This window comes from Vidua macroura, chromosome 2 (genome assembly GCF_024509145.1).
Source record: "Vidua macroura isolate BioBank_ID:100142 chromosome 2, ASM2450914v1, whole genome shotgun sequence".
Classification (NCBI taxonomy): domain Eukaryota; kingdom Metazoa; phylum Chordata; class Aves; order Passeriformes; family Viduidae; genus Vidua; species Vidua macroura.
The window spans coordinates 88381002-88627939 of record NC_071572.1 but is presented as its reverse complement, the minus strand read 5'-3'; the positions used below and the strand labels follow the sequence as shown (position 1 = coordinate 88627939).

Sequence of the window (246938 nt, the reverse complement as noted above, 5' to 3'; positions counted from 1 at the left end):
TTTATATTACGCTATCTTTACATTCACCGATTTTTAACCCCTCCCAACGGGAAGGTTTGCATTGCTCTGCACTTGTTCAGTGGTCAGAAAAAATTCGCTGAGTGAGTTTTACCACTTCATCAGCACACAGAATTAAAAACAAAAACAGGCTGTGGAATTATTGTGCCACATCAGGAAGAGAAAATTACAAACATATTTATGCAATGGCATAAGACGGAAGTAAACACCTTGATGAGGGGAACAGTGAAAGACTCCCAAAATAATTGCTGTCTCTGATGAGGGTTTGGAATTACAGAAAGCCAAGGGAAAAGGGAGTGTCTCTTAATTAGCTCCACTTTTGCCATACATATGTTGAGTGTATCACTGAAAGATGTTTTCCATCCTCCTTGACATCAGGGAAACCTATGATCATATAAATGTTTGGTTTCCCTTTAAAATCCATGAAGTTACTAATTTCAGGAGGGAATGGAAAAATCTCTCTTAAATATGCCCCAGGGAGATCTCTCCTCCCAGGTACAGCTTTGAATGCAATGTTTTTTTCTAGGGGCTTATTGCTGTGCAGATGAATAAGTAAGTATACTAAAGGTTTTATTCTTGAAACAAAAATAATTTTGTCCAAAATTACCTGATAAAATCTGTTTGCAGGAGATGCTGATCCACCCCAAAGGATGTGCTTTGGGGGATGGCTCACGTTTCCCACAGTTCAGCACATTACTATGGCATACAAAACTAAGTCCCAGTCTAGCACAGTCAGACTGTCACAGGGCTCAGCTGCCAGTTTAAACATTTTATGTCTGCCTGTAACAGAAAAACATACAAGCAAAAACCCTCCAGTGTAGAGTTCCTGCTGTTGCAGCACTGGAGTAAGTTTACTCTTTTCCTGAGTAAATGTACAGTAAAAGTGTTGTGTTTGAACATGCTGTTTTTGCTCACCTGGTCTGTGTTTTGCCTGCAGGGCTCATCTCTTTCATAACAGAACAGCAGCAATGGTCTGTGAGTCATGACAGACATAAATCCCCAATGAAGAAAAAAAAAAAAAGTAAAATCATATCTTGCCATCCTGTTTCTAAAACAACTTTTGATGCTACTGTCATGAATGCTTTGGAAAGCATGAAAGCATGCTGATGCTTTTTAATAATTAATTTGTTCATTAGCCAAGAGGTTCATATACTAGGAAAAGAAAATGGAAAGTCAAAAGGGCCTTGTCCTGTGTCCCACAGTACAAGGTAAAATGCTGGATGGAGCTCCAGGCTGGAGGTCTGGGAGCCTGCAAGGGCTCTGGAACCACCCTTCTAATTTCTCTAATTTCTTTGGTGGCAAGACCCCCCTGAGGGTCTTGCCTGAGAAACAGTCAGCGGTTTGTAAGTTTCCCTTTTATACAGGAACACACTCTACAAAGTCTCTATTAGAAATTGTGACATTTCTAATAAGACATTTAAAAGTTCAGTTGTCTTGTAATAGTACTATCCCTAAAACTGTGGCAAAACCAAAGGTCCTTCTGAGGGAGATTAAGAGAGAGAAATGATAAATGATGGAAATAAATTATTCAAGCACAGTTGTTTTCTTGTAATTTGAAGAAATGGAGTATAGCTGTAACAATAAAAGTAGTGAGGCCTTATACATGACCATAGAGAAGAAGGCAGCAATTTTTCACTTTAAACAAGACCTATTTTAGGAACAGTCATTCTCCATAGATTTCACTTTCGTGCATACTCCATCTTTCCTACTCATAAGTACAATCTGTGTGTTTCAAAAGAGTTCTTTATGGTGAGGAGGACAAGGGGCACCAGTATCAAGGTCAAGGCCCTAAGGGCACTCATAGACCTTAATTGCCCTGACCAGCCTCACCTCAGTCCTCCTCCTACACCCTGGCACAGCTCCACCCTGCAGCTTCAGGCTCTCTCTGAGTTATGTCACGTGTCATGCTGGTCCCCAGCCCAGCCACAGCCTTGCCTGTCCTTGGCCCCACTGGCTGCAGAATGACTTCCTGGCTTGACCTCGGTCCTGCTTTGTCACTGTGGACATATCCAGTCATCAGTGACTTTATCTGACCCTGTGTGGCCACCAGACCTCATCCTGATCCTCATCCTTATCCTGTCCCTGACCAGGAATTGATTTTTCCAGCTTGACCTTGGACCTGCTTCAGATGTGTTTGATGAGTTGGACTCCTGGTTGACCACAGCTGCCACCTGTGAGCATGCCCTGCTCTGTCACTCAGGGGCTGTGTTACCAGGCTGAGATCCTGGCTCTTAGGGAGTAGCCAGTCCTGGCCGTGCCCTGACAATCAAGTCCTCATCACTTTGTCTGGGTTCATCCTGAATGGTGACAATGGTGCATAATCTCTGGTATCCTTCATATTCTCTCTTAAGAAAACCTCAGGGCCAAGCTGAGTTGTACCACATGGCTATAGCTCTGTGTTTCATGGGGCTTTCTTCACGCCAAGGATTTAGAACAGTTGGTCCAACACCAGATGTTGCCAATTCTCCATTCTTACCTATATTCTTTCTTGCATTTTGTGGTTGGTTATAATCCATTGATTTGTTGCAAGTGCATCACTCCCTGCACTCCTGCTCTACCATTTCTCCTGGTGCCTCATGCAGCCACATAGACTCTCATCCACATACCACATACCCCAGTTAAATATTTCCTCTGCAAATCTCTAGAGGAATTTAAGATAAGTAAAGGTTGGTATTATTTGATAATAATATTTTCAATTATCACTGAATGTGTTTAAGTTAAACTTTGGCGTTCACATTCAGTCCTTGATTGTTTTATACTAACCTGCTTACTTTCCATTTTCCCACACAATTTTGATCATATACTTAAAGAAGAAGTCAACAAACCAGAGGAAGTGACCCCAGAAGGACCATTTGTTAGTGAAATACCACTAAAGCCCTTCTCAATAGAACAACCACGTGCTAGGAGAATTTCCTCAATGGCTCTCAATACCCTTATTTTGCTGTGCTTCAGGGGATTTGAAAGAATGTGAGAATATTCTGCCTGAGTGTCTCTGAATGAGACACCCACAGTGAAAGGATGGATCTTCAATGTAATATTTGCACTACTATGATGTAGCTTCAGAGCAGTTTGGAAAAAGTATAGAAATGGCAGTCAGATTTGTAAGTTATTTTTAACAGAGGTAATGTTCCTATCAGACATTATTACGAAATTGTATCTGTCCAAAGGATGTACAATATGACATAGAAAAATTATAATCTCACTTGGAAAAAGAAAAATCACTTTAAAATGAGCATTATTAGGTGTGGTGGATAAAATTGTTCAGAGAAGAAATGGGTGTTAGAGTAGATGTCAGGGCCCTGAGGGCACTATTGGACCTTATTATTCCTACTAAGCCTCCCCCAGGGTCTCTCCCAACTCCTGCCCATGGTCTCAGGACACCATTTCAGCTTAGCCAAGAGGTATTAGTCCACTACTGCAGGCTACGAAAAAAATCAATGATCTCAGTTTAAAACAGAAATTTCAGTACTCTCATGCAAACCCAAGGTAAGCAACTCTAAAAACGAGTCACAGTAAGTGTTTGAGATGGAGAGCAATGAATAAAAGAGACAGGGTAGAGGAAAAAAATAATTTAAGAAAATCCATAGAATTGGTTTTTCCTGTATTGGGTAGCCCTATAATAAAAGGCTACCAAGAAATTATATTTTTGAAATTGAAGGTTGCACTGGATTTTCAAAAACACAGTAGAAACACTGTTTCAATAATTCCTGGTCTGAGCAAATGGGTTAGTTGTGATGGATAAACAGTCAATTATTACCAAGAATATTGTGTGGTGTACTTGAGAGCTTGTATTTTCCTCTTAGTAATGAACAGCTGTTTCCCAACAGTGAAACAAATACAAATTTGCAGATTAATTTCTTCTTGAGGAACTAATAAAACAAAAATGCTTTTACCAAGCATATAAATTACAAAAATTTGGGTTTAGGTAGACACTCCAAAAGCTAAAGATGCCGTAACTAGAATGGCATAAACACATTTTCCTGGAATGCCAGAGGACTTTTTGTTTTTTGGAGGACTGCTAATATTCATGATTTAGTTTGCAAGGCCCATAGAATGAACTTTTTGCCAATGAAAGCCCAACTGAACATTGGGAAAGCTGTGATGCAAACTCTAGCCAACAAGAACAATTCCATGGACAAGAAGAAAAGCTTTCACTCAGATTGTCAGACAAGATAACCTACAAAACAGAAAGTAATTTTTGAAATTTATTATTTACTGCGTCATACTTTCAGTCTTTAAATGAAATCATCTGCCTCTTCAAAACGCTATGATACATAGATTTCTTTTAATAAAGACACAAGATGAATGTTTAAACAAATACAAAATCAAAACATTTTTCCTTTAAGTCAACAAAAATGTTTTTTATTGAAAATTATAACCATGACCAATCTTGCAAGAAATACATGATGGGATTTGCTGGAACTTGTTTTGGCTCACAGAGCTGTTGAACACACCCAGGCTTCCCAGGCCCCATCACTTCACCCCTTCCCACAGTTTGCCCTGCAGCACTTCACCCTTCTCAGGGCTGATGATGCCCACAGTGTCTCTGGGTGTCTCTGAGCCACTAGGGGCCGTGACAGACCTGGAGAAATAAAAATTAGTAATAAACTGGGATCATAATAGACACACCACTCTGAGAAGGACCATTAAGTCATCAAGTGTGCCTTTTTGTGACTGCTGGGATCTCTGTACAGTCCCAGGGCACAGGCAGTTACTCCAATGCAGGAAACTCCATAAATACTTAATAAATACTAAATAAATTAATACTCCATAAATACTCCATAAATAAAAACTTTCATCTTGAACATGCCTGACAGCTCTTTCACAACTGAGCTGATTTCCTGACTGAGATGCAGACTTGACAAATGAAATCACAAAAGATGAGTTAACCTTTCAGATGATCACACATTTTGGAAGAATGCCATCCCCCAAACAGAATAGTACACACTGTGGTGCTACTGAAGCTTAATATAAAAATGACATGCTTAAATGTTGTCCTTTAATTATAAAGGCACTCTGTAGAAAAAAAAAAAAAAATGTTATTTAGCACAGTTCTTAACCTTTCTGTATTTCAGAATAATTTCAGGAGACAATTACTGTGTTGTTTTCCCCAGGTCATTAGCATAGTGTAATATATTTGGTTTGTCAGATACGTAAAAAAAGGCACAGCACCTTTATGCAACAGGCACTTATGCCTTATTATCCTTGTTTTTATGTGCTTGATTATTCTTGCATTTGGAGAAAGAGTCATAGTTTATTATTTTGATCCTCTAGTTTATTTACCAGGTGTATTGCTCAACTCTGAAATGTATGTTTCCTTCCTATTTATGATGATTTAATGACACTTCTTTTTGTGGCTGGGAAGTGTAAGCCACCCAGGCTGCCCTATCTGTCGGCACGTTTCTGACTGTAGAAGTTAAATTTGTTTCAAAAGTTTAGACTCATTAGACTAATTTTTCACGGGTCATGCGACAAATTTGAGAGAAGAGACATAGGCTGGGAGTCAATGACAGAGAGGCAATGTGGGAAGGCAAAGGAAACTGAAGATAAACTACCCTGGTAGTGCCTATTTATGCTGCCAGAGGTGAGACTGGACCCATGCCCATGTCCCTACCATTCAACCATTCCTGCTGACAATCCCAGGAGTCCTGTGTGGACCTGTATAGGGAACAGCTGCATGAACTGTAAAGTTGTCAAACCAAATTCACCCCTTAAATAACTGCAAAGTCTCATAAAAAATAAATTTATCTTCATGCTTTATTATTTCAGCTGCATTAGATTTCTCAAGTAGAAGGTGCTGACAAGGCTCAGGTGAAAAGGATACTGTCACTATAGCATGAGTAGCCACATGACCTCCAAACTCCAGAGTGATCGCAGCATTCTAAAAACTGGAGACAGAAAAGCTGCTGTGCTAAATCTCCTCATCTTCACAATCACAAATGAAAGGAAAGGGCAGAAAGGTTTCTTTCAGGATGTGGTAATGAAGTTGTGCAGATTTGTCTACAATTCCCTACTAAAGTCCTGTAAAGACATGTGCCTGAATAGCTGGATTTCTAAATCTTACAATAACATTTCTGTACTTCCTCTGGTTGTAAGAACACGGGAAAAAGAAAAACCAGAAACTATGTTAAGAAAAATAATGTTTTTCATGGGAGATTCTGGCTACTTTAGTTTGGTAAACTAACATAATGATTTAAAATTTCTTAACAATCAAATCTCAGGTGTGGGATTGAGCTCCAGATCATAGGCATCTAAATGGAGGGGCTTAGTTGCCATCTGAGGTGCTGTAAGGCATCCTGCCTGAGCCTCAGCTGCTTCTCCAGAAGGGCACAGATCTCCCATATACCCCACATTATATCTGCCAGCCTTTTGCTTCTGTATCCTAGAACATTGAATGCTTATGTTCACTGAAAACTGTACAGCTATTTGACTCATTTTGAAAGAGACATCTGAATCCCCCTCCAGAGTCCATTAGCTGAATTGACTGGATTTCCACTCACTATAATGGGAACATGACACGTAGACAGGAAATTAAAGTGCCTACAAGCTAGAACTGACTGCCCCCTATCCCTCCCCAAAGAGTTTAATGTTCACCAAATGTAAAGACTCAATAAGAGGCATGTGAAGACATGGACATAAGAAGCTTCACTGAGCTTCTCATCAGTTTAGTGTTCCAGTTTCACTCCATTTAGCAATCCTTTAAATCACCGTCAATAATAACACTCAGGAAACACGTTTCAGCAAATGTGGTTGATTCACAGGCAAACTTAAAGCCTAAACAAATCTAACAGATCTTTCAGTGGCCACTTTTTGCATCCAGTTCAGAAAATATTTGGTATTCTTTAATGAAATTAGCATCTCTGTTTCAGACTTAAATTAGACAGGTTCAACAACTCTTAAAAACAAACACAGAACCCATAAAAGCTCAACATAGCTTTGCAGAGGATTGGCTCCTGCCACATTCAGGAGCTTGACAGTCACAGCCATCCAATCTAAACTAACAGGCTCTGCCACTCAATGGGGTTTGGCAGAAAAAACTTCCTACCACAGAGCTCAGATTCATGGCTTCCAGAGGGGACATGGCTTGGCCTTGGACCTTGGATCACCTCAAACTTGTGTGTCTGGTGGTCACCGGCATTTGGCTATGCTAGGTGATCACCACAGGACCTGCTCTGCTTGCTCTGCCCTGGCACTGTGGGATTGTGCCTTGCCAGGGCAGAGGACACTGTCCTCGTCTGCCTCACTCTCACTCTGCACTCTTGGCTCACTGTTCCACAGTATGTTCTATTGTGTCAAAGGATTTTCTGTGAAGACTGTAGAATAACTAGCTAGGTAATAAAACAACAATTAAAATTCAGTGTAATTAAACATGAAATTATACATGAGGAAAACTGTTCCAACCTTATACGTACCAATGATGGCTGCCTAGTTGATTTTTTACTACTCATAAAATTTGGGTGTTACAATGAAACTGTTTCTATCATAAGATTCTTATTTAGGCATTTTTATTTGTCTAGCTAGAATCTATCCTGTGAGGCACAAACAGGAGTGACTGAAAGCAAAAGCAGCAAAAGCCCCAGTGCTGTTGCTGTGTACCATTCTGTCCTGTGTATGAGTGTTGTCCAGCTGGATGGCTACATGGAGGGGTTTAATGGTAACACTGCTCAACTTTCTGCCCCAGAATGTGAGAAATTTATACTGCTGTGTAACCCAGTAAATTTCAAAGGGAGTATACTGTGCTCTGGCTTTCCTTATCTGACACAGAGGAAAACTACATGCATTCATTCACATCAGCCTCTCTCAGTCAGTTTGGAGTTTCCAAAGCATCCAGCCTTGTGACATCAGGGAAACAGTAGCACTGCACAGAAAGGGTAAATGAAGCAGAGAACATCTCAGTGACTTAGCCTCTCTGAGAAGAAGTCCCAGAACACTTGCTTCCTTTTAAATACAGCAATGCAAATACTGTGAAAACTTGAAATCTAGTGCTTGTTGGAGTTTGTCTGTAGATGTACACGAGGTTTAGGATTTATTCTGATTGCAATGTTCCAGACAAGGGAAGAAGTATCTCCTTTTAGGGATAAATAAAACTGTAGTGAGCACATCTAATCACGTTGAGTGTTCACAGAAGCATGGCCTGGCAAGAATGTTTACTTTTACCTGGCATTGCCTCTCTGCTTGGGATAGTATGGACAGGTTCAGAAGAAAACAATATTAATTCAAATTTGGATTCACAAAAAACTTCTGTTTTTTTTCCTACCATTTATTATTGTTATTCTGTTTCATTGTAAATCTGTGCTTACTGCCTGTTGGGCCACAAAAATTGGCATAATATATATCAGCATAATATGGCATGATATTGAATGAGATGCAAAGATAACAAGAGACATGCTTGAAAAGAAACCAGAGATCAGAGGAGAAAAGCCAGGATACCCAGTGAGGGATTCCAGTTTAAATTTAAGAAAAAAGAAGAGGCATTTGAGTTACTATTTATGTTTTTACAGAAAAGAATAAAAAGGTTTATTTTCCTTAATGTTGAACTGTTTTAAACACTGCAGAGTGAGTGAACTTGGTGTACTAAGAATCCAGACCAATACCTTTAACTTAGTGACAACAATTTATGTGTGTGTTTTGCTTTGTTTTCCCTTCAGCCACCTCTCAAAAGCAATAACAACCGAAACCGCCCATTCATCACCTTCTCTTTGATCTTCACTCTTGATAACAGCTATTTTGCATCTTCATTCAAATCACTCCACCCCATTCCTTGCAGTAATATTAAAGAAAAACTTCCTGTTTCTGGATGCCTTTCTGCAATAAATCCAATTACTGCAGCTCCAGGGAGGGGTTCAGTTGGCAACAAATGCAGCAGAAAAAGCAGTTTGGTGTTACAGATGGATTTTTAAAAGCTGTTCTGAGTCCTCGAGATTCTGAGGCAGGCAAGGTAACTGCTATATGTTGGAATATGCAGGTAACTGCATTTTCAAAGGTCCCCCAATATCCTTCTACAGGATGAAAACAATCAGTGTCAGTTCTTAGACAGTATGGATTGGAAAAATATGCTTTGCAAAATAAAGACCTTGGAGATATATTGTAATTCATGAAGGACATGAACATCAGTTCAAATCTTGAAAATTGTAGTGAAAAATAAGCCACTGAAAAAAATGCTCTTTCTAGACAGCCAGGAAGCCATTTGTAAATCACACAATCACACAATCACAGCATAAGCTGAGCTGGAAGGGACCCAAAGCACTGAGTCCAACTCTAGCCCTGCACAGCACTATTCCCAAGAGTCACACCACATATCTCAGTGCTGTCCAAATATTTCTTGAACTCTGACAGGTTGGTGCTGTGACCTCTTCCCTGGGGAGCCTGTTCCAGTGCCCAACCATCCTCTGGGTGAGGAACCTTTTACTAATATCAAATCCAAACCTCCCCTGACACAACCTGAGGCCATTCCCTCAGGTCCTGTCACCAGTCACCACAGAGAAGAGATCAGTGCCTGCCCCTCCTCTTCCCCTCACAAGGAAGCTGCAGACTGCAATGACATCTCCCCTCAGTCTCCTCCAAGCTGAACACATCCAGTGACCTCAGCCACTCTTCATATGTTTTCTCCTCAAGGCCCTTCACCATTTTCGTTGCCCTCCTTTGGACACTCTCTAATACTTTAATGTCTTTTTTATATGGTGGCACCCAGAACTGCCCCCAGCACTGGAGGTGAGGTCGCCCCAGTGCAGAGCAGAGCAGGACAATCCCCTCCCTTGCCCGGCCATGCTGTGCCTGATGCCCCCCAGGACAGGGTTGGCCCTCCTGGCTGCCAGGGCACTGCTGGCTCATGTCCAACCTGCCACAGACCAGGACCCCCAGGTCTCTTTGTGTGGCACTGCTCTCCAGCATCTCATTTCCCAGTCTGTCTGTACATCCAGGGTTGCCCCATCCCAGGTGCAGAATCCAGAACTTTCCCATGTTGAACTTCATCTGGTTGGTGATTGCCCAGCCCTCTCATTTGTCCAGGTCTCTGCACAGCCTCCCTGCCTTGGAGGGAGTCAACAGCTCCTCCCAGCTAATCCTGTGATAAACACAGTAAATTGCATCTTTAAAAGAAATTACAAGCTTGCCATATCTCTACTGTATAAGGAGTGCAAATGATTTCTTGCAGTACCTGGTCTCAAACCCTGCTTGCACACAAAACAATGGGATTCAATGTATTTCCCTGATTTTTGGCAGCTGGGCATCATACTACAAGGGAGTGTGGAGGAACATGGGTTCATAGAGACTCTTCTACACTTCTGCCAGGAAGCAGCTGTACTCAGAATATAAAAACTCTTGTGAACAGCTAAGTTTACTATGAGCTCAGATTTTTTAAAGTCACCACTGTATATTTATGACCATTTCTATTGTCTTTAGCATCTTAAATGTGCAAGTAGCATTCACAGCGTATTACTTTTGAAGGATCTCAACAGTCTCATTTGGCATTCCTGTGTTGGGTTAACTTCTTCCTGGTAAAGAGAGAGAAGCTGCCCTAGCAGCCTTGAAGCTTGCTCTCCTTGCACATTCTGAGGTCTAGGATTAACCTTAACAAAGTTTAAATTTTGCTGCAATAATGGTTTAGATTTACATCTGCCGCCGTTGAGGCAGGATGGGAATGATGAAGACTCCAAGTCAGAAGGCGAGAAAAGAACTGAACTGATTTATTTCAAATTCGCTCATTTTATAGAGCACATCATGCAGACCAATTTTATTGGTCTTAAAGTAAAAACATCTCACACCATTGGTGCGCTGTGAACGGCGCACGGTGGCAGAACATATCTATAAACAATGTGAACAACAAGAGAGATAATGAATTGTTTACATTCCTTTTTGAACTCTTTCCCAGGCTCAGCCTGGTAGAAATCTCTCCTTTTCTCTCTGACTGAACTGAGAATATCCACATACATCAAAATAAATTTTTTAGGTTTACTTCATGATTTTCTTCAGAAGCAGGAGACCATTATCTGAACATAATGTTATCATGTTTTATTATCCTGTTCATTCAGCCACATCATTTTGCCCCTGCAGGATGTAAATACAGAAAGAAAAAAGAAAATTAAAAAGTAAAAAGAAAAAAGAAAGAAAAACGAAAAGAGGCAGAACAGATTATGACAGGAGTTTCTCAGTGCACAGTAAAGACATAAAAGTTGTGTTTGTCATATACATCTGCATGCCTTTACAGACCATCCTTCTGACTCAAGGTCTAATCTTGGGACTTACCAAGAGATGAGAATTGGTAATATATACATTCCTCTCTTCTCCTGAGTTTCAAAATAAACAAAAACACTTTTTTCTTTCTTAGGTAACGGACCCTTCAAAGGCAGTGGCATATGCTGGTTTGCTTTTAAACAATTTTACATTTATTTATGCACTTATTTAGTAATTTGTCATTTTGGTATTCCAAGAGCTTCAGATTAGAGAAATAAAGTTGCTCTGTGTTTTCTAAGATACCACAGTAGTTTTTTATCTCATTTGCCACTTATAATATCCATAGTACAGCTACATACTAGGATATATAGATTGATATATTGAAGCTCTACATCTGTTGCAGTGTCATCATTCACGAATGTTTAAATGGATACCTGCCTTGATGTCCCATTTAGTGAGATAAATTTATTTCATTAGTATTCTGCAAAGGCTTCTATGTGTAATGGCGACAGAGAAACAATCTCTTCCTGTAGATACATATAAACATTATGGAAAAAAACTCACTAGCAATTTGACTCGAAGAACACTGAATAAAGAGATTCAAGTCCTCTAGAAACTCAGTAAACATATGCAGTTGCACTGGAAATACGGGGTTTATCTCTTTATCAGGAAGACAGTTAGGAGGAGTGGGCAAAGCAGTCATATTCAGGGGACTGAGGACTAGACAGAAGATAAGAAAAATCCTCAATGGCTCCATTGCCTTCTACTTTGAAGAGTAGTTTAGGTTATCACCACATGAATACAATACACTGGTATTGTTACCAACAATGCTTGTAATTGACAGTCACTTTGCACCAAAACAACATCTTCTTTCATGAAGTTACTAATAAATTATTGAGAGTAAGCATATGGTTAAGTAGATCTCCATTTAACAAGCTACTCAGCCAGCTTGCAAATATCTCAGTATACATAAACTGCTTTTACCCTTAACTCAGGCAGTTAGAGAGTGTTAGGATTACTTTGTTGGATCATTTTCACGGGAAGTAAAACACCTGCTTTATCACTGCATAGCCTGGTCGTGCAAATTATCTACCCAAAGTTGTGTTTCTTAAATACAATAATAACACACAATAGCAGGAGGGTAACCCCCATATTCAGAAGCCTAAGCTCTTTTTCCAGATAGGTCTGAGTTCAAAATTTTTGATCCATGTTGAATTACAAGTATAGATTTTACTGGTGTAATCTTGTAGTGGAATATAGGCATGAAAACAATTTGATGTTTACTATTTTTTGTTAAATGAGAAGTATGCCATTCTAAGAGAGCAATGACAGAGAATTATGTCATTAAGTAATATGAGTTAAAAATCCAGTAAAAGATTTGAAGTGGGCTGTAAGCCAGTGACAAAGACTTGCTCTTTCTTTTGGGTTTTCCTTCAGGTCACAGTTCTAGAGGTCTCTAAAGCTCTTTCTAATCTCCTGGTTGCATTCTCATGCAACCAAATCAGCTCCCTATTCTAAGAGTCACTCTGGTCTGATCATCCGCTAGAGTGGAGCTGAAGCCTTGCACATCTAGGTCAATACCTTACCTTCATGACACAAATCAATGACCTAGTCAAAAGTATTTTCCCAGTTCAAAGATACTTCCAGTATGTTGCTGGGTCAACTAGTAGGCTTTGTAGGCATTGCTTCTATGTGCAAGTGATATTTGCAGCTGTCTCATCCTTTTCATTAGTTTCTCTGACTCTCCCTCCTAATCACTGATGCCGGTGATTATTGGGTCTGGATGCTCAAAGTTCCAATTTAAAATTTTGCTTTAACATCAGACTACGCTTAGTTGGCACCTTCCTAATCTCTTACTCAATCTCTCCACACATTTGCCTTCCTCATAGCCTGTTTTGTTCCACCCTCAGCCCTCACTGTTGCTTCCACCTCACCTTGCACCAGCAAGTTATCACCACAGCCCACGCTGGAGCCATAATTAGGTTTCCCATGTAAGAAGGTCATTTGGTAGGTCCTTTCCTGGTTCCCTCTTTTGTCATTTTCTGGGCATGGAGCCAGGACCTGGGCGTTTTGCCAGCACACATACTGCTCTTCCACCCCACCCTGGACCTCATGTGTTTTTGCCTGCCTCACCTCTGGAGCCATGCCGGGGGCCACACCCCTCTCTACACTCCTGCTGTGGAGCCACTCCTGGTCCTGACCACAACACCTCTGTCGGCCCTGCCTGGACTGGGATCCTCCACACACCCTTGGCCCTGCCAGCTTCCTCCATGCATTTCCCCAGCAGTGGAACACAACTCGGGCCCATCAAGGTATAGTGCTTGATTTTGAATTGCAATATAGTGCAATACAGTGCATTGAATTTTGAATGCAAATAAAACAGATGCGCAGATACATTCATAATTCGGTCTGCTTGCGACAAGGAGGGAACATGGGCTACATCAATCAGACATCCACAAGTTATGGATTTTTAATTGATTTGTAGTTTACAGTGATTCACCATCCCCAGACATATCAGGCTCCTCCATAGGTATGTCTGCTGGTACAGGGGCTCCTCTCCTCTCACAACAGCCACTCTTGCAGGAGCAAAACATGATCAGCCCTCACACTGGGTCGGGCTGGGATGGAGTTAACTTTCTTCATAGCCTACTGTGTTTACTGTTTGGGACTGAGACAGTGTTAGTAACACACCAGATTTTTGGAAGTTGCTGCTCAGTGTTTGTAAAGCCCCGGGGTCGTTTTTTTTCTTTTTTTCTTTTTTTTTTTTTTTTTTTTTGCCTCTATTCTGCCCCACCAGCAAATAATCTGGGGGTACACAGGAAGCTAGGAGGGGACACAACCAGGACAGATGACCCAGATTGACTGAAGGGATTTTCCATGCCATACAACATTGTACTCAACTATGAAATCAATGGGAAACAGAGATGTTTGTGGTTAAAGCATTCGTCATTACAAGTAACTGTTACAATGTGGTGAGGTCCTTCTTCCCAGGAAGTAGCTGGACACCTTCTGCCAATGGGAAGTAGTGAATTAATTCTCTATTCTGCTTTGCTTCCACACATAGCTTTTCTTCATCTATTAACTCTTTATCTCAATCCAAGCTTTCAGCTTTTGCACTTCCAAGTCTCACCCCCATTCCTCTTGGGAGAAGTAAGCAAGGGACTAGGTCTAGGCTCAAGGTCAGCCACTACAGCACACAAGCTACTTTTGCCTTGGCTGACAAAGTATTTTTGTTGTTCTGAATGAATACAGATCTGTTCTTTGCCATCAGGGCTGATGGAAAACAGGGACACGTGTCCCCGTCAGGACATGGAGGAAGAACTGGTTTTGCCTCTCACCTTGAATGAGGAGGTATTTGAATGAAAAAGTATTTCTGGTACTCTGACTTAATCATGCGTGGCAAGGGTTAATTGCAAAGGCAAATAATTATTTTTTCCTCCTTTTTGGGCATCTTCTACCAAGCATCAGAGTGCCAAGGAAATTAAGGAGAGAGGAAATTTTTTTGCTGTTCTGGGTTGCAGGACTCAGCTGCTCCTTAGAAACTGTCTGCTCTTACATTACCAACCTTCTCATCCCCATCCCCTGGACAGCATATCCAGCATCTAACAAGATCATGAAATTTAAGGTCACACAAAATGTGGATACTATTACCAGAGGCTGTCCATACAAGGGAGAGAAGTTAAGGGTGATAGGCAGCTCCTAACTGCCTGCATATTAATTATTTATCCAGCACAATAATGATTTGTGCTGGCAGCTGCTGATGTTGTTGAGTAATAGTGTGTCACCCAGGTGATGCAACATGCCACTTTTCAATGTGCTACAACACTTGGGTAGTCCATTCTGCCAGATTACAGTAGTCAATTCTGTAAGTGCCATTTTCTACTTCCTGGGGCAGCAACTGTTCCCCAAAACAAGCTGTCAGGAGTCCCAGTGTTGCAAAATGTGACATATATAAAATTTTCTTAAGAAAGTATGTTCTTTGATGTTTGATCTTTGTGTAATTTTAGGCCTAATCAACAAGAAAGGAAATTTAATCCATGAAACAGATAGCAGCTAACAAGCTCTAAGGGATGTCTGGGTGTTAGAAGGACAAATTAGTTGTTGGTAGGATTGCATTGTTAGGGTTTAGGGCTTGACAAGCTTCAATGACATCAGATCAGGGGGGAGTTTACTAAAACATGGGAAGAAGAGTGTACCACTGATAGTGGACACAAGGAATGCAGAATCTGTGGGCCACCAGGAAATTTGGCAGAACAGACAAGATAAGGAAAAAATTAATAAAGCCAACTCAGCAACTGTGCTGAATCAGCATCAGCTGGGGAAAGGTAATTCTGGTAGTGGGAGACTGACCATGACTCAGGGCCCACAGCTCAAGAGAAGAGAATGACTGAGAATCATTAACCAATAGAAGATTAGCACCACTATATAAGGATCTCTATACTGCAATGGGTCTGGTATTCAAGGGCCTGCAGGGTAAGCAAGTCATTGCAAAATTAGCCCATGAGAGCAGATAGAATTTCCATTCTGTGTATGGCACAAAATCATTATTGTGCAATTCCATTGATTTGGTAATGTCTGTTGCCATGCCGACCCTGTGGCAAAATTTCCACCATCAAACCCAGACAAGTACATAAATGTGATTGTTTACTGAACATGTACATCTCATAAATCCCTTTGCCTTTAAAGCCAAGCCATTACTAAGGCTGTGCCATCTTGGTTCTGTATTTTTCTCTTGCTCTTACGAAAGAAGCTTTTATGTAGATCTTGTATGCTTGTAAATAAAATAAGAAGTTCAAACTGATTAAGTTGCTTTGACATCTCTTGTGCCATCAAAATTACTTTTACTAACATTTCTGGGCTAGTAATTAAAGAAATCAGACTCATCCTATCTTTATAGTGCTATAAAACTTGTGTGTGATTCTTTCATCTGGTGAAATAGACCAGTGTAAGGCAAAATTTATTAATGGTATTACAGGAAAATGAGAACATATATACATTTTTCAGCATGTCACTGGTCGCTGTACCAAAAAATACCAGAAAATGCTGCAGTTATATCAGCATAACTTGACTATACACTAATTTGTGTGTGTGTGTGTGTGTGTGTGTGTGTGTGCCCTCTAATGCCTTCCCTGTGGAGTATTGATACAATTTCTCAGTTTTTCATTATTCCTCATGAAAAAAATAGTAATGGATTTCATAGCACAGTCACTTTTTAATGCACAGAAACTTCACATTCTTTTCAGTATGGAATACAAAGTCTGTATGGTCCATTTAAAAAGTGGTAAATTGCAAGAAAACTACCAATGTAGTTGCTTCAATTGGAACGGGAAAAACTTCTTAATTCTGCATCCCTTCAGGACCCAGGGTTTTACTAGTCTGCACCAAATGTTTTTAAATACAGGTTGACACAATTAGAACAATTCAAGCACAGATTTACCCAGAAGGAGAGTACCAAAGGGGCTGAAGTTACCCTGCTAACATTACAAGCTAACATCTCCAGTGCTCCCCATTGAAAAGCTCTGCAGAGCACACAGTTCTTCCTTACAGGCTTACACAGACCCACTATTCATAAATGGCTGGATTAGGTACCACAATAAAGGTAACCAGGATGATGTGTGGATGAAAGCTAGGAATGGAACAGCAGAGCTAGTTTACAGAAGAGCTGCTTGTTTAGCAGAAAATCTCATACCACAAGAATGGGGTAGGCTAAATAAAAGAAAAAGCATTCAATTTTGCATCATTGTTTCTAATGTATTGAAGTTGGTTCTATTTCCCCACCTACTTAAATCCTCTTCATTTACTGCCAGGTGCACTGGAGAGAGTCCTTTGCTTTCAGCCCCTCTATACTGATCCATTTCTTTTAATTTAATCCTGTTATTAATACACAGAGTTGCTACTTCAGTTTTTAATATGTTTAAAGTCCTTCCAAGGTGACCCCTTTTGCCTTTCCATCAGGGTTGCCAAACAAGGAGAACTTGTAACACACAGTTCTCAGCAAATAGCCAAAGCAAGGCAGCCTCGTCTCCCTCATGCAGCTCCTGGTAACGTTCTGACTTCTCAAACGTGTGTTACTCTGAAGTAGATTTACAGGTAGAAATAGAAACTGGATTAGATAATAGATGTGTAGTGTTTACCTCCAGGGTCTGTAAATCTCACTCAGGTGCTAGCTCCTTCCTTCCACAGAGTTCCCTCTCTCTCCTCCTTCAAGACCTCTGTACCACTTGCACATCAAATCAATGAACTATGAAGCCGGTTAGGTATTTAGCATGAATTCATCAAGGAGAAAAGAGAACACAAATCTTCTGGCTTCATCTCTCCCAGCAAAGGCCCCGTGTTACACATCATTGTCACAGTCATGAAGTGCACGTCCTCTGTTTCAGCTCCCCACATGAAGACCAGGACTGGAACCACACCCTGGCTACGCAGTAAATTTTCAATGGTTTTATTTGGATAGCCATTCATTTCCATCTCTGGTAGTAGGGCCCAAAAGTTTCTATCAGATTTTCCAACTACAACTCCATTGCACTCTGTGTTATAAATACTACAACAAGTGTATTGTTACCTGGGGTCCAGCACTGAGGAGCTCTGTAAAAGTGACAGTGCAAAACAAGTTTCAAATGTGTCACTTAAACAGAGCAATAATATCCTGTTGGACTTTATTTAATATATTCCAGGTATTAATTAAAGAGCTAATAATCCTGTGGAAGGTAAAAACATACATATTTCCTGACATTGCTTGAATTAGAATTGCTAAAGACAGTTATCACTAAGGATTTATCTATACTGCTTACATATTTAATTTATAAGATGGAAGGGAAAAAACTAATTTACAAAAATATCCTGTTCAAAACATAACCTGTGTTTATAAAATATCGTTTCTCATTAAGCATTGGGTATCCATTTCTCCTTGAATTTAATTAAGTATACTTGATTACAGAGTGAACAGCAGTAATTGACAAGACTCATTAAATTCCCCTTAAAACATACAGCTATGGACTTCAGTGGGAGTTAAATCAAACCCTAAATTAAGAGCCAGATTGCTTAAAGATTAAAACAACTTGTTTCAAAGCCTGGGGACAGTTTGTTCAATTTTATACGGTATTGGTATTCTTCTTTTATTAAGTGCACAAACAGGTGGGATGAGATTCCTCTCACCTAACTTTAGATGTATACAGTTTACAATTTGGAGCTAGTCATGCCAGACTCCCTTTATACTCAATGGAGAGAAACAGCCTCTCTTAAGGCATGATTCATCTGACCTATTTCAATGTCTACTTTAGAATGAGATAAATTGTGTACTATAACCATTTAGTGTTCTTCATTGAAAATAAAAGTAATTAGGCTAATTCATTTAAAGGGAGCTGTCTGCAGCACTAGTGTTTATATTTAGTAAAATGATTACTTTCTTTGGCAGATGAAGGTATTTAGAGTCATCATGAATGTGTGTAGAGATGAGGATAAGTTATGCAGTGGTACTGAAGCACAAATGTATATTTTACCCGATCTTTCAGGTGGAACTTGATTGCTATACACAAAGCACAGGTAAAATATTTTTTACTCAATAATGCTCTTTATTATTCTGATCTGCTATATTTGTAGCTGACCAACATCAAAAGTAACTGATATTTAAAAGAAGGATGTGAATGGACTACTCCTTCCCCACCACTGTTAGGGGTATTTATGCAAACACAGTAAAGGAAGGATTTTGACTTATTCTTGTGATTCTCTTGCAATAAAAGTACTCTTGGAGTTAAGTGCCAAAAATGACACAGAATTATCTGTGATATAATTAAGTTCAAGATAATCTGCTCCTTTGCTGGAATGAAAGGTATTTTCATGTCACAATTTATATTCATTTCCCCTGGCATATTCACCAAGGCATTCTGATTTAGCTGTATCATAGCTGCTGTACCTTGTTCTCTGAGACAGAGCATGTAAATAAAGCCAGAGTTTTCTCTGGGGCATTAATTATTGTATTTGTGTCAGGGTTTAAACAGAATATGATATGATTTTAGCTCAAAACCAATTTTACTAAAGATACCATTAAGATTTTTTTCTTATGCAACTTTATTATATATTTTGAGACTTTTAAATTGTGCTTCATTTATTTTAATTTTCTTAATTAAATGAAAATTGAAGTAATATTTTTTTGTAAAATTTATTACCTTTCTTTTCCACCCAGCACTGGCAATCATTAAATTCTAAGGACACTAGTCACGGTTGCTGGTGGTGACTCTCTCTGATAATCTGATTATTAGTGCCTAGTAAAAGATGACCTGATATATACGATGAAACAAACTTCCTCATGCTGGATTACATTTACATCTTGCAGTCAGTACACAGAAGCATTTTCTGTCTCTGATAAGTTTTGTTTTGAGGAGTTAAATGTGACATAGATGCTATAAACCACTTGCAATCACAGAAGCATAAAGTAATCTAGATGGACTCTGGGACCTTGTCAGGTTGAACGTCCTCTCAGAGCAGGGCTAAGTCTGATGTTAGATGCTCAGTGCCTTCCCCCAGTTTTACACATCTACAACTTTCCTAGGCAACCTGGATCAGCCATGATTCTATCATTGGAAGTGTTCAAGGTCAGGCAGGGTAAGGTTTTGAGCAACTTGAATTAGTGAATAATAATGTCCTTGCCCATTTCTGGGGGAGATGGACCAGATGAGCTTTAGAAGTCCCTTTCAACCCAAATAAATCCAGGATTTTTTTTTTTTTAATAATGGTGAATTAGAACTTTTTCAGGGAATTTATATCCATTATTACTTGTCATTTTGTGTTGGACCTCCAAGGAGATATGTAACCATCCACTAAAAAGTTGTACACAAGTAAATTTTCCTAACCTTTTCTTCAGACAGAACAAACCCATTTACCTCACCTCTACTCACATGTCACAGACTACAGCCCTCTGGTCAGTCTTATGCTCCTCTACTGGACTTGTCCCCATATGCTAATGTTTCTTGTATTTGGGAGTCCAAAACTAGACACAACATTCCAGATGCAGCCTCTCGAGTTCACAAAAAAGTCACTTTCCCTGGCCTGCTGGTACACTCTTAATAAAGCAGCCCAGCATGCAGTTAGGCTTTGTTGCTGCAAGGGCACATTGCTGGCTCATGTTTGGGTTGTTCACCATGACCCCCAGGTCCTTTCCCGAAAGACTCTATTCTAGCCTGTCAAATTGTATAGTGGCATTGTATCATAGAGCTTTAGATGAGGCTTTATTTGCCTTTTTTAACTGGCTTTTTTGTTTGGTTGGTTGTTTTTGTTTTTTTTTTTTAATTTGCCTCTTTGAACTTCAAGAAGTTTCTGTCAGGCTATTTCTCTAGCCTGTTGAGATCCCCCTGAATAATTGCCCTGCCCTCCAGCATGCCATCTTTTCCCCACTATTTAATGTCACCTGCTAATGAGGATGCATTCCATTTCATCATTCAGGTCATTAGTGAAGAAGTTAAATACCACCCGGGTCACAATGTAAAGCAGAAGAATATCACCCTTAATTGGCTAGCAGTTAGACTTTCAGCTACTAACCAGAACTCTTCAAACCTGAAGGTCCAGTTATTTGTTTCATCAACCTCGTAGACAATCCATCCTGTCTGTATCTCTCAAACATGGTTAAAAAGTACAACCAAACATGATCTTGATAGTCTTGATAAAGTCAAAATAGCCAGTATCAATTGCTTGCCTTTCATCCTCAAAGCAGTCGTCATTGAGGGCAGCCAGGTATCTGTGATAAAGCTATGCTGGCTGCTCTAAAATTGTATTAGGATTTTGGGTTTTTTTGTGAAAAAACAAATATATCACCCTTCACAACTATAACAGTTCCAGGGACTATAGATGGCATGATGCTGTCCTGCTTTAACTCCATCCAGCAAGTAAATTGACTCCCAGAGGCACAGAATCAGAAGAGTAAATGTGAGAAAACTTGTGGGTTGAGATAAAAACAGTTTAATGGAACAGAAAAGGAAGTAAATAATAATAGTGTTAATTACCATAATAATAGGAATTAGAATATACAAAACAAGTGATGCACAATGCAGCTGCTCACCACTTACCAGGTGATGCTCAGCCATTTCCCAAGAGCAGCCCCTGGCCAGTTTTTGCCCTAATTTATATACAACATGATTTTATGTGATACTGAATGTCCGTTTGGTCTTTAGGGTCTAGAACCAGCTGCCCTGGTTCTGTCTCCTCCCAACTTCTTTTCCCCCTCCAGCCTTCTTGCTGGTAGGGCATGAGAAGCTGAAAAGTCCTTTACTTAATAGAAACACTACTTAGAAACCTAAATACATCAATGTGTTATCATACTAAATCCAAAGCACAACAAGATACCAGCTACAAAGAAGAAAATTATCTATCATCCATCTATCTATCTATCTATCTATCTATCTATCTATCTATCTATCCCAGCCAAAACCAGGCCAGATGCAGCAGTCAGATTTGGGCTAGCTTTTATGTAACAGCACATGCAGAGGGAAGCACAGGGACATTTGCGTATGTCTTCACGGTCATATGAGATTTCACTTGAATTTGCATGCCTTGCCTATGTTTCTTATGTGCTGGTTCACATAGACCTGAATCTGGCATAAGCATGAAAACTGGCTTGATAAGAAATTAAGGTACAACTAGAGAAATTTTGAGTTTGAATTTAATTCCTGAAAGCAGTTTGGATGCAAAAGGGCATAGGTTGTTTGAATTTGTCTATTCCCAATCCTATAAAGTTGTCTCATCATACAGAGCAGCCTCATCTTATCCATATCTATGCCCTCATATCTTGACACCACTCTGCTTCAACTCTGACACCCCTCTTTCAGCTACTGCTGGTAAATGCAAAATTTTTAAGACTCTGATGATGAACAGTTTGGTATCAAGAGGAGATCAACTTCTAGTAGTAACTATCCAAAAACCATTTGAGGACAGCCACTCCAACAAAATCTCATGTCAGCTGGTCATGATCACATTAGCAGAACAGCTAGGCATAAAAGAAGAGGAATCCTCAGGAACTTCTTATCTAACACAAGGAGTCCTCCACAGCCACATGCAACACATACTCCTGATTACAGGCATGGATCTAGAATCCAGAATGATGGCCCCTCGTTCTTACACTTGAAGGAACACCAAAGTGAATTCCTTTCCACATAGAAATATTACAGAACTCCATATTCTAATTCCCTCATTTATATGGAATAGATATATAAATTTATAGTCAGAATATATATGCAGAAATCTATGTTCATATGGTATAGGAATATGTAATATAACCTATGTTCCATACAGAATTCCATATTCATATACAAGCTGCAAGGAAACTATGGGATTTTTCTCCTTTTCTAATAAATTCCAATATTTGAGTTCCTTTTCTGATGTTTTCAGAAGTTATGCATATCATAAAGATGTTGAATCCAAATGGTAATAGCCAGCTCAGAGTCCATTGCTTTCTCATGAAAGCTGCTTTTATGTGAAGCCAGGATTTTTTCCCCGATATTTCCTAGTCATTCTGTCTTACAAAAGCCTCTTATGGTCCCTCGCAGTATGCCTTTGTCCGTATTACCCTGAATGTCTTCATATCACAAACTTTCCCACCACACCAGCAAACTTGCTCACCTCACTGCTCATTTCTTTTCCAGGTCACCTAAGAGTGACAGAGTGCACAGAGCTTTGGGAAAATCAGTGGTTACCAGTGGTTGTGACCAGTTGTTACCACTGACCTTCCACTGTAATAAGTAACCTGTCCTCTTACCCTGTATTTCCCAAGTTGTTACCTGCTATTGACCCATAAAATGACTTTTTATTTAATCTCTTAACTACTAAGTTTCCTTGGAAGCTGTTGATGATGATACTATATAATATCTTCAAAAGTACAAGCAGATTACATCAACTTGACTTTGTCCAAATATTTGCTGCCATCCTTCAAAAAGAGCACTGTCAAGTAGGAGTTTTGTTTTAAGAAGTCATACTGAGTCTTCCATAGTGCTTCTTTTATACAGCATTCATTGATCAGCCTTACAGACTCTCTGATGAGCTTCTTGATGTGCTGAAGGATTTAGTCCTCATTTAGAGATCTTCAGCAAGTTGTTCCTCCCAGCTATTTTTTCCTTTTTTTTTTCCTTTTTTTTTAATGTTATCAGCCAGGATTTATGAATTTTTCTATTTTCCTCATTTGGATATGACTACAGTGTTTTAAAGGTTGCCTTCTTGCTTCTGATGACATCTCTTCCTTATTGTTTAGTCATGCCTGGTTCTTTGTAGCTTTACTCAAGCCTGTCTTAATAGGTTGCATGCACTGGCATATGACCTAAATATATTAAATGTATAATTCTGCTGTATCCCAGGTATTGGCCTCTGGTGATTATGTTTATGCACGTATTAATTAAGGCAGAAGAGAAGGTTGTCTAGTTTCTGCCAAGAGAGCAGATGTTATATGCAGTACTAGCCAACCTATGGCTCTGACAGTCAAGACATCAGACCTCTAATAAAGCAGAAACCCTGCATAATTTCAACCAAACATGTTCACCATCCCATTCCAAGCAGTGGTTTTATACTCCAGACTGTAAAGGTAACAATCTGCTTCATATGCCTCTCTGGGCTGCAGCCCTCTGCAGCAACACCCTACAAGCCCAATCTGTCTCGCCCTGATAGAGATCCTATTCACAATATTCTCTTCTCTCCAGTCCAAAGAAAGTGCAGTCCCAGGGAGTATTACAAACAAAATTAGTGATTAACTGAATCCTAAAAATAAGTGAAGAAGAAGGACAGTCAATCATAAGGACACAGCAAAACAAAGGGGTGTCATGGATTCATTTTCCAAAGCAGCAGCAAATACACAGAGGGTAGTGTCATGAAGTGCCAGGGTCAGACTGCAGCCACCATTGCAGAGAGCTCTCTCATGACCACCTTTCTTTGCTGCTATGCAATGCTAATATGCTTTTGGGACATTGCTCTTACCTTTCTTCTGGTAGGCAAAAACCAGGTCTTATTTTGCTATGATGTCCTTATGTCATTCTAAGGGATCAAAAAGTCTATTTCAGCAGAAACAACCCTGCACAGGAAACCAATTGAGGAGTCCATATTGACAACGTATGGGGCGGGAAGGCCTTGGAGCAAGAGGCAGCAGCAGCAAGCACTACTTGTAAGGTGAGGAAATGTGCTGTGTGGGCAGAGCAGAGTCTAAAAGTGGGGGAAGGGAGCAGCCCACACTCCAGGGTTGGGGAGGAAAAAAGAAGCAAGTGAATGACAGACTCAGCAAGAGGAAGTGCTTGAGGAGATTGTGAAAAGGAGCAGTCTGCAGCCACACAGGCTGCAAGATGTGATTTGGGAACACAGTGTACCTTGAAAACTTGCTGTCCCTGTGGGAGCAGATCTGCTGCCCGTGGCATTTACAGGGTGGTCAGTGATGGTCTGCACCCCGCAGCCTGCTCAGACTGGTCTTGGCTCCCTCCTTGCCTCACAAGAGGCCGTGTAGCACACAAACAGCTACAAAAACAAAAACAGCATTCGGATGCTGATGTCCAGACAATCTTCAAAGTGCACCACTTCACAGCTGAAATGCCTAAATGAAAGGCCAAAGCTCTTTTGAAGGGGGTGTTGAGGGTCCAGTGAAAGATCCTGAAGGACACCCATTGCTCAGTGAAGATGCTGACCTGTGGCAGTGGGAACCATACACCGCAGGCCTCCATGTCCCCTGAAACTCAGATGGGTCTCCAGATGTTAACACACAGCAATAAACAATGACTATTAGAATAAATGGAGGTATAAACAATGGGCTTGTTAAACAGAGGAGTGGCACTGCTTTTATTCTTACGAGTAGTATGATCCAAGTATTTTTCACCTAGCTTAGTGTTAGAAATATTTATTTCAAAAACAATAAGCAGATTTAGTACATTTTAAATGGAAGACACTTCATATTTATTCTTTGCCTTGTCATGAAGCCATTCTCACTTAACACAGGGAGTTAATTAAACCAGCCTTCACTAATCTGGCTGACAATTTAGACAGTAATTAGTGCAACAGGAACAGACGAGACCTTACAGTTCTTTCAAGCCTCAAGGCTGATACGAGCCTCAAGGCCAATTGCTACAAGAATTAACCAACCCTTCTGCACGTTCCTCTCAATTCCCTAGGTACAGACCAACTTTTAGAATCAATGCTTCTGGCTTTTTCCACCCTACACTTTTAATTCTTCCACTGAGAATAAGTGGAGTTAGCAACACCCATCAGTACAGCAGTATTTGTGAAACACAATTTTTGAAGAATTTGCCCTATAATTAAAGTATGTGTGTCAGCATCCTCTTTAGTGGCACTGGCAATTAACATTACTAATGATGTCTCATGTCTGCAGCCTCTCATATGCTACTCTGGCCCTCTGTTTCAGGTTTTTAAACCAGAAAACACTACTTATTCACAAGAAACTTCTGTATCTTCCTGGAGCAGCTGTTAGCTAAAAACCATGGAAAAAATTTAAAGCGTGTATCTTATCTTTGGTTTATATACCAGAAATTAAAGCACATAAGGTGCTAGGAACTCTAAATACTGGAATACAGACAGTGTTTTCTTGTCATCATGACCCCTGTATGGAAAAGACATAAATTGTAAGAGAGTTGGAGTAATGACTAGACATTTGGAAAAGTGGTTATTTTTCACAAAAGAAATTTCTGCTAAAAGACACCATAGATAGGAGCTGTTTCTAGTCCTGATCCAACACACATTTTGTAATGGTTATGTGATGTACAAAGATGCTGTGTAAAATTAAGGTTCTATTATTATACAAATGGCTATGCCCAAATCTCGAAATATTCTGGATAAAAGCCATTGAAATAATTATCATTTTGAAGTCTTGCAGCATCCTTGTAAAGCCATTAGTGTATGTACTTGTCACTCTTCTAAACAATTTCATTGTTTTGTACACAACAAAAAAATGTTTCTTATTACCTGAAAGACTATACATTGCTTATAGATTAAATTAACATCTTGTCCCTGTTTCCCTCTGCACTAAAAATATGCCAACAAATATTTTAATGACGGGAAGAAAAATGCACCAATTAATCAAATTTGTAGAAATGAAGAAAAAGAATGACAGAAACTTAGAAATACAAGTCCATTCTTGACTTACATGCAGGATAGACACAATTATAGATAGTCACCAAATCTGTGGAGAAATGCCACCCTTTATTTGTAAGAACTGTAATACCTAACTTCCTTTGCAAAACTAAAAAAAATGCACAGCCTTCCTATTTATTCTGTATGTATGTATTTATTTTTCACCATAGAATCACAGAATGGTTTGGTTTGGAAGGGACTTTTAAAGGTCATCTAGTCCAATCTCCTTGCAATGAGCAGGGACAACTTGTAAGTTTGCACAAATTAAAAGACCACAACTCACCAATAAGATGCACCATTGTTTTTAAGACAAGTGTGGGCACTGATGAGCTTCATTGCAACAGATGTACAGAAAAAAATGTTACCATGTTCTGCCCCAGCTCTGAATGATGCAGAAGCAGAAGCATGATGCATGATGCAGAAGCACAGTGAGCAACTGCTTCCCATATCCTGCAGGTCCCAGTCAGAAAGAGAAAGGGATGTCTAATTCACTGCCTGGGAGAGACCCAGGGAACTCCATACACTCAACTTCATCTGGTGAAACAGTCACTCTGTTATGCTCAGTGCAACAGAATGGGAAGGACAGGACATTTACTCTTAGAGGGAAGTTCTCTGACTGCACCAGGGACAGCTGTGGCTCTTGCACCTTTAGAAACAACTTAGAAATGCTTGGACTTTACCCAGAAGCATCTCCCATACACTATTAAAAATTCACTGTCTTTTCTCTGCTGGAGACACACCCTCTCCCCATCATAATTCTTCATAGTTTGCTTTTTTACATTTTCATCAATTGACTCACATCCTTGCTTTTGTTTGGTTACCAGGAATCAGGTAAGTTTCTCTTTGGTCAGACAAATGATGCCAGAAGCTGTCAAAATAAGGAACCTCCTGCGACCTATTATTCCCGCTGTGCTCTAAGGCCCTTATTTCCACTTGCACCACTCAACTCCCTAGTGGGGAAACATTCTCCCGCAGCCCTACGTCAGCCTGCTGCAGGGTGGAACAGTGGCTGCATGCATCACAGCCCAGCTCCTGCTGCACACTGCCTTCTTCCATTGACTTGCTCTGCCATAATAAAAATTGTGTTTTCTTTCATAGAATCAGAGAATATTAGGGGTTTTGAAGGGGCCTTAAAGATTGTCTAGTCTCAACCCCCCCTGCCCCGGCCATGGGCAGGGACACCTCCCACTAGACAAAGTTGTTGAACACTGCCAGAACTGGGGCATCCACGACCACCCTGAGCAATCTGTTCCAGTGTCTCACCACTCTCTCAATAAAAAATTTTTCTCCCTAATATCTAACCTAAATTTCACCTCTTTCAGTTTGTACCCATTATTCCTTGTCCTACCACTATAGTTCCTAATGAAGAGTCTTCCCTCTCTGGCTTCCCTGTAGGCCCCCTTCGTATATTGAAAGGTTGTTAAAAGATCGGCACAACAAATCTTTTCCAGGCTGAAGAGCCCCAACTTTCTCAGCCTGAAATAATTCACCATAATTTTCCTTCTCCATCTGCAGTTCAGCCCTGAATAAAGCTCTTCTCTGATGGAAAAATTTCAAAGGACATTTTACAAAGTTTTCAACTAATATAGCGAACTAGTCAGACACATACGTTGGAGAGATACAGCAATTCATGATGCTCTCACCAACACAGAGCTGAGTTGCATTACAGCTGTTAGAATGGAGTCAGGATGATACTACTTCCGAGATGTGATTATAACTCCCAGATCAAGAATAGTTCCCTATTATTTCTTCAGGAAAACCTTAAAGGAGAGTAAATAGGAAACATTGTCCCGTTGTTCCCTCGTGGAAAAGTTGCCGCTTTGCCTCCACTCCGCAAGACTACGGGCATTTTCTCCTGCAGCAGCGGGACGCGGCGTGCTCCGCGGAGGGGCTGCCGGGGGCCGAGTGGCGCCCGGGCGGAGCGGCGGGGCCGCACTCGGGTGCCGCGGGGAACCGGGTAGAGACGTGGCGGGGCTTGCCGGCGGGAACGGCGTCGTCAGCGCCATGGGGGAACCGCAGCGGCCCCCCTGTGCGGGCGTGTGCTCCCCGGCAGCGCCACAGCGAACACCGCGCCGAGCACTCAGCGACTCAACCGCGGGACACGAGCACGGGGCGAGCGCCCACTCAGCACCGATGCCGACTCCGGTTCCGACTCCGGTTCCGGCTCCGGCTCCGGCCCCGACGGCACTGGCTCCTCCCTGCTCCTCCCATCCCTGCCCTGCCCTGCCCTGCCCTGCCCTGCCCCGTCCCGCCCCGCCCCGCCCTGCCCTGCCGGGCTGCGCTGCGATCGCTGCCGAGGGTGTTGCCCAGCCCGGGCCAGGGCGGTTCCGAGCGGTCGCCGCTCCGGCTGTCGCCGTTCAGGGACACGCGCGTCCTGCGGTGCCGGCGTGCGCGGTCCGCCCGGCGCTCGGCCATGCTGGTGTGGCTGCACGCTCCGCGGCGGTCAGCGCTGCCCGCCCGCCTCCGCCCGCTCGCCCGCCGATAAGCCAAGCCATGACCGCAGCGCCCCAGGGGCCAGATCTCAGTTTTCTGAACGAGGAGGAAGCCAGGGCGATTTTCCAGGTGCTGCAGAGGGACGCGGAGCTCCGGCGGGCAGAGAAGGACAGAGTCAGGTACCGGCTTTCACCCCGTCCTGTCGGTGCCCATGGCGCCCGCGCGGAGGTGGAGGGCGCGGAACGGGGTTTGCGGAGGGCGCACGGCCCCAGCCCGGCGACGCGTGGAGGCTCTCTCCCGACGGGGAGAGCGGGAAACGGGTTGGCGGGGGGGCGCCCCGCAGGGAAGGGTCTGCGCCGGCCAAGGCGGCGTGGGGCTGCGGTGCTGCGCGGCAGGGAGAGCTGAGCTCCCCGCGGTCCTGCTGGGGCAGCGGGGAGCGCCAGTGCCTCCCGCCAGCGCTGGCTGCCGCCGGAGACGTCCGGCCGGGCACCTGAAGCATCGGGACCTTTGGGAAATGCATGTTGTGACAGAGACGGCTCTGAGTCACGGCTCCGGCTCCCCGTGGCACCTCTCCTTCCCCGGGGAGGAGGAGGAGGCCGCTTCTGTGCTTCACCGTGCCGCTGGCATGGGGTGTGGGCTAAACACCGGTACCCGGGAGACCACGGCGACGGGGAAGTTGTGCTGGACCTTGCAGGGAAACGCAGCAACTCTGCGTCTTTTGAGTCGCTCCTAGAAGTTTTTGGAAACAAAGCCAGGCACTCACCTGCCTGAAAAGTAGTTCACGAGACTCTTGAAAATTACTTAATTGAATTCTCTCTGCCTTATCAAGATACAGGACACCTCGACCTTGTTTCTAGATCATATTTCCCCTTTGTGCAATCATCAAAGCTATTTGTGTTGATAGTGAAAGCAAAGGTCGAGGAATTAATAGAAATTATGCTGGAAAATGAGCCGTTCATTGTTAAAGGTCCTCATTTCTTCCCGCAGGTATGAATTTTGGCACATTGTGAAGTGAGAGGCAGTGTCCTCTCAGATTTGCAAGTGGGCACTTTTCACAAGTAATACTTTCGTGTAAGATACAGAGGGAATGTTAATGAGTAACAGTTGCGTCAAGTGGATTTTTGTACTGTGTATTTTTTATTTCAGTAAAGTGGATTTTATGATGAGCATGGTTAAATATTATGTGTCAACAATGACTTACATCTAAAACTTGCCTTGGTTTTCTGTGGCATGTGTACCTGGACTGAGTTAAGTTTGGCAATTTCTTTCTTCCATGATTTGGTATTACTTTTCTTTTTCTGATTAATTTCTGTTCCATGTGTCTCATTATTACCTTCCCAAAAATGAGAAATATTTTGCTGGATATAGGGAATTGCATAGCTGGAGGACTGTAAGTTTAAAACTCTGAAGTTTTTGGGACTAAAGCTGAAACAAATGCATTGAAACTTCCAATGATGTAGAGAGTCTTGTGAAGCAGTGGCCTGCTTTTGAGCTCGAGGCTTTCACCTGCCCCCAAATTTGTATGTGTTTCTTTGTCTGTGCACTTAGGATTTTCTCAATAGAAAATGTTATTTATGTGAAAGCTGTCAAAATAAACTTGGTATAACAGGATGTTTCTGGTGATGCTTTACTGAGATGTAGTCTGTTTAAATCTCAGCTGAAGAGGCATTCGCAAGTTGAGCAGAAGGTAGATGAAGTATTTATGACCAAGGTGCCATACTGAAAATCTAGGTTAAACCCTGGATCTGTCAAAGGTATGTGTCCTTGGGCAAATTTCCTAATCTCTCCTGGACCTAATAAAAGTACTTTCTTTCTCACTCCACTTGTCTACCTGGTCTTATTTAGACTGTAAGCTCTTCAGGCCAGAAGACTCTCATCAAGAGCAGACAGAATCCAGTCTGTGTGGTATTGCCCTGTGCTACTATAATCAAAGTAATAACAGTGATCACCCTGGAGGGCCAAATCTTGCAGTTCCTATATGACCACAGTGAGCTTCAGAGGCTCTAAACAAAATTGCATTTTTTCCCCTTTGTCCCATATGCCTTCCTCCTTGTCATTCTTATTACTATTTATTTTGATAATTAACTTCATAGACATTTTTTCGGTGTAAAAGTTTTAAAAGAATGCCTGAGAACTGTGGCAGCCCACTCCTGGGATATTTTCAAAGTGTGATTTTTGAAGCTATCTGATTGATGCTGTCAATCAAACAAGGCATATAGGAGATGCTGTGGAATGGAGGGAACAATTTCATTAAGACTACTCTTTTTTCACAAAGTGAAGTGAGTTGCCCTTCAAACTGCTCTTGAGCATGGTTTTGGAAAGAGCTAGTTGGAGCTGGGCAGGGCCAGGGAGCCAATCAGTAACAACCAGTGGTCAGTAACAAATTGGTAAAGTGTTTTCAGTGACCATCTGTATTTACAATATAGCATGTTCCTGTATAGACCAATCTAGACTGGACTGACAGAGGGAATGAAGCATTTGCTGGCAGACCAAAGTCAGGTTCTAATGACTGTGCTGATCTTGTCCATACTGTTTGATGTCATACAAGCAAGCACATAGCTGTCTGTCAGTCTCTTAAAAGATCAATGAAAAATTGAAATTCATTCCAACTTATAACTCTAGAATCCAAAAAGTAGGAACAAGCTACATTTGTTATATTGAAAAATGTTAGCACCAGTTAATTTTGAAAGATGAAATAAGAAATAAAATTAAAATATTAATTCTGACATTCTCTGTGGTTTATTGTGACTTCATCAAATGTATTAAGCTTGCAATTATTTCCTGACAAGTACATTTCTTTTCTTGTTGCTTACTTGCACTGGGTAGAACTGGATCTCTCTTCACCCAGTCAGCCCATGCTTTTGTGAAATTAAGTGTATAATGGGGAGATTTTCTGGGGAAAGGTTGCTTTATACAGCCTCTCTCATTTTCCTTTCTGTTTGTAGCCTTTGTGTAGAGCAGGAACGTGTAAGTTAGCTTGTCAGTTGTGCACATTTGTGTAGCTCTCAGCTCTGCTTGGTGCTTCCCCTCCTGTTGCTCCTGATGCCCCAGCACATTCTCTGAGTACCATTGGCCCTTTCTTGGCTCCCTTGGAAACCTTCAGACTTCTAAGCCTGACCTGGGACACCTCTCAGTATAGCTTTGTCTTTTATGTAGAAATGAACTGTATGTCCTATTGGACCTTAATTTATTCTTGCTATGGGCAGGGAGCAGAGCTCTGGCTGTGTCCTGGCCTGCTGGTTCCCAGGACCTCATTTTTTGGCCGGTTTTCTCCTTCCAGTGCCCTCTCGTGGCTCCTGTCAGCAGTACCTTTGAGCAGCCAACACAAACCAGCCTATTTGCCTCCTTCTCCTTGAAACAAGTTCAGAGAAGCAGCAACAGTCAGCTTTGGTATGACTCCTAAGGCTGCTTACTCCTATATACACCGAAAATAATTCAGAAACTTACTAATCACATATTTAATAATTTAAAAGAAAAAATACGTATTAGTTTTGAACTTGGGTAACACTTGCCTTCAGATATCTTTGCTCATCCAATCCAGTTTCATTCATAATACCAATTCAAAGAAAATTTCATTTATCATATGTATTAGCATGGAAGACAGATGGAATTTAGGGTTTTTATATCAATATACCTGCGTTGTTCTATAATAGTATTTGCAGTATTAAGGCAGAAGTCCAACTCAAGTCATGAAATGCTATTTAATAATGGTTAATGAAACTGATGATTTTACAGGTGCTTGTGGAAGGGGGTTCCTTGTCACAAATACTTCAGTTACAATTAGATGCCCAGACAGGAGAAGACAGGGTGGAATGCAGCATGTTCACAGTGCAGTATCATGTTCTGATGGCTCCCCAACAATTCAGTTTCCATAAGATCACAATGAATGCTTGCACAGTTATTAATACCACAGATCAACTTTCTGTATGTAATGAAATAGGCCTGAAAATCACAACATAAAAACATTTAAGATACTATTTGACTAATGGTTTTCAAGACTTGAGAGTGCACCCAGCTCATCTTCTTCAGCTTTGTTCTGCAGCTGCTGGGGACAGAAATGAAAAAAGAACTGACAGCTAATATTTGCACAGAGAGCTCCAGGTCCCAAAGGCTAAACAAACCTGAAGGTGCTTCTCTTTTCTGTCCTTTATTGATGAAGCAAATGGGCAGGGTGAGGAGAGGCTGACTGCCTTCCATCTCTTCAGGACAGCACTTCAAAGCCTGGCAGGCAGCAGAGGAGCTGGCAGTCCCTGTAGGAAGTCTCAGCAGCATTAGGGCATGAAGCTATGGGATACAGAGGTGGAGCTAATGCCTTTTATCTCCAAGGCAGCTCCTCCCTCTGCAGAGTGTGGAGAGGCAGACAGTGCCCAAGCAGGTGTCATTCCAGTCAGCTTTGCATCTCTGATGTCTCATAGTGTCTGAACACTGAGTGTTGAGATGCACCTCCACCCCTGGAACTGCATCAAGGCCCAGAGAAAGCAGCTGAGATGAGAAGAGCCAGGAGACATGGAGCCAGCTACTTAGAAGAGGCAGCAGGTAGGGGGATGTGGCATGGGAACAGGTAGCAGGTGCAGTTGCAGGTTGTCCAAAAAGTGAACAGTTGGAAGATAGAGTAGAAGAGTTATGGATGAATAGAAAATGCATGTAAAAGGGCACAAAAGCTCTGTATTCTTTAATAATTTTATTTAGGAGACTTGGCTGTTTTAGGTAATGCTCCCATTACAACTGCATGCAATAGTCTTGTGCTGATTTTGTTCATTAATCCTTGAGAAAAAGGGAAATACTGTTATCTTCACTTACAAATGAGATATTGGAAATAATTGAGAGACTGAGACACAGAATAGGGAAATGAACCTACCTCCCCTAACAGCAATTTACTTTCTAGATTGTGCTTTGAGAACTAAATATGCATGTATTATTTAAGGATTTTTTTCTTTTTTTTTTTTCAGTAGGAAGAATGGCAAAAAATAATTGCCAGTTTTAGAACAATTCTGGCACATCAGCCACTGTCTATGAATAGGAACTGAAAAAAAGAGGAAAGGGAAATGGAGCTTGTGGGAGAGGAGAGCACTCATTCCATTTGGTTTAATTTGTTTTGCTCTTTTTCAGGTTGCTTTATGCTTTTGGGGGGGATTTTACTAGATTTATTTTGCAGAAGACTATGAGAATAGACAGCAGCAAAAAAAAAAAAAAAAAAAAAAAAGGTTTGTTTTAATTTACCCTCAAATTTGAAGATGAAAAGCATATGAAATTAATTGGGAGGTACAGTCAGCACCACTCAGTGCTCCACTCTTGCTGACCCATTAACAACATTTGAGTGTTGTGGGAAAGATGAATCCTCTCTATAGACTGTTCTAGGCAGTCTCTAAATTAAATCATTTGGACATCGTTACTTGTTACAGGCACACAGCTATTCTTACTGCCTCATGCAGGTCATTTACGGAGTTCATTTGTTGCAAGTAATTCCTTACTGTATTCTCTTGACCGACATTTACTCTCACAGGTCTGGCAATAGAAGGTGGGAATACAATCCTGTGTTGGAAATGTATTTTTTCACTTTCTTTTCTTGGGAATACATTTGTTGCAGACGTGCAGACATACGCAGTTTTGTATGTATTTGACCCTATTTGTACTTGGTGCTTCAATTATTTTATCTTGCTTACAGTTTGATGGGTCTGCTGTTGCAGGCTTTATTATGTCATTCACAAAAGTAGTCCTCTTCACCTTCTTGGAGACCAAGAATAGCTTCTTGGGTGTTAGAGATATAGATTTGGGGCTCAACTTCTCATAATTACAAAGAATTTTAAAAATTAGCTCCAAAGTACATGATCTGCATGGGTGAGGAGAGCAGACAGGATACCAGGACAACATTACTTGGGTATATTGTTGTTCCAGTGGAGCTCCCTTCCTGAACAAAGCATTAATAAAGAAATTCTTTCATAAGAGATACTCCACCCAGGAATGTTTCAGGGCGCAAATGTTCTATTGTGTCTTGATGTGGAGGAGATACTATTATTACTTACCACTGATACTGTGCCACCGGTGTGTTTAGTGGTTTGTAAACACTAATGAAAATAGGTCTTTGAAGCCCTAAGGGCTAATATGCTAAAGAAGTGCCAGTAGAAGCAAAAATGGCAGGGAAGACCGGGATTTAAAAACCTTTACTTGCTTTGGTAAGCAATTACTATCATAAGAATCCCATTTTGAGACAGTGGGGGTATTGTAGCCAAGTGCAATTGGTAAGTTGCATACCAAGTTTTTTCCTCAGTGTGCTTTTTGATAGTCCTATCTTGTGGTGGGGTCTAGACTCACAGACTGGGGCTTCACATAGGGTGAGAAAGAGAAGTAGAAATGGCCAGAGGCAGGTAGGCACTGTGTGTGCTATTTTGTCTGTTGGTTTTTACTCTGTCCATCTGGGCTAACTAGACCAAAATCTGTGATGTAACTCCACTTTTATGCCTACAGAGCAGAGTCTGGACCAGCTTTGCTGCCAGCTCATTGGTCTTGTCCTTTCACAGTGAACTAATTTCAGTGTCAGTCCTTTCCTCTGAGGATTTGCACTTGGTGTTTGAGGGCAGGGGATTTCCTGTGGTGTGTATGGTGTCAGAAGGAAGAACCTTTTGAGATGTGTAATGTTTGAAAGAGCCTGCCTATAGGGCACGGAATGTATTTCTTCTTTTTTCAGGTTACTGGGTCCATGGTGGCTCCCCACAGGGCAGGCGCTCAGCGCTTGGCCACCAGGGCGTGTCCCCGGTGACACAGACGGGCACCGCAGCGATGGCTGTGGTGGCGCGGCAGGGCCGGGGCCAGGCTGTGCGGCTGAGTCACGCTCAGGGTTGGGGTCAGGCCTGCTCACCACAGGCTGCTGCTCACGGGGCAGGGCCACAATGATGGTGCAGGGCCAGAAATCATGTCAGCATCAGACCTGGTGACAGTGACCGGAGTCAGCCATGGCCCCGTGATGGCCAGGCAGGCCAGGGGTGAGGTGGCCAGGCTTGAGGCCGAGTTGGATGTCAGCCTAGGGGTCGAGGCAGGGGCTGTGCACAGACAGAGCTGGGGATGCAGCTGGGGCTGTAAGTGGAGCATGGCCCAGCGGCACAGCCTGCGCTGAAACACAGCTCCCTGGGGAAGGAGGGCTCACCCCTGCTGAGGCCTGGGGCTGTTCTCTTCACAACACCTTTGTCTAAAGACACCCAGGTCTGCTCTTCCCAAGCTGGTCCAGGGCCCAGGCAGCCAAATCCACAGGAGTGGGAAGGACATTCTCAAGGCACTTTCACCCGTGTCCATTCAAACGCAGGCCTTGTGCCAGGTCTTTCAGACTGTTGAGACTAATGTTTATATTTTCAAGTGACCAAACAGCGTAAAAGTGAAAATCACAAAGATTATTATTATTACTGAGCTCACTTTCTGATGGCAGCAGGGCTGCCAAAAGTAAGATGTTGTTGAAACTGATGAGATTTAAGCAAAGGCTTACTGTTAAGTCATAGGCAGACATTTTCCAAGTCCAAGCTTAATGGTAAAAGTAGAATTTGTTGAACTCTGTCTATATAGATAAATTGACCAGCCTTCAAGAATAAATAGGTTGGACACAGCAGAGCAAGCAAGCACTAGCTATTGAGTAGACAGTCAATATGGGGAGTTATTCTGGAATAGCTAATGCAGAAAGATCCAATCTTTTTAGTTTTTCCATGGACTTGTGACCCAATTACAGTCTTGTGCACCTTGTAGGAATTCTGCACACTGTCCAGGTTTGACCTTTCCAACAGTAATGTCTCTATATTCTCAACATCCTCTGTCTGCTCTGCAATTCAAGTGCAGAAGTTAAATTAATAATTGACATTAGTTGGAATTGGAAATTGCCATTAGGTGGAAGAAGACAGGTTTCCATACTAAGCAAGCAGAGAGTCATTGAGGTGCCTGTATGAGGAGAAGAGAATGATTTTCTCATGCTGACAGCCTCTACACACTGTGTCCCAACACCTTCAAGTCCTTGCATGTATTTCAGAAATAATAAATTGGTTATGCCAGTAATTCAAAAAAGTGTTTTGCAGAAACACATCTGATTCATGTTCAGAGCAGCTGCCTATCTCCCCATGCGTACTGGCACAGCACAGCTGTGCTCCAGTGGTGTGCTCAGGTTACGTGTGTCACATAGGCCTGTCAAAGACTGCAGCACCTGCTTTCTGTAGTGAAGCCCAAGACTCTGGAGTTTTGCTGGATTTAGTCCCTGATGTACTTCAAACTCCTGCATCCATCCAGCATTTGCACCTCCTGCACACATGGCTGTCGGCCTGGCTAACAGCTGGGAGCAAAGCTACTTGGGCTGTGTGTCAGGACTCCAGCTGATGTTCACTGGTTTCTGTCAGATACTGACAGAAACAGTGATGGCAATACAGATGGCATTTGAAAATGGTTGTGAGTATCCGTCTCCTTTTCTTCTTTTAAATTTAGGTTTTGCCAGTGGTTTGTGTATACTGAATTTAATTATCCCTTCAGGTTTGTTTTTTTTTTTTCAATCTAGTTTTCAAATCAAGTGGATTCTGGCCCACTGGAATCTTAAATTTTGGGCACGGAGACCCCATTTTCTTTTCTGTTCCAGAAATTTAACACAGGACTATCTAAACTAAGGCTTGACCTCTGTTTGGTCTTTCCTGTACTTATTTTAAATTGACAAATTACGTATTTCCTTGGAGCTTACAGTCTGAAAAAATTCACTACTTAAGTATTTAATGCAAGAAATTCATTAAAGCAGGTAGGGAAAAATGGGATTTGTTCTGAGGACATGTGCATCTAAAAGTTCACAGGAAATGTATTTCTAAACCTTATTTGCAGCTAAATGATTATGTTTGCAGCTAAATTATTATTAAATTATTACTGTTAGCTATAATAAACTGTATTTAAATATCTGCATTTTAAACTCTTAGCTGAAATTACCTTCTTTTTCTCAGTCTTACCTCAGAAATAAATAAATCCATATACTAGTACCATATTAACTGTGAACAAACACATCAAAATCACAAAAGCCAAGAGTAAATGATGAAAAGTACGGTATGTTTACACTTTATAGCACATAAATTACATCAAATTTACTTTGTTGTTGGAATAATCAAGGAATTGTAACACTTCTCCTGGCCATATCTTTGGATTTTTAGATCAGTGGGGATCTGAGTGCAGAAAGCAGCAGTCAGGAAAAGCTGCAGCACTGTGGCTGGGGTGGTCTGCAGTCTCTTTCTCCATTAGAGACTTGTGTGCTCTTAAATACATATTTATATGTGTATATTTGTGTGTTTTTTAATATATGCAAAATTATACACATGTAAATATAATATTTTAAAGTATTATTATACTATAATATTTCCATTTCCAGTGGAAGAGTTGTGATAAATTATGAGTCTAAGGTACTATAGCAGAGGATCTCTGTGTAAGTATATATTACATACATGTATATAAGCATTACATTTCCAGACGAAAAACACCCACTGTGTCAACTTCTAAAGCTTTCATTAATTCTTATGACCTATTTCCTTAGTTTAAAGCAATGTAAATGAGGCTTTTGTAGTGTTACAGTAACACATAAACTGTGTGCAGGTACACTGGCCTGTCTTACTTCTTTTGTCCAGAACTGTGAACTCTGCTCGATGTGGGACTCCGCACAATTATCTGAGATTGCAAAGGTGTATTTTGAGAGCCCTAGGCTTCAGGCTTAGCTCTGTACAATCAAATGTCTAAGTCTGTTTGGAGCCTCTCAATTTCAAAACTCTGTCCAGACCCATGGGCCATCATACACAAACCTGCTTGTAGAGGTGAGGATTTGCTCTTAATTTGAAACCAGTTCCTCTCTTACAGAGCTCTCACCTAGCCTGCGTTTTGTTTTTTGTTTGTGGGGGTTTTTTTCTTGTTTGTTAGGAAGAGTTTTTCATAAAGAAATTCAAACAATAACATGAGGAATAGTGTCTGCATTGTATGTCTTTGTAAGGTAACTTTATAATACATGACTGAGCTGTAAATTACTTGCAATAGACGACTGTCTCTTTGCATGCTATCAATATTTATAAAAGATGATTGTAATCAACTAGCAGCTCTACCCTGGCAGAGTAAATATGTCTGCTGTTAATCATTAGCTTCAGATTTATTGAGAGACCTGATCCTCAGCCTTTCAACCCATCATGTGGTACACATGGTATACATCTTACAGTTCCGTATAAGATTTCTGGGACAGAAATTCAGGAGCTCACAACTTATTCCTGGCATGCAGTGTTTTTGGACTGAGACTACACCTATGACTGCAAATAAATCAGAACCTTTACATGGAGAATTATATCCATTGCCTCTGTTAGCATGTATTAATATTAATAGAAATTCCTATTAATGAAGTAATCTCATTAGAGGCATTAATTACTACCATTCAGAAGCTATGTGACACACTTTAAAGATGATAAGTGGCTTTTCTTTCCGTTGCATCATGGGTTTGTTTTGTTATTATCATATAATATTGGTAGGTAGCTTGCAAGTATTAACAGCACAGTAAAGTAAGACCCTTTTTTCTAGATTGTCATTTGTAGCCTACAGAAACATTGTAACTAATCGATAAAACATTCACAGAATAGAGCTTTCCCCTGTATTGCATGCATTGTGAAAGGAACTGCAGAGAGTCAGCCCAAGCTGGAGAGTCACCAACAGCTCTGACATTCCTAGTGGTATTCCACCTCATTCACTCTTAGTGACCAGCTGCCCAAAGGACTAAAAGCTTTCATTTTCTAAGTATGTGTAACTGCTAAAAGATCTGTACTTACAGACTTTTCTGTTTGTTCCAGCAGGGCTGAAATGATGTTTTCACTGTAAACCTGGGTAAAAGTAATGTCTTGAGGCATTGTTACACTTTGAGATGCATGATTAATCACCCTCAGGTCCCATGATCTCACTTTTCAATGCTCTGTCTTGAAAACTTAAATTTTTGAAGGCAGTCATTGAGCTTCTCATTTCAGAGCTTTAACTGAGAGCTTCTGATTCCTGAGCTGCCAGAACAGAAAGGAGTTATGTAGTCAGCATGAGAATTAAGCTTCGTTCTTGCCCTTATAACATTTCCCAGTTTTCTATTTCAAAGGCAAGTGTCATTCTGTGCTCTTGCTCAGGAAAACAGACAAAAGCTTCAAGGGGAAAGGAGTGTTGGACTTGATGAAGGAAAATAGCAGCTAGTGTATGTATATTAATTTCATATAGTCTAATATGAGAAGTTAAAAACAGAGGTAACTTTTGGTCACTGTACAGAGGGTGCTGAAATTGAATTGTAGACACAAAAGTCATTGTGATTTATAGAGTCAAAGTATTCGATGTCCACTGGGAGTCCAATGTTTGGTGTATGCTCATAGTCTCACTGTCTTTGTGGATTGTGTGTAATGAATGCACACAATGCCACTGGATTAGGCTATCTCGAAGCAGGTGATAAGCTTTAATTTAAAAGAATAAATTTGTTGAATAGAGATAGTGTAATAATGTCAGATTTTGTGATTTATTCTACTTTTTAATGAAGAAGGGGAGAGGTGGAAATGGGAGGGTTTTCCCCATAAGCAGACAAGGTAGAACTTTAGTAAGGACAGAAAAGATGTTCTACCTTTAACTCACATATTCCCTGACTGTATCCCTGACACACACAGCAGGCATTAATGTGTGAATCTGATACCTGTGCTCAAAAAAGTGTTCTAAGGACAAAAGTATATTTCTGTTTGCAGCTATCTGTTTATGCAGCCCTACTTGCTGTTTGAAAGGATACTTCTGACTGCATATCAAATTCATGTGCAGAAGTGGTATCTTTGTGGTTTAAGTACTTCTGCCTATTAAATGTACAGTCTGGGAGGAAAAACTAGAGAAGATTAATTACCTTTTCACTTCCTTCTGCCTTCTGTCTCTTGGTTTTGTACATTACTGGAATCTAAAAATTTAGGGATAATTATGAGCTGGCAATGTTATGCGACTACTAAAGTGGAATTGAAAACATATGCCATACGGTTCAGTGCTGGGCAGCCCTGGCCTTCAGGTGATTATTTCTTGGCTCTTCCAGTTGCTCCTTTCCATGCAGGGATGTCACCACTAGGGGACTCTCCCTGGTGCCTGTTCAGGAGAGTTAAAGTCCTTCCATTACATTTATTGGTGTTTGCGTCCTGGTCAGTCACAGACACTGAACCCGCACACTCTTTATTCTGCATTGTTGTGCTACATCCTCTTTGCTCATGCACATCTTTAGTTCTGTTGGTCACATACTCAGATAAATACATCTGAGGGCAACTTAGTGGGTTAATGGACATTATAAAATGAATACATAATAATAAAAATGATAAAGGACGAAAAGGATGAACACTCAGAAAACTATTATTTCAGTGGAAGAGAAAATTAAATTTGAGCATCAACGACCTAGCAGGTTAGATTCAAGCATTACTGATTGGCAACACATTTTGTTCATCAAAATAGAGGAGACCTTGACTTTTCAGAGAATTACTGCAGAAATGCTTAATTTTACAAATATCAAATAAAAAAATAAGTGAATTTTCAGTTAGATCTTTTCACATTGTCTTGCATGGGAGTCTTTTTTCCTCTGTGATTCATCTACTTGTGCATAATGTCTTGCATGTAATAATGAGGCTGACTTGGATCATTTTTATTAGCCAAACAGACAACAGTAAGAAAGAAAATAAACAAAACATGTTTTAACGTGAGTAAAAGTATACCAGCTATTAAGAATAAAGACTGCTTTAGAAAACAGACCTGTTGTGTGTCTGACGCGCTAGGAAAGAGTGTGTTGACTCATTGTTTTTCTTCCTGGTAGGATTAACCTGCCACAGGAGCTTCTCTGGCACCTTGGAAACCAAAATGTTGTTATTATTGCTATTATACGATTCTAGGAAATGACAGATAATATTTTTTTTCAAATTATTTCAGCTGTGGAAGCCTTTGCCTTTGTCAGTAATACTTTTCACCTTTTTTCTAAATAAGGTGATAACTTGGAAGTATGTCTTTAAATTGTTTTCATAAAATTAAAAGGAACTATAAGTAAGAAAATATACTTGCATATGCATTTGCCCTGGTTTGGGACACATTTGGAAGGGAACGTCCAAAGGGATATTCCCTAAAGGGCAAAATTCAGCGGCTCTTCCTCCCACCTGTTCGGGTGTTAAACCTCCTTCGAGAAAAGTAGAAAAGTCTGTTTATTTAACAAGCGAAGTATCCACAAACACGAGAAAATGGAAAATATTAAACAATGGAACCTCTCGTTGTTCTGAAGAGATGGTGCATTCAGAGAGTCCTTTGTCAGTTCAGAGTCCTTTTCGTGGGTGTGTCCTCGGCTTTCTCTCAGTCTCTCCGGGGCTCGGGTCCGGTGTCCCGGCCGCAGTGCAGCTTGGGGGCCTTCAGACAATAGTCCGGGTGTTCTCGGACCGAAGAATGGCTTAACAGTTCCAAAAAAACCCCTTCTGGCTTCAGCTAACGAGAGGAAAAACCAGCGAAAATAGCGAGGAAAAACTCCCCGTCTGTCTGCAGAGCGGAGAACTCCGAGAGCACTGCTTGCCTCTGTGTTTTGAATACAGCCGCGAAAAGAATTCCACCGCTTTTCCTTCTCCCCCCCGCTTCGCTGTCAGATCTAGTTTTAAAGGTGCAGAACTTATTTCTGGGCTAAACAGACGAATGGGGATGCAATTCAGCATCATAAAGTCGTCCCAGGATAGCGTTTTAGAACTACTTGTGGCTGTGACAACAGCCAGAGTTTTCTAGAAAAATAGCTGGTCATAGAAATGATGGAATTGTACAGTTCACCAGTGCAGCATAATGTACAAAGTGGTGGGAAGGGGATAAGTTGAACTAAAAAATATTTAGGAAAGAACAGGTTCTTCAGATATTGATTTTTAACATCAGGTTACTGCAAGGTTATCTGCCCTGCTGTGTTTTTTATCTAATGCTTTCAACACTTATTTTTTTCTGCAATCCTTTCAGTCTTGTATTTTCAGACACTGAGAGCTTTGATCCAATGAGCAAATTTGATCTGCTTATTCTTCACCTGGTGCAATTCCTCATTCTTTGTAGTTGCTGCTTATCTGTTCTCTTATGAGGTGTGTGGTAAGAGTCCTTTAGGGCCAAATCCTGCTCTGCTAAATTCAATAGGAATAATAATTTCTGCTTTAACAAAAATGGGATTGAATCCTCTGTCCTCTGCAAACAAGTGCTGTCCCCAAATGCCCTATTTGGCAACCCAGTTTCTACTACCTTGGACACGTGTTCCTCTTTATATTCAGAGAGAAGATGGTAAGGAAAATGCCTTTCCTCTTACAGTAGCAATTAAAGCTCCTTAGTATCCTAAAAGGAAGTGGCAGGGGAGGCTACACATCTATTGACAGTATTTATGATAACCCACATGAAAGTCTAGAGCATACAAATATTTAGGGTAACTTTTCCCTGGAGATGTCTGTAAGAAATACTGGGACATCCTTGTGCCCATAAGGAAGAGAGATGTTTTTAAAAACAGTGCAAAGAAGTTGCTCCTGACTGATTCATTGGTTTAGATGCTGTGTAGAATAATAGATGGGAAAAGATAATGAGCCTGTGAGGTCATTTAGGGTTGCTGCCTGCACTGGTTTGTGGAGCAGTCTCCTTTAAGTAATCCTGGGAATGGATTTGCCTTCAGTCCCGCAATAGTTTATAGCTACTTTTCCCAGTCACAATGATGTTGTCTCCTCTCAAAAGGTAGTGGCTCCAAGTGTACTGAATAGCTGTAGGCAAATGAGGAGTAAGGATAGATGGGGCAGACTGGGAAGCAGGATTAGTACATTTGGTTTAGAGGGCAATAGTTGTTTTGACACTTCTAGGGTGCAGTGTCTCAACACATAACGTGTAATCCGAGTAACAATAGTGCTGCCTCAGAGGCAGGTTCATTGCAATACTGAGTGCAGATACCATCTCCTGCTGTAATTGTTTCTTGAGATGGGCTTTCCTTCTGGCTCACAACTGGCGTTCATTAGTATCGTGAGGGGGCACGTAAACCTGACAGAGCAGATATGTAGGGAAATGATGTGGTTTGGCTGGAAGTCATCGCAAGGAGAAATACTTAATAGTCGTGCAGTATTGCAACTATGTATCGTGTATCATATTCATTAACTATTATTCATTACTCAAATAGCTACATATATAGGGTTCCATATATGCCTCTGTGTGTGTATAAATATAAATATGCACAAGCAGTTTAAAGGATTTATCTGATGAGTTGGGCATGACAGCACAATTCAAAAGCAGCATATTCACAGATAACGACTAGATATGATGCCAAGCATGTACAACTAAAGACTTTACAGTGTTTAAGCACTGAAGTCAGTGTTTGTGCAAGACTTTAACTCCGTTTCTCAGTGCAAGGCGTGTTCGTGCAGTGCCTGGTCTGGTCGATGTTAGAGTGATTGTGGGGTTTTTACATTTCCCTTTGCTCTGGAATGCGTAAATGTGCAGCAAACAGCTGTTTCTCTGTCCGTCCTGTCGCTTCCCGGCCGCGGGCGCTCGGGTGGCGGCGCTGCCCCGGGACACGCCGGGAGCGGGCGCTGGGCGGTGCTGCCGGCGGCCGCCGCCAGGGGGCGCCAGGGCCCCGCCCGCCGGCTGCTCGGGGAGCGGCGATCCCAGCGCCTCTTCCCGCGGGAGGACGATTCGGCCCGGTGGGTTCTAAACGCCCGCGGGGATGGATCGTAAGAGATGCTCTCCACTTTCGGGACTTTAGCAGAACTGCCCAGGGCTTGTTTCCCGGGCAGTCGCTGAGGCGGCAGCCACTTCTTAAGCAGATCCTGCCTTCCTCTCTCTGCTTTTACTCCTCCCAATATCTTGGATCCCCTTTGGTAAGGTCACAGGAGTGAGGTCATGGAGTTGGCTCTTGAGAGCACATTGTTCATCCCCTCCTGTTTCACATCAGTGCTAGGCTGCGTTCCAGGCTGCACAATGTATTTACGGTGTTGAGTCACTCCCATGGTGTGGTAATATCTGCAATGATTAACATTTTTGCCTTTGTAATAAGTTTATTTAGAATGGCTAGTACTTGTGCATGTGGCTGTGTAATCTTCTTCAAGGGAAATACTCATTTCCCAAAAATGTCTCCCTCTAGCCTTCCTGTCCATCAGATGCCACAAGATGCACAGTAGGGGCTAGTATGGACAATGAATTCTATAAATTCCAGATCAAAATATATCAATTTCCAGACTAGATGTTTAATTTTAAGTTTGTTCTGTGAAGTAGTATTGTCTCAGATGAGTTTTTATTTGAATTGATAACTGAAGCAACTTATGTTCTCTGAGAGCATCTGTATTCCTGGGCACAGATTTTTACCACTGATTAAGGAGGCAGATTTACATGAAAGCCTTGCTCAAACATTGGTATTACATCTCCAGGCTGTGCACGAAGTCTTGTTTTGTTGCCATCAGAATCAGTTGGGGGTGTGGATTTGCTGTATTTGCATCTATACTTTCAACACTAGTGTAATGTAATTTGAAAATAAGTAACTTTGCACGTCCCTTGCACTATTCCCACTCCTTTGCAATTGTACCTTGTTCTTTTCTGTCCAGCTACACAATTCATTCCTATGACCTCTTGGTCTAAAATCTGAACTTGCTACTAAGTATCTTCTTCAGTTGCAGCCACATGTGTGTAGCTTGCTCGGGCGGCACCTCAGTGTGGCAGAACATTCATATTCATTATTAGTTGCCTCCATCCATATTGAACACAAGCAGAATCACTATGCATCAAGGAAAGAGGAAAATGTGATAAACTTGTTGAACATGTTTCATGAATATCTATTAGCTGAATTCTCAATTTACTGTTCTCTTTTGCATGGAAAATGTGCAGTGGACACCTCATTGTCAGGGTGTCAGTGATCTACCCTTAGAAAATAAAAATAATCTTGTTATTACTTCTATTTAAATGAGTGAATAAATATCTCAAAAATTGATTTATTTAGAGTGTTATTTATTGTAATTTGATTATTGGATCAACTTAATCTTACTTCCAGTTAGTTTTAGAATGCGTATGGATCGCCTTATTTTTGCAAGGAAAAAAGATGCATTTCCTCAAGGAAGAGAATAATCCAAGCATAGGAGTCATCCACCTAACCTGGTCCCATAATCTCATCTGTTAAACAGTAGAATGTTGCTGTCACTAAAACTTTTATGTGATTGCTGTGAATGTATCATGTCTCACTGACTTTGTAAAAGTCATTATATGTAGAGATATACTGTAAATACTTTAATGAAAAACAGGGAGAGTTCCTAATGATGGCCCTGTAATATCTAAAATGGTTTAATTTCTTTTCCTTTTTAGCAAACTTCTGAAGAGAAAGAAGTCTGAAAAGGGGCTGCAGGGAGTGACTGGAGAATGGTTTGAAGAAATAAAAAGAAGAAAATTTCAGAATTACATTGATGTCAATAGAATGTTAAAACCACCATTAGAGCATCAGCTAAGGAAGAGCAAAAACACCAGTGAGTTGCATTTGTCCATTTCCTCATCTATATAATAGTGGTCACCAAACCAATGTCTTATGGCATGTCAGAGTGTAATAGCTAAGAAGTTTCTGAAATTGCACTGAGCTTCTTCTCATATCATAGCTTTACTAAAGATGTATTTTCAAAATGGGTATGTTTCTTTGAGCAGGTTCTGTTAAAAGCAGAGATGAGATTCACAACAGAAAATCCCTAATATTTTTATGCTGTAGCAAGAATCATAGTATGGCCCAGGTTGGAAGGACAGCAGAAGATCTTCAGGTCCAGTTTTTCATCGGAAAGGGAACCTGGATGAGATTATTTGGCACTGTTTGCAGTCACATCTTGTAAACCTCTAGTGATGGGGACTCTACCATGGCCCTGAGGAGGTTGTTCCAGCGATTAATTGTTCTCACTGTAAAAAATGTCTTTATTAATCAAAATGAAATTGCTATAATTATAGCAAATACAGTGGTAGTTTCCCAATGAAAGCAGTGATGTCTGCATTGTACAAAAAGGTTGTGGTTTAACCCCAGCTGGCAGCAAAGCACTACACAGCCACTCACTCCCTCACTGTGGAAGGGGGTGAGAACTGGAGGGCTAAAAGTGAATTGAGGTAAAGGCAGTTGATAGATAAAGCAAAAGCCATGCACACAAGCAAAGCAAAGCAAGGCCTTCATTCACCACTCCCCATGGTCAGGTCAGGCAGGTGTTCAGCATCTCCAGAGCTCCACCACATGTAACGGTGACTTGAAGAGACAAATGCTGTCACTGTGAATGTCCCCCCTTCCCTCTTCTTCACCCACGTACTCAGATTTTATATGCTGAGTATTGTGCTGTATGGTATGGGATATCCACCAGGTCAGCTGGGGCCAGCTGTCCCAGCTGTGTCCCTCCAGCCTCCTTGTGCACCCCCTATCCACTCGTTGATGAGGTGGGGTGAGAATCAGAAAAGCCTTGGGTCTATGTAAGCCCTGCTCAGCAGTAAGGAAAACATCCCTGAATTATCAACACTGTTCTCAGCACAAGTCCAGAACATTAGCCCCATATTAGCTACTATGGAAATAAGTAATTGTAACAGCCAAATCCAGCACATTCTTCACTCCTTATTCCATGCCATTTACATCATGTTCAGGTCCCACACTATCCAGTATATCCCCATTAACCACCCCACTGCCTTCACCTTGTGTGTGCTCCAGCTTAGACTTACCCATATACTGCAGTGTCTTAGGGGTATACCTACTCCAAGTAGAGCCACAGTCTCTTCAGGGATATACTTGCTGCAGCATGGACTTATCCACAGCCTCAGTTCATCTGAGGCGCACCTTTTCTGGCATGGCCTCCTCCATGGGCCACAATGCCTTCAGAAATGCACCTACTCCAGCGTGGCTTTACCCATGGCTGCAGTCCCTGCAGAGGAGTACTTGCTCTGTCGTGGGCTTATCCATGGCCACACACTTTGAGGTTCTCCAGCATGACCACATGCACAACCACAGATTCTTCGAGGTGTACCTTCTACAAACTTATTCCTGGTCACAATCCCTTCAGAGGTACACCATAACCATGGTACATAACCATTCCACCAAGGAGCACTAGGTTCTAATTTACAGCCTGGCAAGCAAGCCCCATGGCAAGCACTGGAGCCTGTCAATTAATAGCTAACAGCAAGAACAGTGATAAATTCAGTCTAGCACATCCCACTAAGATCTGTCGTTATCTCAAACACTTCGAGCCTTACACTGGGCATCCTAAAGAACTCTTGTGCTTTAACCCCAGCCATCTACTAAGCACCACCCAGTGGCTAATTCATTTGACCCCCATCAGGATGGGCAGGAGGCTAAAAGGGAGAGAACTCATGAGTTGAGATAAAGACATTTTCATACGTAAAGGATAAGCCTTACACATGAGGAAGCAAACCAAAGAATTAAGTCATCACTTCCTGCAGGCAGGCAGGTGTTCAGCTGTCCCCAGGAAAGCTGGGCTCCATCACACACAATGGTTGCTTGGGAACACAAACACTATCACTCTGAACATCCTCTCTTCCTTCTTTTCCCCTCAGCTTTCTAAGCTGAGCACAGTGCTGTGTGGTCTGGAATGTCCCTTGGGTCAGCTGGGGTCAGCTGTCCCAGCTGTGTCCCCTCCCAGCTCCTTGTGCACACTGAGCACACTTGCTTGTAGGGTGGGGTGAGAGGCAGGAAAGGCCTTAACTGTGTAAGGCCTTAACTGCTCAGCAGTGACTAAAACATCCCTATGTTACCGACACTGCTTCCAGCACAAATCCAGAACATAGCCCATGCAAGTGTCTATGGACACATACGGACCAAAACCAACACAAAAAAATTTGGCTTTGCCTAGTTTTCTAAAAAAACTAAAAGTACCTAAATGACATTTGGAATAAGTAGATGAGTTTGGGTGAGAAAGGTTTGACTATACCAGTGGAAAACTTTTTCTGGTAACACTGGGCTAAAGGAATGCTAGTGCTTATTATCAGGGTGAGTGTCAAAGCCTGAAAAGTTGGCCTGACCAGGAAGCAATTTCTTGGGATCTCATTTCTCAGGTTCTGATGCCCATCCAAAATGAACATGCACAAGAAACATGGTGTCTCTACAAAAAGCATGGTATTTGGTATTGTCTTTCATCTTCTATCCAGATAATTCTCATGCATAATATATGCTTTTATTCCATTCACACTTCTGCATGCTTTTCATTGAGCTCCTCCTATTTGTGCTTCATAACAACTTGAAGCAGAGTCATGCATTTCAAAAGAAAAGTGAAACCTTAAACATTCTCCTTATACTACATACCTGCACAGAACAGATCTCAGTCTTTCCTGAACTTTCATCCCCAACATCCCCTCTAGTTCTCAGCTACCTATGATTTTTCTCTTTCAAAGATGGTCTAATTGACTAAACTCTGTGTAACTGTTCTCTGGTATTTAACTTTGAAAGCACCTATTTCAGATCCAAAGAAGGGCTTGTTGCCTCACTTGTCTGATATTTCCAACTGTGTAAGCTGGCTAAATAAAAGATAGTACTTCTACCTGCAAGCCTTGCAGAAGTCTACATCCGTAGACCATCCTGGCTATGGCAGTGCTATTAGGACTCTCTTGATGTCACCTGCATTGTCAAGTTAATGCCACCAAGAGATTAGGCTCTGAAAGGGGTAAAGAAATGAGGCATTTTGAAGTACACAGAGATTGCCACTGAAGGGAAGGCCATGTATTATTACACACAAGATTTAAATCACATGACCTTAATTATTCACTTCATTTTGGACAATGTCCAAAATGTTGCCCCTTGCTATTGTTATAAAGGACACTTTGCACTAATTTCTGGGTTTGCTTTCTCCTACACTCATTGGATAAGCCATTTTCAGCCTCTTGTATTGTTTCAGGCATGGGTTGCTTTAAATGGAAAAAAAATGTAATGCCTTGTTCCTGAGTGGCATCTTGTTTCCTTATATCCTCCAGTTTGCTGTGGTGTGGTGCAGATCCTGCCGCTTCTTTCCCATATCTATAAGCGATACTTATCATCATCATCGTCTCACTAAATGCCAGCTGCTTTTACAGGCAGACTGAGTTTATGTTCTATTTGAAGAAAACAAGTCATAACCTTCCCAAAGGAATCATTCACGATATCTTGCATTGAAAATACAGGTGTGATATGCAGTTTGTAGCAGAAAAAAAGGGACTCCAGTGGCCACAAGAGTTCCATTGTAAGGAAATCTATGATACAGAGGACACATTAGTCTGCATTAGTGTTATGTAATTACATTACAGTCAATTAGGTCATTGTATATTTTGGGTTGTCACATTTATATTTCTTACAAACATAAAAAGAAGGTGAGTAAAGATTGTGGGTGCCTCAATTTTCAAATGTTTGATTTGCCTGTATTTTAAAACAAGTATGATTTTCAAGTAATTGATTCTGATTACTTTGTGAAAATCAGCCTTATGTATCTCACATGCATCACCCAAACAAATAATACATTTTGAAACTTTAGACCTGTTTATCTTTCTCTGTCTTCTAGTTAGTCATTATAAACCAGTATGTCACATAGTCTGTCCAAAAATGTCAAAACTGGCTTTACCTGCTATAAAAGGTAAGCAAAATAAAATTGTTTATTAAAATATAACATTTATGTATATTTTAATACTGTATTTATTAAGAACTTGAAACAAATCTACTTTTCATCACATTTTTAGATCACCAAGAAATAAAAATGTCATCCCGCACAAATCCTCAAGCACAAAAGAACACTTCAGCTTCCTTTCTGGGGTTCAGATCACCTTTTGCTTGGCTTTCCTCCTTTAGAAGATCAAGGAAAACCCAGACTCAGAAGCAACCACGGTAAGCTGTAATCAGAACATATATTATTTCCAGCTTGAAAAAAGTATATGAATTGTTCTGTGGTTTAGAACAAAGTTCTAAAGTTTTAGAAAATTTTGCTAAATTATTTTTTCAGCCTTTTGCTTTTTACCTCATTGGGAAGATTGGGATTTTACTTGGTCCTGTAATAAGAGATTATCTGAATTTTGTCAGAATAAAGAGGACTAAGTCACAAGTAGTAGGTAGTATCTCTTGGCTAAACCTATTTTGCTCAGGTTTTGCATAAAGACTTAAAGTATATGAAAGACTGTAGACTTTGGAGCAGTGCATCCTGTTTCATTCCCTCTCAAGAGGACGTGGTGTAAGGTGCATGGGGATCTGGTGCCCTATGGCTGTGATAAAATAGGAAAGCATAGCTTTCCCAAGTCATGGCAGAGAGTACCGGCCCCAGGCAGCTCTGCTGCATCAGTTCCCACCATTTCTAGCCCAGAGGCAGCTTAGAGGCAGCCCTGCAGCTTTAGCTCCAGCCAGGCAGACCAGACAGCTTTCGGCCCTTTTGCCTTCTGTGCTTTTTTTGTTGTGCTTTGGTTTCAGTATTGGGGTTTATTTTGGTTTACTTTGGTTTTTGAATCTGAACCAAAGTTGGTCTCATACGCAGCTCTGGAGCTGCTGTTTGAAGAGCATCATTCTCCTTTGCCATTCTCAGGGTTGAAGCTGCTGTTCAGAGGAAAAGGGGTGAGGGGAAGCTACAGTCAGGCTGGTTAGGCTGCCTGATCTCTCTTAACTTTTGTCCTGTGTGGCCGTAGGTGACGTGAATGAAGGCTTACTATTCTTACTATTCTTGTGTGCACCTCAGAGTAATGCTTGGGACTGGCAATCACAGGTAGAGCTGCATTGTGCAGTGCTGTGAAATCTAAGTATAAAGGTGCAAGATCTTTGGTACAAAAAGCTGATTTTCGCTCAGTGAATCTCAGATTAGTATTCTGGTCTGTGCCTGGGGCTCCCTGCTGGCATGATGGCAAGACAAGGAACAGCTGTTATAAACAATGACAGGGAATGCAAGCCTCTAAAGAAATTATGATTAGTCTGATACGTAGGTTTTGTAACAGAGCAGCTTGCTATTGTGGAGTGTTTGTATCAAAGCAGGAGATTTAAGGAGAAGTTTAAGTAGAGGCTGTGAGGTTAGCTTTGTGGATTTTCACTGGTAATAATTCTCTTACATAACAACACAACATAGAAAAAGAAGATGCAATGTTAACACTGCTCCATACCTGTCATCTTCTCCTTCCTCTTTCTTGTGACCTGGCAATGCCTCTCATCCTGGAACACAGAAATGCTGGGCCACAGTCTTCGCTGAAGAATAAAGGGACACTTGTGTAACTGAGAGTCAAATTTCAAGGGTGCTTTATCCTGGTGCACAGCAAGGTAGCCAATGCACACACAAAGGTCGAGGCTTTGCTGTAGAATCTAAGCACTGAAATGATTTCTTAATTTAAGAAGGCAAAAAAACCAAACCGTGCCTACTTGTTACATCAGCTTTTCTTGTGTGTTTATCTGGCTTTTCCATGGAAAATCTATCGTATCTCAGGCTCAGATGCCTTTGATTTCCGACCGAGCATAACTTGAAAAATAAACAAGTCAATCCTGACGTGTAACTGAGCTGATTGCTACATTTTCTAGTCACGCCTCTCTGTTGAAAACTTCCCCCACCCTCTTCTAGGTGTTGCCGTGGCATGTGGTTTGGTTTATGCATAGGCAAAGCACTGAAATAATCTGCCTCTCACCAGGTAGAGTTATTTTGGAGAGCTAGTGAAACACTATAGGACGCAGCACTGTAAATCCTGTAAGTAAGCCTAACTGGCAGAAGCTTTTCAATGGCTAAACATTAATGGCTGGTTAGAGGCTCCTTTCAGTTCTGGAGAGACAGTTTCGGCAGCTGTGGTGGTGTTCTACTGTGAGAATAAATTATGGATGCTGCAGGAAGGAGTGCACTTACATGGAGATACAGAAGATGCTAATAAAAGGTTTGTAACTGTAGTCTGAAGGCAGTTTGATCACTTTTGGTTCAAAGGTGTCAGTTCTTGAAATCATCCTTACTATTTTCTATATATGTAAGTGTGATTCATCCTGGACAAAAATGCTGTTTAATTGTGTTTTCAGCATATGTGAGTTATGTGTTTGGTTTTTAGTTGGCTTCTTATGTAGTACTGATAAGAATAGTATTGAAGAAAATAGATTTTACTGACATTAGATAGCTTGGTGGTAGCCTGGAGAAGACAGGTGCTTTGCCTCTGTGGAAATACTAATTCACAGCAGATTTTAATTCATGGATTTTTATTATTGTTACCAGTCGTGATAGTCATCTTTTACTTTTAATCTTACATTTGATTGTAATTTAAAAGATACATATGTATGTAAATGGAAAAGTAGAAAATAGAATTTCTCATTTTCCATACTGAGGAGTATTTTGCAGATGGCAAATCTTTCTGAACTTGAACATAAATTTAGCTTCTTTCCTGTTTATGAATAATAGACAATATTTACAAGTATATGTGTATGCATTGTATACAAAATAATGTAAACATTGCTCAGTGTCATTAACCAAAAAAGAAACTGAATTACTGTTTCCTAAAATTAAGCAATATTTCTCTGAAAGTAAGAAAAGCTTTAATTTTGAAATGCTGGGAAATTTTAAAACAGTTCATAGAAAATAATAAGGCAGTTTGGGAAATGGAGAGATTGGCATAGGGAAAATATTAAAATAACCTCGTCAGTATAAGTTAGCAGGGAGAAAAATAAAGCAGGATGCAATGACCAGTTATTTCTGAGAGAACAGTGACAATAAAGACACAGATGAATTTAGAATAGTGCCAGAGGTGCAAATGAAAATTTAAATTTTGCCTAGACTACCAGAAGACATTTCTAACTGACATTTCTACTAACGTGTCTACTTCACATAGGCTCATTGCAAGGAGCAATTAATACAACATCAAGTGGGGAGAGCTCTCTTGGGCTTTGCACAGTAAAGCTGAAGAAGAAAGCTTCTAACAAAGCTTTTGCATTTTTGTTATGCATATAAGTAAAACTAAGGTAACTTGCTAAGCCACAGGATTTTACTGAACTTAATTTGCAGGAAATCATTGTAAAAACTCTGAAATGTAAGTTTTGTTCTTAATTTGTTTTAAAAGCATTAAAACACAACTTTATTTAAGTTTAAAGGAAAAATGGCATAGATTTCTGAGTTTTGGTTCTGTAAACTTCATTCAAAGGGAGAGGTAACCCCTGATTTAATGGCTGCTTTTATTCAGAGCTACAAGGAAAAATTAGGAATTTCAGATTCAGACTGTCTAGCCAAATCCTAAGCCTGCTGAAGTCAACAGGCTTGTTTGGTTTCAGTTGGACCCCATGTCAGAGAGGAATCCTGGTTTTACACTTCACAATTACAGAAGCAAAAACAAATTGCACCTTTCAACTGTTCTTCCCTGCCTGCAAGCACATTGCAAACAAATGACAAAGCACTTCGGGAGGAAAGGCTGGGCCACAAAGAACTTGCCAACAAGCCGGTTTATACTTGCTGTTGAAGCACAATAAAGTAGTCTACCTGAGCACAGGGAAGCTTTCAGAGCCTAAGAACAAGGTCATTCAAAAAGACTGAGACAAACAGGACTGAGCAGAACCGTCTTTCCCTACTTCATTTTCTCCCAAGAATTAATTTCCTGGGAAAAAACAGTTTCTGAGACAAGGAAGAATTGGCAATCAGCACAGGCTGAACAACATTTCCTTCAGGGCTTTTGAAGGGACTGAGTTTGCTTAGTTGTAAAACAAGGATCTGCAGAATTCGAATAGACTCAGTGAAGTCTAGTCCTGTTCTTGTTTCTTTCGTTTATTTTGTATTTGTCTGCAAGTCACCCCATCAAACAGAGTACTTTTTATGTTCAGGGCTTCTCGGCATGTTCTAACCACTGCATTACTCATGGACGCTTGAGCCAGTTCTCTGGCAAGCCCTTGCAGCCTTAAATAGCTTAGGAAAGCAGATGAGCCCTCTACCATGTCTTAAAAATTGATAAATAAAGGCTGTTTTGGGTGAGTAGCAGCAAGTTCCAAAGTTCACACCAAAACCAATCTGCTGTCTGTCTCTCCTCCTTTGCAGGGACAGAGCACAGCTCTGCATCTGAGTAGGGTAAAATGGAAGAGAAAAACAATAAAATGCAGATGCAAACCAGTCAGAACTTAACAAGTATATAACTTAGGCTATGAGTAGTACCTACTAAATTATTGTTGTTTGGAAAAAGAATGAATACCAGCTTACCATAATGCTGGATTGAAACAACTACTTTTGGGCTGTTGCAGACACTGAGATGTCAGTAGGTTGAGTTCATTTTTGGCTGTGCAGTTATGAAGTTTGCAAGCTGACAAAGCCAAACTGAATAGTACATTTTCCCAGCAGTTTATTTTTGCAGGATTTTGGCAGGGGGGAGGTAAGGATGAATTCTTCATAGAGCAAGTTTTCTTCAGATGCTTCTCAATAGTTGTTAAAATGAGAAGCTGCTGGATATTTGCTACCTGATGAAATTACAGCAAGTTCCTTTTCCAAGCCAACGTTTAAATCCCTCTGCCTACAGATATGACAGTTCTGCTAGCCCAACCTCAAAAGTGGAAGAAATGGCAACGGTAAGTAGTTTATCAATTTCTTGTCTGCAATGTTTGTGCCATTTTTCAAAAAGTAGTCCCCTTGGTATGGGCTGTTGCTTTAACATCTGTTTAAATAGTATTCTTGAAGTTCTTGTTTTAAATGCTGAGTAAAATGTCTGTATTATGAACTTGTTGCATGTAGTAGACTGAGCTTGTCTGTTAAAATCCAAAGCTTTCCTAGCTAGGCCCTACATAAAGCTCTGCCGGATTTCACTTCTCTCATAATGACAGAATAATTGCATGGATCTTTTCCTAGGTCAGGACCTTCACGTATCTTGGCTACTGTAACCAACCTGTAAATAGATCAAAGCTCACGCTAAACAATAATCTAGGATATTTACTTTGTTTCATTTAATTTGTACAAGGATGAAAAACAGGGCAGGCAGTAAGCTAGAACCTCTTGTGCAGCATTTCTATGCACTGAGTTACCACGTAAATGTAAATTCTGAAGGAGGAATTTTTTTTTTTATGGATGGATGGATGGATGGATGGATGGATGGATGGATGTTCCATTTTATAAGCACAAGCTCATTTTAAGGATAAAACAACAGATTTATTTCTGATGTAATTTAAGTGCATGCTGTTGAAATAACAGGTTTTCTTCCAAGGAATATATTTTCTATCTTAATTATTTTATAACCCTTTATTATTAACATGTTTTTCCTCATCTTCAGTTGGGTGGCATAACCACAGAGGGGACTAAGAAGGTATACAGTGTATAATCAAAGGCACAGAGGATGTAAACTGGCCACCTCCCTTCTCTCATATTTCAAAAACAAAGGGATAATCTGTATTAATACATGACTGAGCAAAGATCTTATCAGAGAATCCTGTCTGTTATAGAAACATATTATATGAAGTTATATTATAGCTAGACAAGTAAAATATTATGAATATGGCAAATAAAAAAAGTAGTAGGGTGGGTTTTTTTGAAAAAAGGAGGAAGAGTTTCAGCTAAAATAATTCAGCAGTTAAACAGTTGTCTGCACTTCCACCATCTGAGACTGTGAGCTTAGAAAAATATGGGTGGGATAGAACCTCTCAGTTTAACATGTAATCCAAACACAGATGAGGAATAGGATGACATTTTCCCCACTTTAACCACTAAGTGCTGTCTTCCTATAAGAAAATGGACTGTAGTGTTAAACTATTAAATCTCTGTTACAAGGGTCAGTGGGTGAATTTTAAAATACACTGGTCAAGGAAGAAGTAATCGTGGAAAACTAAATTGAGAGATACAATGCAATAAAGGATGCATTTGGATAAAATAAGTAAACAATGCCCTTATCCAAAATGTGCTACGGGATGGGGACAAGATGAGTAATTCTCCTTATTATATGTGTGGAAGTCTATAAAATGCATGCAATTTTACAACCCTCAGTTGTGTATTTTAATAATACATTATTTAATGGACTGACAGAGTTTGCTCACCTCCGGGATATGTGACACAGTTTGTGATGTGATATGTGAAACGTGATTTGAATCCACATGTAGAACTGAAACCAGGTTACCTTACCATTTTTAACAGGCTGAAATGTGTAATTCCCCAATGTCACCTGAAACAAGCGGTCATTCTTTTGATACAAACCAAAATGAAACAATGGAGAAAAGTACACTGGAATGGAATGAACAGCTAGAGAAGGAGATTTTCAGTGGTAAGTGTGTGTCCGTATTTTGGTTTTGTTTGATAGTTGTTTGGTATTGTTTGATTGTTACCAGAAGTGACTGTGGTTTGAGAGAATTTTCTGCAAAAACACAGGCTGTAAAGCATGGCTCATTTCTAGCTGAGTGGCTACTTTTTGTTGCCTTTGTCTGACAGCAGAATGTGTATTCCAACATTGATTTCAGGAGATGTCAGTGATCAATCACTATTAGAATGTGTTTCATCTCATACTGATACAGTTCAGAAGAATCCCATGTAACTGTGCACAGTTCTCTCTGCTGTTTCTGCCGGGAGCCCATTCTGCACCCTTTAGATACAGACATATGGTTATGTGAGAATTCTATCCCAGTTTCCTGCATGCATAATTTTGATAATAATGAATTACTGGGCCTGGTTTTATAAACTGTAAAGCCACAAACCACAGAAGCAAGAGGCATTATGGCATTCAGTTAGTTTTATGGGATCCTTTTTATATCCCCAGTCAAGAGTTGCATGTTCTTTTTTAGCTTGGCTCATGTCTTCCCAGTGGAAGACTCAGAAACAACTCACCTTTTTCTTGTTCTAAGCTGACTTTCTCAACAGTCTTCTATCTTGTGTGCTGAAGAGAAACTTAGGAAAAATAGAGAATTTTAGTACCTTTGGATCACATTTTATTCCAACTATACATATTTATCAATGCTTTCTTAATGCTTTTGTAGTGTTAGCACAGGTCTGCAATGACTGATCGCTCAGTCTTATGTATTTAAGTGGATTAGGAAATTCTGTAACAAAACAATCATATCCATTGTATATTATGTGTAGTGTTTTGAAAATGGCAGAATACAATTAGCAAAGGCATCATTGCTTTTGACAATAAAAATATTTTTAATATGTTGCTGTCAGTCTTCTGACTGAATATCTTGGTTAATTGAGCTACTTAGTATTTAATTCCAGTTCATGAGGTTGCCTATATATATTTATATAAATACATATTTGTTGCTAGATTGAATCACAGCTTCCTAACTATTTAATTACCCTTTCATATCCAGAAAATGCCATTTTCAGTGCTCATACAATTCAGAAGAGAACTTATTTTATGAATGAAATAAACAGTGGACATGCCAGACTACTGAATATGCTTGTTTGATGGTTTGCAGGATTCTGTTTTCTTATAGTTATGTCATAACTGTGCTTTGTGAACACACAGAAAGGTCCGTGTTTGCCTAGTGAATTCTTTTCAGGGATTTTTTTGCTTACAGACTATATTTGGAAGGTGTGCGCGCACACGCGCACACACACATACATACAGTGAGCGAGAACTCAGGCTTCAAATTGTTTTGTTCTTCTTTTAAATAGCATAAAGACTAACATTTACATAAAGAGCAGTCATGGAGGAGAGCATTTTTTTTCTTGTAGTCATAATGGGTGACAGCTGAAAGGTCCTATGGAAGAAGAATGTGTGGTTTGGGAAGGGTTTTGAATGCTGAGAAGCTGACTGAGAAGCCAGTTCTGATTATTAATGTAGTACATGAAACTTTCTAACATAAGCAGTCTGAAGATTATTAAAGAAAACAAAACCAAGTATCTTTTTTTTTTTCCCTGTGCAGTTCTAAGTGATCTGGATGACCAGCTGGCCCAGGAACAAACCCAAGACCCTTTGGACGGGATTGTTTCTACAAGCAGTGCATCAAATGTCCAAAGTAGTAGTGCATTCCCGACTGCAAAGAGGCAGACTGCTAGTAGAGGGCAACAGAGAAATGACTGGAGTGACATGCCTAGCACATTTTTCCCAGATGGAATGAGAACACTGAGAGCCAAAGATGAACACAAGATTTTCATCAGACCAAGGAAGTTACACAGTGCATATATAAACTGGCACCAAAGAGCCTTTCAAGAAGATTGCAGTTATGGTGATGCAATCGATGGAAATCCTCGTCTGCACCGTAGGAGGCTGTCTGCAGTTTCTTTTGGACGGTCTTCGGAAGGGAGCTTATATCCTCCTTCCGTAACACACAACAGCGGATTTAGGCACAAGGGTTGTATGAACAGGGATACAGCTGGCAGAAGTTACTCTGTGTGTTCCCTTCGGAGATGTCCATCATCCATATCTTCTGATCAGCTCTCAGCATCTAGTTTACAGCATCCATTGGCAAGGGAGAGCAAGAATGGTTTTGTACCAAGGTTTGGTCGACAGAACCCAAAGAGAATTCCTCTGTCTTCCATTATATGGAACAACACACCAGACTCTTCAGAACAAACTCCAGAAACAATGTTTAGAACTCAATCACTGATGGAGTTTCATGCTACAGACCATGGTAGATATCCCAGCTCTTTACAAGAAACTAAGAAATGCCCAAGTTACCACTCAAAGCACCACTATAGAAGATCTATTTCAAGCAGTAATTGCTTTAGTAGAGTTAGTTGCCCTGACAAAGCTACTTCTACGTTGCCCTTTGATAACTGGGAAAACTATCCTTTATACAAATCAGAAAATAATCTCTCTAGATCCTACTATAGAGACACCTCTTCTCATGGGAAGTTGTATGCAAACCAAAAAAATTCTTATGGAAGAAAAGACAGCTATCCTTCTTGGGCTGATATTCCTCAGTGTTACAGTGATGATGTGTTTATTTCCCCTGATGCCAGCTTTGAAGCATTTATGGCTAATTTAAATGACCACCAGTGGGCACATGCAAAGAATTCCAAGTTTGGTTCACAGCGCCTGCAGAATGATTTTCACATGTACTGTCAAGAAAATACAAGTATCAAAAGGATGACAAGAAGTGCAAACAGAAAATTTTCAGAATTCACTGAGGGCTGTCAGCCTTGGCTAAGTTGTACCTCTTCTGTAACTTCATCTGGTATCAGAACTGATGAGTCAGTCTTTCCCAATTCAAAGAACCAACCAGAACCTACAAGACTGAACAGGAATTCAGTTGTCTTTACCCAAAGGGGTACTAAGGCAGACTTTACACACCTGGAAAAGGCTGAAGGTGTGAAACAGCCAGATGAAGACACACTGTTACTGTCAGTTCCTCAACAAGCAGATACAAGCTACATCAACGCAGGGAGTTTTTCCTCTAACAGCCCTGCTTCTGCCATGCGGCAAAGAGATCTATCTCTCTTTAACACAATGACATCAAAGAGACAAGCCCAAACCACTGCCAGAGGAGATACTGCAAAAATTTGTACATCAAATGGTGATACAAGAAACGTAGAAATTAAGGAAAATGATTGCCCACCCAATAGTGTGTTCAGTCAGCCTCCCTGCATTTTGCCAGCTGATGGGAGGAGGAAGGAGCCTTTTCTTCCAAGTCAGAAAGAATGGGAACATAATCTGCATTGTGCGGCACAAAGAGAGAGCATCAAACAGGATAGTTGGAGTGCAGAAGCCCTTAACAAAACTACTCAAAAGAGACAGTCCTCACTACTGAATGTTACTTCTGCTCTATCCACGGAAGAATTAGCAAACTGTCAAGGCATGTTGTCCTGTCCTCCTGAGCTCTCATCTAGTTTCTCACAAAACTCTCCACAAGCACTTTCTCATGAAGACAATGCTAAATGCTTAGGAACACTAACTAGCTCTTCGGTAAATTGCACTGCTACTGAATCTCAAGCAGAAGTGGGGAAAACAGCTGAAGTGAGTAGAACAAGTGTTAGCAAAGAGATTTCACAGAAAACACTGCAAAATGCAAACACTTTAGTTACTAAGGACTGTAATGGACAATTCACTACTAGTTCTCCACGAAATGGAAATTCTAGAAATATTTATATGCGTAGCTTTGATGGAGACCCCAATACCTCTGAAAATAGTTTAAGCTATTTTTGCCTTGAAAAAGGAACTGAAAAAATGAGGAGTACTTCACCTTGTATCAGAAGGTTTCACAAGCAAGACAGCTCACCAAGACATACCAGTAGCTGTAGCATTATTGGCTCCCCTGGCAGAAACAGCTCGAAATCTTCTGACCCCCTTGTTATTTATTACACTTTGCCTAGAAAATCAGCTAGCATTGCTGGCAGTATTATGGCAGAGACACCAATCTCTTTACCTAGAGAAAGCAGAACAACATCCGATTGTTTAAGGTCTGAAACTCTGCATGGAGCTGACGCCTTTTATTCTAATCAAAGAGATGTGTCTTGTTTAGACCCAAAATGTTCCGTTTTAACACCAGCATCATTAAATGCTGCCACAAGTAACAAAGATTATCACAGTCCTTTAACCAAAAATGGTAATGATTCAGTAAGTAGCAGTACCTCAGTTGATCTGACAGACAGATGTAAACATCTAAGTAGAAGAGAATCCTCTGTGTTTTCAGATTATAAAGAAGGGGGAAATTTTTTGCAGAAATATAAAACCACAAGCACATTTACAGTCTGTGTTGATGAAGATCATGTCAAGTATCATGAATTAGTTTCAATTTATTACACACTACCACGGAGGCATTCAAAAACATTTTGTAGCCTCTTTAGAGAAAATTCAGAGGATGCAGATTTACCCTGTCCCAAAGAAACTGCTCAGTCACCAAGAACACAAAACAAGAAAAATGAAGGTCATGTGAGTTTAGCAAATGTTTTTTTCCCTACTACTTCAGAAAAAGAGGTGCCTTCATATTCTTCTAACCAAGTATCTTCAGTTCTGGTCACACCTCAGAATTTAAGAACTGCTGTTGACAGTGAAGAGAATTGTCACTTAATCCCTAACTCTGAGAAGTCAGCGAATGTGGTACTTAACAAGAAAGATAATTCAGCATATCTTCCATTAGCAGAAAATGTACTTTCTGATGTGGTGACAAAAGAAATTTCTTTTGGTGCCCCACAATCCACTGCAATAGTGGCTAAGTCAGGTAAGGCCATTTCTGATGCTTCAAGCAGCCAAAAGGTAGAAATACATGTAGAAGAAAAGAAGGAAATTTTACAAAGAGCCACACCACTAATGTCCACTTTATCAACCCCTCCCAAGCCAGGCAGACATTTAGAGAAGCCCTTATATTCTAATTCAACAAATAAAAATATTGTACAGAAGGGAAGCTCGGAAAGTTGCTCTCAGCCCCCAAAAGTGAACAAGAGAAATCTGAACAGTTTATTCCTCCGCTCCAGAGAGAAGAGTTCCCTTGGAAGGAGTGGTAACACAGAGCATGCTGATGCGCCACTTACTCCCGTGGAAGATATGTACAGGGATAGTGCCCAAGTTAAACAGAGAGTAGATGTCCTACACCGAAGCACCCCTCTGTGTAATAATAAATTTACTGGACTGCAATTAAGGGCTGACAGTTCAAGAAAAAAAGAGAATGGTTTAAACTTTTGTAGCAAAGTGCTTCCAGAGTCTCCAAGCAAAGCATCTGAGGTAAGCACAGCTTCCAGTGCTGATTCGTTTCTTCAGCGAGACAGAGTGGCTAGCACAGATACAGATAAACTAAAGAATTCAAAAATTAAAAAAGAGCAAAACTCACAGAGTTCTCATATGGGTAAAGTTTACTGTGGTTTTCAGGAATCAGAGAGGCATAATGAGGGCAACCTGAACATTAAAGATAAAGTCCCCAGGGTTACACAAGATCAGAGCATAACACAGAGTGCAGAAGAGAACAAGCTTCTCTCTGACTGCACGAGAGACAAAGTGAAAGATATAGAGAAAAGGAAAAACAGACCTTCAATTAAAAATAAATTGGCAGCTGTTTACAAAACAAGTCGTAAATTTTCAAGTAAAAATTTACCCCCCAAACCACACATAAGTAACATTTTTTCACAGAATGATGGAAGTGCTACTTCTTTAGAGGTCAACATGTCCCTTGACTCATTGATTTCAATGGATTCCCACCAGCCATTCCTGGAGCTGGACAATGAAAATCAGAATCACAGTCTGAACTCTGACAAGAATAATCCAAGACCAATAACAGCTGATAATAAGAAGACTGAAAATCAGAATGATCCTTCTTTGCTTGTTAACAGCAAAAGGAGGCCTTTTACAAGTTCATATAACCAGAAGGAAGCCATCAGTCCTCAAAAAACTGCAGTGAAAGTGGAAAATAGGCCAAGACTCACCACCCTATTTCCAGATAAACCAGTAACTACAAGAAATAAGAATTCCCAAACACTTGATCTCAGGTTAGAAAGCAAAAGCCAGCCCATCGCTCCTAGTGCTACTACCTCATACCCACTGAATGAAGAGAAAGGAAGAGCTAGCAGTCATACCTGTGCTCCTCCCCCACCACTTTTAACTGACAAAAACTCCAACACCTATGTAAATAGCTGCTTGCAGGCAGACACATGTCCAGAGCAAAACGTGACTTCCCAGACAGTGCTTGGTCAGCATCAAAATACCTCTCAGCCTGCCGGCTTAGAAAACGCTAACCTCAATAGCTATCAGTTGTGCAAGAGCCGTGTGAAAAGTCAGCGTGAGCGTCACCTCTCTGAGGGCATTTGTGCTCGAGATTCCCTTGAGACCTCTGCCTCAGGAAGCAATATTCTACCCAAAGATGGCATACATGGGAAGAGATTTAAGTCGTACTCAGAGCTGTTGTCTTGTGATGAGAATGAAAACTGGGCGTCAGACGATGAAAAATGCTACAGCACTAGAAATTTAATGTATCCGTCTGTGGAATTTGGTATATTTGGCAAAGAGCAACAACTGGCTTTCCTGGAAAATATCAAGAGGTCACTCACAGAAGGGCGATTATGGAGACCATGTCTACTTAACAACCCTGGTGCTTTCAGAGATACAGAGAGCTCTTTTATAAACAGGGCTGAGCTTCTGAGCTCGAGTTCTGCTGGGAGCAAAATGTCGTCAGCTGCTTCGTCCCCCCGAGAGCTGACTGATGCCTACGTGGAAGACTCAGCTGCTTACTCAGACTCAGACAGCGATACCACCACTGATGATGAATATTACCTAGATGAGATAGATAAAGAATCAGAGCTATGAAGGGACTGTGGTACTGAGAGGGCACAATAGTGTGGTAGTTTCTGGGCAGGCAAAAACGTGTCAAATACGCTGGGCCCATTCTTGTGCTGCTATAAATTGGTACAGCTTCCTTAGTTTCAAGGGAGTTAGTATGGTATATTAGCTGAGCATTTGACTTTTGTATTAAATGTGTGGCTTCACCTTTCACCTTTCCTGTTTCTCTTAGCAGGGAAAAACAATGTTAAAAAATCCCTTCCCAAATAATAGAAGGTAAACAGCTGTGGAGTTTTGGGCAGTGTAAGTCCGAGGATGGCTTTCTTCTGAGTCAGCAAGCAGTAGTTAGGTCCCTGCCAGCTATGCAGTGCTGGGATGGATAAATTCTAGCTTGAGCTGCTTTTTCTTACAGAACTTTAGAGAAAACCAAGAAGTCATTTTGCTGATAATTTGTTGTTTCTCCGATCTTCCTCATTATCAAGCATGATAATGCTAATCCTTCCCACTGAACAAATATCCTCACAAAATGAAACCTCTTAAATCTTTACAGCATGTTCTGCATGAATGTTCTTTATCTGCATTCCTGGGAAGCATAGCAACAATGTCCCTGGTGGCATTTGTTCTGTACTGTTGAGGCAGATTCCACACTAGAACTTAACAGCACTACAAGAGCAGTGAGCAATGTGAGTTGCAGAAGTACTTCTAGTGTAGGAGAAAAAGCTCAACACAGCGCATAGCACTGAGAAACTGACCAAAAGAAAGTCAGCTGAGCATGGAAATCTGCTTTCCAGACATGGAAGATTCATAACCAGCACAGCTTTGGTTACAGTTGGTATGACTGGCCAGATTTCTGGTCTTAGAAACAGGTTAATCTGGATTAAAAGTCAGACACTTCTAACAATTCAAAATATAAAAAGATTTAGCTTGTTGATTTCCTGTGTTAACTTCATAGGTTGAATCTTTAGTTGTCCTAGCAGCGAGAAAATAACCAAAACAGTTTGTGAGGTCCCAGAGTTCTGCAGCTGCCTCTTCTTGGCTGGTCTCAGGATGAGGCACCTGTAGCCACTGGGCTCCTTCAGGGCAGCAGCACCTGGGGCAGCCTGAGAGGGCACTTGGCTGGGACACCTCTGCACCATACAGACTGGTGACTTTTTACATGCAAAGTAAATGAAACCAGTAAGAAAGGCTCTTTGCCCTTTGTCGAATTGCCATCCCCTTTTGGTATTTTTCAACTGTTCCTGCTGTGACCACAGTACTCTTTATCCTCTAAACTGAATGAGTGTAAACATGATCCATTGGCTCTTCTTCAGCCACAACAATAACGAAATATTAATACTCAGTAGCCAAAACTTGTCCCTGGCCATTAAATTTCTAACTAAGCTTTATTCTCTTTTTATGAAAAATCAGAAGTGGCTCACTGAGCCAGAAGATATATTTTAAAATAATTATACCTTTTCTTCTACTTTATTTCTAATTTCATATATGGTCTGAAATGATGGTCCATATTTTATATGCTTTTTAATTCCATAAAATTTCTGTAGGACATAATTATATTTTTCTAACTTGAAGGACAGCATATGGGTATTTTAAAATAATATATTTTACACAAAACAAGCAATGCTTGTATCACTGACTATTCCACAAGAAACTAAAAGATGAAAATTTTACAGTAGGTAAGAGGTATCCTTATTTTTTCATACTGTAAGCTTCGTTAAAGAAGTGGGTCTGTAGTTCAAATCTGTATTGATATATAAGTATCATTACTTTTTGCTGGGGTAATTTGTCTTTTGTTGTACATAGAAGGACTAACATAAACTGTATATTTATAGACAGAACTGGTCTTTACCACATGCCTCTTTAACAAGGATAAAAGAATATGCTGACATAAGGCAATGCTGGAAGGAAATCAGTAGTGTATAATTGCAGTCTTGTAAAAAGTGGTGTTCTAAAGAGAAATTACATTTTTCTGTAAATGTCTCTATTCTCTGTGTGTACAGGATTCTGTAGAGTAAGATAATAAAACCAGCTGAGTATTTGCGTGGAATTTCTGCTGTTGTACATTTCTGCAAAATAAATTAATCCAAAAATTTGTGATACCAGCCTACATAAGGTAAAGAATAATAAAAGAACTGTGTACAAAGGAAGTAAATGGTCATGCAGTTTTTCTTGACTAGATATGGATGGTTTAGAACATTTTTATTTGTAAATATTTTTTAACCATTCAACAGTAGTTGGATTAAGTGCTCACCTTGTGGGCATAATTTTTTTTCATTTGCTGTGCTGTGTATGACAGGAAATCAGGTGGCTTGATTTAATGTAAGCAAGTAAAAACTGCTTTTGATTGTAAATCAGTTGTGGAAGACTGCAGCCTGTTGAGGATCTGTAAACTAAAATTTACACTGAATAACAGTATTATAACAGTCAACTGCATGAAAACATAAGGAGAAATACCTTTTGAATAGCAATCAGCTCCATTCAGTTTAGCAGAGCCAAATTTTACTCTTCCAAGATTTTCTTTGGCAAAAATACATTCTGTAAATATTGATAATTTACAGGATTTTCACATTTAAAACAATTTGTTTGAAATAAATTCTGCATTTACATAAAAAATGTATTGGTACTGTATTTGTTTTTCACATGCTGTGAATGCAGCAGATTATTAAAAAAAAAATCCAGCATCCATATGGTTGCCAACATCATCAGGGTGCTATTGGCCAACAAAGCCATGGATTGAGCAGGGCAGGCAGCCTTGGTCCATCTCACAGCTGTAGCCAGCGGTCACATCAGCTGCTGGGCTCAGGCAGGATGTGCTGTCTTCTCTTGTCCTGCCAGCTGACAAGTCTCCAGCATACAAAATAGTTTTCCATCTGTGGTAGAATCTTTACAGTAAATATATTAAGCCCCTAGAGAGCTGTACGCCTGCAACTTGCCTTGAGGTGCCAATACTCCACGAAGGGGCCAAGGGTAGTGTTTGATGAGTAGTTTTACAAGGTGATGAGCTCCACGTGAAGATCCCTTCAGCTGCAGTTAGGCCTGAGTGAAACCTGGCTGCCACGTGCCATGTAATAGTCTAAGACTAATCACAGTCTTGCAGCCTTAATTACTACAGCCAGTATTTGTGGTACCTGAGCAGTCCTTCAGCCTGGCTTCAGGAGGAACACATGGTTTGTGAACAAAGGTGGTTTTTCTGTCTAGACCTCTGTCCACCCAGTAGGTCATGCATGTACACAGGTGATCTTTGAGCATTCTACCATCTTGATGACATTTGCAAGAAGGGACAGAAATTTCATAGTTTCATCAAAGGATAAGTCAGAGTGGATGTGGCTTCAGAAGGTCTATGGTCCAGCCTCCTGCTCACAGCAGATTGGCTTTGAGGTCAAGGCTGGCTTTTTAAGGCTTCATCCATTTGAGGCTTGAAAATCTCTGAAGATGGAGACTGGACAGTCTCTCTGGGCAACCTGTGCCTCAGCCTACAACATGGAGATGTTACAGGGTGACCATCTCTTCTTTCAACTCATGCCAGTTGTCTTTCATCCTTCTGCCCTGCACCATCTCATGATCTTCCTGGGGGGTCCTGTGAGGTCCACCCCCTCATCGAAGGTATCTTAACAGGCTTAACAAGTCCAGCTGCCCCAGTTTCTCCTCACAGGGCCGGTGCTCCAGCTCTGCCATCTCAGTGGCTTCCCCTGGATTTGATCCAATTTATTGATGTCTTGTACTGGGGAGCGCAAGGCTGGATGCAGGATCTAGATGTGGTCTAACAAGTACTGAGTGGAGGTGGATAATGACTCCCCTCGACCTCTGCCTCTGCCCTTGTTCCTTCAGCCCAGGCTGCTGCTGGCCACTGTTACTGCCATTGATGGCCCATGTCCCTCCATGCCCACCAGGACTCCCAGGGCCGTTCCCTCAGGGCCGTTCCCTCAGAGCTGCTCCCAACAGCTGCTCCCAGCCCATACCAGAACAGGGGTGGCTCCTTCCCAGGGACAGGGCTGCAAGAGGACCATCAGGCCCTGATCCCCCTCCCACTCTCCCTGCCCATGGACACCATTTTAGCCCAGCCTGGGGCCATCAGTCCCTGCCCCACTGATGGCATAGGTCATTGGTCTCCATCTCTCCTCTGCCCTCCCTGGCCAGCCCTCCCTGCTGGGTCTGGCCCTATCTGCAGGCTGACAACCCCAGGACAGGCAGCTATCCCAGAGTGGTGTCTGACCCTGATTCCCCTCACAGGGACTAATCCTGATCTGCAGATTGATGTCTCCACCTGACCTCAGCCCTGCATCCTGCAACACTACACAAGTTTTCTCTCACCCGTTGGGAGTATCAAACATGGTATGTCAGTGGAGATGTGTCGCTATCTGAAGTGAGGGAATTGAAGAGACTAAAGACAAAAGCAAGGAGGAAACCAGACTTGATAATTCCCCCTTCAAGGAACCTGTTTTTCATGGTCTGTATGCACAGAGTCTTGACGTTCATGTTATTCAAAGCCAGGCAGAATTCATTTGTGCTCTCATTGCTTTGCATGTGAAAATCCAGGCTTGCCCAGAAGCTTGATTTAATTCTCCTACAGCCTTGTAAGCCCCCATATCTACTCATACCTTGAAATACTTCCTAGTAGCAGCAAATGGTAAAAATTATAAAACAACCTTAGGAGACAAATCACTGGAGTTTTACCCTTTTTACTTGTAACCCAACATTTTAAATCCATGAAATGATTTTGTTGTTACATTTTCTAGAGGATAATATTGTGATCCCTTTTTCCTCCTCATCAAGCATTACAGCACTGATGAGGACCACCAGCAGCATCTCACCCACAGACCTCAGGAGCACCTGGGCATGGGTGTGTGTCTGAGCCTCCTCTCTGGGACAGGGAGCTGAGCCCAGTGACAGGGAACCATGTGTCAGTGCATCCTAACAGGGTCCCTGCTCTGTCCTTCGCTTTAAATGTAATTGTTATGGGAAATCTTAAAAACAGTGAGGAATTTTTAATTATGTCAGGGTTTTGGGCTTTTTTTCCTTTTACAGCAATCTCTGTACATCAGCTGACACAAGGCAATAACAATAAGCAATAGAGAAAGACTATTTTTTCCTCTCTAAATTCCAGGCCAACTGTTCAGCTGCAGGCTGAGTTGTATCCTAAACCACAGGTAACGTGCTCTTTGAGGGGGGGCGACACAGCCCCCGATCATCTACTCAGCGCGTCCGGCAAAGCGCCCACAGTCAGGGAAGAAAAACCTCTCGGGACAGGCAACCGCAGACGCGGGTCCGAGCCCGCTCCCCGCTCTCAGAGCGGCTGTGCCGTATTTCCCGCGGCTCCGGGGAAGTGCACGGCTCCGAACCCGCTCCCGTGCCTGAGCCCCGCGGGCAGGGCGCGCTCCCGCCGCCGGCGCGGTCCGGCGCACACGGGCTGGGCTGGGCTGGGCTGGCCTCTCACCCCACGACCTCCCTGGGGACATCGCGGGACAGCCCGGAGGAGGACCAGCAAAGGCGGCGACGGAAGCCCGACCCTCTCCTCACCTCCCTCCGGCTCTACCCGGCCCCGGCGCCGTCGGGCCGCCCCGCGGGGCGGGGAGCGGGCGGGGTCCGCGCAGGGCCCGAGGAGGCCCCGGACCCCGCTCCGAGCGGGTGCGGAGGGGGCCGGCGGGGCGATGGGGGGCCGCGGGCTGCTGCCGGTGCTGCTGCTGCTGCTGGGCGCCGCGGGGCCGCTGCTGCGGCAAGCGGAGCCGGCGGAGCCCGCGGACCCCGTGAGCGCCGAGCGGAGCCTGGCGTGGGGCCCCGGGCTGGACGCGAGGCTCACCGTGCCCGTGCGGTACTTCTACATCCAGGCGGTCAGCGCGGCCGGACGCAACTTCTCCCGCTCCCCGCCAGGTACCGTTCGTGTGCTCCGGCGCGGGCAGGGGCGCGGAATGGAGACCCTAACCCTGGCCGCGGCTTTTTGCCACAGAACCTGGCTGGAGATGCCCACCACTTCCCCTCTTCCGCTCCTCCTTGCTTCCTTCCTTTCCTCCTCCCGTGCGGTGGCTGTGCCATCGCTGCTCCCGGGCTGCCCCCCGCGCCCTGTCCCGCAGCGCCCGGGACACGCAGGATGGCAAGTGAAGCACATGATCAGAGCCTCCTTTCTTCTGGTGCTGCCCGGTGCCTCCTCTGCTCTCACCAGTAGCCTGCTCTAAACAGTATGGAATTTACAGCAAAGAACCGTAAGCTCAGAAAGAACCAGTGTTTCTGGAGCTAGTAAAATCCCAGTACACAGCTGGGAAGTGGTAACGTAATTATTTTTAATGCCGCACTTACACCAGTTGCTTAAAATTTCTATCTCAGTCAGCAGAGCCCTCTGGGCTCTGTTATCCTACTGCTGCTCCGTTAAGGAGTAATTTTCATTTGTTGTTTACTCAGCACAAGCACAAACCATCCCATGACACTTCTCCTAAGGGTGGGAATTGGTTTTGTTCTTGCAGGCCAGTGGTATGATGCAAGTCAGCTGTTTGCTGCTGCAAGTTAACTCCACACACTCTATATTAATAGTTTAAATTTGGAATAAAAATTACTTTTGTGTCACAGATTCCATAATAAAGATAAGCCTGAGGTAGCCCCAGAGGAAATCTTATGTTGCTAATTTACACAGCTAATTAAGTAGAACCTACTTAATTTGCTGTGTATTGTTTACTGTTCACAGAGATGGTACTGAGAGGGCAGCTACCAAGTATGCACGGCCTCTTCATGTCTTGTCAGTTAGAAAGCTGCTGCTTGCAGAATTAAGGAGTAGCCATATATCATACAGGGTATGTCTTCAGTCTGACAGGAGTGTGGATACTTCAGATATTTCAGGTCTGGGCTTCCTCCATCTGGTGTTGCAGCTTGGTGCTGGATGTCAGCACAGTTTTGTAATTGCAGTCCAAAATATGACTGCATGCTCACTGCCTGTGCGGTGGAGGCTGGTAGCAGCTGCACAGGGAGAGCCGTGGGTTCAAACAACAGATTGCTGAGGGTGAAAAGGTGTGAAGTTCAGTTGGATTCTCATGCTAGTGTACGTCCTCCAAGATAAACTGGGAGGACATGGGTACTGAGAACCTAGTTTTGATTGCAGTGTGTTCGTATTTATGTTAATAAATTCAGTGTCCCAGGAAAGTTTCCAAGTCCCAGTAGTGCCACCTGGCATGGAGTGATCTCCATTCATCCCATGACCTGCTGTGGCCTCCAGTCAAAGACAGAGCATACGTGCTGCTGGCAGGGAAGAGCTGTTGCCTCGGCCTGTGCTAACTGCTGTCCCGTGCCAGGAATTGTTTAGGAGGGTGCCTAGTATCCTTAAAAAAATTAGTGGTAGAGTTCATCATATTCCAGTGTATGAGCACTGTTTAAAGTATTCACAGAGACCCTGGCTATAAACTTCTGTTCTCAAATGATTTAAAATGTTCACATCTGTAAAATGTCATTAAGAATTACAATTAGCAATATTTATTTAGGCACCACTCTCCAATATAAACTAAATATGTCTCAAAATATACCTGTTGAGATAGCAAAAAATTGACATTATCACCCCCATTGCTAAACAGGAACATTGTGTGAATACAGTGAATACTGTGTGAATACTGTGATCAGAGCAGCAGAGCTACGGTGAAGGCATCACAGTTGTGAAATGTGTCCAAATCTATTAAATTATTTTTGTGTACATTGGAATTTCAGTCAAGTGGGTCAGGACTTACTGGGATCCATTATAAAACTTGTATAGCATAATTAGTAGATTTTAAATCCAGATTTGTTTTCTAAATATCTAGTCTGTTCACCAGAGTTAATATGCACTATTGCACATTACACTGGAATTTCAACCCGGAGGCTGTAACTGTTTGACCTGCTTTTCTGGGAAGATGTCGAATGATGCAGAATTCATTCTTTCCCTAGAAAAATTATTTCAAAGATTAAGAAAATCCCTGTTGAAAATACAGAACTTTCTTTTAGTGTAAACTGCATATATTTTTTTTCCCTCTGGCTACTTAGATAAGCCTTATCCTTCTTTTCTGCTAGGTTTTATCCTAGGCTTAACAACTACTGACCATGATAAAATCAGCTGTTAACTGTTGTTCAGATGATCAACACAGTCTGCTAACAAATATTTTTCGAGGCTTCCCAAGTATTCTTGCAGGTTTCACCAGATGCTTTCAAAGAGCAGGGCATGCTTCTTCCAGCTCTCATTCCAGTGCTGCCAAACAGAGTTGTACATCTCAGTTCACTTACCTTCATACCTGGGCACTGCAGGACTTCCCTTGGGGTCTTTGGTTGCCATGATCCCTGGGCTTTTGTGATGATCACACACAAGACCTGTATTTGTTTGTTACTGAATATATGCTCTTGCATCCGACTCTCTGAAAATATAGGCTAATAATTTGTGTGTCTCTGTAGTGAGTCTGTCGATTTTGTGATTTCCATCTGTGAAAGTAACCAGCAACAACTCCAGTAAAATCAAAAAATTCTAGTTGAATCAAAAAAATCTACTTTTAAGAACTTTTAATTTCTCTTCAGCATACATGTCAGAAATAGGGTGACTAGATTTTTTTGTTCTTCTCTAACAATTTGCCTAAATTCAGTATCTTGTTACTTTTTCCCTCTTTCCCTCTATTCTGTCACTTGTTCCTCCATGTGTGGCGTACCTCTTTTGCAAGCTGAACAGAAGAAAAAAAAATGCGTAAAGCAGGTGTCATTATCTGGATTTCATAAAGTATCCCATTTTGACTGTGTCTATATTTTAGTCTCTCTTTAGTACTGGGAAATTATTTTGTACTTAAAATGCTGTCCCAGACATGTTTTCAGGGTAACAGAGAAGTACTAGCAGTGCTGATTCAACAAGGACACATTTTTCTTTTGTAATTCCTTTGGATTGAGAGAAACAAAAAAAAAAAAAAAAAAACCATGAGTGAAAGTACCATGGTAACTTTCTCCAAATAAAAAATAAAAATCACCAAAAAGCTGTTATGATTAAGTATACAGTGGAGACCTTGGCCCCATTACACAATGAATGTTGTAAATTACAAACAAGAAGTCTATTTCCTCCAGTGAATTATTTGTACTTACATGAGATACTCAGTCTCATTTTCCTTCCCCTTCACTTTCAGTGGAGTTAGCTTTTTCCCAGAAAGCTTTGTTATCAGTCACTTCTCTTATCAAATTATTCCTATGTTTAAAGTGCCACCAACTAAACCTAACAAATCCTTTGGGTAGATCAAGGGCTCATCGTGTCTAGAGCAGGACGTACATAACCAGCAGGGGAAAAGACCCACTTAGTTACTTCCTGTAGGTGAGGGCAAGGATATAAACTTCAGTAATATTTGACTTCTGATTTCACAATATTCACTCATTTTTATGACAGCTGAAAACTTACTTTTCTTTAGTGGGAAATCACTATACCCAGTAAAAATGCTGTTTAATAAAATGGGTACAAGGAGACAATGACGTGTTACCAACAGGAAACTGTTTTCTTGGTGAACCTCATGACATACTCTGGATGTGAATACTTCTTCATCCAAATAATACTAGGTGATAGTCATAGGGACTGGGTACTTGGTTAAAGTCAGTTACTTTGAAGCAAGTTTAAAATGGTGGTTGTGACTTGCAGTGACTCTCTTTCGGGAGTCATTTAATCTGAATATTCTTGCACAGTATTTGACTTAAATCCAATTTCATGACCCAGTGATCTAAGGAAGACATCATTAACCATTAAAAGACTGGTACTTACTACATCAGTGCATTTATCTGTGGGTGCAAAGTGTGGAGTTAACTTTGACATCTCAACCATTTAGTGCTGTCGCAACATATTCAGATTTTAGTAACATCTTGATTCTATCTGGATTTTTTCAGTTTCATTTATTTCTGTATACTACTTGGTGGTAGCATTTATTGTATTTGTTTGGTTCACAATGCTTAGACCGTCCTGCTCCTTTTTTTTATTAATAAAGTTGACAATGACCACTTGTGATAGAACTAAAGACTATAACAGATTTATGTTTATGCATACTCATATTGTCCATAAATTATTCCATGTCTTACTGCATTAATGATGAAATGCTGGTGATCTTTAAGCACAGGTCAGACAGATGTCCAGGGAACATCTCTACTATCATTCTCTTATCCCTGCTTTTCAGTAGCTGGGACTTTAAATGTGCAAGACAGTCAGCAGCAGCTCAAAGCTGAACAATTTGTATGTGACTCCTGCATGCTGCAACTGCCTTTCCGCAAGCTGGCAAGTATTCTTTTCTGCTGTTACTTTAACTTTGTTCCCTGTCTTTCTTACTCTAGAGGAAATTATTGTTCCTCAGAGCACTAACTTGAAAACTTAGAATAAAACCTAATCTTATTTTTAAAATACTGTTAGCCTTTCCTTCTGTCTTGTCATCAAATATTTAACTTCTTATCTACACCTGCAGGTTTTCCATTTAGAGGTGTGCAATGACTAAGAATATTTGGTAGGATGGTATTTCATCACTGGAAACTAGTTTTAACAACTTGGTATAATTAAAAAATTGTAGTGAAAAATAAATTAAATCCAGTGGTCTTAATTTAGTGGAATTTGCTCCTTACCTTTATTTACTAGATGTAATTCTAATAGCTTAAAGTGATTTTGTCTGGTTTTATTTTCCTCTTGCCAGGAAGAACACAGTTTAAAGTGGTAATTAAAGCACTTTCTCCAAAAGAAGTCACCAGAATTTACACCCCTCGGCCTTTGGATAGAAATGATGGTACATTCCTTATGCGGTATCGGATGTATGGAAGTGTCACAAAAGGATTAAAAATTGAGATACTTTATGGTGATCAGCATGTGGCTCAATCACCTTATATTTTGAAAGGTAAGAGTATTTTTTGATATAATGTAATGTGTCAAAGTTCTGAATTTGGATATATTTGAAACTGCAATACCTGGGCTGTGGTAGCTGTGGGCAGCTCAAACAGCTCTGAATCTCCACGTGCTTGGCAGGTTCACAGAAATGGAGCTTCATTTAGCAGAATAATTTCACCCTGATAACACAAAGTCTTGTATTTCTGAAAAGAGAAGAATGTTGCTGTTTTCTCAGTTACACTGCAGAATTCCAGAAATTATAGGAAGGATTATTTCCCAGGAAAACTGTAGAAAACATGGTATAAAAATGCCAAGCCACTGCAATGCATAAGTTATGTGTGCTGTAGAATCACAAATACAGACTCTGGGTGCTTTGTTTTCCACAGAACCAGTTTATCATGAATACTGTGACTGTCCTGAAGAAGACCCTGAGGTCTGGCAGGACATGATGTCCTGTCCATCCCAAGAGCCTCAGATTACAGAAGACTTCATTTCGTTTCCCACCATTGACCTGCAGCGAATGCTTAAGGAAATCCCAGCAAAGTTCAGCCAAGCAAGAGGTGCTATTGTTCATTACACAATTCTGGATAATCACATCTACCGGCGCTCCTTAGGGAAGTACACAGACTTCAAAATGTTCTCTGATGAAATGTTCCTGTCCCTGGCCAGGAAGGTACCAGATTGGATCATGTCAGACTATTAAGGCAATATCACAGAACCACAGAGTGGTTGGGGTGGGAAGGGAGCTCTGGAGAACATCTAGTCAAACTCCCCTGCCAAAGCAGGTTCACCCAGAACTGGTTGCACAGGATCACCTTTGGGGTGGGTTTTGAATATCCACAGCCTGTCTGGGCAGCTTGTTCCATGGCCTCATCACCCTCACAATAAGTAAGTTTTCCTTCATATTCAGATGACACTTCCTGTGTTTAAGTATATGGCTGTCTCCCCTTGTCCTGTCGCTGAGCACCATTGGAAAGAGTCTGGCCCCATCCTCTTGACAGCTGCCCTTAAGATATTTGTAAGCGTTGACAAGATCCCCTCTCAGTTGTCTCTTGTCCAGGCTAAACGTAATTAAATATGGCAGTACCGCAATTGTTCTTGTATCTTCACATGTATAATTCCTGAAGTAAGATTTGACATTCCATCAAGACAACACTGGGTGTTAGGAGTAATGTGTGGGGGCTGGTCTGTTGGAGTCCAGAACATCCCTTTGGCTGCTCTGGATGCCTCGAGACCCTGGCAGGGGGCTCAGGGATCTTGGCAACAAGTCAAAAACACCTGTGGCTTTGATTTTAGCCCATGGGAGAGGCTGCCAACCTTATATGAGGAATTACAAGCCAAAAGGGATCAAGTAGTGTAATAAGGGAATTGGCACAGGGTGAAAAAGTAGAATTTTGGGGTTTTTAGAATGTAATTCAGGGATACAATATGGAGGAATCTGGGCGTGCCCTAGCCTTTTCTTCCTTCTTCTTGTCCTCCATGACTCTGTGTGATAGTGACACTTTTCTATTGGTCTAGGATAGGGACACTCTGTCCAACATAGATTTTAGGTATTGGTACAGGAACTGTAAACATGGTATACGTAATTTTGGGTATATAGTGTGGGAGATGCCCGGGGCTCGGGGCAGACTGCCATGGCTTCTGTACTAGGTGGACCTCAGCAGGTCAAAGAGAAAATCTTTTAGATAAGAAGAAATAAACAACCTTGAAAACTCAGCTTCACACCTTCCAGACCTCTTCTTTGGCTGCCGGGCTAGGGAAAAAGGACTTTCACACTGTTGGGGTCTTGCCAACCTGACCCCGACACTGGTCCTGGCAGTAATGAAAATGCTTGGAAAGCTCCAGGGGCTAAGGCCCAACTGGGAGCGTTTCATGGCCTCTGGGTGTTCCTTTCAAACTTGCTTGCAGGGCAGAAGCTTGGAATTCATGCATTAAGCACAGTTAAATCTATGGACTATCCAGTAGGTGCCCTGAGTCTGCATGACTTGAGAGAACTGAGGAGTAGATGTAAGAGTGACAGACAGCTTCTCTGTGTTATTATCCTTTCTTTGGTACACGTTTAGGTTCGTCTTCCTGACGTGGAGTTTTATCTCAATGTTGGAGACTGGCCAGTTGAGCACCGGAAAGCTAATGATACACCTGGGCCTGTACCTGTCATCTCCTGGTGTGGCTCTGTGGATTCCAGAGATATCGTCCTGCCGACGTATGATGTAACCCACTCAACTCTGGAAACCCTGCGTGGAGTCACCAATGATCTCCTTTCCATTCAAGGAAACACAGGTGAATTAGAGACTGTGGGTTTAAAAAGAATTTATGATTTCCGTCAAAGAAGCAAGTTGCATTCAAATAATGTGTTGAATCTTCAGTTAAAAGTGCCCTGGGACATCTCTGAATACAAGTAGCTTAGTCTTTACAGATTGCAAACACTTCTCAACACTGCCACTAAGCAGGTGTATCATTTAGAACCAAAATTTAAGAAGTCCAGTTTGCAATAAACATGAATTTTACGTTAAAGATATCCGGAAGATGCCTACTGTGACCTGGCAAAGTAAAAGTAAGTGTAATTAAAAGGCCTTTCTCCTCAGTAAAGGGCTCAAATATGTTTATTCTAATCCAAACATCACCCTTTCCTGACTCTGTTATGGACCAATGTTCTGTGTACAAAAAATTAATTTGAATCCTGAAAGAAGTCAGCTGATACTGTGCTGCAGCCTCTTTCAAATGAGAAAACATTGTATATATGAAAAAAATACCTCAGAGTGAGATCTCTTGAATTGCTTTTCTGGCTTTGAAAGAGGAGTCAGCTTTACTGACAGGTGTCTTCCTCCCCCTCAAGAAATTAAAGAATACTTCGGGATCAAACAAATGGCATAAGCAATACCTAAGGAGTAAAACTAGAGTGGAAAGTTATTTCTTTTTATTTAATTAGTTCTCAGTGCCTCTTTTCTTTATTAGTTTTTAAATTAATATTTCACTTAAATGGTCAGTGAGAGGCAATTGTGTGTTTACTGATTTAGTACAGCTGCTTTTCCAATTAGGAGACAGTAAGAGACTACTCCATTTGATAGGTCCTTTAGGGAAATTTTCAGCAGAAAGGTGAGGAAGGGCATAGTTAATGCAGTAAGGAGAGATTAAGTCTTTCAGACTCTTGCTAAGTGTTTAGAGGACACAACATAGCCATTTATTTTCTTTTTGAAGGCATCATTAAGTGGTTCTTCAAGGACCTAACTAAATTGCTGGGTAACAGAGGTGGATTTTACTAAAGAAATTAGGTTATTGTGGCAGGCTTTATGGATGGAGAATTGCTTTAATTATTAGTATTTTCCTTACATATTTTATTATAATCCCTTAGGTAGCTTTCAAGATAGTTGAAGTTATTGAAATACAAAATTGTTGAGTGGAAAAGCAATTATCTGATTTTCATTGTATGAGTTTCTCATCCCAAAACTCAAACCAGAATTGAAAGTTTAACCCTGTGATTAATAAGGGGTTATGGGAAACCCTGCCTGTCCTACCATGTCTCCAAGTGTAATGCCACTGTCAGACCAAGCTCCTTATTTGCCTTGAGCAGACCCTGCACATTTCACTGCTGTTTGCTTTTGCCTTATCACTTACTGCTCATAGGCCCCTTCTGGGAAAACAAAACTGAGCGGGCTTTATTCAGAGGTCGAGACAGCAGAGAAGAACGTCTCCATCTTGTCAAGTTATCCAAGGAAAATCCAGAACTACTAGATGCTGGAATAACTGGATATTTCTTCTTCAGAGAAAAAGAAAAAGAGCTGGGGAAGGCTCAGCTGATGGGCTTCTTTGACTTCTTTAAGGTAGCAATCAAATTATGGTTTTGGATTAATTTTACTGTCACGTTCTTACCAACTGAAAAGACAAAGCTTACTTTTGTTAATTCTTTTCAGTAAACAAAACAATTATGCTGCTGTGGGAGCACAAGTCCATGCAGCGTAGATAAACCATCTGTAATCAATGTCCTAGTGTGACACACTTGTAGAGAAAGCCAAGAAAGACCTTTAGAGACATCTTGGCTTATTTTTATGTTATAGCAGATTGAGAAATTGGATTTCTCACCATCTGGGTTTCTTTGATTTGGGGTAAATATGAAAACAATGAACACAACTTACAGCCATTTCAAGTACACTATGGATGTCAGAAAGAGTCTGTGTAGTAACAAATTAGAAAAATAGATGAGTGTTTTTGTTGTATTTTAACATACAAATTCTACTGCAAGAGAGATATAAGAAATAAAGGGGACAGAGTCCTGTATAAAGCCATTATAATATATAGCAATTGAAATTCTATTCTGAAGATCAATATTTCAGAAATGCTGTAACAGCCAAGAACATCTGCCAAAGCACTACATTCATGGTTATTTCTAGTATAATATTTCAGCTTATTTTATAAATAATATGTTTCAGGTTATTCTATATAATAATGTTAAGTCAGAATAAGTTTACTTTGTTTGAATTGAAGTATAGATTAGTTTTCTTTCCTTCCCTGCTGTAGCCCTTGCTCTGTCCCAGGATACTTCAGTAGGACACCCATCAGGCAGTTCATGTGACACAAAGGTTCTTGACTGTCAGCCTCATGTTGAAAACAAATCCTTTTTCCATTTTGTTATCCAGAAGACCATGAAACTACACGTGCTTAACACTAAAACAAGTTTGTAGATGAAAATGAATAAACATGATTACTTCTCGCCTGTTAAAATAATATTTTATACAGTCATTGTTCCCATTCTGATACAAAACATTTCACCTTTTTTTTTCCTCTCTCTTCACGCTGTAGTACAAATACCAAGTGAATGTAGATGGCACTGTAGCAGCTTACAGGTTTCCATACCTCTTGCTGGGTGACAGCCTGGTATTGAAGCAAGATTCCCAGTACTATGAACACTTTTATATTGGATTAAAACCTTGGAAACATTATGTTCCAGTTAAGAGAAACTTAGAGGATTTGCTAGAGAAAATAGAATGGGCTAAGGTAAGCTCCATTATTGATTCAAGTTCAGAGTGATGAACAAACATGTAAACAATTTATCTTAATAGTCTTTTCTTTTGTATTTACACATATATATATATTTTGCATGAACTCTGTTGAGATCCTGGAATAAAGGAAGTACATTTTGTTATTAGTATAAAATGGGAAGGCCTTGTTTGAAGTAACCATCTCTATTTAGGGCAATACTTACTTAAGTGTTCATTTTAGGTATGAGCAGAAGAGTTCATGAGTCAGAGCCTTAGTATACTGACTAAGGTAATTGTGAAAGAAACAACCAGATTCCTAGATACTACTTAATTAATGCCATAGGTTTTTTAGGCCCTGACTAGAGCAGAAGTTACTGCATGTTCTGTTTGAATGTACAAAAAAAATGCTGCTGCTCTCTGTAACATGCTCTGTGTGAGAGGCTGGGATCCTTTAAGCAAACAGATACAATTCTGTAATTGAAAATACTATTTGTAATTTAAGTCAAAGTGCTGTTAAGGTTAAAAAAACACAGGAAGAGTTTCTTTTCTGAGTACTGTAGTTCTGCCTAAAGAATCAGAGGAGAGTGCTAAAAGCTTTGCAATATAGACCTAAAAAGCTTGAGAGTAAGTACATGAATTCATGCAGTTATTTTTAAAAAGAAGACATTGAATTCTGTTGCATTGGACAGGACAAGAGCTGTGGTTTTGTCCTCTGTAAAACTATGTAGGTCTGGGAGATACTAGAACTGATTTTGAAGAGGCTTGTGGCTTGGACAAAATGGTAGAGCAGTAATCAACTGAGTTTTCAAAATTGTACAGTTAGTCATGAAAGTTGTTATTGATAGCCCTAAAGTAGCAGTAGTGGCAATAAAAGCAATTCAGTATTTTTAAACAAATCTGCAATTTTAATCATGCCTTTGCAATCTACCAGTAATTGCAGTTAATTTTGCAGATTTGAATAGGCCATTTAATAAAACTTCTAATGCTAGTCAGGCTTTGAGTAACTCACTGATTGCTCTGTTATTCCTTTGTTTCATCTGAATTTTCCAGGAAAATGATGAGGAAGCAAGAAAAATTGCTAAAGAAGGACAACTAGTAGCAAGAGAATTACTTCAGCCTCACAGGTTTTACTGCTACTATTATAAAGTGCTCCAGGTAAGTACAATAGATCAGTTTATTGTTCTCCTTCCAGCTGCTACTGATGCTACAAATTTCATATTCAGTCCTTAGATCAGTAGCAGACAGGGTACATGTTAATCATAGGAGATCAGTGTGAAGAGCTTTGCTAAACCCTGCTTCTTCATTAAAGAAGCTACCTGACATCATAGTTATTTTACAGAATCAGGAATTTGTTTGCCCCCATCTCCAGTCAGCCCTGTTTTCATTGTCACTTGGTATTTGGTTTCCAGTAGGTCTCTGTAAGAGATAATCTGTATATCCAGTTTTCTTCCTTTTTCCCTTCATACTTCTCACGCTTGCATTGTGAGCTACTCTACTACAAAATGATGAATACATGGAAAAGAAGTTCCAGAAGTGTGACTAGTAGAGTGTAGGGGATGAAGCAGGCCCAGTAGTCATTTCTTCCTTAGAAAATGCAAATCTCTAGTGAAAGAAGTTTCTCCTCTCTGAAAATATCTTTTTCCTGTACTGCTGTGCAGTTAGATGGCAGCTTCACCAGCCACAGGTTAACACAAAGGTTGGAACTGTTCAGTGTACAAAAATGACATTTTTATGCATTATCTGCATAAAGTAGTTAGGCACAAATGATGACAATATTCAAGTTACCATAATAATAGGCAGAAACATGAAAGGAGGTGTTCAGAGGCAATGTAGCCATTAGTAGGTGTGTTACAAAGACACCTTGTGCAGAGGTTGTGAACAATGGCATAAGGAGTCTGGATAAAGGTAGGCTTCTGAGTGGAAGGGAGGAGGAAAATTCTGCTTCATGAATTATATGTTGGTGCTTATAGCATTCTTAAATGTTGTTTATGTATTTCAGAAATATGCCGAACGCCAAGCCAGCAAACCTGAAATACGGGATGGAATGGAACTTGTACCTCAGCCTGATGACAGGGACTCAGTGTGCAGTTGCCACAGGAAAAAGCCTTTAAGGGAAGATCTATAACTGTACTGGATGGAGAAAATTACCCACTTAAAATGCGAGAATAGGAATTAAGCTGTGAAATCTAAGACTCTTATGCTGTAGCAGGCATTCTTAGTTATGTATTCTTCTTGTATTTTCATACCCTTTTCCTGCTCATTCTGATCTACAATGTTGGTTCTCACAGTTTTGGCTCCATGACCACCACCAGACAGACACTGAGCCTGCAGTGGGGAGTGTCTGGGGGATTTGTTTGATGTACTGCATCATCAGGAAGCAGGGCACAGAGCTGCTCATGTTCCAGATGGGACCTTTTTACTGAAGTTTTGTGAGGAACTAGTCGCCACAAAGATCTTGCCATGAGTCAGTGAAAGTTTTCTAAAGGAGCATTTGTGATACATTGAAACAGTGTTATGATTTCTTCATAAAGTTTACCTCAGTGTTAGATTGTTTCTTGTATACAAAACAATTTTCAAACTAGACAAAGAAAATGAATATTTGAGATGTAATAATATCAGATCTGGTCATGCTTTCAGATTATTCTGTGGTTTATGACAGGTGACAGACAACATGATATAATACTCATCAATTTTAGAGGGAAATGGAGAGCAGGGGGAGAGATAGGAAAAATAAGTTTATAATCATCATGGCTGTCAATCGCCAGAATTAAATACTGCTTTAAAACAGACTCTGTAGCTATCACAATCACAGTGCTTTGGGTGCCAAATCACCACTCTGAAAACCTGTTCCCTGCCAGTGACTGTAAATGTAGGCACAGATCCACAAAAGGACTTGGGAATTTCAGGCCATGGGAAACACTGGTGTCTTCGTTCAACAATACTGTCTGCAGTATTCTGGACTATGTGAAATCTGAAATTTAGACCACCTAGGTTTAATTCTTGTGCAATAGTCTAGGGGTTAGAGTCCATGTAAAGCAATTGGGAAGCTGGTTGTCCTCCTTGGTTTAATTCAAAGCCATTTTTTCCAGAGGGTGTTTTAGCTCCAGACTGGTCAAGAGGTTTTCAGGTCTTCTGCTGAAGTTCATCTGCAGCCATGAAGCTAGCGATGAAAAATTCACAAGGGCAGAAGGATCTGGTCATACCTTTGTGATAAAGTCTGCCTTTGGATGGGGCAGAAGAATCATCCTAGTCATGGATGCAACTCCAAATACCTCTGTTGATTTTTGCCCAAGTTTGTCTACTTCAAAATGCATAAATAGTCCTGGAAGGAGACACCAATACCAAGACCAGTGCCCACAAGCACCCATTTCTGTGTTTTCATCTTGGCTAATGCAGCCTGCCTGAGCAGCTCCTGACTCACTACAGTCAGATAAAAGCTGTCATGGGTACCAAATTCTCCCTACACTAAAAAGAATGGAGATGTCTTCAAGACAGTGGACTTGTCTGATTGATTTGGTGCGCAAAATTTAGTGCTTTACATGTCATGCAGGCTTCATTCTTGGTTCTACACTGCAAATTACATAAAATTTCTGCATTAGAACAGGAAGAAAGGCAGTATGCTAAATATGGAAAGAACTTTGGCTTTCTAAAGAGGATGATGCAACTGTCCATCATTCATTTATTACATTATGCCAGTTAAGAAAAAAACCTGTATCATGTTGCTCTACCCATAATTCTCTTTGTTCTGGTTCTAACATTCATATTTATAGTGGTTGTATTTTTATTTAACATGAAAACCAGTCCTAGAACTTCAGGCTATAAATACATGTTCCACTCATCTGACATAAAATTTTCTACATCGAAGTTCAGGAACAGGGTTCCATTGCTGAAGTTGACACTTAAGACTGAGTATGTGCTCTCCTTTCGTTCTATGTGTACAGTCATTTTTACTGTATTACGTGATCTTCTTTTGAGAAACTACCCATTATGCCATGTGCTTTTTATATTCACCAGTGTTTATGGAGGTGGTGCGCTCAGCAAAGGCAAATAAGCATAAAAGATGGTTGAACAACAATGTTTTCCACATATTTCAAATCAAGAGTCCAAAAGTGATTAATTTGTATTTTTTAAAATGGGAGAGAATAGGGGGAGCCATGACACATACTTCATGGTTCTTTGGAAATACCTGTGGAGGAAAACTTGCCTAGCTTGAAATGGAAGTCTTTCAAACTGGAAGAAGAATCAGATAAAATTTAAATTATGACTATAAATAAATGTGAATATTTTATCCCTCCTTTCTTCCCTCATAAAAAGGGAAAGAAACTATTCTTAATTCTTTTCTGCCAAAAAAAGTCCTTGCTTTTGTAATAAGTATCACTTCAAAGCAAAGACTAGTTTGTCAACAGAGTGCCTAACACATGCTTTTATAGCTCACAGGCGAGAAATATCCTGAAAAATATTGAGTGCACTCATCTTCTTCCTGTAATTTAAAAAATAGTAGAGAGATGGTGGAACTTTTACTACAAGTCCATAGTATTTTGAGAGATTCTGGTTCAGTTTATAACTATAGCTCTTCCAAAGGTAAAAGAAGGTAAGGCAAAGTCTCTCTTCCTGCCATTAGTGCTAGAATATGCAATTTAGATTGTAATGAAGAACAATCCTAACAATTGTTCCACCAGGCTAGAAAAGATGTCAAATCTGTTTGAGTTTGCCAAGAGGATGATACCCATCAGCCTGGTGTGTTACAGGAAATGCTAAATATTGAGTAAAACTTGTTTTTGCATGTGAAGTGTAATACATACATTAAATAGAATTTTTAAGTGGCATACATAGACTGGACTTTGTATTATTCTGTGGTAGTTCTTGAACAGTGACTGTTCAAAAGTGTAAAAATCTCTTGTTGGTGGTAATTTTGGAAAACTGTTACCATACCACAGTACTAAATTTTGCTATAATTTAACTTTTTAAACAGAGAGTAAAACCTGTCCTGTTTTTGTCAGGGATTTACCACTGATGATAGAGGCAGGTTTATTTGTTTGAAATAGTATGTCCTAAAACCCAGGGCCAGTGTTTTCAAACACAAGAATCTGCAGAGAAGGGGTTTGACATCCAGAAATGTTGGGAAGGCAGAGTCTTTACCTAAGAGTCTTTATTTTCAGATTTCTTCAACCTTAACAGTAGCTTCATGTAGTGAACACTGCTTTTATGTCATATGGATGTCCTAATATATTTAGGCACCCACATTTGGAAATACCCAACCTCAATTTTGTCTTGAAATGAGAGCTAGTAAATCCTGATCTGTTGAACATAAAGGAGATACAGTTTCATATATATTTTAGACTGTATTTTTTTACCTTTACCTCAAGATCACAAATATACTGGTTTCGTGACAGAATTGTGCCAGGCCTGCCTTGTAGATTCATAATTTTAAAAACCCTATAATCAAAGCTTGTCTGATGGAATGTTAGATTCAAGCATCCATGTTGGGAAGCATACGCCCGACATTTATTACATTACAAAGTAAATTATTTAGTTAGGGAGGAGAGCTGACAGGGAAAACATACATCACCTGTTGGAGCACGTCTGAGAAGCTTGCAAAGAAACTATAATAAGGAAAAGAAGCATTATATAAACTTACGATACTATCAGCTCCTTTAGCACTGCAGTTTTGCAAAAATTTTGTCTGTAAGGGTGGTGAAGAAGTGCAAGATTTTATATTAATATATTATTGCTTAAGTTCACAGGATTTAACAGCTAGAATCTTGTCTGTGAGAAGTTTTATAGCATTTTATTGAGGCTATATGAGTACTAACTCTTGACTTTTGAGTACAATGTGTTGTTAATAGGAAAATCTATACTGCAGACAGTTACGGCACTAATTTTGGATTTTGCTGTGAGAATAAGGGAAAAAGGATTATTTGCATGTTTGTTTGAAGTAATTTTAAACATCTGTAGCACATTCCTTAATTGAGTCTCATCATGTGAGCAGTGATAAGCAGGAGATGTACTAGCAGGAGTGTGGCCAGCAGGTCAAAGCAGGTGTTTCTTCCCACCTGCTTGGCAGTTGTGAGACTGCAGCTGGAGTCCCATATTCAGTTTTGGATTCCTCTGTACAAGAAATACATTGACACCCAACATGGACCACCAAGGTGATAAAGGCAATGGGGCACATGGTGTGTGAGGACAAGCTGAGTGAGTGGGGTTAGGTCAGCCTTAGAGAGAGAAGACTTCTCAGAGGGACACAGCAGAAATCTTAACAGACACAAGTTGCATCATGGGAAGTTCCAGTTAGGTAAGGGAAAAAGAATCCTAAACTGCCCGCAAGGAGATGAAGCTTGGTCTATTTGACCTCCAGATGTTCATTATTCTATGAACTGGTTTTCAGTCACACAACAAGCATTTATCTAGTCACATAGCAGCAGGATGAACCCAGCTCTTGAGTGTCTGTGCTGACACTTTTGACACTATTTGTGGTTATGTCTCCCTTGATAATACTGACAAAGTTTTGCACATATTTTTATGTTGGCTTGTAAGGCTATAAAGTTATATATTGATATTAATTATACTTTTATACTATTAATATGTATAATAATTTACCTTACTAATATACATTATCACAACATATCCTAGTCATGCAGTACACAGAAGATTTGACAGAAGTGAGATGCATTGATTTGGCATTACAGACTTGGACTGAAAGTGCAAGACCTGCTCTTTCAAGAAGTTGTGTATATATACTTCACAGGTATGAGACAATTGTAAAATATTGTGAATACAGTTATGAACCATCAAAGGAATTGATTTTAAGCAGCCAATGAAAATATTAATGTATTTATAAGATATGCTTAAATGCCAGCATACTCTGTAGGCCACTGGTGAATGAGCATGATATATTCCCATCTCAGCTCCCAACACTAAAAAAATCAGTCAGGATCCATCTGTACCACAGGTGCAATATAGTGTGGAGAGACTCAAGACAGCTCAGCAGAATGCCAGAAGGGCCTACCCATACAGGACATGTGAAACATGATAACCTGCCTGCTGAAAACCCACAAAGTACATTATCCAGGATGGAACCTGTCTGAAAGACGATCGGTTCAAGTTGTACGTGTCAGACTTAACTTCCCCTGTAGCTTACGTAGCTCAGAGGTCATTTACCATTAGCAGATGATTTTGCCTATCTTTGGGTCAACGGCAGCCACACTTTCAGTTATTCTTTGTGTCCCAAAATGCCAAGCCAAGCTGTTTCACCACTCCAGCTACAGAGATCTGCCATCCCATGGCTGATACCCACGATAAACCGAAACGATTACTACCACATTAATATCCTGCAGGTCCAACGCCTGATTTCATCTTGTGTGTTACTCTTACCAAATTTTTCACTGTTGCAACAGAAAGATATTTGAGTATCTTATTAACTTTAACATGGAAATCTGCTCTCAGAGTGAATATAGGTTAGAATGAAAACTCAGTTTGCTTCCAAATTATGATTTTGTTTTTGCTCAGGACCATCAGGTTTTACCTCAGGAAGAAGGTAGTTTCGTCAGCACAGTTCATTTCATTTAATGAATGAAAAAAAGCAACATTATTATCCCAAACCAAACAAAAACCACTCTACAGGTTAAAGTTGTTACTCTTTTTAAAAAATATACCAGTTACAGATACACTGGTATGTCCTTTCTTTGTAGTGAAGGGAAAGCGTGAACTGAACTTAATAAGTAAAATAAGTTTGGAGGGATATTTCAGGAACAGGCTATCCTGTGTTACTGTACACTGATAGTGATCTCCAAGATTAGATAATTCAAAACAGTGAAGCTTAGAGCCTGGATTATACAGTAAGATTTTATTTGCTAAAACATAAGAAACAGAAGAATCAAGAAGACATTATACCTCTGACATAAGCACTCAAAATCCTGTAGTGAAGAGATTCAACTCACTCTGCCAAATGTCCTTAAGTTTATTTAGGCTTTTTGGCAAGGTGAGTTATTTAGAAAACGTCAGGAATGTATGTTACTGATAGAAGCTGCATCTCTGCCAATAAATTCTGCTTTCTTCTGCCTTAGGAACAAAGGAACTTTAAATGTGGACTAACCCTCACTGACAAACTCCAGCATACCTTTTCACACTACAGGTGTTCCATATTATTTAGACCTTGGTATTTCCTCTATTCCCTGAAAGATTTATTTGTGTCCGTAAATAAACCAACAGTCAGACTGATCCCAAATTTCCCGTAACTGAACCTGAAATGTAGGTGTGAATTTGAAATACCTGATTTGTACTAAATTAACTTTTGACTCTTTAAAAACACCAAGCATTTAAAGATCACTTAGATTATGACTCTTCGGTAGCGATCACTTAGATTATGACTTTCTAAGAATTGTAAATATTTGGCAATACTTAAATACAGGTAGTACATAGATAAGATGCAGAATAATTCTCAGTACTTCTTGTGAAATACTTTCCAAATTCTGATTACCTGTGGGATGGCAAATCTCCCTGTGATAAAATGTTGTCTCAAATCAAAATATTCCCAAAGATCCAGAAAAACTGTGACTTTTTCCTGAATATTAAAACTACTATATGTATAGTGAATTGTTCACTGGAGCTGTTAATAGCTATTGCTATTTACTCTTTTGCAAGACATACATATTATATATATATATATATATATAATATATTTCTTTCATTGCAGTTCCATTCTAGTCACAGAAACACACACTGTCAATTGGATCTTTTATTTCAAAATGGAGAGAAACATGAGAAAATGGGCTTTTCCCTGTAAAACTTGAACTGATCAACTCAGAACAGGCAGCATGTTCACTTAAGATGCCAATTTGAATGAGGTCTCCTCTACCATCATATGCCTATCCTATGAATCTAATGAAATAAAATCTTCAGGAAGTCCTTCATGAATACACAGCTCTGAGTACCATCCACAAACTCAAGCATTTACTTGAATCTGGTGATGATTGAACTACCCTCATATGCAGTAGATGTTTTCTCCATTCCAGTCCCAAGTCAGTATTACCCCAAAGCCAAACAATTCTTCTGCTCAGAAGTCACGACCTTCAACCTTCTCAAGCAGCTATGGTCCACTGTCAAATGTGTTTGCTGTATTTAATATCAAGTTACACCCTGCCTTGATGACATGCAGTAATGTGTAATTGTTGTCAAACTGGATCTGTTAAGTAGGTTACTGGGTGCAGTTGTCACCAGGTCCTTGATGGATTATCTTGTTAACGAAGCCATTAAAAAAATCACTTTTGATGGGGAATAACAATTACGTTCACATAGAAATGCCAAGCTCTGCTCCCATTAGAGTAAACAGCATGGGATTTTTGCTGAGTGCATTCAGATTTGTAACAATAGATAAGGTCTTGAAGGTTACCTGATCCAATGAAAAAATTAAGGAAAAAGCACCTACTGTTTGTAGACAAATGAAAAATTAGCTTGCTTATCTTTAGGGTTAAGACACAGGACATCTAAATTCAGCTAAGCAGTTTCCTATTTCTAAGAAACAAATTGTTGATAGCCTAACAATTTGTCCCCTCAATCAATTCCCTTGAACCACTCCATCGTTTGTCAAGATTAGCTAAAACCCTAAAGTAAATAAGAAATTATATGCATAACTGGCTAAGCTATGGAGATGAAATTTAGTTCCTTGTCAGCTGGATTTATTTCTCATGGTTACACCATCAAGTAAAATTTTAACAACCTCTGCCCAGATGTGAAGAGCCCAATAAATGTGGATGATGAACTGTCATTTTCAGGGCAACAGAGGCAACATCAACACCCACTGAACTCAAATTGGCCCTTGAAAATTGCATTTTATCAGATTGTAGTCTCCAACTTGTTTCTGAGAACAAAATGGTCTGTTCCTGAAAAATTCTTAATTCTATAGAAAAAGAGAAAATATGATACTGGTCACTTAAGTAACCCAATTTAATAAGAAAAAAATCAGACATTTTCTAGGGCTTCTCACTTAAAATGGTCTGGCTTTTACTGCAAAACTGTGTTAATTAACCATATTATTAATTTTGGACTTCTTGAAGTGGATCACTATACTACATTATGCCAAGTTAATAAATGGTTAAAATTTTCCATACTCACCAATTGCATGGGAAATAAGCATTTTCTGATTAAATACATATATTCTGACAGTGCTCAAAGACTTAAAAGAGGTTGCCTGAAAAGAAGACAGAATGAAACTAAGCTAAGGCTCTCTTTCACACAAAATATTGTATATTGAGTTGAATCTAAACCTATAAAGTTTCTCCTCTTCCCCTTCTTGAAAAAAAATCATCAATTAATGAAGGATCAATAGTTCACTAATTGCTGAGACAGATTTTCCTTTGGGAGAGAAAGCAAGCAAAGAAAACAAATCATGAGTTACAAAATTAGTGTTTCACTTCACAGGAACACTGGCTCCCATCATGGAGCCAGCAGGTGTTCCCTTGGCTGATATCTCAAGGTCTGAGAGCCGTGACAGCTTTCCTGGCACTTCCCCAGCATCAAGCATTCACTCATAGTAGGGAAATCAGGCCCTGTATTTTCAGTTAAACCAATGCTTATTACAGGGTCCTCTGTTTTTCCATGGAACAATGCCGTGTATCTATAGTTACAGCTGCCTTATTTGTATAATATTGCATCTACATTTGTATTCTCCCTATATTGTCAGACTAATACTTGTCTGGATTTAGCTTTGCATTTTAATTTAATGTTAAATTACATGTAATTGCTTTCTGTAATAAATTTTAATTTGGAGTACTGATGAGGATGAAGGCCTCTGGCAAGAGTTGTCTCTCACAACTGGCCTGAGTAGTTTCAAAAGCTATCTTGTGAGTATAGCTGGGCCTGCTTTCAAACAGACTTTCTATTACTTTCACAGCTTTTTGATCACTGTTTCAAAGTCTTTGTCTTTGACATCAAGTTGCAATTTCATCAGCAAATCTAGGGCGTGTTTTCTCTTGTGCTTTATGTCCTCTTCTTCAATCAAGGATTTCGAAACTCTTTGTTATATAAAAGGCAACAGGTTTTGTGGAACAGTATCTCCTGGCTTAATCAGTACAGGCATTCTCCTCTTTTATTTACCTGATTTTATCCATCTATCTGATCTAACAGCACTAACCATATATATGAGGTTTATTTTAAAATAAAAAAACGTTAGGGTTTAGTTTGTTTGAGGTTTTTTTTGCCTGTGATAAATTAAGTAATACAGGATAATATGCTACATGATAAGAAGGATTAATAAATTGAAATTAAATAAACTTTCTTCTTTCTCTGATACCTTTAAAAATTCTTGTTACCTGGGGCTGGATCAGCAGTGAGAATATGATAGTTATTGCTCAGGACTTCGTATTATTGACAGGGGAAGTCAAAGTAGTACACATGCTGCTACCATATCTAACTGGTCACAGGCTATCCAGAAATCAACCTATCTGGTAATATCTGATTTAAGAAACAGAGATTCTGCTTATTTACCAAACTGATGGATATTACATAAAAATGCAAATGGACATACACATCCATTTTTAAATGGATCTATTGGGATTTTCAATTGCATGTCTACAACTGTCATTGAAATCAGTGACAAAATCTACTTTGTTGGCAGTAGGTATTATTTTCTTCTCTTATTCTTTAAGTAATTGAATATTCTGACAGGGAGGATACTCACCAATGCTCTCCTTCCTGAATGTTCTTGATGCAACTTTAATTTAAACTCTAGAACTATTCAGTAAGAGAAGTATCATAATAAGCAAATATAAAAAAATTTTTTAAATGACCGAGTCACTCCCTGGCAGCCACCAGACACCCCAAGCCTGGAGCAGACAGAGCTTGCTGTGGGAGTGCCAGCTCCCTATGAGTCACCCCCTCCTCCTGGCTTGATCCTCAAAGAAAAAGGTGGATTTCTGTGCTCATTCCCAGGTGGTGGGAAGCACATTTGTCAAGCCATGACACGAGTTTCAGTTTGTGTTGTAGCTTACACCCAAGTGTAGGTTCAGGGAGAGGGGAAAACAAGCACTGTGGAAAGATACATGGACTCAGAAATCTAAAATGGGGGTAATTTCATTGTTCAGGGATGGCTTTCCCTGATCTGCTTGAAAGCTGCCAGTTGGAAGGAACCCACAAGGATCATCGAGTCCAGCTCCTGGCCCTGCACAGGACACCCCACGAGTCACACCATGTGCCTGAGAGCCCAAAATCGTGTGTATCCCAACCTCAAGGATGATCACAGAACTATTCCAAACTTTCACTGGTATCCTGTTCACCTCTCATCTCCTTTCTGCTCTCTCATGGTACCCAAGTCTGTTTTCTGGACCAGCTCTTGTGAAAGGCCATTCACAAACCTGCTCCTGCCTGCTTTCCTTTTCGTTATTCCTGCTTTGCCTTTTGTTATTTCTGCTTTTTTTTTTTTTCCTTCTGTGCATGTCTTTTGTTTTTAATTCAGGGTCATGTACTTACAGAGGTCACTCTTCCAGAAGTGAGGACCTGTCCTACATGATTGCTTGTCCATCAGATGACTCTAATTCATCAATCATATGCATATTCTCTCTTATTACTTAAAAAGGAGGAGGAAAAGAATTCTTCAAGGGTCACAAGTAGTTACTTAGAGCTAGAAAAGAATTAGCTTAGAAAAGGATGTGGATATGATGAGCTAATTTTATTAAAAAAGAAAGTTGTGTAGGACTAAAACATTACTTTCAGAGTATCTCTGTAAATTCTAAGCTGGAGAAAAAGAGCTAAAAGAGCTGAGTTTCACCCAGTGGTTGTTTTCAGGCAAAATAAATTTAGGGATCTAGATGCTCTATTTCAACCTGCTTTCAATGTAGTGAATGTGGGACTGTACTTTATACTGATACATACTTCTCTGTAAAAGCTTTTTCACTATTAGTTTATTCTAATATAAGCTATTTCTTCTAAAAATGTGTTCAATTTCTCTTGCATTAATATGATTTGTTAGACCATTTCAAATTCTAAAATTATCTAAGGTTGGAATGGGAAAAATCTGTTCACAGCTTTTTTCTACAATGATAAGTTAGAAATGCCTTTTTTTTTTTGTATATTTGCACTTCTCTGCAGGATGCCCATATATTCCTTTACAACAAAGAACCTGCAGGTGTTAGAGGAACAGATCTTCCTCTTCTGGTGAGGAGCATTTACCCTCAGGAGATGAGGGCTGTACAAGTCAGGGAGTGCATTGCAAAGTAGGATACATTCTACTAGTGGCTTGTTGGGTTCCACTACTGGCTGTCTCACTGCTTTATAGCTGTGGCATAGGGTTGTCAAATAAGGCTCGTTACAGTAATTTAAATCACACAGTTATTTTTGATTGCCCCCAGTCTTTTCTGGGTTCCACAGTTACGGATGCACTGTGAGGTTGAAAACAACTGAAACTGTGATCCAAGGGAAAACAAAGCTGAACATCAAAGTAAAGACAAACAAAACTAAAGGGAAGGAAGAACAGAAGAAACTAAGCACACAGAAGGCAGCTGTCTTTTAGAGTTAATTATGATGGACTGGAATTCATTTCTTACAAGCCACTTGAAAGCTGCTTGATAATTATAAAAATATTTATAGGCCAAGTTGACTTCCTTTGCTTATTCTTGGGAGACTGTAGATGTATTCTTTAGGCAGCTTTGTCTGCCTGCTAGAAACCTCACTATGCTTTGCAAGTTTTCTAGTTTCTCTACTAAAGGGCCTAAACCTGATCAAGAGCCTGTTTCTGCAAGTACTGCCAAGTAATTGAAGCAGAATATTCACAGTAAAATACTTTCTGACCTAATTTCTCTGTAGGATGCAAGCATTACAGATCATTATCTTTCCACTTGCAGACAGTGTTGCTAGGTGTTGCAGCAGACACTGTCATCAAAATCAGGCTAGGTACTGTAAGCATCACTTTACTGTATGGGGAATTCTCTGTATTCATTCTGGATGCACAAAATTGCCACTGCATGAAAGCATTAAGAACATTTGCATTCTCTAAATGAGTTTAGCAAAGCAAGTGGATAAAACTAGATTCCTAAATCCACAATCTCTGCAGTGCTAACCACTTGTTGATGCTATTGACTTAGATTGCTGGGGGTTCTGCTCTTACTAAACCACAGTTTTTTTGTTTTGTTTGTTTGTTTTTTTTTTTTTTTGGTTTTTTTTTTTGGTTTTTTTTTTTTTGTTTTTTTTTGTGTTCCCCAGCTCAATCTTAGTTTCTCTGTTGATTTCAACCACACCTGATTCTTATGGCAGACTCTTAGTGGCCAGATTTATTCCACCTGTCTTTGGTCTTTTGGCAGAACTACATCAGGAAGGAGCAAGAGTTGTTCAAGGTTCTTCTGTAGTCAGCAGGCAGAAACTGGGATCTCTGCAGGGCAATTAACATCTTAGCTGTTGTAAAATTGCTCTGGGGAAGAATCTTTCCAGCTCTGGTAGTTACAGAGGGAGCCTGTGGAGTGTAGGCTTCTAATGTAGGTGCTACAGGGAGACTTGAAAAATGGTATGAAGGGCTTAAATGTTCTTTTGCTTGAAATATCTTTAGTACATGTGTCTGCTTTGGTTTAGGTTTAAAATGCTTTTCTCTTGATTTTTGGTGTTTAAATAACTTGAAAAATCATAGTCCTATGTAAATATCTAGTGCTTTTGGGGTATTTAACTATTATGGCTGCCTCACATGAGATTGCTGGAAGGAAGCTAGATTATTGTCCAGATGTCTGGCATTTTTACAAAATTTCTGCTTTTCTTCTATAATGATTTGATTTCTGTCTCAAACCTCTTCCTCCGTATTTAACTTTGCCTTATGCACACAGTATCATTAGTATACCTCAATTCAATTATACACAAGGAAAATGAAGCATTAGACACAGCTATACTTTTGAATTACTCTAAGGATTTAACTGGTTTTATTGTGTTTTATTGTTGGCATAGGTTTTTGTTAAGCAAGATTGTAACACCACTGTATGTGCACTTAATTATTTTATAATAAAGTTTATTTTGGTTCTGACTGTACTTTTTCAAGAGAAAGCATTCATCAGTGGCTGCAAATGAAGAAATGAAGTCCTTTGCAGCACTTTCTTTCTATTTAACTCTTCCAATATTAGGAAATAATGTCTTCTTGTAAAAAAAAAAAAAAACAAACCCTGACAAAGGCCACACCTCAATACATGGGAGTGGTATCATGACTCTTTAATACAAACCAGCTGTTTTTCTTGAATCTGTAATGATAAATCACTTTCAGATCATTAAAAATTGAGCAACTCTACAACAAGGAAGTGGTTTCTAACTGGATGATAATGCATTTTCAGTAAATTCTAATTACCTCATAGAGAGACTTGGAAGACCAATATCAAAATAATGAGTTATTCATAAATTGGATATGTTAAATGCATTGTGACAGGCAGCAATAAAAGTAAATTACTTATTTTATATAGAGAACATGGTGTAACAGCCTCCTCCTCTAGTTAAGAAATCCATTCAGCTCCTTGGTGTATCATCAATTGGATCACTCCTGTACTGAGATACTCATATTTCTAATAAAGACTAACTGGCAAATGCAACAGAAATGTAAAAATATTTTTAATACAATCATATTCATTCCTTAAAATGGTTTTATAGACATGCAATATCTTAAAGCATTATTTAACTTTAAAAGCTTCAAGCATGCCTATAATTAAGAGATAAGTAGTTCTTTCATAGCAACAAACTATAAAAAGACCCCTCAGCTACAACTGTAATGCAGATGCTGTAAGGAAGCCAGAAAACAATGAGTGAAGCAGGGGAGGGACAGGCTGAGAGCCACATTCGGTAAGGGCCTTTGAAATGGAAACAAAAAAAAAAGTGTACTTTATAACCATGAGAACAAAGACTCAAGAAATAGCGTAGGAGTGAGAAGGAAAGTGACTGAGAAGAACACTGAGAAACAGGTAGCCCACAAGGTGACTTCCATGTTTTACATAAAGTGAAACTGGTAATTTGGAACTGAATGATGACAGGACACTTTTGCTTTAAGTAATTGTTGCATATCCTGAGGAGAAGCAGAGGCTCAAAGGTTTGTGTTTATCTTTCTGTACATAATGTCTGCATTAACACAATACCTCGTGTATTGTCAGTGCTTTACGAGACCTTGTGTGTAAATGACAGAATTAAGGTGAACAGATAAGAGATAATTATAATGAGATGTGTGTCACATGGCGGTTTGCACCCACAGTGGTTTTCACAGACCTAAATAAATTGATTTAAAACTGGTTTTAATTACACTGGTAGGACAGCTGTGTGCTGATAGGGCATCAGTTTCTGTGTTTTGACATAGCCAAGGGGCTCTTAGTGTGTATTATCTACTTATGCATTATGCAATGCATAGGTGTGTTAACATAATAAACTGATTAAGGTAGTGAGGCAGGTCTAAAAACCAAAACAAAATCATATAAAGACCCAGATTCTCCTTTCCTTTACACTGAGATGATTGAAATGGTTTGATGTAATTTAGGACTCACACCGCTGTCTAGAAAACATTTCCACCAACAAACTTATTTTGTGAGAAATAATTTTGGATTTTATACTATGGAACAATAAGAAGTGGAAAATATTAAGTAAAAAATAAAGACTCAAACCCCAGAGCATTGATATCAGATATGTCTCATAATTACAGAAAGATGTGCCATCTTAGGGAAATTTATTTTGCTTATATCTCCATTTCTGCAGCACAAATAGAGGTGTCTCTAGCTTTGATTTTATTTGATTGTTTTAAGTTAGTGTTTATAAGGATTTGTAGCAGGTGTAAGTATGGTGTGATTTTAAAGATGAAAAGTATATATTTACTTGCGTTTCCACTCTTGTTTAGACTTCCAGTTTATTAAGTCACAATATGATCCATATCCACACTGTAACTTCAGTGGAACAGAGGCTTTTACTCCCTTCCAAGCAGAAAGAGATTTCATATCAGGACCAGATGTGATACCAGTTAAGTTCACTTTTTCTCTGAGAAAGACATTTTTCCAATGGATACAAATGCTAAGTGGTCATTTTTCTAGTATTTGTTCATATCTTCTCTACTCCGTTGTGGTATAGACTTGTAATGTCAGCAGAAAAGCTGAAACAAGCACTGCCTAACTGAAAAAGCAAATGTCAGCTGCTTTTATAGTGGATTCTGCTGTTTACAAACACCAATGTCAATGTTCTGCCCAAAACGCATTTGCAATAATGTAGTTTTTCAGAATGCGTTACTTCAGAAAACAGCACAAGGCTTCTACACAGTAGATTGCTGAATTAATGCTCAAACTTTATACTAAAAGCTGAAAAAGTTGGTACAAACTGATCCTTTATTTTTCACTCTTATTACCAGGATTTTTTAATCGTTAACCTGTTTCAGTAACATTTACTTAAATACATTTTTCCTGTAAAGTAATCCCCTCTAAACTGTGACTGTTCTCTCTCTCTGTCCCAGGCTGTTTGCTTTACTTCTGGCAGTGCACAAAACAGAAGTTCCTCAAGACAGGATGTTGCGAGGGGATGTTTTGTCACAGTCAGTATTGCTTTTAGGAAAGATGAAGCCAAACCACAGGGCTTGTCTGCAGCATCAGCCCTAAGCCCTAAAGAACTATGGAATTCACCTCGGATTTTGCTTAACTAGTCCTTGCCTTTATTGTTAAATAGTAAAGGGGTGAGGGGGCACGAGGGCCATGGGTCAAGCGAGCTGGATCCCTGATGCCCCACACTGCTCGGTCATCACCTACTTTATGGGCTCAGCTTCAGGCAGCACCACTTGGCTTTTTCTCGGCTTTGTCAGAGAGCTCATTTCAGAAATGATGCAAAAGGGACAGTAGATAGCACTGCCTGGGGCTTGGCTCAACAGTATTTATACATTGGTCTGTGGGTGCAGTCAGAGAGGAAAAGGAAATGCAAACCAATGTGAAGACAGAGTAAGAGATAATCAACAAGATTGGTTAGACATTGCTTCCTTTTTTATGTCTGATTAGGGTAACTGACTTAACTTTTATTTTTGAGTAAGGTGATGTTACTTTCCAATTTAAGACTTAGATAATGTGTGAGCTATTTCAGGTATCTTGGCAAACTTCGTGGAATGAAAATCTTCACCGTACTGGTCTAGTTCTGACGTGCCAGCTGTCTGAACACAGGTCAGGACACTCCAAGTCTCTCCTCCATGAAAGCATTTGTTTTGGGAGCTGCCCATGAGAGGTACTCATTTAAGCAAAACATCTTGATTATTGATAAGTGTTATCCAGAACTTCCATGGCATGTTTAAGGGCTTGGAAGCAGGGCTGGAGACCTGAAGAAAAAATGTAACTCTAACAATGACTGATTGCATTGATAAAATTCATGATGCGTGACCTTGCTAGTAAGATGTTAAATTCCCTTAAAAGAACAGGACAGTGGGTTGGGAAGGAATGCTGAGGAATGTGTACACCACAAACTTCAGCTACTGTACAACTATGTAATTTCAGGTTTTCCTTTGGCTTGATGGGCCCGAATCCAACAGTAGTGTCCAGGCAAAGGTAAGCTCAGGGATATGATGACTGGAAGGTGTCTGGAAATTCCAGGTGAGTCATGAGAAGCACAAGTGCCTTGTTAGTTGTTTATTTTATATAGTCTGAACTCTGTATGGAGCACTTTTTGGATAGAGTTTCCAAGCCACTATATTCTCTGCAGTGGCTTGAGAGACACCGAAACATTTGGTCTTCTAGAAATGAGAATCTATCTCTATGGGAAATCTCAAGGAGACTCTACTACAGACAGAAGTAGTTTGGGGAAAGCTTATGTGGAGGCAAAGCTGGGTTTGTATGGAAGAATTAACAACTGATGAGAATTTGACAGATCTGTATCTTGATGGAAAGAAATCACATAAAAGCAGGATCTGCTCTCCCTTTACTGAGGATATAATGTATAAAAGTACTCCAATGATTAATATGAGACAGTAACAATTTTTGGGTGCAGATAGATATGGAATACAGTAACATTACAGATCACCCCAGGACAGTCTCTGGTGAAGAAAAATACTTAAATGACTTTTTGTTTAATCCTTTCCTACCTGCCATTGCTTGATAAGACATTTCTCCCTTTCCTAATATCCTTTAAATGTCACATAAAGAGAACGGGCTCTGTCAGTTACTTTAATTTTCAGAGAACAAACAGATCATTGGACAGTATTTCCTCCCCACAAAAAAAGCCGATGCGCTTTTGGTTGCAAGGATCAACATAAATTTATGTCATGAAAACACACTACAAAAGACTCATTTTGCTGTGTAGACAGTATCTTATAGCATAAAAGTTGTGAGAACACCATACAAATAAAAACCCATTAAATGCTGATTGGAACAGGAGTTCTTCATTTATATTGCTGTAAAAACGCATGAAATGTAAACTAAGGGTACACCAACCTTAATTCCTATTTTGAAATATAAAGATGGTTTGGGAATATTTATTAACTATGCAAGTTAGACCATTATTTGAATGGATTCTCTGATTATCCATATTCACTGACTACCTGATTTTTTACTTTTAAGAAGGAGCGATGTCTTTTGTAAAACCATGTGCACTCAGAATGAGGCTTTTGTGCTTGGACTACAACTTCAGTGTTTCTGAGAGGTGTTTACTGCAGATACAGTGACTGTTTGCTTTACAGGTATTTCCAGTACACTAAGTTTCATTGTATAGTCAATGTGTCTTGTCAAGGAAGTCAGTGCAACAAAAGCTAAGTATTTTTTATTGTTCTATACTATTAGAGTAATATAAAAATAAAGTACCAGCATAATTTAATTTACAACAGGAAAAAAAAGCAGCCATATTTTATTTGACCTAAAGTTGTCATTTATATACAGAAGTGTCCATTTAACTAAGCTTAAAAAACCCCAACCCCAAAACCCCTTGATTGATTACACATGAGGTTCTCTGGTTTTCTTTTCTTTCACTGTGAAATTAAGGTATAACCCCCTTTTGGAAATGTAGTTTAGCTGGTTATAGCATGAATCCTGGTTTTTGGATCATCCATTCTACACAGTCGTGTTACCACTACCAGATATAAGAGTCCTGCATTTTAGCAGATACACAACAGTGATGAATCTCATGTTTTAAGCACACAGCACATCCATTCTGCCCAAGCAAAGTTCTTGTGGGTCACAAGGAACATCAAAGCACTGCTTGGTGGTTTAGACTGTAGGATGAACCTAAGCAGAATAAAAAATGTTTCTCAGTAACAGGTTATTGAAAAAAAAACCCAAACCATCCACCAAATGGTAATATGGATAAGGTGTCATGGTTGCTCTTGGTGTAAATTTTGTGAAATACCACTTTGAAATGTTAAAACACTTAGTGCAAAAAAAAAAAAAAAAAAAAAAAAAAGGTTTCTTCTAAAAGCATGCTGGATCCTTCTAAGTCACACCCAGGGTTTCCATCCGTGAAAGAGACAGCTCAGATTTTTAGGGTCCATGGCCTGTTGTATGAGGAGGTTCACCTGCCCTCCCACACTGAGCACTGTTCCCTCCTCAACACCTTTCAGCTTCTCCTGAAGTCTCATCAGAACACGCTCAGCCACCTTGTTAAAACTCTGGTCATCACTGTTGGCAGAATAAAAAAAGAAAAACAGGTGTTCTAGGTATGGATCCTGAACAACATGCAGTGAGAAAACCATAAAGCAAGGCAACAGTGCAGCAAGAGGAGGGTAAGAAAAAAATCTCGCACCTGGCTTTTCTTTTAGGCTCTTGTGGATCAGTACCAAGTGTAGAGCTCATGTCAGCCTCATCCTCTGGCCTCTGCTGCAAATACAAAGCTTTCAAGGGGTTCATGGTCCAGTCGAAAAGAGGATCATAAAGCAGCACCTACACAGTAAATAAAGCTCTTTTTAATTTCAATTGCTAATTACAGCTAGTTCAGTGCCCTAGCACTGTTGGAAATGCTTACACTAACCACAATATTAGAAGGGTGAGTGTTCTGTTTTGGTTTTCTTTTTTTTTTTTTTTTTAATCAATAGAATTGGGCTAAATTGGTTAGTAAATAATCCAACAACAAAACTGCCTCTGAGCACTTGCAGGTATTTGTGTTGTTCATACTTGACAAACTTTTGCCATCAGTCCCATCTCAGCAGTGAATAGGTAATTTTTTAATACACTGCTAGGCACTAAAGAGAATCATTAGCTCTTTAATGCACAGCATAACTTGCTTTCAAAAATCAGTTTCATTCTCTTCTTTGTGGCTTATGCAAAGAGGATTTAATTCAATCATTATTACTCCTGCCAGGAATATTGCACTATGGCTAGAAGCATGTTGCTGTTGAAGAGGGAGAACTGCCTGAAGGAAACAGTTCCTACAGAAAATGCAAACTGGTTACAACTTTATCAAAGATTACATGAATTAACAAATCTGACCAAGACCACTATGTTCTAATTCAGTACAAAACACCCTAAATTAGTATTTGGTGCAGTGATGCATATGAAGACAAAGACTGAAGACATTCTGGCAGGTTATTACCCAAAAGCATGAAAAAAAAGCTTACCTCTACAATAGTCAACAAAGCTTCTTGAGAATTTCTCATAACAGCCATTGTTTTCTCACAGCATCTAGGAAATATTTTACAGCATTTTAGGTTATTTTTGGCAAAATAAAATGGTATTTTTGTAATTTAAAGAATGTATATTGGTACTCAAAGTTTAATTTCTAACACAAGAGTAACCTCTCTGATATTTTCACCTGGGGAAAAAAAAAGAAATTTAGACATGTAAAACCACGAGAAGACTGTGTGTTTCACTGATTATTATTTCTCTGTGGAAAGAGATGACCTGTTTCACTGCCTGAAATATTTTGATATGCAGAATTAACCACTAAGTTAACACTGCCACAATGGTAGCATTGCTTGGCTGCATGAAAACACGTGCTGGGGTGCTCTGGAACACATTGGAGAATCTTGGTAGGGCTGTTTTCCATGAAAGGAGCAGATCCAGTAGCCAGACTATAAGCAATTTCTGAAATCCCCCCAACGAGTTTGAATACAGAAATGGTTACCTACATTCACTCCCAAGCAAACTAAGCTCCTGAAAGGAATCTAGCCTGGAAATTTCCCATAGGAAACTATCCTGTGGGACAGGTACTCCTGTGAAAGAGGGATTGGGCCTCCTGTCTACCTCAGAATGAGAACAACACACCCCAAAGTTAACTGAACACATTCACAGCCAAGGGCCTATTTACCACTTACACCTGTACTGTTAAGTACAAATCAGGCTGGCTGAGGCAGAAACAGCATCTGCAAGTGCCTTTGATACTCTTACTTACTTCAGCTAGAGCCCAACAAGTGAAGTTTTTCTGTATCATGGTTTCAGAAGTAATACCAAACAGTGAGTTTGACAGCATCATCTTTAGACTAGGAGTGGCAGTGACTGCTCCTTCATGGGACAAAGGTGTACTAGGAGCTACTTATTAACCTTAATTGCTGCCTTAGACAACACCTACACTATGTGTTTTTTTAAAGACATGAAATTTGGGGGTTGTAAGCATTACTTCCTGAACATCATCAAAGTCTGGAATGAGAAATGTCCTGCTATTTAGGAATCCCTTGGGTCATTCACAGAAGGTAGGATGGAGGTTGACTGAAACTCAACGCGTTTGGGATTCTTCTGTTTTGCAATCCAGATCTATTACGGAATTTAGATTTTGCACTTGCAAAGTAATATAAAATATATGATCCAAAAGGGAAAAAATACTCCAAATTACATACATAAAACTAAAGAAAAATTAGAGTCAAAACAAATTGGTTCAAAGACATTTAACAGCTTCAAAAATATAGTATAGCTCTGAAAGAAATACATAGTTCTGAAGGGGAAAAAAAAAAATTCTGAATCAACACTTAGCTGTGGAGCCTTTGGAAACACTCCCTGAATTCCACAAGAGGGTGATAATAACCCACTGGCAAGTGAACAGTATGAAACACTAAGCAACAAAAATGAACTTGCAGCTGGTTATATAAATACAAGCATAGGAGTTAAAGGTCAGTATTTAGGTTTGGGTGTTACCAGCAGAGATCTGAGTCCCCTCTGAAGCATCAGAACTATTTAACATGTAACAATCACAAAGCTGGAAGTACTCTGCTGCCTCCTTATCCCTATGCAATTCAGGAGCACTTACCTTCTGAAGACCCCTTCCACGCCGGTGATGCCCATTCCGTCCACAATGTCTCTGGTTAACCTAAATGGAACAGTCTCTGGTGTGGGAAGGATTTTGCCTTGCTCAAAAGCAACCCCTAAATGAAAGGATGATAAAAGTTAAAAAAAAAAAAAAAAAAAAAAAAAAAAAAAAAAAAAAAAAATTAAGGTTCTCTTGCTGTCCTACTTACCCAGATCTATATGCACCAGTTCTGCTGTTTGTTCATCTATCAAGATATTCTGAACATGTCTGTCTCCAAGTCCAAGAATGTAGCCAACTGAAACAAAATGTAAGTGCTGAAACTATGTCATAAAAAACACAGAAAGCCTAAGAAAGATTACTGGTGTAATTGTAACAGGTGAAAAAAAAAATTATAGGGAGACTATTTCTTCCCCCATATACAGATTTGCCCAAGGAAAGAACAAATACCATTCCACAAATCCAAAAAGAAAATGTTGACTGAATAAAATTGCAATAAGTTTATTCTCATACAGATGTGCATTGTTATATCTGCTACACAGATTTCTCCCCCATTTCTACTTGAAATCTACAAAGATTATCAAATAATATTGCAGCTTTCAAAAAAAAAAAATTAAAAGCATGTGGATAATAAAATCAGGTTTTGTTATTATTACTATCATTAGCAAACCCCCCCAACAAAACAACTGTTGTCTAAGTCAGTTTTAAAAATCTCCAGTGATCCAAATTATAAGATCTTTCATGTAAGCCTATTTCACTGCTTTACTGTCCTTAAATGTAGAAAAACTCCAAACTACATTTCCCTTGCTGCAATTTACACCTTTTACTGTTTTTATTGGCTGATGGACATGGAGAGCAGTAACATTTCCTCCCAAAATCTTTCATCTGACTTGTACTAAACTGCAGATTTTTTTTCCAGTAAAAAGGGAGTGCACAAACATGTTACTTTCTAAAATGAGACCTACTGCAATGTCTAAAATCTACTAAAAAATGTCTTCCAGAGACTCAGTACAGAACTGAGTCATCCAGAAAAAAATCCACAGTACTTACATTTAAGTACTTATTTTTCTTTATTATGACAGGAAAATCAAAGGAAATATCCCTGAGCTTAAATACATTTCAGCCATGGATAATAATGCCAGCACAAAGGCAATAGATTGAGCTTTTCAATTCAGCTAAAGCATGAGAGGCTACACATGAAATGAATAAATGTTAAACCAAAACAACAGAAATAAAGTCAGGTAAAAAAAAAAACCAAACTACCAGAATCTAAGAAAACAAACTACTATTTAAACAAAGAAACACAGAATTTCATTCTTCCTTCTGCAGCAAAAATGGGGGTGTGGAGGAACAAATCAGAAATCTTAATTACAAAAATAATGCTGATGTTCTTGCTGGCCTTTTTTGCCCCCTACTATGCCTTTTTTGACATGTGACAAAAGCAGGACAGCCACTATGTCTGAAATGGTATAAAATCTTTGGTTGTGTAACCTAAAAAGCCACTGTAAATAATCCAATACCTATAGAAGATGTAGCCACACTGCGAGTGTATGCCAATCGTTTTTCAAACCACACAGCTGGGTCCAGGAATTTCTCCATGCAGAAATACCGGAACACAGGTTGAAAATTCTCACAGACTTCCATGAAGATTCTGTATTTCTCTTCAGAATGTTTCTTTTGGGCATCCTTTAAACACGTAAGAAACGTTTTACCCATGACTAACTGCTTCAGAAGAAAATGACCTCTTCCTTCCTTTCTACCTACCTCCCCTCCATCAAATGCTGTTATCACTTCTTTCTCTTTCTGAGCTAAGAACTATTGTCTGTTTTTTGCAGCAATTATTAATGCCCCTAACTTGCTGTCTTACTAAACAATTCTATTTTTATACACAACTCAGAGGCTAAAAAACATTTCCTTGATGCAGCAGGTGCATGTGTTTTATAGGCATGTGCAGGTAAAAGGATCTTGTTGGGAGACACTTCCTTTCTCTGCACTCTGTTCTGGTACCTCTGCTTATCTGAAGGCCTCATGTCACTGTGAGAAAGTCATTCTCACTCATTCCCATGCAAAAACTCCACCAAGCCAAAATTAAATATACTTTTATCCCATTATTACTATAGCAATTTGAAAGGAAATAGATTCTTGCACAATCATGGATATTTAAAGTAACAGGTATACTTGTCTGCAATTTTGTAAACTTATGGGGAGGTGATCTGTAGAACTGAACTGAAAGTCTGAATATCTATTCATTTGATGCCACTGGCCATAGTCATTATTAGATATACCAAAAGTATAGTACGTAGTTCTCTGTAAATTCCACCTCCCTCCCCCCAGTAAATATTATGAATTGGCTATTTTGTGGTGTTCTTTTAAGTTATTTGGACTCACCAGCATTATTTTTTGACACTGATAACCAGAGTAATCCTTTGGCCTGTATCTCTTGTGAGCTCCTTCTTCAGCATTCACAAGGAACTCCCCGATGGGAGTTGTTCCTGAGCACCACTCCAGAACTCCACTTCTCTGGGAAAGGGGAACCACCTGGAAAAGCAAAACCACGGAGGGGAGGTTATACATGGGGGAAGGCTATACACAGTAAACTACAAATACACACCCTGCAGAGCATGGGTGCACATTTCTGTTTGTTTAAAAAGACAAAGAAGGCCAAACCATGCAGCTGGCAGCTGACACCACAATATCTCTTCTAAATACACACGTATACATATATAAAAATCCACACATATTTTTTCCACCTAATAACTGCAATTTTTTCCTTGCCCAGTGAACCTTCCACTAGACATGTAAGCACAACCTAATGATTAGCTACTGCCTGTTTCTTTCAATTTTCTTTCCTTATGGAAATCTTTTTATCTCATAATGCAACACCCATTCTATTTTTCCCTGCTGTTGCTCATTTTTACACACATAGAAACCTGAGTCTTACTTGAAAATTATGCAAAAAATGTGACTTGAACTCCATCTGAGAATTCTTAAAACCACGCTAGCAATTCACATAAGGACCTTTAGAGATTCCAGAATGCACATTTCTCATTTGTCAAAGAGAAGAGCTTATACTTTGAGCGTACTTACTCAGAGGTCACCTTCACAGCTATTATTATAATGCCAAGCACATAAAAGGAGGAAGGAAAAGTTCCTGTTTAAATACATTTTCTGCATTCACAATAAGAATTTATTGCATTTCTTATTTCCAGTTCCAATTCTTATTCCCAATTCTGATTCCAATATGATTTGGAATCATATTCCCAATTAAGAAAAAAAAAAAAAACCAGTTCAAATTCTGCATTAAAGACCCTAGATAGGACTTCTGAATTCAATTGCAGGGAATATTGCAAGACTAGAATTAATTATTAATTAAGGAATATCACAAGGCAAATTAATGAGAATTCATAAACAAACTTGTATGTTCAAGTTTAATGACTAGCAACTTACAATTTAATGACAGAGCATTACCTAATTTCTTTTCAATTACAAGTTCATATAAAGAAATCTTTGAAGAGTATTTAAATATATATTAGGCATCAATAAATTTAGTTTAATGACTTGAAAAAAATTAAATTGTAATAAATATATTGTTTATTCCATACTTTAAGACACAGTGACTATTTTAATAGCCCATAAATAGAAATCCTTTTATATTGCATTTGGGTTATAAAGAGGAGAAGGGGGAAATATGCTTTATTTCTCTCTGCTGTGAAAAATTAGGGTTCAGGGTTACCTTGTATCTTCGGATATTTAATTTCCTCTTTCGTGTTTCAGTGTTTTGCTGGAGCAATGTATTGCACATCTGGAAAACCTGTTGCATGACAGCATCTTGTCTCAGGTCATCACGCCCCTTTAGCATAAACAGAAAAAGCAGTTGAAAAACACTTCTCAGCATCCATTTCTTGCTCAGCAAGTAAAATAATTATTTTTAAAATTGCACAAAACAAATTATGTTTAAAATTGCACAAAAAGTTACTTTTCCACAATAATCACTTGGAATAAAATGTAATTAACAGTTGTTTTTTTCCTCTGTATTTGGTTTTCTGTTAGTGCTCAGCTGCTTAAACAGAACCATCATTAACTTAAATCCTTAAATCATCACCTTTCTCTTTTTTTTTGACAGATGTTATTTGTCTTTAGTTTTTTTTTTTTTTTGACAGATGTGATTCAGATTTCAATCAACCTACATGTCTTATGGTTCTCGTTTTAAAAACAGATATTTGATTCACCATTACTGAACAAGCCAGCACACAGGTGAAGCAGCATCATTTGGTACTGCAGTTCTGATTGCTGGATGCAGATCTAGTGATTCATGCTTCTCTTTAAAGCTTTCAAAACTAACCCATACTTAGCAGCAAAACAGAATTCTCCCAGCAACTGCCCAATGTTTGCATTCAAAGAGAGAATGAAGTCAGCTGAGAAATAAAGTTTTTTAGAGCTCTTTACTTCTACGTGCACGCTTTTGATTGTCTCTGAATTGCAAATACTTTGTTTATATGGGGAAGAAGAAAGGAGGTATTTAACACAATATGTTGATGGTTTTTATTTACAGAACACTTCAGGTCACCAGCTGAGACATCACTAGGCAAGTCTGGTAGTTGTCAGGTAAGCTACTGTATATTAATTACATGCACTGCTGAAAAAAATAATTACAAACGTATTTAATATAATTACTTATTATTTATATTATATTACTTACTAATACTTCACAATTTCGTTTATTAAAGCATTCATCAGCTGAGAAAACTGACAGTGAAGTGTGAAAAGTCTTCTCATGGTACAGAAATGATACATGAGAAAACTGACAGGAGAACTTAAAAAAAAATGTCCAGCATGCTAAGTCTCTGAGATGTCATTACAACTGAGAGAACCCACCTTAACCAGCTGCCTCCTTTCTTTACCATCTGATCCTACACAATCTATTATTTTAGGCAGATTCATGCCTCCTGCTAAACGAAATTCTCGCTTGAAAGAACTTATTGTCACCAAATTTTCATACTGTCCTGTGGGATCCACCTGAAATTAAAAATACATTAAAATGAATGTAAATATTACCTCCATTTCACTCAGACAAAGCAGTAATAAGTTGTTTGCAAACCTCATTAGCAGAACATATGCTAAATACTAATATGAGCACTCCATCACCTACAAGGATAATACCACAAAGGCTATGAAAATATGCTGAACAAAGGATTTTTTTTTTTATTCCTCCTTGTTCACCTCATTGGTAGAGGGGATGTGGTACTGCAGACTTCCACTAAACAAGCTGTGACACGATGTTAGCCTGCCCCAGCTAGCACTGTCCCAAGGAACTGCTCTCATATAGCTGGGGAGCATTAGGCTTAGACTAGGCTACAAATGTCCCCAATCTACAGTCCCAAACCTGCTGCAGGGTACGGGATCTATACCTCAGCCACCCCCTGTATCCTCATGCCCTGGAGCAATACTGCCCCAGGAGGCTACATCACAGACCTGCAGCCATTTCAGTCAGTCTGTACTGGAGGAGAAGAATGGCAAAGAAAAGAATGATCCAGCTGTACAGAGGAGCAACACCTGGGGCCAACTGGAGCCCTACAAACAGATGTTATTTAGCATGGGTGCCAACTTCTGGTTTCTGAAATCAAATACCTTAAAGTATAAGGTACTTACAATAAGTCTCTTGACTTATTCAGCTTTATAGACATAGCCCGAGGGATTTCAACAAGGAAGGGATTGCAACATTTAAACTTAGATGCTGGTCAAAAAAGCAACTCTACGCTCCTGAAACGGCACAGTTTCCCAGGTGGAGTGTGTGGTATCAAAAGGTGACTGCCTGTGTACCCATCCAGTCAACTGCTTATGCCAATGGGAATGGATCATTCCCCATTACTAAATGGTAAAAGCATAGGAACAGCAGAAGAGGCACACCTATGAATTCTCACACCTTTTGTGACATTCAGTTGCCTCCCTGAAACTCTGAGCTAGCACCTAAAACACAGGAGATTCACACTCCCAAATCCCCTGTGTGAATTCGGTAGCTCACTATAATATCACCTTTTGATAATGAGAGACTACTCAGAGGTAACAGTGGCAAACTGTCTTTCTACAATAAACCACTATCCAGCACATAATGCCTGGGATCAAGGTCTTCTAAGGAAACCATCTCACCCTGCACCTCCCGCCTGACAAGGAAGTATCTCCATAAGATGGACCTGTAAAAACCCTGGGAATTGGATGAAGAGATGACTGCCATTACAAAAGCTTGAAGATGATTCTATGATGATGATGGTATTATAGTGCATATTATTTCAACTTCAGTCACCTTAATTTCCATGGTAGGAACAGCAACATCCTCCAAGTTCTTCAGTTTAATGATTGGCTGGTCAGCTGGAATACTTATTCCTTCTGTAATTAAGAGGAATTAATATTTTTAAATTCAGAGCTATAAAATACACCTGAATTGACAAAAACCATTACATTGCTTTTGGGACCCAAAACCTCACTGCATACTTTTACTGAGCTGATTAAGATTATCACAGCACAACTGGTGATTTTTGGAGTTTCATACTAAGGGTCTGAGTCCTACAGTGCAAGGAATTACTATGACTTTTAATCCAGACTACATTCTATATCTATCAAAAATAGGACACAACGCTAGTACCTCTTTTAACTAAACATTTAGAAACACACTTTTTAATCTGAAAAAATAAAACCTATCTTCATTATTATTAAAATAAAAAATAGTTCCCCCAAGACTTACTTCTTTGAGATTTCCACGGAGTAGCATCTAGATTTGCTAATGTGATGTAAGCATCACAAAGTGCTTCAATGTCTCTAACCATAGGAGCTCTTCTTTTCCTTACAATATTCATTATTGTGCTGGCAGCTTCCATTCTGTCCTAAAAAAAAACCCAAGGAAAACAAACATCAGATCTTGTAAACTACATTTTTTAATGTTAAAGATGTATCATAACATGCAGTCAATTAAGTACAATTGAGATCTGTCCTATGAAAACAGAGCAAACTGCAGCAATGGATAGCCCTTTGTGAGATGACCCGAAATAAATGTAAGGAAATATTCTGTGCTGTCTAATCTGAGATAATGAGTAATGTAAAATATTATTGGCAATGGAGAGGGAGCAAACCTGTTCAGGCAAAACACAAAAGACATGCAAAAGTTCTTCAGAAAAAAAGGACAGACAGGTTTTTAGATGTTCTGCCTGCTTGTGTTATTTCCTCCCAGCTGAAGAAAAAAATCTTGTATGCAAAAGACAGAAACCCGTCCATGCATTCCTTCTGTGCCTGGCTCTGAGAGACTAACTTTAGCATAATCCCAATCCAAATGGGAGGAATCAAAAAAAAAAAAAAAAAAAAAAAAAAAACAACAAAAAACAAACAAAACAAAAAAACAAACAAACAAACAAACAAAAAAAACCTACAAACGTGAGAGAAAGGAAAAAAAAAAAAGGCACATAAAAATGTAGTGAAAAAATGTATCAGTGTGGGGGGTAAGAGGACAATGACAACCAACCATGTGAGGGCTACAATGATATGGGAAAGAAGGGGTAATGCTTTAGATGTGGGATGACTCCAAAGACAGGTTGAACAAAAATTAAGGAAAAACATTAACATGAAACCACAATTCAGTTCAGTATTACTTGTCAGCATGGCTTTTAACATATCAAGGACCAAAAGATATACTGCACAAGGCAAATGGCTTAGATGGAACATGTTACCACTCAAAGCAGAAAAAATACCCAATTCAGTATGTACTTTCAACAATAAAGCCACTCAGGTCTTGCATCTAAAATGCCTTTTACAGAATGACACATCAGGGACTTTTATCACAAGAGTCTGCAATAATCAGGGCTATTAGTGGCACAAAACGTTAACCGTATTTTGCTCAACCCTGTAATGATTTCTTTCAATAATAATTACCTATGTATGCACAAAAGGGGTTTTTTAATTATTAAAAGTACTGTTTCCCTCCTACTGCTTCTTAACAAAAGTCTGCTAATGAGCTCTATACTAAAATACCCCTCTACATGTTTTGTGTTTTTCCATTTTTTAACAAAATTAAAGGATTGAAGTGATTAATAGAATAGAAGTTTTCATAGTCACCACATCAAGCTGGGAGATCTCTTTTGGTGCATTTTTAATTAACTTATTTCTTCTTATTGTATCTGGTTTTGTGAGGAGTTCATCTTTGTTAGCATTAGCCAAAGCTAATATTATAAACAAAGTATGATGTGGATGATCCAGTGAAATTTGAGACATTAGCTGCCAACAAAAAAAAAAAAAAAATCCCATTATTGAAAACAGTATAGAAGGAAAAAAAACCCCAATTCTTAATTAACATTATTATTTCTTTTGAACTTCTAAGGTTCCTAAGATGAAATAAAAGGTAATACTTAGACAGTATTTCCACAACTGAAAAAACATTCAAAGTAGATTTCTATAACTGCATAAAACTACTCTTATACTACAAGAAAATCAATAAAGTTGATTTTTAAAGTTAAGAAATGAAAGAAGTCCCCAGTCCTCTTCCCCCATCATACTGATTTGGCATAATTAATTTTTAATACACCCTTATCACCAATGTAAATAGTTTAGCTGTAATAGCTCAGAGGAAGGTGGATATTGTTTAGAAGTAGGTACTACCAAGCCAATCAAAGTATCTTTAGATAAGAAAAGCAAAAATTACATTATTCAGAACTTCATGAAATCCTAAACCACCCATCATCTTAGTTCCCATTCGAGCAGCCAGCTGGTACATCAGAGGCAAGAACTTGTAAGAAGGGATCTTCTGTGCATTTTTCTGTAGGAGAGAAAACTCAGTTAGAGAGCTGTACTAAACTAAACTAGCTGTACTAAACCTAACAAAACTGCAATAATAATAATAACAATAATATTTTAAAATTAAGAATTGTCATGGCTGTGTGATCAAGCAGCAATTCAGTGAGTTGAATCTTGGCCCAATTCAGTTCAGTGAATCTTGGCCCACATCTCCTAAATGTTGCAAATCCTTCATAGGAGTACTGTTTTCTATTCTACCTTTCACAGCTTTTTACCTGAAAGTATATTTAATGTAAACAAGAATAATGTACCTAAGGATGTTGAAGATGGGTAGATTCCAAGGTATGTGAAGAACAAGGGGACCACAGTAAACGATCCTGAGATATATTTAATCATACAGACTTGTCAAATTAAAATGCTAATTAAAGTTAAATTAAAATGCATTGAGAACTACAGGTCTCATTGATGAAAAACTAATTGATAAGCAATGACAACTGAAAAAGCAAGTTTTCAAGAAAAGTTAAGGAGCTACATAATTAATCTTCTAGAAATACAGGAGAAGGAGAAGATGGATATTTATTTGCCAAAGCATTAGGAAAAAATGGAGCAAATATATACCTTCATCATTTCATTGACTCTGTCAACTCCAGAATTTTCAAGCCAGAGGGAACAGAGTCGGAATATCCACATATCATGCTCTTCTCCACTTAGTAAACAGTTGATGTAGTTCTCCACTGCTTTACACAAGAAGCGTTTACGATCCTCGGTCAGGGCTTGTATTGCCCCTTCATCCAGCTCAAGTTCTCGCTGAACCTTCACTGTGTATCTACATGAACAGATATCATGTTTAAACAACAAACTATTTCTTAATGAGCTTACAGCAAGGCATTCCCTAGGTCTCTCACTTACTAATTTAACATTTTTTAAGGTACAAGCACAGTAAAATAAACAACTAAGAAACTGTATTGTGGGAGCTACTCCTTTGCTGCATGTGCACACAGACCCACTGCTGTAAGTAAATTCCTGTCTTCTGTCGTCTTGATTTAATCTCAATATTGGTATAAATGTGAATATCCAGTACAGATCATTTGTGTAACAACTTCAGTTTAAAGCAGCTGAAGTTCATCCTTTTCTGCTCACTTGCAGTTGCTCTTACAAAATCCTGAAGAATTCTGTATAAAATTTAATTCTACTCTCTCACTACATGTGAAATAGAGAAAAATACCAACTCATTTATTTACACTATGCAACATTTTTGTCAAATAAACTGAACATATCCCTGGAATACACATGAATTCCAGGTCATGATCATCCACACTGTGTCCCTGGGTTAGTTTTGGCCCACACTATCCAGCACACACCTAGACTATGTCCAGGCACAGTTCAGAAACCATTCACAACAAGCACTGTGGATTGGCCACTGCTTTGTGCAGAAGGGAAAATGCAGCTGTAGAGACGTGACCCACGCTGCACCTGTTGCCCAGAGAGTAGAGCTGGAGCCTGTGACAGCTCCATAGTATCCAGTCTCCATTTAATGCTCACCTGTTGGTCTGAACTCTACGCTCCCTGATCAGACCGACCTCCTCCTTGGCCTTCTTCAGCAATGCCTGTTTATTTTCAAACTCTGAGGATTTCATGTAATTCTCAATTCGCTGGTACTGATTATCAGAGAAACGAGCCAAGGAGAGGAAAGCCTTCATCTTTCCTTTCTTCAGCTCATCACTGCTGTCTCCACTGTGGCTTGCAGCAATTTCCACAGCCTAAAGGAGAAGTTACAATAATGGTAAGATCAATAATCAGATAAACAGTGCTGCATAACACCTGATGAAACTCTATTCTCACAGAAAAACAGAATGGTTGAGGCTGGAAGAGACTTCTGGAGCTCATCTTGTTCAACTCTCTCCCTGTTCAGACAGGGTCATCTGCTTGAATAGATTATTTAATATTGCCTGTGATGGAGTAAATATGCATACAACATGAATCTAACAGGCTGAATATTTTTATCCTAAGTGAATTTAATCTTTGAGAAGTGTCTCAGTGTAAACAGTCAAAAAAAGATTATCCTGTATGAAACAGCTTTAATAGCCATACAGGAACTTTCCATGCTTATCTATCTTTTACAGTAATGAGCCATGAAGTTTTAAAATAGTCTTACAGCCTTGTATCACAAGATGGTGAGAAAAAAAAAAAAGAAGACAGTCCAAAAAGTGCCAAAAGTAAAGGAAATTATATATGAAAGTCATGGATTCAAATCATCAAGAGTGAGAAAGCATATAGATAGCAACAGAGAAAGGCAACTATGTTGATTTTCACAAATTCACATGAAATAAAGAAATGCGGAGTGAGCAAATTTCTATTATTGGTTAAAAGTTTAAAATAAAAAAAATTACAGCACTTTGAAACACTAGACCAAGACTTTGCAGCATCTCAGGGTGACCTTATCACTGTCTACAACTGCCTGAAAGGAGGGTGTAGCCAGGTGGGAGGTTAGGCTCTTCTCGCAGGTAACAAGCAGTAGGACAAGAGGACATAACCTTAACCTTAAGCTGCACCAGGGGAGGCTCAGGTTGGACATTAGGAATAATTTCTTCCCAGAAAGAGTGATCAGACACTGGAGTGGGCTGCCCAGGGAGGTGTTGGAGTCACCACCCAAGGATGAGTTTAAGGAAAGACTGGATGTGGCACTCAGTGCCATGGTCTGGTTGATGTGGTGGTGTTGGGTCACAGGTTGGACTCCATGATCTCAGAGATGTTTTCCAACCTGATTGATTCTGTGATTCTCTGAAATACAATGGCTGTACTGAAAAGCTGGTGAGTGAATAATCTGTCCTGAGAAGAAAGAGGCAGGGATAGGGAACAGGAAAGGGAAACTAGACTAGTAGTTGTAATCACTGCACTTCTAAGCCAATAAAAGACATTTCACTGTGATTCTGAACATTTAACAAGATTACAGTGTTACACAATACAACGCGAAACCATAATATTTATATAAGAAACCATATTTTCAATACAGAAAAATTAAGACCGCACTGAAAAATCTACTTGACATTTTAACACTATATTTTAACACAGCATTCTCACAGATTGTACATTTCAAAGACTGGATGCACCTTTTCTAAGTATTTCTGCATGATGACTGTAGGGTTTTCCAAGCATGTTTCTGCTAACCAGGTTCCGCAGAGCCTCAGGCACTCTGTATACATCAATTTCAGGCGAGGATCATTCTTGACCTTTGAAAAAGCAAGTTTTGGGAAAAAAAATTAAAGAGAAGGAGGCATCAAACAAAAACATCTTTTACACATGAGGTAGGAAATTTCTAAAGCCTTTAAACCCTGAATAGAATTCAATCATTGAGGCCTATTACACATAATGCATCTACAGGGTCATTTTCCATCCACATCTACAGTAGTTAATAACCTTCAATCACATTCACACTCTACATAAGGCAAAAAGGAGAGTGTTCATTTTAAAATACCTGATAGTTTGAACAATCAAGAGCAGAATAAACCAATGAGAAAATGTAATAAAAATTTTAAAAATATTTTATAAATATCCCCATTTAGTCTAAAGTACCATAGACAACTCCATAGGTAACAGTCAGGAACCACAAAAACCATGTGTGATCATCAAAGTCTTCAGACAGACTTCTACATGGAAACTTGATTAAAAGTGTTTTGAGAAGATGATGGAGCACGTTTCCAAAGGACTCTTCTCCAGACTGGATGTTCAGCTTTAGCTGTAGAGTAGGATAAGTTTGCAAAATACTTCTAATATAGGGCATATATTGAAGACCAAGATGGCAACACTGACTGTGAAATACGTATGTGAACATCACAGGCTGTGAAAACACAAATTCTCTTTACATGGACAGGGTAAATGTAAGGAAGGCCAAACTTTTTGGAGGGCCTCATCAACTGATTCATGAAGAGCTTACAAAACTCAAAAAAGCAGCAACTCTTGATTTTGCCCTGGTATGTATAGAGAACTTGGCCCAAAATAATCCAGCATTTCTGAAGTATGATATTCCTTAAGAACATACATGGATTCAAAGCAATTGGTTTATCCTTCAGCAACTCTCAAAGAATGCCATCACAAGTGAACATAAAGGTGTGGACATAAAGGCTTTTTTACTGCAGTGGTATGCACAATTAAGTTCTAGTCAAGTATTTGTAGACCATATGTTAACAAACATCATCCTGAGGGATCCGTAAAGGCTGGATTGATGGGCCGAGGCCAACTGTATGAAGTTCAACAAGGTAAGTGCCAGGTCACAACAGCCCCAGGCAGTGGCTGGAAAGCTGCCCAGCTGAAGAGGAGCTGGGGGTGCTGATCAACAGCAGCTGAACATGCTCCAGTGTGTGCCCACTTACTGCTCTCTACAGCTGCCTGAAGGGAGGGTGCAGCCAGGTGGCGGCTGATCTGTTCTCTCACATAAAAAGCAGTAGGACAAGAGGAAATGGCCTCGAAATGCACCAGGGGAGGTTTAGATTGGATATTAATCACTAAAAGGATTGTCAAGCATTGAAACAGGCTGCCCAAGGAAGTGGTGGAGTCACCATCCCTGTTTAAAAGGGATTTGAAAGACATGTACATGTGGTGCTTAGGGACATGGTTTAGTGCTGGACTATGAATAATGAATTCTTACATTTGCCAATCTTACAGACTCACTTTGAAAACCCCTACCAAGATTTACTAACACAGGTTTTTTTTTTCTTTCAGACATTTTGAGAGTACAAACCAAATTTAGTATTTAATACTGCAGACAGGCTTTTAATTTTCTTCTATCGGAAAACTTCTGAAAGTGGAATTAGGATCTTAAATAATTTCATTCCCATAAGTTTATACATTATGTAGCACATACCTGAAACCAATCTGCATCTAATTTTTTTATCATTGTTTTAAGTATATTCAGTGCAAGACTCTCTTCCTTTTTAGCCCAGAAAACCTGAGCTTCTTCAAGTTGCCATTCAGAAACTCCATTTCCATTTGGATTGTGTTGTTTGATTTGAAACATAGCTCTTTCTGGAAGCTGAAATTGAAAAACAGAATAATGAACAATTCTTTAAGTAAAATATCTGTATCTCACGGCAAGTTTTGTTTCTAGACTCTCTCCATTTTCTCTATTTGTGCAGCATAGTCTGCCCATCCAAATAAAAAATTTATTTGCAGCAAAGATGTGAAATTATTTTTCTATATACTTGCAGAAATCCTGATTTGCAACAAAAATAGACTGGAATCAAACCTTACAAACTAAAATAAAGTACCTATATTTAACATTTTAAATTGGAGTTAGAGAGTTTTTATAATCAGTACCTACTGAAGAATGGATTTATAGTTTAGCAATTATTATTACATACATTATTACAGATTACAGAAAAATAATTTTAAAAATGGCACCACCATATACTAATTCTTCAGCATGCCTACATCTTCACATTTATCACTGGTAAAGTACCATCCTCACTACTTAGTCTGACTCAGTCATCACTCTGACAGAACAAGGAGCAAGCTGTGCTTTTAACAAAATTGAGGCTCTTACAGGACACTCACTGCCACAGTGTTGGTGACTGGGCAGGCACGAGACAAAAACATCTGAAATCATTCTCCCAAACAGCTTCAGGGGCACTGAGTAAAGTGTTTCTGCAAATTCATGAAATCAAAGATAGCACTGTTCTACTGATTTCATCCCTATTCATAAAAAGAGTTAGAACCTTCCTGAATTCAAAGTTTAATTTAGTTTTGCATATGTGAAGTGTTAAACACCTTTCCAGGTTCTGTATTTAGCTGGCACTATTTTGTGTAGAGATCCTTGGAGGATACTGTTGCTCTGTAAATTCTTGTGGAGTAACTCATCCAGATGCATCACCTAGAACAAGCCAAGGCTGACTCTGGACCATAAATGCATCAGCAATTGAAAAAACCACAGATAGTGCAAATCCCAGAAAGTAATTCACAGAAAGAGATTTACGGCAGTGCAACGGTGTTTTGAGAGTATGAAACTTTGAAGACAACACTAAATATAGAGATGCAATGAAGTTATCTTTGCAGTTTTACTCTGGAACACTACAACATATGATGCAAGTGAAAGTTGGATATGTAAAACTGCACCAAAATGAGAAACAGAGCTAGAAGAGCATTTTTCACTAGAAATGTGATTTTTGAATTATCTACCTCATTCAGTGGCTTACACTTACGAACAAAATTAAAAAAAAACATTCCCATAAATACAATTTATTAATAAATTCTACATCATTTAAGTCTCAGATTAATTGATTTATTGAATAAACATAGAATACAGTTAATCATTAGTACTGTTAAAAAATGAAGTTCTTTTATAAACTAAAAAAACCTAAACATCTTTCCTGAAATTTGTTACCTGAGTATTTTTAGCAGTTCTTGCCAATCTAGAGAGCTCCACTAGATGTTTGGTTAGGAGGTCTTTAATACATTCTCTTTTGGTATTTTCACTCTCCTTTTCAAGCAAGATTTCCAAAATTACAGTGCGCAGAGCCATGACAGGTTCCTGGAACTGGAAGTCGCTATCTTTGAGAAGCTGGGACTGTCTCTGCCATTTCAAATAAACGTCATTCAGTTGTTGAGCAGTAACAGATCTGCAATTGTTCCCAAAAGAAAAAAAGACTTGTTATTAATCCCAACTAACTATCAGTGAAATGCAAGATGAGCAAAAAGTAAACTGCTGAGAAAGTTCAAAATCTACACTTCAAGAAACAGACATAAAACCCTACAATGGTTACCATATGCAGACTAAACTGGAAACCTACCAGTTTTAACAAACATGAAGTACAACCACACTGAGGTGAACTACTCCTCTGTAAATATTCTTGATTAAGCATCAAAAACTTCCGTTTAAAGGTCCATCAGCAAAGGGAATCACACTCAAACAAAGGGCTGCTGAAAAGACTGTAGGGTGACTATTAGCTACCAAACTGACAGAATTATAGCAGAGAAAATTCACTGTTAATAGCACTACAGACATAAATACCTTCTTGTGATTAAAAAGCAACCTTAAGAATTTAGGAAGAATACTGATGGTAATAGAGGTCCATGAAGAAAATTATTCAAACTGAAACAGCTTTCAGTAAAGCTATGGATGTCACTAGGGAAATGGCAAACAGTTTTAGAAAAGAAACTAGAAGAGGAGGGCTCAGCTACTTGAGTAAACCAGAAGCTAGGAGAGATGACTGCTGCCTTGGAGTATGAGGTGACTCAATATAAAGGAAAGAAAACAATTATTTAAAACACTATATTGGCATGATATCAAATAACTCAAACTAGACTGCAAATTAAGCCAGTCTGGAAATAAAGAGAATCTAAAATTGTCTTCATGTAGTGAAGCTAAAATCTTTGTCATTTTCAATATGAAGTTTGAGATGTTGATGAATAAAATTTGTTGAGGTCATTTCAAGTTTTGTGCTATACTTGATTATTAAAAATCCTGAAAACTGAGGAAGTGATGTGAAACAATCTTAAGAAATCACCTGGAGAACAGCAGACCTGCATTTTCCAACTCTCCAATCAGCTGTAGTCTGCAAAGGGTTGGGTATAATGAATAAACAGACTCAAGACTGCCCTTGCACAGCTCTTCTACTTCATTCACTCTATGGATTTAACAGAAAAATTGTAGATTATTTTTATTTAATATCAGCAAGTAATTCCAAATACTCATAACATAGTTTCCATACAGTGAACAGAATTTAAACAACAAAACTCTTCAGTCTAGAGTTACTTTGTACTACCATTCGAATTCAAAAAAATTAAGTTAGCCAATAAATGAAAACACAGTAAGGACACAGAAACTCCAAAATCGATGTGATAGCTCAGCTAAAGAAAGAGCACTCAGCACTGGAATCCACTTAAGAGGTCCACAAAGTAAGGGATGTGCACAGGAAATGTATCTTCAATTAGCACACAAATCACATATGTACAGATGACAAATTGAAGTTAAAAAATGTAGACCTGTAGTCTGGAAGTAGTTTTTATCCTATGCATGAGTCTTTATTTGAACCCATAAAAACCCCTGATAGTCTTTCATACGTAACCTGTGACTACAAACAACACATTGTGTACATCTCACTTTGTAACATCAGAGTATCTGCATACAATTTGTTACCTGGCATTTTTAAGACTGTCATGGAAAGCAGAGAATTCCTTATCTCGTAAAGACTGAAGAGCATCATACAACAATTCATGGTACCCTGGACTTCCTGCTTCATCTCTAAAAAATAAACCGAAAGTTAACCTAGAATAAAATAAAAACCATATTTCTCTATAAAGAAGTAGATTTTTTTCTTTATGACAAATATTTTTAGTTGTACATTTTCTGCAGTTAGATAGGTTGCTGTTTTGCATGATAAAAACAATCACATGACGCTTTACAGTTAAATTAATTTAGTGTTTTATAAATTCTAGCTGTTCTTAAATCTTGTTATAGCTCACCTATACAAAGTTTGTTCTGATCATGGCATAGCATATGCCCTTCAACAGGCCATTTGTGAAGTTCTCCAGGTGTGTCTAAACAATGACCTTAAGATCATGCAGGAGATGAGAACGAGCACGCAAAGAGTTTGTTCCCCATCCTGCTGTCTTAGGAGAAAAATTCTCCTGACTACTAAAAATGGATGTAGGAGTTACTGAAGATCCCATCATGTGACTTTTTTTTGCTTTTGCCAAAACATAGTGAGTCTATTCTGTATTCCTCCTAAACTTGCAATGATGCAGCTGTACTAAAAAAGGACAGAGTTCACACTAGATCCTGGTCAGTCATAACAAATAACTGCTGTCAGGCATCCATTAGTATCCTCTCTCCAAGACATTATTATTTGTGGGAGAGTAGCTATGAATCAATACTGGTGTTTGCTTACCCAGGACTTACCCAGTGTTTACTGGTGTTTGCTTACCCAGCCACTTACTCAAGGCTTGCTGAGTAATATTTTCCCTATTATCTTATAAATTAGATACTAAAAGCTCTCTCTATCCCTCTCTCGTACTTAAGATACAACTACTATATGAGTCAAAAACGGAAATTTTCAGTTTAGCATTACGAACAATCAAAAAGAAGAATCCCCTGTGTACAGTTTCCCAGGAAGACAAAAAGTGATATGCATTCAAACCAGACAAGTCTAAGTGAAAAACACTGCTTTCAATTCAGTGATTAAGACGAATGGGTGATGAATAGGTGACCTGCTTCACAGAAACTATATTCTAATCTTGTCTTTTCTTGCTTGAATCTGACCCTATTGTCTTTTGCTTAAAGAACTAGCAAAAAGATAAGGTGGTTTACTTGACAGAAGAGATATGGCTCCACTGCATATTCCTCCATGCTGCCTGGTAGCGTATTTCCTGGAGTTCTGCACACCACTCATTGTTTTCATGTTCCAGCCCTTTTAAGTACATGGAAAGAGTGTGGCAAAGCCCAAAATTCTGCAAAGCCTGGAATTAAGAAAATTACTCAAAATTGATTTTCCTCCTTTATTAAACTGAATTGGTATTTTTTAAGGGCTTTGTTTACTATTGGAAGCAAAGAACCCTTTGCAGTAAGGACAGGACCATAACTATTTCTAAATTCTACACGTAAAATGAAAACTTTTTAATAGGACTACCAATCACACTATTAACATCTGCAACTCCAGGAAAATGGTTTTAGCCACTACTGTGGCTGGCATTCTTTGAAATAAATTTTAGCATTGTGCTTCAAATTAACTATCAGCACACATTTCTCCAGGCCATCATTCCTGGGTGGTAAGTAAAAATGAATTTTACTTCTTAATGAACCATTTCTCCTGATAGGGATTTGAAAAGATTTCCTGTAATTTCTATCTGTTTGAAGGCCATAATGTCTTTATGATTGTGACAAATTAATCACGGTACATGTCAAGCCAACATGAATAAAAAACACAATGGAATTTTAACAGTGATACTAAATAATTTGTGGTAAGAAATTAAAAGTACCATAGGAAAATTAAATGAGAGGAAACATATACATCAGTGCTATATTATTATAGAACTGGTATTAATATTTTTAGGCTAAAAAAAGCAATGCATTTTAGGGGTTCAAAATAACATCAATTCTTTCTATCTACTGTATCAGAAAAACAATGGCTTCATAATGGAGAGGTTTAAAGAATGATATAGCAAAAATAACCAGTTGCATTACTTTCTATATCCTGTCATTTTAGGAGCTGGCCAAAATCTGGAATAATATTGAAGATACTTATTTTTAAGTATTTCACAAAATTCATTACCCATGATGGGTATTATGGGTGAGTGACAAGAGGACTAAGAACCTTAATGTTTTCAGAACAAATACTGAGTTGTCTTACATTACACAGTTTGGATGCCTATGAAAATGGGCTAGACTTAATGAACAAAGAGATCACTTTCCTAAAACTATTTTAGACTCACTATGATGAATATCACTTCTTACAGTCATTTCCTCTTACAAAATAATATTACCTCTATTATTCCTGCCTGGCGAGTAGATGGAGAGAGGCTTGTCTCAAGGTCATATGTTACAAGGGCTTTCTCCCATACTGCTTCATGCTCATATGTTCTTATCCTATTGTAAGTGAAAAAGAAGTTTTCAATTTAAGTTCCTTATTAGTAAATGAAAGCAATACCTTTAAAGAACATAAGAACATGAATAAATTATACCGTGCCAATGGCTGCAACATTCTTCCTCCACCACAGCCATAAAGACTGTCAGGTTCTCCAATGCTTCTATAGATGTCCATGAGAAGGTCCTAGAACATGCACCACAAAACAAAGAACTATTTTTCTGGAACCTGCTCAAGTTAGTTTTACATAAATCATATCAGTTTATAAATGTTTCTACAGGTAATGTCATTGCTTAATTTTCCTTTTTGTAGTATGTGAGCCTGCTATCATGACAGGGAAAAAAAATTACGCAGTCTAGCCAAACTCTTCAGGCCTACTTTCAATGCTAATTTATTTTTTAAAGATCTAGAGCTGGGCCTTAGGTGGGCTAGTTGAAAAGCAAAAGGCAATAGTAGTAAATGAGCATCAGATATACCAACTAAGCAATGCATTTTGAAAGTCATACAAGCATAGTTCTGGAATAACAAACTATGGAAAGAAGTAACTTAGAAAAGGCTACTGGATCTGTTTTCATATATCAAATAAACCTGAAGGAGATAATACTACTTTAGTTTTGATAATTACAACTTCTACATCACTTGCTGATTTTTAGTGAATATGTATCTGTGACAAAACAAACTGAAAAATATTTGGCTGGCTACCACCCTGAAGTCAGTTCTTTTGGGAAACAAAGCCTGCTTTGCTGTGATTTCAGACTTGCCAGTTAGTGTTTCAGGTGAACAAATACTCCATTTAATTTGTCTGGAAAGCAACCGAGTTCACTTTGAATTAAAGTATGAGGAGAACTTTAAAACACATTTTTTGAATTCCATTAGATCTACCCTCAGCTAAGATGAAACCTATTGTGAATTGTAGTTATACGAGATGGTTTGCATTCAGATTAGGAAGCACACACAAGTACCTGCAAACTTAGGCCAGTTTCTTCTTTACTTTTTTCATTCAAAGTAGTAATAGGCGTTCTTTGACTTTCCTCTTCAAATGTTAAACTCTTAGCTGCTTTAAAAGAAGATCTAAAAGAAATGTTTCAATATGAAATTTCATATAGAGAACTAAAGAAATTCTGAGACAACACTCAAGAAAAAAGGGGCACAAACAATAAATGCAAGACTGCCATAATCCCAGGTTATTCAGTATGGCTCTCCATCTGAATGAGGAAGTGATCAGTTGAGCTGGGAATATCAACATCAAGGAGTTTAACACTGAGGTGTTTTTTCGGAGAACCCCCCTACACACACCTTGTAATTTCTAATATTTTATTAAATCAAATTGCTTTTGTGAATGCCTGAAGTGCTCTTTCCTCTGTGAAAGAATAAAAGCAATTAGTTAATATATGTGCATACAACCAAATTTTTGTTGTATTTTCACTTCCTGACAGTGGTCTGTCACAAAACCTAAACTAGTTCCATATTTTGATCTTGCCAGACCAGAAAACAAAGACAATTGTCTCTTATGGAAGAAAGCTCCTATAAGGATCATTTAGCTCTATTCACAGAATTCTGGTCATCATTCTGGAGTTTACTTTCTCCCCTTGATTAACTTCTGGCTGCAATTTAGCCAACACCACTAAGAAAAGTCTCAGATGACAAGTCAACATGACACTGTTTTGAGGCTTGGATCGCATTCAGGAGTGGAAATATTTTCCATGTCCATATACACAGCTATGGAATATTTTTACAGCTCCCTTGACATTTCATATTACTAAAACCAAAACACTGCTGGGACACCCAAAAAAATGATTCATTTTACCAGAAATGTCAAGAAACCTCAAGAAAGGTAGCCTCCTCCTACCTTTCTTGCTGCTTGTCCCTATTTATCTTGTCTGCGTAGATTTCTGCATAGAGCAAGGCTGTGAAGTGAGCAGCACAAGACTGTGCTGCTATAGCAACCTCCAGATAATTCAGATCTAGCCAGAAGCTGTCATCAAAAACTGTACCTGAAACAGATCTGATTAAATAAAGACTTTAATACTGCTGTAACAGACCTTTTCTCTAGCATTAAACAAAATAAATCCAGTATTAACTATAAAGTTTCCAAAGGCTAACTTTATCTTAACCCCTGGAAAACCCATACTACAAGAAGTTAATCAGACAAAAAGGTTTTAGAAAACTCCTTCAGCATAGTTAGAACCCTTTAAGGGTAGCCATATCACTCTGTAACAAATGCAAGATCACTACTATATCTTTTCTTTTAACCAACATGTTATCTACCATGTTCTTTTTCTTTAATCTAGAGCACCAACAGATCTTTGAACAGTCACAATTAAAATAAGGCAATGTTTTCCAAAGCTTGGATTCACCTCTTTTGTCTTCTCAAGTAATCAACAACAGCAAGCATGGCTCGTCGAGATACTTTATCCAAACTTCTAAAATTATGGGTTTCTTGATCTGGGATGTATATTTCAAAGGAAAGAATAAAATGAACTTTTGTCATGTCATATTCATTTACAAAATAAAAAGGTCTATTTTGCAGTCAAGAAAATAACTAAAAACTTCCTTGAATTGCACTTCCAAAATTAAATTAACAGTTTGTCACAAAAAGTATTTCTTCTCCTTACATGATGTTAGTGAGATTATAGTAATTTGTACTACAATTTGATGGAATTATCTTTGTATTATTAGTTTATGGATTCTATTTCTTCTTACAGAATTCAGAGATGAACTAACATCATTGCAAAAAGCTCTGTAACAGACTTCTGCCATTAGGCTTCATATATGTTATTCCAAAGTCACAGAAATAGTTATTAAATTACTCTATTGCAGATATTTGTGTATGGCTACACAAAACCCCCTACTTTCCACATACAGGTACATACTTGCAAAGAATCTATGTTTCCATGTGTTGCTTCTGGATTAAAAAAAAAATTCATACAGCTACAGGTTGTGTTCTCGTATTGGGGTTAATATTTTCTTCATTCCTCTGGTCATTTCTGAATTACCAATTGTAAGAAGGAAGAAACAGGGAGCACACAAAAAAAGGTTTGATTACTACTACATTACAGTAAGGTGCAGTAGTAGCAATTTCCTCTAAAGAATGCAAAAGACACATTAAAAAGTATCTTTCTGATACAGAAAGAAAATGAATGTGTTCAGAAGCATTTAATTCTCCCATGTCTAACTGCTTGGTTTTTTCCCATTTGGATCCTGATGGACTGGAATGAAATTTATCAAGATTTTCTAAAGGAAGAGTTTTCTCCTTGTTTTCACAGGATAACAGTTTCTCCCTGAAGACGATTAAAATTTTTGCTTTGAATACTGATGTTCTATCACTCCAATTTTGGAATTAACATATCTTTGCTCTGTTGGCTACTGCACCTTCAGTTTATCTGTAAACAATCTATCATACAATGAGCTGTGTGCTACTTCATGGTTTTGGGTATTTTTTTTGTTACCAGGACAGTTTTTCATCTGGAGAACTCCATTTAAAGCTTCTGTATGTATTTCCTTTTTTTTTCTTTTCTTTTTTTTTTTTTTTTTTTTGTTGTTGTTGTTGTTGTTGTTGTTTTGTTTTTTGTTTTTGTTTTTGTTTTGTTTTTGTTTTGCATTTATTGCCTCAGTAAGATTCCCTGTGTAGAATTCTTTTTAGAAAGAATTTCTTCACAGAAGGGGTGATTAGACATTGGAATGACTTCCCAGGGGGGTGGTGGAGTCACTGTCCCTGGAGGTGTTTAAGGAAAGACTGGATGTGGCACTCAATGTCATGGTGTAGTTGATGTGGTAGTGTACAGCCACAGGCTGGAACCGAGGATCTCAGAGATCTTTTCCAAACTAAGTGATTGTAGTTCTGTGAATCACAGTGTTTCAAGGGGGCTCCATCATTTGCTCACTGCTATTGTTGAACTAACTGCAAGTTTCTAGAACTTGGAAAAATCTCTTCATATTTTTATTAGAGCATTTTGGGTCATTCTGTATATCTGAGCATAATTTGTGAGTTGTAGAAAGAGCTTGTTATCTACATTCAAGAATGTGAAACAATACTGTTCCAGTATTTCAGTCCAGGCTAGTGAGCATCCAAGAAAGTACTTTAAAAACACACAGCATCATTAGGGTTATTTACACCACTCTTAGAAAAAACTGCAATACTAAGGGTTCTCTTTCCTCTCTAGCAACCTGAAGCTTGCCTGATTTGCCTGTAAAGAGACTGCAAGACATTGTGCAGACTCTTTTCTTTGGTGATTTGTCACTGAGGAAGGGAGTTAGAAGATATAGCACAGTAGCTATTGCACCAAAAACACTCAAACCAAATCAAACCAAAAACCAAACCTACCCTAACCTGAAGTTACTATATTTATTTCAGCTCCTGAAAAAAGTGCACGTATCATTCCCAGCATCTAACAACAAAGATCTTCCTTTTACACAAATTTCTGGTAACTTCAACCATAATCTAATTGGAAAGGACATGAACAGTTTGTTTAAATGGTGCTTTTCTTTAAAATGAACTTACTGCCTTTCTCATACTCTGGTGCAGTTCTTTTGGTTACAACTTCCTTTTATTTTGCTGGAATGGAACTGGTCTTCTGAATGTATAGGAAGACCATTATCAGTATTAGGCAGTAATTAAAGCAAGGGTTAGTCTTCTCCAAGGGGAAAATTCAGGTGAAAACTGCTTTTTATTGCTCTTGGTTGAGTAAGAGAGGAATTTAACTGCCAATTAGTCATTTTAAAAGACAGTCCTGTGGATATTCTCAGCTCAGTCAGAGAGAAAGAGAAAGGTTTTCTAACCAGGCAAGAGCCTGGGAAGCAGCTGGGAAAGAATGTAAATAATTCTCTAATCTATCTTGTTGTTCACATTGTTTATAGATATGTTCTGCCACTGTGCATCATTCACTGTACACCAATGGTGTGAGATGTTTTTACTCTAAGACCAATGAAATTAGTCTTCTCGATGTTCTCTATATATAGAGCGGTGCATTTGAAATAAATCGGAGTTCATTCTCTTTGCCTTCTAACTTTGAGTTCTTTTGTTCCCGTCTTGCTCAGCAGCGACACAGTCCATGACTCAGTCTTGCAGCACTTGACATTGGATAACATCTAAATTCAGCAAGTGCTGAACATTATACAATTATGAATAAGAAAAGAAGTTATACAGAAGATACTTATTGGGTGCTGCCAATGAACAGCTTCAAAATTATCGGTATCTCCATCGAAAAAGATCAGTTGGGCAGAAGCTTCTAAATTCTGCCTACAAGTGCACATCATACATTTGATATCAGAAGATAGCTTTTTCACAACCAGAATTCCTCTTTTAGCTGAAACAAAAATATTATGGCATTACCTGAATCAGAATTTGGAGTACATCTACTGGAAGAGGCAAATTTGCAACAGGCTGTAAAAAACTTCTGGATATGAAGGGACAAAAGATTTCTCCAAGATTCTTCTGAGTCATGAAGAAGAATATCATGAATCAGGTATGGAAGCAAAGTTTGACACAAGTCTGTTTTCACCTATAAAATAATAATGCACAGCAGCTACTAAGAAAGAAAGGCTTTTTGGTTGTCTTTCTTGGGTTACAACCAAACTCACAAATGCCCAAGCAAACATGTAATGCTTGAGAAAGGACATGCAAACCACTCAACAGGGCTATGCTGGCATTCACTTAAAGGAGCCATATGAAGTTCACCTATGTTTGCAATTATCTCTCAAATCCTGTATTTTGAGAATGTATTTTATGAGTACCTGCAATATATGATCACAAAGGCCCTGAATTATTTAATAGCAGAAATTACTACCTGCTATCAAGATGAGTAATCGTATTTTTTGTGCATCACAGCACATGTACATGTACAAATATATGATTTAGCTCACCTCACACAGTGGCTTCATCAACTGGAGAACTTCATTTTTCACACCTCCACTGTCCAGTATTGAACTAGTTAGGTGCTTGATCCAGGTCTCATGAGCTTCTCCCAGAGGAATCCACAGGTTTGTGTCATCCAGTCTTTCTAAAGGAGCCTCCGTATCATTAGCAGACACTACAAGAAACTACAAGGAAAATTACATACTGCAAATATAAAAAAAAATCTATGGCTTTAAAAAAAACATACTGCAATGCACACATTCAAACATATGAACTATTACTGGTCCTTCAGCGGATTAACAATATCAATTTTGTTCATGTAAATGTAAAGTTTTCCAAGGAAATCTGAAAGTATTAAAAATAAAATTTAAAATTTTACTGGTGACATCAACAAGGTCACATTAGGCATTACATTTAATTTACAAATAAAAAGATTGAAAATTAGGAAATGTCTGATTTATGCACTATTAATTATGCACTATTTCTGACTTATTTTCCACCATTTTTTGCATCAAATAACACTAGAATCCTGAGAAAGTATTACATTGTCCATTAGGTAATTAAAAATTGTGTGTCTAAATGAAAGCACAACTTTCTAATGTCAAAATACTAATTTCCTACGTGAAGGGAAAGCTGCCACTGAAATGAGAAACAGACATAACAAAAGCGATCAGATTTGTAAATATATTGATGCCAAATGTGCCACTTCTCAAAGCCTACCTCAAACATCTTTTCAAATTCACCTTTTAAAAAAGACAGATATTTCTTTTTCCTCTACTCCATGTGCCATGTATATAAGGTGTATCAAAAGTACCTTTTTCCTAGATGTTCTGAAAGGCTGTAGATAGATTAACATGGGATCAGCTTTACTTTTATAAACTTCCCAAAATTCATTGCCAGACTTGGTGGCTAATATGTTCTTCAAACAGGAAACAGCAGCAGCTCTAATATCAATACTGAAAAAAGAACATACACAACATTGTTATCATTAATTTAATTCAGGTATTTGATTTTCAAAATCACCTTTTTAAGTACACAAGATAAATAATTCCACAATCTAGGGTGCCATTGCATATTTTCTTACAGAACAAAGCCTGAGTATTTACTCCACAGCACTGGTATCCTCTACAGCACAGAGGAGACTCTCTGGCTTGCATCCTACTACAGCATTTCTAGGAAACATCTAAGATTGACTGGGTAAATAATCTGAGCCTTGGAGAAGCACATGGCTGGTATTAAGAACACTTTGAGAGAGCTACTCTGAGGTGATCTGAACAACATACAACTTAATGGCTCCTATTTTGCTTTTGAGTCAACTAAATAAATAAGTATACTCACCAATTATCTGTTAAAGCAGTGTTTATTTGAATTAACATTATGAAGACACACTGAAGTTTTCTATCTTCAAGTAAATCTGCTGCTCTAGAATCCAGTGCATTTTCAGCACGCTGAAGAGCAGTGGTGGAGAAATCCATGGGACCTATTTCTCCCAAGCAACTTCCAACAGCCTCTGCAAATGCATGTCATTTTATAGTCTTTCTGTAGTCTCATGCATACTAAAACAAGGTCTTACCCTACTTTTAGAACTGAGACTGTTATGGGGTAAAAAGCAGCAAACATTTACAAATAATCACTTAGGAAGCTTTATGATTAAAATTACACATGAACAAATTTTGCAGCTTAAGACTCATAAATATTACAGTTATGCTTTTTAACTCAATTTTCTAGGAGTGCCTGTGGCTCTGGATTTTCCAGCTTATATCAGATATATCTTTTATGTTTGCTTCTGCGGAAACAGGCAAATGGAAAAGGTCAGAATTACTAATTTTCAATCCCTAAAGGGTATGGTAAATACAAACAGAAGCCTGTGTGAGCCCAAACAGCAGACTGCAAACTCAGTAAGAATTAATCTATATTTTACATAAAAATGTGTATCAATGGTTGTCTCCTCATTTGCTTTCCAGACAAAGTATTTTATCAAAACACACAACTGAAAAAAACCCCAGAAAAACCAAAACCAAAAGTGACCCTGAAAATAATTTTTAACAAGGGGTGTTAAATGTTCATTAGAAAAAAATCTAAAATCTATTTCCCTGCTCTTTCCTTCATACTCTGCAGGTGTGTTGAAGTGGAAAGCACAGTGGGAAGTAACACTGAGAACAACCACAGTTTCAGTCTGGTGTTGCAATAACACCCATAATTTACTTGTGGGTCTAATTAACTCACCCAGCACTGCTTTTTCTCCTCTATGGTTAACTGCCATCTTGGACAGCTGCAGTAAGTTCACCACCAATTTCACTATTACAGAATCTTCTGGCTTTTCTATCATTCAGAAAGAAAAAGAGATACCAAGCATGTCAGTAATGAGAAGTTATTAGAAGAAAACATTGCTTCAGTGCCTTTTATCTACAAATGTCAATATATATTATTGATGTTGAAGCAAGATGGTATTAAACCATCAACTAAATTACTGATTTTTCTTATTCATCGTGGATTGGAAAAATATCTGTGCATTTGAATAAGCCAAAGAATCCCCCAAACTAGGATGCACCTATGCTATTATTTTCAGTGTTTTGATGCAAAAATGATAATTAAATACATGAAATATTAGCATAAGTTGGTGTAAGAATGCTATTTGAAATAGTGAAGGCATACTACGTGGCTCCACTGACAGCCCTTAAGCTACTGTCATCATTTTGTTCTAAATCTGAACCCAAGAAATACCTCAAAATTAGGCTTTCTGTCAGGAATTTCTAAGAATTTGATTGGCTTTCAGTTGCCAAACTAACTTTGCCAAATTATAAACTCTCAAGATGGGTACGTCCTTATATATTTGCTCCCTACCTGATGTCTTTTTTTAAAATAAACATTCCAAACAAAATGGTCTAGGAAAAAATATCATGATTCGTCTGTGTAAGGAAGAAAAAAAAAGAAAAAAGAAAGTAGTACTTTTAAAGCAAGTACTGATTGGAGTACAAACCTGGAATCAGACCTTATGCTTACTTTACATCTTTAGAAAAATGAATACATAGAGAAATAGATTTGTAAGTGCTTAACAGAATTTTATTATAAGGCAAAAGCCCCATTAAGCTTGCCAGCCCATCTCCAGCAAAGCAAGAGAAAATACTTCTCAGGTTTTGCCTGAGCATATCTTCACACCTAAAGACCTCTATAAAATATGTTCATCTCCTTTTAAGGTCAGTTATATTGTTAATATTCATAGTAAGTAGTATTAAGTGCCATGGTGAACATATTTTGAAGAAATTACATGGTTTCTCTCGTGTAACTGCTCCTAGATTATTTAATCTGTTCTTGTACTGGATAAAAGTGGTAAGCACTCCCTACTATGCTTCATCATTCTAATCACCAGTTCATACAGTTCTATCTATTCCTATTCAATCTCTTTTCCAATCTCACAAGGCTCTCCTCTGATGGAAGCTGTTCCACACAAGCTTGTTGCCCTTTCACTACCTCTGTTCAAAGAGAGATATTTGTTAAATTTTAAATGATATACAGGATGTGTGGGCCAAAATGCACTTGCACCGTGGCCTTACAACATTACAATTCTTATCCAAAATTTACTTTGTACTTGTTTACAATTAATCACATAATCTCTTTTTATCTTCTTGTCATGCACACAAGCTGATGAAGACTTGATGTAGAGGAGAAGAATGAAATGGTCTGGCACAACTATCTGTAAACCAAACTAGGAAGAACTAAGCCTGGACTGAGGGCAAAAACACAATCTTGGCACGTGTCAAAATTCAACTAAACTAAATCCTACTATTTGTTCTGAGAGTTCTACTTTCTAACATGCCTTTAATAAATTGAAGCTTCATTTCATCTAAAAGAGGAGCGAGATTCCTATACAAGAAAACACATTAAGCAACCACAAGTCAATTTACTTCTACATTATCCTGGTCCCTCACAACCATACATGACCCATGCCAAATGCTTGAAGGGTATTTTATCCTCTCTGCCATGTCGCATCTCATTTACTTATTTATTATTCACTTTGCTAAAGATATTTTTGATGCTTTTTGATATTTATGATTATGAATCATAAATGTCAATCTACTCTGCGTGTCAAATTATAATATGATTACATTGTTAAACATACAAAAAAAAATTTCCATGTCAAATTAGAATAGGGTACATCATTAAACACTTAAAACCAGGTAGAAAAGAAATAAAACACATAATCAGATATCAGTACCCTGGAAAATTTTCAGGAGATCCTTCATCTGATCTTTATACTGTTCCAACTTTTTGCGTAAATCATACAGTCCTTCAAGCCGTGTTAAGGGCAGTGAATCACAAACCCCAACCGAGAGAAAGTGATTAATTTCCTGCAAAACAACACTGTATTAAGCACACACAGCATACAAATAAAGGTTTTAGGTAAAGAAATGGCTCTAAGCAAGTTCACAATGTGGATGCAAAGTAAAAATGGAGACCTACAAGTATCTCCATGGCTGAAATCAGCAATAAAAAGAATCCATGTCTCATTTAAACTTGAAGTGTAGTTAAGAAAATTATTCTTCTGTGGAAAGTTTGCATTACAAAAAAATACTATGCTGTGAGATGTATTTTAAAATGTAATTACCTCCAAAAGAGAATATGGTCCTTTACTGTATTTTATTTTCTGTTGAGTTGCTCTCAAATCTTTAAAAGCTGGGTATTCAGGAAAAGGATCTAAGCACTTGATTGCTTGGTACAGACTTTCATTATCCTTATTATCTATCACCAGGTACTTCAACAAGCCTAGGACCTGAACATAAAAAGTAAATGAAAACCATTCATTTGAGCCGTATTTCTTATTCAGGTTATAAATATTGTATTTCTCTAAGTTTCATAAAACTAGAAAGATAATTTACTTACACTGTTAAAAGTTGTAAGATGTTTAGAGGCTTGGGGAAATCACAAATATATTCTAAAATGGTGGGGCATTTTTGCTCTTCCTCCTCCCAAACAGAAATAAAGCTTTTATTATCCCAGCCTGCTGTTTTGTTCTGTCTTTTGATGAAGCTGATTTCAAATGCTGGCCAATATAATCTCTATGATATTCACAATGATTTAACAACACACTGCACCCAAGCAGTTCTGGTGTCATTATGACTTTAATGTACTCAATAAAGTGCTGGTAATTTGGAATTTAGTCAAACACCTATATATCATACCTTACTACCCAAATCACTAAACTATGGCAGAATTTGTACAACAACATATCTACAACTTGAATAAATGTCAAAGAGGTACCACACTTTCTTTGGAAAAACATTGCTTTTATGCTTTACTTAAAAATCAATGCAACTGGATATTCAATCCAAGCACCTTTGAGGAGTTTTAAATCTAAATGATGAGCAGTTTTATTTGAAGACTTGCATTTCCCTGAAAATTATCAACTAGCCTCCTATCAATGCTAGAAGAAAAAACAAAAAAGAAGAAACCGAAAAGTGATCACTAGAGGGTGGGCATCCCTGCCGGAGTATGATATGAGAAGGTTTCACATTTGACATCAGTTCCAATTCAATTCAGAGAAATTTCTGTCCTCCCCACTTTATTCCTGCCCAAGGATATCCTGACACGTGGCCCTTGCAGATGTGCATGTGCAACTGTTTACACAGACATATTGTAAATCTGATCACAATCATGAAGCTGTGAAACAAGACTGCCAGGCTATTTTCAGCTGGGTCGGCACAGCCCTCCAGCCGAACTGGAAGTACAAGGAGGAGGAGAGCAAAGGGCTGCAGTGCAACCATGCAGATGCCAACAGTACAATGGGATCAGATTAAGCCAGAAGGCAACATGAGGACTGAAGTGCAACAGGCACACTCTTCTGACCTACAGCTACTAATTGTAAATCTCTGAATCCTCTTGTATTTTCACCCCCAGCAGAGTGCACATAAAAAGCAACACTAGAAGGGGAACAATGCTTGTCACACCACAGAAACTGCTTTGTTTCCCTTTTAAGACTATGTGCTATATTTTTTTTAAAACTATCATCTATTAAATTAATAGGTAAACTACTGAAATCTATTCTCTGAATGTATTTTCTTTTTGTCCTTTAGACACCTTGTACCAAAGGTCTTCATCATATTTCCCATTAAATCATCAGAGTATTTTAAGGAGTTGCTTAGCTGCTTGATGTGCTGTTTGGCAAAACAGTAGTACCAGAAGTGAAGTTGCATTTAAAAAAATTAAAGGCATAGTGTTACATCCAAAATAATAGGTTTTATATAAATCTCCAATGCATAGGATAAAGGAATTAAAATTGAACACAAGTACAGATGAAGCCTTTAGAACAGTGAACATGAACTGGAAAACTAACAGGTAAGGCATAAGCAGCATCACAAAACTACCTGTTCCTGAATCTGAGACTGGTCCATGGCAAGAGGTATCAGGGTTCCTACAACAACACGAAGGTGGGTCTCCAGAGCATCGCTGCAACATGTAACTGCTGTGTGGCAAACATGATGCAGAAGATCACAGCAGAGAGAAAAGCTGCGCATGGATATGTCTCTGATTACGATGGGTCTGTCAGAGGAAACAAAGTGGAATTAAAGAAATACAAATTGGCACTGTCTCAAGTGTCAACACTTTATACATCAAGGAATAATAAGGGAAAAAAGTCAGGACAAATTGACTCTAAACTTTAAAATTTATCAACTCAATGAATCAGCTCTAAAGACTTAGCTCAGGAGACAGAGAGAAACTGAAACACAGTGAATTTGACAGCTCACTTTGGAAAATTAAATAAAATTGTGTTAAAAAATATACACCAAAAAGAAAATTAAATCCCCAGAAGGGATTTAGATTATTATTTGTCAAGACAATCTTGACAGAAACAGAAAAAAATGGAAAACATGCTCTCTGAATCCTCCTGTACCTAAAATGACCATTAGTTAAAAAATTTAGGTTATAAAGGACACCTGGAGACTATGTAGTGCAGCTTCCTCCCTTAAGCAGTGCCAGCTTCAAATTCAGATCAGGTTCTCAGGGTTTTATTGAGCTGAATTCTGAGATCCCTCTGAAAGAAGTGTTGCTCTCCAGTGCATCAGCAGCCCCTGCCCCAACTGAGCGTTCAACGTAAGAATAATAATGCCATAATAATGGCATTTACTATAAAATCCACACATCTCTTCAACATCTCAGGGTATGAAATGCTTCAAACCAGCCAAGAAATCAATTTATACATAAACTCAGAGATATGTAGGCAAATAACTGTTTGGGAAACCCCAAGTTTAAGCTCAAGCAAGAAATTATCTCTCATCTTCTTATGCAAAAGTTAAGAGTTCCACTTAAATTTTAACCTGATGAAGGACCAGTTTTCTCAATCCGAAGGCAAGCTAAGAAAATGTGTACAATTCTCACTTTGCTATAGGTACTTAGTGGTGAGAATGTAAATGTCAACATTCAATAAGCACATTTTATTTGACATGCACTTACTTTGCACTTAACTCCACATTTTTAATTTTTCTCCCATATGCTTTAAATTTCTAAACATTCTGTCATCAAAATCTCCTAACACTGCTTATTTCTACAATTTGATAGCCTATTACAGATACAAAACCTGCAATACAGCAAAAATCTAAATACAAGGCTAGCACAAAACATTCCATATTTTAGTAAGAGTTCAATGATTAAATTTTGAAATTATAAAAGAATAGCAACTTAATTTTTAATTTTAGCAATTTATAATTAATTTGACAGATTAATTAACATCTGCTAGCAATATCAGAATGTAAGGTTACAGGAGCAAGGGAGCACAGAGAGGAAGAACTAGAGATAATTACTTTGTTTACCTGCTGTTGATGTGGTGAATCAGGGTGTAAATTACATCTCGGAGGACGAAAGCCCAGGCTCCTCCTAAACTGTCTTTGATCTCTTTAAGTAACAGGCCCACAAACAAGTGATAGATTATAAGAACTCTGTGGTTTTTATACATGTTTTTTGTATCTGATGCATGCTTACAGAGAGCTAGAAGGATTTTCTGGAATGAATCCTAAAAATGAATAAAATATGAGTAAAAAATTATTCATAAAGTCAATACAGATATGAAGAAAAAACTCCAAAAACTTAAAACCTAAAACAGGCAAAAAAGCTCCATTATTTTTACTGCTTTAAACAAACAAATGGCCTACAGAGAAACCAATTCTCCAAACAGGACTATAAGCTATATAACCTCTTAATTTTCCTTTCTTCATTCCCCCCACATGAGAAATGCTATGCACATTTTTCGGAAAGCCAAAGAGTTATGGCAATGTCTGTCAACAGAGAAACATTAACTAAAACCCATGAAAACATCAGGTGAGAATTCAACCTATATTTTTTCAAAAATAATGTTCATGTGTGTAAGATGCACTATTTCACAGAACACAGCTGTTCAGGTTGTAACTCTTAAAACTGTAAACTTAAAAAACACTAGGCAGGTTGTGTAACATTTTAAAAAACTTACTCCACTGGCTGGCAATATTAACTTTTACACTCAAAAATAAAACATGGTTTAGAAAAGTTTTTTTCCTATTTTTAGAGTATTTATAGGTAGGCAAAGAAGTTGTTGACAACATATGCAATAAACCAGCATAACTTTAAACAGATATGTTTCCAAGGAACAAACTTAGAAGACTTTAATATGTTTATGATTTATAAGGCTGTAAAATTTCCTATGTCTTCATATTTACCTTTAACAAATGAAAATCAAGTGTCAAAAAATACCCCTAAGTATAAAATTTCACTTTGTCAGTAAAAGTAAGTAAATTTTATATTTTAATTGTAGGCTGTATTTAGTTAAAATTTACCCAACATAATTATTTTAGAACATTCTTCAGACATGTGACAATTATGACACATTCTAAACTGTGCCGGATACACAGAGATTTTCCTCAACCTTTAAAATAATCTCCTCTACTTTATATGCATTATATAATTCACATAATTACAGTTATATAAGACATATTACATACATAATATAATAATTAATGAAGTAATATAATTATATAATGCACATAACTCTGTCCCTGAATTTAGGACATCTTCCACTTCAAAAGGCAAAGAAATGAATAGAAAAGGGTCTAAGGTTGTTTATTTTCTACACAGAGAAATGATGAAAATGTCTAATTTAACTGAAGGGAACCCATAATTGAAATTTTGCATTCTACAGGGAAAAAAAAAAAAAAAAATCATTTTCTTACATCATACATCATCATACTTACAGGGCTTTTAGAAAGAACTGCTACAATACTTTTTAATTTGCTTTTATGACAGTTGCTAATATAGTCCAAGGTTGCCTTAATCACGTAAGATGGAAAATGAGGAGGATTAGGAGCAGGATCCAGTTCTCTAAATGAATAAAAAAGATATTTATATTTTTTTTTCTCAAAAGTCAAACCACTTGTATTTAATACAATAAGTCTTAATGAATAAACACATTAATTCCTAGAAAATATCTGCTTTCAGTAAGAAGCATCAAAAGCATTCAGAAAAGTGACATGCTTCTTATTTTGTAGCTGCTTTTTGTTCCTGTATGGTAGCTTTCAAAACGGTACTTTCATAACATTCTTTTACATATTTTTGAAAGATCGTATTGTTAAAAGCCCATACATTTGTCTCACCTAAGGTACTTAGCACAAAAATCTAGTTACAATTTATGGGTAAATCTATATTTTGTAATTGTGGGAAAAATTTAGTTGAGGAAAAGCAGGGTAGTGAAATTTTCTGTGACCTCAAAAAGACAAGAAATGCATCATGGTAGTAACAAAAGCACATAAACTAAATTTCATCACTCTTATTCTTACCATTTCCTTCTTAAAAAGAAGAGCTTTGTTTACAAGCAGACACCACAGTTAATAAACTCACTGCAAAAAAATTCTTTGAAGAGCTCTTAAATTCTCTAATCTAAAATACAACTTTTGGCAGATTTTCAGAGAAATGTTTTGGATTCTTTCAACTTACAATTTTTACAATAAAGGTATCTTCTTCAAGAACTTTACAAAATGCAGTGTTTTTCCAAAAAGTTTGTATCTGAACATAAAAATCTGGAAAATTATTATGCAAATAGGGATATTTTAGGACAAAAAAGACTAAAGACTAAAATAAACATTAAGATATTTATGGCACTAGGCTATTTCTAATAAAAATAAACCCTCTCAGCTTCAGGGTCACCTCTTCTTATGCCTGAAGGGCACATTTTAATGCACAATGTTATACAAACACACTCAGCATTTAGAAAATCTGCAAGTACATACCTTATGTATTTACTTAGATGAGACCCTTCCACTGTGATACCAGCTGGTTCATGTAAAGTCATCAGCAGTTCAACCACAATCTCTGGCAAGTTACTGTGAGATAAATTGTCCATTTGCTACAAGAAGAAAAATAGCATTTTAATTAGAAAAGGATATTTCAGCCAGAATTATTTCTTTGACTTCTGAGAAAGCCTTTTTCTAGTCTAGATACTCTACTTGTTCCACCATCCATGACATACAATTCATTCATCAATTAAGCCTGGTTAAGCTTCTCTATGGCAGTCACAGGTAGAACAATCTGCTTTCCTACAGTATATAGAAAAAAAAGAAGTTTCACTTTACTACTAGTTCTGAACATAGAGTCTGCCTCTAGAGAAGATGGCTCCTCATAAAGCATTAACAAAATATTTTAAGAGGAAAATGTGACAGATATACAACAGAGAAACTCAGGGCTGTACAATGAATGGTAAAAAAAATTTATTGCATTACGAAAAAAATTATGCTTTCTGCTTGAAAGTTTCTATTGAACAGCTCCTTGAAATCCTTGCGATAAAAATTCGTCTGGTTTGAATTTAATAAAATATTACTTTTGCACCTATAAATTTGAACTATTTACATAATATATAAATTTTTCTTTCTGGTCTGTTAAACACCATAGAACTCAATTTACACATTTGAAATGGATACCTGTTTTCCTAAGCAGTTTTCATCCTTAAGCATGTCATAGACTTTAGAAGCCATTTCTCTTTGCTCTGCTACTTCACTCTTTTCGTGGCTTTGATAGGCAAAGTATGGGAGGATATTGACAAGTAACTTTGGAAAGCAGTCTGCCAGAACTTGTCTCCAGTCCTTCTCAATCTTGTTGGCAAGTGATTTCACATCTTCAAACTGACTTCTAATCACCAGGTGTGGAACCAAAACTTTGTAACAAGACCTACATGTAGTAAATACATTTCCAAAATGCCCTTATTTAAAAATACTTTTTAAAAAAACCTTGAGCAACATATAGTAAATACCATTTCTCTACTGTATAACTAAACTTCCAATCATTGTTTAGCTACTGCTACACACACACAAAAAAAAAGAAAATCTTACCTGCATAAATGTAACACACATGATGCTTGGAATACATTTCAAAAGTTCTCAATACATCACCTTACAACAAAATCCTGATGCATTACTACATGTAGCAATTTGAGACCCTGCGTCATGATTGTACATAAAAATCTAAATAATATTTTAATCATATAGCAAACTTACCTGTAGAACTCCTCAAGGCTAGTATAGTTCAGAAGAACATAAGGAAAAGCAGACAGGCTATATCCAGTGTCATTTATTTTCAGCCACTCCATCACCAAATAGTCTAAATGTGATGTCATGAAGTCTTCTATACTTTTATAGCCAAAAATGTCAGACACTTTTTTCAAAACCTGAAATGCATGAATTAGTAATGCATTAAAATAAAATTAGAATTAAAAATAGCACAGAGAGTACATGGTATTATGGCAAACTGACAATATTACACCTCCATGTGTACCCTCCAGCCTTTTAATGAATATTTGTGTAATTCAGCCCCTGTTTAGCATAAGCCATTTTATTATTTGTATTGTCATATCTCAGAAGTGTGCAATCAAGGAACTACAACTAACTCATAAGAATTAAGAAAGGATGGCCAATACCCATTTTGCAGGGTACAGACTGTGTGCAAAAACAGGAAGCAGTGAATAGAAAGAAAGGATAAAAGGAACATGTGCACTTAAAAAATTACTGGCATGAAAGGCTGAAGTGTAAAACAGCAATCATTTCAGTACACCCTTGTGAACTTCAAAACAGAATTCCACAAGACACATACCATCTTCCAATACACTGCATTTATTTTACATATTTTCCACGTAAAAAACTTGCTTCCTCTGGACAGAATGATTTTTTAAAATTAGAGCTGCAATATTCAACGTAAAAGTCTATTTGCATTTCAGATCTGGGCTTTGAACATACAAAATTTACAATTAAAATTGCTTTTCATGATTTCATTATTTCTATGTAAGTCATTAAATATAAAGACAAATTAATTCAGTAATGTAAGTACCACATTAGTTATATCTTTACAATACTTAACAAATTTCAATACTGAGCAAAACATCTTGCAGTCTTCCAATCTTAACCTAACCTTAATTTATTACCTAAATATCAAATGAAATGTCAGACTTGCCTTTTTCACAAGATGAGGCTCTAATCCATTCTCTTTCACAGACTGGCAAATAGCAAACAGAGCTTGCTTTTCACAGACCGGGCTGCAGCACAGAACCATGGTTATAAGCATCAGCAAAACTGCTTTTCCATTAGTCTGTTTGTCCAAAAGATCTTCAGGACTTGCATCACCCCTGAGCTTCAATAAGAAATCATGAAGACCTTGAGCAAATATTCTGTTAAAGCAATTTCCTAGTTAATGAATCCGCATGAATAATTTAAAATTAAGGGCATTGACATAAATAGTGCTGAACAAGTCAAGTCTCCTTTTTTTACTCCTTGAGGCATATAGGGAAGAACTGCCTTGCTATTTAAATGCAGTTCTCCCCCTGTTAAGGTATTGTGTTGACAAGTGATGAGTTTAAGCATAAGTTACAAGAAACAGCAGTGAAAGGGGAAAAGCTAACAGACACCACCAAGCTGAGGGGACAGAACAAGGACTTAAAGCAACACAGAAATCAGATGATGACAAAGAGCTGGAGGTGACAGTACAGAGGGATGAAAAAGATGACAGAGACATGAGGCCTCAGCAGCAAAGCTGCAGCAGACAAAGGGGTGAGAGATGACATGCAGGTAGGTAACAGCATGACAGAAAAAAAGGAAAAATGTAGATGAAGCAGATGACTTAACATGGTAGCAAGGAAGGAGGAAAAGTCAAAGACACTAAAAGAAAAATTAAGAAATTCCACAATACTACATCACACTGTTGTATTTCCAGTCACTGCACTGAAGTGTAACTTTTCCTTCACTTGAAGCTTCTTCTGAATAGTTCAAATTTTTACGCAAATCTCAGTTTTGTGAAAACCACTGCTCTAACACCACTGGAAACATGATCTTTCCCAAGTTTACATATCTGGTTTAATACTGTGTAAATACATTATTTAATTTACACCGCTCCTTATTCATTATTTATATGTTTTCTAGATTATTGAGGCTAAATTTTTCTACGATTCCTAAGTGTTACAGCACTGAACCTGGCAACAACAAACAGTATGATAAAGAAGAGCAGTCTGAAACATACAGTTTACAAATTCACAAACTTCTAATGCGGGCAAAACCATGAGTGACTGGATATGAAACGAATTCCCTGACTATCACTTTGTTTTACAAGCTCAGATTATCAGAAGTCCAGAAGAATTAATATTTTCAGAAAACTAAACATAATCTTGTAATTTTATTCAAAAGATCAAAACTAATGACAAGATATTGGTACCAGATTGCTCATTCCTTCCTGAACTCTGAGGTATGCATTCTCAAAAGCCTTTTGCTGAAGCTTCAGGGGAAGAGGTCTTGACATTCCAGAAGAATCTCTCTGTTTCACATCTTGAAACAAACTTAAAAAAGAACAATAATTATTAGCATAACACTACAGAATTACTGTATGTTGTGCATACTGGTATGTTGTGCATACCAATATGATTCTGATTTTCTGAATATAATTATTTTTGTCTTAATTGCCTTATATAGATTTTTCTTTATTTTCTTACAGAGCAGTTTCTCTCTATATATTGATCTCTCACATCACAGAATAATTCAAATGCAAAGTTGGAACACTTCAACAAAATTTGATAGGCTTTTATATTCTGACAAAATTGTAGTTCCAGAAGTATCAAAAAGAGCGGCTATGCAGTAGCAGAAGTGACATCCAGTTAATGGAAATTAAGCCTTAATCTTACAAACAGAAAAAATATCTACATTATCACCTGGTAATTGACTTTGCAGCAAGAATTCGAACTTGATGGTGACTGTCTGCAAGGAAATGTGGGAAAGCATCACTCACAGGTAGATCTTCATTTTTCACGTTAAGGATTGCCCACTTGCAATGAGGATCAACCTGAAGAAAATTAATATTGTGATTAAAAACGTGCAGAAGATATTTATACACTGTTTTTAAGTACATCTTAAATATTTAGTATGCTAATGAATGTCAGAAAATCTGGGATTACCTCAAGCAGGGTTTTCATGCAATTTAAAAGGGCCACTCTTACTGATGCCATGCATTTCCCTCCTTGAGATAAATGCCTAAAACAAGGAATACTCGATTAACAGAAAAAGTTGACCACAGTTTTGAGAAACAGTCTAGCAAGTTAGTTTCTGCTGCTCACAGTTGACTCTTTTGTGCTCCATGGGCATGTTTGGGAGGATTTGACATTTTTATTGGTAATTGCAAACAATATTCTTTTTGGGTTGCTGAAGTTCAGCCCTTGTCATAACTACTGATGCAATTCAGCATAGAATCAGTCTTTGTTTATATACAGCAGTGTAATGTTTATTATTCTGGTACTACCTTAAGGATTAATTTTTTACTACAAATATAGAATGACAAACAAAATCTGAAAAGTTAAATGCTGCATAAAGATTCCACAATACACAAAACTAGCAAGAGACACAGCAGCACTACAGTCTTCTTGCTGATAGCAAACATAAAAACCAAAAATCAAAAATTTTATGACCAACAGACTCCTGCATTAAATAACATACCAGAAGGCTCCAACAACTGTCAGAAACTGTCCTTTGGCATTCCCTGCCTCTTCAGCAGGTTCTTTGAAGTGGGCCAACCCTGCTGCTAAAGGGAGCAAACTATTTAGGATTACTTTACAAACTTCTTGATCTCGACGATACAAAGAACACACAGTACTGTAAAGAAAAAAGAAAAAATATCTTGAAAAAGCCATCAAATCCCCTGAAATAGATGTAAAACATGCTGAGTAGTTTCTTTCTTACGAAAGAGGCTTAAGAAGCATATCAACATCGACTGCAGGCAAGAAGTGTTCTTCAGTAGGGAGCTCCTTCAACAGGATCAAGTACTGTGGAATAAAAAACCCAAATGGAATAAAAAACCCAAACAAAACTAAAATGATAAATAGTACTTGGAAAAATAAGTAGTCAAAAAGAAGAATTAGGAATTTTTTTGTTAAGTCTTACACAAAACCATGCAGGAAGACACCTATCATAAGCATTTGCAGTTAGACTGGTCATCTTTTCATGCAAACACCAACATGCAGTAATACAGATCATCAAACTTTTAGTTCTGGCAGTAAAAAAAATATCCTTTGTAAACTAAGCCACAGATATTATTCTACTGCAGAGACTATTTCTAGTTCTTTTACAAATAATTAATTATAAAGGCAAGATAGATATTTTTCTCAACTCTTCATTTTTCTGGCTTACAAATTCAAACTGCTGTTTTCCTGTCTACAGCACACTTTAAAAACACAAAATGTAGCCATTTTAAGTCTTCCAAGGGGACTGATGATAGGAGAAAGACAATGCGTAATCGAGAAGACTATGCAAATTTAGTAACACTACAATTACAGAGGTGGGTCTGCTGTAAAAACCCCTCATACTCACCATGTGCAGATGCAGTGGCTTAGTGCTGTCAAAGACACTGCCTTCAGTCAGCATTAACAGCCTCCTCCGAATATCAGAGGCTCGGAAGCTCAGTGTCTGAACTGGGACTGTAGTTACACAAATACACAGGAACCTCACAATTTCAAGGAGAAGTAAATCCTGCTTTGTCAACTGTTCTTCAGCTAATGGGCTCAAAGCACCTGGAAGTAAGATTTTCATGTAAGAAATGCTTCTCCAAAGGCAATAGAAGAGGTGGTAACATTTTAAGTCTTTGCAAAACTAATATAAGTTCTCAAAAAAGATAGAGTACAAGCAACCTTTATGTTCATTTGTTATTGAGCAGCTAGCGCATTTTAAATAGGAATTTAAAACAAAAGGTAACATCAGTACTTGTAGCTCCTAACAGGAATAAACAGACAGATTTATGCTCCTGTCCCTCTGAAGGTCCAGATACAGTGTCAAGAATTATTGATCAGAAGGAGAAAAGCTAAATAGGACTCTTTTTAAGATAATGAAGAACAATCTAATGAGAGACAAGTATTCTACAAACACATTTTCTAGTCTTTTCTATGCCAAAACTTCTGTCTGACCCTGAAAAAGTTAAGTGTGTCTTCTTGCCTTATTTGATTTATAAAATTAAAAATAAACTACTCCTTTCTAAATAAGCTCGAACACTTCATTAACATCTTTAAAACACTGATGAAAATTATTACTGCTTAGAAAGTACCTGGTTCAACCACTACCTGCTTCAACTACTAATAATGCAGCACAATTTTGTACCTTAGTAACTTTCAAGCAAAGAGGTATTTGCAAAAACAAGCTTTTGGAAGTAGTTTGGAGATAGAAAAGACTTACCTGTTACAGTTTGCATGTCACCAGATTCATTTGTATCACTGATGTCAGTCACTGAATGATCATCAAACAAACCATCAGATGCCTCGTTATCTACTTCCATTATACTCTCCTCAGGATCATTCCTGAGATCCACTTCTCCCAGTACACTTGGCTTTCCAGTAACTGTCATCTGACAAAAACACCACAGCCTTTTAAAGTTGTTTTTAGGGACAGAAGAAACACCACAGATATAGCACAAGGAGAGACTCTGCAGTTTTCCAGTGAACTAGAACCGATGAAGACAGTAAGGGTGACACAGAATTGATGAATTTCATCGCTTGTTATAAACCTGTTTTCTATACATTGTCTTATTTATTCCCTTTAGGATAGAAGCTTCCTTGGACAGATACTGATCTCTGCGTTTTAGATTCTGCCAAGGACAGTGTTAGTTTTTAAGAAACAGCTCTCTCTGTAAGACTCACCAACTTCTCACCATACTTCTTAACTATAGAGAAATGAAAAGGAGGCATGTGATTTTCTGAGGGCAAACTAATTACCACTTTCCCTACCAGATGACAAGTTAACACATGGCAAAACCCCCAGCTCTTCCTCACCTGAAAATTTGCCTACCCAGACCTGACTACAGCACCATGTGCCAAAGAGAAGTTTTAAGAATTGTGCTAAACACAGTGATGTGCCACACTTCTGCTTTTCCCAGTGGGAAAGGAGCAATTTACAGTAAGATTTAATAATAAACACAAGAAACCCCGCTCCTTTACAAGTGCATTAACATTACCTATCTACTGGTATAGAATTCTTTTGTATATACTTCTGCTGCAAGAAAGTATTAAAACCATGAAAAACAGCAGAAATTTGTTTTTTAATGAGAGCTGGAATGCTAACCTTGATCAAATGTTATCCATCTGCTCTTCTTTTTACCCTAAGCCTGTGTTCAAATGCTAAACAGAAATGTTTCCGGTTAGGAGTTCTCTACAAAACACAATGAATTTCAATTTATTTTTTTCAGTAATATGTATCTCGTTTGGTTTGCCTCCAGATTATTGTGCTGTAAAAACAATGCCCTCACAGAAGAGCACTGCATTCAGAAACAAAGAGAATGTACTTACCAGATTCTTGCAAATATCTATCAGATCGTTCATAAATTTTGATGTTAACAAACGCAGGAATAGATTAGATAGCATCTTATTAGCACTGTTCTGTAAGGAAGCAAGAGGTACAGATAGGTTAATTTTTTTTTTCAGGAATTAAAGGTATGATACTCAATTTCCTGATCTCATTAATGAAGAAAGAAATTTAAACTCCTTTATAAACTTTACCTTGGTACAATTGCACAAACATTTTGTACACTGCATTATCAAAGTCCTCAGTGTGTTGATCTGGGTATCTTCATTCAGTCTGTTTTTAGATTGGGAAATGGGTTCTCCGGCATAATGAATGAGAGACTAGTAAAAATACAACACGGTTAGAAAACCTCAGTGACACCTATACATTGGCACCTACACATTACACACATAAAGACAAAAGGTAATGGTTCTCATTCATACAGCTTTGATATCCATAGTGTGCATCAATGAATCCACTTTTTTTTCTGTGATATTTGTTGTGCTCATTTTACTCAAGTAGTGACAAAACCATGGCTTAGGCGTGCTTGAAACACTAATATTTTCATCACAAAAGAAAAATACAGCACATCTCCATCAAGTGTAAGGTTTGGGTTTCTGTATTTAAGCCAGGAACCACCTCAGATAGTACTAATAATAAAAATAATAGCAATAGCTGTCTTCATACTGGTTTGAACCATCAAATTATCTTAAATTCCTGAATAAAAGACCTAAAAATGAAAGGACTTGTTATCCTGTAATTAGTCCTCTGTCTACATGTCCATGACTTCCACTTGTTTCAAAGGTGTGACTCAGAAATGTATCAATATTTAGAATAATCTCCACTGCAAAACTCATGAGCTGGTGTGCTGACAGAATTTCAGCAACTCCTCTTTCAGCAGCAGAAACATATTTAAACCTCTCTAAGCTACCTTTCTCTGAAGAGATATCTGTGCTCTGAAAACGCGTCAACACAAACAGAATTTTATTAATTAATTTATATTTAATGCCTTATTTAATTTTCAATAGGTCCCAAATGCATTACTGCTTACCTTAGCATTCTGGAACAATGCTGATTTACAGGCATCCTCCTCTTTAAAAATACCAGTGTAGCAATAGCAACCCAGAACACCAACCAAGAGACTGACACACCGCACAAGGTACTCAGCAGCAACAACCCTAGACTAAATCAAATATACAGTATAAATACCAGCGGTTCATCACCACAAAATACAGAATCCATACACTTTGCCTTGGAAATAGATTGTTTGGGAGCACAAATGTAAGGATGTAACAACAATTTCTAACTTACCTTAGGACCACAACTGCTTAAAAGCTTTTCTGACATTGCTAAAAGGCAGTTCTCCAGTGTTCCCCTAAGATTTTGGTTGATGGCAAGTCTTGAACCAGTCACATTTTTATCTGCAACATTTACTCCAAAGTTAGTGAAAATATCCATTTCATCAAATGTAGTCTGCAGGTACAGCTCTTCAACATGAGAAAAATTATTTTCTTCTTTCCCTTGCACATGTTGTTCACTTGAAGAAGAGACACAGTTTTTACTTTAGCAACCAGTATATAATTTAAAAGTCTTAAATGCTATTATTTAAATACAGGAAATATACAAAAGCAAAATAAAATATTTTACCTTTTTGTGCTTCCAAACCCTGGTTGACCTTTACTTTCTAACATGACTTCCACTGTGGAATGGACAATACCTTTCTAGCTCTAGCTGAACTGTAAGGAAACATGAAGGCTGCACACAGATCATACTTTCTCCTGCAGTTATGGAGCAGCATCTGCTTTGTGTTAGGATCCCTGACCTCAGCCTACTTGACACAGCTGCAGCAGAAATCCACAAAGCCCCCGAAACCAGTATTTTCAACTTCTAGTAGGAAAGTCTTATCTTGCATCTGAACAAGTTACACACATTTTAGTCTTATTAAGAAGAAACTTTGGATATAGTCCAAAGCATTGGTGAAAGATGCAGCAGTATTCCTAGCTTAAGTACCTAAAATGATTAATTTAAAAACATACCATTCAGCCTCATTTTGGAAAAACATCATGGAGGCTCTGCAGTTCTTCATTGTAAGGCTCACAAGAATTTTTTGTAATACAAGATGAGGAAATTCACTGTAAGAAAGAAAATACTTTTGTATTTTATTGCAATCAGACAAACTCTTGGGATTCCTGAAGCACACACGAACATTGACCAGATTAACAGGGTATCTTCAATGAAATTTAAGTTTTCACTGAAGATTTTTAATGCATAGGTCACTTATCTGCCATGATATGGACAGATAACCAAATTATATCCCCAGAATGACATTCTACAGGAAGCTGAAAAACACGACAGACTCTGCTTAAGCTTTAATATAACCGAATTCTGCATTAATATAATATGTTTTTGCCTGCAGAATTTTTTGTGTTACAGGGTGAGCTTACATGTAAAATTATACCACAAAAACTTTACCTGAGGAGCACAGGAGGCAACTCTGCACATTCTTCTATTTCTTCTTCCAAATTGCTGGACAGGAGCCATTTTATTATTGCCTCCCTTAACACAGAACCCAGATTTCTCTCAGAAATATTCTGTTCCATTCCTATGTCCAAATTTTCTGGCACTGAGTAGGCAGACATCACTAATGATAAACAGCATACAGCAGAACTACAACAAAAATGAAACGGGGAAAACATGTGGTATTTGTTGATTAGCACTCTAAAGCAAAGTGAGTACTTCTGCATGCTCAGGAAGCATCAAGTACATAAGCAAGTTAAAAAGCATGCATACTGGTCTATTCCTTCATTAAAATCTTTGCATTTTCATTCTTCTTGGCTATTACAGACATTTCCTACCTATCTTAAAGACTATGTCAGAGTACTTATTTCAGAATAAAAATTCAGAAGAAAACAGGCTTCTTAACTTCAAAAAAATCAATATTTGTCTGTTAGATCTTTAAATTTTTAGTCCATTTTAAATTTTATGATATTATAAATGTGAAGATGCTTGCCTCTTCTGCCTCTGCTTTCAGTATTTTTACATATTTATGATAGTTTCAAATGCTTAGAACACAAATGTGTACAGTTCTTGAATAGAAATATAGTCACATCAACAATAATATTGAGTAACACAGTGGTTTTGTTTGTACAGTAAAGAGAAATATGAATCAGACACAAGACACTATTCTTGATTCCATTTTACCTTGAAGGTTTGCATGCAGGTCCTGAAAATATCTTCCAGAGTTCTTTATCTGTTACAACAAGGTTCCCTTGAATCATAGCTCCAAGCAACCCAAAGCTCTCCACTTCAATTTGCTGAAGGCTAACGCTGCGAATGGTAAGAGTCCAGATCTTTGCCCAGGTTCTCTGGAGCTCCAGCTTGTGGGTGCCCTTCAAATCAGTTTTCTGGTTTTGACACAAAGCTACCTCTGTGAGACACTTCAGCACATATGGGGTCCTTTCTCCTCGGCGCTGCTGAGGCAGTAACTGGTGAAGGACATTGAGCAAGGTGGGCAGCTCACTGCTAGGAATACTCATGGGATACTTGGATATGAGCTGACTTGTAATCTGTAACCTTGAAAACACAAAGTGAAGCAATTAATACCAAATATACAGAAATTTGCATTTTCAGAAGTAAATGAACAAACAAACAAAGCCTTCTTCAATTGCATTTCTCATTTATACTTTCCAGGATTGAGCTGATTTATTTACTATCAAAAGTTAAAGATTCAGTATTTCTACCATTTCCACCTGTAAATACTGCTCATCTAGCCTCACTATCACTAATAGTTTCTTACAGTTCAAAGGTCCCTTGTGGCAAACCAAGTACCCTTCAATCAAGGTCCAAGGTAAGAAGCCAGGCCTTGGAACAGTTTTCAGGACAGGTATTACAGAAAACTCTGTGAACTAGTCCAAAACGGCCAAACTCTTAATGGTTACTGTACCGTAACTCAGCCAGCTCAGAGCAACCTCCCACATGCTCTGACAATCTAAGTTCACTGCTTAGATATACAATCACAGCATGTCCAGACACCCAACTTAAATGCAGAACATATTCAGGAGAATGTTAAATGTAAAAAGAGGTCTGGAGTGATACTTTTTTCATGTAAAGATGTTATTACCAAGGTATGACATCAAAATCCTTCTGGGATCTTTGCACATTGTCTCGAATAACCCCCCAGCCAAGCTCAATCCTCCTGCGCTTGTTTGGCACCGTGTTCTCACTGGACTCTCTTTGTGAAACAGCATACGACTGGGTAATTTCAAGGACTTTGGTATCCTCTGTAAAAACCTTTCATAAAGAGAAATTTAGAAGTATGCAAATTTAAAAAAAAAGTAGCAGTCTTTACAAGAAAACTGGAATACTTATAGCCTAGCAAGAAACACTAGTGAAATGCTGTATAATGCATTTCTAAACTGTACATAATTAACCAAACACAACAGATCACAGATAAAAGGTATGAATACTTCAGCCAAACATACAGCTCAGTAATTATACAGTCAATCTTATATTCAAATAAAAAGGTTACCTGATGACAAATATCAGCCATTAACTCAATTAAATTTTCCTTTACAGCAATATTACGTGAGCCTGAAGAATACTTCCCCCTGCTACTGATGAGATTTATTTCATTCACCAGCAGATCATACAGGTTATGTAAGATGCTTTGCCACTTTGTTAAGTCATATGCACCTGTACATGCAAAAACAATTAAAAGATAGCATGTATCACCCACTTGACACAATACATAAACCTACCCAGACAATGAAAAATACAGACAAAATCTGAATAAGGCAAATAAAGTTCAGCAAGTGCAGGCCTGAAAAGCAAATTCTATACTTTAGAATGAATAAAGTAAAAAAGGGGAAAAGTTAAGAGAGAACTTAATAAGCATATAGAAGTAATTAGGGTAGGAATTAAGTTTCTAATAAACAATTCTTCATCTAACTGGAAAGAATACAGTCAAAGGTAATGGATAGATTTGTACAAAGTAAAAAAAAAAAAAAAGAACTATGCTAGAACTACATAGACAAACATAATTACTGAGTTATATTCTCTGAGTCATTTTATAGCGTTAAGTCGGACTCAACTGACAGTAGTAAATTCTGGGTTTAAACAGATCTGATAAGACACCAATACATGTGGCAATCTAAACCCAACCTAAATTATTATTTCTTTTCCCCAAAGACTTGGTATTTTCATTAAGCAATTGAAACTGCCTTTTGATTAAAAGATGCCCCAACCTTTAAAGGACTTAACACAATTAATACTCTCTTAGTGGATACAATTTGAAAACTCCTTTTCACTTTCACTCAGAATTAACCTGTAGATTAAAACTACTGACAAATAATCATCACTACCATTAACGCTTCCAAGACTCAGTATCAAAATTTAGAGTGGGCACAATAATTTAAAAAATCACATGCAGCGGTAAAAAAAAAAAAAAAAAAAAAAAAAAAAAAAAAAAAAAGTTTTTTATTATACCTCTTCCCTGAGATTTTGCACCCTTTGGATGATGAATATGAACTTGGAGACGAAATAACTCAATTATTGATTCTTTTAGGGAATCCTTTGGTCTATACTGAGTCCATATGTAAAGCACTGTAGGCAAAATTTCTTCCCCTACTTTGCAAATCCGTATGCGACAGTTGTCAGCAAACTTGTTGCAGAAGATATTCATTGCTCCAACAATATGATCGAGGCCTGCAGTATTCTTCTCCTGCCTGTAACACAAACCTAACACTCAAACTTCCAAGAGAAGTAATCTTATTTATTTTTGTAAGTATTGTTTAAATGTAAATAGTAGCAAGTAACAACATTCAGAATAGTATTTGCCTAACAAATGCAGAAGTTATTAGTATTTTACAGAACTTCCTTAACTGACATTCAAAGGCAGAAGAAAATATATCTGAAGAAGTATTACCTGTTATTACTGAAGTCTAATCCCAAGTACTTAATGTAAGTTATTTTCTAGCATACAAAAGAAGCACTTGCAACATACCTTGCAGACTGCATTGCTTTTGAAAAGAAGACAAGCATGTCAGAACACAACCCATCAGTCTGGAAGCAGTACCCTCTTGTAAGTGTGTGAATTATCCTAGCCACTAAGACTCTATTAATACTCCCAGAAGATTTGAGGTATAAATGGCCATACAAGGTCAGCAAGTCTGCAAATGTATTAAAAAAATAAAGGTAAGTATAAACATACATATTACAGAGAATTACATTAAAAAATCTTGACACAAAATATTGCATTAAAGATACAGAGACTACCAGTCTGTGATCAGCAGCTAGTATCCATGTTCTTACTTTCAACAGCAACAGATCTCTGATTTTATAAGTAAAAAAGCTGACCTCTCTAATGTAGCCCAAGAGTTATTAGCAAGCATTAAGGTGGAATCACTAGAAAAGGTTATAGTAATCTTTACAAAGATTATATCCTTTAATAAAAGCAACTTGTTTCACTTAATGGATTGAAGTCTGACTTCTTCTAGATTTATGGCCTTCAGCCTTGCCTCACCTCAGTAACTAAATTTCACTGTGCTCCTTACAATCTAATATCAACATTTCTTCTGCCACACTTCCCGGTTTTGCCCATACGTAGACTCGGCTAACTTCCATGCTCCTAAAGAAACTAACCACCCCACAGCAACCCCCACTGGCTCCCCATGCCTGTGTTCTCTTCCAGTGACCTGTGCAGACCATGCATACATGACCTGACTGTACAGAATTACTTATGCTTCAGCAAGCAATAGACAAACAGTACACAGAAAGAAAAACAAGAAATCAATTCCTAATCTTTGTTGCTTTGTTTACTTCAAGTGTAAGCCTGCAGAAGCTGACACTGCTTTACCCCATATTTTATGCACTACCTCACACAACAGGACATCAAACAAATCAAAACACATCTAAAATACGCTTCTACAAAAGGAAAAGACATTTCTAAGTAGGCTCAAAAATGTTACCTGACCACTGCTGCTGGGATATCTCACACCAATATTTCCTTACTGAGAGGATATCCTTTAGAAGTACACTACTACAGTCAGAACCATAAGCAGCACAACTTATTGGATCTCTTATAATTTCCATCACATAAACCAGAAGTTCCTGACATTTCAGTCTGGGTCCTCCTATATGAAGACACAATATGAGATTATTTAATTAACCCAAATTCTACCAAATAAATCTGTAATTAATTGTTTGTAAATGTTACCTAATTAAAAAAACCAAAACAACAGAACCACCAAACTTACAGTTCTGAAACAGTTCTATGGGGAAATATTTTCTTAAACTGTTTCTAAAATATAAATTACCAGTGGGAGGAAATATCAGTTATAGACATATTAAGTAATTAGAAAAAGGCACTGTGAACATCAAAAAGGACAAATAAGGAGCACAAGTGACGGATTCACATTAAGATATTTAAATAGCAAACATCTGGAAGCAAATATGATGAACTCTACATTGGTAACTTCAAAGTTAAAATTCAAAGTTGAAAGCAAAGTACCAAACCAAACCAGTATCTCTATATGATACCGCATACTACTGACGTTTATTAGCACATCTGATGAAATATTTGACCAAGCTTCCAACTTCTTGTATTTTTTTCTGTCTTGTAGTTTGGGTTGAAGCAGATGCATTTGGTTTCGTCAGCTGCAGGTTTTTAAGTTCTTTCTGGAAACATTTCTGCAAGACACTTCAAAAACAAAAGAGAGATTAACCAAGGATCTGCTCATTTATGACTGAAGTAAAATAGGAAAATGTTGGTTTAGGCTAAAATGCCAGTTCCTGTTCTTCTCACAATTCTAATTATCAAAGACTAAACCCAAGTGAAATACACTACAGTCCAAGCATGACTGGAAAACAGTCTATAAAAGGAAATGCAAGTTTTAAAAATAACCCTTAGCAACTTGAAGTAGGAACCAAACTTTCCTTTAAACTTTGCACAGTGCTAAACATACAACTTATTAGGAAAAAAAAGCATTGCTAAGTATTTTTATTTATGCTGCAACATTATAAAACAAAATAAAAATAAGTACTTATCATTGCTTTTATTGGGAAAGCCTTGAAGGCTTTCCCAATAAAAAGTTAATATATGGATTATGTCTTAGATCTACTAATAAATTGAATTTTTCATGGTATTTGTCACTGTAATTGCTATAGATTTTCTGGCCTTCTATTTGAATTCAGTTTAGAGGCTCTATTTTTGTATTCCTCCTGTGTATTGCTAATATATTACTGTCTCTAAAGCAACATATAAAATTTATCAAGTACTTTTTACAAAACTTTTGGCATACCTGTGAAACAAAAACTATTCCAATGCTGTCAGATTAAAAAAAAAAACCATAATGGAAAGCAGGAACCCATTCAATGAAAAGTAATAATTCACATGAACTTTTACAATGAAAGTTAACTCTGGCTGAAGCTGCTGAAGAACTTATCACACTCATGCTTAGTCCAATCTTAAAGTACACCTGAAGCAGATTGTACCAAAGATTAGCCTCTACAAACATGCCACAGTCCTTCTACTGCGTCTTGAGGAATTCAGCACAAGAAACTTAAAGCTACCTGTAATCCACATAAGAACTACAGATTGAAAATCAGAAGCCAAGAATAATTTTCCATAGAAGAAAGTAACTATTATTTTTGCAAGGAAAATAATCTACCCAATTAATTATTTTCCTAGCAGTTTTCTGTAAGAGATAAGTGTGGCACTTTTGGCCATTTTAAATTTACTTCCTTTGGAGACTAAGGTAAGTAATTACTTGTTTATAAGCCGACAAGAAGTCTAAATCAATACACAGAAAGATAAGCATTAAAAAAGGCCTAACAAACAAAAGAATGATGTCCCATTCAAGAAAATTGTGACCATTCACAAACAAAACCAAGAAACTACCTAAATACAGCATCCCAGTTGAGTTGCTTTCCTTGTTTAGAATCAGAATTCCGGTCCAGCTGGAGAACTGTTTCAGAATCACGGAGAAGTCGCTTGAAATTTTCAATTTCCTTCTGAAAATGTATTACAAGAAGAATATTTTTTTATGATTCCCTTCATTGCTATTTGAGGTACACTACCCAAAAGAAAACTTGTTACCCTTCGCTCCACAGCTTTCTCATTTTCAAGGCGACGACAACAGACCAGTAGATCGTGTAATGCAAGACTCATGGTTCAGCTTAAAGAAGAGTCATTTGTATCTGCACACAGAAGAAATGGATAAAACAGTAATTATTGACCACACAGCCAAGTAAAAAATGTATACTGAAAGTCCAGTATCAAACAGAACCACGATGTTCAATGTTTCACTGAAAAGCTCATTTGCGACTGGGTCAGTCTTATTGGTTGAAAACTCAAGCATGCTTGTTTCATGCCAAGAATGTGATCTGTTCCCACAGACAACAGTGACAGAATAACTGCAGAGAACCCCATCACATAACTCTGACTTCCTCCCTTTCTATGAATGCTGAGTAGAGCTGGGCAGACAATTGGGAGGACAATGATAGTAAGAATGACAGAGCTAAATACACTCTGGCAAGTGACACTAACTTTCGGTAGCTCTCTTAACCTGATACTGCCAGGAGAAGGCAGCACTTGGAAAATGCTCTCTCACATTGTACATTTTCACAGGTATGCTCTATCTATTGACAAATCCCCAGGGACTCAACATGGCAAAGGATGATTAAGTATCAGTCATATGAAAAACCAACTTTTTCCTTCTGTGATCACTTAAAAGTATGCTTCTTCTTCCACACAGATTGGAATTAGCTAGACCTTGCATTACATAAAATTACAGTGCTGCAGATCACAACCACAACATTCTATTTAAATCCTGTGCTTCTATTTTTATACCCTTAAAGCAGACCCAAGAGAAACCCTGTTTGGAAAAGACAGATCACACAAGCTGGAAGTAACTCCAAACACGTGCTGCTGGATGTAATAAGCAAGGGAGAACAGGCATTCATGATGCACAGCACTGCATCTTGAGGGCTTACATGACAATATAAAAATAGCCATTTAAATAAGCAAAACTTTAAATATCTACTGTTTTAGACTGCATTTATTTCCTTTGGCTTCAATCAAGATCAGGCTGGAACTAAGCAAGATCAGAGATTCAGTGACTGATAGATGTGTATAAAAATAATACATTTTAAGTGTGAAGGTTGCCTGTACTGTACAACTGCACTTATTTAAATTAAGTGTTCCTTTACTAAATTCAAGAACCATGGAATATCCTGAGTTGGAAGGGACACACAAGGATCCCCTAAGTCCAATTCCTAGCCCTGTGCACGACACAAGAATTACATCATTTGCCTAAAAGCGTTGTCCAAACAGCTCTTGCACTCCGGCAGGTTGGCGCTGTGAGCCCTTCCCCGGGGAGCCTGCGCCAGTGATGAACAATTCTCTGTCCCTCTCTGGTTGGGCACCGGAACAAAAAATAACCCAACCCAGCAGACTTGATAAACTTTTTAAACACCAGTGGCTTCTGATGAGCTTAATCGCAAACTGGTCAACAGGGGTCGTCTGCTGCCAACAACCATAACAGCAGCATTGCAAAATTCCCAAGAATGAATCCACGAACTACTTCTCTTCTGATTACACAGTTTCCCAACTACCACATGACGGCCACCTTCACGCGCTACATGAATGACACATGGGAAGGCAGGCGCACCAAATACCATGAATGGCGGAGACAGGAGCTGGCTGAGGCGCTGCGAGATGCCCCGGCACGAACGCAGCGCCGAGCGGCAGCTCCGGTCCCCGGCAACGCCGGGCCGCCGCCCCCCGCGCCGGCGCCCGCAGCCCGCGAGCCGGCCCTCAGCACCCACAGCCGGGGCCGCGGCCGCCCCGCCCGGGCCCAGCCCCTCACCTCGGCCGGGGAGCACGCAGCCCCGCTCCGCTCCGCGCCGCCGGGAGCGGGGCTCACGTGTGGAAGCAGCGAGTACGGGCGGACCGGGAAGCGGATGAGCGGCCGCGGCGGGTTCCGGCGGAAGGGGCCGGGCGCGGCGCTGGCTGGCGGAGTTTCCGCGCCTTCGCCTGGGTGGCGGGGCGGCCGGCTGCGCTCGGGGAGCTGCGCCCGCCCGTGCCCCGCTCCGTCTCGGGCCATGCTGCTGCCGTCCGACGTGGCCCGGCTGGTGCTGGGTGAGTGAGCCGGGAGGGACGGAGGGATGCATGGGTGAGGCGCGTAGCACCGGCCGCGCCGGGAGGGCTCTGTCGGGCATTGTCAGCCGCCCGAGGCGCGGCGGGACACAGCCGGCTTCGCCCTTGACCCTCGGCAGCGTCTCTTGGTCCCCCTAGGCTGGGATTGTTACTGCCGGGGCTTATAGCGGGCAGCTCCTGGGCTGGCCCCCGCCGCCCTCCGGCCCGGCCTCTGCCGGGGAGCGAACGCAGCTCGCTTCTGAGGGATTCGAGTCCTGGGGGACCAGGCCGCTCCCCAGCCGTGCCTTGGGCTCGGGTTCTTCACGAGTCCAAGGAAACGTGGTGGTCTCCGGTGCCCACCTGCAGACTGAGAGCTGCCGAGCGGTGCTTAAACAGTTCCTGATTACAGGAGGAGTGCAAGGGTGACCCGAAATCCCAGGGAAGGCTGCGTTAAGGGTCAGATAGTTTTTCTTTTCGGCCATGTTTCGCTCATTTTTGAGGGTGCACTAAAAGTTCAGGCGTGATCAGAGTCTATGGAAAACACTGTGTAAGTGTGTAGCTTACACTGGTAGCAGACAGTGAATTTTTTAAAATGACTTTATGCTGTGGATTATTTGGATCCTGCCAAAGGTGGGAGCAAGTCGATGGTAAGCAAAAATATGACTCACATATTTCAGTCCCACACGTAGTAAGTACTTACTGGTTCAGGTTGCCAAGATTTCCTGGCAGCTTGCCCTGTGAAATTCAGTTTTCAGTTGTTCACAGTCTTTTAAAATCCAAAGCCATTAAAACTGAATCTCTTCTTCAGTATTCCCCCAGCAAAATTTATTTTTAAATACTACCTGAAATGTTGCTTGGTACTGCTTTGAGAAAAAGGCTAGTGAGCGATGCAATTTTTTTATTACTGTGAAGTAACAGGATTTTTAGAAACTCCATGGACTGTAAAAGAAGATTTGAATTCATACAAGTGAGATCTCTCATTGTGCTCTTCCAAACAAGATTGGTGAAGTTACAAGTTTCCAGGTAGAATGCTTTTCTTATGTGCTTACCAGAGACCTGAAGATGTAGCACACAATCTTGGCATCCTGTGCGCTGAGAATGATCCATCCTATCTTGTGTCTGTTGTGGCATGGAGCATGCATCATGTCTGGAAAACTTCTGAGCAACCTAAGGTTGTAGAACAGGACATTCCTTGTAGCCATTTCAGTTCTCTAATAGGGATTCCTCTTCTGTGAGACATCTCTGAATTTCAGTGGGTAAATAGACTTCCCAGTGCAAGCTTTTCCATCTTTCTCTCCCAAGCCCCCCGCAAAATCTTTCTGGTGCTGTGAAGGTTGATGAATATTTGTTAAAGAAACAAAACTAAAATTATAAGCTGAGCTCACACACAAGAAAATGCATAAGAACATTTATATTTTCCTATTTGATAGAGTGAATGTGTACTATGGGTTAGACATTTCTTAAGGTAGAACAAAATATTGAATAATTTCTATACGTTCAAAACATACATCACCTTTTGTGCCTTTGGTTTTGGTGACCTTAGGGATCACATACTCCTATGTCATTATACAGCGTATGCACAGGCACTTTGGGCCAGCTGCACGGGCACTTTCAGCCCTTGGAATGTTTGTTACCAGGAAACTGGTGTATGTCAAATGTGCCTGTATGCAAACATTCAGTCATCCCTTGTGATACTGTAGTGGTAGGTTCAAGAAAGAAAAATAGCAACTTTCTGTGTAAGTGTTCAAGTAAGTTTGATTGTAAGAGCAGTCATACCAGCACAGATCAGAGCTCCACCGAGCCTAATACCCCATCTTCCAGCCTGGACCACAGTGAGATAGCATCGTGTTTATGAGAAATACACATTCAGCCACTTGTGGCTTGAGATTTTTCTAGAAAAATGAAATTGAAAAATTAAAAATTAAAGAGGATACTTCTTTCCATAAGCACCGCTGTCTTCCGTCAGATAGGCCTGCTCATACACTGTGATTAAATTCACTTGAACAAGGCTTGCATGTTGGAAATACTATTTGTTTTCTTCAGCTGTACTCAGATCTGCTGAAAGATATTTGTTTTCATTTCAACTTAAAGGGCACATTTTTCTGCAGGCATTCATGAACTGAGGTAGACTATTTTGGGGGTCCATTGAAATAGATAATGTATGTATCCTGCATTGTATAACTAGGCACATGATTTATCTTATCCTTAAAACATTCCATGCTAAGCTCTGCTAAGAACAAAAAAGAAGAAACATTTTCTCTGTGGTTCCTTATTCTAGAATCCTTCATTCATATTGGTCTATTTCTATCTTTTAGTGTTTAAGATGTTTGAAGATTAAAGCAGGGTTAAAATATTTAATTAAAGCAGAACATATTGATGAAAAGAAAACTTTGTCAGTACATTTTCTGTGATGGTAACTACTGAGTCTTAGGGTGAGTCTTAGAGCAAAATTTGCATCTGGTACATCTATCCTAAATGAAAATTACTGTAATTGAGGGGGGGGAACCTTTTTCTGTTACTAATTTTTGTACAGTGCCAATATTCTTAATAAATCTTATCCACTATTGCAGCAGCTGTAAAGGTTTTACCTATTTTGAAACAGTACAATGTGTGGAGAATTACTCTTACATAGCAATGCATTTCATTAACAAAATATTGTAGATTTCCATTGGGGTATCAAATAGGGTGGTTCAGCCCATATGGGGGTTTGTCTGTCAGCCTTCTGAGCTGAGAACTTTTATTTTCTTGTGTGTAAAGATAAACTAAAATTTGTTCATATTGCCTCACTTCCAGTCTTGAGTACTTTGAAAATACAGTGTAATTCCAATCTATTTTTTTTTCTCTTTTGGGTTTTAACTGTTAAATATCTGGTAGGAATGTATGTATTTTCGAAATAATGTCACTTTCCTTTTATTACATAGAAATTTTTATCTGATTATCCCAACACTGTATTCAGATTTGATACCTATTGAGCAGAAGTAATGAATGAAATAGCAAAATTTTCCATCTGATTTGTTGCAGGCTATTTGCAACAGGAAAATCTTCAAGCTACCTGCCATCAATTTATTCTGGAAAGCTCAGATTTGAAAGAATATGCAGAGCACTGTACAGAAGATGGCTTTATTCCAGCCTGCTTGCTGGTGAGTTTGTATTTGCAAAGCAGAAAGTTACATTGTCTTGCATCCATGGAAAACAATATCGGGGATTTCTCAGTGTAACAATTAATTCTCAAATGCTGCTTAAAATGTTTGATATTTGATCTGTTTAGTGGTTTTTCATCCTGTGATATTAGTAGTTATTTTGTTTCTAGTATTTAAGCTTACTAAGAAACATTTAAGCGTGAAATATGCAAATTGGTTTCAGCATATTATGCTTAGTCTGCCTTACAGATTTGAGGTTGATTTATGGAAGGGTGTTGTCACAAGGGTTTTATTGATTTTAGGGCTACTTTTGTAATTTACTAAGATCACTTAACAATTCTAGACATGGCAGCCAATAATTTTCCATTTCAGGTGCATTGTAAATATTTAGGTAAGGCACCTCAGATTTATCTAAATCTAACAAATTTTATTGACAAAAGCTGTGTTCAGCCTCCTCTCTGTCCAGTATCATCTGCATTGTTCTGGGTGAAAGGCAGGATTTTGGGTGTGCATAAATAGTGCGTAGCCACATCTATAGATGCATATGTAGAGCTCTAGAGCATAATTAGACAGTTTGCATTTTAAACAAGTATACAAAATGGAATTTTTACTATACTGTGTAAATCACAGGGTTTAGGTATTGCTGTGTATCAAACTTTTAGTGTTTATGTGTGTGTCCTCTTCATGTTTTCTGTTTCATTTTTCTAGTATATTAGTTAATTTCATTGGGACTTTGTCCACAGAATTCAAAATTTGTGAGTTTTTTCTGAGGTCCAAGGTGCACCTTCTTGATGCACCTTTTTGAAATAAATTATTGAATTTATTTTATTTACAAGTGCTCAGTCATCTGCACTTTGGTGGTAGGGAGTTGAGAACCAAGCTATGGCCAGCAAAAATTAGAAAACATATAAAATGTAGATAGGTTATCCAGATTAATAAGGCTTTTTATAATCATCCTTTTCTCAGTAGAAATGTTTTCCTGTTATTCACATAAAAGTGGTATCATAGTATCTGAGACAAAATTCTTACTGCAGCTCAAATACTTGCAATAAAGGGCTGTATTTGTCATGTCTTGTAGAGTTCCCACTAGTAAACAAGAGAGGAAGGTATACGATAGTGGTAACTTAAAAATTTTAATTATCTTTGTGTCACCTAAAAGAACAGGACAAGTAAACATGATAAGAAGGTTAATTCTGTGTGACTGTTAAAACTTTTGCTTCAGACAGGTTCCTTCATGTTTCCATCTTAGTGCGTGTTGTTTTCCAGCATGATACATACTCATTAGTCTGTTACTGCTCATCAGTAACAGACTAATGAGCACCATGCTGTTCATCATCTAATTTTCATGGTTTTATTCAGCAATAAAAAAAGGTGAGCGAAGGTCAGACAGCTCTAACTACCAGTGTTGTGCCTTGAGATAGAGTACTTCACATTTTGGGCACATAAGAGGATTTTGTTCCATTGATTGCTCTCTACCAAGTACAGTCCCTTATACTGAGGGTCAGCATGGTGCAGACTGTTAAAGAGCTTCTTAAATATGACGTGCTACAGCAGAGGAAGTAGAAGTTATTAGTGAAAATTCTAAGATCAGTTGGTTTTTTTTCCAGTCGCTGTGTGGAAAAAACTTGACAACAATTCTTAATGAATACGTAGCCATGAAAACAAAAGGTAAGCCTTCAGAATGAGGTGTTGTTTTATTTTTATTTATCTGTTGTGAACTCCTTGAGGAAGAGGTGTATGGTCTTAGAGTAATCCCCCACTTAGGCTACAGTTTGAAGGTTACCATATTACGCAGCCAACAGCCACTACATCTAGTGAGCAAAAGTAATTGATTATCTTAGTTTGCATATGCCAGCATATATTTTCACTTCAAATGTAAGCATTTTTATATCTCAGAAACATAGAGATATAATAAAATGTGCAAAATGTATAGGTTTATGCTTGTGAAATTGTACTGTTTATTGTTTATACTATCAATAGGAGGGGAAGGTGCTTATCTCTCTGGTGTCTAGTAACAGAATGTGAGAAAAATGAAATGCTGTGTCAGAAGTTCAAATTGGATCTTAGGAAAGGGTTCTTCACTGAGAGGGTGGTCAGTCTCTGGAACAGGCTACCCAGGGAAGTGGTCATGGCACTGAGCCCTGTCAGAATTCTAGGAGAATCTGGACAATGGTTTTAGTCACGTGGTTTAGAAATAGGTAGCCCAGTGAGGAGCAGGGAGTTGGGCTCAATGATCCTTATGCATCCCTTCCAACCTAAGGTATTCTATGATTCCATGATATAATCAGGAGGAGTCCTATGGTATGAAATATTTCTTGTCTTGTTTTTAAGACTAACTAAAATAGTTTCAGAACTACTTAATATTTTATATGAATACTGTAGGCAGAGCTAGAGCATTTGCTGGTTTTGAAATTAGTTATCAAGCTTCTGAACGTTTCCAAATCTTAAAGGTTTTTCATATCTGTTGTGTGATCATATTTTAATGGTGCTTGGTATTAAAAATCATACAGGGAACATTTCTGAGCATTTTTTTCCTTTCACACTAGGTGTGACAGAAATGGTAACTAAGACACAGATGTACGTCCTTCAAAATGCTTTGTACTTGGCATCTTGAAAAACTTAGTAAATTGAATTGTTTACTTATCTTTTCCATCACACTTCTAATGTTCAGTGCTTCAAAAAGACCAAATGTTTTTACCTGTTTGGGTAATATCATAAAATAAACTATTACTTTTAAGGCCTGTCTGCCAGGTTATGATTTTCAAAGGCACAAAAGTGACTTGGGAGTATGAATACCATTTCCAGAAGTGAGTTGGGGGCGTTAGCGTAAGTTAGGTTAGCATGTGTTTGCTGAGGAGTCAACACCATGTGCAAATTCCAGTAAGAATTATAGTCATTAATTCAGTTTCATCAAGGCTTCTAAACCAGAACTGTATCCATATAAATCAAAATTCTTTAAAGTAGGAGTTAGGGCTCTCTAATTAATAGACTATTAAGAAGGCAACAAGACATCTAAAGTTAGATGGTGTCTGAAACACTCCATAATAATTATTTTGTTTGTGATTTTACTTTTCTCTCAGCATATATCAGTTTTGGGCATCAATTTGTTTTTATGGTTCATTTCAGAAACAACAAATGAAGTTCCAGCGATGATGTCATCTCTGTGGAAAAAATTAGACTATACACTTTCTCAGATCAGGTAACGTAGTTTTGAAATCAAGAAAGTAATATTTCACTCTAAAAGTGAGTCCCTATGATGACCAACTCTCCTTATCATTGTATGAGAATGGTTTAGCTCTCTGTTTCCTTTAAGAGACAGTGAAAAAGATGGGTATGTTAGAGTTGATAGTTGAGCAGACATTTAAAGATTTTAAGGAGGGGCTAGCAAATAAGGAGGGCATTAGTGTGAGCATGTAGTCTTCCTGTAATAAAACAATACACTATGACTCATTTAGAATCTGATACCTTTGTGGTTATTTGATCAAAAATGAAACAGTAAACTTCACTTGAAGGATCTCTGACGATTGTTGGAAAGAATAAAAAGAGCAATCAATGGATTTTTGTGAAGGAATGTGTGGTTAGGGTTAGACTGACATTAACCATGTGATAGGTAGTGTCACACTGTGTAGCTGAGTGCTTCCATTATGCTCCATTAATTTCTGTCACTTGCTTTATTTTTTAGGAGCATGCAGAATTCAGATTTCAGATTTTCTTCTAACCAGAGGAGTAAGTAACTGAGTCAATTCCATGGGATCAGTAGGTTTTATGTTAAAATTATCTGTTTTGGCAAAAAAATAGGGGCCTTCTGCAGCAATGAGTAATGCATGTCTTTTGTCTTTAGTGTGGTCTGTGGATTACTGTAATGATCAGGAAAGGAAAGTAAGAAAAACGGAGCTTTTTGCAAGGGGCATAAATTCTCTATTATAGCATTTCCTCTGCTGAAAAAAACTTTTTTAGAAATTTACATGTTTAAAAGGTTTAAAAACTGCTGCTCCGCTCCTGAAACTGCTGACTTAATTTATGCTTCATAGATGAACTAAAAACTTAGCTGGTTTAATTGTAATGCAGTTGGATTACTGTAGAAGGGGAACATGAAAACATATTACAGTCTTGTAACATGTCATAAATACAAACATATATCCAGCCAAAATACAAAAACATACATGTTGTATCTAAAGTTGTTTCTTTCATTACAAAAGCTGAAAATGAACTATCAACAAAGAAAAATTGGTTTACTTAAAAATAAGTTTTTCTCTGTAGTATTTTTACTGTATAAGAAAAGGGAGTGTGAGATATAGATAGTGATCGTTCCCAGATTTGAGATTCACTGGATTGGGTGGTGTTCCGTTGTTTAAATTTTTTTAAACAGATTTTGTGTAAATATCACTAATTTTTAGAAATTCCTTTCTCATATGTTTTCATCTTGTCTTTATTTCCAGTACGTACAAGAAGTGGAATTGTAGAAATGAAAAGGCAGAGAATGCTTCAGCAGTCGGCTCCTGCAAACTCAGGACTGTTGTCAGTAGCCCATCAGTCAGGGCAACAGAATTCCTCTTCTTCTGTTGTACCTCCTCAAGTAATTCACAGGCCAACAATAAATCAAAGCATGCCGCAGACAAGACTGAGTACACTGTTTGTGAACCAGTCACAAGCTCAAGAAAACAAGATCAACAGTAAGTTGCAAAAATTTTTAAACCTTATTTTTCTGTGAAAAATCTGTGGCTATTGATGGAAGTTTTCTAAAATCAGGGCTAATCATCTTCCACCAAAAAGTTCCAGAAAATTCATGCTTTGTTCCCCAGCTCTCCAGACTGATTCAGGTGATTAAAAGAAAATAAGTGCGACAATTGCCCAAAAGAGAGATGGCTCTTGCATACTTGCTTGCCGATGTGAGTTCAGAAATCAGAAATGCATTAATTTGTGGTTATTCTGTTCTGTGCTCTCACCCTCACCCAAATAACTTGTTTCATCAGATAGGGATGATCCACATTAAGTGGATGTCTATTTCAGGATATATTTAAAAGGACTGGTCCTTATTTCCGTGACAATACCAAATTCTTTTGTAAGACTTTCCAGGAATTGATTGGAACATAGTAAGCAATGTGTAGATCTTGTAGTGCTTTAACAGTGTCACTGGAAAATGTATTGGCATCATGACTTCTATTTTTGTTTGTTTTTCTCTATAAAGCAGGAGGTCTCATACACATTCAAGTTCCAACATCACAAGAACGAAAGCTTCATTCAAACTTGCTTTCTCCAGGAAGGCGAAAAAGGTAAACAGGGATGTGGGTTTGGTTTTGGCTGGTATTTTTGTTTAATTGTTTAGAAATGAGACAGTGTTCTAACCTTTAGTGTAAATTTCTTCAGTGATGGAGTGTTTCAAATGTAAGATCTGTGGAGAGGGGCCAGTGTTTGATGTTTCACAGAGGAAAGGGAAATCAAAGAGCTTAACAGTAGACTGATAGAAGGCTACTCATGCTTCTTTGTGTACACTCTGTCTTTACTCCAGTATTAGACATAGACAAATAATCTTGGAGCTGAGACTTGGTATTCCTTCCAAAATGTCCTTTTCAATTACAAAAATTCTTAATATTGATAATAATGTGCATTTAACTTCATAAAATTATTGAATTGAGTAAATTTCCTCAGAAAAATGTTATTATTTGCACTAGAAGTTTTGTGAAAAACTTTTCTTACACTAGGTGTTGCATTTTTTGTTCTCTGACTCAAATGTCCATTTTTCCCCAAGTCTTGATTTTTTAAAATGTAATTTTAGTGCCACTGCCAATAGATGTTTTCAGAAGAACCTACACTGTCTCCTATAAAAACATTAGTTTTCCTATTTATCAGATAAATTCTTACAGAACTTAAGATTTGTTTTCTTCTTTGAAAATAAGTGCTCCTTGAGAAGTCTTCGTTTTCAGTGGTAATGCCCAAATCTGATTGTGAGTTGCAGTTTACTAGTACCAGTCTAACTGGTACCACCAGTTAGAGTACATGTAGTGGAGGGGCAGTAAATGCAGAATAGTGGGCGTGGAATTCAGTTTGCCATTATGCCATTTCCCTACAATCTCTAAATTTATAACTTCTGTAAAGGCAGACACAATAGATGTGTAAGAGATGATAAAACAGGTACCAGCTTTTACTGCATTTTCAATATGTAGTTAATTTTCTGATGATTAAGATCTTTTGTTTGCTAAAAAGGAACAGAAGCACTTGATTGACTCACCATTGGGTCTACTGTTTGCAATTTTCTCATAAACTACATAATAAATTTCCTGGTACGTTTCAGTGAATCTCAGAAGAGGAAAAGTGTTGCAACATCTGGACCTCTTTCAGCAACTAGAAGCTCTCAAGACTCTGAAGAAGCAGTAGTAGAAAAAGAAAGTGAGCCCCTAGAAGAGTTAATTGATGGTAACTTCCCAGTGAGTATATGCCTACAGAAGGTATTTAGACTTAAGAAACAAAGTCAAACTCAAGAGAACTAGTCTTTAACATGTTGTTCTTCCTGGTTTTTACAGAAATTACCTTTAGAAGATAAATGTATTGGTTTGTATTTGAACTACCTCTTGTATGTACTAAATTCATAAAGTTGACGTGGCTATGTAGTGTTTTGTTTTTCTTTGTTTATTTGCTTTGCTAAGATACCTGTAGGCTGTCAGAACACTGTAATTCCTCAGAGAATGAAAACCAGAAGGCAAAATAAGCCCCGCTGTACTTTAAGAGAGTAGAAGTACAGGAATGTTTTAAGTTCATTTTCATAGCAGTGTAATGCAGTCAAAGATGACTCTGTTATAAAAGTCTTCTCTCTTTGAATTGATTTTTTAATTATTTTTTACCAGTTAGTCAGAAATTCATGCTCCTTTTCTAGTGATGTTAAAAATAGAAACCTGACCACTTCAAAACTGTTTTCCAGCAACTGGTTATTGAAAATGCCAGAGAAAAAATACTGAGCAACAAATCTCTTCAGGAGAAGCTCGCTGAAAACATTAACAAAATCCTGGGGAGGTAATAAAAGGAACCTCTAAACTTCATATGTTTTCTTAATTGATTTATTTTTGAGTTTTGAACTAATGACATACATGTTGCAGTGATGGCAGTGTTGCTCAGGCCCCTAAACAGACAGACAGTGGTCCCACAGAACAGGAGACTTCAATTGATGAAATCCTTGGACTTCAGGTAGGTGTAGATTGCCCTGTTCACATTGTTTTTAGGACCAGGCTTGTGAGAATGATCAGTTATGGGAACTATGCTGAACCTCTGACATCTGAGGATATTCTCTCCTCTTCCTATCCTTTCTTTTTTGTTTCTGTTTGCCAGCACAGCTGAGCCTCTCTGATGCTCCCCTCTGTGCAGGGGCAGCTCCGCAGCTTCCTTTGCAGAGGTGTGAACTCTGACCTTGTGTGGTGCTGGCCAGGCTCGAGGAACTGAGCTGACAGACACTGGTGTTCTACAGGAGCTCATTTTGTGCCAGTTTAGCATTCTGAATTCATTCCCAGTGCCTGTCCAAGGCAGCATAAGCATGCAGCAGGGTCGAAGCCAAGGGAGTGGGATTGTTTCTGGCAGTAATTAGCTGGTAACTCTACACTCAGACTGGATTTAAGAACTCTGTCCCACACACCAGCTGCCTGCTTCTCACTCAATCTTTCGTACTAGTAATTGGCTACCAGTTTCTGACTGGGGATCTAATCAATAGCCTTAGAGAAGAAAAAAGAATTTAAAATACCTTGCTGTCTGTAAGTACGTTTAATCTGATCTGATTTTGTGATTTGCTCAAAGATAAGCATGGATCGAGAGAAATTATTTTTGGAGCCTAAATAATGGTGCTTTTTCTTCAAATTTAGTATTTTCCTGCTTTTGGAGGAAATGTGTGTCCTGCTTCTACAAACTAAACATAATTATAGTATTCTCCTTTCATTTTTCTGTAAGACTCAAGCTGGCAATCACAGAATTGAAAAGGATTTTAAAGAGGGAAATTTCACAGCACTCATGAGAAAGACAGGAGAGTAGAAGCAGTTCCCTGTTTATGAAGTAGAGGTGTCTGGTTTATAAATGCTATTCTTCTGTTGCTTGGTGATTTTAGGTCAGTTGTTGTCAAAATATAGAGCTAAAAAGCTGTATTCCATTATTCTGAGCAGAAATAAAGCTTCATGGTTTGGTTGGAGTTGCTGATACAAAATCAAGGATATACCATGGAATATCCACCCTTAAAGGTGGAGATATATATCAAAAAAGGTAGAGATATATATGAAAGGTTGGAGAGTGCTTAGAGGGTCTCCAGAAAGGCAAGACAAACTTGGTATTTAATCGCTTGAGTATGTACCGGATACTCATTTTATTCCTGGGCTGCCACAGAACAAGAATCAGGACCCTTAGAGCACTGTCCCATGTAGCTGTGCTTTCCAAAATGCCTTCCACAAAGAAGTAGTTGGAGGTTATATTATAGAGTGTTAAATGGGTATATGGAATAAAACTTCCATTTACTTATTGTTGGCTTCTAAATATATAATATAATCAAACCTCAGAAATTAGAATTAATTTGGGGATTTTTTTTTACCAGTGGTTTGCTTGTACAGGCTCGCACCATCCATACCACATGCATAAGCTTCCAGTGTAGCCTGAGATTTAGCCTTCCTTTTTGGCTAGTGCTGGCCATTATGTGGAGAATACTCCAGTACACACATGGTGGGGGTGATGTCTGACAGAGACATTTGGATTTTGGAGCTCCTTATTTCTTAAGCTTCAATCACTAAGATTTTTTTAACAGACATTAAATTTGTGGCAGAAATGTTCCCAGCATTAGTCTTTATGTCTCTGTGCTGAGCAGAAGTAATAGAACTAAAATCAATCTGAAAAGAAAACAATTGTTTTGTTTTGTGCTTTTAAGTTATGGAAGTAACTGTCTAACAGTTCTGTATATCATGTGTTTTCTCAGGGTGAAATTCATATGTCAGAAGAGGCTATTCAGGACATTCTGGAACAGACAGAATCAGATCCAGCTTTCCAGGCTCTGTTTGACTGGTTTGATTATGGTAGGCTACATTGTACTCAGTTGTACTGTTACTGTAAAGCATCCTGAGTGATGAGCTTTCCCAAGCATTGCTTGAAAAAGCAAAGGAATTCAGCAGGCCTCTTGAAAGAGAAATGACATTGGTATGCCTTTACACAGAATTAGATTCTTAGATACATTTATACACAGCTATAAAATACAGCATTTTTCTGTGGCTGATATTCTGGGTTTGTGCTGGTTCAGTGATTGTTTTATTGCTGTTATTTTAGACACTCCAGCTCTGAAGGATGATAGTTTATGCTTGTTTGCTGTTGTAAAATTTTCAGGGGTATCCTCACATGAACCATAAAGAGATCTTTACACTGGGGTTCATTTAAAAGGTAGTGATGACACGGATGTGGAAAATTACATATTTAACCATTCTTCATGCTTTATTTTGAAAATAGGAAAGAGCAAGGTAAACAAGAACCTACCTGCTGGTATTTCTGGTCGGAATGGAGTAGAAAATGAAATCCTGGTGGCTGAAGATAGCCTGGAAACATTTGGAAGTTCTTTAGGAACAGAAGAAGCGAACAGATGTATGGGGTTTTTTTTGTCTAAGATTTCTCTGTTAACTTTTCATTATGAAAATATTCTCAGACAATTTGCACATTTCAGAATTTTTTTTTCAGTGATAATATCCACATGGACATTTACATTGAGTGAACATACATATACAACTGGCCTGTTACAAAGTTTCAATCTATTACATTTAACAGTAGTCCCATCAGTGTACTTAAAAGTTGTACTTGATATGCTCCTCAATGCAAGCAGACTATCAATAAATGGATACTTTGCAGTATCCATTGTGGAACACATAAACAGATTATTTTACATCTAACCATATTAATTTTTTATCTCTCTTCTGTAATGTATCTGTTAATACACAAAAAGAGTCTTACTCTGGACAAAGGGGATGTTAGTCTGTCTCCACCATTCTTAACAATAGTCCATGAGTAGCAGGTATTTAGTGAAAGTATATGAGAAGTAGAGCCATGAGATGGTTTTTGTGCTTCTGGAAATCTGATGACCTGAGATATTTACATGTTATCTGTGTACTTAGTAGTAATGTACAAACTGATTTTTCAGATTATCTAGTGTGTGTATGTTTTTTATATATATGCCACTCAATTTGAACCTAAGGATGAGTTCCCACTTAGTTTCATGGGAAATAGTTTTCCATTGAACTGATAGTTATTTCTAAAACACTCTAAAAGGATCAGTTGTTCTAATAATTACGGAATTGGTTTATTCTGTCTTTTACAGGTGATAATTCTGGAGAACCACTATCCTGTAAAGGTTTTCAGTTAGGAGAAGCATCATGTGCCTTGAAAACCAGCATTAATGATGATGATATGGCTAAGAAAAATCCCGCCAGTGAACAGCTGCATGGAAACTGTAGACCAAGGAAGCAGACTGAAGTACTTACAGCCATTTCCCCTGAACATATTAGAGAGCTTGAAATTGCTTTTGACTCGGTGTCTGATTTGACTGAACCTAACAAGAGACAGAGTTCTGATAGCAAATGTAATGAACACTGCGCAGACACTTATGTTACAAAGGAGTCATCTACATTAATATCTGAAAGTGAGAGTGCTATGGAAATTGAAAAAGGCCCACCAAGTGGTAGTTCTCAAAGTAGTCCTAATTTAGAATATGTTCATCCTGCTACTCCACAGATTCCTTTGATTTCAGTGGCAGAGGATACTATAGCTGTTGAAAACAAAACTGATTCTGGAAGTAAATGTCAATTATCACCAGACACATCACTGTCTGAGAAAAGACTTCCTGGAAGCCCTTCTGATGGGAGCCCTGGCCACAGTGCACTATTGAGAAGAAACAGCTCATCCATTTCTAGCCCATCGGCAGATGCAGGAAAACAACAGACAGTAACCAGTGATCCAGCTGCCTTGCCTGGTGTTTCACAGAACTCCAGCCACCCCTCTAACCATCAGGACCAGAGCACACAGGCAGACTGTGCTGTGGGATCTGCAGTGGACATCACAGATCTTGACAAAACACAGTTGCAGCTTGAAGTTGTTGATACTTCTAACAAAACTTACTCAAATGATCAGCATACACTTGATAAGCCTTATAAGAAAGATTTTAACCTCCCTTCAGAACTGCCAAACACAAAGGGTACACAAGGAGAGATGCAAGAACCTTCATCTTCCACAAAAGTAGACACTGATAATTTATATTTCTCATCTGGTGATAATGCATGTACAAACATTTCTGTAGTATCCACTGAAAACAACCTTACTACCTCTGAAATATGCCACTCTCCTCTCCCTGAAACTGCATCCTCAGCAGAGGAGTCAGGTACTGAGGCCAAAAGTATAAGCAGTGTATCTTCTAGTAGTCAACCAATGGATGTTGATCCTTCTAATATAATGTCCCTCAAGATCATCATCAGTGATGATCCGTTTATTGCATCAGACACAGAATTAAATAATGCTGTTTCCAGCATCACAGGAGAAAATTTGCCTACTATAATATTGTCATCTCCAGCCAAATCTCCAACCAAAACTGCAGGCTTGCCCAAATGTCTCACTTCAGAAGACACAGAAAAAAATGTGGATTCAGCTCTGGCAGAGCAGAATCTTCTTGTGCTTAGACCTAAGGATCCTGTGGTCACCTCGGTTAACACTCAGAATGAAGACTGCACTGGTTTTTCAGTTGCAAGTTCAACTCATCTTTCCAATGAAGGGGGATTTATACAGTTGATGCCAGCCACAAGCACAGCTTTTGGGAATTCAAGCAACCTTTACATAGCCACATGTATGACTGATCCAGCAACCTTGGGTGCAGCTGTAACACCATCAAATGTAGTTGTATTGCCTGGCAGTTCTATGCCACTGGCTTCCCAAGCTCCAACTGTACAACAGTTGCGGACTCCTCCCAGATCCAGCAATACATTTCCAGCAAACCAGACTGTCTCCCCAAACTTCCCACAGGGTAATCTCGTTATTAGAAAAGTACTGAAAATGTGGTGTTTGTACGGTGGTCTTGTTATTTTTGTTTTTCCCCTAAGTGCATTAAAAGTAAATAATTTTTTAAACTGCTCTGTCTGCCACTTGAAACTGTCCAGGAGTTACTTTTTTTTTAATATATTAGTTGCTAGTAGAAATTAAATAAAACTACAAGAAGTCATTGATCAGGCTGCTTTGAATAAAAAAAAAAAAAAACTCATATTTCAGAAGCTTAACTGATACAATTTTAGCAGCATTAGATGTAGGAATCACGTTTTGGTTTATATTGGAAAGAATTCCATTACTTTGGCTAAATAAAACAGTTTTTTGTTTCAATAGGATTCCTGTTATAAATGGGATGCTCTATGTTATAGGTATCCATATTTTGTGCAGATAACTGGGTATAGATGTGTCTAGTCCTTCTCAAATAATTTCCTTGGTTTTGTTTTATACTTCAAACCTAGTCTGCATTACTACATTTAAGTAAATATGAAAATATAACATTATTTCTTTCCATGATTTAAAATTTGTACAAGCATCTTTTATTACTACAGCAATAAAAATTTCAAGTGCTTTTTGAAATGAAAAAAAACCAGTTATAAACCACTGTAATCACCATATTTTGATTTCTTTCAAAAACTAAGAACTTTTTTGCAGTTACCTTTGAATTTCTGTGTGTAGTCATTTCATTGAGGTCTGAGGCCAGTGCAGTCAGAGACCATGCAAGGTACACACAAGGTACATGCAAGGTCTTAGGGTGACAGCCTCTTCTGCCGTTAGGATTTCTTTATGCAATTCTTGATAATGCATAAAGAATTCTTCAATGCTTTTTTCATAGAGAGAGGAACAGTTTCCTTTCACTTTTGAAAATATTCTTCCACTTCTCAAATAATGTGATAGGATAGTTTCCATATTTTATAATCCCCACATATCTGACAGCTAAATAAGATCTTTAATGTTATTTTTACTGGTTTTTATAAGTCACTTTAATTTAAAGATTAAACGTTAAGATAGGGTTATCATACTTTATTGTGAGCTACCTCTTACAAAGGAAAACAGATTTTAACTAAAGAATTCCTTATAAACTGAAAATAAAACTGGTGCTTACCATGTTTTCTAGTAGTGAACTATAGCAAAGGGCAGTGGAGTTTTTCTAAAAATCCAGAGCTTTTCTTACCACAGGTTTTGACCATGCATAATAATTTTAAGAAATCCTGTCTTGAAGCTTTTCTTTTCACTGAAGTATCTTTAGTTTCTGTACAATCTTAACACTTTGGTATTTTTTAGGTTCTGCCATTATAATTGCATCTCCAGTGCAGCCAGTTTTGCAAGGAATGGTGGGAATGATACCTCTCTCCGTAGTAGGACAGAATGGAAATACGTTCTCAGCACCTGCCTGCCAGGTAGCACATCACAAATAAAGATTTTCAGGATTAAAGTGATAAGAAGTGCTTTGGTAAATTGTAATAGAATGTTTTGATTCTTTCAAGGTTCTTCACATGCCTGTGGCTAATCCAGTGTGCAACGGAAGTGTCCCAAAGCTTCCCATCCCTCCCAAATCACAGAAGATTCCTGGAGCAAGAAACAAGAATAATGCAGGTGCCTGCCTTGCATTCTTGAGAGGGGCAGAAGAAAAGCAAAGGGTTCTAAGGACAAGTCAGTTCTAAGTAAAAAAAGTTTTATAAATGTCTCTGCTTCTATTCCTGGCAACTGCTGGGCTGTCTTGAGAGAGGTCTGTGCCTGCAGTTAGTGACTCTTGTTTGCTCAGTTTACAAAGAGCTTCCAGCTTATAACATGCTTCCAGTTTTTGCATCAGTCTTATTTCCAAAATGTAATATTTCAAGGCTCTCATGCAGTTTTAAAAGTTTACTTTTCTTTATGTTTCTGGTTATTTTTCATCTTGTTGGTTTTAAGTAGTTTACTTTAAAACTTTGCTGTCATTGGAACTGAGCCACACAGTAATGAGGATATTAGAAGAGTCAGCAGTTCTATAAATTTATTAAGGAAAAATACTTACTAGAAGTGTTGCATGTTTATATTAAAAATGCACTCTACTATCTGTTTTCCTTTTGCCCATTCAGGTATATACTTCTGTATATTGTTTTTGTTGAGACTTTGCTGCTTTAAATAGTTAATTGTAACAAGACTGGAGTTATGTTCCTTTCTCAGTGTTGGAAAGGGGTAAAGAAAAATAATTGGAAATAGAAACGTTGAGTTACAAGGACAACTTGTGCTTTAGCCTATCTGCCTTTTAAAAAAAAGAGTAGGCTTGCACATAAAAATGAAAATAGAATGAATTTTGAAATTAAGATAAAAGCTAGGATTGTATAGTAGTTTGCATTCTGGTTTGCTGATGGATAGCTGAGAGTTCCCTGTGTTAATTTCCTTCTACCTGGAAATCCCCAGGTGCATTTTTAAGTTCAGGATAGTTTGTTTTGTCTTGCCAGGGCTGTGTATTATCTAAGTGTAGACAGCAAGCTTCTTTTTTGTTCTTAGCTGGGGACCTTTGCTAGTCTACTAATTAGTAATGCTTAAAGTTAAAAAATACTGTGGAGTTTGTTGCTGGGTTTTTCTTTATTGGTTCTCTGTCAGGTGAAATGTCTTTGTACTAAAATTGTGAAATTATTTACCTGTCATTCATTAATATTTCATCTGTTGTTCCAGGAAAACTGGTACCAAATGTAGCTGAGCCTTTGAACCATGCAAATCCTCGAACACAGAGGTCAGTAGTGCTAGCTGAAACTTGCTTGCTTTTTCCTGTCATGAATTTCTTCATCCACAATTGGTGAAGAGAGCAGCTTTTTTTAGTAGTGGCATAAGCAGTACCCCCTTTCCTGCTGCCTGTCTGCTAGGAGTATTGATTCAGATGTGTGCTGGGACTGGTGCAGCCTGTGCTAAAATTGTCTTGTTACTGTTCTTGTGTTAATTTTGTATGGCTTTGTCTTCATTGTCTCCTGTCTCAATTGTAAAATGAAAATTTTTGGAGCAGAGTCTAAGCTAGGAGAATTGCCTACATTTACATTTACTGGGAAATTTAAATGACTAAAACCTTTGTTTTTTATTTTCACATGAGTGGTACCCATGGTTTTGTAGTGTAGTCTCATTTCCTTTATCATTCTATGACCCAGATCCAGTTGAGTTTATTAGATTGGGTTCTTCATCTGTATTTCAGCTGTGTAAATTAGAACTCTGCTTGCTCATTTAAAAAATGAGAACTGAATGCAAAGATGACAAGGACAACAGCATGCTAACTTTATGTTGATGAACATAACTAAATTTCTAATTGGGGTACATACTAGTTTTCTGTTGGGCAAATGAGAGAAGGAAGCAAGGCTGCAGTAGTAACTCTCCTTACCATTAATGGACTTCTGAAAGAAAAGGATGTTGGAATGAGCAAAAGAGTTTAGGAGGAGATCAGAAGTTCAATTTAAATGTAAGAAGTGAAATGATCTTTTATTGGAAAACTAGCACATACTTTTAAAAAAACTACCTATTTAGAACTCACTTAAAATGTTGGAAAAGTGGAGATTAAACAGGAACATTAAAGTCAACTCATTAAAAAATCCCAACCATATATCAAGTTATACCATATAACATGCAAAAAGTACTGATTTTTTTAAAGACCACAGAAGCAAGAACTTGGATAATACCACTTCAGTAATTCAGAATTGATCTCTAGATGTATGTTTTGCATAGCAAAGAGAGCAAAATCTTCCCTGCAAAGACGTGTAATTTTTTTCCACTTTTTACCCTCTGTCTCATCTCAAATTTCATGGAAAGAAAACAAACTGCTACAACTCAGACCTTTTTTACCATTTCAAAGATACCAAAGTTAACATCCCAAAAACTTGACTTTTCCGCTTAGAAATCATAGAGGTTTATGTGCATGGAGAAGCCTTACCGGCATAAATGACAGATGCTGAAGCTTCTCTTGGAAATGCCGCATAAGCCAGGCAGAGGGCACAGACAGAACAGTGGTATGAGCTGACAGAGCAGAAGCATTTTTCTTTCCACAGTGCTGTGGTGTCTTTTTCACATGAATGAGGCTGGTTGTCAGGTGGAGACCACACGCCAGGGAGTTTGGATGTTGCTGCCCAGATGCCCATCAGCAGCTTTTTGTCTTGCTCAGTGTCCCACCATGCACAGCAAGTGCATAGGGAAGAGTACAAGGCACGCATGTGATTACATTGTCCAGTATATTCTGGCAGCCTCTTAGGAATTTCAGCTCCAAGGATTACAGAGCCGTAAGTAGTATTCTGAGATGGACTGTCCTGTCATGAATGCACTCCGTTTCTTTTTGAAGTCAAGTAAGCTACCAGCATCCACAAATATCCCAAGGTAAAAAAGTTCCCAGGTTTAGTTACATGCAGTGTCCAGTCCTTCTTGTTGTGCTTTGAACCTAATACCAGTGTTATTTCATGCCCTTAGTTTTTCTGCTGGAAGGTACAGCAGATAGCGTCCTTTTTGTGGGCTTTCTTCACAGAGCTCTGTTGCATTCCCCTCAGTGATCTCTCTTTCCAGGCTGAAGAGCCCCAGTGTACCTAATTGTTCAGTGTACAGACTCTTTTTCATACCTTTTTTTCATACCAAGAAAACTCTGAGTTCTCTGCAGTTGTCATTCCTTACTCTTGGTCTTTATGTGTTGATAAAATACTTGTATTTAGGATGGAGAGAGCTTTTTAGAGGGATGAGTGGGGACTTCCAGCCAGCTGAAATTAACTTGCCTAGTAAGAATAAACATGTCAGTGAAATGTTTTCATCTCATTTTCAGGGCTGGAAATTGGGACAAGCTTACCAGTGCAGAACCAGGAAGGAAAGTGGAAGAGAACTTACCTGTTGCACCAGCAGAGAGCACAGGCTCAAATTCAAGACAGAGTGAGAGTCACAGGAGAGTGCTTTGCTTTGATAACGTCCTACCCACTCCAGGAGGAAGCACCCAAATTCAGGCTCCTAAGAGTTCATTGCAGAAAGAAAGAAACGAAAGCCCTTTATTTGCTGTTGACTCTGCATCCTCCTCTGCTAAGGCACAGGTACCAAAGAGAGACAAAGACAAAACATTGCCCAGAATTCTGTGTAGGCCAGAAGTTAGTAGCAACAGAGGCACATCTGCAAAGGAGCCACAGCCCGAGCGGAAGGTGGCAACTGCAGGGCTTTCATTAGATCCCTTCCACAAGACAACAGCAAACAAAGAAAATGAGCTACGAAGGGACACTGATGAAAAGCAGAAGAGCCAGGACACTGCCAAACTCTCAAATGGCCAACAAAGCATTGCCTTATGGAATGAGAAGACAGTTGCTTCAGTACAAGAGCTGAACAAAAAGCAGGGGTCGCTGTCAAATGGGGCTGGCAGCGGCAAATCATCGGTGTCCGTTTCTTTGTCCTCAAAGGAGCCTAAGCGAGAACCTGCTAAAGCTTCCGGCCAAGGCCTCGGCCTGTCCAGCCCATTTGGTAAACAGTGTGTGGAGATGCTGCAGGACATTCAGTGGCAAAGCCCTGCTGGAAAGACAGCTGAGAACGGAGAACTGCCAGTACCCCGGACGCCGTCGGGAGTCGGGGACAGGCACACGGATGACACTACAGACAGCGTCCGCACCCCGACCTGCCGGCGCTTCAATGAGGACAGCACCACGCCCCGCATCATGGTGCCCCCCGCCACGCCAGACCTGCCCGCCTGCAGCCCGGCCAGCGAGACGGGCAGTGAGAACAGCGTCAGCATGGCCGCACACACCCTCATGATCCTGTCGCGGGCGGCCATCGCAAGGACTAGCGCTGCAACCCCCCTCAAGGACAACACCCAGCAGTTCAGGGCTTTGAGGAGCACCGTAAAGAAAAGGAAACTGGAGGACTTAAATGAGGGGGAGAGAAATTCTCGTTCTGCAAGTAGAAAAGACCTTCAGAGCTCTCCAACACCATCCAAAAAAAAGAAGATCAAGGCAAGTATAAACATCTATTTTGTCTAATTAAAATTCTCAGTATGTATTAGGTATCTTCATGTATACTATTTTCAGTGGAATGGTTCAGAGATGCTAGTGCAAATCCCTGACATCCTATTTAGATTGGCCAGTTTTTCCAACTTTGCCTCTTGAGTGTACTGTGAACTAAGCTTTCTTAAGATTGGTTTAGTCTTCAGATACGCACAAGTAACTCCTACTAACTCTCTAAATAGGCACCAATGACAATTACATTATTTCTCCTAAAATGTGAATGAGTTTCTAAATTCCAAGTTTTTAAGTGGAATGTAGGAATTAAGACGAACTCAAAGTAGGCCTTACTAGAATTCAGGCTGCTCTTGCATCCTTGTTTAGTACCATTAGTGATACTCCCAGTCTCTGCAGTGTGCGGCACTGTGCCTTTGACTTGGAAGATTTAAAGGCAAATAGCCAAAGTGTGAGACACAAAAAGGTGTCTTTGGTGACTTAGTTTTAGCATGCTCCTAAAACACCAAGACTGGAAAATGCTCCATTCCTTGGAGAGAGGGGCACGTGTGAAGGGCATATGGCAGTGTCTGAGTTCTGGGGCAGATTTGTGCAGGAACAGATAAAAGGTGGAAGAATGAGGAAGAAAAGAATGCTTGCAGACTCTTCAGTTCCTCCAGGTTCTTTGTATTTAACACAATTGTTACTTTCCTCTCCTACAGAAAAAGAAGCTCCCAAATTCTTTTCCAGCAGGAATGGATGTGGACAAGTTCTTGTTGTCTTTGCATTACGATGAATGAACAAAAAAGTTAAAGTGAGGCCATCTGAAGCTCAGTGGAGCAGTGCTGAGGTTTTGCATGGGAAGAGAAGTTAACTCTAAAGGGCAAGTTGCACTTTCAGTGCACTGAAGTTTCACTTTATAGCAAAGTCGTGCTGATTCTGAAGCAGGTTGCAAAGTGTAAATATCATTGAGTTGGTATATGTTTATTTTTGAAAAAGCACTTGCATAATTATAGAGCCATTTAAATTGCAAAACTGTAAATTTGTGTAAATGAAATGTAAGAAAGATTGTACATTTCCTGTTAGACCACGTTGTCTGTGTTCTGCTGCTTTCTCTACTTCTCCGAAGTGCTCAGCCAGTCTGTGAAAAGGTGGTGTTTGTCATTCACCACTCTAAGATGGGGCAGCTACCTTGGCCACTTCTCATTGTTTTGTTGAATCTGAGAGTGACTTAAATATTCAGCTCTAACTGGCTTGTGCTCACACTCTCTCGTTTATAACTGTCAAAGCCATGTTGTAAGGCTTTGAATGAAATAACAAAAATACCAATAGCTAAACATAAGGCCAGTAAAACCTCAAAAAGCATTTCTCATCTTGTGCAGTTTTTCCTAGCCAGTCATTCAGACAAGAACCTTAATTTGGACAGGCCTTCTGTTTACAGTATTTGCTGCTGAATGTCATTCAAATGCAAAAGCTCTTTTTAAGCAACATACTTTTGTGTGCGGTCATGCCTCAGTATGAATACTTCTACTGAAGCAACAGCTAAACAAGAATTACACTGTGTTCTAATGCAAAAGTCAATTCCCCTCACCTTTCATTTGTACTGCTGAGAAAGTATACTATCTTAACTCTTAAATTTTTAGCCAGACATGGAAAAATTTGCATCTGATTTTTCTGTTTAACATAGAGGTTGTTATAGCTGTTATACAAACTCTCTCCAAAAGGGGTGCAGGAGGAGCTCAGCCTCCATTTTGCTGAATGAGCACACCTTGCTCCAAAACTACAGAATTTTCTTTACTGGTATTTCTTCCTTTGTTCTCAAATTGTTGACATTAAAAAAAAAAAAATTGCAAGTTTTCTTGTAAGAGATCTGTACAGCAACAGGGCAATGTTTCAGATACAATACAAGGATTCCTAAGGAACCAAGATTATGCAGTAGATGTTTATATTAAACCCATCCAGTGACTAAATACTGCATAGCATTTACAGCTTGAATAAATATTTTTGTTTTAATAAAAAGTTGTGTGTCTTGCTTAATGTTTTCAAGTCCACTAAGCAGTTTTGCAGATACTGAATAGAAAAGTCCTGTTGTTCAGTTGTTTTTTGAAGACAAAAAGTCCAGTATTTAACAGTAAGTTCTAATAGCAGTTGTCAGAGGGACTAGGGCAGGCAAGCAACAAAATTGTCTTAAGCATAAAATGCTTAATAGTGATGGTGACACTTAAAATTAATTTGCTGTTCGAGACCGAAGGTAATTCTTGCTGGGCCATCCACTACCCACCATGATGTTTCAGCTCAGGCATTCTGGTTCTAATGAAGATGTGAATTACCCATTCACTTTCATAGGAAAAAAGTATCATCTTCAGTACCAAGCTGCTGTCATACTGCAAATAATTTTTAGGTGAAAACAACCATTTCCAGTAGCAGCACTCCGTGAGTTACCAAGAGAATTCCTTTTCAAGGCCTTTAAGAAATGATATGTCAGTGACAGAGGGAGCTATAGTTAACATACTTTATTGTCAGGTTTCAAGCCAAAATTAAAATTTGACATTGCTTATTTGTACTGTATAAAAACTTGACCTGATAAAGCAATAAAAGGGCTGGATCAGTAATCATTGATGCTTTAGGAAATTTTAGAAGAGCAGTTACAGAATTCATCCACTGATTGATAAATAAGATGTAACAGCTACCACTCAGTTTTGATCAGAGAGCATTTAAGGCTGTGTTTCTGATGCTGCTTGGGCTACAGCTTCTGTATCAGTATTGCAGAAGCACCTCCGCCTCCATTGCAGATTCCTGCAAGACCATATTGTCCTGGTTTCAAAGCATGTGCCATGTGAACGACAATTCTTGCTCCAGACATTCTAGATATAAGAAAAACAAAAGAACATAGCTTAGTTTAAAGGAAATTCTTAATTTGACCTACACAGGAAGAATACAGTACCAACAAAAAACCTGAAACAATCCTTTTGTCTGCAGTTCTGTGTAGTACAGAATAAGTACTGGAGCTAGAGAGGAATAAACACAAAGGTTCTTAAACACAGCATTTTTGTTTGTGTATGTATAGCTAAAGTTTCTTTGGGAAAAAGAAATCACCTCTATATCAGCCTGTATTACATGCAGTACCTCTACATGCAGCAAAGCTCTTTCAAAGAAGGGAACAAATCTCCCACAACCAAATCAATAATAAGGATTAAATTCAAACATACCCTTATTTGCTTAAAACTTGTTTACCTAGAAGACAATGCCTCTGTGCAGAGCAAAACCCAGAGCTTATTTTGCTTACCCTATTGGATGTCCAAGAGAGACGGCGCCTCCATTAATATTTACTTTTTGTGGATCAATGCCCAGCATTTTAATATTGGCCAGCACCACAACACTGAATGCTTCGTTAATTTCCCACATTGCAATATCTTCTTTTTTCAGGCCTGTCTCACTTAGAATCTAGAAATAATACAAAATAATTATTACTATGAAAAAAATGAGGAAACTAATTAAAGAAATAATAGGTCTATTTTGAAGTCAGTGACTCAGGCTGCCCATACTCTGATTCACAAATTCACATTTAGGAACCTCTTTGTCAGATGGGAAAAGCAAAACTGAGGGACTCAACCACAAACTTGAGTTTTCACCAAAGAAGGAATAGAGAGCAGCCCATGCCAAGGGTGCATTTCCATCACACAACACTAAGACTGCTGCTACAGTAAGTCCATTTAAAATTACACAGTACTGCCTCACACCGTACAGTGCTCTTCAGTTCCTTTTAGAATGAGTCTGTCCTTGTATAACCATACTTATTTTGCTTTTTGGCCATACAAGCTGTGAAACTTCAAAGGTGTAAACATGCCCAAAGTTGCTAAAAGCAGTATAGAACAACAGTCTCTTTCAAAACCAGTGTGAGAAATTCGTTAACTCAGAAGATCTGCAGTCTAGCCTTGGTCCTCTGTAAAACATCTGTTCTTTGTAATTATCATTATAATTTCAATCCTAATTTAAGAAGACCCACTGAGAGGGGATGAACCAACAGTGGAATGCTAGGGAAGCTTGTTTTTTTCCAAAACCCACTCAGTTTTATTCTTACCTTAGGAACAGCATATGCAGGTGCAATTGGAAAGTCAATAGGATCAACAGCAGCATCTGCAAAAGCTGCAAAAAGAAAAAAAAAACAGAAAAGGTGTTTAAAGACCTTGTGTTTTTATCATACGTGATTTTCTTTGCAAGCAGCAAACACTGCCAAGATACAGGAATTCTGAAATAGCTGCATCTAAAATGTAGTGCCTAAGTAAGCCACACAATAATATTTTCAGATTTTTATTATTATATATAGAAAATTCTGTTTATGGTCAAAACAAGTGTTAACACTTGAAATTTCAAGGACTGTACTGGGAAGATGCAGCCATAATGTCAGGTAACCAGCCAAACAGAACTCCCAGTCTGAGAGCACACTATAGGAGTATTTTCCAGGACTTTCCTAGAGGTAAGGAAGATCATACCTACTATCCTTGCCAAAGGTTTGACTTTCAGTCTCTTGGCTGCTTCTGTAGTCATCAGCACCAAAGCAGCTGCTCCATCATTCAGAGTACTGGCATTAGCAGCTGTAACTGTTCCTAGAAAAGGTAAAACACTCCTCAGACAGAGGTGAAAGTGTTATGCAAAACAGCTCATGTATATCCTGTTAACGATTGTTTTTCCCTGAGTTCATTGAACAAGAAGTCTTAATCATTTGGTGAAACCTGTTGCACTGAGTTAACTAAAAATGAGTTGTTTTTTGATATCTGTTTGATGAAACAAATGCATCCATAGGTACTTGTATCCTTATCCCAGTGCCAGTTTAGATCATGCCTTCCTTGGCAGCTGCATTGCTGGCATTGTCACAGAATTCCAGCTCAGGAAGGGTTGTGAATGAGGGGCAGTTTTGAGTTAGCCAGGAAGGTTTATCAATTACAGATTCAGGAAGCAATGGCAACTCTGTAAACCCACTCCAGCTCCACAGGAACAGGAGTTTACACTTGGCAGAGACCAAAGCCAACAGTGAAACTGTCTGTCACTCTTTTTAAGGTAAATGTCCCAAACAGAGTTGTTCAATGGTATAAGGTCTTTGGACCATCTTTTAATCTACGTCAGTTCATGCTGTGTTGCAGCATGTTTCTTCATCTCAGCAGACATTTAAAAATAAAAGGGCTGTTGTTGGGCATTTAAGCTCTTGTGAACAGTACTCTCCACCCTGACAAAGCATCCCTGCACTCGGCAGAAAATTAAGCAGTTCTGTTAATGATATTTACCGTTTTCTTTTTGGAAAACAGCTTTCAGCTTTGGAACTTTACTGAAATCGACACGTTTGTATTCTTCATCTTCTTTCACTTCTGTATCTGGCTTCCCTGAAATTCAGATTTGGTTTAGTATTTTGTAGTACAGTTGACTAAATACTGCCTTATATAAATAACTTATTTCAGTAAAAAAATGCAAATGCATGTAAAATGCACATCAAGAAATGTGCTTACATAAATTGAAAAAAGTTATTCCTTAATCAAATTTATTTACAGCAAATCCATTTATACTTCCCAGTGGCCAAACAAAAAGGACAAAGACCCTATCTTTAAAGTAAATTAAAACAAATAGATACAAATAGATGTACTTAAGCCATAAGTAAATTCAACAGCTAACTTTCATTTAGACAGAGAAAAAAAAAAAGATATGGGGTGCAACATTAAAGAAAAACTGAAAAACAAAAACCAGATGACAGGTCACTGACTGCTGTTCACCAAAAGTCTGCCTAACAGAAAATTCTTAAGTGATCAAAATTAATGTTCCTGAGATTCACATGTTTAAACAATACAATTTGCACTGAACACAGACAACATGACAGCTTTCTATAAGAAACAAAAATCATCTCCTCACACCTTTCCACAATACCTTTTTTTGAAATAGTGACAGGAACTATTTCATTTTTCAGTACTCCTGAGTCCCAGGCTGTTTTGCTCTTGGTGTAAGAGCCTATGGCATAAGTGTCTTGCTCCTCTCTGGAAATAGTGAACTTCTTTGCAGTGTTCTCAGCACAGTTGCCCTTGGAGGAAATCAGGCCTGTTAGGTTTGGCATTCCTGAAGATGCAAAGCTCAACTGAAGCTCAACAACTGAAAAAACCTCAACCAGCCGATTTCCAGAACTGATTGTGACTAATATTTGGTGTCCATTTCTGATTTGCACAGTCATGAACAAATAGTAACTAGTGGTTTTAAAATATAATCGTCAGACTTAGCACCTTTATAAGGAAAGTTCCCTTATGGCTTTGATAATCTGGATCCAGAAAACATTTGCTTTTTTTTTTTTTTTTTTCAGTTAAACTGCATGCAAAAGTAAGTTTAAAGTGCTTAGGGCTGACATCTTCAGAGACTGAAGATCATTGTTCAGCCACAGAACCACATGCTCACATCATTTTCCTAGTGTTTCCACTCCATTATTGCCCTGCCTATTCCAAAGCTTACAACAACAGGTCAACACACAGGGCTTACTTAGCCTTCAGAATCTCAAAAATAAAAGTATGCATCCCTTTTTTCTAATAACTGGAATGAAATAAGTAGAATGAAACAACCAAATTATTTTATATATAGGCAAATCATTATTGTAATTATATACTCACACTTCATTATCATCACTGTCTAAATATCCAGTGACAAAATTTTAAAAAAATCATTTAGTCAACTGGAAAGATTTGCCCTTGAAGAGGTTTTGCTCCACCTCTCATTTCATTAGAAAATTCAATGAATCAACACAAAACCCTTTAGTATTGTGTCTCTCCAGATCTTCAAATAAGGAGGTTCACTTCTATGTAATTAATGAATTTAAAGTCTTCAAACCTCAAAGCACCAGCAACTTAGGCTATTGCCAAAACACAGACAAGAGTAAGTTCCCAGAGCCACCCTATGGGCTTTCCTGTATGCTCTCACACAGACTTTCTGAACAACCTACATCTGCTCTAAGACAGACAAAAGGTTCCAACATGCTGTCCCAATCTGTTAAAACTTGGTGTATTATAACCAACTGCTAGAATTTTTCCTCACATGAGGGAACTATCTAAATCTTTAGATTCCTATAAAATTCTCACATTCAAAATCCATTTTAGCTGAAATGTGGGAATTAATTTCAACATTCCCACATAGCCTAAGCACTAGAGTGCAAAAGGAATAAATCATACACAAGTGAGGTCTGTACCAAATCTATGGATCAAAGTAAACATTCTTCATGACATTTTCCTGTATCCCAGCAAGAACACCAACTGATCAATCAATAATGCCCTACAGCTGTGAATTACCACTGGTAAAGGTCAGAAATATTCATAAGCTGAAAGTAGCTGTTCTCTTTTCATACTTTTCTTCCCTGGTGATTGTTCTTGACTGTCTTTGCATCAGTTGTTTTCCAAACCCATCCTAAGTTTGCCCTTGTTTGTCCAATTTAAGTTACCCTGCTGATGAGTAAGCACACCAGCTGACTCAAACCTTCCCACAGGAGATATGAGATGTGTACTCTGGGGGAGGCAAAAACAAGGGCCTGTTGGATCCTTCAGAGCAGATATCCTCAAAGACACCAACTTGACTGCTCCCTCCCTCAGATGGAGCAACAGCAACTCATCAGTAGCAGAATTAATTTTTCTCTTAATCCTTGCTTTAGGTTATTCAGACTGCAGAGACAGGTAATTACTAACACACAAACTGCTGTGCTATTGTGGTCTTCTGTCCAGTCCCTCCATTACAGCTACTGCAGGAAACCTGGAAATGGAAGACTTTTTCCTGCTCATATCCAGGCTTGCCAGACGAAGCAGTTTCATAACAACTATAAGCAAGCTTTTCAGATCTGCATCAGGTCTATCTATGGTTGATACATGAGCACTCTGCAGGAATATTTACCATATGGATATGGTTGTAAGCATCTGTCAGCCCATCTTTTACTATTAGGTCTTCCAGCTTTACTCCTCCATAAGGTGTTGCTCCTCTGCTCATCGTGTAAGGAACATTAGACATGCTCTCCATTCCACCAGCAACCATGACATCCTGCCCAAAGGAAACAAGATAAAATTAATAATCATGCAGTGTGTTCTCCATGACTTTTTGTAGAAACAGTATTAGTAAAAGCTTAAGCATGGGCACTTCGTATTTCTGAGAAGTCTTAGAGAAGGAGATAAAAAGAACACCCTTTAAGCATTTAAAAAGCAAACAACAGGAACAACTGAAGAGAGTTAATCCATCCTGGCAGAAACATGACATGAAGTAATAAAGAAAAGAAAGAAGGCTGGAGACAAAACTATTGAAAAGACAGATAAATTGGAAAGGTAGTGGAGATATGGAGGCAGCAGCAGACTAGAGGAACAAGAGTCCCTGGCATTTCAATTCCATTAAGTGAAAGACCTGGAGAGAGAGCCAATACGATTGTGTATATAATGGTGTACACTGACTCAAGCCATTGGGAACCATCACTGTTATACCACAGATACCTCACAGCCCACAGCCAGGAAAAACAAACCAATACCAACCCCCCCATAATTAACAGCTCTAAGAGACTAATAACTGGCGGAACCTCTGATTTTGCTGAGACTGGCAGCACAGCTTGTGTGATTAATTCAGCTCAAAATTCCAGTTCTATTCAGAGCTCATGGCCTACATCTGTCAAACCAACCAAAGGCACAACCACTCTCATGAAGTCATTGGATATAAATGACTAAATCCAAATGTAGCTGTTTACAAAGATATGCTGGGCCTGGTTCAAAGTCTGGTGACAAGATTTCCATCAACTTCAGCAGGCCCCAGACAAAGTGCTGTTTTCTGCAGACCAAGGCCAAAGCAATAAAGCAGTTGCTTAACTCCAGTTACACTGTGATTTCCACAGAAGGGCCATCAAAACCTAAACACTTTACTTTTGTTGTAAACACACACACAAAAGTATTCTTCACTTACTTTTAAAGCAAAAAATATATATAATTGAACTGATAATATTTTCACTTCAGAGAACCAAAGATGCTGCCAAAATGCTTTGGGTGTGGAATTAAAAACAAAATGGAAATGTCTTTCTTCACATTCATACTTCTCCCACATTCTTTGCTGCACAGCATTTAATGGCTTACTGACAAGGATGTATTATTCTATCCTCCCATCAAGTGACAGATTTTTTTTCCCATTGTATAGAAAATGTTGTAAGAAAGTTGACAGAGATGAGCAATTCTCCTTCATCAAGCTCTGTAATGAAAAAGCTTATTCACCAACAATAAATTCTGCTTCTTCTAAAACAATAAAAAAGCCTGAAAGATCTTTAGTGTACTTGGAAAAAACATTGCTTGAACATGTGTATTTAATTCATTTAAATGTTAACACTGTCTGAAAGTCAAGTCACCAAAAACTAAGTACAAAAAAATTTCTTCACCTTCTCAAAACAGAAAGCTTGAAAATTCCTTTAATTATATTTTGGGGCTGGACTGGTAGGTGGGGTGGTGGTAGAGCAGTAGAGAGATGAGGTAAATACCCCCCAAACAATCCACCTGTTTCTTCAGCTCTAAAAACACATCTGAATTTTCTAACTGTAGTATTTACTTACTTCTCTGTTTTGAATTCAAACATACTTAAACAATTATAAAATTAGTGTTGCATAAACAAAACAAACCCCTGCTAATTAGCTTTATTATCCCAAGCCAAAACGCAATCCCAAATCAAAGAGCGCAGCCATTGGTAGGACAGAATCTACAACATTAACTGTGTGGTTTTCTCCACAGCACAGCACAAAATCCACGTACCTGACTTCCACACATCAGGCTTTGTGCTGCCATCATGATTGATTTCATTCCTGAAGCGCAGACTTTATTGACAGTGGTGGTAGGAGTGGCGATTGGCAGACCTGAGTCAAAGAAGTTTGTACAGCTGTTATTTGAAGGGTAGACTTCAATAATTGGTGTTTCAGCAACATTTCATATGGCACCAATCTTTATCTAAGCCCAGGATATCCAGCTTGCACTGTTTAGCCTGCCAAGGCAATCTACACTTATCCATAGTTACCAGCCTTCTTGGAAACCCCTGTTGTTTTTCCCTTCCAACAACTGACTTGTGATAAGGGGAAAGGCAAGGAAATGGAAGATCAAGGAAGGTACTCCAGAACTGTTCTTGTTCCCAAAACCCTGATCCCTGCCTCTAAGTAGCATCCAAGGCTGAAAAAGCATGAATAAGCTGCAGAATTCAGCAACTGGCAACAAGACAGACCTCAGGCAAGGCTGGGCTGGGCTCTGAGCACCCTGGTCTAATAGAAGGTGTCCTTGCCCGGGGCAGGTGGGTTGGAACAAGATCTTTAAGGTCCCTTCCAACTCAAGACACTATATAATTCTGTGAATGAAAAGAGCCATATTTATCACTTTGCCTAACATGGAAATAGTTCTCTCTCCTTCAAAAATGTACAACAGATCCAAGAAAGTACATAGTTCCTCCCTGACCTACGGGCTTGGCAGGAAACATGCTAAGGTATGGAATCCCACCCCAACAGAAGAAAGGAGAAGAAAAAAATTTCTGCACCCCACTAACTTTCACCTTATAGCTAACATACAGTGAATCCTTCCAGTGTCAGCTCCAGACTCCACAAGGAAGATGACTTGTACATACTCATGTGTTGAAGGGAACTCACTGACTCTTTATCCAGTAAGAATTAAGAATAATGAATGATACACTGAAGAAAAAAAAAGTCTGTTTTGTGAAAGATTCAGAGCAGCATCCATCGTTAATGTAAAGTGCTGTGGAATTACCAGCCTGGTCTCCAGTAGTGTCTTCTCCAGGTTCTGCAAACACTGTAAGCAATAACACCCCACTTGCACAAGTGCAACATGGACCCTTCACCCATCACAGGGCAAAAAGCATCCAGTGACTGCCCTGACAAAGGGCTGCCCACCACTCTGCTTTAACTCACAGCCCAATAGATTCCAGCTACATAAAGACAGAAAACCTTCAACCCCAGTGTCAAGAGAAGGAATACCTGCACCCAAAACTGCTTGTCTTGCCGGAGCTTGTCCTTGTCCAGCCTGCAGGACATTGCCCATATAGGCCTCTTTCACTTCTTCTGCAGGGATTCCTACAAAACAAAATTGTTTTGATTCAGGATCCTTTTGACAAAGGTTCCCATTGAAGTTTTCTACTAAAGACTAATGAAACTTGTCACATCCAACCCATGTGCTAATAGAACCCAGGCCCCAGTGGGTGCATTCCAGATCTCTATCCTTATATTCATGGAGTATATTCATGGAACTGGTGATCCCTCTAGAAGATAATTCCCCTGTCACCCTGCAGGACAAGCTGCAGTTATTTCACTGAAGTCAACATTTCCAAGTCTTACTAATCACCTGGGAAGCTCAATTTTCATGGATTGTTAAATGCACAAAACTTTTTTTGTTCTAGAATTATGTCTAAAGACAGTTTTGTTTGTTTAGCAAGGGCAAGTCAAGGCCACAGCAAGCTGCCACCACAAAGAAGAGGTCTGCTCTCCTGCTGCATCTCTTGCAACAGCCCTGGTGTCCAAGTTCTTGTAGTATTAACCCTCCACTCCCCTAAAAACGTTTTTGCTAGATTGAATCCATCAAAAGGCTGACAAGGCTGTCCTTCAAGTACATGTGCCCACATAAAAAACAGGCAGGAAAACGAAAGGGTACTAGTCTCAGCAGCAAGTAGCCTTTGCATCAGCTTACACATCCCAACAAACCAAAAATCATGTTCAATCACATTTGGACTAGCACAGATAGCCTTAGGCTATATTCTGCTCCTAGAAGCAGCACTTAACTCAGATTGAACCAAAGCCTGACACTCAACTTTACTTAAATGGCTTTTGTGCATAGACTTAAAAATGCCACAGGAGCAAAAAACCCAGGACATTGCAGGTTTGTTTCATTACCAAGCCATTGAAAAGACACTGAGCCACTTTTCTTTGCCACAGGACAAAAAAATGTGCATACATACCTGCTCTGTCAATTGCTCCCTTAATTGCAATGGAACCAAGTTTAGTGGCTGGCAGTGATGAAAGAGATCCTTGGAAAGATCCAATAGGTGTCCTGACAGCACTTGCTATCACCACCTCCTAAGTGTGGAAGAACAGAGTAAAAGTCACAATCTCTCTCACAATTGCACACATATACCAGTATTTTCGAAATGTATCTACTTTTTATTATTTCATTGATGTCACAGCTTCTCTTTCATCCTGCAATTGTTTCAGAGCACTAAAATCTGTATTAACGCATGCAGCATGGAGAGTAAACATAAAGAGATTGGTGTGCAGCTGCAGCACTACAGCCTTAGGATCACTGAGCTGTGGTGAGATGGCTCACATGGCTGGAGTGCTGCCATGCAGGGAAAAGGGCTCTCCAGGAAGGACAGGTCAAGAAGAAAAGGCAAGGGGGGAGAGGAGAGGTCTTGCACTTTTATGGGACAGAACAGGTGGAGTGCATTGAGCTCAGCCTTGGCATTGATGATGCTTGCAAGAATCTTGAACATCCTAGAGCAAAGGGGGATCAAAGAAAGCTGGCTGATGTTCAAAGATGACCTCCTCTGAGCTCCAGAGCAATCCATTCCAACAAGCAGTAAGTTGGGTAAAAATGTCAGGATGGATACCAAAACTCACACACAAAAATGAGACATACAGGAGACGGAAATAGGGACAAAGAATTTGGCACACAGTCTGAGCATGCAGGGATGAGGTCATGAAAGCCAAGAACTGAATCTGGCAAGGGATGTCAAAAGCAACAGGAAGGGCTTCCCTGAGCACTAAGAAGCAAGGAAATTATGGGCCTGCTTGGTGACAAAGGACAAGGCTGAACACCGAATGCCTTCTTTGCCTCAGTCTTCAGTACTAAGACCAGGTTTCAGGAATCCCAGGCCCCAGCGACTGCGGGAACGGTGGGGCAAGGAAAACGCACTCTTGGTGGAAGAGGAACATGTCAGGGCAAACTGGGCATACATAAATCCATTGGTCCTGACCAGATGCCCCCATGAGTTCTGTGGGAGCTGGCAGGTGATTTTCTTAAGGTCATTTTCAATAATGGTCACAGCAATTATGTGTGGTGCCCAAGGACTGGAGAAAAGCCAAGCATTACTCCAATCCTCAAGAAGGGTAAGAAAGAGGACCCAGGGAACTACAGGTCAGTGAGACATCTTAATCCCTGGAAAGGTGATGAAACAACTAATCCTAAAAAAAACATTTACATGAACAAGAAAATCATCAGGAGTCATCAGCATGGATTCACCAAGGGAAAGCCATGCTCAGCTGAACTGCCAGCCTTCTACAGTGAAGTGACTGGTTTGGTAGAGGAGGGGAGAGCAGACATGGTCTACCTGGACTCCAGTGAGGCTTTCACCACTGTCTCCCATAAAATCCTCCTACAGAAGCTAATTAACTATGGGCTAGACAAGCAGACAGCAAGGGGGATAGAAAAGGGCTGAATGGCCAGGCTGGGGGTGGTGATAGAGGTACAAAGTCTGGTTAGAGGCCAGTTACCAGTGATCAGTACTGGGTCCAGTCCTGTGTAACATCTTCATTAATGAACTAGATAATGGTGCAGTGCACCCTCAGCAGGTTTGCTGGTGGCACCAAACCGGGAGGAGTGGCTGATACACCAAAAGGCTGTACTGCCACAGAGAACTTCAACAGTAGCACCTCACCATGAATATTAATACTGCAAGGAAGGGTGAAAAGAAGGTAGAGCCAAACTCTTTTCAGTGGTGCACAGATTGACACAATGCAATTGACACAAAGGAGTTCCCACTGAACATAAGGAAACACTTCTCCACTGGGAGTGTGGCTGAACTCTGGCACAGTTACCCAGAGTGGTTGTGAAGTCTCCACCCCTGGATATATTCAAAAGCCCAGGTGCCAGCAGAAGGTGTAAGCTGCAGTTTAAGACATGGTATGACATTCAGCCCTATACTAGTAGTAAAGACAATTTACTCTTCTTTTGCTTCTTAGCTTTAGTGCTACATCCACATGTGCACCTGATAACTCTGTGAGAGCAGCATGAGAATCTGGCACCAAAAAGATGCACATGTCAGACCTCTGGCTGCCCCTGACATCTGTCAAGAAGCAGCAATGATTGCTTCCAGCTGTACTGGTTTCAGTGAAAGTTAACCACGAAGCTTTACAGGGACTGGTCATGAGGGTTTTTCTATTTAGACAGACAGGCAAAAAAAAACACTAGAAAAAAAAAAAAAAATAAAGACAAATGATACTTGTTTAAAACTGCAAAGGGTTGTCTCTTCCTGTATCCCCTTCATCATGATAGACTTCAGTAAGAGTAACAAACTTGTCTTCATATTTCATGTTGTAACAGCAAGTTGCAGGATAACACAAATAATTTCAAAAGGATCAGTTGATATCAGCTGTATTTTCCCATTCTGGGTTGATAGTTATATGAAGCTTACATCAGCTGACACACTTCTAATTTTGTCCCACATTTAGCAAATCAAAATAAAAATGACAATCTGACTTACTTCAGATTTTGCAGTAAAATGTGGCTTGGGCACAGGTGACATTGCCTTTAAGCCAGGTTTTTTGTGACGATTTTCTTAAAAATGTCAGTGATTAACAAAGAAATCTAAAATAGCAGTTTATTAGTCAGATAGTGCTTTATACTTACATTTAAAGTACGCTGTGATGAATAGCCACGGCTTGTATACTTCAGAGCCTGAAAACAAGAAAGTTCTCAGAATCTCACATCAAGAAAGCCAATGCCATAATGTTTCATTATGTAATGTACCCATTTTCATAGAAGTCATTACTTCAAAAATTAAAATCTAAGAAACACTGGAAAAATATGAAAAAAAATCATAACATGCCTTTGAAAAGAAGTGTAGTCTAGTACAGTCTCACCATAACATCTGTGATAAACAAATACTCCTTCAAAAAACAATGCCAAATTCTTTTTGTCCAAGTCTGTTATGTACACCTATAGCATATATCGAAGCCAGGGGTGAGTGCTGTTATCTTGAAAACGTTTACTAGTCCCTCTGTCTGCTTCCCTGGACTTTGTTCATTCATTTCTATCATTAACTCCACTGCTTTTAAACAGTGGCAGTTTGCAGCTACAGCTTCCACTTCCTTGGTGTTTTATGAACAAAAATGAAGATAAATTCAGAATATTACATCAAGATAGGATAATAAAACAAAACCAAGAAAAAGGGATCATTTGAGCAGTCTAATTCACTGGCCAGTAGCTTCATCTAATTAAGCACTGCAAGGATACAAAGTTATATCTGTAGGTATTGTTCCATATATTAACAGAGGGATCTTTCCATTAGTGGCTTAAACCACTTTCTTCAGCCATTTCCTGAGACAACATTTCAGCACACTGGAAACTTCTGGCCTTCTATCTGTAATTACTGAATTACAGCTAAATAAATACTAACTTAAAAGAACTGCTTAAGGTCACCACAAGAACATCACGAATTTTATAAACTAGACAATGCCTTCTGGTTGTGTCTTAACACAAAAATTTAGCCTGTTTCTCCTCTTCATTTGCCAACCTTCAACAAAAGGCTGATTTTTTTTTTTTTACTGTTCTGAATTAGTTGTTTGATTTTTGTTTTGTTTGGGGATTTTTGTCTGGTTTTCTCCCCAGCTCAAGTTATAATAGCCAGCAGGAAGTTTTAAATTAAACTTCTTCCTGAGAAATAATTATGTCCCTTACAGGGCTTTAACAGCAGTGCTTTCAAGGGTTAGTGTTAAAAAAATAAAGCCTAACCAAGCCTAGCAAAATAAATACCTATACTACCATAAATACTCTTACTGCACAACGCCTGAAATTTAACCTGGACTAACCAGACAATTGTTCACCAAGTGCAACTGGCGTCTGCTAGGAGTATTCATGCTCTGTCAGGAAGGAAGGACCCACTTCCATAGCTGGTAAAATGCAACCTGGAGCTTTGCATATGGCAATTCGGATGCGATCCACTTGCCCTCGTTTTCTTCCCAGCACGGCTCCCTGCAGCCGTGCCGGATGCCAGCGCCCCAGCAAGGCAGGCACAGCCAGCACCTGCACCCAACAGTGCCGGCAGCGCTGCCAGGCACGCAGGCTTTGGGGGCAGCAGCATCCCATGCCTAGCTGAGAAACAACACCTACAGGCGTAAATTTATATCTTTACACTGCTTAATTAGAGGAATCCAACCCGAGTGCTGGCCCAGCCCTATGGCTGCACATCCTTACGGCTGCAGCGGTACGGACAGGGCTCGGCAGCCGCGGCACTGGCGGCGCCGACAGTGGAAAAAGCCGCGCTCAGGATCGCGGATAAAGGTCCCGCCGGGCTTAGTGCGGGGCCCGGGGCTGCGGGGGCGGGAGAGGCCGCCCTTCACCCACCAGCGGCTTCGCCCTTCACCCCCACCCGGCCCGGGACCCGCTCCCTCCGCGCGGCTGCCTCCCGGGCCGGGGGTTCCCGCAAGGGTGAGGGGAGGGGGCGCAGCCGCCCCGCCGCAGGGGCGCTGTGACCTTGGCCGAGCCTCTCCGGGCCCGGCGGCGGGGCCGGGGCTGCGCAGGGAAGGAGAAGGTAAAGCCGAGCCCGGGGTCGCCTCACCCGCAGCAGCCCCGCGGCCGGCCGCCGCCCGCACAGCATCGCCCCCGCTGCCGCCGCCATGTTCCCGCCGGCGCCCCCGTCACCTTCACGGCCCCGCCGTCCCCGCCTATAGCCGGCGGCGCCCCGCCCTCTGCCCACTGCCATTGGCCCCGCGGCGCAGGGCGGTGCCACACCCGCTCCTGCCATTGGCTGGCGCGGAAGGCGGGTGGCGACGTCAGAGGGGCCGGCGAGTGCGGTGCCGCGCCGCTGTTGCCGCGTGTGCGGGACCGCCCCACCCCGGGGGTCCCGTCCGGCTGGACATAGGCGGAATTCCTCCACGGAAATGGGGATTAGACATCGGAACGGGCTGCCCAGGGAGGCGGTGGAGTCACCGTCCCTGGAGGTGTTTATTGAAAGAGTGGGCGTGGCACTCAGGGCCATGGCCTGGTTGACACGGCGGTGCTGGGCCACAGGTTGGACTCGATGATCCCGGAGGTCTTTTCCGACCGAACGGATTCTGCGGTTCCGCAGCGTCAGGCGCGTTCCTCTCGCCGGCGGTGCTGCCTCTCGGGGACCAGGCGGGGCAGGGGCTGCGGGGGACGGCCCGGGGCGCGGGGCAGACAGCCTGGGATGCCGCGCTGAGAAGGAAAATCACTGGTAGCGAACTGTATGGAGACCGCGTGGAAGATCCTTGCGGGAAAAGAACCAGCCCCGGGCCGTATGTCCTCTCCGCCACCAAGCCTGCGCTCCGCCCCTCCTCGGCCCGGCCCTTGCCCGCCTCACGCTGCAGGCTAAACTGACCTGAGCCGCGGACATTTAATCCCGTATCGGAGGTATCCTGGGCGCGGCAAGGTCGGCGGGGATGAAAGCACCGAGTATTGCTGAGCCCGGGACGCTTTGTGTCTGGTGTGCCCTTGTGCCAGAGCTGCGTGCTGTTTTCAGAAGAGTCAGCAGTTTAACTCCCCCTAAAGCCCTTCCTGCCTGGCCATGGCATAAACCCCTAACATTGTTACCCCAGAGTTCAAACCTGGCCGAGAACGGTCCCGGCCGCCGCCTTCACGGAACGACTGATGCCAGCTCAACCCCAGCTGAGCCTCAGGATGCCCATCCCAGTCCCACGGTCATTTCTGCACTGTGCTTTCTCCCCTCACACTGTCTTGTCTCTGAACCTGGATTTGTAGACGAAGGCCAGCACAAAATCTCTACAGCTGTTTGCCAGCTTGACAGTGCCTGTCTTCACCCTGTCTCTCCACCATGCACAGAGCTAGGCCCGGGAAAGCCTGAAGCTTGGTTTTTTCCCGGTCTTGAGCTCTGTATGTCAAAGGAAGAGGTTCAAAACGCAAAGTGACTTTCTGCTGTAGCACACAGTCCAGGACAAGCAATTCTGTATTTGTTTCTGATCAGTCTCTTCTCAACCACTTTTTAATCCCTGAAGGAGTTAGTATACTGTTACAGTAACCCACAATTGAATGAAGCATTCCCCAGAGCTGAGGTCTACCAGTCACATAAACAAGCATTTACTTGCACCTTCCTCTTGTACCCTAAACTAGAAAAAATGCCAAGAACCAGGCTTTGGATATAGCACCTAGAAAGCAAGAGTATTTCAACAACCTGCTAACATCCATTTGCTACCTTGACTTTTTTTTTTTTTTTAAACTATTTGATCTTCACATTGTAGAACTAACATTTGTCAAAACTACTTCAATTGATTTTCTGTTTTATATCTCATTCATTCCCTGTGAGAGAAGATTTCAGTTTGTCTTTGCTCTCAAAAGTAAAATACTTCTTGCTTTCCATATATATCCAAAGATTCTCCAGACATGCAGCAAGAGGCTGACTGGGACAGGCACTGGTGAGGGAAGCATTTGTACTCCTTTGCTTCCTTGACTCTCAGTAGCTGATGCTCTAGTCTAGACCTTTCATTTAAAGACAGAGTTTTCAAGTTTAAACCAAAGATAACATAGGAACTGACAAATATTGTCTCAGGAAGAATTAAGGTTTTACTCTGAAAATATATATGTACCATATAGCAAAAACACTCAGGTTGGATGACGATGTTTTTAAGAAAAGAGTAATGCTGAAAACATGTAGAACAAAACCCAGAAAGCTCTCATTTAATTTCCCTTTACTCCTGCAGTAGAAAGCTCTTTTTCAGGGATATAACCTGCTAACATTCTTTAATTTTTTCATCATCTCTTCTCACCAAGACTGACTATAATATACTAATTTCAAAGTCACTCACTCTTGGTGTCCAGTCACAGATCATTAAAAAGTCACACTGTGCTGCTCTTCCTTAGCTCAGCAGGTGGTATCTGCTTTGGCCATGCCCCACATGTGCAGAGGGAAGCAGCAGCTGCCGTTCCTGACTCTAGCTGCTCTTTCTTACAGGTGTTTAAGGTTGCATGCAGGAGCAGAAGTACAGTATCCAACTGAATTTCCATAGTGGATCTCCATCACTAAAATAAACAAGGATCAAATGCCAGGCACTATGTCTACTCAGAGATATTGAGATATCCAGGGAGTGGATCAAGAGCACAAGTCCTGTGAGGAGCAGCTGAGGGAGCTGAGGTTGTTTAGCTTGGAGAAAAGGAGGCTCAGGGGGGACCTCATCACACTCTGCAACTGCCTGAAAGGAGGGTGCAGCCAAGGGTGGTGGGGTTGGTCTGTTCTACCAAGTAACAAAAAAATGGCCTCAAGTTGTGCCAGGGAAGGTTTAGATTGGATACTAAGAAAACTGTTTTTCTTGGAAGGGTTGTCAAGCAGTAAAACAGGGAAGCGAGTCACCATCCCTGGACTTAGTGGATGTAGCACTCAGGGACATGGTTTAGTCATGCACTTGGCAGTGATGGGTTAACAGTTGGACTCAAGGGTCTTTTCCAGCCTAAACAATTCTATGATTCTGTTGACAGGTAAAGCAAAGAAGAAAATAAAGCCACATTCTCACTTTATCAGAAGAATGAACCAGGTTAAGCCTTTTGTATTTACATCACTGATTCTACCCAAAACGTGATCAATTTACAGGGGTAGGACTTGATTCAGCCAAGGAACTCCTGCAATAACTGGCTTCTGGAGAACAACTTCTCCTGAAAAATCATTGGGAAAGACTATATATTGCCCTAAAAGAGGGGGAAAAGTTTGGAAATAATGGCAACCTGCCACCAAAAAAAAAACCTCTGCCTGCAAGAACTGCCAGTTGGCCAATTCCCATGCACAGTACTGAGCAGTTGCTTAAAAATAGCTGCTTATTCCATACAAATAATTCTAAACTCCGCATGTACCAGAAAGCACAAAACACCGATGGTTAGCTGGTGCACCTAAAGAAAGGAGCTGAAATATAAAAAGAGATTCACATTAAAAGGCAAGAACAATTAGAGAAGAAAAGCCATTACATTAAAAGCACTCCTTCAGGCAAGCGACTGTTCCCGCATCAGTGTTTACTGCAGGATCAGCTACCTGAAGGTCCTGGTGGCAACACCAGTAACTTACAGTGACGCACATTGTAAATAACTTCAGAGACAAATCAACCAAAATATTCAGCAATCCAAGTTCATCCCTGTAAATTGCACAGAGACATAGCCTTTTTTAAAATGCCACAAACTAAGTTAGGCAACTCCCAGCCACTTTTGGCATGGCAGGTTTTGATACACTGACTGAAAGACTACAGCTCATCTTTAAATAGAATTTGGAAGACTAAATAGCTCTACATATAATCTTACATATGTAAAAATTTTTAACAAGAAAAGAATTGGAAGTCTCCACTTTTGTTTTTTAATTACTCTGATCATAACAGCTGTTGGGACTTGAAGTCAGGCAAATTTCATACAGTGGCAATTTTAGGAGCAGCACCTGAATTCAAATTAAAAATTTTGTAGGCTGAGACACCAAAATACCTTGCTAAATGAGTAGTCTTTTAAATTACATTTTTATTTTGCAAGAAAATAAATTATACAACTTAAAAAATAAAATTCAAAAATTAAGCAGTACATCAAAATAGTTCAGCTGGACTGCCATACAGAAACTACCACCATTCAAAATTGTACAGCATTATTATCTTGGTAGTGGCACACATTCAAAATTGTAAATACCATACGGAGATAGTTATTACAACTCAGGAACCCGAGTTCGCTCAACACTCCAGACTACATATAGTGTATATGACAGGAAAGCTTTCATGTATTGTTTATTTCACAAATATGACCTTCAAGAATTACAAAGATAGCATCCCAGTCATTTAGATGAAAATAGAAAACAGTTTGAGATAGCAAATCTTTCTGTAAAACTATCAAATCTTTTTGCCAATTGTATTTTTAAAATTTGCACTTTACAGGACAATGGCATCCCAATGCAGATAAATGCAAGATGTGAACATTCAGAACATTTCTATTAATTTTAAAAAGATGAAAATGAGAAAGTCACATTGTCATTTGGAAATGTAACTGCATTACAGTCATAACAAAAAATAAATGAGTAAAAGTAGAAGCTAGGGACATCAACTGTGGAAAGAGGAAAATGGAAGACTTCAAAATTGAAACTGAGATTATCATCAAGTTGTTGGGACAGAGAAAGATTTAACAGTATTTCTTAATTAAACCCATTAAGAGTAATTCCCCCCCCCCCCCATCGTTCTACACCAGATTTCATTCCTTAGCTATTCACCGTGGCAGTGTGTGTGGCAACGTGTTTTTCAGATGCAGCACCTCCTTAAGCTAGGTCTTTGGACATATATATTCATAGCTAAAAACTGCAGCCTTAAAAGTGCATTGTTGCCATATTGCAAGTGAAGAATAGTTTTCATTTAGATCTGAACTCCACCCTCTCCAAGAGAACAGCTTACCCCAGGTATCTCCCTGTGCCCCAGGTGATACTAGTTTTAAGTGCATATTGGTGAAATGACCTGATGAAGGATGCTAAACATGATTCTGCATCTTTTAACAAATTTGCTGGTGTCTGTCTTAGATTTCATAAAAAACCCGACATCCATTTCTGGTATATATTTAAAGAAAAAATGACCATACCATAGGCACATTACCAATTCTATTTCCATCCAGGGTTTTGAGAAATGTATAGGTAACAACCAGATTGTATTGTATTTATTAGTTGAGGGAATGTGTAGCTCCTTTGCTTTTAGCAAGCTTTTCCTTTCTGCATACATTCCAGCTTCCTAAACAGTTGTATCTGAGATGGAGTCTCTTAAACTTCTCTCTCAAATCTAAACCAATGGCTTCAAAATTACCACGTGACCATTTCACACCTTTCTTCTCTGGTTAAGGGTCGGAATTTTTCATGTTGAAGAGTGTGCTCAGACTGTCACGTTCTCCCCAGTTATCCCAAGTAAGTATTTATTACTTTAAAGTTACAAAGACTGAAAGTCTTGCAGCACAAAGTGTTTTATTAAAATTTTGTTTTCTAATGTTCAAATAGTTTAATTGGTTAACTACACAGAGCACCACTTCCTTTTGATTCTGAATTGCAACACCACAGGGCCAACATAAAAGATGCAATATTTTTAAATAGCATCTACTTTTGAGTATCAATAAAAGCATGTAACACAAGCTGTAGGATTTCAATCAATTGTAATTGGCCAGGCCTTGATTTTTTCATCTCGTGGTCATGAAACCCTCACTACAAAGACTTTCTTACTCAAACAGATGTCCAAATACACACTGTTCTCAGGCAGTCACACCGGCATTTCCATTAGTAACAGAGCACACAGCTGCTTAAGGGTGCAAACAGTCATTCTTGGAGAGTTTGCTTTTAAACCACTCCTACTGTATACTTTACTGTAACCATGTGAAAGTAAAACTCCTCCTCTAACTTACTGGAAGGCTTTCTTTTTTGACTAAAGTTCATTGTATCCTCTTCCCCATTTCATCATCAAAGAAGATGAGGCCTTTAGATGTTGAAGTTCAACTGGTTAATTAAAAAATAACTTCATACACTTGCAATTTAGAAGAAATATTCATACAGAACTGAATAAAGCGCAACTTACCTTTGTCCTAAGACAGGCACTCTGCTCCTATGACTCATGGTATCGCTCCAGTACATGCTGGGACATTTCAGAACAGCAGAGAGTAGGGCAGTGCCAAATGACTATTCAGATGATTGAGAATGGAAGAGGTAACATTAAGAAGTTGAGATTCCTGATGTGTGTTTGGCACTCTCTCTACATACACTGAACAAGGTATTTTACCTTAGCATTTTATCATTTTCATCAGAAGTGGACTTCCTACCCTACCTGTTACAAAATAAAAAGCAGAGGGTTTATTTTTCATATAAAGATGTTGACTAGTCCAACTGGATTAACCTTGCATGTATATAAAAGTTACCACTGAGGAAATAGTACAGGGGTCTTCAAGTGTTATTCTCTGTGGGAGTTGTGCATAAATTACTCTTTAATGCATCCTGATATATGTAGTCATACTGAAATATTTGGAATATAAATATTAAATGTACAAGGAAATACACTTAATATTTCTGTTCCTATAGCAGACCCACCCATGAAAACTGCTTTTAGAGTGAAGTATCATTCAAGAAACTTTTACCTTGTCAAAAAGGATTGTAGCAAATCACCCATCTAAATTAAGGTAACAACATATCCACTTGTTTACATGAAACAATTTAAAAACAATGATCTCTTGCTTAGAGAAAAATATCACTGCTGACTTGGAATTAATTTTGTGTCAATGTGCCAATTTTTAAAATCCAGTTACTAGATTGAAGCACTGCTCTAGCAAACAGGTTTTAACTGTAACAAATATGTATCAGTTGTGATGCATGTGTTTGTGTCTCTCAAATGTTATTACATGAAAAGGATCAGAGGTGGACAGTACATTACTCTGTTGATCCAAAACACAAAAGTGAAAGTGCTACTTCTAGTCCTAATTGCATTAAAAAAAAACAACAACCCAAAAACCAAAACCAAACGAAACACAAAACAAATCCAAAACAAAACTAATAGCAGTTCCTCAGTGCATGAATATTTGAATATTTTTTCCTTGTGCAAGTACTGGTCACCTAAAAACCCAAACCTGTATTCTTCCTGGTGGGTATAAATCAAATCTACTTTAAAAAGTTCACAATGGGCTCTTCATGAATGCAAGTTTCCCACAAAACAGCATGCTGTTAAAAGTGTGCAACATGAAGGGAATGCCATCATGCTAGCTGAATGAGATTGGCAAAATATAGTCCTCTGTAAGGTAAGGCAGGGATTTTAATATGTAACGAAAGTCAAAACAAGTCCTTCTGCAGCACAAACTGTTGCAGCTGTCTGTCCAAGCACCCTTCCATTCATGTTCTCAGCATCCTGCAGAGTCCTCCAACTATGCCATGTATATAAAGGTGTTGATATCCGACTCATCTCTTCTGATATATTTGTGCTCTATAAGCCATTCAATTTGCTCTTTTATCATTTTCTTTTGTGGCAAGAACATGTTTTTCAGTATTTCTACCAGTTCAGTCTGAAGCTGGGCATTAGTAATTTTCTTCCGCATCTTCATTATTTGGATGATAGCCTCCTGGTGGGGGACAAGAGGAAAAGAAAAATTATTTTTAAAATGCCTGGGTGAAGTGACAAAATGAACACAGCATTAATAGGAGGATCCTGGTAAGGCAAGACAGCAAGGCAATCTGTATTTTTCCTTAGAAATCAGAACTATGCTGCATTTTTCTAGCCTGTATAGAACTGCTTTTACAAAGAAGCTGATAAAGGAAAAGAATGAAGCACTGGCAAGATGCAAGAGATGTAAGACAATTCCAGTCAAAGGAGCAGTTAAATCCTGTATCTAGAGTGTGAATTAATTATTCACTAAAACCAAATGTTCACTCACTCCCTGAACAGAAGTTGCAGTTTCCTAGGTGACTTGTGATATACCTTGTGAACATCTCACTCACTTCCTAAGTACAACTAGGCATTAACCCTGCTGCTATCAGAATGGTTACATCATATGTTACATCAGGTGGTACAACTCACAATGTGCATGGCCTGCAATCCAACCTGACTGATAGAACAGACCTGAAACTTGAAGGTAAAATGAGACTCCATTGTATGTAATTGCCGGGGCTCACCCCCAGATTGGGGTGACCCTGAAAGGGGGAAAAGTCTCTCCTCCAACCCGAGCCTTCAAAGAAAGACTCAGTAGTCTTCAGTCGTCCGGTCTCAAGGTAGTTTATTGTATTTTATCTAAAAGATTTTCTTCCTGAACTGCTGCGGTCCATTCAGCAGGCCAGACAAAGGCACACACACACACACTGACACTGTCTCTGACACCCTCTGACTGCCCAGGGGGCTGGTGCCATCTTTTATATCACACATTACGTGTTAAATGGTTATAATTTTCCCCCAGTGCCTATTACCTATATTGAATGGTGACTTTCTACTCTAAACCAACCAGTGAGTGCCAACATCACCATGAACATGGAGGTTAGGAAGGAGAAAGAAGGACAGGGCATGCCCAAATCCCTCCATCTTAGAACTTCTGACCCCCATGTACAAAACTCAGACCCCTCTGTACAAGGCCTAAAACCCCCCTGTACAGCACTCAAAGATTCTTCCTTTCACGTTGTGACTACTTCTACTATAATATCTAAACTTTTGTGACTTCTTGTCTTCCTGCAAGGTTGGTAAATTGTTCCATGGATCAGATTCAAAGCCACAGGGGTTTCCGGCTGCATGCCAGGGTCTCAAATGCTTCTGACCTGGGCCCGGAACATCCAAGAGTGTCTGAGGGACGTTCTGGATTCTGACATGTAATGATCCCTGATGCCAGAAAAAAAATCAGGCTTTTTTAAAAAAACTATCAGCTCAAAAGATTTGGCATGAGTAGCTGACTATCAACCACAGAGCAGGAAGCTGCAGTTTGTACAGCTAAGATGCACTTTTCAACTTCTCCTCTAAAGGAGAAGTCATAGTACTGTTACGACAGTGTGATTCCACCTCCAAGATTATTCTCTTCATACAGACCAAAGAGATATCAAGATCAACAATGCTGTTTATTCATGGTGGTGGTGAGTGTCAGTCAACATTACCAATCTGCTGCTGTCACCCACCCCATACCACATGCCTTCACCACTTGCTTAATATCTGCTTTGTCCTCTTTGAAGATGATGACCTGGTACTTCAGACCAGGAGGCTGATAACTACAAGTGCACAAACACACATGAAAAATCAGGTAATCACAAGGATATAGAGTCATACAGCAGAAGTCATTCCAATGGGATTCAAAGGCACCCATTTCATACATCAACATCCAACCGTAGGCAGCATGTAATGATAATACAACTAAAAAAATAGGGGAATTTTGCATTCCTCTGGCAGGTTACTTGCCTGGGTTCGCAATATTCTTAGCTGGACTATTCCTTCATTCTCCTCTTCCCGCATTCTCTCTGTAGTAAGTTGCAATCGACCAATCAAATTTATCTTGCCCCTTTTCTGAACTTTAGCGTTTTTTCTGAAAAAAGTTGTATTGCACGAAAGTGAGCAAAAAAAACCCAAAAAACCCAAAAACAAACCCCAAAACTTTCAATTACAGAATTCTTGTTAAACTTAAATTAGCAACAAGTACCATGACAGATCAGATACTTATAGGTTATTAGCATTAAGGCAGTGAGAGAACTGTCTGACAGATCAAACTCAATGCCAATGTCTCCGCACAATGAAACCTAAATAATGCTAGCAAGCATTACAAGTAAATCCAGCAGGTGAAACAACAGAATTTCAGAAAAATATATTTCAATTTAATTATATAAATGTAGGGCTCTTTGGAGGAAGGTTTTACAACAAAGTTCAGGAAATATGACTAATTAATATTCCATCAAAGAACTGTCTGGGACAAAACCCAGCTATTGCAACAAAGAAAGCTGATGGCATTCTTCAGTGGTCACCCACAAACTTTCTCTATAACCTGTGTCTTCTGTCATGTCCTCTCATCATTTCATAAAGCTCAGAATCCTGATGACAGGAATAAGCATTATGGCCCTGGGCAACAAACTAAGCCAAAGGAAAGCAGATTCATCACTTATCTCTTTCTCCACAGATCCAGATGTCCAGCTGCTGCTAAGAATGAGGCACACAATCTGAGGTTCCTAGCAAGGAACTCATCATAGGCATTGAGAGTATAGGCAAGCAAAAGCAAGTAAACCACGCTGAATGTAGTATGTATCACTTAGACATTCCCTCTTTGTATTATCTTGTGCTTGAAGGATTTCAAAGCACCAGTAAAAGAGTACTGCAATTCTCACAGAAATAAAGACACGCCTCTCTGGTGAGAGCCACACCAAAAATCCTGGCTCTTGACAGCACACCACATTATTAAGCAGCTTCACTTCTTTTTTTTCAACTTATTACTCTGTTACTGAAGTCCTCTGTGTGTATAATAATCAATGCAGCACTACTGAATACAAGCTGTCTTCCATGAAATTTCATGGACTTACTGCTAGCTGGAACACAGCAAAGCCTCCAATTTTGTACCTCGTCCCTAAGTGTGTAAGAAATTTACTTTTGCAAAAATCAGAATTATGAAAACATTTGTTTCAAGAGGCTGCTGGAGGTCATCTAGTCCAATCACCTACTTGAAGCATGACTTGCCAAAATAAGTGAGAGCAAGGAAGCAAAGCATGCGTCTAGATTAATTTTGAAAACTTTCAATAACAAAAGTTAAGTTAAAGTGAATTCCTTTACTTATAAAACAGTACATTTTTATTTTACTTTTCAAACATCATCTTACATTAAACTGAACTCCTGGTTCACCGAGAAGAGGGTTCCTTCTGTAAAGTCTTTGGGTGAATTGACTTGAGGTTCATATAATAAAACCTGACGTTTCAGCTTTGGAAATGCTACAAGAGACTACAGAGAAAAGGGGAGGGGGAGAAAGAATGAAAATAAAACACCAGACTTTCTAAATGGAAACAACTACTTTCTACAAGAATAATTCACTGCGGTGCTGACTGTAGTGAGGGAACCACATAGCCTTGTTTGGAACTAGTAAAATCAGAGAGGGGACACAGTTTACCAAATCTCCTTCTGAAATGAGTTAGCATAAGCAAAATCGTACAAAGTAGTAAAATACACAAACTCATGGCTACAGAAGTGGTGTTAAGTCTGACTTACGTGATTTCTCTCTTTATTCATGAGCTAAATAATTAGAAGTCTGCTAAAGCAAACATTGAAGTTATTTTTAAGCAACATGTATTTACCAGGTGTCACTAGTTTTCTAGAAATAGACCAGACCCACTTGACAACACACAATCATAACTCTCTGCTTTAGACAGCATATGGTCAAAAAATTCTTGCAGTTTCCAAAAGCTTGTGAAGTAACACTGGGTAGGGAGAACATATTAATGTAAAGACTGTGTGTGCTCAGCAGCAGTACAAGGAGCCAGCACTGCAACTGATTAATTACCAAGAAAGGCACATTTCAGTTTCAAAGCGTTATCAGACAGTGCTTTAAAAATACTAATCCAGTATTTCAGAGTACAAAAATCAAGAAGCAATCTGTTTCAAGAGAAAGGGATATACCCATAAAGTCCTCCTAAGTTCTGCATCAGGGAGTTCAGTTGCCAGTTTAAGATTTTCAAAGCTGATCTTCTCTCTGGGTCTTTGGTTCCATGCAAACAACACAGCCAGCTGAAATGTTGTTACCTCTAAGTCATACTGGCCAACCTCGTTCTTAAATGTTATCTGTAAAAAGGATGAAAATTTTACTTTTAAGTCTGTCTGAATCACAAGCTTTCTTACTGTTATAAATAAACAGAGAGTGCAGTCATTAAGACTGATACAATGAAAACTACACACTTACAATTCCATTGGACATGAGGTGGTGCCAGTGGAGTTTTCTACCACTGTGATTCTTTTTATAAAATTCTTCCACCTCTGGGATGAGATCTTCTAATTCCGTGGGCAGTGAGACAAACACTTTTTCAGAACTTCGGGACCAGGCACCAGCATTTAAAATTTTAATATTCACAGAGTCAGCTGTAGGATGATATTGGATTATATGAATCTCCAGGTATAGCAGATAGATAAACCAAAATGTTTTGGGTTTCTTTCCTACTCTCAACACAATTCTGAAGGATTGAATTTTTAGAAAGTTACAGGGTGTCTACCTACTTAAACATTAAGGCACTCTGTGCACCACTGGCTGTCTGCGAGCAGCACTGATTGAAACTTGTTTTTTTCTCTTGCTGCTGCAGAGCTCCTTGAACACTGGTGCAGCTTTACAGCTGATGCTTATAAGCACTACTCAAGGGTTTTCAGCATGGCAGATCCAATACCTGATGTTCCTCAGCCTCTCTCATTAGTGAAACAATCTCAGAACGTGATTTAAGCTCTCCACAGCATGCATCCAGCTCTCCTGCTGGCGGATAAAGGAGGAGCACAGCACAGAGAACTAGAAGAATGATGAGGGCATAAAAGGCAGTAGTTGAGGCATTCACCTGGCTGATGCCAATTCAAGCCCCTGTTTGCAATTTGTCTACAAGAGAAGGGAATCTATCTATGAGACTGCTCATAAGAGAAACCCAAAACAACTCACAGAGTGATACAGCTCTAGTATCAACTGCAGGAGAAAGCAGTGTCTACAGACAATTCCAATCGAGGGGGCAACAATGCCATGGAGACAGTGTTCAACCTGCAGTTGATGTAATTTTAAACCTAAGATTTAACAGGGCTATTTTTCACTAAGAAAAATAAAAAGTAGCAAATAATTTGAAAACAATACCTGGTAAAGCAAGCTTATTATTTTTGTGCATTTCTTTGAAGGCCTGGTTCAAGTCTTCAGAGACTTTGATATCCTGAAACATTCTAGCCAGCTTGTTTACATAGTCTGCTGGCATTCCCACTTCCTACATAAACAAACAGAACAGTAAATATGACATAGAAAACTATGAAGAAAAAGCTTTATTTTTAAAATAATACGCTCAAATAAATTAAGAGCACAAAGAAGTACACTGGTATCATCACTTTACAGTAATAGTGAATCTGCAATGTGATATAAAGGGTTTTTTGCATGTATCATAAGTAGTTATCCCTTAAGGGCATATGGTGATTCTTTTAAAGAAATTCAAGTGCTGAAGAACATATGCATGCATTAAAGAATCCATGAGTTCTGAAATTTGAAGGAATGTTTCAGGCATGCAAATAATATTCTAATCTACATAAAAATTCAAAATTAGAATTGATCTCAAATTATTTACATAATTAAACAAGTACACTGCATTTTGCTTATATGGAATATATGAAACCTTTAGATAATTGTATGTGAAATATTTTAAAATCTGTCACTGGCACTACTAGAGAAGAGCCAAACAGTTTTACTTTCATGAAGTACTATGACAGAAGGAAAGTATTAAGATGCCTGAGTGGTCAGCTATTAAAGATAAAACTCACCTAAGCAAGAAAGATATTTATGTTCAAGAGTGGAATATTAATTCATCACAAACATGAGGCACAACCAAAGAAAGATGTGATGCTACTTACTCTGAGCCATTCCACCATATTCTCCTCAATTTCACTATCAGCTGATATATCTAATATCAGACGTCTTGTTAAGTGAGCTTTGTGATATCGCATGAAAACATCTTTATTCTGTACATATTTAAGTACCAAAAGCTGTCAAAAACAGATAATGTATTTATTTGCATTGTGAACCAGATGAGTCTGAATGCTGATCTAATGGCACTATAGACTAGGACTAGAGAAAGGCTATTTGACATTGCCTTAAGAGCAACTGTGTTAATACTATCATAGGCATCAACAATGAATGTTTCACAATATCACACCTTCAATTTTTTAATTTTTCAAATATCAGTAAATTATCTTAAATCAAAAAAGACACTGACACTGGTATGTGAAAATCCCCTGTATTATTTTCTAGACAAATATTAGTTATTGTAATATGTTACAATCTCATATAGGCATTAATTTAATGTACCAATTTTGTGAACCAACAGAGGAGACATGAAACACTGAATGATTTACAATATTTAAACACACACACACACTTGATAACACAATAAACTCTTTTCTCTATTACACCCTGCATAACTGCTTTTGAAGATCAAGGCCTCAACCCACATAAGGAAATAAACCAAACAAATTCCCTCTTCAGAATAATTGTGAAATAGAAAGCAAAAACGTACCACTTCTTTAAGCTTTGCTTCAATTTCTTCAGAGGTCAGTTTTTTGCTTAGTGGTGTTTTTCTTAGCAACATGTCACAGTAATTAGCAAGAAGCTCAGGGCATTTGGATTCAGGCTGTGTTTTCAATCCAACACTAGATTAAAGAAGAACAGTATTTCTTCAAACCATTCAGAATCCTGCTATTCTGGAATAGTTACATTGTTAACAAGACAGGCCGCTCTCTCCTGATCCCCTTGGCAAGGATCCTGGTGGTGAATTTATATCCTCGTTAAACTAATGAAAAATTAGGGATAACACCCTTTCTTCTTGAAAGAATAAATACTGCCAAACACTTTCAAAAAGCTTCTACAGCTTATTTGAACTAATTACAATTTTAGATCTGTAACAATGAAGTGTACAGATGACACTACAGTGTGAAACAACAAAATATTGCATGGGAAGAAGTATTCCACTAAAGAATTAACAAATGCTACAGTGAAATGTTTCTCTCATCTCCTCAGTATGCTGTAATGAGGTCTCAAGAACAGCCTCCTGCACCACACTTCATAGACTGCACAACTCAACCCATCTAACACATATTAAACAGGATGAAATTATTTCATCACAGCTATAAGGATAGACTAACAGCTAGGAGATTAAATGCAGACTAAAGTTGAACAAGATACTACAGTAGACAGATTGTGGTTCTTCAAAATTCATCAAGCACAGGTCATGTTCCGAACCTGTGTCTAGACTGGGGAATAAAACCAAATGGCAACGGCCAATCCCTATTCCTAGAGTCAGATGGCACCAACCTGACTGCTACTCAAGGGCCCACAGCAAGTTCAGGAATCCATTTTTCTTGCTCATTATTTCAGCCTCTCATCTATTCGTAAACACAGAGCTAACTCTTCAGACAACTTGTCCTTTTTTTTAAATTCATGAAGCAGCTTGCAGGCTAATGACTTCTGCCCTCCTAAAGACCATTTGAAGTACAAGCAGATCACAAGTCTTTTGGCTATTACAGAAGACTAAGCAAGATGAAGTTCCATTTTGCTCAAACCAGGCTGCATATCTAGACAACTTCAAAGTGCTTGGGAAGAAGAATGCTGAACAGAAGACCATCACAATTACAGTAGTTTCTAAGAAACCACTAGGCCGGATTCACTTTAGGAGTGAAATGAGGTATCAATTGGGATGGTCCCAGAGGAAAGGAAACTTTTAGAAGATACCTAAGAAACTCCTCTACCGTACCTGCTTCTGTGCCAAGTATAGAAAGCAGGGACCCAGTCTTTTGTGACAGCATTCCTCCAATAAATATAAAGACTAATCCCTATTCCGGCTTGCCAGTATCTGGCAGAACCCAGAACATGAACCCAGAATATGAACCAAGATGCTGGACAGATATTTATAACCATCCACCCCTAACTAGAAGCAATTGGAAAGGGATGCTGGCAGCCCAGCTACAAAAGCTTTGTTTCCATAGTAAATTAGATGACAAACTATATATAAGCAATCCCAAGCACCTAAATATATACAAGCTCCTACTCAAGTGGCACATCACACGGTAAATGTTAACAATCAATTAACTGACTGCTACCTTCTCTTGGCTGAGTTAGCAGAGCGGGCACTGTAAGCATGGTCCTTCTTCTTGAGTCACGCAGGTCTGCCTAATCTACTGGAAGTTGTTTAAACTAACCTGGTTAATCCTGCACTGAAACAAAAATGCAACAGCTGGACAGGTCACACTCACAACTGGCACAAGAGGAGGTGGAAAACAGCTTGCGGATGGTTACACCTTAATCAACCACTGTTATTCCCATGAAGATTACTGCCTCATTTTTCCCCAGGACCTTTTGCTGAAGTTGTGGCAGAGTTATACAGCTGAGGTTTTTGGAATTAATAATCCAGGAAACCATTATGAATTTCAGCTAACAAACTGACTCATAGAATAAAAGAACAGATCCCCAAATACTACAGATAAATTTAAGTTGAACCAGGTTGCTATTCACTGATCTGCTTCCACATGAAATGAGTCTTACCAGAGGTCAATAAACAATATGAAATTTCATAATGCAAATAACACAAAGCCCTTTTAAACACAGCATTACTTTTTGAAGAGACATTTTAAAAACCTTGATTCACATAAAGTTTACATGGCTTACCCCTTTTGCTTCAATGGCAATTCAAGTTTAAATATTGTAGCATCATTCACAACTGCTTTGTACGCCTGAAAAATAATTAGATTATTGGTGCTTCACTCCCATTTCTTTCTGATATGAATTGCAAAGATTTTATCTCTTTTTACACTACTGTAACATGGAATTAATTCAATTTTTTTTATTAGTCCAAAGCTTGCAGATTCTATTTTCAGTTTGAGAGTTCAAATTCTATGATTCAATTTCCCAAAAACTGATGTTTTCCTCTTTTCCACTAACATACTCATTTCCTTTAAGCAACAACTTAGCAAGGGATTACATGGAGCAGGTTGCATGTCTGAAGTCATGACACAAAGTAAATTCCAAACACAAATTATTGCTGAATCAGACATTACAATTCTCAAAACAAAGGTCATCTTCTAATGTGCTCTACACCATTACAAAGCTGAATATATGCAACTTTATGCAACATTATAACAGAAATGGAAAGCTCCTCAGTTGGTAGTAAGTTTCATCAATATTTTAGTCTGCACATTTAATAGAGTAATAGCAGCTTCTAAATTTAACAGTGAATGCACCCAAGGGTTTTGGAGACATCATAATACAAATTGCAACAAGTCTTACAGTGAACAAAAGACCAGCAGAAACAGATACCTTATCTCTGGCAGTAAGAAATCTTGGATCATCTTGAAAAGCTTCTTTAACCAACTTGCTAAACCGATTAAACAGCGTGAGCAATTGCTCTACATACTTCTCAGAATCCTAAAGAGGCAAAAATCAAATTAAAAACCAAGGTTCCACAGAACTCAGTGTGAGCATACACGTAATTCCCTAATCTGTAAAAATGCTGTACCCTAAAAAGCCTGCATACTGTGAATTTACATTTTATCTTTAGTCTCGGTATCTACAGCATGTAGGCTTAAACAGACTTTCAAGATAGTATTTCCAATATACAAAAAAAAAAAAAAAATTTTAAAGGACGTTTTCAAGGATATATAAAAGACAAATGCCACATCCTAACTGCTGCAGACACCTAGGCCTCCTAGACAATAGGGAAAAAAGATGATTAAAAGCTGAAAAAGTACACTGGGGGAAAACCCTTTAATTTCCACACTGAACAACCACTCTTAGATTGAAAGCAAATTTCAAATTTCATCAGGAAGTTATAATGCTGGGAAAATTGATTAGGCTTTTAAAGTTAAGATTCTAGAATAATTGTATTGTAAAAACATCCCATGCACTTAATTTACAACCTTTACTGCAAACTAGACTCAGTTTTCAAAGCCACAGCTGAAAACAAAGAATAAAAAGTTATCCTAAAGACATTTAAAACATTCAGTGGATCAAAATTTGACCTCTTAACACAAAATCTTAAAAATTATTTCCATTCATGCATTTGTCCCAAAAATAGAGAATATTTAACTTCTGCAAAGTTTTTTCCCTGTTGTTATTTTACTAAAACCCAATACACTTACAGTAGTAATAGTTTCAGCAGCTGCTACCATGTCTGCAAGTCCAGCACTAACTATATGTTCTTCCAAATCCTTTAGCATAGGCTCTATGCCATTCGGAACTTTATCCATCAGTGAAAACATTAAATGCAACTCTGAAAGATACAAATACTGATGAAGCCACCAGTTAAAGATACCTATAAAACCCAAATATACTGCATTTCTCCTAGGCATGTCTCAAGTGGAACATTAAATATGTGAAGAACGGATAATCCAATTCATCTCTTAAGAAGAAAGATGTCTTGAGCACTGTTCTAATTCTGGTCCCACAAGAAGATTCTTTTGAAGGCAAAAAAGGGTAATTTATTGCAATGTAATACTTGCTTACATATGTAAGTATCTTATATAGTATGCTAATGCATATAGTATCAAAAGCTTGAATAAGATCCCCCCCTAAAACCAATGCCAATTTGGATTAAGTCCAGTTCTAACAAATTGCCTTCAAATCCCTGGCAAGAATGTCTCTCAGTTGGAAGCCTACAGGAGTTTATGCAGGAAACTATGGATTCAAGACATTTTTATATTTTAAATTAAAGCCAAACACACCTGTCTTTGTGTATGTTTCAACACCACTTACAATGCTTTGTTTTATAAATCTTGCAAAGTTCTGAAGTAACCAAAACTGACTAATGCAAACAGTGAAGTCTTCTTCCCAAAGAGTTTATTTAGTTTATCAGAAAGTAACCAGTACAAAAACTTCAAAAAGTGATGCGCTTTATTTGTCTACTTTTTGTAAAGCTATTTCAATACTGCTTAAAAAAAAAAAAAAAAAGAAAAAGAGGATATTGAAACATCAATAATCATCTTGACAAAGCTGTCCACAAAGAACACTGAGATTAAGGCCACCAGATTGTTGTAAAGAGACCACAGAGATTTGAACTCAGCTTGGCAAAGGACTTTGCTTTATGAAGTAGAACAAATGGACTCTTTTTTTTTTTTGTCAGAAAACAAAATTTATAGATTCACTTAGTTCCTCAATGTTATGTCTACTGTGAAAGTGGAAAAATCAGAGGCCCTGTCTTTGCTTTCTCCTCTGCATTACTTTTGTCAGCAACAAACACCAATATCCCATCACCACTGAGGATGAAATATGCTATCATCATCTGTACCACAAGAGCTGCTGCAGAAGCAAATAGAAAAGCACAGAGAAGAAAAGAAATCCTTTTAGAATATAACAAAGCAAATTAGATAATGCAAACTACAAACAACGTTGAATAAGAATTTGCAATGGTACTACAGACCACTCATAATGGGCTGAATTCCAGGAACCAGAAAAAAAAAAAAAAAATGTAGTTGGAGGCATTCTCAGTGCAATTTAGATCTGCTGTAACCAATGGCAGCACTGTTTTACATACAGGAAGTCCAAAAAGCTCAACTTTTACTGGATCTTTTAATCTAGGCTTTTAAAAAGAATAAGAGGGAGGAAAAGAGGGCAGAAAAAGAGTAACAAAAATATATGTTAAAGGGCTCTACATCTGTTTCTGTACAGTAGTGATGCCATAGATACCCCAAAAAAATCAGTAGTTTCTCTTAAGAATCAGTAGCAAAGGAAGACTGCAGGTGCATCCCAAAGACTGCAGGATTAAAAAAACCCATAAATTCTTCAAGACAGATTTCAAAGTAACAAAACCAAAAGGAGTCTTTCACTGGAACTCTCTCAGAATATATTATGACACTGAAGAGTAAAGAAATCCATGCTGTCGTTGTTGGGACACTTAAAGTCTGCTTTCATTCTTTATTCATGAAAGCCAAGCAAACTTTTTATTTCTGTTGTACTACAGGAATAAAATTTAGGCCTCCCTTCCCCAATACTATAAGCAAACAAAAACACAGTAAGTGAATTCTGAAGTGTTTGCAAGCTATGACATTTTGGATAGATTTTAGTGGAAAAATATTATTCCTTCCTGTCTTTGCACAGCATGTAAATGATCCTTAACATAATAAGAGTACATGCCCAGCTCATAATCAAAAATCCCCACCAAAACAGCCCTTTTTTGTCAGTGCTGTTTAATAAAGAAAACAACACTGAATTCTTTGGGGCAGATAATATCAGCAAGTCAGATGAGTAAGCAAAGCACAGCAGAGGACACTATCAGATGTATACATTACTATGCACAGCTCCAGTCTTTAATTACGTTTCAGTCATCTGCACCTGCACCCTTCATTGAAGCATCTGAAACAGTTCTTACAGACTGAGCGAAGTGCCCTGCAATCAAGCACCACCACAGGACACACACAACCACAAGAAGGCTGTGTGAATATTGCAACAGGTTTCTAAAGAAAGGTCCTTTGGCAGACGAACCCTTCTGAAGCTCTGCATTTACATAAGCCTCCTGCATTCTCCCAAAGGCTGTAACATATACTCATAAGACGTTTCACTGCTTTCTACATTTAGCTCTGGACTATTGCCAGAAATCATGCTGCTAGATGAACTGATCAGTATGACATAGTTTTGAGGGCAAATATTTTCTTAAATGCTGGCTTTAAAAGTGAGTATTTTCTATAATATTCTAAGTCATAAAACAGTTTTCTCATTTCAATAGAAATGAAAACCTCCAAAGACATTGGTAAATATTCCCTGGCTGCAAGATACCAAGATTTCAAAGAAAAATTAACCTGTCATTTCAGTTTGCTTTTTTTTTCATTTTTCCTACCTGAATTAAAACATTTTAATGACATATTTAGTTTGCTTTATCTAACTAACTTCTCAACTTCTGGCAGCAGAGTTAAAAAAATCTTCTGAAAACTTTCAAAAGGCATGCAGAGCTAACTTTCAATACTCACACTGATATACTGGCTATAAAACCCCATGAACAGCTTGTAGAGATTTTGTTCATTTGACCTACAGGTCCTGCATCTATAATCAGAATAAGAAAAAATTTTCCCCTGCCTTTCAGAAAAAAAAAATCTTTTATAAAGAGATGTTTTACTTTTTTTCCACGTGTAACGAGGTACTGGGGTGAAACAAAGAGGAAATGTTTGTATCTGGAGTACTCAAAGAGAAAGTAAAGACATATGGAGACATATGGACATATGGAGCATTTAGCAGAGTTGGTCAATGTAATGCAAGTAAGTGTATGAAAAAATAAAGAAAACAGAGCACAAAATATTTTCTTTCAAGCAAGATTAGAGCTATCCACTCATTCAAATTAAAATATTGTGTATATAGATTTCAAAACTGATAGGAAAAATATGAATCTATGGTAATTTTTTGTGGGATTGTTCATGTGCAATAATATTTTTATATGAAACACAACCACCATCTATTAAAAACAGTAATTTGATATACCTACACACAAATCTATTTTTATGCAGTTCATGCAGGGCTCACCCTGCACTGCTCTTGAAGCTCCACTTACTTTCTGTTTCATTTCGTTTGATCATGCCTTGGCATTCAGCTAAAATAGTCTCTTTAAAAGATGTCACCAGGGCATTGACGCAGCACTCCATGAGCTGAAATATATTAAACACAGGATTAGCTCAAGCAGCCAACTGAACTGAAGTCTGATGTGTCTCAAGTTTGCCATGACGCAAAATCTAACCTCTTCTCGACAATTAGCTCTATAAAAGAATTAACTCATTCATTGATTCATAAAAGTATGTGCAGTTTGAATAGAATCTATGCAGGAACCATATTTCTTCAAAATGTTTAGGTTAGGAAGTGTGGCAAAATCTCCTCCAAACCATTAATGAGCTTAGTATTTCTGTCGACTCTTTTCTCTCAAGGGAGCCACCACTTTTGGAACAGTAACTACCCTACTTCATTTCTAAGTATACATCCAAGAGCTAAGAATAGTTCTCATTCCAGTATACCCTATTTGGACCAGGCTGGGTGGCTTGAACAAGGCATTAGATCTAGAACACAAACTGCCTGTACATGTCAGGACCATCTCTCCTTTGTCAGCCTCTTTATAAGGGCTACAATTTATACCTGTGCAAAATGAATGACTCACAGCTTAACAATAGGCGTAAAGCACATTTTGATCCACTTCAAAAAAATGATCAGATTTAAAAGGTATTTATTTAAAATAACCTGTTTCCTGAACTAATTTCAACACACACAATTATGACATATTCATTGCATTCTTCCTCTAGAATCTGAACTGTGTAAAAAAATTGCCGAAGAGGGAAGAAGGGGAAAGAAAATCTCTTAATATTAAATGGCCATATTTCAGCCTAAGAGGAAATATATTACAGCTTTAATGAAATTTGTATTCCTCCTTTTGATTGCAACGAATGGTAACTCTTTCAGGTGTTCTAAATGAGCACTGAGAAATTGTTTGCCAAACAGATTTGACAGTTCATTTTCAAACATGAGTCTTATCCATTGTTAAACATAGGAAAAAATCCACCATACTTAACTCAAAATGAAAGAATAAAAACCAATCTGAATAAAAACCTGCCCTTCAGTTTTAACTTTTGATCTACATGTACTATTTACACATTTACAGAAATTGTAAATTACCAGATTGGAAAGTAATACATGTTTTTGCAACAAATAATTTATGATTAGCAAACATAAAACAAACAGTTCCAATTTAGTGCTATCAAATAATACTGTAACACAAAACTGAAAGCTACAACATAACACTGTATAACTATGAAATACACAATTTTTCTACATATTATACTCACTGCTTCTACAGAGTTACATTCACGTCTTGTTTCCAAATATCGTAGTGCTCTTTTCTCTTCTTCTTTTAGTTTAGCATCTGCCTGTGCAAAAGTAGAACAGCAATCATTTTAAGTACTAACCCATTCAGTACAAAGTTACAACAGAATTTTTACTTACATATTTCATATAATTCTGTACACCGTTTTGTTGTAAATAAGAAGGAGCCTGTGTTCTATAAAATCTCTCTGTTGAATCCAAATATGCCTTTTCAAAGTTATCCCGATATATCTGAAGTTTATCTTCAGGATTAGAACAAAGGTTAACTGCAAAGAGAAAGTCCAAACTTACTCTCAAGTCTTGGAAATGTATGTGGCTAATAATAAGCAAATTTCAATGAGAGAGTGAGACTTGTATTAAAAGGTTGCATTGAACAATTTGAAATATCTGATAAATGGACTCTGATCACAAAGGTAACCAAATTTGGCCAATCTTTGCTCCGAGAAACATTCAGATCAACTATGGCAAACTGGAAAAAAGTTTTATACTTAGCTCCAGCATGTCAGACATTCAAACTTGGTAACCATAAATACACATACAACTGCAAAATTGTAAAGAAGGAATAAAAAAGCTCAGAATAGAGCCTAATAAGATGAAAAGTTCACCACCTGACTGAGCAAAAAGCTTCTCTTAGACACTGTTCCTGGAATCACAATGTCTCCCTTTTAGACTGTTTTTTCCTGTTTTACAAGAATAAAGACAGTAAGCTCATTGCAGTTCTTTGCACTGTTTGAAAGAGTTTCCACTTTCTTCTCAACTGTTACAGAGAAATGAACAGTCATTAAATGGAATATGCTTTTTAAAAAAGTTAGAATTTGACTTCTATTAAAAACTGCCTTAAAGGGTATTAGTCACAAGTTTAGTTCAACAGGCTGGAAAGCTTTCAAAGTAGCAGGCAATGGTGAAGTATCACAAAAGTTTCAGATACATAGATCTGTTCTGCAACAAAGACAGATTGAATATCTTAAATGTAGCCTGTTTAGCATTTCTTCTTCAAACTGTCTAAAGAATCAGAAACAGTATGTAAAGGAGTACAGACTAAGTTATATGTGCAACCCCAAAAGGTCAAAAGGTACTCTTTGAAAACATTGATTTTGCAGTAACTGATACACAGCTAAATCACTTAGAAGCTAAAGTTTATAAACAAAATTTAATTGGTGTCATGTATAACAAACACAACAACAACAAAAAAATCAATACAAAATGCTGAGATAATTCCAACCCCACCACCACAACTGCCAACTTTTATGAAGAAAATTAATTTAATAAAGTGAGGAGGCAACAGATCAGGGTGTGCAAGACGTACCATATGATTCTCGAACTCCAATAACGAGCTGGGAGTCGAAAGCTTCTCCTAGTCTTTCAGCATGAACTAGCTTCATTGCACTGTCCTGAAGTCTATTTTTTATATTTGAAAATATGGATTCGTTCCACGTATCTAGCATGAGCTGCATATCAAGAAGAAAAAAAAAAATCCTGTCAGAAAGGTACATGCAGACCTATGTTTGTGCAAAAAAATACAAGACATCAGAAACAGAAATCGAGCAATTTATAATGTCATTTTCCGGTCATACACAGCAGTTCAGCTATGTCAGAACATGATCTTGCTCTGAACTTGTTATAGAAGCCATATTCTGCTCACATTCTAAATTTACTTTATGTAACTGGACAGTTAAGGGAATCAGTCTTGAATTAATGTATTCATTCCATAATTCTCTATTACATCTACAGTTCTTTATAATCAGTCAAGTAACCTTTCCAGCAATACAATGTGTCAGGAGTTGCTATATCAGGGGGTACTTTTGAGGCAAACACTGAAATATGGCAGGCACGGTCTTAGACAAAACTAAAAACTCAACTAACACCACAGGTACATAGAGAAAAACACTGATGGTTTTATATTGCATTTATCCAACAAGAAAGTTCAGTATTCAAGAAATGCATCTGTAGTTTATAGAACTCCACATCTCATCTAAGCACTGCAAAGTTTTAAGATTAGTTATGGAGGCTCTTATCAAAATCCTCATCACTCAATGGGCTCCTTTATACTCCATTGTGTGATTTCTTATTTTTGGTGATTGCCATTAATGCTGCTGCATCACATTACAGGCTTGGTGCAATGTCATGCCGAGCTACAGAATGCCCTCAGTGCCGTTACTGAGGCCAGCTGTGCAACAAAGCTCTCTTGGCAGTACAGCTCACTCACCTTTCGAACAATGCTGTCTTCCACATTGGACTTCTTGTTGCTGCCCTGCTTGCCCATCAGAGTGATCTCTAACTGACAGAAGGGCTTGGGCAAAATGTCGCACTGGGTGAAGAACTTGCGCCACTCCACGATGTAGGCTTTGAGTAGAGCTGTATCATCCTGGTGACTCAGCACTCTCTGCATGTGGGGCAAGCAGAGGAGGGAATTTATGAATCAATTTATGCACAAAATATGGGCTCTGTTTATGCTGAAAATAACTCCCCATATAAAACTCAAATATATAGCTATATCAGAATAAGAAAGTCTACATATTGAAGTGCCTTTCAGTTTCTTGCAGTAGTTATTAGCCCGTGTCATATGGATCATTTCTAAAGGGCAAAGAAAAACAGCAGTAAAAAAGGACTCAGTAAAGTCAAATTTTCTAAATTAATCTCTTTTTCTCTTTTTAAGTCACGTGCAAGTAAAAAATTAAAATCTTTGGTCTAAAGGCATTTGCTGGTAGAACCATATTAAAAAAATCAAATTAACATAAACCTGTAAGGACTGTGTTATATTGTATACACTGACATGTTTTGATTCAATGGCTTCTACTAACCTTTCATTAGACCCAGACTGATAGTTAACATCTATATTTTATTAAAGCCTGAAAACTTAGCTACATACATAATGCCAAAAAAACCCTATCAAATAACAGCCAACACAAACCACATCAGAAGGCCTCAGCTCAGCACAGCATTTATGCATGTAAGCAGGTAAGCTATGGAACTTAATAAACAACATTTATATGCCTGGTTATAAAAAGGCCTCTATAAAAAACTATTTTCCTTGAAGCAAAGCCTTAGTGGTATAAATCACTTCACTAAAAGGATAAAATAAAAGTGTACAGAATCTTGCTAAACCATTGTCATGGGATGCTTTAGAATATTTTTTTCATTTCAAAGCAACTCCCTCTTTTAAATCCCTCATAGCAAAAGATGTTTTCTGTAGTATGTATTACAAACACAAGAACTTCCTTTGAGTCTATTGACAGCGTCACTCGTTTGGAGGGAAGCCCATAAAACTGGACAGCTGAGCTTCCTGAGTCAATAGCACAGATATTTGTAGTACACTGTACATATGTCTTCTTTTAAAGCCATCCATGAACATGTCAAAATAGCACTGAAGCTATATAAACTTTTTTTTTTTTCAGACAGTAACTTCTAATAGAAAATTCTGCCTTTAGAAGTTTTCAAGTGGAAGAAAATTCCATACATACTCTTGGATAAACAAAAATAATGCTGTGTTTTGTCTTTTTAAAATACAACACAAAAGCCATTGCCCATTCCAGCTTCAAGCACTGTGAGAAAACAATGAGCCAGGCAAATGCTCAAGGCTCTTCTTTTTGTCAACAGAAATTTGCAGGGTAATTACGATCTCCAGAACATCACAAAATTTCAAACAAAAAAGCAATGCATTTAGATCCAACAAAAGTCAGAATTATTTGGCTATTTTTCTAATAATGCGAATAAAAGTTATGAAACATTAAGAACTTACTGCTTGTGCCTGCTTAATAAAATCAAGGATGTCTTCCTTCAGAGCTTGATGGATTTTTGCTGGACCTTTATCGTCCCACAAGCAAACTGCGTGTACATCTCTAGAAAACAATTTATCCACCTTTTAGTAACAGCTACTCAAAATTTAATGCTGTAATGTATGAGGCTTTAACAGGCATAATTTCAGAATGTCTAAGAAATTAATACACTTTTTATCTGCCATTGTTGAACAACACACAACTAGATCCCAGTGACACATGGGAGAAAGCATGTTTTGGGAAGAGATTGAAGCTTTAAGGAAAGTCCTGGAAGCAACTAATTGCAACCTATCTAGGAGAAGGCTATAGTCAAGAAGATGTGTAAGGCAATTCTGCCTTCAGTACCTATTCAATAATCCTTACTGAATTAAGGACAATTTTTAAAGCTTTTCTTTGACAGACATCACTTGCCAGTAACAGCATTACTACTCAGCCCATGATATTCTAAAATGCTATCATTAACATGCAGCCTTCCCTGACAGTTTCACAATCCAAGCACTACAACATCCTACAAAGTCAATAGACCGTCCTTGTGAGAAATTTGAACCCTGAGGGATCAGGTAATTTAAAAGATGATTCAATTAGTTTAATAAGATCACTCAAAACATTTCATAGCAGTAGTAGCATTTTCAAGTGAAACATTACTGGAGAAAAGTTACTAAACAGCACTGCAAAGCAAAATTCTGAGTTTTAATCATCATTCAAATGAAATTTTTCCCACCTCACAGCCCAGCAAGTGTATCTTAACTCCTATTCTTTCCATACTGAAGACTAAATAAAGCAAGTTACACTCCTAACCATATATCATATATAACATGGCTTAGCAAGCCTTTTTTTGACTTATTACCATCCTCTGGTTCTTCCACTTTCCAGTAACAAGGCCACATCTCTGCAGAAAAGCACTCCTATAGTCTAAAGCTATTACTTTGCTCCTACTAAATCAATACACTTATTTCAATACAAAAGCAACTTTTTTAGTTTAACTGAAAAGACAAAACTCACAAGTTGCTCTGACACAGATTAAAGGTTCCGGCCCAAGGTTTACAGAGGTCTGTAAACCAACTGGTGAGACTTATACAACATTCACAGGCAGAAAAGGTGTTACTGTATTTAGAATGTCATTGTTTCCTGACAGCAGTGAAAAAAAAGCAGTACTGGATAATTATACTCAAAGGGCATGTAGAAGACACCTACAGATTTTGCATTTTTATTAAGAAGCTTAACAAAGAACACTGCCCAAAAATATAAATCTAGGGAAGTGGGATCCTTTCCCTCAATTGCTTTAATTTAGCCATGAAGTTACTTAAGTTCTATTCAATAACTCAGCTACAAGGAAAAACAATAACTATAAAGTTTCTATTCCAATGCAGAATTATTGAACTAGTTATTAAAAATTAAAGCAATGACTCAGAACTGAATTTTTACCTTAACTATACCATGTCTGGCAACTACAGCAACTACATTGTAAGATATTAAAACCCATCACATGTTAGATTACCTGTGCTCTTGGCTGGCAGAAAATTGTGACAGATGCATTAAACTGGCTGTAAAAAGAGTCACTACATTGTCCTCATCAAAAATAGCAAAAAAGACAGAGTGCAACAAGACTGCATTTGAAAAAAAAACTACTGTTCTGACAGATTTTAAAAAGCAAAAGAAGAGTCTGCAGATTTTAATTACGACTATATTAGAGGGCAAATAATTCTACAGGGACAAAGATTATTTTAGATATACTTTTGATGTTTCTTTTGTAACTCACTTCCCTAGCATGTTTTCAAAAATCACACAATGTATACCACAAAAAAATAATCACCTAAGCTTCTGGAAAAGCAGCTTCCTGGTTTTTGGAAGGAAGAAAATGGCAAGGTTTATAGAAAGCACATTAATACCAACATTGTCTGAATACTCTTATATTTCATTCTTAGGGTAAAAAAGTATTCAAATTAATCTGTTAATTCAAGTTAAACTGCACCACCCTGTTACTTCTGTTATTTTAGAAGATAGCCATTCAAATCAGAATAATGTAACATTCAGCAAACTGGCTTTGAATTTACTGACACAGCAGCAAACATTTTCTCTCTAATTCTAACAAAAAGTTTGTGGGCAGGTACAAAACTTGTTTACTATGGTCAGCTGAAGTCAAAAGCTCTGCTCTTCTTTCTCCACCCTATTTGCAAAGACCTGAATGTCAGCAAAGCCCAACTTCTGCACACTTAGAGCGATGCTGGCATGCTTATCTCTTAATAAAACTTAAACTAGTATTTTTGTTCTGTGTTTCCAAACAATCTGTGTCACGTAACTTCTGCCTGTATCAGAAGTAGTTCAGTAACTGTATTCCTATCATGCAGAAGGATGTAAGACACAAATAAATTACTTACGAAAACAGATCAAACCATTGCTGTTTCGTGACAGACTCCTGACGAAGAAGTTTCAGAACGATCGGGCGCATGAAATCCCATTTGTCTTCAAACTGAAGTGAACCTTTATTCTAAAAGAAACAACAAAAAAGTAATGTTAATAACCCAGTATCTTACTTAAACTCATCTTTAAGGATTGCAGTTCATACAGTTAACATTGAAATATTTTCTCAGGTGTTCCTCCTAAGCCAGCATTTAAGCTATGTTACTACTGCTGAACAACACTTTTCACAGTAAGTTTTATTTTAAGAAGTGACAAAACTATTATTTGGTTTAAAGAAACTGCCGATTTCTTCATTTAATCACTGCATTAGCTACAATGCAAAGTTCTAGCAAGTGTTCTTCAGCTGTTAGTGGAGTTATACACAGACAACATGGATGGTATTTGGAGCAGTTTCACTGTTCCAACCAAGATACCTGCAATGCAAGTCAGGAGGAAGTTGCAAACCTGTCTTCAATAAATTACTCTGATCAAAATGGCAGCCAGGAGTCAGGAACGGTACTGTGGATGCTCCACATACCTTTTTTCTCTCACAGTGCATTTGGCATCAGCAGCAAAGAGGGAGGAAGGAAGCAGAGTAACATAGGAGCTGCTGTATTGCAGACTCCCTTCCTGTGGGTTAACTGGCCACAAGACCAAGACTACTGCTGGTACAGATAAAAGTTATTTACACCATGATGAAAAATCTAATCCAAGGTAGACTTCTCAAACTTGTGATACAAATTAAGAGGAAAGGTAAAGAAATGAAGTGCTCCCATATAATTCTGATTCTGAAAAGTCTCACCACAGTATCCAGGCTAACTTCCATTATTGGAAAAACTCAAGCAACACAACAACTTTGTAGCAATTCTACCACATAGGTTGTGATTCTATTTGCTTAAAGCTCCACATTCTAAAAAGAAAAACCTGCAATTAAAAGAAGACACTGATTGAGAGTCTGTGGCAGAAAGACTACTGATTCAGTTATCTGCAGGGCTATGTTCTAGTGCACTGTTTCCTTCTGAACAGATCATTGTCTTGTTTAGAAATACTACATTTGACACAATTCACTTCAAACAGAGCAACTAATACAGTCTAACTGCTTTAAATTCTGATAAATGCATTGTTCTGCAACTAACATCTCTTCAGATAAACAAGCACAAACAGCACACCACGTTCCCTCAATCACCTCCTTTTGATTAATTTCTACATGGAAATCTACAATTAAATCTGTTATTTAGTATTCAGAATAAGCAGAGTTTGTCAACCATATCCCCTGGTGTTCTCAAGTGCAAGGATACTTCATCTTCAAGCTATAAAGATGCAACAGGCACCACAGTAACTATTTTTACAGCCACAGCACCTGGAGGCCTCACAGCATTGTGGTAGGTACTGAACACAGCTTTCATGGAATCAGCCCCTGTTGATAAAGTCTATAAATCTTGCAACATAAAAAATAAAATAAAACATAACATTGTTTGCCTGTTCAGAGACAGTTTTACCTATTCTTTCCCAGTGCAAAAAAAAAGTAATTTAAATGCATAATCTTTGAAAATCAACTAAATGCTTCCCCTATATAGAGCCAGCTTTATAATTATTTCCTAACGTTTGATGCATTGCTCTAATCTTTGCTAGTCCCGTGAAAACTGTTAGCTTCTACTTGCAGATACTTCTGTTCCAAGTCTCTCTTTGAAGGATAATGAACATAAAATATCAGCTACTGAACACTGAGAAGTTCCAGAAAAGACATTACAAAAAAAGTAAGAGCAACTTCCTTAAAAGATTTCCTTTTGAATGATACATCAGAGAAGACCCCTTAAGTTTTTTGGAACAGGTAAAAAAATCTGTTCTGAAATTTTTGAGAAGTGCAATTCAGACCTTCACCAAAACCAGCTGAAGATAAAACGTGAATGCTCTATCTTTGTGAATAAGATTAGTTTCACTGTAAAACATGGGGAGGAGGAGGACTGCAAACGCAACTATTTAAATGATTTAGACTGCAATTACCTACTTAATCCTAAGAAGCACAAATAAAACTCAACTTCAGTTGTAAAAAAACCCTGTGTCCACTTGTAATCAGTATCTGCCAACTTAAAAAGAATTCCTCAAATAAAGCTTATCCTGAAATCCCATTAGAGAAGTGTAGAACTTTGTTTCCTATACATAGGAATAAATTTTTTTCCACATTTCCTTCTTTATTCTTTAATTAAGCTGAAGATGAAATAAAATTAATGGACGAAAAATCCTACTCAATTATTCTTTAAGTTCAATAAACAATTCACAGAAATATAGGATAAGCTGAGTAGGAAGGGACCCACAAGGACCATCAAGGTCCAACTCCTGACCCTGCTCAGGATGACCCCAAGAATCACACCATGTGCCAGAGAACATAGTCCTAGTGCTTCTTGAACTCTGCCAAGCTGGTGCTGTGACCACTTCCCTGGGGAGCTGTTCCAGTGCCCAACCACCCTCTGGGTGAAGAACCTTTTCCTGATATCCAGCCTAAACCTCCCCTGACACAACTTCAGGCCATTCCCTCAGGTCCTGTCACTGGTCACCACAGAGAAGAGATCAGTGCCTGCCCCTCCTCTTCCCCTCACAAGGAAGCTGCAGACTGCAATGACATCTCCCCTCAGTCTCCTCCAAACTGAACACATCCAGTGACTTCAGCCACTCCTCATTTGGGTTCCCCTCAAAGCTTTTCTCCATCTTTGTTGCCCTCCTTTGAACGCTGTCTCTAGTTTAATGTCTTTTTTATATTGTGGTGCCCAAAACTGCCCCCAACACTGCAGAGTGCAGAGCAGAGCAGGACAATCCCCTCCCTTGCCCAGCTGGCCATGCTGTGCCTGATGCCCCCCAGGACAGGGTTGGCCCTCCTGGCTGCCAGGGCACTGCTGCCTCATGTCCAACCTGCCACAGACCAGGACCCCCAGGTCCCTTTGTGTGGCACTGCTCTCCAGCATCTCATTTCCCAGTCTGTCTGTACATCCAGGGTTGCCCCATCCCAGGTGCAGCATCCAGAACTTTCCCATGTTGAACTTCATCTGGTTGGTGATTGCCCAGCCCTCTCATTTGTCCAGGTCTCTCTGCACAGCCTCCCTGCCTTCAAAGGAGTCAGCAGCTCTTTCCAGTTTTGCATCATCTGGGAACTTGCTTAGTGTCCCTTCCAGTCCTGTGTCCAAGTGTTGAAGAGCACAGAGCCTAAGATGGAGCACTGTGGAACCCTACTTATGACAGGTCTCCAGTCTGACATCACCCAATTCCCTACAATGAACCAGTTGCCATCACATGATGTGTTTATCCAGCTGTGGGCTGGACATTTTTTCGAGAAAGATGCTCTGAGAGACAGTATGGAAAGTTTTACTGAAATTAAAAAAGATTACAGAAACTTCATTTAGGTAGATTTAGGCTTCCATGACATTACAATTTTATACAGGAAGAAAGGGTGCATTAAATACCACCTACTTCCATCTCTGTTAATACATGACAGAAAACAAATTTTATAGTAGAAGAGGAGATCAAACAGTGGCAATTCTTACTTGTTACCAAAGTCATACGTGCAATTTCTGAGCAGTATTTCCTGGGCAATTTCCTAGCCACACCCTGGCTAAGTAGCCATTCTAGTATTTGAATTTTAATGCTTCAAAAAACAACTCCACTTATGAAATATTTTGTTTTAAAATTCACTTCAATAAATTTGTTCATAAAGATTTAAAGTTCCATTTTAACACTAAACTTTACTTGAAATACATACTACTTTACACATTATACTTTTCCCTGTTCTTCAATTCTATGCATAAGCACTTAAACATAACAGATATAACAAGGGAAGGCAATACACCAAGACCTTCATGCTGCTCTCCCTTTGAACCTCAAAATGTCTCTGTAGAACTCTCAGGCCACACAGAAATTCAGCCCTGGTCTCTCCAGATGCTCTACATAGTACTGTAGAAAAGAAGTGTTCTCTAGGTCTTACTGTACATCTGATCTACATCTGAGTAACATGTTCATCTTTACAACTTCATTGTTTCCAGACAGTATTTATACTGATGCCAGCTCACAGAGAGATGAAGTAGGAAATATGATGTCCTAGACGGAAACAAGCACTGTCTGATTAATCTCCGCTACAAGTAGCTCTAAAAATCAGTGTCATGCTTGTAGCAAGTTTCTACTCGAAGCAGAAAAGTAGCCACAGGAAAAGCTTTTGAATGCAACTAACTAGTGTGCAACACTCCCTAGCTTCTTAAGGATATCCTAAATGGAAACAGCCAAGAAGAAACAGACAAATTTAAAATACAGAGCTGGAAACATATACTTCAAGTCAAAAAATTCAAAAACTTCAAATGTGTTTCTAGTTGTCAGCGACAAACAGTTGAAACTAATGCAAAGGTAAACAGTGATTCTCATTTCATTTAAGCCCCGGGGTTGCCTCCTTTGCTGCTTCTTTCCTAATATCAGGCTCATGGTGGAGTTCATCTTGCAAGGAGAGACTCCTGCATTTGCTGGCAGCTCCAGTAAGGCCCTACAATAGTGTCAAAATCTGCCAGCATGGATACAGCTATAGGTTTTCTTTGTGCTACAATAAGCTGACATGCTTTCTGCTCCACAAATTGCAGAAAAACTCAAGTGTCTTCATGTCACATGGGTGAATTGGTTTAGACTGTATCATCACTGCAAAGAGAACAAGTTATAAGTCCTACAGGGCCCCCGAAATGAAGTATCCCACTTTAGAAGTGCCACACGTGTGTTGAGACAAAAAACTCTAGGGGACTCTGCTGGAAGTGGCTTGGTCACCTACCAGAAAGCCACTGCCTCAACAACGGAGAGCAGCTCTGCTACAGGTAGGGCAGGCACCAGCTGACCCTGTGATGGCTCTTACTAAGTACTGCAGCATTTCCATCACATTATAGTTTGCTCTGTCTCACCAATATTCAACACGACTGGTCATTCTAATTTTGCATTTAAAGAAGGCTCTCCAAGAATATGCTTCTCACTAAAAGAAAAGAATTTACAATTAGGAAAATTAAGCACTAGTGGAGTTTAAATGACGCCCTCTGAAATTATGACAGCCAGTCAGATTTGGATTCAGCTAGTATCTGTTAATAGAATCAGAAAGGAATATTTCACTTCATTGTCTCAACTATGCAGAAAGCTGGACCAGGGTGGGGGAAAACAAAAGAAGATACTCAGGTCCTGTTCATGCTGGTAAAACTAAGGCCTGTCTATACCAAATATAGATTTGATTATGCAAGCTTATTTGGAAAAGATATGAAAAAAACTTGTGGATTTTAACACCTCTCCTTCTTTATCCTGGGATTTTTACTGTGCCCAGACATTGTTTTTTTCCCCCTTAAAGATGAAAGCAGAAGTAAGTTGGACAGACTCAGCTAGCACAAGGCACTGCCAGGGAACACTGACCTGGAATGAACAGTTTGCTTCTCAGAGAGCACTCTGACAAATGGAATTGGGGAACAAAGGACCTTACCTAGTTCTAATTCTCACACTGGTTTATCTTGCCATTATAAACAAAGTCAAATCACTGTATAACCTTTCCTTCTGTAATGTGGGAATCATACTTTATTGTCATTGGAAAACTCACTAATTAGTAAGCTAAATGCTTAATAACACTTTGAGTGACCAGAAATGCCTGTTTTAGAAGACATATCTGTGCAGCATTTTTCCCAAAACACACTGTGCATATATATCTTATTGTCAATATATAACACTGTTGACTCAAAGGCCAGTGGCAAAAACATGACGTTAACAAAAAGACTTCAGTTTGACAAGAGCCATCTCACCAAGCCAAGGCCTCTGTTTTTACTACTTATTGCTCTTTCAAAATAGCTGAAGTGGAATGCTGACAAATCTTACAGGACTATGTTTCTCCTATCTGCTGTGGGCTATCCCACCACATGTATCATCAGCGCACGTGCTGGACTTTCAAGAAATCCTCAAATGCACAGAAAAGAGATGGTCTAAAACACTAACAAGTGGATAAAACTGTCTGAGCCCTGCTCTGAACACATGCATTTCAATAAAAAGGACATTTCTTCTTATGGGATATTATTTTTTTCGCCTGTGTTCTTAGGTTCCTCAATTTTAGATTTTTAAGTATTTTGAAGTATTATCTGCTTAAATATCTAACAACCTCTTACAGGCATAAAAGTACACAGGAATTAATTAAAATTTATTTCAATTTCAAGGAAGATTTTTTTAAAAACATATCTTTTTAAGATAGAGGTTTTTTTTAATATCAGGAAGAAACAAGGGGATAAATTAGTTCTCATTTCTTCACAACGAATGTCTCAGATTAATAAATAAACCCAGCAGATTCAGGCTAAATCTATACATCCAAATTAGGTCAGGTTAATAAAATGCGAGCAGCACTTCTTCAGGACCACGCTGAACTATAATATGCAGTACTGGACATATGTTTATGCCTATACTTATATATATATCTTCAACTGTCAATTCCTTAAGTTAAGCAGTCAGTCTGCCCTAGGCCTATCTTAGCACTGTCGTTAACTGGTGTTTTAGAAACACTTACTGTAGGCATTAATAACAGTGGTTTCAAGTAGGCCCATCCTCCCTGTGCTAACACGGCCTCAAAAGCCACACAGAGTCTTCTCCTCATACATACCACAAAGATCAGGACAGGCAGTCCTGAGCTCAAACACTGGACTGTCCCACTGAAATCTTCCGTTCCAACCTGCGGCAGCCTGGGGTGACTGACATCTGCCATCTAACGCCGGGAAAGTGCTTGAAAACATATGACTACAAAAGCAAAGCTGCTTAACGTAAGCGAAAGGCCTCCGGGACTTTTCCTTTGCAAGAAAACTGCAGTTTACAAAAAAACTGGAACACGGTGGCCACCCCAATAACGGCACCTACCCTCAGCGAAGACATTTTCCAACTCTTTGTTTAACTTAAAACTCATTTTCCGTACACCCGGATTTTCTTAAATAAACAAAGAGAAGACACCGTGCCCTGTCTATCCGCACGACGCAACGCTGTTTCCCAACGGGGCGTGTTTGGGAAGGGAGAGCCGGGGGCAGGGATCGCGGTGCTGGCAGCAGGCAGCAGCTGCCGGCGGGGCCGGGCCGGGCCGGGCCGAGGCCGGCAGCCCAAGGCCGCTCACCTGCGGGGGGACCCTGGGAGCGGCAACTCCGGCAAGCGGCACCCGCGGCCCGACCCTGGCCCTGCCCCCGTGCCCGCCGCCCTACCCGGTCCGGCCACCCGCAGGGCCGCCCGGCCCCGCCGCCTCCTCCCTCCTCCCGCAGGACTCGGCCGGGCTCCGCTCTCACCTTTAAGAGATTAGACGTCGCCATGATCCCCACTGCGGGGCCTCCCCGGCCGGCAGCGGCGGCTTCTCTGCTCGAGCTCGGTTCGGCTCCCACCGGCCGCTGCCGCTTTACATGGCCCCGGGCCGCTCGCCCGCCCGGCCGGACCCGCGGCGGCAGCGGCAGCAGCGGCGGCGGCGGCCTCAGCGTTAGGCTTCTCTGTCCCGCGGCGAGGCTCGGGGAGCTCGGCAGCGCTGGGACCGGCCGGGTGCTCCGCACGCAGCCGCCCCTTAGAGCCTCATGGCGGCGTCCGCCCGGGCGGCGCTCGGCGGCCGCGGCTCCATGGAAGGGGCCGGGCCCACATGATGCGGCGCCGGGAGCGGCCCCGCCGCCCAGCGCGGCTGCGGGCCCCGCCTGCAGCGCCCCCTGCCGGCCCGCCGCCCGCGCCGCCCGGCCCCGGCGCCGCTGCCCTCACGGCCCCGCGGGGCGGGACTCGGCGCGGAGCCCGCGTTCGGCGGGACGGGGCGGGTTTGTAAACTTGACTTCTAACTAACTAACTAGCTAACTAAGCTAGCTAGCCCCGGCCCGTCCCGCCGTCCTGTCCCTGCGGGTGCTGCGGCACCGGCCCCCCGCACGCCCGGCCGGAGGGAGCGGAAAGCACCGCGGGCACAGCCCCGCACGGCCACCCGCACTAAGCCGTGTGCTGAGAAGCCAAGTCGCTGCCTTACACCCAATCTCCGGCTAAGCCGTCACGCTTCGTGCCAGTTGTCACAAATGTTCTATTTACAGAATTATTAAGTTTGTAAGCATCTGAAGGAAGGGTGTCAGGAGGATGGACCAGGCTCTTCTCAGTGGTGCCTAGCAACTGGAACGAGAGACAAGGGGCACAGAAGTTCCACCTAAACATACGGAAGAACTTCTCTTCTGTGAGGGTGACCGAGCACTGGAACAGATTGCCCAGAGAAGTTGTGAAGTCTCCCTCACTGGAGAATTCAAGAACTGTCTGGACACAATCCTCTGCTCTAGGATGGTCCTGCTTGAGCAGGGGGTTTGGACCAGATGACCCCCTGTGGTCCTTTCCAATCTGAGCTATTCTGTGATTCTGTGATCACAGCATCTTCAGAGTTGGAAGGGACACACAAGGTTCATCCAAGTCCAACACAAGGGAATATTTAGTAGGAAAAGTTTGCATTTAGGCACCTTTTTAGAAGGATTTGGAAAATTTCAGGGTTTCTTTATATGAAACAGATCTCACTTTTCTCTTAAAACATTTAGCCTTTGCCTAAAAATTTACCTAGAAGAAAATTTCACCAAGCTTTTCATACAGGCTTGGAGCCCTGAGAGCTGATGCTTCCTGTTCAACCTGGCCTGCCCTGAGTCGTTAGCATGGACAGCCACATCACTGGCCACTAGGATGGCAGCCCACACTTCGCCTCTCCTGGGGCACAAGATTTGAAGATAAATTCATATTGCAGAGGATAGGGACCCTGAAGTGTAAGAAAGCTATAGCAAAATATTTAAGAAATGTGTATACTGTTGTGGAAATTTTGATAATGCTGACCAAATGTGGCCTGCAGCCTTATTAAATGAATAAATTATGATAGTCATATTAAGGCCTTCTTTTAATTGAGAAGTGGAAAGGAGGTGTTGAATAATCTATTTTGACAAGGTTTCCAGCTTCCAAATGCTCCAATTAGTTTATAATTTTTTTTCTTTGCTGTTATTATATGTTCTATACTATCAATATTTAAGTATATGGTATTTATTGCACATATAATGGACACGGTTATACAGTTTTGCATATAATATATAATTATGCAATATAGATCTAATTGTATTATGCACTTTCCATTGCACCTATATTCTGCAACGGTGCTGAAGTTAGGAGGCCTCCAGCAGGGGCAGTAAAATGTGTGCATTGTGCATTTGTGCTTCAGCCTCTTCACTGCCCAGTCTGTGAATTGCATTAGGTGTGTAAGTACCAGACAAGCTGAAATACAGGTAAATATTCTACAGATTGTGACATGGAGGCAGCCATTTCTATGAGCCACTACTCTGTGAACTGATTAATTCTCTTTTGCCCAAGCCCTTAAAAAATGTGCGCATTTTCAATTATTTGATTTTTTTTGTTTTTATTTTCTACCAGTTTCTTTTTTAATATATATTTGCTATTAATGCCACCGTTCAGTGATGTTTATAAACTGCTTTTGATACACAAAGCCAGAAGATGAACTGCTATAGAGAACTTCTTCTCAGGTCCCTTTGATGCAAAGCTTAGACAACAACAACACAAATCATTAGAATGCTATAATTGCAAATTTTGCTTAACCAACATTGAAACTAAATGAAGTTGGGCAGTGTTTTAAAATGCTATGTTTGAAAATGAGTGATTTAGCTGTATTTGCACTTTTCATCAAACTTACCAAGTGTTGCCACAAAAAATGTGGGAGTACACAGGATGCAATAGCACCAGTGTACTTTTCATGGTCTGGTCTTTTCTAAGTCCCCTTAGGCACCTGGTAGACATTATGTAACACTTATGCTGCTGGCCTGGATGGGTCAGCAGTGACTGTACTGAGTATGACAGTTTGTGCATCCTGCCCCAATATGCTCCTGTGCAATAGTTACGAATAGGCTAGCCAAGGAATAAAGAGAACTTGAACGTCTGAGAAGCAGAGAGACAAGGAAATGCTGGTGCTTTTTACTGATATTAAAAATAGTGTGCATCTCATTTTGCATGGTTTACACAATGACTGTAATTGTTTGGGTTTTTTTCCCCCAAAGATCTGTGCATTAATTTTCTGGGAAGTAAAGACATCTGTGAGTCTTAAGGATTTGTAGTATTTTAGTACCACTTCAGGATGTTTCTACAGTGCTCAGTGTTACACAATGTTGTTTTATTTGCTTTAATTCTATTACAAATGGATTATTATTCAATTCTGCTGGTAATGAAGATATTAATTATTGATTGGTACTATACTGGCCTACAGTTTTAATCCTTTGCATGGATTGTAAAAGGCAGAGGGAATGACAATCCCATGACAATGTGCACTTCTTCAAAGTGATTTGCAAGGAACAGCTCATTAAGATTTGGATGATCAGTGAAATTCATACCATCATAATATTCTATATATCTTGGAGCAAACTGATTCCAAGCTTTGAATGAGTTGCATCAGAGAGAAATATGTGTTTCTATGATCTGTTCTAATGACCTGATACCAAAAAGATGAAAATAGTTTCTTCTAATCTTAGTTAATGAAGGGAAAAAACGTGATGCTTGATTAGTCCATTTTAAACTCTTCTCCCATCAATCTAGTTACATTCAGTAGGGATACTAAAATTTACAGTTTTTCTTTCAGTTGTAAATTCTTGTTTATCGCTGCTGTGGACTGTCACAATGACCTCATGCACAAAATGTGCTGTGAGTCACTAAAAACCATCCTTTTAAAAGGGCAAGACATCTACCTGTAGCTGAAACAAGAAGCACTGTCAGTGACCAAACTTCTATGTTTGTTTCCATTTGAACAAGTAAGCAAACACTTCTGATGTTTACTATCTTGGCTTCACATCACCTTTTCTGTTAATTACAATGGCAGTAAAGATTACTGTTGCTTTCACTTAAAGTGGCCAAAGGCTTTGCTGTCTTAGCGTCACCAGAACCACCTATCCTGTGCATCTCAGTAAGACCCCTTTGTTCTTACACCAACATTGTCCTTTAGCTTAAGTAACCTCTCTCCCTGACGTTTGTTTCTCTCTGATGCATATTTTAGACCATGGTACTATTCCCTCATACTTTTCTTGCTGGAAAACCTTACACTTTTTATCCTGAGTGTCATTGAGGATGGTGTGGGGTGGTGCAGAGTGACTGTTCGCAGGCAGAACCTGCGGGAGGGTTTTTGTTGAGGCCAAATTCCTCCTGGGACACAAAGAAGCACAAGGCATGCATTAGGCAGAATGTGGCCATTGTTCCTCACACAGAGTTGTGTGCACAGGGTTGTGGAGAACTGCTGTGGGGAATTACACTTGATCTTCCAGTGGTTTTTGGACAGCTAGAAATTTACTGTTCCATTCACTATGTACTTGGGGAGCTAGAGTTGGGCTGTGAAGCATGGTAGTGTGAAAGAGGATACCACCAGAAAAAACATGCTCTACTTTTCTGACACTTGTTCACATATGAATCTCTTTTTCAGTGCTCAGTAAGCTTTGCCTCTCTTTTGTTTTAAAAGCTTCTCTAAGAACCAGACTCTTTTTCACAGAGAATTGGGCAGAGAAAAATCCCAAGAAAATTAACTGTTTCAATGGTCTGATTGATGGGATTTGAGACTTAAGTATTTTAAAGTTACGTCCTGGCATAGCTTGTTCCTTTAAAACATACAACACAAGTTGTATGTCAGCAAAATTACTAAAATTATCTGCACAGAGAAGACTTTTCTCCCTGAATAATATGCAGTAATTATTTTTAAATTACAATCTAGTATAAATTATTACTAAATAGCTGAACTATTTCCTTGGCATTGAAAACTTAACCAAAATGGACAATTCTCGAAAGTGCTGCAGAGCACTGCCAGGCCTGGAAGGTTCTTATTACTAAGATTATGACTGGAATATTTTCCACAATTCCTCCCCTCAGTTTTAGTACCTTAATACTTAGCAACTAGCACTAAAATTTCCACCTATTGCCCTGCTCACTGTCAGACCTTGGTGCCAGATATGCCTTCTGGCAATTCCTTCCTGTAAAGAAACCACATGGGGGAGAAGGTGAAAGGGGGGAAAGCCTGCAATGTAGGCATTTGCCTTTAAGCAATGTAGACACTATGCAATGTTGACCTAGTGCCAGCACAGAGTTATCCCCAACTGTTCCTGCAGCTGTGCCACAGAGGTAACCTGTCCTTAGGGAACGCTGGGCTTAGGAAGTCAGTAGCCTGCATCTCTGTGCAGACTCCAGGTCCTTGGCGCTTTCTTTCATCCCACAAGTCCCACTACAGTGATGGATATTTCTGCAGGGTCCTAAGGGCCCTGGCAGTGGTTAGTCCCACTTCTCCCCTAGGGCTGTGCAGGGATGGAAGAAATTATCTGCGTCCTCCTTCCACCTTTATCTTGTGCAGCCCTTTCCCCCAGGAGAGGGCTTATTGCTACACGAGGCTCGGTTTGTGCTTCCACAATTTTCATGGAGTAGGAAAACTCAGTTTGCATAGATTGCACAGATTTGAAGCCAAAGCAGTGAGGAATGCTAGTAATTGAACTATAGCTGAAATGCCAGGTTCTTTACCTAGACATTGCTTTTATTTACAATGCACAACTTTTGGGTTTGCTGCTTCTACTGTTACCTTTCTGTAGAAGCTCTTCAGCTGCAAGGTGAGCCTTTGGCAGCCTGTGATCAGTTAATTTCAGTTTGAGCTGCCCTTGTAGCCTGTGGGGCTGCTGGGGGCTGCTGTCAGCTGTCTCCCAGGGAGCAGTCATCTCTCTGCTGGTTACACACTGAGATCCATCCCTGCATAAGTCCTGGCATAAAGTGTTACTTTCTCTGAGAAGTAAATTAATTAAATACTTGCAAAAACGGTGATCTACTCTAGCAGTTTGGGATTGGGATTTTGAATTCCTCAGTTTGAGTTTAAATGAAGATTTACCTACCCCTTCATAGAGCCTGCTACTACCAATAGCCTCTGTCGGCAATGGGCGATTCTTCTTTTAGAATTTAAATTTCATTCACTTATTTGAAGGATAGTCTCTATCTAGAAATGAGCAATGCAAATTTTTGCTATTGACAATTGTTTTTTGATATTTAATGATTTCTTAAACAGTCCGCCATGTTTGTGGTAAGGTTCCATGCCCATGTAGAGAATAAACCCTCAGCCTTCCTTCTTTTTCTTCAGGACTGAATAAAGGCTGCTGAAATTGCTGTCCTAGCTTTGTGTAAAAAGCAAAGATGGAGGCTTGGAGGAGCTCCCATTGTGCTGGGGTCTTCAGTGAGGGAAAAAGCACTCTTCCTGGATGTTAATTATGTAAAAAGAGGGCAATGAAGCATGTACTCCCTAAGGGAGCTGAAATGCTGAGACTGAAATATCTCTGATCATGGTGCATCCACCCACCCTCGCTTTCAGACAGGCTTGGGTACCAGTAGCCATTCATCTGAGGCAGAAGGGATCTCAGAAGAGAGCAGCACAGTGTGCCTAGGGTCTCAGTCAAGCCTGCATCATTTTCTGTGAGCACAGGACAGTCACCAGTTTGAAGTTAGATCAGTGAGTCTATTCCACACTAAAGGCATAAATTAACAAAACAAAATCTAAATATTTTCCTTGGTTGATTCCTAAGGTATGAGGCTAGTTTCTGCTTCTTACATGGGACAGATACAAATATGAGCAAGCCAAAATATCTTAAGAATTCGTGTGTAAAGTATTTTAGTGAGAAGAGGAAGATACTTACTCTTCTTTATCAAACTTAAAATAAAAGCAATGAAGTTTAAACATTTTAGGAGTCCAAAGCAATAATTTTTATCCATTCATTTGCCAGGCCTATGAATCCAAATAAAGCCTTTGTCAAGGTTTTTCAACATTTTTCATTTCCTAACTGGGATTGACCAAATCTTAATTTGCAAAGTTTGTGTTTTCTTATTAAATATTTTCTATTTTTAAATTTGGCTACCATTTAAGATTTATCTAATTTCTGTAATTTCTGGGAATTTAGTTCTGTTGTCAATATTCATGCTTCCTTGGGGGAAAAAGAATATACGTACACTGAACTATCACCCATTCTACAGCTTATTCAAGCTGTTACTTACATGTCATCTTGCAAAGCATCTGAAAAGAAAATAATGCATTTTGACAAATTATCTGTTTATCAGACATTTCTATCAACTGCAAGTGTGTAGTGAGAAGACACAGTAGTGGTTTAATATATCATAAAGACAGACAATGTTTGAAAGTACATGTTGATCTACATTTTTAGGAATTACAAATAAGACAACTATGTGCACAGTACTTTAAAATGTAGTGAACTTCTAGTTCCATGGCCAATACCAATTCCTTACACAGTTGAATCTGGTTACAAGCTCTACTCCCAGTGTGATAAATGTGACACCACAGGTACAACATTGACAACAGAGATTAAGGCTCTGTTCTGATGATTGTTTCTCTGTGCATCCCTCCCCTCCATTCCCCTCTTCTCCTAGTCCTCAATACAACCCATTCTTTTTCATACAGAATGAAAAGCTCATTGGCTCCAGAGTATTCAGGAAGAAAAATTTAAGATACAAGATTTTAATCTAAAAATAATGAAATATGCAATGAAATGTAGATTTGCAGCAATAACTGGCACTTATAAGGCTGTTTTAATTTTTTTGGTTTTGTTTTTGTTATTGTTATTTGGGTATGTCAAAAGAAACCAGTATCCACATCCCATGGTGCTAAACACTCAAAACCAGGTAGCACACAGAGGATAGAGTCCAGGACTGAAGATCATATAGACTGATTTGGTCTCAGCAGTTTTTGTGAATTTGAGGAAGAACAATCATCTCTACATTTGAGATACAGAAGGTGAGGCACAAAACCCACAAATGCCTTGCTCAGAAAAACACAGTGAACCAGTGGTGAACTTTGGGTCTGTTGACTCCCGAGTTACTGATTTATTAAATTAAATTAATTAATTAAACAACAAAGATGTCTTCTGAGAAGCACAACATAAGCCTCGTATCATAAGGAAATCAGTATCAAATGCTCGCACCCTGACTCTGCACTACTTTTTGGCATCTGTAGTCATGTTTACTTTGTAAAGAGGGCTTACAATACCCTATAAACAAAGCTGATTTGGTGTTAATACATGTAGTTTAATAGAGAATCAGGTTCACAGCAATTACTCTCTGGCATGCTGAGACTAGAATTATCTGTTCTATTTGCTAATGAATTAAGGCTGATTCCTGTTTATATTAAGGCCTCTGTATCCTTCCATGGTAGTGTAACTGTGCCTCAGTACAAGTAAGACTCAGGCTTTAGAAAAACTTAAACTTCTAGTTCCCTTTGAAGTCAATGATTTTAGTTGCCCTAAATGTATAAAGTAACTGGAACCAAACAACCTGTCTCCATACTACAAAATATTTGAAAAAGGATTGTAAAAGAACGTAAAAGTAACTTGAGATAAAACCAATCATATGCTTGCTGAAGAAGAAAATTAGATTAGATAGACTTGTTGCCTGATCTTCAAAAAGGAGAATTGTACATGATAACATACTTTTATATGCAGATAATTGGCTTGATGTTTGGTGGCTATGATTATGCCAGATAAATTGTAGATGCTTATTAACTCCAGAGATCAAGACATCTTTTATACTACTACAATGAAATAGAAATAGATTTATTTGGTATTTACGTGCTAGACCTAGTTTGCATAAAGCTAGGGTGTGTTATATTCAGAGGAATAGGAAGCTGACCACAAGCTTAGTAAAATGCTACATGATCACAGATTTCTCCTGTTGTTATTAAAAGCTATTATGGAATTCTGTCTTAGAATAGGAGTTCTCTTACTTTGCTCTCTGTAGATAAGCATTATTTTAGAAATTCTTTCCTCTCCAAATGCTCTATTTGTAACAGTTTTAGTTTAAAACCTTCCATTTTTAAATAACTGTTTAACATTTGCTGGCTAAGAATAAAACTGTCCTTGCTCTTCAAATTTAAGGCCTGGGTTCCCATGGGTTGCAGCACTTTCTTACTTTTTTTTTTTACTTCTAGTTAGAAGTAGGTTTATTTTTAAAGCTAATATGGAATTTGTTTGTGTAAATTAAGGTAATTCTGTAGGCATCAGTGTGATGATGATAATTACCCAGCTGAGGATCTGGCCGCTGAAATGTAACTCCAGTGGTTGGGAAAGCTGTTTTGTACACAAGTCAAATAACAGCTGGATCATATGTGATGTTATGTTTAGTTTCATTGGCAATTCAGAAAATATTTAATAATAAATTCCATGTTTCTATTCCCCATTTTTGTATACAAATAAATCATCTTTTCTAAAACATTCTTTTTCTTTAGTAAGGCTTGTACTCATTGTCATATCAAAAGTGTTTGCTATTGGAGCAATCTTTCAGTTTGCTTTCCTTAGAGTTATCTTTATTATCAAATTCTACAGCATTCTAACTTTAATGGTCATTAGCAACCCTGCACTTGAGTAAAGAATCACATGAAAAAAGTATAAGGTATAATATTTTCTTGTCCAAAGCTAAGGCAGGATGAACAAAAGTAATGAACTCATCTGATCCTCATCTAATAAGACTTGAACTTAAACAGTGTTCAAAATACAAAGCCCAAGCAAAGATGCTGTCATGATAATTATTGCACTTTCTCAGTGTCTTGCTATAGAACTAGGTTTCCCTTTAGCAATATATAATTTATTTTCCTGAAGACCACACAAAGTTATTGTACTCTGTAAAGGAAAAAAAGCACTTAAAGTGTTATGGATTATAACCTAGACAGAAGGATACAAAACCAAATTACCGTTCTGTGATTCAGCTATGCCATGATCTAATATTGTTTCAAAATTATTTTTCTGTCATTTAGATTGGCATCATCTTCTAAACACCCCATGGGCTCTTTGGCATGCTACAAACTCAGCAGATGCACTGTCTCCTGGGCTTTACAGCTTCTTCTGATGAATGTACAACATTTGGAACAAAGCCACTCTTGACACCTTCCCATCCATCTTGTATTGAGATTTCTCCATTTTTTACGAGTTCATAGATATCTCGTGTAAGAATTGTAAAGGACTCTTCAACATTTGTGGCATCTTTTGCTGAAGTTTCTATGTATTTCATACCACAGTCAGATGACAGTTTTTCAGCTTCTTCTCTTGTAACCTCGCGCTGTGACACTAAGTCACATTTGTGTCCTACTAATAGGAACACAATCTGAAAGGGCTGCACGTGCATTTTTGCTTCTTCCAGCCAGTCCTTCACATGTTCAAAAGATCGTCGATTTGTGATGTCAAATACTAGTAGGCCACCCACAGAATTGCGATAATAAGAGCGTGTTATTGATCTATGAAGGAGAAAAAATAGAAAAAGGAAAATTAAAATGCATTTTCACTTTATTCATAAAGCAATTACTTTTCCACATGGCAATGTGTTTTATCTTTTATAAGTTTTATTAAATAACTTTCCTTTTTAAAATCTGATTGAAATGTATTAATTTAATCTACTAGACTACTATTTTATTTCCCACATTCAAAATTCACTTTCTAAACATTCCTGAACCCAACACCTCTAGGGCAAATATTGAATGCTGAATTATTCTGTAAAGCGGTCTTTATTAGCAAACTGTGGGACACGTTCACAGAAGAAAAGATATATATGTAAAATCTGAGTCCTTCAGCTTCATATAAACAAGCACTTCCCTTTGTTCTAATCAATTATTTCAAACTGAAGTATGTCAAGAAACCTGGAGCCCAAACTTGTCAATGTTCAAGCATATCCTTTTGCATTCCTTGCAGAAACATTCTTTAAAAGAATGTTTATATAGCTAATTGTAACTCTTTGTGCTTGCAGAAGTCAACAGGTAGCAGGCAGAGAAAGGAAACTCCCTGAACAAAACTACCCAAAAGTGTTGAGTAAGCTGGGCAAACACAAACTTATTACAGTCAAGGGACACGTCTACCTCCAGTATCTCCCTCATACAGAGGTTCAAAAGCTCTTTACATTTTAGAAATTTACAATTTTTTGGCATGAGGGCTGGCAAGAGTTATTTTATACTTTTGAGCCCTCTAAGCTCCAGAACATTCACTGGAAGGAATTTTGGAAGTAGGAAACTCTTCTTCTGGTTGAAAAAAAAAAATAATGTGCTCTAGAATAAGGAAAAAAGTTAGACTGTAGAGAGAAAGAATGAAAGATACAGGAACTAAAACATTATTTTAAGTCTCTAATAATGAGCAGTAGGAGAGAATGGAGAAGATGAGAAGAGACATTTTAAAGGAAGTGACAGCCTACCAAGGAATGTACACAAGCACTTATTGCTGGCATAAATATATAACTAGTGTATATATAAGTATTCTCCAAATGAAATGAGAAGCACAATCTGTAAACAGTCATTATTTGAAATCATAACCTAAGCTAAGAATTAATTCCATTTTATCTCATGATTATGAAGAGCATGCTGATGCCAAAACCTCAAAACTTTAGGAAGCAGGATGAACTGTACACAATAGCATATTTTTTTATAACAGTAGCTCCCTCCAATTCATCACATTTCATAGAGTTTTGATGACAATTTGAACACAGAGGTATGATTAGCAGCAATAGTCCTATTACAGATAGGTAAGTGCACAGATAAAGAAGACTTAGATTTCTTGACACATCCAAATTCATTTAGCCACAGCAAACAGCATTTTAAATGGTTTTATTTAGATAAGAGGGAGGGACTGTTTCTCCTAATGCTCATCAAAATCTTTTCTACATTCCCAGCAATAGAGTTCATGTAGTGTCTCTCTGAATGTAAAGACAACAGGATCTTAACCTCAGATTAATTCAAAAGGCCTGGATATGAAAAATGTCACACTGTTTCACAAAATTGTTTAAGAACATAAGTGAGAGGTGTCACATTTTGTGAAGTATTAAATACAGGTACCATAAGGATCGGTTTCTGATTTTCTTAATTTATTTTCCTCTAAAGTGTCTGCAAACACAAGGCAGAAAAATAATTCAGGTAGTTATAGTAAGAGCAAATGTGGATGACAAAAATGGGATCTGATATGGAGAAGTTAAAACTAATACAACCTACTTTCATTAAAAAAAAAAACAAAACAAAAAAAACCCCAAAAAAACCCCAAACAACCCTGCCCCCACCCCAAACCTTGAAAACAAAGAAATGCATTAGCCAGGAAAGAAAGTAGGTTAGTATTGAAAATGCAATGCATCATCTGCCAAGTATTTCTGTATAAAAAGGTGTTATATCATGTATCTATGAAGTGGAGTACTGAAAAACAGCCCTCTGTGTGTTTTTGGATGCTTATACACAGCAGTCAGTACCCTCATCTCTTGCAAGTCCCTTCTGCAGAGATGTGCTAATTTACAGTAGCTGATGATCTAAGCCATTATATTGAATTATGTGTATGTATTGCTTTTAATGGAGATGACTAAAAAGTATCCTGTAACTTTGTGCTGTACTTCACAAAAAACTGGGTGAATATATTGGAGAGACAACAGTCATTTTTTCTGTACTTCTGGTATGTAATAATTTGAAACTAGTTTTCTCATTACCAAAAAAAAAAAAAAAAAGATTTGTATAACAGAGAGGCTTTAGAAAACAGCAACTCAAGAAAAAAAGCAATACAAAATTTTTAAAGAAACATTGATACATACAATATCATGTTATGTGGTTTTCTAAAATCTGAGAAAAGGATCATAGAACCACAGAATCTTTTAGGCCGGGAAAAATATTTAAGATCATTGACTCTGATTGTTAACTCAGCACTGCACAGTCAACCACTCTACCACTTCCTTAAATTGACATGCCTACATATCTTTTAAATAACTCCAGGGATGGTGATGCCACCACTTCCCCATGCAACCTGTCCCAGTGCTTTTACACTTCATGAGCCAGCAGTGCCCTGGCAGCCAGGAGGGCCAACCCTATCCTGGGGGGCATCAGGCACAGCATGGCCAGCTGGGCAAGGGAGGGGATTGTCCTGCTCTGCTCTGCACTCTGCAGTGTTGGGGGCAGTTTTGGGCACCACAATATAAAAAAGACATTAAACTAGAGACAGCGTCCAAAGGAGGGCAACAAAGATGGAGAAAAGCTTTGAGGGGAACCCAAATGAGGAGTGGCTGAAGTCACTGGATGTGTTCAGCTTGGAGGAGACTGAGGGGAGATGTCATTGCAGTCTGCAGCTTCCTTGTGAGGGGAACAGGAGGGGCAGGCACTGATCTCTTCTCTGTGGTGACCAGTGACAGGACCTGAGGGAATGGCCTGAAGTTGTGTCAGGGGAGGTTTAGGCTGGATATCAGGAAAAGGTTCTTCACCCAGAGGGTGGTTGGGCACTGGAACAGCTCCCCAGGGAAGTGGTCACAGCACCAGCTTGGCAGAGTTCAAGAAGCACTAGGACTATGTTCTCTGGCACATGGTGTGATTCTTAGGTCATCCTGTGCAGGGTCAGGAGTTGGACCTTGATGGTCCTTATGGGTCCCTTCCAACTCAGGATATTTTATGATTTTATAATTCTTTGTATAATCACATCAGACTATGGCTTTAGGGAGGCTTTAAGTCAGTCACAGTGTTTCTTTTTCATTATGATCTTACTGATCTTTACCAGATGAACCTAACTTTCAGTAAAAGCTTTATCTAATTTTGAAGAGTTATTTTTATACTATGACTAAAGACTACATTGTAATGTAATAATTTTGAAAATACATATTGCTTACTGAAAAAGAACAGGATAGTGAATAGGATAGTGTTTTATTTTCAAGATGTACTGGAAATAGAATGTGTCTAATATCCTGGTTTACTAAAAAGTGGGTTAATGGAAGCATCCTCACAATATTTTGCCCCTACTGAAATGAACTCTCAGTCTTAGCACCACGAGCATTTTATCACATTGGAGATTTCATGATTTAAATATGGGAAAATTAAACAAACAAACAGAAGCCATAGCAAAGTAGATGATATAAAAAACAGGCAAAGTAGCAGATTGCTCTAAATGACTGATCTGAAGATAGAAAGAAACTGAGGATGTGCCCTTCATTTACATAAATGTGTATTGCCGACCTGAGTCTATACTAAGCCAGTCTGTAGGTTCTTGTCCTAAGATGTTAAAGTAAGATGTTAAAGGTGTTACTGATTGTCATGTGATTGTCCATGTGGCACCTCAGACAATGGGAGATTCTGCTTAACGATGCTTGATTGATGTAAAAATAAATATATTCAATAGCTATTTCAGGACATGTTAAAGATTATTTCTAAGTCAATGTATGAAATGCAGTTCAAATACAGAATCATCAGTGAGCTAGAGACATGTGAGAATTTTTCCCAAATAATTCCTCCAAGGAAGTACATGGCATCTTTCAAGAGAGTGTGATGGCAGGTGTGTCACATCTTCCTTTTCCCCTAGGAGTGTCCCTAATGCCTGGGACCAAAAGAAGGGTGTTATTATGCAGCCAGTAGTTTTCCCTGCATGCAGGGAACTCCCCAAGGAGCTTTAAAGACAGGTTTTACCTCCTCTAAAATCCCAAGTGAGGGATTTTGCAAGTGAGCCAGAGCAGAACTGGAAATCAGAACTGCAAACTGCTTGGTGTTCCCCAATATTAGATAACTTCTTGGAGTAATTAGCTCTTCCCAAAGATCGTCTTTGCTTGTGATCTGTAGCGTTCTCCATTAGCAGAGAACAGAATGCAACATTGTAACCTGTGGTGTAAGGTAGTAAAGTATTTATAATTTATTTGACTAAACATAAAACACACTACACAATAAACACTATTATACTTAGTGCACCAACTGACAAGAAACTCTTAGCAGAAAAACAAATGCAAATATTTAAAACTACTTTCTTCAGGTTGTATCTTTTGAGTATTAGAAAAAACACAGAGATAAATTTAAGAGCAGCTGACTGCATGACTCATCAGTGTATATTCCCTGAGCATTCCAGGGTTAAAGGATTTTGATAATTTGATTTTAAATGTATGCAAGAGTCTGTGCATTTGCATTTCTTTAAGTCGAATGTCTTGTCATTGGCCATCCTGGTCATTTGTCAGCAAATTCAAAATAAAGAAATTGTACACTCTTGGTCACTTATTTACAAGTATTCTACATTCTGTCTGGAATGCACAGAGGGTGAAAAATGCTAAGAGATTTCCATTAACACTGTTAATTTCTTTGCTAACCCTTCAGAAACCTATCTGCAAAAATACATCTCAAGTTGTGGCTCATGCAAGCCCAAGTAAGTTGTTTGTTGTTTCACTCTAATGCTTATTATAAAGAAAAAAAAGTTGTTGTCCCCCAGTAAAGCAGAGCAATCCCACCTCTTCAGCTGGGTGTGGGCATCTGCACCACTGTTGCAAGAGAAGACAGGGAGTTCAGAGGAATTGATTCTGGCCAGCGAAGGGGCCCATTTTAATCCTCCTGCAAGCGTTCTAGTAACAACAGGTGTGTGGGTCAAGTACACGGAGATGGGCTATGTGTTTGCCCATGCCATTAATTCATATCTATTGAACCCCAAGTCCAAATTAAAATCCACGCACAACTTGCCTGAAGTGGCAAGCACTACAGATATAACAGAAACAGAGTGAGTGAGTGACAGTAGCAACTTGTAAACTGGGAAATGACAGACTTTTCTGGGGGAGGAAAAGAGGGTAGTTTTGCTACTGTTTGTAACAGAGTGGAGAAAGGAGAGTATTTAATATCCAGTGCAGCATTTGAGCTAGTTTAGCTACATTATAAATGGTGGCAGTGTTAGTGAAGACTCCTGGCCACAATCAGTGCACAGCAGGTGCAGAAGGCAGACAAAACACTGAAATAAGGGACTGTAGGTGGCTGCCCAGTGGCTTCCACGCTGCCACGGCTGCACTGGTGCAGACAGTATTGCTGCGCTGGAAGGCGGAAGAGCTGGGAGGTGGCCTGGTCTCCAGATTGCATGGGAGAGTTAATGGCAGAGCGAATACTGCAGGGGAGGATGAGTTCGAAGGTGATGACAAAGTAAGAAATGCAGAGTTAGGCAGAGGCCTCTTGCAGCAACAAAAGCAAAAAACGTGGAGGAGGGATTGCTATGTTAGGTCCAGGACTTCAGGGGAAAGAGGAGGGAGGGAAGAAGAAACAGGATAAGGCCACTTGTTACCCTACAGTGAGAGCTGAGAGCAGAAGGGTAGCTGTTGCTTGGTGTGTCTGAAGGGAAAGGGTGGTGAAGGAAACTCCTGGGAAGAAACTCGTGGGCACTGGGGCAAGAAGGATGGTGGGCCACAGGGCTAGGACCACTGGCAGGCAATGAGGTGGAGGACTGTTTGGGGCACAGCGACCAAATGGGTGCAGGGAAATTTTGCGGAGGGGCAAAGCAAAGTCCTTGGGATGGGGATGTGTCGGATGAGGAGGGTATAGGGCCGGGAGGGCAGCAGGGCGTGCCCGGAGGCCGGCAGATTTGGGGAGAGGGCGGGAGGGGCTGTGGGTAAGATCCCAGGTCCTGTACCTGAACCGCTCCTGTCCCGCCGTGTCCCAGAGCTGTAGCTTGACCCTCTTGCCGGGCTCGATCTCTACCAGCCGGGAGAAGAAGTCCACTCCCACGGTGGGGTCGGAGTGCAGCGGCCCCGGGAAGCGGCCCTCGGTGAAGCGGTGCAAGAGGCAGGACTTGCCCACGGTGGAGTCGCCCAGCACGATCAGCCGGAACTGGTAGATCCAGATCGCCGCGTCCATGGCGGCCCCGGCCTGGCCCGGCTCTGCCTTGGGGCTTTTCCTGGGGCTCCTGCGCGGCCGGTGCCTGCACCGCGCCCCGATCGCCCCCACGCCCGGCATCGGCGCGGCGGGCGGGCGGCGGCGGGCGCTGCGGGGGGCCCGGGGCGCCGCTCCCGCGGGGGCAGGACGGAGCTCCTGCGCTCGCCGCTCCGGGTGGGGGCCGGGAGCCGGGTACCCCCGCCCCGCTCCCGGGGCTCCGC

The 246938-nt window shown here is 39.0% G+C and overlaps 7 protein-coding genes and 1 long non-coding RNA gene across 10 annotated transcripts; 3 read left to right on the top strand and 5 right to left on the bottom strand.

Moving 5' to 3' along the window:
* Positions 1-5757: 5757 nt before the first annotated feature.
* Positions 5758-7701, bottom strand: LOC128803862 (uncharacterized). Its single transcript, XR_008435861.1, has 2 exons — positions 7615-7701; positions 5758-5943 (listed from the first exon to the last, which is right to left on the bottom strand). It is a non-coding gene; the product is annotated as an uncharacterized LOC128803862 (long non-coding RNA).
* Positions 7702-28711: 21010 nt separating this feature from the next.
* Positions 28712-66349, top strand: EXPH5 (exophilin 5). The gene is made up of 6 exons (XM_053970313.1): positions 28712-28901; positions 46051-46208; positions 50413-50557; positions 55159-55207; positions 56757-56883; positions 58478-66349. The coding sequence occupies exons 1-6, from the start codon at positions 28783-28785 to the stop codon at positions 63784-63786; spliced, it is 5907 nt and encodes a 1968-aa protein (XP_053826288.1). The 5' UTR covers positions 28712-28782; the 3' UTR covers positions 63787-66349.
* A 3055-nt stretch (positions 66350-69404) lies between these two features.
* POGLUT3 (protein O-glucosyltransferase 3) lies at positions 69405-84388 on the top strand. Of its 2 annotated transcripts, none has more exons than XM_053970314.1 (8): positions 69405-69624; positions 74391-74588; positions 74965-75251; positions 76642-76858; positions 78203-78399; positions 79376-79570; positions 80605-80709; positions 81554-84388. In XM_053970314.1, exons 1-8 carry the CDS (start codon positions 69405-69407, stop codon positions 81677-81679), a joined length of 1545 nt encoding a protein of 514 aa, XP_053826289.1. In that variant the 3' UTR covers positions 81680-84388. The 2 variants fall into 2 exon arrangements, with proteins under 2 accessions (XP_053826289.1, XP_053826290.1); XM_053970315.1 differs by lacking the exon at positions 69405-69624 and adding an exon at positions 73940-73988 and having other exon boundaries at positions 74395-74588.
* Positions 84389-98734: 14346 nt separating this feature from the next.
* Positions 98735-156648, bottom strand: ATM (ATM serine/threonine kinase). Its single transcript, XM_054003610.1, has 63 exons — positions 156536-156648; positions 154765-154865; positions 154567-154679; positions 153221-153366; positions 152636-152800; positions 151672-151837; positions 151155-151393; positions 150199-150362; positions 149791-149960; positions 148872-149243; positions 148143-148337; positions 147707-147802; positions 146982-147207; positions 146722-146853; positions 145886-146011; positions 145676-145765; positions 144570-144738; positions 143715-143914; positions 143088-143170; positions 142845-143000; positions 142310-142385; positions 142067-142197; positions 141577-141697; positions 140326-140502; positions 139377-139546; positions 138804-139050; positions 138117-138232; positions 137085-137211; positions 135675-135874; positions 134232-134406; positions 132476-132640; positions 132086-132218; positions 130096-130191; positions 129208-129379; positions 128684-128825; positions 127878-128054; positions 127348-127516; positions 124373-124460; positions 123865-124020; positions 122978-123086; positions 122113-122201; positions 121915-122017; positions 120743-120891; positions 119573-119677; positions 118941-119060; positions 117818-118052; positions 116303-116470; positions 114552-114671; positions 112984-113201; positions 112060-112267; positions 111350-111463; positions 110767-110925; positions 109406-109544; positions 108968-109050; positions 107542-107682; positions 106400-106516; positions 105055-105204; positions 104187-104352; positions 102878-102964; positions 102670-102784; positions 101048-101111; positions 100237-100373; positions 98735-100112 (listed from the first exon to the last, which is right to left on the bottom strand). Exons 2-63 carry the CDS (start codon positions 154834-154836, stop codon positions 99932-99934), a joined length of 9195 nt encoding a protein of 3064 aa, XP_053859585.1. The 5' UTR covers positions 154837-154865; positions 156536-156648; the 3' UTR covers positions 98735-99931.
* An 11-nt stretch (positions 156649-156659) lies between these two features.
* On the top strand, positions 156660-179927 carry LOC128822082 (protein NPAT). Its single transcript, XM_054003623.1, has 18 exons — positions 156660-156807; positions 159826-159944; positions 161552-161612; positions 163071-163143; positions 163627-163670; positions 164384-164617; positions 165133-165217; positions 166237-166369; positions 166861-166952; positions 167036-167123; positions 168880-168976; positions 169401-169532; positions 170260-171951; positions 173253-173368; positions 173456-173564; positions 174630-174687; positions 176737-177898; positions 178603-179927. The coding sequence occupies exons 1-18, from the start codon at positions 156771-156773 to the stop codon at positions 178678-178680; spliced, it is 4410 nt and encodes a 1469-aa protein (XP_053859598.1). The 5' UTR covers positions 156660-156770; the 3' UTR covers positions 178681-179927.
* Positions 179928-180378: 451 nt separating this feature from the next.
* On the bottom strand, positions 180379-194525 carry ACAT1 (acetyl-CoA acetyltransferase 1). Its single transcript, XM_054003600.1, has 12 exons — positions 194447-194525; positions 192517-192564; positions 189851-189968; positions 188877-188972; positions 187657-187757; positions 185783-185926; positions 183794-183944; positions 183163-183258; positions 182374-182487; positions 181962-182026; positions 181167-181324; positions 180379-180744 (listed from the first exon to the last, which is right to left on the bottom strand). The coding sequence occupies exons 1-12, from the start codon at positions 194504-194506 to the stop codon at positions 180624-180626; spliced, it is 1272 nt and encodes a 423-aa protein (XP_053859575.1). The 5' UTR covers positions 194507-194525; the 3' UTR covers positions 180379-180623.
* Positions 194526-198328: 3803 nt separating this feature from the next.
* CUL5 (cullin 5) lies at positions 198329-230676 on the bottom strand. 2 transcript variants are annotated; one of them, XM_053970025.1, is made up of 19 exons: positions 230357-230676; positions 223034-223143; positions 220619-220718; positions 219086-219262; positions 218186-218327; positions 217000-217145; positions 216843-216923; positions 215567-215660; positions 212172-212302; positions 211351-211458; positions 210703-210767; positions 208559-208691; positions 207897-208028; positions 207139-207262; positions 206218-206393; positions 205938-206099; positions 205147-205265; positions 203748-203871; positions 198329-201939 (listed from the first exon to the last, which is right to left on the bottom strand). In XM_053970025.1, exons 1-19 carry the CDS (start codon positions 230378-230380, stop codon positions 201745-201747), a joined length of 2343 nt encoding a protein of 780 aa, XP_053826000.1. In that variant the 5' UTR covers positions 230381-230676; the 3' UTR covers positions 198329-201744. The 2 variants fall into 2 exon arrangements, with proteins under 2 accessions (XP_053826000.1, XP_053825999.1); XM_053970024.1 differs by lacking the exon at positions 230357-230676 and adding an exon at positions 229693-229814.
* An 8125-nt stretch (positions 230677-238801) lies between these two features.
* On the bottom strand, positions 238802-246798 carry RAB39A (RAB39A, member RAS oncogene family). The gene is made up of 2 exons (XM_053970280.1): positions 246476-246798; positions 238802-240351 (listed from the first exon to the last, which is right to left on the bottom strand). The coding sequence occupies exons 1-2, from the start codon at positions 246796-246798 to the stop codon at positions 239925-239927; spliced, it is 750 nt and encodes a 249-aa protein (XP_053826255.1). The 3' UTR covers positions 238802-239924.
* Between the last annotated feature and the right edge of the window lie 140 nt (positions 246799-246938).

What these genes read in the sequence shown, in the direction of transcription:
- POGLUT3 (XM_053970314.1), top strand. Translation starts at nt 69,405, where the DNA reads ATGGGGGGCCGCGGGCTGCTGCCGGTGCTGCTGCTGCTGCTGGGCGCC. An exon ending in ATCACCTTATATTTTGAAAG is followed by an intron (nt 74,589 to 74,964) that starts GTAAGAGTATTT and finishes TGTTTTCCACAG; the next exon opens with AACCAGTTTATCATGAATAC. An exon ending in ACTATTATAAAGTGCTCCAG is followed by an intron (nt 80,710 to 81,553) that starts GTAAGTACAATA and finishes TATGTATTTCAG; the next exon opens with AAATATGCCGAACGCCAAGC.
- CUL5 (XM_053970024.1), bottom strand. Translation starts at nt 229,794, where the DNA reads ATGGCAGATGTCAGTCACCCCAGGCTGCCGCAGGTTGGAACGGAAGAT. An exon ending in TTGCCATTGAAGCAAAAGGG is followed by an intron (nt 208,692 to 210,702) that starts GTAAGCCATGTA and finishes TCTTTAATCTAG; the next exon opens with TGTTGGATTGAAAACACAGC. An exon ending in TAATAAGCTTGCTTTACCAG is followed by an intron (nt 206,394 to 207,138) that starts GTATTGTTTTCA and finishes ATCATCCTACAG; the next exon opens with CTGACTCTGTGAATATTAAA.
- RAB39A (XM_053970280.1), bottom strand. Translation starts at nt 246,798, where the DNA reads ATGCCGGGCGTGGGGGCGATCGGGGCGCGGTGCAGGCACCGGCCGCGC. An exon ending in GCGGGACAGGAGCGGTTCAG is followed by an intron (nt 240,352 to 246,475) that starts GTACAGGACCTG and finishes TCTCCTTCATAG; the next exon opens with ATCAATAACACGCTCTTATT.
- LOC128822082 (XM_054003623.1), top strand. Translation starts at nt 156,771, where the DNA reads ATGCTGCTGCCGTCCGACGTGGCCCGGCTGGTGCTGG. An exon ending in TATACACTTTCTCAGATCAG is followed by an intron (nt 163,144 to 163,626) that starts GTAACGTAGTTT and finishes TTTATTTTTTAG; the next exon opens with GAGCATGCAGAATTCAGATT. An exon ending in GCAAATCCTCGAACACAGAG is followed by an intron (nt 174,688 to 176,736) that starts GTCAGTAGTGCT and finishes TCTCATTTTCAG; the next exon opens with GGCTGGAAATTGGGACAAGC.
- ATM (XM_054003610.1), bottom strand. Translation starts at nt 154,836, where the DNA reads ATGAGTCTTGCATTACACGATCTACTGGTCTGTTGTCGTCGCCTTGAA. An exon ending in TGCAAAATCTCAGGGAAGAG is followed by an intron (nt 150,363 to 151,154) that starts GTATAATAAAAA and finishes TTGCATGTACAG; the next exon opens with GTGCATATGACTTAACAAAG. An exon ending in TAAGCAGTTGTGGTCCTAAG is followed by an intron (nt 146,854 to 146,981) that starts GTAAGTTAGAAA and finishes TATTTGATTTAG; the next exon opens with TCTAGGGTTGTTGCTGCTGA.
- EXPH5 (XM_053970313.1), top strand. Translation starts at nt 28,783, where the DNA reads ATGACCGCAGCGCCCCAGGGGCCAGATCTCAGTTTTCTGAACGAGGAG. An exon ending in AAGTGGAAGAAATGGCAACG is followed by an intron (nt 55,208 to 56,756) that starts GTAAGTAGTTTA and finishes CATTTTTAACAG; the next exon opens with GCTGAAATGTGTAATTCCCC. An exon ending in AGAGAAGGAGATTTTCAGTG is followed by an intron (nt 56,884 to 58,477) that starts GTAAGTGTGTGT and finishes TTCCCTGTGCAG; the next exon opens with TTCTAAGTGATCTGGATGAC.
- ACAT1 (XM_054003600.1), bottom strand. Translation starts at nt 194,506, where the DNA reads ATGGCGGCGGCAGCGGGGGCGATGCTGTGCGGGCGGCGGCCGGCCGCG. An exon ending in ACAAGCAGTTTTGGGTGCAG is followed by an intron (nt 187,758 to 188,876) that starts GTATTCCTTCTC and finishes TCTTTGACTCAG; the next exon opens with GTCTGCCAATCGCCACTCCT. An exon ending in TGTTTTCCAAAAAGAAAACG is followed by an intron (nt 182,488 to 183,162) that starts GTAAATATCATT and finishes TACCTTTTCTAG; the next exon opens with GAACAGTTACAGCTGCTAAT.